General features: G+C 45.7%; 5 protein-coding genes across 15 annotated transcripts; 1 reads left to right on the top strand and 4 right to left on the bottom strand.

Moving 5' to 3' along the window:
* Positions 1 to 41798: 41798 nt before the first annotated feature.
* LOC144699679 (HUWE1-associated protein modifying stress responses-like) lies at positions 41799 to 56146 on the bottom strand. Its single transcript, XM_078570816.1, has 4 exons — positions 55825 to 56146; positions 50574 to 50660; positions 45364 to 45636; positions 41799 to 43129 (listed from the first exon to the last, which is right to left on the bottom strand). Exons 1-4 carry the CDS (start codon positions 56045 to 56047, stop codon positions 42891 to 42893), a joined length of 822 nt encoding a protein of 273 aa, XP_078426942.1. The 5' UTR covers positions 56048 to 56146; the 3' UTR covers positions 41799 to 42890.
* A 5523-nt stretch (positions 56147 to 61669) lies between these two features.
* On the bottom strand, positions 61670 to 106534 carry LOC144699686 (baculoviral IAP repeat-containing protein 8-like). Of its 2 annotated transcripts, XR_013580587.1 has the most exons (9): positions 105726 to 106534; positions 93066 to 93165; positions 88058 to 88139; positions 82910 to 82949; positions 80250 to 80459; positions 79958 to 80026; positions 73262 to 73464; positions 65812 to 65926; positions 61670 to 61971 (listed from the first exon to the last, which is right to left on the bottom strand). XR_013580587.1 is itself a non-coding variant. In XM_078570826.1 (8 exons), exons 1-7 carry the CDS (start codon positions 106225 to 106227, stop codon positions 73271 to 73273), a joined length of 1197 nt encoding a protein of 398 aa, XP_078426952.1. In that variant the 5' UTR covers positions 106228 to 106534; the 3' UTR covers positions 61670 to 61971; positions 73262 to 73270. The 2 variants fall into 2 exon arrangements, 1 of the variants encoding a protein (XP_078426952.1); XM_078570826.1 differs by lacking the exon at positions 65812 to 65926.
* Positions 106535 to 133507: 26973 nt separating this feature from the next.
* On the bottom strand, positions 133508 to 167759 carry LOC144699689 (uncharacterized). Of its 7 annotated transcripts, none has more exons than XR_013580588.1 (5): positions 167414 to 167757; positions 161352 to 161466; positions 156451 to 156513; positions 147013 to 147060; positions 133508 to 134014 (listed from the first exon to the last, which is right to left on the bottom strand). XR_013580588.1 is itself a non-coding variant. In XM_078570829.1 (2 exons), exon 2 carries the CDS (start codon positions 161113 to 161115, stop codon positions 160441 to 160443), a length of 675 nt encoding a protein of 224 aa, XP_078426955.1. In that variant the 5' UTR covers positions 161116 to 161466; positions 167410 to 167753; the 3' UTR covers positions 157956 to 160440. The 7 variants fall into 7 exon arrangements, 2 of the variants coding, with proteins under 2 accessions (XP_078426955.1, XP_078426954.1); XR_013580589.1 differs by lacking the exons at positions 133508 to 134014; positions 147013 to 147060 and adding exons at positions 151049 to 151926; positions 153718 to 154286 and having other exon boundaries at positions 167414 to 167759; XR_013580590.1 differs by lacking the exon at positions 147013 to 147060 and having other exon boundaries at positions 167414 to 167754.
* A 1190-nt stretch (positions 167760 to 168949) lies between these two features.
* LOC144699677 (uncharacterized) lies at positions 168950 to 170987 on the top strand. The gene has a single exon (XM_078570815.1). The coding sequence runs from the start codon at positions 169395 to 169397 to the stop codon at positions 170403 to 170405; it is 1011 nt and encodes a 336-aa protein (XP_078426941.1). The 5' UTR covers positions 168950 to 169394; the 3' UTR covers positions 170406 to 170987.
* Positions 170988 to 174630: 3643 nt separating this feature from the next.
* Positions 174631 to 194141, bottom strand: nat9 (N-acetyltransferase 9). Of its 4 annotated transcripts, none has more exons than XM_078570812.1 (6): positions 194022 to 194141; positions 190040 to 190149; positions 188967 to 189107; positions 187822 to 187881; positions 184168 to 184262; positions 174631 to 176353 (listed from the first exon to the last, which is right to left on the bottom strand). In XM_078570812.1, the coding sequence occupies exons 1-6, from the start codon at positions 194096 to 194098 to the stop codon at positions 176195 to 176197; spliced, it is 642 nt and encodes a 213-aa protein (XP_078426938.1). In that variant the 5' UTR covers positions 194099 to 194141; the 3' UTR covers positions 174631 to 176194. The 4 variants fall into 4 exon arrangements, with proteins under 4 accessions (XP_078426938.1, XP_078426937.1, XP_078426939.1 ...); XM_078570811.1 differs by having other exon boundaries at positions 193980 to 194135; XM_078570813.1 differs by lacking the exon at positions 187822 to 187881.
* Positions 194142 to 285080: the final 90939 nt, after the last annotated feature.

Raw genomic sequence — 285080 nt, 5'->3', positions numbered from 1 at the left:
GGTGATATTGTCTAAGAAAAGTGCTAATTAAGAATGGAAGACAGGATACTCAAGGTACAGCTCTAGTGGGGGTGGGGTGGAAAGACTAACAAAGTTTTAGTTTTAGATTTAAAAATAATGGAAATAGGTGGGAAAAGAAGAATCTATATAAATTATTGAAAACAAAAAGGGAGGGGGGAGAAATGGGGTGGGGATGGGGGGAGGGGGAGCTTAAGATCTAAAGTTGTTGAATTCAATATTCAGCCCGGAAGGCTGTAAAGTGCCTAGTCGGAAGATGAGGTGCTGTTCCTCCAGTTTGCGTTGGGCTTCACTGGAACAATGCAGCAAGCCAAGGACAGACATGTGGGCAAGAGAACAGGGTGGAGTGTTAAAATGGCAAGCGACAGGGAGGTTTGGGTCTTTCTTGCGGACAGACAGCAGGTGTTCTGCAAAGCGGTCGCCCAGTTTGCGTTTGGTCTCCAATGTAGAGGAGACCGCATTGGGAGCAACGAATGCAGTAGACTAATTTAGGGGAAATGCAAGTGAAATGCTGCTTCACTTGAAAGGAGTGTTTGGGCCCTTGGACGGTGAGGAGGTGGGTAGTAAAGGGGCAGGTGTTGCATCTTCTGCGTGGGCATGGGGAGGTGCCATAGGTGGGGGTTGAGGAGTAGGGGGTGATGGAGGAGTGGACCAGGGTGTCCCGGAGGGAACGATCCCTACGGAATGCCGTCAGGGGGGGTGAAGGGAAGATGTGTTTGGTGGTGGCATCATGCTGGAGTTGGCGGAAATGGCGGAGGATGATCCTTTGAATGCGGAGGCTGGTGGGGTGATAAGTGAGGACAAGGGGGACCCTATCATGTTTCTGGGAAGGAGGAGAAGGCGTGAGGGAGGATGCGCTGGATATGGGCCGGACACGGTTGAGGGCCCTGTCAACGACCGTGGGTGGAAAACCTCGGTTAAGGAAGAAGGAGGACATGTCAGAGGAGCTGTTTTTGAAGGTAGCGTCATCAGAACAGATGCGACGGAGGCGAAGGAACTGAGAGAATGGGATGGAGTCCTTACAGGAAGCGGGGTGTGAGGAGCTGTAGTCGAGGTAGCTGTGGGAGTCGGTAGGCTTGTAATGGATATTGGTGGACAGTCTATCATCAGAAATTGAGACAGAGAGGTCAAGGAAGGGAAGAGAAGTGTCAGAGATGGACCATGTGAAAATGATGGAGGGGTGGAGATTGGAAGCAAAATTAATAAATTTTTCCAGGTCCCGACGAGAGCATGAAGCAGCACCGAAGTAATCATCGATGTACCGGAGAAAGAGTTGTGGGAGGGGGCCTGAGTAGGACTGGAACAAGGAATGTTCCACATACCCCATAAAGAGACAGGCATAGCTGGGGCCCATGCGGGTACCCATAGCCACACCTTTTATTTGGAGGAAGTGAGAGGAGTTAAAGGAGAAATTGTTCAGTGTGAGAACAAGTTCAGCCAGACGGAGGAGAGTAGTGGTGGATGGGGATTGTTGGGGCCTCTGTTCAAGGAAGAAGCTAAGGGCCCTCAGACCATCCTGGTGGGGGATGGAGGTGTAGAGGGATTGGACATCCATGGTGAAGAGGAAGCGGTTGGGGCCAGGGAACTGGAAATTGTTGATGTGACGTAAGGTGTCAGAGGAATCACGGATGTAGGTGGGAAGGGACTGGACAAGGGGAGAGAGAAGGGAGTCAAGATAACGAGAAATGAGTTCCGTGGGGCAGGAACAGGAACAGGACACGATGGGTCTGCCAGGACAGTTCTGTTTGTGGATTTTGGGTAGGAGGTAGAAGCGGGCCGTCCGAGGTTGGGCGACTATCAAGTTGGAAGCTGTGGGAGGAAGATCTCCAGAGGAGATGAGGTCAGTGACAGTCCTGGAAACAATGGCTTGATGTTCTGTGGTGGGGTCATGGTCCAGGGAGAGGTAGGAGGAAGTGTCTGCGAGTCTCCTCTACATTGGAGAGACCAAACGCAAACTGGGCAACCGCTTTGCAGAATACCTGCGGTCTGTCCGCAAGAAAGACCCAAACCTTCCTGTCGCTTGCCATTTTAACACTCCACCCTGTTCTCTTGCCCACATGTCTGTCCTTGGCTTGCTGTATTGTTCCAGTGAAGCCCAACGCAAACTGGAGGAACAGCACCTCATCTTCCGACTAGGCACTTTACAGCCTTCCGGACTGAATATTGAATTCAACAACTTTAGATCTTAAACTCCCCCTCCTCCCATCCCCACCCCGTTTCTCCCCCCTCCCTTTTTGTTTTCAATAATTTATATAGATTCTTCTTTTCCCACCTATTTCCATTATTTTTAAATCTAAAACTAAAACTTTGTTAGTCTTTCCACCCCACCCCCACTAGAGCTGTACCTTGAGTATCCTGTCTTCCATTCTTAATTAGCACTTTTCTTAGACAATATCACCACCTTCAACACCTCTTTGATCCTTTTGTCTGTGACATCTTTTGATTATCTGCTCCTATCACTGCTTGCTGATCTCCACAATCATCCCACCCTCAACTTCTCTCTCCCCCCGCCCCCCCCACCTTAGACCAGCTTATATTTCACCTTTCTCCTAACTATACTCAGTTCTGCCGAAGGGTCATGAAGACTCGAAACGTTAACTGATTTCTTCTCCACCGATGCTGCCAGACCTGCTGAGTTTTTCCAGGTAATTCTGTTTTTGTTTTAGTGTTACAATGATAGTTCACTTTCTATAGTACTTGGACCCTCATTGGTTGAAATCCTACCAACAGCAGTAGTTCAGAGCTCACCCATTAAAGCGTGGCTGTTTGGGTAAATGTTGGCTGTGACACAGTACAAGGGTCAGGTGTGTAGCACTCTCACGTGAGTCAGAAGATCGTGGGTTAAATCCTCCTCAAAATTGAGGCTAACACTCCTGTGTAATACTGAGGGAGTGCTGCAGTGTCAGAGATGCCATCTCTATGACGCAATGTTAAACTTTCAGGTGGATGTGTTTGAAGACGATCAATGGAGTTATCCTTGAGTCCTGGCCAATACTTATCTTTCAGTCAACATTCCTAAATAATAGGTTAATCTAATTGTTATCACATTACTGTTTGTGGGAGCTTGCTGTGCACAAATTGGCTGCATTTTCCTTCATTACAACAGTGACTACACTTCCAAAAATGCTTCATTGTCTTTAATGCTCTTTGGGGCATCCTGAGGAGGTGAAGGGCACTATAGAATTGCAGGTCTTTCTTTGTGCAAGAGGCAAGGAACAGATGACCTGCTGTACCCTGACTGAGACCAGCACAAACTCAGTGAATAGCACATCCGCTGGTTCGATCCTATTTGCCTGAACCAGTTACACGTCACCTTATTTTTATTGACAATTCCCCAGGCAATTGCTCAATTGAGTAATGCCAACCAGGAGGGAGTGCATGTCCGAGTCACAATACAAGTAATCCAATTGGACGGCTTGTTGAATGGTATAAACTCTCCCCTCTCACACTTGGCTCCTGATCTACACAGAGGTACTGGTTCTGACTGGTGGTACCAGCTCTACTGGTCAGGGCAGCCACTAGTGAAAATAATACAAACATTTAAATTATTTGGTCAAACGGCACCCAGGAAGTACAAAAGAGGGAAAATAGTTTTCTATAAACCATTAATGGCTGGAAAATCACAGATAGCCTGTGGAATTTCTGATGGTTACTGTCAGCGAGACTTACAAATGTTCAGACTTACAAAATTGCTCTTTAGCAATCACAGCTGAATGGCAGGCAGGACCTCGCCAGCTAGGACCTGCGGGTGTGGAAGATGAGATATGAGCATTGAGATCAGCAATTGCTTAAATCTGCAACTCCATTGGCTCAAATAATACTGGGCAATATCAGCCCGACTGATGTTTTAATGCAGGGTGCAGGGAGATTGATTCAATCTCTAGCAATGCCCTGCAGTAGTGACCTCCTGGTTACTCTCAGTCACTCTCCCAGTCACTCTGCCACTCACTCACCTGGCCACTCTCCTGGTCACTCCCTCAGTCACTCTCTAAGTCACCTCTTTTAGATATGCTCCCAGTCATTCTCCACTCTCTCTCCAAGCCACTCTCCCAGTCACACTCTGTCACTCTTAGTCATTCTCTCAGTCACTCTCCCAGTTACTCTTTTGGTCACTCTCCCCGCCACTCTCTCAGCACTCTCCCAGTCACTCTCCACCAGTCACTACCCTGGTCACTCACCCAATCACTCACCTGGTCACTCCCAGTCATACTCCCAATAAGATCTTGCAGTCACTGTCTCGGTCACTCACCCGATCACTCTCCTGGTCACTCTTCCAGTCGCTCTCCCGGTCTCTCTCGGTCACTCTCCAAGCCTCTCTCCCAGTCACTCTTGGTCACTCACCCAGTCAATCTCCCAGTCACTCTCCCAGTCACTCTCCTGGTCACTCTCTCAGGCACTTCTGGTCACTCTCCTTGTCACTCTCCTGGTCACTCTCTCAGTCACTCTCCCAAACACTCTCCTGGTCACCCTCCAGCTGTTATTTGGAGTAGATTGTTAACTGTTGACCAATTCTGATCGAGGAATTGGCTGTATTCCCCGGCTACTCCCAGCAGAGCACTGGTGAGGGCAGCAGAACATTATCCGGAGGGATTTTGTCTCCCTTCCTGCTGTCTTCTCTTTCAAGCAGCGTAAGCAAAGGGCTGCATCGTGTACTGGGAGTGTAGAGGAAAGGGGGATTTCCCACACAGGGGAGTAAGTGTATACATTCAGGGAGTAAATGTATACACTCATTTAGTTATGCTTTATTGATGTTTAATTTGTGAATAAATACCCCAATTAATTTAACCTGTCTAACTCTGATCTTTGATATTTCTGCCTTTAAGGGTAGACTGGTGATGGGTGGGAATCTAACTCCAATCAGCAGTTTACCACAGCTGGATTCACCAGATGACCCAGGTTATGTTAACTAATGAGAGCGGAGTGCCTGAGTTTAAAGTGTCTCAGTTTAAGAGACATTTGCTCAGGTAAAATGCTGAGCAGTCTGAGGAGAGAAACCTGTTCAGTTGCTCTCATGTGTTAATGATCGTAATTTGTAATCTGTCACCCTCCCGACCCCCTCCCATCTTGAACACATTCACTCGGGCTGGAGGATGGTGAGAGAGTCCCAACTGGGAGTGTCAGCGGGCTATTTGACTATGAAAGGCATCGGAACGAAGCATGAAAACAAAACGTGATGTAGAAAAATCACCTTTCCTGTGAGATTAGCTCTTAACCATTGAGAATTAGTTTATGCAAGGTGATGAAAATTTAAAATGTGGCTGGGATAAGGAGTGGGGCAAACAGGGTTGTGAGAAAAGAAAGAACCTGCATTTAACCAGCCCCTTTCACCAGCTGATAAGGATCTTCTGAAGTGTGGTCACTGTTGTAATGTAGGATACACAGCAGCCAATTTGTACAGAGCAAGATCCCACAAACAGCAAAGTGATAACCACATAATCAGTTTTAGCAGTTAGTTAAGGGACAAATATTGACCCAGGCCTCCAGAGATAATTCCCCTGCTCTTTTACATCCACCTGAGAGAGCAGATGGGACCTCGGTTTAACATCTCATGTGAAAGACGGCACTCCCTCAGTACTGCACTAGGAGTGTCAGCCTGAATTCTGTGCTCAAGTCTCTTGTGTGGGACTTGAACCCACAACCTTCTGACTCTGAGGCAATAGTCCAATTCAGGAAAGGCAGGAATTTAATACTTAGCAGTTGTTTACAGGTAAAGCTTGAGTCAGGGAACATGAAAACATTCCAGTTATTTTTGTGATCAATTCCATCTGATTAAATAAAAAATTGGTGTTTTCCTCACATTGATTTAATGTGCTGGGGGAAGGGGAGGATTTCACAGCTCTTCACCCTGGGTCTGAAACACTCCACCTGGCCTCAGTGCCCTTTGTATTGCTTACTACAGGACAGAGCTGCTATGTTGGATACTCCCAACTGAAATAAATAACTTTCTATGGAAGATCCTAGAAAGTTGTCCCCAGGAACACAGATGAAATGGGCTATTGAATAAGAAAATAAGCAATGTAATTAATAGGAGGGACAGGACTAGACCATTCAGCCCCTCGAGCCTGCTTTGTCATTCAACACGATCATGGCTGACCTTGGGCTTCAACTCCACTTTCCTACTTGTTCCTTTGATTCCTGAGAGACCAAAAATCTGTCTAACCCAGCCTTAAGTATATTCGACGATGAAGCATCCATAACCCTCTGGGGTAGACAATTCCAAAGATTCACAATTCTTTGAATCAGGAAATTTCTCCTCATCACAGCCATAAGATGATAGGAAATAGGAGCAGGAGTTGGCCATTCCACCCAGCAAGCCTGCCCTGCCATTCAATAAAATCATGGCTGATTTGATTGTGGCCTTAACTCCTGCCATAGCCCTTGACTCCCTTGACAATCAAAAACCTGTCTAACTCAGCCTTGAATGAGGGACATGGTGGCAAAATGGAATGTCGCTAGACTAATAGCCCAGTGACGTGGGCTAATGCCCTAATGCCCAGGCTAATGTTGGTTCAAATCCCACCATGGCAGCTGATGAAGTTTAAATTCAATTGATAATAAATCTGGAATATAATGCTGGCCATGCCAGCCACCTCCTATTCTTATAAAAACCCATCTAGTTCACTAATGTATTTTAGGGAAGGAAATCTGCCATCCTTATCGAGTTCAGTCTACATGTGACTCCAGGCTGACAGAAATGTGGTTGACTCTTAACCGTGTTCTGCAATGGTCGAGCAAGCCACTCAATTCTGTTCAAGGGCAATTAGGAATGGGTAACAAATGTTGGTCTTGCCAGTGATGCCCACATCCCATGAAAAATAAAGGAAAAAGATTCAAAAACAAAAATAGCTGGAAAAACTCAGCAGGTCTGACAGCAACTGCGGAGAGGAGCACAGTTAACGTTTCGAGTCCGTATGACCCTTCATCAGAACTAAGGAAAAATAGAAATGAGGTGAAATATAAGCTGGTTGAGGGGGGTGGGACAGATAGAGCTGGATAGAGGGCCAGTGATAGGTGGAGGCAAAGAAGAGATTGCCAAAGATGTCATAGACAAAAGGACAAAGGGGTGTTGACGGTGGTGATATTAGCTAAGGAATGTGCTAATGATGACATTAAGGGTAGAAAGCAGGACGAGCAAGTGACAGATAGCCCTAGTGGGGGTGGGGTGGGGGGAAGGGATCGAAATAGGCTAAAAGGTGGAGATAAAACAATAAATGCAAATAAATTTACAAATAATAGAAATAGGTGGGAAAAGAAAATAATAGACTAAAAATTATATATATATAAAAAATTATAAATATTAGAAAAAGGGGGATTGGAAAGGGGATGGGGATGGAGGAGAGAGTTCATGATCTGAAGTTATTGAACTCAATATTAAGTTCAGAAGGCTGTAAAGTGCCTAATCGGAAGATGAGGTGCTGTTCCTCCAGTTTGCGTTGAGCTTCACTGGAACATTGCAGCAGGCCAAGGATGGACATGTGGGCATGAGAGCAGGGTGGTGTGTTGAAATGGCAAGCGACAGGGTGGTCTGGGTCATGCTTGCGGACAGACCGAAGGTGTTCCACAAAGCGGTCACCCAGTCTGCGTTTGGTCTCTCCAATGTAGAGGAGACCGCATTGGGAGCAGCGAATGCAGTAGACTAAATTGAGGGAAGTGCAAGTGAAGTGCTGCTTCACTTAAAAGGAGTGTTTGGGCCTTTGGACAGTGAGGAGGTGGGTAGTAAAGGGGCGGGTGTTGCACCTTCTGCGACTGCATAGGAAGGTGCCGTGGGAGGGGGTTGAGGTGTAGGGGGTGATGGAGGAGTGGACCAGGGTATCCCCGAGGGAACGGGCCCTACGGAATGTCGATGGGGCGGGGAGGGTGAAGGGAAGATGCGTTTGGTGGTGGCATCATGCTGGAGTTGGCGAAAATGGCGGAGGATGATCCTTTGAATGCGGAGGCTGGTGGGGTGATGAGAAAGGACAAGGGGAACCCTATCATGGTTCTGGGAGGGAGAGGGAGGTGTGAGGGCGGATGCGCGGGAGATGGGCCGGAGATGATTGAGGGCCCTGTCAACGACCGTGGGTGGAAAACCTCGGTTAAGGAAGAAGGAGGACATGTCAGAGGAACTGTTTTGGAAAGTGGCATCATCAGAACAGGTGCGACGGAGGCGAAGGAACTGAGAGAATGGTATGGAGTCCTTACAGGAAGCGGGGTGTGAGGAGCTGTAGTCGAGGTAGCTGCGGGAGTCAGTAGGCTTGTAATGAATATTGGTGGACAGTCTATCACCAGAAATTAAGAAAGAGAGGTCATGGAAGGGAAGGGAAGTGTCAGTGATGGACCATGTGAAAATAATGGAGGGGTGGAAATTGGAAGCAAAATTAATAAATTTTTTCAGGTCCAGATGAGAGCATGAAGCAGCACCGAAGCAGTCATCGATATACCAGAGAAAGAGTTGTGGGAGGGGGCCTGAGTAGGACTGGAACAAGGAATGTTCCACATACCCCATAAAGAGACAGGCATAACTGGGGCCCATGCGGGTACCCATAGCCACACCTTTTATTTGGAGGAAGTGAGAGGAGTTAAAGGAGAAATTGTTCAGTGTGAGAACAAGTTCAGCCAGACGGAGGAGAGTAGTGGTGGATGGGGATAGTTCGGGCCTCTGTTCAAGGAAGAAGCGGAGAGCCCTCAGACCATCCTGGTGGGGGGATGGAAGTGTAGAGGGATTGGACGTCCATGGTGAAGAGGAGGCGGTTGGAGCCAGGGAACTGGAAATTGTTGATATGATGTAGGGCGTCAGAGGAATCACGGATGTAGGTGGGAAGGGACTGGATAAGGGGAGAGAGAATGGAGTCAAGATAGCAAGAAATGAGTTCCGTGGGGCAGGAACAGGCTGACACGATCGGTCTGCCGGGACAGTCTTGTTTGTGGATTTTGGGTAGGAGGTAGAAGCGGGCCGTCCGAGGTTGGGAGACTCTGAGGTTGGAAGCTGTGGAGAGAAGATCTCCAGAGGAGATGAGGTCAGTGACAGTCCTGGAAACAATGGCTTGATGTTCAGCGGTGGGGTCAGGGTCCAGGTGGAGGTAGGAGGAAGTGTCTGCGAGTTGACGCTCAGCCTCTGCGAGGTAGAGGTCAGTGCGCCAGACAACAACAGCACCACCCTTGTCAGCAGGTTTGATGACAATGTTAGGGTTGGACTTGAGAGAACGGAGTGCGGCAAGTTCAGAGAGATACAGGTTAGAGTGGGTGAGAGGAGCAGAGAAATTGAGACGACTGATGTCATGCCGACAATTTTCAATGAAAAGATCAAGAGCAGGTAAGAATCCAGAGGGAGGGGTCCAGGTGGAGGGAGAATATTGGAGGCGGGTAAAAGGATCCATTGAATGGGGAGAGGACTCCTGCCCAAAGAACTGAGCGTGGAGATGAAGGTGGCGGAAGAAGAGTTCAGCATCGTGCCGAGCCTGAAATTCATTGAGGTGAGGGCGTAAGGGTATGAAAATGAAAATGAAGATTCAGCATCAGAGAGGGGAAGGTCAGGGGTTAAGGTGAATACACGGCTGGGGCTGGGATTGGAAGACAGGATGGGGACAGAGGGACAGGCAGGGGTGGAGGGTCCTGGATGGGCGTTGGTGTCGATGAGTTGTTGGAGCTTGCGTTCCTTTGCACCTGAAAGTAAGAGACAAAGTTTCTTGTTGAGGTATTGGATGAGACGAAGAATAAGTGAAACTGGGGGCAAGGACAGCTTAGAGATAGGGTGAGTCAGTGCTACTGGAGGGAGAGGTCGAGTGTGTTCATATGGTGGTGCATGGCACTGAGTGTGGATCTCAGGATCTCAGTCCAAGGAGCGTTGTTTGTCCCGGAGATACCTGTAATCCTGGGTGGGTTCGAAACATGAGGGATGGAACTTCAGTTGGAATCCACGTGGGGTAAGTCGGAGATGGAGACAGTCACTGAGGAAGGAAATATGGCTGTGAAAGCGAGTTTTAGTAAACACCTTGTCAAATACCAGGAGAGAAATGGAAAGCAATGAAGGTGAACAAGGCAAAAGAGACAAGCGGAAATCCTGTTGGAGAGAAGAGCAGTACTTCTTCAAGGTAGGCAAAGATATATTCAATAACCCAGCCTCCACTGCTCTCTGTGGAAGAGAATTCCAAAGGCAACGGCCCTCTGAGAGAAGAAATTCCTCCTCATCTCTGTCTTAAATTGGAGGCTCCTTATTTTTAAACTGTACCTCCTTAATTCTAGATTCCCCCATGAGCTGTGAAACATCCTCTCAGCATCTACTCTATCAATCTTATAAGATCACATCTGATTCCTTTAAACACCAATGAGTATAGACCTAACCCACTCAACCTTTCCTCATAAGACAACCCCTTCATCCCATGAATCAGTCTAGTGAACCTTCTCTGAATTGCTTCCAATGCAAGTGTATTCCTCCTTAAGTAAGGAGACCAAAACTGTAAACAGTGCTCCAGATGCGGTCTCACTAATGCCCTGTACAGCTGTAGCAACATTTCCCTACTTTTATAATCCATTCCCCTTGCAATAAAGGTTAACATTCCATTTGCCTTCCTAATTATTACTGTACCTGAATGCTGACTTTTTGTGATTCATGTACAAGGACGTCCAGATCCCTCTGTCCTGCAGCATTATACAATCTCTCTCTATTTAAATAATTCTTCCTGTCAAATTGGACAAGGTCACATTTTCCGACATTATATGCCATCTGCCAAATTTTTGCCCACTCACTTATCTCATTATGGCTTTGAAGAGAGGCGGTGGCCTAGTGGTATTATCATTGAGCTAATATCCCAGAGACCCAGGGCAATACTCTGGAGACTCGGGTTCGAATCCCACCACAGCAGATGGTGACATTTGAATTCAATGAAACTCTGGAATTAAAAGTCTGCTGATGACCATGAAACTGTTGCTGATTGTTATAAAAAAACTCATCTGGTTCACTAGTGTTCTTTTGGGAAGGAAATCTGCTGTCCTCACCTGGTCTGTGCAATCTGATTGACTCTTAAATGCCCTCTGAACAAGGGCAGTTAGGGATGGCAATAAATGCTGGCTGAGGCAGCGACACCTACATTCCATGAATGAATTAAAAAAAGACTCTTTGTATGCTCCTCACAACTTGCTTTCCTGTCTAACTTTGTATCCCCCCACGCCCCTCTGTTCTCACCAAACTTACCATCAGCCACCTTCCAATACGATCCCCCTTCCTCTCTTGGCCCACCCCACCCCATCACTCTCCTCCCCAACCCTCTCCTATCCCACACCATCTTCCCCACAATTTCCTCCGGACAAGAGTGAATGTGGTGGAGTCGTCTTTGGGACTGGTGCAGAGGAGGGAACTGTAAGGAAGACAGGACAGAGGAAGAGGAGCTAGGAGACGAGAGAGGAGGAGGAGGAGAGGCCTGGACAACTCACAGTGGATCTTCAAGGAGCTCTTCCCAAACCTCGACTGCACATAGGAGCAATGTCTGAGGTGGCCTCACTTCTCCAGGGAGACTTGTCATCAAGCGGCTTCACCTCCTGCAGCCAGAACCCCAGCCATACACAGGGCAATGGTGGAGGGGCAGGGGACTGGGGTTGCCTGAACGGGATTAACCTGTCCTGTCATTGCCAACATGGTCTCGAACATGGCCTAGGCTGCAACAGGTGACAGCAGCAAAATCTTCTGCAATCCCCCACTGGACCACAAAAGTGACTGAGGCTCTCTACAGCCTGGGAACATCTACACATCCCTCTGTAAGGACAACGAAGCAGGAGAAAGCACTGCAATTTTCCTGCATGACAGACTTTCCCAGGGTACAAGGCACCAAATATTGCAACCACATTGCCTTGGGTGCTCCTCAGCACAGCTCTGGTATCTTTAACAACAGAATGGGTTTCCACTCACTCGATGTCCAGCTGCCATGTGGCAGTAGTTAGGCCTGTGCCCACTATCTTGGCAGTAATCAGGAGCCTGGGCACAGCTGCTGGAAGCCGTGTTGCCGCAACAAATCTCATTGAGCAGACAGATGGTGGACGTGCTCAAGCAGTGGTCCTGCTGCCTGGACCTTACTAAAGGAGATTTCGAGTGTAGACCTGAGTGGGTATCCAGCTTTGTGGTCATCTGCTGCATGCTCCATAACTTTACGATCTTCCAGTCCTGACCAGCACCTGGGCAGTGAGATGTTCAGGATGTAGAGCAGGAATGGAATCGCCCACCAGCCCCTTTGCTGGCTGTCAAAGCTCAGAGAACATTTTACCTGGACCATCCCTCTGCTCCCCAGTGCACCAACACTCCCTCACTCTGTATCTCCACCAGCATTAATACCACCTGGCCATTGCCTTCCTACCTAACTCAGGGGTCCTGCTCTCACTTCACTACAAATATAAAAATAACACCAACTCCAGACAAAAGAAATTTTACTTCAACAACTCACTTCAGTTTTGAATAAGAGTTAACCGTACTAATTGTCAGTCACTCGTGCCTGCTCTGTGTGCTCCTCACATCTGGAGTGCTATGTACAGTTTAGGTCTCTTTATTTAAGAAAGGATATAATTGCATTAGAAGCAGTTTAGAGAAGGTCCATGCGAGTGATTCCTGGATGAAGAGGAAAGGCAAGTTGGGCCTATACTCATTGGAGTTTAGAAGTTTGAGAGGTGATCTCATTGAAACAGGATCCTGAGGGGGTTTGACAGGGTGGATACTGAGAGGATATTTCCCCTTTTGGGGAAGTTTAGAACTAAGTAACACAGTTTAAAAATTAGGGTCTCCCATTTAAGACTGAGATGAGAGTTTTATCCCTTCAGAGGGTTGTTAGTCTATGGAATTCTCTTCCCAGAGAGCAGTGGGGGCTGGGTCGTTGATTGGCTGAGGTGGACAGATTTTTGATAGACAAGGGAGTCAAGGGTTACGGGGGACAGGCTGGAAAGTGGAGTTGAGACACAACCAAATCAGTCATGATCTTATTGAATGATGGAGCAGGTTCAAGTGGCCAAATGGCCTATTCCTGCTCCTAATCCTTGTGTTCCCCGATGGGGTCCTCAATTGTTCCCACAATGGCTGCAGCAGGGGAGGTTGCAGGTCGCAGAGTTTTCATTGAGGCTGCCTCAGATTGGTCCTGGTGGACGGACCCGAACAGCAGCTCTGGGCCTTTAGGGCCCAGTTATGCACGGAAGCCCCTTGACCTGGTCTGGAGCAGGCTGCCCCAGCAGACTGGGTGGGACCAACAAGGGCATTAACAGAGAACAAGGCCACTCTCTCAAGCCTTGACAATGAAAAGGGCAGGGCAAAGGTCACACCAGGGATGAAAGTTGGAGTTGGTTTTGGCTTAGGTGGCCCTAAGCTCAGTGCTGGGGGGGGTGCGGGGGGGGAGGCGTTGGGGCAGGGGAAATGAGGGAGGTGAGAATGGGGAGGGAAGATAGGTGAGTGTGGAATAGGTTAGGAGAGGGGGAGATGGGTGGGGGAAGTTGGGGAGGGTGAGAAAGGAAGGGGTAGATGGGGAGGGGGAGATGGGAGGGGGAGATGGGGGTGTGGAGATGGGGAGGGGGAGATGTGGGATGGAGTGATGGGAAGGGGAGGTGAGGGATGGGGTAATGGGGAGGGGGAGTTGAGAGGGGTGGTTAGTGTAGGGGAGAAAGAGGAGGGGGAGATAGGGAGGGACAGGTGGGAAGGGTTAGATAGGGAAGGAAGAGATGAGGAGAGGGAGATGGGGGGTGGAAGATGAGAAGGTGTAGATGGAGTGGGGCAGTTGGGGAGGGGGTGATAGCAAGTGGGAGTGGAGAAGGGGGTGGGGTAGGAGGAGTTGGGGGGAAAATAGGGAGGTAGAGTTGGGGAGGGGAAGATGGGGAGTGGGTGTTGGGGAGGGGAAGTTGGGGAGTGGGAGATGGGGAGGGGGCAGTTGGGGAGGGTGAGATGGGGAGGAGGAGATAGGGAGGGGGAGATGGGGAGGAGGAGATGGGGAGGGGGAGATGGGGAGGAGGAGATGGGGAGGGGGAGATGGGGACAGGAAATGGGGGAAGTTTACATGGGATAGAGGAATATGGGGAGGGGTAGATGGGGAGGGGGTGTTGAGGTGTGTGAGTTGGGGAGATGGGAGTTGGGGATGGGGAGGGTGAAATGGGGAGTGAGATGAAGGAAGGGGTGTTGTGGAATGGGAGTTGGAGAGGAAGAGAAAGGGGAGTAGGTGGAGAGGGGCTTATGAGGATAACAGGGAGATGATCGTGGGGGAGTGAGGGACCTGGAGAATGAGAGACTGAAACAGATATGACCATGGAGTGAATTGCTGAACATATTGATTAAACTGGAGCTGGGAGGACTGATTGGGAAGCCACATTATTTTGGTTTCGATATGACAATAAGTGTGATGGAAAAGTGTAACAGTTCTAGTTTAATTAAAGGTGTTGTTCATGTTGCTGCTGGTCATTTAAAGGTGACAACCATTAAGGCTGCTGTTCTTTCCGGGTGCTGTGAGTTAAAGGTGCTGCAGTTTAAACATTTATTATTCATGGTTATTGTATTAGGGCTGCTGATCTCCAAAGGCACAGTCCTTAATGGTGCTGTCATTAAGAGCACAGTTATTAAGGGTGTAATTATTAAGAGCACAGTTATTAAGGGTGTAGTTATTAAGAGCACAGTTATTAAGGGTGTAGTTATTAAGAGCACAGTTATTAAGGGTGTTGTTATTTAAAGAGGCAGCTAATTGAGGCTGCTGTGCGTTACTGGTGCAGTTCCTTAGGGTGCTGTTCCTAAAGGTCGCTCTTTATTACGTTGTCCTTTGGGGATCCTCCTCCTCCTCCATATGGGTGCTTTCATTAAGGGTGTTATTCTATAGGGGGGGGTTATCCTATAAAGGTTTAGAGGTATTATTAAGAATGTTGTTATTGCTTGATTTAGCCCTCTTGTGCTTGGTGATAATTATACTTGTAAAGTAGCATGACTGAAATTTGAGTCAATACTGGTGGTGTGGGTGCATTGTGCTGGTGTAAGTGTACTGGGACTGTGGGAGTGTTGTGCTGGTGTAAGCGTACTGGGACTATGGGAGTGTTGTGCTGGTGTAAGCATATTGGGACTATGGGAGTGTTGTGCTGGTGTAAGCGTACTGGGACTGTGGGAGTGTTGTGCTGGTGTAAGCGTACTGGGACTATGGGAGTGTTGTGCTGGTGTAAGCGTACTGGGACTATGGGAGTGTTGTGCTGGTGTAAGCGTACTGGGACTATGGGAGTGTTGTGCTGGTGTCAGCGTACTGGTACTATGGGAGTGTTGTGCTGGTGTAAGTGTACTGGGACTGTGGGAGTGTTGTGCTGGTGTAAGCGTGCTGGGACTATGGGAGTGTTGTGCTGGTGTAAGCATATTGGGACTATGGGAGTGTTGTGCTGCTGTAAGCATATTGGGACTATGGGAGTGTTGTGCTGGTGTAAGCGTACTGGGACTATGGGAGTGTTGTGCTGGTGTAAGCGTACTGGTACTATGGGAGTGTTGTGCTGGTGTAAGCGTACTGGGACTATGGGAGTGTTGTGCTGGTGTCAGCGTACTGGGACTATGGGAGTGTTGTGCTGGTGTCAGCGTACTGGTACTATGGGAGTGTTGTGCTGGTGGAAGTGTACTGGGACTGTGGGTGCATTGCGCTAGGGTAACTGTACAGGGTCTGTGGTTGCATTGTGCTAGGGTAACTGTACAGGGAATGTGGGAGTGTTGAGCTGGTGTAAGTGTACTGGGACTGTGGGAGCCAAGCTCTGTTATTGTGTAATCCTACTGGGACTGTGGGGGTGTTGCGCTGATGTAAGTGTGCTGGGACTGCGGGAGCTGAGCTCTGCTGGTGTAAGCGTACTGAAGTGTGTTTGCGTTGTCCTGGTGTAAGTGTGCAGGGAGTATGGGAGTCTTTTGCTGGTGTAAATGCATTGGGACTTTGGGAGCCGTGCTCTGTTTTGGTTTAATCCTACTGGGACTGTGGGAGCCTTGAGCTGGTGTAAGTGTACTGGGACTATGGGAGCCGAGCTCTGTTCCGGGAAATCCTACTGATACTGTGGGAGCGTTGTGCTGGCAGAAGTGTACTGGGACTATGGGAGCCGAGCTCTGTGCTGGTGTAATCCTACTGATACTGTGGGAGTGTTGTGCTGGCAGAAGTGTACTGGGACTATGGGAGCCGAGCTCTGTGCTGCTGTAATCCTACTGATACTGTGGGAGTGTTGTGCTGGCAGAAGTATACTGGGACTGTGAGAGCTGAGCTCTGTGCTGGCGTAGTTGCAAATTTCATCTATTTCCTGGTGCAGTAAGTCCCTGCCTCTCTCAGAATAAGGTTGTTGCTGCATTCCAAAGTCTGTTTTTTCTCTATTCTCAACAATTGGTTTACAGAGCACAGCACTGACCTCAGTCTCTCCACCACAGAAAGGCATAAAATGTCCCCTTTGTCCTCGAATAATTTGTGCTTTGTGAGAATATCTGACCCTTAAATTAATGTGAAAATGAGATGGAAACTCAGTCCCTGGACTATTATTTCAATTATTCAATCCATCTGAGATGTAGTTTGAATGGGCAATGTTTAATACTTAAAGATCTATGTCACTCCGTACTGGCTCACAGGAACTGAAGACAACTTTGTTGTCCAACTTGTTTCATTACTGCAAAGGAAATGAAAAGTGCTGCAAAATACAGTGAGGACCCAGCGCTTTGGGTGTTTTCATCAGAACCCCATTTCCCCCCTCTCCATTCTAGAAGGCACTGATTCTCACTGAGAAACCAGAAGCCCTCTGGCATAGTGTGTCATTGTATCACTGTGTACCTGTGCCAGCTTGGGTTAGATTATTATTGTATCACTGTGTACCCATGTGGGACTGGGTTAGATTGTCATTGTGTCACTGTGTAACCATGTGGGACTGGGTTAGATTGTCATTGTGTCACTGAGTAACCATGTGGGACTGGGTTACATAGTCACTGTATCACTGTGTAACCATGTGGGACTGGGTTAGATTGTCATTGTGTCACTGTGTAACCATGTGGGACTGGATTAGATTGTCATTGTATCACTGTGTAACCATGTGGGACTGGGTTAGATTGTCATTGTATCACTGTGTAACCATGTGGGACTGGGTTAGATTGTCACTGTATCACTGTGTACCCATGTGGGACTGGGTTAGATTGTCACTGTATCACTGTGTACCCATGTGAGACTGGGTTAGATTGTCACTTTGTCACTGCGTACCTGTGAGGGCATTTAAGAGTCAACTCCGTTGCTGTGGGTCTGGAACTACATGTGGGCCAGACCAGGTAAGGACAGCAGATTACCTTCCCCTAAAGGATATTAGTGAGAGTTTAAGAATCTGGGAGCCAGGGTAGGTTAATAACTAACAGGGGTGATGGGTGAATGAAATTTACTGTAGCAGAGATTTGGACGAACTCAAGTTCATTGAAGGTAGAAGATGGGAGTCAGCCAGGGAAACATTGGAATAGCTGAGATAAAAGCAAAAAACTGCAGATGCTGGAATAGCTGTGTCTGGAGATAACATGGATGAGGGTTTCAGCAGCAGATGAGCTGAGGCAGGGACAGAGATGGGGGATGTTAGGGAGGTAAAGTAGCTAGTCTTAGTGAAGGAATGGATTTGGTGCAAAGTTGCAGAGGTTGTGAATTGCCAGTTTCAGCCTGAGACAGGGCTCAGGGAGAGGAATGCAACCAGTAGTGAGGGAACAGAGTTTGACAACACTGGCTGAGGAGGAACCAAGTGGTGGCAGTGAGTGAGAGCTGAGTGTTGTCAGTGGACATGTGGAAACCTGTCATTCTGTTTTGGGATGGTGTTGCCAAGGGGGCAGCACTGTTATAATTGAGGTTTATAAGACTGTTATCATTTGTAGACCGTGGGCGGAATTTTCCATTCTGGAGACTAAGTCCGGTGGCGGAAGTGAAAGTCGGAGTGACCTCCGTTGGAGAGCGGGGCAGCTGGACATGGCTGTCCCCCACCCCCTCATCATCTCATATGCTGCAAAGTCCAGATGCCATATTTAAAAGGCATTTGACAGCCATTAACTCGCTGCAGGCCAGGGCCTCCAGATTCTGTAAGAGAAAATGACCAGGAAAAGGCAGCAACCTTAGGCCACACAGTTCAGCCATGTGTTCCTGGAGAGTCTCCTCCAAGCAGCGGGAGGTCCTCTTTCCGAGGGATGGGAGCAGGATGCCCTCCCATCTGACCACGCCGGCCTTGGAGGAGGTTGCCAGAGTGGTCAATGCCCATGGGGTCCAAAGGAGGACCAGCCTGCAGTGCAGGAAAAGAATGAATGATCTCATCCACTCCACTGGATAAATCAAACTTCTACTCACTGCAAACACACATTCTCTTAAGGGTGTCAGGGTTAGAGTCCACATGATCAACAGATGAGACATTAGCACTGATTTTCTTTTTTAATTCTTTCACAGGATGTGGGTGTCACTGGCTAGGCCAATATTTTTGTTGACCAACCCTACTTGCCCCTGGGAAAGCAGTGGTGAGCTGCTGCCTTGAACCGCTGCAGTCCATGTGGTGTAGATACACCCACAGTGCTGTTAAGGAGGGAGTTCCAGGAATTTAACCCAGTGACAGTGAAGAAACGACGATATGTTTCCAAGTCAGGATGGTGTATGGCTTGGAGGGGAACTTTCAGGTGGTGATGTTCCCATCTATCTGCTGCCATTGTCCTTCTAGGTGATAGAGGCTCTAAGTTTGGAAGGTGGTATCAAATGAGCCTTGGTGAGTGTTTGCAGTGCATCTTTTGAATGGTGCACATTGCTGCCACTGCATCGGTGGTGGAGGGATTGAATGTTGAAGGTAGTGGATGGGGTGCCAATCAATCGGGTTGCTTTGTCCTGGATGGTGTCAAGCTTCTTGAGTGTTATTGGAGCTGCACTCATCCAGGCAAGTGGAGAGTATTCCATCACGCTCCTGACATGTGCTTGGTAGAAGGTGGACAGGCTTTGGGGAGTTAGGAGCTGAGTTACTCTCTCAAAAATTCCCAGACTCTGACCCACTCTTGTAGCCACAGTATTTATACAGTTAGTCCAGTTCAGTTTATAGTTGATGGTAACCCCCCGCCAGGATGTTGATAGTGGGGGATTCAGTGATGGTAATGCCATTGAATGTCAAGTGTAGATGGTTGGAATCTCTCAGTTGGAGAGTCTCATTGCCTGGCACTTATGTGGCACAAATGTTACTTGCCACTTATCAGGCTGCCTCCCCCTCTACTGTGAATATCAAGCCTGCACCTAGTTGTAGCCGTAGAGTAAGGAAAATTAAAAAGTTTTGAATGCGCACGGCTGGCACGAGTGTTCACTCATGGTATACACTTTGCACTTTTGTAAATGTGTTCCACTCTATTCCTTCTCCAGTGGATAATCCAGTGATACTACGATCCACGTGCATTCGGTGTGAAACATATCCCCCCACCACACCAAAGAACCCCCACCTGGAACTTCAGATGCATTGATTCCCACATGATCTCACCACAGTGAGTAGGCTTTATTGCCACATATGTGCCATCAGCAAAGGCACATAATATGAGACCATGGTGGCTGGACAAGAGATCTGTCACCCTTCAATCTCAGGCAGACATCATGTGGGTACAGGAGAATTCACACCAGGCTTGTAGATTATCCTGCTGCTGTCACCCTTTCCAGGTAAAGGACACCCTGGAGGAGCAGAGATGGGTGTTCCTCCCGTTCATACATGAATGCATAGGGAGACATTAATCTTTGACCAGGGTGATGAGAGCCATGTGGAAGAAGCCTGAAGTAGACACTTTCCCACTTGTCTTCACCCTCGGAACTCTATAGAGAGGCCATTGCCTCAGCAGCACAGAAGGACTAACTGCATGCTCCGTTGTCAGCCATGACCATTCACCCAGGAGGATGGAGGTTTGGAGCCACGAGTTGGCAGCCGTCCACCGGCCATGCCCCTTATAGGCATCGACCTCCCTCTCTCCCTCCCTCCCTGTCTCTGACTGCAGCCAATGGCAAATGGCACAGAATGAACAATAGTTCCACACCTTACTGGGATCTCGATGTTCTGAGACCCATGATTCTGGGACAAGCTTGCTACTGTGTGACCTTCACCATAGGGTGAGGATCACAACTGACCATAGTGCTCATACACTTTCCTCATGATTTTAGGGTCTCCCTTTGGTCAGCCAATTGTTCTGACCTTGAACTCCACCTACCTGAAAAGACCCTCCTCCCACCTCGATATATCATAGTTGATATTGAAAGCGTAGCCCTGCTATTGCCGAGATGGTGCACGTCTCTTTCAAAGCCCCCTCACCCACCTTTTACCCACCCACTGGCACCCACCAACTTTCCATAATCCCGTTAACCACCCAGTGTGACCTTTACCCTCCCCTCTGTCACCCTGGACCCTGTCACCATCCACCTTTACAAGCCTTTCCTCCCCTCGGAGCCGACATCCATTACTTGCCAATCTTACCCTGCCCACTCCGTTATCTGAGCCACCTTTCTTGCCCCCTCCATGATCAACCCAATGATGCCTACACCTGCCAGGCACACTCCCTGAACCTCCCGCCCTACCACATCTCACTTCTCCTTCTCACTGATCCCTCTTACCATCGGTACCCTGAGCTTCCCCTCTCCAAGTACCCCACCATCGACTCTACAGATCCTGCCCCCTAAAACACACTTTTCCACCCCCCTCTTCCCCCTGGCACAAAACCCCAACTTGCCTTCAACCCCCCTTCCAGCCTTCATCTCTTCCACCCCTCCTTCTAACCTTACCCCTTTCCACCCCTTTTCCAGCCTTTGTCCCTTCCAGCCTTCATCCCTGCCCCTGCCTTCCAGAGGAATAGTAGGGGAAAAAAGTCATTAGTGGGAGTGGTCTACAGGCCCCCTAACGGCAGCCACAGTGTAGGACAAAGTATTCAAGAGAAACTATTGTGTGCTTGTGATAAAGGGATGGCAATAATCATGGGTGATTTTAATCTACACATAAACTGGAAAAATCAAATTGGCAGTAGTAGCCTGGATGAGGAGTTCATAGAATGCTTTAAAGATAGTTTCTTAGAGCAGCACGTTCTGGAACCAACCAGAGAGCAGGTTATATTAGATTTGGTACTGTGTAATGTGACAAGATTAATTAATGACCTCAGAGTAAAGGCACCCCTAGGTAGCAGCAACCACAATATGATTGAATTTTACATCCAGTTTGAAGGGGAGAAGAGCGGGTCTAAGACTAGAATCTTAAACTTTAAATAAGGGCAATTATATGGGGATGAAAGCTGAGCTAGCTGAAGTGAACTGGGAAACTAGGCTAGAGGATAGATCAATAGAGAAGCAGTGGCAGACATTTAAGGGGATATTTAAGAGTATTCAGAATAAGTATATTCCTACTATAAAGAAAAATTCTAAGGGAAGACCCACCATCTGTGGTTAACTAAAGATGTTAAGGAAAGCATCAAACTTAAGGAAAAAGCATACAACTCTGCAAAGATGAGTGGCAGGACAGATGATTGGACAGAATATAAAGAACGGCAGAGAATGACTAAAAGGTTAATCAGGTCAGAGAAATTAGGGTATGACAGGAAGCTAACTAGAAATGTAAAAATGGATTGCAAGAGTTTCTACAGATATTTAAAAAGGAAAAGAGTAAGTAAAGTGAGTGTTGGTCCTCTAGAGTGACAGTGGGAGTTAATAGTAGATAATAAGGAAATAGCGGAAGAAATGAACAAATATCTTGCTTCTGTGTTCACTATAAAGGGTACAAAAAACATTCCAGTAATAGCTGCAAATCGGGAGGTGAAAGGGAGAAAGGAACTTGGTGAAATTGACATCACTGGGGAAACAGTACTGAGCAAATTGGAGCTGGGGGCTGGCAAGTCTCCGGGTCCCAATGGACTACATCCTAGGGTCTTAAAAGAGGTGGCTAATAAGGTAGGTTAATTTTCCAAAATTTGCTAGATTTTGGAAAGGTTCCATCAGATTGGAAAGTAGCAAATATAGCCCCTCTATTCAAGAAGTGGGGGAGGCAGAAAAGAGGAAACTATAGGCCAGTTAGCTTGACGTCTGTTGTGGGGAAGATATTAGAATCGATCATTAAGGAGGTTATAGCTCGGTACTTAGAGCTCAAGGCAATAGGGAGGAGTCAGCATGGTTTTGTGAAAGGAAAATCATATTTAACCAATTTATTGGAGTTTTTTTGAAGGAGTAACATGTGTGGTGGATAAAGGGGAGCCTATAGATCTACTGTACTTGGATTTCCAGAAGGCATTTGATAAGGTGCCACATCAAAGATTATTACAGGAAATAAAAGCGCATGGTGTAGTATATAGCATATTAGCCTGGATAGAGGATTGGCTGGCTGGCTGGCAGAAAGCAGAGAGTATGCAAAAATGAGTCTTTTATCGGATTGGCAGGATGTGACAAATGGAATCCCACAGGGGTCTATACTGGGGCCTCAACTCTTTATGATTTACATCAATGATTTAGATAAGGGAAATGAAGACATGGTAGCTAAATTTGCAGATGATAGGTAGGAAAGTATGTTGTGAAGAGGACATGAGGAGGTTGCAGATGGATATAGATAGGTTGAGTGAGTGGACAAAGATCTGGTAAATGCAGTTTAATGTGGGAAAATATGAATTTGTTCACTTTGGAAGGAAGAACAAAAAAGCAGAGTATTACTTAAATGGAGAATGGCTGCATAATTCTGAGGTGCAGAGGGATCTAGGTGTTCTAGTACCTGAGTCACAAAAAGTTAATATGCAGTTGCAGCAAGTAATCAAGATAACTAATGGAATGAGAGAGGGATTGAACATAAAAGTAAGGATAAAAACAAAAAGCTAAAAGCTACTGCGGATGCTGGAAATCCAAAACAAAAACAGAATTACCTGGAAAAACTCAGCAGGTCTGGCAGCATCGGTGGAGAAGAAATCAGTTAACGTTTTGAGTCCTCATGACCCTTCGGCAGAACTGAGTATAGTTAGAAGAAAGGTGAAATATAAGCTGGTCTAAGGTGGGGGGGGGGGGTGGGGGGGAGAGAGAAGTTGAGGGTGGGGTGATTGTGGAGATAAGCAAGCAGTGATAGGAGCAGATAATCAAAAGATGTCACAGACAAAAGGATCAAAGAGGTGTTGAAGGTGGTGATATTATCTAAGAAAAGTGCTAATTAAGAATGGAAGGCAGGACACTCAAGGTACAGCTCTAGTGGGGGTGGGGTGGAAAGACTAACAAAGTTTTAGTTTTAGATTTAAAAATAATGGAAATAGGTGGGAAAAGAAGAATCTATATAAATTATTGAAAAAAAAGGGGAGGGGGAAGAAACAGGATGGGGATGGGGGGAGGGGGTGTTTAAGATCTAAAGTTGTTGAATTCAATATTCAGTCCGGAAGGCTGTAAAGTGCCTAGTCGGAAGATGAGGTGCTGTTCCTCCAGTTTGCGTTGGGCTTCATTGGAACAATGCAGCAAGCCAAGGACAGACATGTGGGCAAGAGAACAGGGTGGAGTGTTAAAATGGCAAGCGACAGGGAGGTTTGGGTCTTTCCTGCCTTCCATTCTTAATTAGCACTTTTCTTAGATAATATCACCACCTTCAACACCTCTTTGATCCTTTTGTCTGTGACATCTTTTGATTATCTGCTCCTATCACTGCTTGCTTATCTCCACAATCACCCCACCCTCAACTTCTCTCTCCCCCCGCCCCCCCACCTTAGACCAGGTGGGTTGGGTGGTGAAGGGTATTCCATAGTGTTTAGTTAAAAGCGTTTTTTGCCATTTGTTGCAGTAGATGTCTTAAAACGGGAAATCTTGATGTGTCATTCTTCCAGCTATTAACTGCAAGTTTAAATTTCTCTTTAAAAGTTATCCGTCTCTATGGGAATTGTAACAAGAATAGATCCTTGGGGGACACCAGAGGTAATGGTAGCAGGTGGAGCAGAGGACCAGGAAGAGAAGCCAGTGCAGGTGATTCTCTAGCTATTGCTGGACTGGTAATAGTGGAACAAAGCTGGTGCTTTGCAAAGCTGGATATCAGAGAGGCATTGGGGACGGATGTTATAGTTAACTGTGATTAAAAGATGAAGCATAGTGCACCACCTCATCTTAGGGAAGAGCATTCGGAGAGGCAGACCTGCGGGAGATAGAGTGGGGAGAGAATAAATACAGCCTGGGGAGTAGGGTCTACATCACTCACCTGCAGGAAGAGCAGTCAGAGGGGGGGACCCGTGGGGATCTGTCAGCTGCTCAGAACCAGCCCGCGCTGAGTTCGAAAGGAGAGTGAAATAAAACACATTGCTTCTTTCCTGTGATGTCATAATTTGATTGGTTGAAGAAGCTAGCTCTTTGGTGAGTATCTAGTAAATGTTTAAGGTTTATTCTATTCCTAAGGTTTAGAATAAAGTAGGAACTGTACTTCTTGATATGGTTTATTAGATAGAATTTAAAAGTTTAGTGATTTAAAAGTTACGGTTAAGGCATGGCAGGACAGCTCAGCCAAGCGGAATGCCCGTCCTGTGGCTTGTGGGGAGTTGTGGACACTTCTTGTGACCCAGTCGAGCCCATGTGCGGTAAGTGTTCCCGGCTGCACAAGCTTGAGCTCCATGTTTCAGAGCTAGAGCAGCGGCTGGAGTCACTGAGATGCATCCGGGAGGCAGAGAACTAAGTGGATAACATGTTCAGAGAGGTAGTCACACTGCAAGTTAGGGGCAAGCAGGCAGATACGGAATGGGTGACCGCCAGGCAGTCCAAGAAAAACAGGCAGGTAGTGCAGGAATCCCAAGAGGTCCTGCTCACTAACCGGTTTTCTATTCTGGATATCGGTGAGGGCGATGGATCCTTAGAGGAATGCAGCAGGAGCCAAGCCCATGTCATCACGGGTGGACCTGCTGTACATGAAGGGAGGAAGAAGAGTGGAAGGGCAGTACTGATGGGGAATTCTTTAGTTAGGGAGCAGACAGGCATCTCTGCGGCTGTCAATGTGACTCCAGGATGGTTTGCCGCCTCCCTGGTGATTGGATCAAGGATGTCACAGAACGGCTGCAGGACATCCTTGTGGGGGAGGGCGAACAGCCAGAGGTCATGGTCCACATTGGTACTAACGGCAAAGGTAGGAAGGGAGATGTGGTCTTCCAATCAGAATTTAGGGAGCTAGGTAGAAAATTAGCAAGCAGGGCCTCTAAAGTAGTAATCTCCGGATTACTCCCAGTGCCGTGTGCAAGCGAGCACAGAAATAGGAAGATAAGACAGATGAATGCGTGGCTGGAAGGATGGCGCAGGAGGGAGGGCTTTAGATTCCTGGGACACTGGGACTGGCTCTGGGGGAGATGTCACCTGTGCAAGCGGACAGGTTGCATCTGAACAGAGCCAGGACCGAGTTCCTTGTGGGTCGTTTTGCTAATGCTGTTGGGGAGGGTTTAAACTAACTCAGCAGGGGTGTGGGAACCAGGAGTGAATATTGGAAAGTAATACCAGAGTGCACAGAATGCTGGGAGAGGCAGATAGCACTAAATAGAGAATAGTAAGTTGATAGATGGAGTTGGAGTAAGGGAATAATGTCTAATTCAGGATTACACTGTGTGTATGTGAATGCATGGAGTATAGTTAATAAAATTGAGGAGTTACAGGCACAGATTGCCTTGTGGGATTATGATGTTGTGGTGATAACAGAGACCTGGCTTAAAGAAGGGCAGATCTGGGTGTTAAATATTCCTGGTTACAAAATGTTCAGAAAAGATAGGAAAGGGATAAAAGGAGGAGGGGTGGCATTTTTTGGTTAAGGAGAGTATTGCAGTACTGGAGAAAGAGGATGTGTCAGAGGATTCAAGGACAGAATCAATTTGGCTGGAGCTAAGGAATAAGAAGGGTGCAATTACTTTGCTCGATGTAATATATAGACCACCAGCTAGTGGGAAGGGTATAGAGGAACAAATCTGTAAGGAAATTACAGAGAGGTGTAAACATCATAGAGTAGTTATAATGGGGGACTTTAATTATCTTTATATAGACTGGGATAGTGGTAGTGTAAGTGGCAGTGAGGGACAAGTGTTCCTAGGTTGTGTTCTGAATTTCCTTCAGCAGTATGTGTCCAGTCCAACAAGAAAGGAGGCACTGCTAGACCTGGTTCTTGGGAATGAGGTGGGCCAAGTAGATCAAGTGACAGTAGGGGAACATTTAGGGGATAGTGATCATTGTACCATAAGGTTTAGGATTATGGTGGAAAAGGATATTGTTCAATCCAGGGTTGGAATAATCAACTGGCACAGAGCAGACTTCAATGGGGCAAGAGCGGAGCTGGGCCTATGGACTGGAACCAAAGGTTGGCAGAAAAACAGTAGCTGAACCTTCAAAGAGGAGATGGTTTGGGCACAGTCAAGGTATGTTCCTTGAAAGAGACGGATAGGACAAACAAATCCAGAGCTCCCTGGATGACAAAGGAGATAGAAATTAAGTTAAAGAAGAAAAAGTGTGCTTACGACAGGTGTCAGATAGCAAATACAATTGAGAACCAAGCTGAATATAGAAGGTTCAGACGGGATGTGAAAAAGCAAATGCGAGAAGCAGAGAGGGATTATGAAAAAAGACTGGCAGCTAACATAAAAGGAAATCCCAATGTATTCTATAAACACGTCAATAGTAAAAGGAGGAGTAGGGCCGATTAGGGAGCAAAAAGGGGATTTACACAGAGGCATGGCTGAGGTGTTAAATGAATAATTTGCATCTGCCTTTACCTATGAGGTAGATGCTGCCCAGGCCATGGTGACAAATGAGGAAACTCAGTCACTAGAAGGGTTTAAAATTGATAAGGAGGAGATATTGGATGAGCTGTTGGTACTTAGCTGATAAGGCACCAGGACCAGATGAGATGCATCCAAGAATATTGAAGGAATTGAGAGTGGAAATTGCAGAGACACTGGCAATAATCTTTCAATGTTCCTTGGATTTGGGGAGGTGCTGGAGAACTGGAGAATTGCAAACATTGCGCCCTTGTTCAACAAAGGGTGTAAAGATCTGCCCTGCAATTACTGACCAGTCAGTTTAACCTCAGTGATGGGGACACTTCTAGAAACAATTATTTGGGATAGAATTAATAGTCACCTGGAAAAATGTGGATTGATTTGGAAGAGTCAGCATTGATTAAATAAAGGAAAATTGTGTCTATCTAATTTGCTGGAGTTTTTTGAAGAGGTAAACAGATGGTTGATGAGGCAAGGCCATTGATGTGGTGTGTATGGACTTCCAAAAGGTATTTGATACAGTGCCACACAACAGACTTGAGGAAAGTTATAGGTCATGGAATAAAAGGGACAGTAGCAACATGGATATAAATTTGCTGAGAGATAGGAAACAGAGAGTAATGGTTAATGGGTATTTTTTGGTTTAGAGGAAGGTTTGTAGTGGAGTTCCCAGGGGTCAGTATTGGGAACTTTGCTCTTCCTGATATATGTAAATGATCTAGATCTTGGTGTGCAGGGGACAATTTTAAAGTTTGCGGGTGATTCAAAACTTGGGAGAATTGTGAACTGTGAGGAGGACAGTGTAGAACTTCAAAAGGACATTGAAACATTGGTGGAGTGGGCAGGTAGATGGCAGATAAAGTTCAATGTGGAGAAGTGTGAGGTGATACACTTGGGTGCAAAGAACATGGAGTGACAGTATAAAATAAAGGATATGCAGGGGCAGAGAATCCTGGGTGTATATGTACATAAGTCATTAAAGGTGGCAGGACAGGTAGAGAGAGCAGTTTCTAAACCATACAATATTCTAAGCTTCATTAATAGGGGTATAGAGTACAAGAGCAGGGGGGTTATGATGAACTTATATAAGGCACTGGTTAGACCTCAGCTGGAGTATTGTGTACAGCTCTAGATGCCACACTACAGGAAGGATGTGTATGCATTGGGGAGAGTGCAGAAGAAGTTTATGAGAATGAAGTGTCTCATCCCTGGAACCAGTTATGAGGGACTGTTTTCCTTGGAGAGGAGAAGCTAAGAGGAGATTTGATAGAAGTTTTCAAAATAATGAGGGGCCTGGACAGAGTAACTAGGGAGAAACTGTTCCTGCTCAAAAATGGATCGAGAACCAGAGAGCACAGTTTTTAAGGTGTTTTTGCAAAAGAAGCAAATCTGAGATGAGAAAAAACTTTTTCACACTGAGTAGTTAGGGTTTGGAATGCGCTGCCTGGAAGTGTGGTGGAGGCAGGTTCAATTGAGGCGTTCAAGAGGGCATTAGATGATTATCTAAATAGAAACAAGATGCAGGGTTACGGGGAAAAGACAGGAGATTGGTACTAAGTTAAAATGCTCAGAGAGCTGATGCAAGCACGATGGGCCAAATGGCCTCCTTCTACACCATAACAATTCTGTGATTGATTCAGTTACAGAGGGCATCACTTTTCAGAGTGAGTTGGGGCAAGACTCGCTCAAAGAGGTTCAAACATGGAGTTGCAAACATGGAATAGAAATTTAAAAGGTACCTGGATCTGCATCTGAAGTGCTGTAACCTGCAAGGCTACGGACCAGGTGCTGAAAAGTGGGGTTAAAATGAGCGGCTGGTTTCTCATTTCCCTTTTTTGGCTGGTGCAGACACGATGGGCTGGATGGCCTCTTTCTGCACCGTAACTTTTCTAAGATTCTAAAGAGGGGGAATATGTTCAAAGTTCCAGTACAGCTACAATACTGACTGTCAAAAATTGCCCAGTTATGACCTGCCCATAAAAAGCAGGACAAATCCAATCCTGCCAATTACTGCCCCATCAGTCTACTCTCAATCATTAATAAAGTAATGGAAGGGGGTCATTGACAGTGCTATCAAGAGGCATTTACTCAGCAATAACCTACCACCAATGCTTAGTTTGGGTTCCACCAGGACCATTTGGCTCCAGTCCTAATTACAGCCATGGGCCAAACACAGGCAAATAAGTTGAATTCCAGAGGCGAGGTGAGAGTGACTGTCCTTGACATTAAGACAGCATTTGCTGAATGTGGCATCAAGAAGCCCTAGGAAAATTGAAGCCAATGGTAATTGGGGAAAACTCTCTGCTGGTTGGAGTCATACCTAGCACAAAGGAAGATGTTTGTGGTTGTTAGAGGCCATTCATCTCAGCTCCAGGACATCACTGCAGGAGTTCCTCAAGGTAGTGTCCTCTGCCCAACCATCTTCAGCAGCTTCATCAATGAACTTCCCCCCATAAGGCCAGGAGTGGAGATGTTTGCATAATATTCATTACCATTTGCAATGCCTCAGCTACTTAAGCAGTCACTGTCCATATGCAGCAAGAACTGGACAATATTCAGTCTTGGGCTGATGCATAATGTTTGCGCCACACGAATGTTAGGCAATGACTATCTCTAACAAGAGAGAACTTAACCATCTCCCTTTCACGTTCAATGGCATGACCATCACTGAATCCCCCATTATCAACATCCTGGGGGTTACCCTTGACTGGAAAATTAACTGGATCAGTCATATAAATACTGTGGCTACAAAAGCAGGTCAGAGGCTGGGAATTCTATCGACACTAATTCACCTCCTGACTTGCCAAGGCATAAGTCAAGAATGTGATGTTTTGCCTGGATGACTGCCGCACCAACAACACTCAAGAAGCTTGGCAACATACTGGACAAAGCAGCCCACTTGATCTACACTCTTGCAACACTAAAGATTCACTCCCTCCACCACTGAAGGACAGTGGCTGCAATGTGTACCAAGATGCACTCCAGAAGCTTGTCAAGGCTCCTTCCACAGCACCTTGCAAATTGATGACTTCTACCACCTAGGACAAAGGCAACAGACATGTGGGAACACCACCACCTGCAAGTTCCCCTTCAAGTCACCCAGGCTTGGAAGTATGCATTCACTTTTGCTCTGTCAAAATCCTGGAACTCTCTCCCTAACGGCACTGTATGTATACCTACACCACATGAACTGCAATGGTTTCAGGCGGTGGCTCACCACCACCTTCTCAAGGGCAATTAGGCATAACCAATAAATACTGGCCTTGCCAACAACATTCACATTGCAAGGGTTTTTTAAAAATCCTCATGGTCTCTCCTTTTTCCTATCATAAATCGGTAGCGTTAGCATTGTGTGGTCTCTGATCGCTATAGCCTACTTGACAATTACTGGATCAAAGTACATATTCCAGTCAAAGTGTTGTGTGTATATATTGCTTTGCCTTATTGTATTGGTGGGTATAAGAAATCCATGATGTAAATGGATGGAGCCTTTCCAATTAATACACTGGACATAGGAAACTATTTGGCTGAAGTATCCCAGTTCAGTACCTCTGCAGGTTGTGTAAAGGAGTACATTGTCCATAAATTGATCAACAGTGCCACTAGAAGGATCCCAGCAATAAGGTTGTTAAGTAAATAAAGCAGTCAAGATTAAACCACATTGCTGGAGTCTGGAATCACATGCAGATTTCCTTCCTGAAAGGACTTTCATGAACCACATTTTTACGACAATCCATGATCGGCATTACTGCAACTAGATTTTTTCTAAATTTATTTAATTAACCAAATTTAAATTCCCCAACTGCTGTGGTGGGATATGAATTCGGGCCCCCGACCGTGATTTCAAGCTGGCTGGCCAATTAACGGGCAGCCAGTGTGAAACGCACGCTGCAGCGCTCAGCATTGCTGGGGTTGGGGGCAGGAGGAGTGCGAGCGCTGAAGTCCGCGGGTGCCCGCAGTAAAAGCTCCCTGAGGCACAGAGCTGCCATGGAGCTGAAGACTTTTATCAATAAAAATAAAGATATATAAAATAATGAAAACATGTGACTCTGTCACATAAGCAGGGACATGTTAAATAGGAGCGTAACAGTTTTTATTTTTTTTAAATCACTAGTTGAAACCTCATCCCGCCCGTGGATGAGGTTTCGCCAAAAATGTAAATGCTAACCAAACAGTTGGACGGGCAGTGAAAAATTCCAAACAGTTAGTTGATTAAGGGCCTTATTAGGTCGCTTAATTGTCAGCGGGCACGCTGCCTACTCCTGTGGGCACCCGCCGACTGAAATATCACGCTGGAGTGCGGTGATGTCAGGGTGCTCATCCGACATCATCACGCATCATTTTACACTTGAACCTGTCAGGCCCGCACACCGAACGAAAAATTCTGTCCCATGTCTCCAAATTATCTGGAGCCCAGCAGCACAATCACCAAACTGTACCCCCAACATGTGCAAGAACTGGTTTGTTTTTAATCGGCACATATGAATAATAATTTTATGTTGGTATGCTCCCCGGCCCACAAAACCTTACTTCCTGTTTTCACATTTTTGAATGAACTTATCCCATTATAAATTCCTGTCCACCTTTGTAATGGAAACTCCCTATGTAAACTTGTCACACTGTAATTACATTTTCCTGCCAATGGCGGTGCTGTCACACTAGTTCTGTGTTTCCCAGCTCCTCAGCTGATACTCCCTACACTCCAACCAAGTCTATATGTCTCTGTTTCCCAAACTGGTGTAAGTTTTGTGGTTAAACTATGAATAATAATATAAAACCACAAGTTTTTAAAATAACAATAAAGGCAGTTTGAATGATTTTATAATGGGGACTTAACAACATCTCCAAACCTAGTCACTCTAGCCCCTCTTCACTGGAAGAGCATTCTCAGACTTGATTTCCCATATGTAGTGCAATGAGAGATCACCTAGTAATCCAGTACCCTAGATCCTAGGCTGCTCAAATACATTGAAGTTAACGGATGGGATTTTTAATCCCCGAGGCTGAAAACTTTCAGGCAGTGCAGACCATTGCTAAAGACTAAGACCTTACAATCCTTTCTACCACAGGTTAAAGTTGCAGCCATCTACCCAGCCAATCACTCACCTGCTCTCTTGTACGCAATAGCCGAGAAATACCCATTCAAGGGGTACAAATAGTAAAGACACAGGGGAAATGGAAGATGATGATGTGGGAATGGAACCTGTTGTAATTGAGTGGAGATCTAAGCCAAGTCAGCTCCTGTTGCAGACGAACAAATGATGATGGTGATCTCAGGGGCTCTGCCATCAAGAGGAACAACATCAGACACATCTGGAGGTTCTGCATGGTCTCATCCCAAGATGTGTGACAAATGGCTGGATGAATGATGGGTTTCCACTGGGCTGCTGTACATTTACATCAGAAGGGGTTTGACACATTAAAGGGCAGCCTGGAACATCTGCAAACCTTCCATCACTTCATAACCCAGATAAGTCAGTCAATTCAATGTGGAGACATTGAATGAATGATGACAAGTCTTGGGGGTCCATCTGGACAGGCTATTGCCAACCAGATTGCAAAGTATTACAGGGCAGAAATCACAGAGACTAAAGATTATTCCAGTGACTCTAATTCCATAAGCTCTGTTCTCCCATTGATCATTGCCATCAAATAGTCTCTGAGAAATTTGGGGGGCATTGCTGCTTTCTGGCTCATGTCTGCAGCACATCATCAAACTTTCTAGTGTCTTCCAGGGTGTCCACCATCAGCCCTTTCCCTGATTGCAAAACTTGTCCCCATCATTCCCGAGATGATGCTAGGAGGTTGCTGGAGGTCAATGGGACCTTCCTTTGAGCATCTCAACAGCTTGCTAGGTTCTTCATATGCTTTGACCTCATATGCATCTCATTGGAGCACTCCTCTGCAGAGGAGTTCTACAAAGATGTGTTCTGAACCATGGAAATGTTCCTCATCATGCAGTAGCTACCCTGCCCCTTCTATTGAAAGAATGGAGACACTAGACTGATGAAGTATAGATGCATCATGCAGGTCCCAACATGTGCGGAATTCATGTGCATGCTATTGTGCCTGTCATTGCAAAGGAGCTGCACATTTCAGGATTGGAAGCCTTTGTAGTTCATATGATTATGGAGATTTCCACTTGGGGCACATAACAATATAATTAATTTATAGTATAATATTATCTATTGACTTCTCAAACCTGGGAAAGTAAGCAATTCTGAGAGATTGGATGGTCCTTTTGGTTATGTTAATTTGCATAAATTCAGCCTCCCTGACAAAGGGTATCATGACTTACTTCACAGAAGAATACACAGAAAATTGATTGATTTGATAAAAGTCCCTTGTGGCTGCCTGGAACGGGCCTGAGATGTACAAGCTGAGGGCTATGGTTACTTTTGGTGCCTCAGTGAGGGCTACCCGTGCCTTGGGCCTTGGTTGCTGATGGAGCTAAAAGCTATGAGCCAGACCCCCCCACCCCCTCACCCCTCACAAGCTTCATTGCTCAAGCACAACATTTTGGGACAGGGTTTCTGGGAAAGGTCCTGAAACTTATGCTTGAATCGTCTGACTTTCCCCTTTTGCTGTCTGTTTAATCTAGATTCCCTTACAGCCTCATGCTGCCCCCTCTTGCTCCAGCATAGAGATCACACAAACGGGATTCTCCATTGGAAAGCCCACCTAACTCAGTAATTGTCCTGAATTAGAATTCCATTGAAAAAGGTAATATAGAAAGTGGGGGAAGGCTACATAAGTATTGAATACTTTTTTCTCCAAATCAGCAGAGAGTCCTTTAAAAACAAAGGCATCAATTTGCAATGTTCGGACAAACTGTCCAAGTGCAGGGAAGACCGGAACCACAATTTCTATAGGTCTTTACAGACCTTCCCATAAATGTACACATAGCACTCCAATGCATAACTCCAAGATCCTATACCACACTTTACTGAACATGTTTCGGTAATGAAGGCATTGAACCCCAATGAAAGTACTGGGGAGCTCTTCTAAAAAGTTTCTGATTTCCTCTTTTGAAACTAGGCTGAATGAAGTGATGATGGGTTGAAAAGCCTTCTGCTGCTTTGCAACAAACATTGCATTGCCTGAAAGGGCAGTGGAAGCAAATTCAATAGTAACTTTAAAAAGGGAATTGGACAAATACTTGAAACAGAGATTTGCAGGGCTACAGAGAAAGCGCAGGGGAGTGGAACCAACTAGATAGCTCTTTCAAGGAGCCGGCACAGATACTAGGGACTGAGTGGCCTCCTCCTGTGCTATAAGATTCTTTTGTTTGAGGATGCAGTAATTTGAGATGCTAAGAGCAGTGAACACTAAAGTACATAAAGTAAATAATTACTCAGATTGAAAGGAAACAATATTCAGCTAAACCTCCTCTCCCACATCAATGGATCTTGGGCAGGGAGAGGTAGGCAGTTACTTGGGAACATTCTTCTGAGTCCTTGATCTCCCATAGGCTAGTGAGGATGAGGATGAGGATGTACTACACCCACCTCATGGTCTGGTGCAAAAGTGGCTGTGACTGAGGGAAACATGCTCCTCTACCATTCTCACTCTGTAAACAATATTACACAGGAATTGCCCACTGGGCTTTGTGATTGGTAGGGATAACACCTGTGTCAGTGCTTTTAAACACCTCCATGCACAGGCCCTGCCTGGGAAAGGTGAGATATCTGTGCCCCCAGAAAGGCATGACTCTGACGGAGGCCAAGGATCCAGCTCCCATATACCTTAATGATCAACACAACCCAGGGAGGGGTTAGATTCTCTGGAAATTGCACTTTCCCTGGATCCAATATGGCTGGTGGTGTGTTAACATGAGTTGCACTTATGTTGTACACATGGCACTCATACATGAAAGTAGGGGCGTTAGTGGGGGGAATGGAAAATCTTAAAGAGCTTTCATTTTCCCTTAACTTGCAATGGCATTGCCGTACCCAGATCCACCAACATCCTGGGATCACCACGAACCAGAAACTCAACTGGACCAGCTACGTAAATGTCATGGCTGCTATAGCAGGTCAGAGGCTGTATAGGATCTTGGAGTAATGCATTGGAGTACGGTGTACAACATAATCATGCAGCAAGTAACTTACCTCTCTACTCCCCAAAGACTGTCTATCATAGAACCATAGAAAAGTTACAGCACAGAAGGTGGCCATTCAGCCCATCTTGTCCATGCCAGCCCGAGGACACCCAGGTGCCCTTTCTAATCCCACTTTTCTGCACCCGACCCATAGCCCTGCAGCTTACAGCACTTAAGTTGCAGATCCAGGTACTTTTTAAAAGAGTTTAGAGTTTCTGCCCCTACCACCAACTTGGGCAGCGAATTCCAGACACCCACTACCCTCTGCATAAAAATGTTCTTCCTCATGTCCCCCCTACACCTTCTGCCACTTATCTTGAATCTATTGTCCCCTGGTTCTAGAATTCTCCACCAAGGGAAACAATTTTATCCTGTCCACTCTATCTATTCCCCTCATAATTTTGTACACCTCAATCAAGCCACCTCTCAGCCTTCTTTGTTCTAAGGAAAATAACCCCAACCTATCCAATCTCTCCTCGTAGCTACACTTTTCTAACCCTGGCAACATTCTTGTAAACCTCCTCTGCACTCTCTCCAGAGCTATTACGTCCTTCCTGTAATGTGGTGACCAGAACTGCACACAATACTCCAGTTGTGGCCTCACCACTGTTTTATACAATTCCAACATTATATCCTTACTTTTATATTCTATACCTCTGCCAATGAAGGAGATCATTCCATATGCCTTCTTTACAACCTTGTCTACTTGAACTGCTGCCTTCAGGGACCTGTGTACTTGTACGCCAAGATCTCTCACTTCATCTACCCTTCTTAGTATATTCCCATTTATTGTGTAATCCCTGTAACTGTTTGACATCCCTAAATGTATGACCTCACACTTTTCTATGTTAATATCCATCTGCCACTTTACCGCCCACTCCACCAACCCATCTATATCGTTTTGGAGATTATGGCTATCCTCTACACTATCCACTACTTGGCCAATCTTTGTGTCACCTGCAAATTTCCCAATCGTGCCCCCCCACGTTCACGTCCAAATCATTAATATATAACACAAACAGCAAGGATCCCAACACCAAGCCCTGTGGAACACCTCTTGAGACAACTTTCCATTCGCAAGGTCATCCATCGACCATTACCCTTTGTTTCCTGTTACAAAGCCAACCTTTTATCCAATTTGCCACGTTACCCTGAATCCCATCGGCTTTTACTTTCCTGACCAATCTGCCATGTGGGACCTTGTCAAATGCCTTGCTAAAATCCATGTACACAACATCCACTACACTACCTTCATCAACCCTTCTTGTCACTTCCTCAAAGAATTCAATCAAATTTGTGAAGCAAAAACCTTCCTTTAACAAATCCATGCTGACCATCCCTGACGAGTCCATGCCTTTCCAGATGACAGTTAATCCTGTCTCTCAGGATTGATTCTACTAATTTGCTCACCACCGATGTAAGACTAACTGGCCTATAATTGTTTGGCATTTCCTTTGATCCCTTTTTAAACAATGGAACTACGTTTGCATTTCTCCAGTCCTCCGGTACCTGCCCTGTATCTAGTGAAGATCGGAAAATCATCCTCAGAGCATCTGCTAGCTCCTCCCTGACTTCCTTCAGCAGCCTCAGAAACAATCCATCTGGCCCTGGTGACTTATCAACTTTCAAGGGTTTCAACCCTTCAAGTCTTTCCTCTCTCTTTATGATTATCCCATCCAATATCTCACAGTGTTCCTCGTGGACTACTATATCTACATCTTCCCTTTCCTTTGTAAACACGGAGACAAAATATTCATTCAAAACCCTTCCCACAGCCTCTTAATCTACATGCAAGTTTCCATCTTCATCTCTGATAGGTCCCACTTTTTCCTTAACCAACCTTTTAACATTAATGTATTTGTAAAATATCTTTGGGTTATCTTTAACTTTACTTGCTAATCTTTTTTCATGCCCTCTCTTTGATTTCCTTATTTCCTTTTTTACTTCATCCCTGCACTTCCTATATTCGTCTAGGCTATCTGCAGTGTTTAGTTCTTTGTGCCTATCGTATGCTTTCTTTTTCTGTTTGATCTTCCTCTGTATTCCTCTAGACAACCAGGGGGGTCTAGATTTGGCAGTACCACTCTTATTTTTGTAAGGGACATGTCTACTCTGTACAATTAGGATCTCGCTTTTTAGTGTTTCCCACTGGTTTTCCACTGTTTTGTCCTCCAGCAGTGCTGTCCAGTCCACCTCAGCCAAGTTCCTTCTCATTTCTGCAAAATTTGCCTTCCCTCAGCTCAAGACTCTTGCCTTATCTCTGTCCTTTCTATGGTAATGCTAAATGTGACTGAATTGTGATCACTGTCCCCGATATGGTCGCCAACTGTCACTTCACCCACTTGCCCTTCTTCGTTCCTCAAGACTAGGTCTAGAATTGCATCTCCTCTTGTTGGGTTTGTCACTAATTGGTTGAAAAAATTTTCCTGGATACTGCATGAATTTTTCTCCCTCAGTGCCCCTTATATTGTTTGAATCCCAGTTGATATTAGGATAGTTGAACTCTCCTACTATAATTGCCCTCTTGTTCTTACAAGCAGAAATTTGCCTACATATTTGCTCTTCTATCTCCCTTTCACTATTTGGGGGTCTGTAGTATACTCCCAGTAGTGTGACTGCCCCTTTTTTATTTCTAAGCTCAATCCATAAAGCCTCTTTGTTGACCCATTTAGTATATCATCCCTTCTCACAACTGGAATTGATTCTTTAACCATTAGTGCTACCCCCACCTCCCTTTTTATCTCCTACTCTACCGTATCTGGAGACTCTATAACCAGGGATATCTAGCTGCCAGTTTTGTCCCTCCTTTAGCCAGGTCTCCATTATAGCAATGACATCCTGCTGCCATGTGTCAACCTGTGCCCTTAACTCATCTACCTTGTTTGTAACACTCCTTGCATTGAAGTATAAACAGTTTAACTCCGTCAATTTCCCTTGCTGGACACTTTTTAAACTTTGCTTCTCCTGTAACTCCATGTCTATCATAACGTCCCTAGCTAATGTTCTACCTCCATTTTTCTGATCTGAATCTGACCTATCTGATCCTACTCCTGGGATCCCATCCCCCTGCCACACTAGTTTAAATACTCCCCAACAGAACTAGCAAAAGCCTCCGCAAGGACACAGGTCCCAGCTCTGCCTGGGTGCAGCCCGTCCGGTTTGTACAGGTCCCGCTTTCCCCAGAACCGGTCCCAGTGCCTCAAGAATCTGAATCCCTCCTGGCTACACCATCTCTCCAGCCACGTGTTCATTTGGTCTATCCTCTTATTTCTGCTCTCGCTAGCACGTGGAACTGGGAGTAATCCTGAGATTACTACATTTGAGGTCCTGCATTTTAATTTATCTCCTGACTTCCTGCGCTGATCTTGCAGGTCCTCATCCCTTAGTTTACCTATGTCGTTGGTACCAATGTGTACTACGACCACTGGCTGCTTACCTTCCCTCCTCGGAATGTCCTGCAGCCGCTCCATGACACCCTGGACCCTGGCACCAGGGAGGCAACACACCATCCCTGATTCATGTTTGCGGCCACAGAAGCGTCTGTCTGTGCCCCTAACTATTGAATCCCCTTTCACTATAGCCCTGCCATTTGTTTTCCTCCCGCCCCTCTGAGCAGCAGAGCCACCCACGGTGCCATGAACTTGGCTGTTGCTACTTTACCCTGAGAGGCCATCCCCCCAACAGTACCCAAAGCGGTATATCTGTTAGAGAGGGGGATGACCACAGGGGACTCCTGCACTACCTTCCTGAGTCTTTTACTGTTCCTGATGGTCACACATTCCCTTTCTGCCTGTGTAATCTTCACCTGCGGTGTGACCACCTCGCTAAACGTGCTATCCACGACTTGCTCAGCATCGCAGATGCTCCACAATGAGTCCACCCGCAGCTCCAGCTCCGAAATCTGGTTAGCTAGAAGCTGCATTTGGACACACCTTCCGCACACATGGTCACCAGGGACGCTGGAAGCGTCCTTCATTTCCCACATCCTGCAGGAGGAGCATATCATGGGTCTGAGTTCTCCTGCCATGAGGTCCTTCTTGATTAAGCTAATTACTCCCTTAAAAAATATGCTAGCTCAGGGCCTTATTTATGTTAGCTAGGAACTTTGTTTCTTGACTAATTGTACTTGTCGTACTGCTCTATACTTTTTTTAGCTCCTACCTCAGTATTAAGCAATTACTTTAATAGATTGAAAAAAAACTTACCAGGATTTACTCACCAAACAGCTGCTTTTTAAAAAAAATCCACTTTCAGAAGAGTGTTCCTCGCAGGTCTGGTGCACTCCTGAAGGTACTGCCTCTCCCTCTCTCTTTTTTTTTGGTTTGGGGGGGAGGGAGGGAGGGATGGAAACATGACAGCAACGTAATGTTTGGGGCTATTCCGTTCTTTGACAGTGGGTCCTCCTTGATCCCCTTCGGAGTTGCAGTGACTGCGCTGACTTCTCCCAGAACGCTTCTCAGTCACTTCTCACTACTGCCCTCTGTTGGATCATCTACGAAGTACAAGTCTGGAGTGTGTTGGAATACGTGCCACTTGCCTGGATGGGTACAGCTGGATGGATATTCTTTGTTTGTGTTAACACTTTGGTTCAGAAATTAAAAGCTGCTTTACAGTTAAAGCTGGTTGTTCTAAATGTCGACAATTACAGGTTAACAAACCATGGAACAGACAAATTCAGTTACAGATTGCTAAATCACATGAGAGAGATATTTACAGGAAATCAGCAATATTCCAATATGAAAACTGCTCCTTTGTTACACAACCTCTAAGGCAAGAACATTTGTCCTTAGGTAAGGAGCCAAGCCGTATACAATACTCTAGGTGTGGTCTCAGAGCTTGCATGACCACAAGATTTTCTCTCATACCCCAACCCACTTGCAATAAAAGTTAACATACCATTTTCCTTAATTCTATGCGGTACTTGGATGTGTTAACCTTCGTTCAAAAGCAGGTCCAGATTCCTTTAATACCAATGTTTCCCAGTTTCTCACCATTTAGAAAATATTCTGCTTTTCTATTTCTTACCAAAGCAGATAGACTCATACTTCCTCATTATTATATTCCTTCAGCCATCTTCTTGCCCAGTAACTTCTCATTCCCTTTGCAGCCTCTTTGAATCCCCCTCAAAACTTACTTTCAACATTTAGCTCTGTAGGGTCAGGGAAGTTGGAAATATTGCACTCTATCCCCTCAAAGTCATTAATATTGATGGTAAATAGCTGAGGCCCCAGCACTGATCAATGTGGTACTCTACCCTGCAAATCCAAGTGACCCCTTATTTATTTTTTTGTTAACCAAAACTCAATCCATGTTAATATATTACCCCTCCATTCGTATGGACCCCAACCTTGTGTAAAACCTTTTGTGGCACCTTAGGGAAAGCCTTCCGAAAAATCGAAATATATTGCACCCAATTATCCTTGGCCCCTTATCTAACCTGCTAGTTGCATCTTCAAAAGACTAAGATTTGTCAAACTTGATTTCCCTTTCATAAAACCATGTTGACTCTTGCCTAATCATCAGGCTACCTGGCCAGTAGCTCCTCATTTTATCTCTTTCCCTCCTTTCTTCGATTATGGGGTTACATTTGCTAACATCTAATCCATGGAGGACATTCTACAATCTAGGGAATTCTGGAAGATCAAAACCAAAAAGAATTAAATTACATTTCTATAGCATCTATCGGTTGATACCAAAAAGCTTTACAATTAAGTACTTTTGAAGTGTAGTCACTACTGCAATGGAGGAAATGCACCACAACGAAGGCCCACTAACAGCACTGAAATAATGATTCAGAATCTATTCATGACATTGTCAAAGGTGTAAATATTGGTCAGGACATTGGGGAGAATTCATTACTATTCTTCAAATACTGCCATGGAATCTTTTACTGCTGCCTAAGGCAGACAGAGCTTAATGTCTCATCCAAATGACAGCATCTCCAACAGTGCAGCACTCCCACAGTATTGCTCAAGTCCCTGGAATGAGTCTCAAACTTACAACCTCAGATGAGAATGCTACCCCTGAGCCAGTGAAGAGGTTATTTACCTCTAGTGGGCTACTTCGCACAAATTATTGTACTCAGTAACTTACTGTGTCTTACTGCACCTGTGAATTACTTTACCAATCAATGAACTTTAGCTTTAAGTTTTTGCAATATATTCACTGCCTTTCACAGAGAAGTAATCAGAATCTGCTAGATATCCGAATGAGAAGGGGGAAAAAACATTATCTACACACCTGCAGGAAAGCGCGTTTGTGTGGACATCAAATGGCAATAGGATTTGTTCATGTGATGCAGTCCATGGCCAAATAACTATTTAGGGCCACATATGGAGAAAGTTGGAAAGCCAATAGGGATGGGTCCTTGGAACCAAATCCCAACTGAACTCAATGGCTTAGACCTGCCGCTCAGCAGCGGCACAGTGGCGATCTCTGCTGCCTGCAAAGATCTCTGCGCTCTTACCTATGCACTCTTCCAGCTGGGACTTCCAGCCCCAGCTGCAGCAGCGATGGATCAGCGCAGACTTTCAAGGGGAGCATTGGCGAAGAGCAGTAGGAGGGGACCGGCGCCGAAAACAGGTATTCAGGTTAACTCCTTAAAAGGTCTCAAAGGTTTTCAGTGGGCAGGTGAGTGGGTGGGTGGGGTAGTCAGGTCAGGTCGAGGAGCGCGGTGGGTGGGTAGAGCTACATTGGTAACCACTGAGTTACACCAGAGATTAAACTGTGCAACATTTCTAGGGTAGCATCCGGGTAAGGAGCACATATCTAGCCCAAATCTCAGTGAAATTAACGTAAGAGACATTGGCGTGGTGTTTGGGGTAGCACAATGAAGCCCATCAGAAATTTAAACTTCCCGGGCAATTACAGCGCATGTGCGCACGTCAGGGCTTCTGATGGTCCCTAAAGTGTAACAGCAACTTAAGTTCAGTCCATCGCCACAACTGATAGCAGAAGATCTGGCCCAATGTCTTCAACCGAAGGAGGGAGATAAGGAGAGACTAGGCAGGTTGAGAGATTTGATGCTTCAGTATTTATTGGATTCACAACTGTGATTAGCCAGAACATTGCAATTCAAAGTTTTGCACAATTCAAACAGGTATGATTAACATTTTAAACCTTATTACAATTACTTGACTCTCCGTGACCAGGACAATACAATGGTCAGCAATGAAGCATTCACACACAGCTTTCTCTGAGTCACATTACTTTACAGTAATGCGTTCGTAACCTTAAAGACTTTGAAAATATTGTTTAGCCTTTGAGGTGCAAGATCAAGGTAATCTGGTTTTAAATGAAGACACTGAGGGACTCTAGAAACAGCACGCACAGAATGCAGCGATCCCTTTACAGACATGTCAGTGGACAGTCTTAGGAAATTATCAGTTAACAGCAAGCTTTCATGCACGTTAAGTCCATTTTTCCGTGGATGTAGAGGACAAACATCCTACACCCTGGTTCCTGTCACTCCTGTGTTCGATGGTGTACTGGCAACAACTTTGCAAATCTCCCATTTCAGAGCACATTGGGATGCCAGAGGAGGATTGAGTACCCCAGCACAAATGCCCCAATTGTTCTGGGTCACTGACAATAACTGAACTTCTGAGAAATATTCACCTTCATGCTTTTAAGAGCCAAATACCCCATGCTCAACAATAGACCAACAAGTGACAATAAGATCAGGAAGGGAAGGATGGCACACAGCCTGGTACATAGGCACCAGGAGCCACACAGGGTCAAGTAACTGCAAGCCAGGTTGTTATAAACAATTCTCAAAATTACTGTTAAATAAAGTGCCAAAGGAAAATTACAAAAAGAAAATGAAAAATACATAACTGAGCCATGTAATGCAGTTTGCAGGCAATACTTAGATCAAAATCTTCATAATGCCCTTTAAAAACCCACTTTGATATTGCATTTTCAAGTATGGATGTGTCGCAAAATTGAAGTAATCACAATACACTTTTATTTAATAAACATTTGTTCCAAAGTTTGGCCAAAGGTTTACTTGTGTTTTTTTGGTTCCTACTATTCCCTGCTTCAACCGCCCGGTTGCCTGACATGCAGGATTACCTCCAGCCGTTCAGGAACTTGCTCTTCGTCCATTCATAGCATCCGGCTTCGCTTGTGACTGGGTGACTCAGTGATGACGTCGTTACATTGGGCTGGGGCCCTCTTCCTTGAGCTGTCCAAGTGGCGGGCCATCTCTTCAGCTATAAAGCTATTTAAGTCCACGTCCTGCAGGCTGCCGCGCCTGCGCACCGAGGCAGAGTTGCTGCCTGCGTGTGTCGGGGACCCAGGTGTTCCTGAGCGCACGCTGACGTTCGCCATGGCACCACTGAGGCCTGTGGGGGTGGGAAATGGGGACAGCAAACAAAAGAAAAACTATAAATCTCAATTCTACACTCTCCCTCTGCCACCCAGTGACCAACATTACTCTGTCCTTCAAGCAGTCCAGGAGGGTAGGACAGAGCTAAGAGCCTTCCACCGCAGCCAGAGTGGTGGATCAGTCAACCCAAGGAAAGGGATGAGTCAAATACATAATTCTCTAAACGTGAGGGGCAGGTCATTAAAGCAATAAACAGCAGCAGCACCATACTGAGGTTTATAAATAGGAACAGGTAATGATCAATTTGTACAAGAGAATGATAAGACCAGTTACAGAACTGTGTAATACTGGGTGATTCATTACAGAGGATATTAAAGCCATAGTGAGCTTCCAGTATATTCTGTTTGGGGAGTTGGAGATGAGGGGAAATGAATTATAAAATGATCAAAGAGGATTAGACACAATCTCTACACAAAAGGTTGTTGGAGGAGGGTTTTGCCACAGGGAGAAGTCAAGGCTGAGACCATTGCATCTTTTTAGGGATAATTAATAAATATTTAAAGTCGAGGGAGATACAGGACTGTGGGGAGAGAAGGGCAGTGGGATTAAGATTGGGGTTGCTCTAGCAAACAGCCAGCAAAGACATGATGGGCCAATTGGCTTCAGTACTATAAATTTCTATTGTTCTATGCCACAAAGTTATAAATATTTATTACACTTTTGAGTTTAAAAACACAATGGACATTTGTCAATACAGCTCTGAAGTCAGCTGCAAGGAATATCCCTGCAAGGGTTGTTTCAATCTCAGCTTCACCTCCCTGTGAAGATGTGCCTCACCTCCAGCCACTCATCATTAGCAAGTCACTACATGGAGAACTGGGGCTGCAATGTGACTGGCTCTTCCCTGTCCCCTCAGGTGGCCAGACAAGCCACTCAGTTATATCACTACAAAGGACAAGGTGCAGTGGCTCATGAAGGTCACCAAACACCACCTAGGGATGGACAATAAATATTAGCCTTGCCTGTGATGGCCACCTCTCGAGTATTACTGAAGGAAAACCTATGCCCCTTCGCTTGGCTGTAACAGCAGACTTGGGATGCGAGATGAATTAATTTCCCTCTATACTAACCCCTTGAAAAATAATCAGTTTCTGGGTAAAATGGTATTCATTCCAACCTCCCAGCAGACTTCCTTTACAGGTTTCCTCCCAATATTGCAGAATTCAGTCAATAGGTAATGTTACAAAATACATACCACCTAATTCTGTATGTTGCCGTGGAAGGCAGGAAAGTGAATGAGATTTAAAATCAGGTGGCTAAGCATTTATGGCTTGTGCATGCAAATTTCCTCTCAGTGGAAACAGAGCGAAGTACAAATGTTAAACATTTAAACTTGTACAGTTAGTGGAGTCTGCATTGCAACACATACAGATTAACAGTATCCGAATTCCAGGTAAGACATTTGACTTATCACCAGATAGGAAAGACACAGCAAGACAAAGTGCACCAATGGGCCCAGGAAGAATGGCAAGGCAAGGTACCTCAGATTGTTACACACATCCAAGACCCTAGACTACCTTACCACGGTGGGGGTTGGGAATGTCAAAAAAGATGACAACGGCCACAGGATGTTTATTTAAACATGCCTCAGATTCTGCTGGTCTGACCTGACCTTGAAACCTCAATTTACAGTGCAGGTCTGAGAGGTTATGGGATTTGATGCGGTGGGGTAAGGTAGGAACAGACAACGGATTAGGGTGATTGGAAACGTAGCTGATGATTTTTTAAGAGGCTATTGAAGGTGGGGGGAGAGGTAGTGCAAATTGGAGGAGTCAGGGAGGGAGCTCCAGAGAGCAGCAGCAAGATCACGGAGTCGGTGGGTTCTCCACAGTGCAGAAGAATAGCAAGGATCAGGAAGGGACTTCAAGAATCATGACAGAATACTCGAGTCAATAGTAAAATAACTGCTGGTCAATGGTGCAAATAAGGGGGTTGGCAGGTCAGCAATGCTGGAGTGTTGATGTACAGGAGGCTAGAGTTGGAGTTCAGCTGGGACGTAGGGCTGCAGAAGGTTACAGCAAGATTCTGGAAGACAAAAGGAGCTTGTGAAGTGGCACCAGGAGGAACAGTCCTACAAGACTAACTCTCAAAATATCAAGCAGTCAAGCACCAGTTTATAACCTCACACTTCTCAAAATGGGCCCAAATGAGATGTCAGTCAGAAATCATTCTGAATAACCTTTCATTTACCATGCACAGCAATGGCATCAGTAAATGCCTGCAGGTCACCCTCAGCAGTCCTGTTTGAATCTTCCTGTGCCAACACTGAAGAGGGTATGTTTAGCCGAGGTGCCAATCTGCTGTTTCTCAAGGGTGGCGACTTCCTACACAGGAAGCTGAGCAAGTCCTCTCGGTGTATGATGTGTCTCCTCTTTTTCACCCAAGCCAGCATTTCCTTGTTTCTCCTCTGATAGCCTGCCTGCACGCCCAAATCCAAGCTCGCTCTGTAGGCTTCAAGCCCATCTGGAAAAAGGAAAAGGTGAATGTTAGACCATGGGTGTAAGTTGAGTTACCAGGGCTTCCTACATAGTGTACTTTCAAAAGTAGCTTGGCATCTAAAATGATGAAAGATGAAACCAAATATACACGTGCATTTATGGTTTGTGCCATAAAGTGAGTGAAAACAAGTGAAGCAGATTGATTAAAGTACAAAATCACTATTTAGATGAAAGCCATCCCTCAGTCCATTCAATCTCATCCCTGCAAAATACAAACCTATTACTTTCTCATTATTCACCTCCGTTCAGACCTCCGTTTAACATCTCATCCAAAGTATGGCACTCCTAACAATGCAGCAGTCGCACAGTACAGCACTCATGCGATCAAAGCAGATCAGTAACTACCAAGCTGGCGCTTTTATTCCTGTTGTAGCCTATGATTGGGGAAACAATTGTCGAGTGACTGGAGAACCTCAGAATTTATCGTTCACCATGCAGGAGTCTAGAGTGGAAGCACTGATGGGATGACTGATTGTGAGGGCAAATTCCAGGATTTAGGACCTAGGGGACAGTACCTGAAGAGTACACACCATTAACAACATCAGCTAACTTTAGGCCAGGAAGGGAAATTGGGTGGCTGACAGGTTGATGGGAATAGGCTGTTGATCTCATGGACAAGGGCATGAGGAGAGAAACAAGAGAAATATGCAAGTGCAGGGACATGGCACGGGAATAACTTAAGGGAAGTTTGGCATGGTGAGCTTGGGGAAGGGAAGTGACAGGAATGGATGGTTTCAATCTTATTGCAAAGAATGTGAGTTCCTCTCACTACTTTCTGGAGGTGTTTAGGAAAACTATGCAGTGCAGGAAAAGGCAGGGGTGATTCCAAGTTGATCTTGGAAGAGTGAGCAGTTTCAGCAGAGAAGAGCAGGGTTTCATAGTCTTTTATGTGGTCCACCTAGAACATAAGGTAAAATATAAGAGGAATGGACCCCATGACCTCCTGACCTCCTGACCCTTCTCTGCCATTCAACACAATCATGACTGATCAGATTTAATTCCACTTCCCACCCGCTCCCCATATCCCTCGAGAGAGAGAAAAAATGTCTCTCTCAGCTGTGAATATATCCAACGATGGAGCAGAGGTGAGATGTCTCTTAGTTCTAAATGATTGTCCCTTAATCTTCAGACTGTGTTCCAGATTTCTCAGCCCAGTGAAACAACCTCTCAGTCTCTACCCTGTCAAGCCTTCAGAATGTTGTATGCTTTAATGAGATCACCTCTCATTCTTCTGAACTCCAACCTAATTCACTCAGCATCTCATTATAGGACAACCTTATTCCAGGAACCAACTGATTGATCCTTTGCTGTACCCCCTCTCTCCAATGCAGGTGTATCCTTCCTTAAATATGGAGACCAAAACTGTGCACAATACTCCAGATGTGGTCTCACCAAAGCCCTGTACAATTGTAGCAAGACTTACTTATTCTTGTACTTCAATCCCCTTGCAATAAAGGCCAACATGTCATTTGCCTTCGTACTTGCTTGCTGTACAATAGCTATACAATTGCTATACAAGTCTCTCCGAACATCATTTAGAAGTTTTACTCCTTTTAAATATTGTTTTTCTATTCTTGCTACTAAAATGAATAACCTCTCAATTCCCCACATTCCACTTTGACACCTTGTTGTCCACTCATTTACACTGCAGCTTCTTTATGCTCGCCTCGCAACTTCATTCCCACATTCATTACTCACCATCTCTTCATCTAAGTCATTAATAGATTGTAAATAGCTGAGACCCCAGTGCAGATCGTTGCGGCACTCCACTAGTTACAGTCTGCCAACTTGAAAATGCCCCATATATCCCTACTCTCTGCTTCCTTTCCACTGATCAATCCTCCATCCATGTTAAATATATTATCTCCAATCCCATGAGCCCTATTTTGCATATTAACCTTTTGTCCAGCACCTTTTTTAATGCCTTTTGAAAATTCAAGTCTACACCATCTGCTGACTCCCCTTGATCTACCCTATAAGTTATAACCTACCACCATGTAATTCCATTGTTTTCTCTCTCCCTTTCTCTTGAACAGCAATGTCACATTTGCTAACTTCTAATCCACTGGGGCTATTCTAGAATCTATGGAGTTCTGGAAAATCATAACCAGTGCATCTAATATCTCTAGATCTATCACTTTTAGAACCCTAGGGTGTAAGCCATCAGGTCCTGGGGATTTGTCAGCTTTTAGTCCTTTAAGTTTCTCCAATACTTTTCCCTCTATTACTTTATGTTCCTCTTTCTTATTAGCTTCTTGGTTACCATCCCACCCTACTTTGATGTAATTTGTGCCTTATACAAGCAAAATATCTGTTCGACAACTTTGCCATTTCCTTGTTCCAGCTGACTTTTTCTCCAATCTCTACCTCTGAGGGATCAACATTTACTTTAGCTACTCTCCTCCTTTTTATCTACTTGAAAATGCTCTTATAATCCGTTTTTACATTTCTGGCTAGATTACAGTCAATTTGTTTTGCACTTTTTAAAAAAATCAACTTCTCAGTCACCCCTTGCTGATTTTTAAACTTTCCCAACCTTCAGACTTATTAGTATTCTTTGCAAAATTATAAGCCTCTTTTAATCTATCACTATCCTTAACTTCCCTTGTAAGCCACGGATGGATCTTTTTCACCGAGTTTCTTTTAATGGAACATATTTTTGAAAATGTTAAATAATTTCTTAACGTTTCCCACTGTTTATTTACTGCCATATCTTCCAGTCTTTTCACCCAATTGAGTTTAGCTAGCTTTCCCCTCATACCTATGTAATTAGCTTTAAGTTTAAGATTCTTGTTTGGGCTTGAGTTTGTCACCCTCAAAAGTAATATGGAATTCAATGTATGATGATTACATTTTCCCAATGAATCTTTCACTAATCATGCCTCATTACAGAATTCATAGATATAAAATAGTCTTATCTCTAATTGGTTCCACCATGTTTTGTTCTAGGAAGCTGCCGTGAAAACATTCTACAAACTTATCTTCCAGACTAACTTTGTCAATTTGATTTGTCCAGTCTATATGAAGTTTAAAATCTCCTGTGATGATTACATTTCTGTTTAATGCTCTGTTCGATGGTATAACCACTGTTAGGGGTTTATAAACTACTCCCAACAGCCAAACTCATTCCACTTTCTGATCTTCTGAGCCAAGATCCTTTCTTATAACTGTGTTTATCTCATCCTATTATCATGGCTAGTTCTCCTCTTGCACTCTGTCTGTCTTTTCAAAATGTTGTGTACCCTGAAATATTTATTTAACAACCTTGGAAACCTTGCAACTGTGTCTCTGCGATGGCGATTTGATCAAACCCATTCATCTCTATTTGTGCTGTTAGCTTGTCTCTTTATTATGAATGCTTTGTGCATTCAGATGAGGTACCTTTCATTTTACTTTAACCACTATTCTTTTATCTGCTGGTGCACTATTGCCGTTACACTCTGTCACTTCCTAGCCCATTCTGCTCGTCTTTACCCAAATTGCTACAATGATCTATTGCATTGATTTTTCTCTTTAGGTTTCTTAATCCCCCTTTATCTGACCCCCTCCCACTTTTAATTTAAATCTCTATCCTCAGCCCCAGTTACACGATTTGCTGGGACATTGGTCCCAGCTCAGGGTAAATGCAGTCTACACGATGGAACAGCTTCCTCTTTGCCAAGTATTGGTGACAGTTCCTCATGAACCAAAACCCCTTCTTTCCACACCACTGAGCCACACATTTAATTCTCTAATCTGATGCTGATCTATGCTAACCCTATGCTGATCTGCATGTGGCTTAAGTAATAATCCTCATTAATATAGAGCATGGTTCCTCAACCTCCCTCAGCAGAACATCATTCCTAGTTCTACCTTTGTCATTGGTTCCTGGCGGACTATGGCACTGGGCAGCAACGCAACCTTCAGAACTCCTTGTCACAGCTGCAGAGAACAGCATCTATTCCCCTGGTTATAGTGTCTTCTATCGTTACCAGATTCCCTTTTACACCCCCCACTGGAATGGCTTCCTGCACCATGGCGCTAAGGTCAGTTTCCCCATCTACCCTGTAACCCTTGACCTGTAGGTCAAAATCAAGGGTTGAGGTTAGATTTAACGATGAGTGAATAATTAAAAGCTAAATTTCAAATCTGTATCCCTTGGACTTAAGGGAACAGAAATGATGGCTGTCCCAGGGGAATGATACACACACAGGCACTCGAAGCAACATTCACTTAGCTGCGTAGCAACCCAAAAGTTCCTGTAAAAGTCGGCACTTTAAATACCGTGTATGCCCAGCTGCATAAAAAAATTAAATGGCCCACACACTCCCAAAAGAAAATTAGAGGGGGTGTTGATTGCAAGGCGCACACACACTCACTTTCTAAGCACCGACTGCAGTGCTACATTATACCATTTGATTTCTTTCCTAATTTGCTGGTACAGCAGTTTTAATATACTTCCCCTTGTTCAGCTATCTTGGCAAAACTTGAAGTAGAGAGGGATTAACTATCAGCGTTACTCAACTTGCGCACATCCCATGAAGTTTTTTTGGGGCCGGGTAGGGTAGGATTGCTTCAAATCCATTTCTTGGGTTCAATATCTCAGACAACTGCAAATAAGTCCTTACTTTTGGCGACATATCAGTGACTCACTAGCCATGAAGCACTTTGTGGCATCCTGAGATTGTGAGATGCCTTATCAATTCTTGGTCTTGTCTATTTAAGATTTTATACACAGATGGAACAGCAGGGCTAAAGAAAGAGAAAACCCCTTTCCAAACTTGTAGACCTTGGACAGTCAAGTAGAACATGCCACTAAAACCTAAGCATAAACATTCTGCTGGACTTTGAAGGACCTGAGAACCATTTGGAATCCACAGAACACTGGTCAACCACACTCTAATGATTTGAACAGTGACCTACCTTTATACAGACAAGTAACAGAAGTAGCTGCTGCCTGGAATGGCTTCCACAGGCTCTGAATGCCCAGCTGCTGCTCATATACACGATCTGAAAAGGCAACATAATTTTTTAATTGGAACCCTTAACTAAAATGTAAATCCGCCCCCTCCCGACCTTAAATGCTGATTAAACCAGTTCCACTCAATCTTGATCAATTCATTTGTGTCAAGCTGCTGAGCTCCACAATGGAAACTTACTGAAAAACAAACAGGACTGAAATAAAGTAACTATTAATAACTGGGATGGATAAACAGATTATTGTTAATAAAATCCCTTAAACAACCATGTCAGGCAAATAAGAAAAATTTGACAAAGGTTTAATTTGATCCCATTATGTTTATTGTGTTGCTACTAAGAGTGTACCCCAGTGTTATAGTGACAGACCTATCCCCACCAGTACTGTACCCCAGTGTTATACAGTGACAGACCTGTACCCACCAGTACTGTACCCAGTGTTAGACAGTGACAGACCCATTCCCGCCATTACTGTATCCCAGTGTTATACAGTGACAGACCCGTCCCCGCCTGTACTGTACCCCAGTGCTAGACAGTGACAGACCTGTCCCCGCCAGTACTGTACCCCAGTGTTATACAGTGACAGACCTGTACCCACCAGTACTGTACCCGTGTTAGACAGTGACAGGCCCGCCCCCGCCAGTACTGTACCCCAATGTTATACACTGACAGACCCGTCCCCGCCTGTAATGTACCCCAGTGGTATACAGTGACAGACCTGTCCCCACCAGTACTGTACCCGTGTTAGACAGTGACAGACCCGTTCCCGCCAGTACTGTACCCAGTGTTATACAGTGACAGACCCGTCCCCGCCTGTACTGTACCCCAGTGGTATACAGTGACAGACCCGTCCCCGCCTGTACTGTACCCCAGTGGTATACAGTGACAGACCTGTCCCCACCAGTACTGTACCCGTGTTAGACAGTGACAGACCCGTTCCCGCCAGTACTGTACCCAGTGTTATACAGTGACAGACCTGTCCCCACCTGTACTGTACCCGTGTTAGACAGTGACAGACCCGTTCCCGCCAGTACTGTACCCAGTGTTATACAGTGACAGACCTGTCCCCACCAGTACTGTACCCCAGTGCTAGACAGTGACAGACCTGTCCCCACCAGTACTGTACCCCAGTGCTAGACAGTGACAGACCTGTCCCCACCAGTACAGTACCCAGTGTTATACAGTGACAGACCTGTCCCCGCCAGTACTGTACCCCAGTGCTAGACAGTGACAGATCTGTCCCCACCAGTACTGTATCCCAATGTTATACACTGACAGACCCTCCTCCACCAAAACTGCACCCCAGTGTCATACAGTGACAGGCCCGCCCCTGCCAGTACTGTACCCGTGTTAGACAGTGACAGACCTGTCCCCACCAGTACTGTACCCAATGTTATACACTGACAGACCCGTCCCCGTCTGTACTGTACCCCAGCGTTATAGAGTGACAGACGTGTCCCCACCAGTACTGTACCCGTGTTAGACAGTGACAGACCTGTCCCTGTCTGTACTGTACTGTACCCCAGTGTCATACAGTGACAGACCTGTACCCACCAGTACAGTACCAGGTTATAATGATAAATTTGCAAGGACAGCAAATGACTGGGTTGGGATAACAATGACACTGAATAAGAGCTGAATACCTTCAAAAATCACCTTCAGCCAGGAGACAACTTATAATTGAGCAGGATTTCATGAATTCCTCAGGGTAGAATCAGATTGACACGATGAGTATGGCACAGGTTTTAAACAGCTATTTTGTGAAAGTTGCATTAGCAGCAGTGAATCGTAGGATTAATCCTAAAATTAAAACCCTCCAGACACTTCTCGACACACCCCACTCTGGCCTCTTCCCCTTCTTTCTCCTCAAGTCTCTTGCACCCCACCCATCCAGTCGTTCCCCCTCCCTCTTGCCCCTCGCTCAGTCTGTCACGCTCCCTTTCTTCCACCTCTAAAGACGCTTCCCGCCCCCCCTCTTCCTGTCACCACTCACTACCTTCCTCCACCCTGGTCCATTACCCCCCTCCCCCCAACCTCACCCTCTTCCGCCTCCTCCCCCCCACCTCACCCGCTTCCGTCTCCTCCCCCACCTCAACCTCTTCCGTCTCCTCCCCCACCTCAACCTCTTCCGTCTCCTCCCCTACTCCCCCCAACCTCACCCTCTTCCGTCGCCTCCCCCACTCCACCTGCCACCCTCACCCTCTTCCGCCTCCCCCCCTCACCCTCTTCCGCCTCCCCCCTTCACCCTCTTCCGCCTCCCCCCTTCACCCTCTTCCGCCTCCACCCTCACCCTCTTCCGCCTCCACCCTCACCCTCTTCCGCCTCCCCCTCCTCACCCTCTGCTTCTTCCCCCCCTCACCCTCTGCTTCTTCCCCCCCTCACCCTCTGCTTCTTCCCCCCCTCACCCTCTGCTTCTTCCCCCCCTCACCCTCTGCTTCTTCCCCCCCTCACCCTCTGCTTCTTCCCCCCCTCACCCTCTGCTTCTTCCCCCCCTCACCCTCTGCTTCTTACCCCCCTCACCCTCTGCTTCTTCCCCCCCTCACCCTCTGCTTCTTCCCCCCCTCACCCTCTGCTTCTTCCCCCCCATCACCCTCTTCCGCCTGCCCCCCATCACCCTCTGCTTCTTCCCCCCCTCACCCTCTTCCGTCTCCCCCCCCTCACCCTCTTCCGCCTCCTCCCCCCTCACCCTCTTCCGCCTCCTCCCCCCTCACCCTCTTCCGCCTCCTCCCCCCTCACCCTCTTCCGCCTCCTCCCCCCCTCACCCTCTTCCGCCTCCTTCCCCCCCTCACCCTCTTCCGCCTCCTCCCCCCTCACCCTCTTCCGCCTCCTCCCCCCCTCACCCTCTTCCGCCTCCTCCCCACCCCCCCTCACCCTCTTCCTCCCCCACCCCCCTCACCCTCTTCCGCCTCCTCCCCCACCCCCCCTCACCCTCTTCCGCCTCCTCCCCCACCCCCCCTCACCCTCTTCCGCCTCCTCCCCCACCCCCCCTCACCCTCTTCCGCCTCCTCCCCCACCCCCCCTCACCCTCTGCTTCTTCCGCCTCCTCCCCTACCCCCCCTCACCCTCTGCTTCTTCCGCCTCCTCCCCCACCCCCCCTCACCCTCTGCTTCTTCCGCCTCCTCCCCCACCCCCCCTCACCCTCTGCTTCTTCCCCCCCTCCCCCACCCCCCCTCACCCTCTGCTTCTTCCGCCTCCTCCCCCACCCCCCCTCACCCTCTGCTTCTTCCGCCTCCTCCCCCACCCCCCCTCACCCTCTGCTTCTTCCCCCCCTCCCCCACCCCCCCTCACCCTCTGCTTCTTCCCCCCCTCCCCCACCCCCCTCCCCCTCTGCTTCTTCCCCCCCCTCCCCCACCCCCCTCCCCCTCTGCTTCTTCCCCCCCTCCCCCACCCCCCCTCACCCTCTGCTTCTTCCCCCCCTCCCCCACCCCCCCTCACCCTCTGCTTCTTCCCCCCCTCCCCCACCCCCCCTCACCCTCTGCTTCTTCCCCCCCTCCCCCACCCCCCCTCCCCCTCTGCTTCTTCCCCCCCTCACCCACCCCCCTCCCCCTCTGCTTCTTCCCCCCCTCACCCACCCCCCTCCCCCTCTGCTTCTTCCCCCCCTCCCCCCTCCCCCTCTGCTTCTTCCCCCCCTCCCCCCTCCCCCTCTGCTTCTTCCCCCCCTCCCCCACCCCCCTCCCCCTCTGCTTCTTCCCCCCCTCCCCCACCCCCCTCCCCCTCTGCTTCTTCCCCCCCTCCCCCACCCCCCTCCCCCTCTGCTTCTTCCCCCCCTCCCCCACCCCCCTCCCCCTCTGCTTCTTCCCCCCCTCCCCCACCCCCCTCCCCCTCTGCTTCTTCCCCCCCTCCCCCACCCCCCTCCCCCTCTGCTTCTTCCCCCCCTCCCCCACCCCCCTCCCCCTCTGCTTCTTCCCCCCCTCCCCCACCCCCCTCCCCCTCTGCTTCTTCCCCCCCTCCCCCACCCCCCTCCCCCTCTGCTTCTTCCCCCCCTCCCCCACCCCCCTCCCCCTCTGCTTCTTCCCCCCCTCCCCCACCCCCCTCCCCCTCTGCTTCTTCCCCCCCTCCCCCACCCCCCTCCCCCTCTGCTTCTTCCCCCCCTCCCCCACCCCCCTCCCCCTCTGCTTCTTCCCCCCCTCCCCCACCCCCCTCCCCCTCTGCTTCTTCCCCCCCTCCCCCACCCCCCTCCCCCTCTGCTTCTTCCCCCCCTCCCCCACCCCCCTCCCCCTCTGCTTCTTCCCCCCCTCCCCCACCCCCCTCCCCCTCTGCTTCTTCCCCCCCTCCCCCACCCCCCTCCCCCTCTGCTTCTTCCCCCCCTCCCCCACCCCCCTCCCCCTCTGCTTCTTCCCCCCCTCCCCCACCCCCCTCCCCCACCCCCCTCCCCCTCTGCTTCTTCCCCCCCTCCCCCACCCCCTCCCCCTCTGCTTCTTCCCCCCCCTCACCCTCTGCTTCTTCCCCCCTCCCCCACCCCCTGCTTCTTCCCCCCCCTCCCCCACCCCCCTCACCCTCTGCTTCTTCCCCCCCCTCCCCCACCCCCCTCACCCTCTGCTTCTTCCCCCCCCTCCCCCACCCCCCTCACCCTCTGCTTCTTCCCCTCCTCCCCCACCCCCCTCCCCCACCCCCCTCACCCTCTGCTTCTTCCCCCCCCTCCCCCACCCCCCTCCCCCACCCCCCTCACCCTCTGCTTCTTCCCCCCCTCCCCCACCCCCCTCACCCTCTGCTTCTTCCCCTCCTCCCCCACCCCCCTCCCCCACCCCCCTCACCCTCTGCTTCTTCCCCCCCCTCCCCCACCCCCCTCACCCTCTGCTTCTTCCCCCCCCCTCCCCCACCCCCCTCACCCTCTGCTTCTTCCCCCCCCTCCCCCACCCCCCTCACCCTCTGCTTCTTCCCCCCCCTCCCCCACCCCCCTCACCCTCTGCTTCTTCCCCCCCCTCCCCCACCCCCCTCACCCTCTGCTTCTTCCCCCCCCTCCCCCACCCCCCTCACCCTCTGCTTCTTCCCCCCCCTCCCCCACCCCCCTCACCCTCTGCTTCTTCCCCCCCCTCCCCCACCCCCCTCACCCTCTGCTTCTTCCCCCCCTCCCCCTCTGCTTCTTCCCCCCCTCCCCCACCCCCCTCACCCTCTGCTTCTTCCCCTCCTCCCCCACCCCCCTCACCCACCCCCCTCACCCTCTGCTTCTTCCCCCCTCCCCACTCCACCCCAGTACCTTTGTAGAGCTGGGCGATGGCGGTGGCCGAGTTCTGGAAGCAGAGCCACAGCCGCTGTCTCTGGGCCTCGGACTCGGTGCCACCGGCCCCGCTCTCCGCCGCCGCCCCGGGCCCGGCCTGCCGCTCGTCCTCTTCCAGGCACTGCCGCTCCCAGCCGGACAACCAGTTTTCAGGGCCGTGACCCGCCATCACTGAATCACTGGGAGCCTTGGCCTCCTCCATCCGCGGCCCAGGTGTAGCCGCCCCACCGCCGGCTGCCCGGCACAGCCGCAAACCACCCGCCGGTGGCGCACTGCGTCTGCGCGGGGCCACTCGGCCCAGCCTCCAGCCGGCGGCCGGCTCATTACGCCTGCGCTGTTCGCCATCCTGGGAGCTGTGCTTCGCCTCTTGTCCATCAAGTCGTACTGCACATGCGCTGTACCCACTCCCCGCCCCGGGGGTTGCGGTTTGTTCCGGGTGCGCAGGTGCCATCTCCGCCCTGGATTCTGGGAATTGTAGTTGTTTTGCTGCCCTGCGTCATTGTCAAGTCTGAGTTCACGTGATATGGCTCGGTCCAATGGGGACGGAGGCGATTGTGGCGTCACGTGATGTGATTTGACCGTCAGTAACCTGTCTATTTGTACCCGGATGTTGACCCAGCCTGTTGCAGTGAAGGATGTTGCATTTCCATCCCACCTTTCACCCTCAGGATCTCCCACACAGCTTTATACCCAATGAAACACTATCACCCTTGTACATTTTCGTTTGGCTTCAGTTTAAGCCAAGAGCTACATAGTTTAATCCTACCTCTCTTCACAACTTGTTGACTTATTTACAGATAGGATTATATAGGATAAATGGCACAGAAATGAGCCATTCAGTCCAACCAGTCCGTGGTGGTGTTTATGCGCCTCCACTTGGGCCTCCTCTCATTTTATCTAAATCTACGATTGTAATTGACTATTCCCTTCTCTCATATATTTGTCTAGCTTGCTCTTACTATTTTCTTAAACCAATTCCTGTGGTAGTGAGTTCCACATTCTCTCCACTCTTTGGGTAAGGAAGTTACTTCTGAATTTCCTATTGTATTTCTTGGCGACTATCTTATATTCTCTACTTATGCTCTTCTGCACAAAAGGAAACATGCTCTTTCTACCCAGTCTATCAAAATCTTTATCAATTTTAAAGACCTGAGTTAGGTCACCCTCAGCCTATTTTTTACAAGAGACCCAGCCTGTCCTTTCCTGGTATCATCCTTGTAAATTCTCTTTGCACTCTTTCAGCCTCTTCCTGAGGTCCTCAGCATCACAGGTACCAATCTTCAGTCAATTTGAATAACTCAGCGTGATATCAAGAAACCACTGAAGGCATTGGGCGCTACAAAGGCTAGGGGCCCTGACAACATTCTGGCAATAATACTGAAGACTTGTGCTCCAGAATTAACCACGCTCCTAGCCAAGCTGTTCCAGTACAACTACAACACTGGTATCTATCTCACAATGTTGAAAATTTCCCAGGTGTGTCCCGTCCACAAAAAGCAGGACAAATCCAACCTGGCCAACTACCGCCCCATCAGTCTAGTTTTGATCATCAGTAAAGTGATAGAAGAGATTGTTGACAGTGCTATCAAGCGGCACTTACTCAGCAATAACCTGCTCACTGACACTTAGATTGTGTTCCACCAGGGCAACTCAGCTCCTTGACTCATTACAACCTTGGTCCAAATATGGACAAAAGAGCTGAATTCAAGAGGTGAGGTGAGAGTGCCCTTGATGTCAAGGCAGCATTTGACTGTGGCATCAAGTAGCCCTAGCAAAATTGAAGTCAGGTGGAAAACTCTTAATTGGCTGGAGTCATACCTAACACAGGGAAAGATTATTGTCGTTTTTGGAGGCTAAACATCTCAGCCCCAGGCCGTTGCAACAGGAATTCCGGTATCCCATCCACCGCCTTAAACATTTACTCTCTCCACTACCAGCGCATAGTAACAGCAGTGTGTACCACAAGCAAGATGCACTGCAGCAACTCACCAAGTCTCCTTCTACAGCATCTTCCAAACCTGTGATCTCTACCACCTAGGAGGAAAAGGGCAGCAGACACATTGGAACACCACCACCTGAAAGTTCCCCTCCAAGCCACACACTATCCTGACTTGGAACTATATCGCCGTACCTTCATTGTTGCTCGGTCAAAATCCTGGAACTCCCTCCCTAACAGTACTGCAGATGTACCTACACCAAACCGTCTGCAGCAATTCAAAAGGCAGCTCACCAGCACCTTCTCAAGGGCAATTAGGGATGGGTAATAAATGCTGGCCTAGCCAGTGATGCTCACATCCCATGAAAGAGTAAAAAGAAACTCCTCACAACCTTGTCTGCTTTAAGGACAACAACCTCAGCTTTACAGGTTTCCACATAACAGAAGTCTCTCATTCCTGGTACTTAGCCAGCGATGCCAACATCCCATGAACAAATAAATTTTTTTAAAAACCTGTGGCGCAACTTTTAGTGATTGATGTATTAGTACTCTGAGGCCCCTTTGTTCCTCTACCCCATCTAGACTTGCACCTTCCAAGTGACCTCCTTATTCTTCCTACCAAAATTCAATACCTCAAAGGTAAAAGCAAAATACTGCAGATGCTGGAAATCTGAAACAAAAACAAAAATAGTTGGAAAAACTCAGCAGGTCTGACAGCATCTGCAGAGAGGAACACAGTTAACGTTTTGAGTCCGAATGACTCTTCATCAGAACTAAAGAAAAATAGAAATGAGGTGAAATATAAGCTGGTTGAGGGGGGTGGGACAGGTAGAGCTGGATAGAGGGCCAGTGATAGGTGGAAGCAAAGAAGAGATTGCCAAAGATGTCATAGACAAAAAGACAAAGGGGTGTTGACGGTGGTGATATTAGCCAAAGGATGTGCTAATGGTGACATTAAGGGTAGAAAGCAGGACGAGCAAGTGACAGGTAGCCCTAGTGGGAGTGGGGTAGGGGGAAGGGAACGAAATAGGTTAGAAGGTGGACATAAAACAATGGATGGAAATAAATTTTAAAATAATAATAGAAATAGGGGGGAAAAGAAAAATATATTTGCCCTCAGCTCATCGGCTTTATTTACTATACTCCTTGCATTTACAGATATACCTTTTAACATTGTCAAATTCCTGTGCTGTACACTTTTTAACCTGTGTTTCTTCTGTCTTTCAGAATCACTCACTAATTCTCCATCTCCCGTTCCCTGCTCTGAATTTGCCCTCAGGTTCCCATCCCCCTGCCAATCTAGTTTAAACCATCCCCAACAGCACTAGCAAATCTCCCTGCAAGGATATTGATCCCAGTCCTACTTTACAGGTCCTGCTTTTCAATTTCCTTCCTAGCTCCCTAAAGTCTGCTTTCAAGACCTCATCACCTTTCCTACCTACGTCATTGGTACCAACATGGACCACAACTTCTGGCTGATCACCCTCCCCCAGAAGAGTGTCCTGCAACTGCTCCGTGACATCCTTGACCCTGCCACCAGGGAGGCAGCATACCAACCAGAGTCATGTCTATGGCCACAGAAATGCCTGTCTGTTCCCCTAACTAACGAATTCCCTATCACTATAGCTCTTCTATTCTTCTTCCTCGCCTCCAGTACAGCTGAGCCGCTCATGGTGCCGAAAACTTGGATCTGACTGCACTCCTCTGAGGAACCAGCACCCTCACCAGCTTCCAAATGGAAAACCGATTTGTGAATGGGACCCCAGGGGACTCCTGCACTATCTGCCTAGTTTTCGTGGACTGCCTAGTGGTCACCCATTCCCTTTCTACCTCCAGGTTCCAAAGCTGCGGTGTGACCACCGCTCTGAACGTGTTATCCTTGTAGCTCTCAGCCTCGCGGACATGCCACAGTGACTCCAGCCACCGTTGGAGCTCTGAAACTCGGAGCTCAAGGTTCTGCAGCTGGTGACACTTCCTGCACATGTTGTCATCTAGGACATTGGGAGCATCCATGACTTCCCACATATTACAGGACATACATTCCACACGACCAAGCTGTCCTGCCTTGGCTTCAATTTACTTCTTTTACGTTTACTTTATTTTACTTTGGTTTACATCTATTAACTCTATATTACTTGGCCCTAATTAATAAACCTTATCAAACGTACGGTTCCTACTTTACTTTAAACCTTAGGAATGGAATAAACCTTAAACACTTCCTAGATACTCACCAAACAGCTAGCTTCTTCTCCAACCAATCAAATTGTTTCTTTCCTGTGATGTCAAAATGTTTTTTAAAAACTCTCCTTTGGAACTCAGCAGCTGACAGGTCCCTGCAGGTCCCCCTCTCTGACTGCTCTTCCCAAAGGTGAGTGATGTGGGCCACGCTCCCCAGGCTGCATTTATTCTATCCCCACTCCTTGTATCTCCCGCAGTTCTGCCTCTCCGACTGCTCTTCCCAAAGTTGAGTGATGTAGGCTGCGCTCCCTGGGCTGTACTTATTCTCTCCCCACTCCGTGTATCTCTCACAGGTCTGCCTCTCCGACTGCTTTTCCTGAAGGTGAGTGATGTAGGCCGCGCTCCCTGGGCTGTATTTATTCTCTCCCCATTCCGTGTATCTCCCGCAGGCCTGCCTCTCCAACTGCTGTTCCCAAAGGTGAGTGATCCTTGCATTTATAGAGCATGTTTCATAACCTCAGGATGTCCCAAAGTATTTCACAACCGATGAGGTACTTCTGAAGTGTAGTTACTGTTGTAGTGTAGGACACACTTAGCCAATTTGTACCCAACAGGATCCCACAAACGGCAATGAGTTTTAGTGGGAAGTCAACCTGTTTTCATCATGGTTGAGGTAAATATTGGCCTGGACATTAGGAGAACTCAACAGCTACTCTTTGATAAATGCCATGAGATCTTTAATGTACAGTTAAGAGACCTGAAGAGATATTGGTTTACTGTATCAGCTGAAAGGCAATGCAGCACTCTCTCCTGCCAGCTCAGGTTATTGTCATGTGAGAGGGGAATCTACTACAAACTGAGCCAATCCCCACCCTCGACATCATTAATATGCATAAAATGAAATGGCCTCAGAACCAATGCTGCCAGATTGTTTTTCTGATATTCAGCCCGGGTTGAGTCAGAACTTCTTCCAGTTTAACATTGGGAAGACAAATTCCATAGGTTTCAGTCCCTGACACAAACTCCATACCCTTGCTACTGATTCCATCCTCCTCTGTCGCCCATTGTCTCAGGTTCAATTGGGATTCAGAACCTTGGCATGGTGTTTAATCCTGAACTTAGTTTGGTAACTCATATCCTTCCCTCACGGAGGCAAGACCTCTCTGACTTTTCCCACCTCCACCCCCCCACCTCAGCTCTTTCACTGCTGAAACCTTCTAAACTCGGGGCTCATAGCATTCCAGCTGCTGTCTGGACGAGAGCAGTTAACTCAGCATAGACCAGGGATCAACCCTGGGGCTTGCTTCACTGTAAGAGTTGGTGCTATGGTCTGTCATTTGAGCAACAGAAAACAAATGTTTTGTTTTGTTCCAATTACTGTAGTAGAAATAGCATTTCCCTGTCAGAAAGGGGTTACCAAAGAAAAGTATTGGATGGTTTTTCAAGTTAGTGAAGATAGTAACCAGGTTTCTAGCCACTTGTCTAACATCTCCCCACTGGAAGGAGCAAGATCCAGGCATATATCTTACTATTTCAGCTCAGAAGAGTTACAAATGTTCAACAAGACAATGAGTGAGTGCATGTACCATAAATATTTGTGTGCGCCATATTGCACATTCAAGAAAAAGCAGAGTGCAAGGAGCTAAAAATAAATGCACAACATCTCAGTCACCATTATCATTTAATTATCAATGCACATTATACTGCTACAATTCATAATCTTCTTGCCATCTGCAGTTAACAGCAAAGCGGAAACATGGGTGAGTGAGGGGTTTGGGGGCTGAAGTGGTGGAGGGGAAAGGGGTGCTGTTGGCAGATTAGAGCCTTCGTTCAACAAACCCCTAAGTCTACTATTTGCAGCAATTGACGAAAGTTAGTCACTAAGTTCACAGTTTATATTAATGATCACATGGGTGGGTCCTCCTTGCTCATGAAGTTAAAACCCTATGTCTGCCCTTTGTGAGATTATCTTCAGGTCCTCAGAGAGAGATCCAGATCTTCTTTGGAGAAAGCTGCAAATTGTAAAAAAATAAAGATTAAGCTGCTCTGTTTGATTTGTCAAGCAAAAATTTTGTTTGAAGTTTCTTTCCCATTTTTGAGGCCCTTCCTGCCAGTCCCATGTGCGGTCAGGTCACATGGCCAGTGGGACTCCATAAGAAGCTGTGCAAAAATGGTCTTGGGAGACTAGACTAGACACAGATTTGGCATTGTCAGTGTTGGTACCTGCATGGGCACCGGCACCCAGAGGATCCACCTTGATTCAGGCTGTCAGAATCTTAATATTTGATTTTTTTTAAAATTGAGATTTGTAGCTGTTCAGGCATTGTGACAATTCTGAAATGCATTGCTTCCTTGGAGAGATTTCTCTTTGTGAAGGAAAGATTCAACTGGATTTAACATTGAAGTGAGGGATTGTTTTGTTTATAACTTGGCCAAACATCTCACACTTTGTGATATGTCAATAAGACACATCGAGTGACAATGCCTTTTCAATATCCTAACCCAACATCTAACTGAATCCCTAAAAATCTAACCCTAAATCTTGTTTTAATCCTAAATCCTGGAACTAAATTTCTGTGTCAATAGTTAATGTGCCACATTCGATGATGCAAATCACCCACATTGTTACCAATCACTCCCATGTTAAAATATACATGGTTACCACTCTGACAGCAGACACCTTCATTGCCCTTGCTGGCTGAACTATGCAAAATAAACCAGCAGTGTTAGAGCCAGCATCTCCTGGTGAAAGCAGCTATGGCAGTGTGAGGCAGTGTACAGATGAACATAAGAATGTACGAATTAGGAGCAGGAGTAGGTCATTCGAGTCAGCTCCATCATTTGGTAAGATCATGATAAATGTGATTTTGTGGCTCAATTCTACATTCCTGTCTACACCCTGTAACCTTTGACTCCCTTGTCAATTAAGAATCTATCTAGCCCAACCTTAAAATTATTCAGTGACCCTGCTTCCACTGCTCTCTGCAGAAGAGAATTCCACAGACTAATGACCCTCTGAGAGAAAAAAATTCTCCTCCACTCTGACCCCTTATTTTAAACTGTGCCCCTTAGCACTAGTCTCTCCCATAAGGGGAAACACATTCTTTCAGCATCCGCTCTGTCAAGTCCCCTCAGGATCTTATATGTTTCAATAAGGTCACCTCTCAATCTTCTAAACGCCAACAGTCACAGGCCCAACCTGCTTCCCTTCAACCCAGGAATCAGTCACATGAACCTTCTCTGAACTGCTTTTAATACAATTATATCCTTTCTTAATTAAAGAGACCAAAACTGTACACAGTACTCCAGATGTGGACTCACCAACACCCAGTACAACTGTTGGAAAACATGCCTACTTTTATATTCCATTACCATTGCAATAAATGACTACATTCAATTTGCCTCCTTAATCATTTTCCACAGCTGCATACTAAACTTTTGTGATTTGCCTTTAACAAATCCACGCTGGCTGTCATTTATTAACACTTTATTTCAAGTGACTATTAATTTTGACCTGGATTATTGTCTCAAAAAGCTTCCCTACCATCGCCATTAGGCTGATTGGTCAGAAATTACCAGGTTAATCCCTTTTCCCTCCTTTGAACAGGGGTGTAACATTTGCAAAACTCTAGTCCTTTGGCATCACTCCCATATCTAAGGAGGATTGGAAGACTGTGGATAGTACATCTGCAATTTCTACCTGTCCTCCCACTTCCAGCAGCTTTCCCTGCTCCACCTGGTCTCTGTTCCTCTCCAAGTAATGCTGTATTCCAAGGGGATACATTCCAAGGATTCCAACTATTCCAAGGGTACTAGTTTACCCATCTAGGAGCAACTGATTTGTGGAGAAGCCTTGAAGTCAGCAAAATCTCCTTCAGCACCTGCTAAACCACTACCTGTAGACTTCTGCAACTTGAAACAACTATAGAAAGCACCAAACACTTGTAGAATCATAGCAACCCCCAGAACAAATCAACCAGCAACTAAACTGTCCGTCAATGATGATCCCCTTAAATAGCCCTGGTGGGTGGGAGTAGGGGATCCTTCCAGTTGCTGAATACACGTTGAGCTGTGTGAGGTTAAGAGAAAATGCATTGCACGCTGATCGATGTCACGATCTGGCTGCCCTGCAAACTTCCCGATGGATGTTTTTGTGTGCATGTAAAGCTCACACCAAGCTGGCATTCAGCACAACTCATTGCACAAGTATGTATGAACATTTTAGACTCCATTTTGGAATTCTAAGGCCTCTCATAGCACACAAGAAAGGGTATAATGAGCCCCATGTTTTGCCCTATATCTCCCTCCAACAGAGAGCTCTAGCTTTGGATGTCCTTCCTTTGCTCCTCATCAGAATGTCTAGTCTGTACTTGAACCGTCTCCTCTTTGAAAATCCCAATGCCCCTTTATTGTTACACCTGCCAATCTTTTATTTCAATCAATCTGGGCCAGATCCCTCTTTAACTCACTGCAATTCATTCCCATCCAGTTGAGTATATCCATGTTTAGTCATTTGGTAGTGCAGAACTTGAGTATTGCCTGAAACAAGAGACATGAGACATGCTGTTGAAGCTTTTTGTCTTGCACTCATCAGGACAGATGTTAGAATGCCAAATTTCATGAATGGGCCAAAGGCCACCATTTTCAGACCTGAAAAATGCCTAGTCTTCCTCAAATTACCCCGCAACTGGTAAAACTAGCCATTTCACGCTCCTACTATGTAGTGACAAGAGCAGTGTTATCCACTAAAAGGATGCTACCGTTAAGCCAAAAGGACGTTCTGTTTACCATCTAATTGAGTAATGTAGCATATGAATGTCAGTGCCAGTGCAATGCCAGGTACATAGGCCACACCGGCAGATCATATCAAACAGCATGTCCTTTCAGCTGTTCACAATGGGAAGAGCACTGACTGTAATCAACAAATGCGTGCTTGCAAAATGCAGAACATAATGGGCCATAACTTCTGAGCTCCCCAGCATCGGATTTGGGAGTACTCCAAAGATGTGCTGGGAAACCGCTCTCAGAACTTCAAAGGTAAGGTTTTGCACGGCTGTTTCCCAGAGTGAAGACTTCTTCTGAGCAATTGGCCTGTGCTGGGAACCATCTGAAAATGTGAGTTAAATCACAAACTTCGACGGTTCTGGCTGTGTTACACAAATGGTTACTCAGAAAAAGTTAGAAGAATTAAAACCTCTTAAATTCTGGGTAACTATTGTAAAGACACAGACTGGCTGCCCTCACAGGACTCCCCTCACACCCCCGAATGCCCCCCCCACCCCTCCCCAGGGGACTCCACAACCCTGACCCCCAGGGATCTCACCCCTGACTACACACCCCCACTACACACTCTCACACTGTATTCCACCCCCCTGACTCCCCATAGGATTACCGCACTGACCTGACCCAAACCGACCCCCAACCCAGAAGGTCCAACCCCCCCGCCACCTGACCCGACCGGACCTAGACACCCAACTCACAACCCCCTCCCTGCAGGCCCTACACCCCCCTCCCGACCCGACTGGACCTCCTCCCTGACCTCCCCCCCAGGTTCCAAACCTACCCCACACCCAATGCCCCGACCCCTCCCTCCCCACCAACTATGTCCAACAACCCCACACCACCCCAATGTCCGACCCCGCTGATATCCGGCACGCCCCAAACCCCCCACCGATGTCCAAACCCCCCACCCCTCTGATGTCCAACCATCTCAATCCCCCAATGTGTGACCCCTTCCAAAACCCCACTCCCACCTGACCTCCGATCCCCCACAACCTCCAAATCCTATCCACTTACCTGAGGCACTTAACTTCTGCCTGGTCTGTCAATTTCAAACGGACCCTTAAACTTACCTGATTTATGGCAGCTAGTGCCGTAAAAAAAGGGACTTGTCCTTCTTCAGTCCGACTCCGCTGGATTGTGATGTTGGGCTTCGGAAACAGCTGTGCTGCCTGGGTCTTGCCTGGCCTGAGTCGGAAGGTTGAGTGAGACAGGCATGGAAGAAATTTTGCGTAAGTAATTGGGCACAGAGTGGCAATCCAACGCTGATTGCTACTCTGAGGAAGTTATAGCCTAATGTTTAACTTTAGATGTGATTCCATGATCGGGCAGCACTTGCTGAACAATCCCGAGTGTGCTAAGAATTACACTAACAACCTATTTAAGATTATCAGCCGGGCTCATAATATGGCTCACTTAAGCTTGCTGGAAGATACATATATTCACACGCAGGGACCTGTTCTCTGCAGGCAAAAGGAATAGGTTCAGACATTGCATGATTTTTGAATAAACAAATGCATGGGGGCCAATAGCTCTCTGGTGCATTAGCCATGGCAATGTCTCAACTAATCAGAGCCAACTTGCCAACCAAACAGCACCCTTTTCACATGCAGTATAAATGGTTGTTCCCTTTGAAATTTGACATTCTTGTCTGTCCTGATGAGTGCAAGATGAAAGCTTTGACAGCATGTCTCTTTTTTCAGCAGTTTCTATGTTTGGTTGTTTCTTCTCCCTTTCCACAATTACCCTAAACCTGATGATATTGTGGTCACTGTTTCCCAAATACTCACTCAATTTTCCAGAACCGTTTAATCCAATTCAGGGTCATGGGGAGTCGGAGCCTATCCCAACAGGCAACGGGCACTAGTAGTCAGGGTACACCCAGGACGGGACGCCAGTCCATCACAGGGTACGCACTTACACACAGATCTTTGAATGGTGGGGCGAAACTGGAGCCCCCAGTGGAAACCTACACAGACATGGGGAGAATGTCCAAACTCCACAAAGAAGGAGGCCCAAGGTCAGGATTGAGTTCGGGTCCCTGGAGCTGTGAGGCAGCAGCACTAACCACTGCGCCACCATGCTGCCCTGTTTCCCAAATACTCCTCTACTAAAACATACTCCACTTGCCCCACTTCATTCTCCAGCACTAGATCCAGCACTGCTTCATTCCTCAATGGGCTGGAAACACACTCATCACAAATGATCCCTTGTGCACATTTCAGGGATTCCTCTCCTCTTTGCCCTTTACACTATTATTTCCCAACACTTTCCCTGACTTTTGTTAATGATTTCTGTCTCGGGGACAGGGTATATGAGAAAAATCATGAGGGTTAATTAGCGTCTTCATTAAAGGCCAAGGGTCAGCAATTATCTTTACTTGAAGAACATTTTTCAAAATATTTGCCTGAAGTAAAAACTATTGGGAGCCACAAGATCAAGATTTAGCATTTCTAAAGCAAATACTTGGCAGACTTCACTGGTAGAATGCATAATTTGCATATATAATAAATAAAATACACACATTGAATTTAGGTTTCAAAAGAAGAAAAAGTCAAAATTAAAAAACTTAACTGAATTATTGTGTTTTCTGACATTTTTTTGTTATGATTTTGTTAGTAAAGTCATCTTTGAGGCAAATTTTAACTTAAAATGTGTAGAACTAAGACTTTTTTGGGTATTGATTCTCATGATTAAAAAAAACTTCTAATAGCACATTCAGAATAATTTATCCTCTCAGCTATATTAGAAACAATAAAATCTATTCCTCAAATCAAAGGCAATATCTGTAACCATCACGTAGCTATATCATTTATTATTTAGAGCACTGTGATATTTTTCATAAAAATAATAATTTGAAACTGTAAAGTGCAAAATAATGATTAGCCTTTTATCCCTACAATAAAAGCACACCTCTTACTTTTCTTGACGTCTTTAGGCTTTTTTCGTGTATACGCTATCCAACTGGAAAAGATTGGGAGCCGCAGATCAAGTATTAAAGAGTTGCATGTGGCTCTGGAGCCACAGGTTGCCAACTCCTGATCTTGGCAGTGATCTGGTGATCCTATGTCTCTCCCATTGTGGAACCCACCCCATTAAAACCAATTCGATGCATTCCATAATATTTGGGTGATCGGTTCTACCAGAATCACCCGAGGAGGTCAAGGCAAAAATTACATTCCTTGAGTTTGAGTCACTGGGTCCAGAAAGATCCAAAGGATTCAAAGTTACTGAATAGAATTGCTGAGTGTGGAGTTTTTACTGTTTTGGGACAGATACTGTAATTTAAGTGTAACACTATAACTCATCTGATCTACTAGCTTACTCTTGCTTCTGGCTAGCTTAACTACTTAACACACACAAATTTAGAGTTTTTGGCCTGAGTTAAAATGTCAGTACAACGTTTTGCAAGATAGAAGCCATAGTTTAGTACAGTACAGAAGGACACCATTCAGCCCATTAGGTCTACACTGGCTGTTTCAAAAGGCAATCCAGTTGGCCCCACTCCCTCCTGCTCCTTCCCCCATCCCTGTATCTTTTCTTCTTCAAGTATTTATCCAATTCCCTTTTGAAGGCTATGATTTAATCTGTATCCATCACCCTATCAGGCAGTGTATTCCAAATCCTAAATACTTATTGTGTAAAAAAGACTTTTTCCTCATATTGTCCCTTTTGTCAATCACCTTAAATATGTGTCTTTAGGTTTTGATCCTTCAGCCAGTGGAACAGTTTCCCTTTACTTACTCTATCCAAACCCTTCAAGATTTTACACACCTTTATCGAAATTCCTCTCAACCTTTTCTGCTCTAAGGAAAACAATCCCAGTTTCTCCAATCTCTCCAAATAACATAAGTCACTCAATAAGGTGTTAGATAAAAGGTTATTGCACAAGATAAAAGCTCATGGTGATACATTAGCATGGCTAGAGGATTAGCTATCTAACAGGAAGCTGCAGTTGGGTTAATTGGATTGTTTTCGGGTTGCAAACTGTAACTAGAGAGATGTCACAGGGATCAGTGCTAGGGCCTCAACTTATTATAATCTATATTAATGAATAACGCAGCAGGCTCGATGGGCTGAATGGCCTACTCCTGCTCCTATTTCTTATGATCTTATGAACATTAATCCCTCATCCCTGGAACCATTCTAGTAAATCTCTTCTGTACCCTCTTCAATGTCTTCACATCCTTCCTAAGGTGTGTGTACAGGATTGGACACAGCTGAGGCTAAAACTGATGATTTATAAAGATTCAGCAGAAGTCCTGGTTTTTGTGCCCTCTGTCCCTATTTATAAAGCTCAGAATCTTGTGTGCTTTATTAACTGCTTTGTTAACCTGCCCTACCACCTTCAAAGATTTGTGCACTAACATCCTCGATCCCTCTCTCCTTGCATGCACCCCCTTTAACATTGTTTCATTTAGCTTGTATTGTCTTTCCTCATTCTCCCTACAAAAATGTATCACGTACACTTATCTGCTTTGAATTTCATCTGACCCGTGCCCACCCATTCCACCATCCTCTGTCCTTTTGAAGTCTATTACTACCTTCCTCAATGTTTATTGTACTTCCAAGTTTAATGTTGTCTGCAAATTTCAAAATTGCGCCCTGTACCTCCCAAGTCCAAGTCATTTATGCATATCAAATACAGCAGTGGTCCGAGTGCTGAACCTTGGGGAACTCCACCGTATACCAAGAATCGTAAAATAGTTACAGCACAGAATGAGGCCATTCGACCCACCGTGTCTGTGCTGGCCCTCTGAAGGAGCAAATCGCCTAGTGTCACTGCACCCCTTGCCTTTTCCCCGTAGCCCTGCAATCTTTCCTTTTCAGACAACAATCCAATATCCTTTTGAATGCCAAAATTGACCCTGCCTCCAATACAGTCTCAGACAGTGCATTCCAGATCCTAACAACTCGCTGTGTAAAAAAGTCCTTCCTCATGTCACCATTTCTACTTTTGTCAATTACCTTAAATCTGTGCCCCCTGGTTTTCGATCCTTCCAACAATTGGAACAATTTCTCCTTATCTACTCTGTCCAGTCCCCTCATGATTTTGAAAACCTCCTATCAAATCTCCTTTGGGATTCGGATTGATCCACGACTATGGGGAGAGTGTGGGGCAGTGAGATTAGTTTGGGATTAACGCTAGACTGTGGAGAGATAGCAGCACTCTGGGATTAGTTTGGAATTAACGCTGGATTATGGAGAGATAGCAGCGGATTAGTTTGGGGATGAAACAGGGCTATGGGGAGAGAGTGGGATTAATTTGATTAGTTCTGGATTGTTCTTTCAAACAGCCGGACACGATAGGATGAATTGTCTACTTCAGTGCTGTGGCCTTTTTCTGTTCCCTCACACAAGCTGACACATCATCCAAACCAAAATGCATGCTTTTGTAAAAAAAAATCCTTTCTCACACTCCCTTTCTTCTTTTCATCTCTCTGTATCATCCCAGCCAAGGAGTTGAATATCCAAGGGTACTCAGTGTTTCGGAAGGATAGGCAGGAAGGAAAAGGAGGTGCTGTGGCTTTGTGAGTAAAGGAAGAGATCAGTGCTATAGTGAGGAATGATAAAGGCACTGGAGAACAAGACGTAGGGTCAGTCTGGGTAGAAATAAGAAATAGCAAGGGAAAGAAGTCCCTAGTGGGAGTAATCTATAGGTCCCCAAACAATAGTTCAGCTGTAGGGCACAGTATAAACCAGGAAATACTGGGAGCATGTGAGAAAGGCATGCCAATAATCATGGGTGATTTTAATATGCATATAGACTGGACTAATCAAATTGGCAAGGGTAGCCTCGAGGGAGAGTTCATAGAGTGTATTAGAGATTGTTTCTTGGAGCCATATGTTGTGGAACCAACCAGGGAGCAGGCTATTCTGGATTTGGTTTTGTGTAATGAGATAGGATTAATTAATGATCTCATAGTAAAGGATCCACTAGGGAAGAGTGATCTTAGCATGATAGAATTTCAAGTTCAGCTTGAGAGCAAGAAACTTGAGTCCCACACTAGTATTCTGGAGTTAAACAAAGGTAACTACATAGGTATAAGGGCAGATTTGGCCTTGGTGGACTGGGCAGGAAGACTACAACATAGGACATTTGATGAAGAGTGGCAGATATTTAAGGAGATATTCAATTCCTCCCAAGTAAAATACATTCCAAAGAGGAAGAAAGATGATAAGGGGGGGAAAAAGCATCCATGGCTAAGCAAGGAAATTAAAGATAACTTAAAGGCAAAAACTAAGGCATACCAAGTTGCAAAGGTCAGTGGCCGGCTGGAAGATTGGGAAACTTTTAAAGATCAACAAAGGATTACTAAAAAAATAATAAAAAGAGCAAAGGTAAATTATGAAAGAAAACTAGCGCAAATTGTAAAAACTGATAGCAAAATCTTCTACAAGTATATAAAAGGAAAGAGAGTAGCTAAAGTGAATGTTGGTCCCTTGGAGGATGAGACTGGGGAGTTAATAGTGGGGTACGCAGAAATGGCAGAGACGTTTAATCAATATTTTGCCTCAGTTTTCATGATACTAGTACCACCCCAATAGTAACAGGTAGTGCAGAAGGTATATAGGAGGAACTTAGAACAATCACCATTACTATAGAAAAAGTACTGAGCAAACTATTGGGATTAAAGGGTGACAATGATGGCCTACATCCTAGGGTCTTAAAGGAAGTGACAGCGGAGATAGAGGATGCATTGGTTATAATATTCCAAAATTCCCTGGATTCTGGAAAAGTTCCAGTTTCCAGCATTCTGGTAAAATGCTAATGTAACGCCCTTATTCAAAAAGGTGGGGGGGGGGAGGAAGAAAATAGGAAACTATAGGCCAGTTAGTTTAATGTCTTTCATTGGTAAATTGTTGGAATCCATTATTAAGGAAGTAGTAATGGGGCATTTGGAAAGTCAAAATGCAATCCATCAGATTCAGCATGGTTTTATGAAAAGTAAATCCTGTTTGACTAATTTGCTAGAGTTCTTCGAAGATGTGACAAGCAAAGTAGATAATGGGGATCCTGTAGATGTAGTATATCTGGACTTCCAGAAGGCCTTTGATAAGGTGCCGCACAAAAGATTAATACACAAGATAAGATCACACGGAGTTAGGGGTAATATATTAGCTTGGATAGAGGATTGGCTAACCAACAGAAAGCAAAGAGTTGGGATAAATGGGTCTTTTTCTGGATGGCAAGCTGTAACTAGTCGGGTGTCACAGGGTTCGGTCCTTGGGCCCCAACTATTCACAATCTATATTAATGACTTGGATTCAGGGATAGAAGGTACTATAGCTAAATTTTCAGATGATACCAAAATAGGTAGGAAATTAATTGCAATGAAGAAATAAGAAATTTACAAATGGATATGGACAGGTTAGGTGAATGGGCCAAAATTTGGCAGATGGAGTTTAACGTGGATAAGTGTGAGGTTATCCATTTTGGTTGGAAGAATAAAAAGGTGACTTATTATTTAAATGGAGAGAAACTTCAGAATGCTTCAGTGCAGAGGGATCTGGGTGTCCTCATGCATGAATCACTGAAAGCTAGTATGCAGGTACAGCAGGTAATAAGGAAGGCAAATGGAATTTTGGCTTTTATTGCGAAAGGAGTGGAGTATAAAAATAGGGAAGTGTTGTTGCAACTGTACAAGGCATTGGTGAGACCGCACCTGGAGTACTGTGCACAGTTTTGGTCCCCTTACTTGAGGAAGGATGTAGTTGCATTGGAGGGGGTTCAGAGGAGGTTCAAAAATATGGGGCTTGTCTAGCAGTTTAGGCCTATACTCGCTAGAGTATATGAGAGGGTATATGAGAGGAGATCTAATTGAGGTACATAAGATGCTAAAGGGGATAGACAAAGTAGACGTGGAGCAGATGTTTCCCCTTGTGGGGCATTCTAGATCGAGAGGCCATAGTTTTAGGCTAAGAGGTGGTAGATTTAAATCAAGGATGAGGAGGAATTACTTTTCTCAAAGAGTCGTGAATCTGTGGAATTCACTAACTCAGAGTGCAGTGGATGCCAGGACGCTGAATAAATTTAAGGAGGAGATAGACAGATTTTTAATTAGTAACGGGTTGAAAGTTTATGGGGAGAGGGCGGGAAATTGGAGTTGAGGCCGAAATGAGATCAGCCATGATCGTATTGAATGGCGGGGCAGGCTCGAGGGGTTGAATTGCCTACTCCTGCTCCTAGTTCTTATGTTCTTATGTTCTTTTAAGGTTACCTCATCCAGGCACTTTACCCAGGTACACTAAGCCTGATCAACAGGAGTCATTGTGTATGGTCTGAAGCTGATCTTGCATGAAATCTTCTTGCCCTTCTTGTGGAGGAAATGCTTGAATTTCAGTTGACAATTCCCCACAACAACAGCAGGAATTGGAGAAATAGGGGCAGACAGCGGTGGTACTCTCTCCCTCTGTGGAGCAGTGGCTGTGTGTTTCCTGAAATAATGGAGCACGGAACTACCTTCCTCACCAACAGACTATAGAGCAAGGCTGGTCTCATACTGGAGAATGTTCCTGTACCTGCAGATGTTAGGACATGAAGGCTCGTACGCTGCCTCTAATGAGAGCTCGACATATCGGGCAGTTCTGGAGATTGGGAGCACAGTCTCTGCATACAACCAGGTGTCCACAAGGTATAAAAACAATGGAGACCTCTTTATCCAAGCACACCTTACAGGTTCGTTCGTTCTTGAGCTGACGCAGTTGTTCTTCAGCACTCAAGCCTGTAAACATACGTGGACACAGGATAATTAGACCACTTCTACTGACTATATCACATCATGTATAAAGTTACAGTGGATTGTAACCTCTTTTCAGCTGCTTTTGGATGTTACTCTGTACCTGGTCACTAGCTGGAGATAGCACTGATCTTCCCCACTGCTCCTGAGATATATCTCCGGTTATCTGTAGTATATTGCCTCCAATCCATCCTTAGACTGTGTACCAAACCCCACATTACTGCAGTGTATCAGGTCAGCAGAATTTCTCTGTCTGCTGCTTTAGTGGAAATACTAATTCATTAAAAAAAGGTAATGTTTGCATTAAAATCGAGAGTAAAAATGGTCACGTTAACAATTCGTGTTCTTCACTTAACATCACCGTTCGAAAGTCAGATCTCCTGCAGACTCTCCTGTCAGTGTTTTACGTGCATGGGAGTTGAATCATAGAATCACATGTCTTCTTGTACAGTGGTGTAGCCTAGGGAATTAACATCCATCCCCTTGTGATCTGGACGGAATACTTGTAATTGTCACATGTTCATTTCTTCAGTCTCCCCAGTGGTTGTCCGAGTTACCATCAGGTGAATTATGGAATATACAGCACAGAAACAGACCATTTGGCTCAACCAGTCCATGTGCATGTTTATGATTCACTCAAGCCTCCTCCCATCCTTTCTCATCTAACTATATTCTCCATAACCCCCTATTCCTTTCTTCTTCATTTGCTTATCTAGCCTCCCCTTAAATGCATCCATACCAGTTACCTTCACCTCCCTGTGTAGCGAGTTCCACATTCTCACCACTCTGGGTGCAGAAGTCTCTTTTGAATTTTCTATTTAATTTCTTATTTAATTACTGTATAATTTAATGGTTTCTAGCTTTGCTCTTCCCCACAAGTGGAAACACTCTCCCTGTGTCTGCTCTATCATATCCTTTCATTTTAAAGACCTCTATTAGCTCACATTCCAATTTTCTCTTTTCAAGAGAACAGAGCCTCAGCCTGTTCGTCCTTTCCGGATGGGTAACTTTGCAGTTCTGTTGTCATCCTTATAAATCGTTTTTCGCATCCTCTCTAGCGCCTCTATATCCTTTTAATAAATTGGTGACCAGAACGGTACCAAGTGTTCAATGTAAGTTTAGCATAACTTCCCCACTTTTCAATTCTACCCCTTTAAAATAAACCCCAGTGGTTTGCTTTATTTTTAATGGCCTTATTTACTTATGTTGCTAATATTAATGAATTTTGTATCGGTGCCCCTAGATGCTTTGATACGATTATTTAGCTGCTTACATCAGAGTGGACAATACAATAGTTGTGGTTAGGGGAGATGGTGGTGTAGTGGTAATGTTACCAGACTAGTAATCCAGAGGCTCAGGTCAATGCCCTGGGGATACAGGTTCAAATCCAATTTTTAAAAAAATGGAATTGAAAACTAGTAAAGGTAACCATGACAACTATCATCAATTGTAAAAACCTATCTGGTTTATTAATGCCCTTTAGGAAAGGAAATCTGATGTCTAGCTTACATGTGACTCCAGACCCACAGCAATGTGGTTGACTCTTAACTACCCTTTGAAATGGCCTAGCAAGCCATTCATTTCAAGGAGCAAATGTTGGCCTTGCCAGTGATGTCCACATCCCATGAAACAATAAAGGAAAAAAAATGTTTCATGTATTTACAGCAATACAACTTGGCATCATGTAAAATAATAAATTTACCATGCCACCCCACTTCAGTGCATCATTCTACTTCAGTAATTTTAAAATTCCCTCTCTCATGTTATGATTCTCCTCGTTCTTTGCTGTCTGACTATCCCTAGCTTTCACAGCTCCCTATTTCCAAAAGCCTGACTCCAGTGTCGGCTTTTAGTTAAACTGATTACTATCAGCAACCCACACCATTGCCACCCCCCCCCCACCCCCCACCCCCCACCCCTCACACCCCCTGCAAGTAGAATCCACCTAGTTAACAATGAATAAAATTGTTGTGGAAACAAATTGTGAATGGTCACTGGAATGTCAAACTCTCTTTACATGTCTCTCAGATGCTGGTCCAGACACTATTAACTATGCCAACACTAACTGTTACACTATCAACACTAACTGTTACACCATCAACACTAACTGTTACACCATCAACACTAACTGTTACACTATCAACACTAACTGTTACACTATCAACACTAACTGTTACACCATCAACACTAACTGTTACACCATCAACACTAACTGTTACGCTATCAACACTAACTGTTACACCATCAACACTAACTGTTACACTATCAATACTAACTGTTACACCATCAACACTAACTCTTACACCATCAACACTAACTGTTACACTATCAATACTAACTGTTACACTATCAACACTAACTGTTACACCATCAACACTAACTGTTACACTATCAACACTAACTGTTACACCATCAACACTAACTGTTACACTATCAACACTAACTGTTACACCATCAACACTAACTGTTACACTATCAACACTAACTGTTACACCATCAACACTAACTGTTACACTATCAACACTAACTGTTACACCATCAACACTAACTGTTACACTATCAACACTAACTGTTACACCATCAACACTAACTGTTACACTATCAACACTAACTGTTACACCATCAACACTAACCGCCGTCTATGGCACCTCTAACGTAGAGAACATCTCGCAGTGTTTGAATGAGACTTTGAGGAAAATGAACACCAAGTCATGATGGAGAAAAAACCAAAAAGAGAACCCATCAAAGAGTGGGTTTTAAAGGAGGCAAGGAAGGGCAAAGGATTTAGGAAATAAATTCCATAGATTGGAACCGGGCCAGCTGAAAGCTGTTTTTCCAAAGCTGGGGCAAAGGGAAGAAGAATGCACAAGGTGCAAGGGTAGGAGGATCGGAGGGTTTAGGAGGATGAATGCCCAAGGGAGATTACAGGGATAGGGAGCGGCAAGGTGGTGGAGAGATTTAAACACGAGGATGATAATTTTGAAGCATTGGGGGATGTGGAGCAAATGTCAGTCAATGAGTATCGGGTGATGGGTAAGACTTGGTGCCACACCGGAGTACAGCGATCCTTCATAGGATGACTCACTGAGATACCCCTTCAGCTGGATATGCGACTTTCTCAGAGATGGCAATTGTTCAGCTCTGAAAAAAGAGTTGTATCTTCTCATCATAATTACACTGCAATCCATGAGGGAAACAGTCTCGGCCTCTCACTGTTTATCAACTGATGCTATCAAATGTGATGCCATTCACTGTCAAGAATACCACCTTCTACAGAACAGTTAACTCCCTGAGTGAAATTCAGGTGGTGACCAGCTTATTGCCAGCAGGCATGGACAGAGCCTGGCAGCGATATCATCAGCTCTTAGAAAATTGGGGTCTTGGAGGTCATTTCAGCATCCTAATGCCTCCGGGATAGTTTCGAATTTTCAAAGAGGTGTTGAGGGGGAAGGGAATAAGGAGTTGCTCTCCTCCAATTAATGGCCCATTAGGAGCTCCTTTAAGAAGTTGTTAAGGGGCTGGGGTGTTTTGAACTCTGATTTCGGAGATCCCAATCAGTCTGGTGTATGTTAGCGCACAGCCGTGGGGCAAAAGAAAGTTTTGCCCATAAGTTCCAAGCTCCAGGGCATTGTACCTGGGGGTGGGGAGTATCCCAAAGATACACTAGGGGACCCCTGCCAGAGGTCCCCATGTAAGGATTGCATGGCAATTGCCCAGGAAGTTCAAACTTCCATTGGGCAATTATCCTGCACTGCGAAACACCTGATACTCTGATCTGAATCGCAAACTTCAGATGGTTCCGAGTTTCTGACTGGTGTTTTTTTTATTCATTGAATGTGGGCTTCACTGGCTGGGCCAGCATTTATTGCCCATCCCTAATTGCCCTTGAGAAGGCGGTGGTGAGCTGCCTTCTTGAACTGCTGCATCCCATGTGGTGTAGATACACCCACAGTGCTGTTAGGAAGAGAGTTCCAGGATTTTGACCCAGTGACAGTGAAGGAACAGCGATATATTTCCAAGCCAGGATGGTGAGTGACTTGGAGGGGAACTTCCAGGTGGTGGTGTTCCCATCTATCTGCTGCCCTTATCCTTCTAGATGGTAGTGGTCATGGGTTTGGAAGGTGCTGTCTAAGGAGCCTTGGTGAATTCCTGCAGTGCATCTTATAGATGGTACTCACTGCTGCTACTGTGCGTCGGTGGTGGAGGGAGTGAATGTTTGTGGATGTGGTGCCAATCAAGCAAGCTGCTTTGTCCTGGACGGTGTCCAGCTTCTTGAATGTTGTGGGAGCTGTACTCATCCATGGAAGTGGAGAGTATTCCATCACACTCTTGAGTTGTGCCTTGTAGATGGTGGACAGGCTTTGGGGAGTCAGGAGGTGAGTTACTCGTTGCATGATTCCTGGCCTCTGACCTGCTCTTGTAGCCACAGTATTTATATGGCTAGTCCAGTTCAGTTTCTGGTCAATGGTAACCCCCAGGATGTTGATAGTGGGGGCTTTAGTGATGGCAATGCCATTGAATGTCAAGGGGTGATGGTTGGATTCTCTCTCGTTGGAGATGGTCATTGCCTGACACTTGTGTGGCGCAAATGTTACTTGCCGCTTGTCAGCCCAAGCCTGGATGTCTTACAGCAATAATTACCCTTACAAAGTTAGAAGAATTAAAACAACTTCCAACTCCTGGATAATCATAGTACTGAATCCTGCGGAGTCTCCAGAGGCACCCCCAACTACCCCACACCCCCCACTGACTAATCCTCTGACCCCCAAGGGGACAGCCTGACTACATCCCAACTCCCCCTGACTATTCCCCTCACCCCCCTGACTATCCTATGGCTCCCCCACAACGGGACTCACCCCTCTCCCCCAAACCCCAATGGGAACCCCGACTATCCACCCACCCTGACTAAACTCCCACCATTCCCAACTGCCCTCCTCACCCCCCCAACTACCCTCCCCACATCCCCAACTACACCCCGCCCCCCCCCAACTACGCTCCCCACCCCCTGGTTAAACCCCCAACCTGACTTAACCCTGACCCTTTCCAACTGCCCTCCCCACCCCCTGGCTACCCTTTCAACCCCCCAACTACATCCCCATCACTGACTACCTCCCCAGCCCCCGACAACACCCCCGCCCCCAACTATACCCCCAATCCCCGACTTCCCTCCCCACCACCCCACTGAGCACCCCCACTAACCACTTGAGCCCCCGACTGACCACCCAACCCACTCCACTGACTACCCCTCTCACTAACCACTCCCTCACTGATCAACCCCCCACCGCTGACCATCGTAAACCCCGCCCTAACAATCCACCCTCTGCGCTCAATCCTAGCCACTTACCTTACACACTTACTGAGTACCTGGCTTCTTATAGTAATAGCTGGATCTTTAAACCTGCCTGCTTTACAGCAGCTTGTGTCGTAAAAAGCAGGGTGTGGCTTCCTTACCTCTGACTCTGCTGCCCTCAACAGAAGGCCTCGGGAACTGTAGTGCTGTTGTAAGGTTGGGGTAGAAAGGTGCAGCCACTAGGAGTGGAGTGGCAATTGATTGCCAACGCATAGAAGTTACTACAGCCTAATTGTTTCTATTTGTGGTGAAATGAAATTTGAGGAGTCAACCAGTACTGGGTTGAGTGCTGCACCTTGACTTGGTGTCCATGGCCACTTTCCTCCATGCTCCAGGTCCTGGTCTTCTGCTCTGTTCAGCAAGACAGCGGCAGCCTCTATCAATAACTCCAGCTGCCTTTGCTGCGGGTGCCAGGCAGGGAGCTCCACCTCCTAGAGGCGCTCGACACCTCTTTTTGGGTGTCTGGCTCACCTCCTGCCCAATTAGGGCATTATTATTTGAACATAGCAATATGAGAGCAACACAATTCAGACATGGGGTGGGGACCCAGAATTAATCCAGCTGTCAGGTTCCTGACCCCCTTTTTGAAAGGCCATTAATTGTGAGTTTGGCCACTGTGGTCTTATCTAGAAGGGTTGAAAGTTCTTCTACTATACAGAATCAGCCCCCTGGGTTGGTAATCATGGCTGATCTACTCTGGGCCACATAAGTAGCAGCCAGATATACAGATGACACATCTGGTCCACCTTATAACCGCAGACTCTTTAATCAAGGAGTACATCAGTCAAGCAGCCAATCTTCAAATGTAAAACTGGGCAGGCTGTTCAATTGTAACCAGCATGAGTGTCAGCTCTAACCCTGTCCACACTGAAATCCTGACACAAGCTTCCCAGTTGGGACAAGGGTCAGTCAATGACCTGCAATCAAGAGCAAGATACCTGGCTGTCACTTCCACCTCCCCAACCCCCGCCCAACCAGCTCCATTTCCTCCAATTCTAACCCTATTCTGGGGATGATGAGTTCAATTGGAAGAGTACTGTCAGTGCCCTAGCAGAGAACACTGTTCATATCTGAGACCCTGAGCCACCAGAGCACCCTGGGTTTAGACTCTCTGAAGATGCAGCTTACTCCTCTGAGTTGTTGCTTCTCTCCTCTCACTTGGAGCAGGTCTGGCTTCCCGTGGCCTCTGGTCAACCCCTGCAGAAACAAAATCATCAATCACTACCAGGGTCTGTAATTGATCCTTGATGAATACATCCCGAGCTTTGCCAGCGATGCTCCTTATTTGGTAATGGAGTATCTCACTGTGAAAGCACAATATCGTCACTTTACAGTCAAAACCACCCAATCAAACATGAAATTCAGCTAAAAATTCAGAAAGGAAGCAAGAGGAGCTTGTTTTTTTTTTTAAAGTCAATACCTGTGTTTAGTTGTCTCCTTTCTCTTCCTCCCTCCTCGGCCCCTAGTAGATCGGAGAGAAGGTCACTGACTGAGCTGTACTGTGACCCAGACAGCAGGTACTTGCTATTAACCAAAGTCTCTATCAAACTGCGATCAAACCCCATCTGCAGCACACGCTGAACCACAGTGGACTGCATGAGAGGAGACAGTGCCGTGTTTCCAACCAAATCTGCAGGGAGATACATTTACGGTGAGACTTTAAGCATGCTTCTCTACTGTCTCTTCATCTCCTGTTTCCTCCCCCTTTGAAGATCCTCCTGAGGCAGGAGGTTGATAAAGGTGGGAATGTGGAATGCTGTTTGGCCATTTTATTGGGCTCATTTCCACAATTGCCCTCCTATAAAAACCTTCCCCTTGGGATTAGGAGATCTGGCTCAGTGGAGGCACTTTTACCTCTCAACCAGAAAGACAGTCCAGGGACTTGAGCACGTAATCCAGGCTGACACTTCACTGAGGGAGTTATGCACTGTCTGAGCTGCTGTCTTTTGAATGAGATGTTAAACTGTCTGTCTGTCCCCTCAGATGGGCGTAAAAGATCCATTGGCACTATTTCAAAGAAGAGTCAGGCTCTACCTGTCCCACCCCCCTCTACCAGCTTATATTTCACCTCATTTCTCTATTTCCTTAGTTCTGATGAAGAGTCATACGGACTCGAAACGTCAACTGTATTCCTCTCTGCAGACGCTGTCAGACCTGCTGAGTTTTTCCAGGTATTTTTGTTTTTGAGTTCTGCCCAGTATCCTGGCCAATATTTATCCCTAAATCAACATCACTATTAACAGAATATCTGATCAGTTTATGAGATCTTCCTGTGTACAGTTTGGTTGCCATGACTACAATCCTGAAGTATTTCATTAGTTGTGAATTTCAATGTAATTCTGTTTGAATCACTTTGGAAAGTCCTGAAAAGTAGCAACACAAATTCAGACTCTCTCCGGGCAAGCTCTCCCTGGACAGATTCTCCCCGAGCAGATTCACCCCGGGTAAGTTCTTCCCAGACAGACTCTCCTGGGATAGACTCTCCCCGGATACACTCCCTTTGGCCCGACAGTCCCTTGGACAGGCTCTCCCTTGGAAGATGCTTCCTGGACAGACTCTTCCTGGACAGACGCTCTCTGGACAGGTGCTCCATGGAGTGACTCTCCCCGGGCAGAATATCCCCGGTCAGACGCTCCCTGGAGAGACTCTCCTCGGGCAGGCTCTCCATGGACAGACTTGCACCAGCAGACTCTCCTAGGACAGATCCCCTCGGACAGACATGCCCCTTTATAAGAAATGGTACTTTTCAGAATATTATAGAATTCTCACAGATTTAGCAGGCACAGTTGAGGCCATCTGGCAAAACCCTCTCTGGAAAAACACAGTCCCTAGCAGTCGGTGTCTGAGGTAAACAAAGATAGTAGCCAATGAGAAAGGTGCTGTCAGGGATTCTTGTAGCACCTTGTCTATTCTCTTATTGATACAAATGTCTGGCAGGAGTTACCAAATGGCACCCAGTATGAGATAAGTTAAAAGATGACCTCAGCCTAAGTGATGGACAGAAAGGAGGTGACACCTTGAGTACTTGTCTTTTAGCCATTGGCCAGAACTACTTGAATGAGTGATTAACATGGGGTAAACAGCCAGCACCTAGAAATGAAGTATATTAACGGGTGCTCGGAAAGGAAGGGGGCAGTCCTTATCAGACAGTTGTCTTCTTCAGATGGAGGAAGACTGGGGAAGAGCGAGGGAGACCGGGACAAACGCATCCTAATAATTCAGCTGGAGGGCAGAAGGGTGCCACCCCAAGCTACGGAGATCAACACTTGCTCTGCACCATCCGTCTGTTGGTCCTCTGGGATCAGTAAACTGCTCTCACCTATCACGGGTCCTATGTTTTTCGTGTCTATTTAGCTTATGTGTCATATGTAAGCTGTTTCATCTTAATAAACTACTTAATAAATTACTTTAAAATCACCTATGACTCTGACCCCCCTTTTGGAAAATCTGTGACTCCTGGAATTAGGTGGTGTCAGAAGTGGGGTATCAGAGTGGTTGAGATCATCAGTGATGGGGACCACAATTGCATTTCTGAGCAATCCCAGGCATGGAAGCTTAAGATAAAGAAGAACAGAGATGAAAGCAAAATACTGTGGATGCTGGAAATCTGAAATAAAAACAGTATGGAAAAACTCAGCAGGTCTGACAGCATCTGTGGAGAGATAAAGAAAGTTAACGTCTCGAGTCCGTATGACCCTGAAGACCTGCTGAGTTTTTCCAGGATTTTCTGTTTTTATTTTAGGACAGAGATGAGTTGCCATAGAGAGCAGACAGTTAAAAAAAGACAAAGGAAAAGGAGCTTAAAGTAGAAACCGTCACTGAAGCTGATAACCAGTTTCTGCGCTGAGAGAAATTAAACATGAAAATTTTAGTAAAACGGAAAGAATTAGAAAAATATAAAAGATGAATTACATTTTAAGTTAGAAATGTTGAAGTGCCTTCTAATTCTTTAAGAATTATATAATATCTGAAAAGTACCATTTCGTACAGTTCCCCACTTTGAAAAGGAAATATCCTTATTGGCTTCTTACAACAGATTTCTGGCTAACCCAGCTAAGAAAATGTATTTGAAAAACACACCTTGTCTGGCAGGTGCTTGTGGCTGAGATTCGCCCTGAAACTACAAGAAAACACAACAATCAACAACCTCATACCCTGACAGTGGCAAAATACTAGCGTCAATGCAAAATGGCTCCTAAGTGGGATCTTAATTGCCCTAATTTGCTTCTCAATTCCATGGAGCAGGCAGCCGATTCCATTCCCAGGCAGCCCCTGGGAAAGCTCCTCCGAAACAGGAATGCATCAGGGAGTTATCCCAACTCAGCTCCCCACATTTTCCCAGCACCCCCACCTCCAACCACATTGCCACAGGGTTGGGAAAATCCAGCCCATATATACATGTGCAAACATACAGACACTGGACAACTGACGTTTATATAGTATCTTTACTGTAGTAAAATATACACACATAAACAGACACACATATACGTATACAGATGAGTACACACTCACACACACACACATATACATATACAAGTGAGTACACACACATAGACACATATAGACATACACACATAGACATTCAAACCCATGTATACACACATAAGTCACATTTTTGTAACACCTTTACTGTAATCAGTAAGTGGGTCATGAGAATACAGGTGACTACGCAGGATTGAGAGGGATGAGTAGTTAATTAGGTTCACATGGGAATTTGGTGCATGGGGAAGTAATAATGGCAGGACAGGTGTTATGTTGCAGCTGTGGAGTGTAGGAACATTTGGACACCAAGGCGATCCATGACAAGCACATCTGCTGAAAATGTAAGTAGTTGAGAGGAATCCCAGATTAGGATTACTGATCTGGAAGCCAAACTGCAGACACTGTGCAAAATAAGGGAAGGGGAAAAATACCTGGACACTTTGTTCCAGAAGACGGTCATGCCTCTTAGAATGGGGTCTTCTGTTTGGGTCAGCAGTGAGGGACAGGGTGATGTGACTGTGAGTGAGGCAGGTACTGGGACTGAGCAGGAAGTAGTGGAGGAGCCTCAGACTTTGCAATTGTCAAACAGGTTTGAGATGCTCACAACTTGTGTGGACAAAAGCGAGCTCTGCAAGGTTGGCTGCAGCACAATGGTACAGGAAGAATGCAGTCGTAGTACGGGACAGTATAGTTGGGGGGTGGGGAGGATTGACACTGTTCTCTGCAGCAAAGAGCTATGGGCCAGAAAGCTGTGTTGCCTACCCGGTGACAGGGTTCGGGACATCTCCACAGGGTTGGAGAGGAACTTGCAGTGGGAGGGGGAGGATCCAGTTGTCATGGTCCATGTAGGCACCAACGGCATAGGCAGGGCAAGGAAGGTGGTTCTGCATAGTCAGTATGACAAGCTAGGTACAAAATTAAGAAGCAGAACCTCAAAGGTTGTAATCTCTGGATTATTACCTGAGCCACATACAAATTGGCATTGAGTGAGTAAGATTAGAGAGATGAATGCGTGGTTCAAAGACTGGTGTGGGAGAAGTGGGTTTCGTTTCGTGGGGCACTGGCACCAGTACTGAGGAAAGTGGAGGCTGTACCATTGGGAAGGTCCACACCTGAACCATGCTGGGACGAGTGTTCTTGCGAATCACATAACCAGGGAAGTAGAACGGGCTTTAAAATAAACAAGGGAGGCAAGGTGATGAATCAAGCCAAAATGAAGAATAAAATGAAACTGTGGGCAAGGACAGCTTTGGTGAGGGATCAAGCTTGGATTGATGTGACAAATCAAGGGGTAGATTCAAGGCAGGAGACCATAATAATAGTATAGGAATTGAGGGTCATAGAATAGCAGGAAAGGTCAGAGAGATAAAACCTAAGAATGCACCAAAAGTCAAGACTAGATGTTACAAAGATAACAAAAAGACAAAACTAAAGGCTCTGTATCTGAATGCACATAGCATTCATAAAGCAAATGAGTTGATAGTGCACATTGAAGTAAATAGATGTGATCTGATAGCCATTATGGAGATGTGGCTGCAGGATGACAAGGATTGAGTCCTGAATATTGATGGGTATATGACATTCAAGAAGAATAAGAAGCTGGGTAAAGGTAGAGAGGTAGCACTGTTGATCAAGGATGGCATTGGTGCAACATTTAGAGATGAACTTGGTTCAGGAGATCAGGATGTAGAATTGGTTTGGGTGGAGATGAGGAATAGTAGGGGAAAGAAGTCACTAGCGGGAGTGGTCTACAGCCCCCCTAACAGTAACCACAATGTCGAACAAGGTATAAAAGAAGAAATATTGAGTGCTTGTGATAAAGGGACGGCAATAATCATGGATGATTTTGATCTACATATAAACTGGAAAAATCAGATTGACAGTAGTAGCCTGAATGAGGAGTTCATAGAATGCTTTCAAGGTTGTTTTTAAGAGCAGCAAGTTCTGGAACCAATCAGAGAGCAGGTTATATTAGATTTGGTATTGTGTAATGTGAAAGGATTAATTAATGACCTCAGAGGGAAGGCACCCCTAGGTAGCAGCGACCACAATGTAATTGAATTTTACATCCAGTTTGAAAGGGAGAAGAGTGGGTCTAATATACAATTTAAAATTATTTACAATTTAAAAAGGGCAAATACGTGGGCATGAAAGCTGAGCTAGCTGAAGTGAACTGGGATACTAGGCTAGAGGATAGATCAATAGAGAAGCAGTGGCAGACATTTAAGGGGGTATTTCAGAGTATTCAGAATAAGTATATTTCTTCTTTAAAGAAAAATTCTAAGAGGAGGACCCACCATCCGTGGTTAACTAAAGAAGTTAGGGAAAGCATCAAATGTAGGGAAAAAGCATATAACTGGGCAAAGGTGAGTGGCAGGTCAGATGATTAGTCAGACTATAAAAAATGCAGAGAATGACTAAAAGGTTAATCAGGAGAAAGAAATTAGAGTATGAGAGGAAGCTAACCTACAGGTACTTAAAAAGGAAAAGAGTAGGTAAAGTGAATGTTAGTCCTCTAGAGAGTGACAACGGGGGGCTAATATTAGATAATAAGGAAATGGCAGGTGAAATGAACAAATATTTTGCTTCTGTCTTTGCTATAGAGGATACAAACATACGAATTAGGAGCAGGAGTAGGCCACTCGGGCCCTTGAGCCTGCTCCGCCATTCCATAAGATCATGGCTGATCTGATTGTAACCTCAACCCTACATTCCTGCCTATCCCAGATAACCTTTCACCCCCTTGTTAATCAAGAATCTATCTAGCTCTGCCTTAAAAAAATATCCAAAGGTTCTGCTTCTACAGCCTTTTGAGGAAGAGTTGCAAAGACTCACGACCCTATGAGAGAAAAAATTTCTCCTCACCTCTGTCTTAAACGAGCGACCCTTTATTTTAAACAGTGACCCCTAGTTCTAGATACAAAAAACATTCCAGCAATAGCAGTAAATCAGGAGATGGAAGGAAGAGGGGAACTTGGTGAAATTACAATCACTAGGGAAGTGGTGCTGAGCAAACTGATAGAGCAGCAGGTTGACAAGTCTCCATGGAGGTCCTGGTGGACTTCATCCTAGGGTCTTAAAAGAGATGGCTTATGAGACAGTAGGTGCATTGGTGCTAATTTTCCAAAATTCGCTAGATTCTGGAAAGGTTCTGTTTGATTGGAAAGTAGCAAATATAACCCCTCTATTCAAGAAGGGAGGGAAGCAGAAAACAGTAAACTATAGGTCAGTTTGCTTGATGTCTGTCGTGGGGAAGGTGTTAGAATTGACCATTAAGGAGGTTATAGCTGGGCAGTTAGAGAAACTCAAGGTAATTGGAAAGAGTCAGCATGATTTCATGAAAGGGAAATAATATTTAACCAGTTTATTGGAATTCTTTGAAGGAGTAACATGCACCATGGATAAAGGGGAGCCTGTAGACGTTCTGTACTTGGATTTCCAGAAGGCATTTGATAAGGTGCCACACCAAAGGTTATTGCGGAAAATGAAAGTTCATGGTGTAGAGGGTAACCTATTAGCATGGATAGAAGATTGGCTGGCTGGCAGAAAACATAGAGTATGCATAAATGGGTCTTTGATTGGCAGATGTGACAAGTGGAGACCCGCAGGGGTCTGTGCTGGGGCCTAAAATTTTTACAACTTATATCTATGACTTGGATGAGGGGAGTGAAGGCATGGTAGCTAAATTTGCAGATGAGACAAATATAGGTAGGAAAGTATGTTGTGAAGATGACATAAGGAAAATGCAGGTGGATATAGATAGATTGAGTGAGTGGGCAAGAATCTGGCAGATGGAGTATAATGTGGGAAAATGTGAAGTTGTTCTTGGCAGGAAGAATAAAAAAAAGCAGAGGTTTACTTAAATGGAGAACAGCTGCAGAATTCCAAGGTGCAGAGGGATCTGGTGTTCTAGTGCATGAGTCACAAAAAGTTAGTATGCAGGTACAGCAAGAAATTAAGAAGGTTAATGGAATGCTATCCTTTATTACAATAGGAATTGAACATAGAAGTAAGGATGTTATGCTTCAGTTATACAGGCATTGGTGAGACTGCACCTTGAATATTGTGGGCAGTTTTGGTCTCCTTATTTAAGGAAGGATGTAAATACATTGGAGGTAGCTCAGAGGAGGTTTACTAGATTGATACCCGGAATGAGTGTGTTGTCTTCTAAGGAAAAATTAGGCCGACTGGGCTTGTTTCCACTGGAGTTTAGAAGAGTGAGGGGTGACTTGATTGAAGTATATAAAACCCTGAATGGTATTGACAAAGTGGACAAGGAAAGGATGTTTCCTCTTGTGGGTGAGTCCAGTACTAGGGAGCACTGTTTTACAATTAGGGGTTGCCTTTTTAGGACAGAGATGAGGAGAATATTTTTCTTTTGAAGGGTTGTGTGACTTTGGAACTCTCTGCCTCAGAAGGCAGTGGAAACAGGGTCATTGAATATTTTAAGGCGGAGATAGGTAGATTCTTGTTCGGTAAGGGAATCAAGGGTTATGGGGGTGGGGGCTGGGGTAGATGGAAATGTGGAATTCAAAACACAAACAGATCAACCATGATCTTATTGAATGGCAGAACATACTTGAGGGGCCAAATGACCTACCTCTGCTCCTATTTCATATGTTCATATGTAATGAAACACACATTGACATATACACACATGTAAATATACAGACACGTGCACACAGACATTCACATGTGCAGACACAGACAGACAGTTGAAGGCAGCACCAATGTTACTGAGCCTACCGCTGATTCCATGAAATGGGAATGTAATTCCTGGATCCTGTTCACATAATCTCTCCCTTTCACCTGGATTACATATTCGCAGCTGGAAAAACAGGACATTAAAAACTAGTTACAGAAAACAATCCATCAAATATCATATAAAACTTACTGAATTAGACTTTCTCCCCCACTGCCGCTCCTGTTTCCTCCCTATCTCTCCTGATGATACTGACTCTTGGCAGGATTACAGTCATCAGTGACTCTCCAAAATCTTGTCTAAGTGATCAATCTTCAAGTGTGAGCTTACATAGTCAGTTCTGTCAGGGCATTGAACCAAGTGTCATAGATCCTGTCCTCATCTGATGCCTGAAACCACCGGGTAGTGTTCCGGAGTGAAGACTCAGGCTGATTCTCCCCCCAGATCCCCAGAACTGAGGCCATTGTAAAGTCCTCACTACTGCCCCAACCAGCAGCAATATGAGCAGGACAGAAACTCAAGGCCACGTCCCTATCATCCTCTGGCTGCTTGGAGATGAGCAGGATAGGAAATAATTAAGTATCAATGCAATCTGCAATTTACAATGTGCAATACCCACAGCTGGAGGCAGATAACACCAAACACTCTCACACATCTACTGCTTACAGAAAATTAGAGGGAGATTTCTAATTCCTGGATAGTTCGGCTTGTAGAGCCTGCGGAATTCCTGCAACCCAGGAGGTGCTGAAGGAGGCTCAGTCCATTTTACAGTTGAGCCATTTAGGAATTTAGCAGGGCCTCATTAACATATATAGCTGGATGTCATTAACATATATAGCTGGATGTCATTAACATATATAGACAGGCCTCATTAATGTATATAGCTGGGACTCATTAACATATGTAGCTGGGACTCATTAACATCTTTAGCTGGGAAACCATGGATTAGGCTGCACTCCTACTCACTGCTGACCATCAGTAACAATGGTGGGTAGTTGGTGATCCACCCTGATCACACCTACACTGGAAGGCGCAGGAAGATCTCTGATAACCTCAGGAATACAATTGCCTATGTGGGACAGAGGGTGGACACCTGCCTCAACAGGTTGGACCAGGAGAAGGCCTTTGACAGGATATTGCACACCTACAGGATGGATTTGCTCTCCAAAATGGAACTTGGGAAAGGGAACTTACAATTTGATCCAACTGCTCTAGACAAACATGGCTCTACAAGTCATGCAATTTCAATCAAAGGGTGGGAATAGGAAAGCTTGCTGATCAAATCAGGAATCAGGCAGGATTGTCCTCTCTCTCTCCTTTCTTGTTTGTGTTATATTGAACCTTTCACCGAGTCCACCAGGAAGGATGTGGGCATAAGAGGGGTGACAATCCCAGGCAGCAGAGGGAACAGGACAAAGCCTCTCTGTAAATGGACTGTAGTGTAAAGGGTTAACAGAAGTGATATGCTCATGGGGAGGTGGTGGTGTATTGGCAATGTCACTAGACCAATAATCCAGAGATCCAGGTTAATGCAGTTGAGGACATGGGTTCAAATCCCACCATGGCAGCTGGTAGAATTTAAATCCAATTAAAATGTCTGGAATATAAAGCTAGTCACAGTAATGGTGACCATGACAACTATCATCGATTATTGTAAAAACCCATCTGCTTCACTAATGCTCCTTTAAAGAAAGAAATCTGCCATGGTCTGGCCTACATGTGACTCCAGACCCATAGCAATGTCATTGACTCTTAACTGTCCTTTGAAGTGGTCTAAAGCCACTCAGTTCAAAGGCATTTAGGGGACTGGCAACAAATGCTGGCCTTACTGGTGACGTACACATCTCATGAAAGAACAATTTAAAAATGTGTGACGTCGAAGATCATGTATCACTGACATCAATCATGTGTTAAACTCTCTCAAGAGAGAGAGGTTGGAGCACCATGCTCAGAAGCAAAATGTCTACTTAGATGTAGTACCAATAAACAATTGTTAAGCAAGTACCAGAGTATGACTGCAGTCTGTCTAGTAACCAGGTACCACGGTCAAATCCGCAGACCAGGAGGACCATCTCATAACATAGCAGTGGAGACATCAATGTATTGAAGGAACCACAGCATGAAATAAAATTCGATAGTAGCTCGTACTTATGACTTGACGGAATGAAGAGGCAAGCTGTAGAGAGGTAACGATGACCATGCCTGGTGAGCAGTCCCTGCCCCCTACCTTGTCCGTTTGACTATTTTGAGGGCCCACAGAGAGGCCAGAAGTGGGAATCATGGAAACACTATATCCTTCGCTATCAAGCAGCATCGGGCCTTTGTGCTAAAGAGCAGAAGCATCAAGTCAGTTCCATTCTTTATGGTGTAGGTCCAGTAGCAGATGACGTTCTCCTGAGGCAAGGAGTGGAGGAGTCCACCACAGGCTTTGACACCATACTCAAAGCCTTTGAAACCTATTTTAGCCCAAAGCAAACCTCAGTAATAGAATGAGCACATTTTAACCAAAGGTCCCAATGGCCTGAGGAATTGTTTGAATTAGTTCTCACCAACCAATACTGCCTAGCTGAAGGACAAGCTAATCCATGATTGCACAGTCGTGGGCATCCGAGACAAAAAAAGAACTCTCTGACTTTCTGCAGACCAAAGATGGCTTTGCTTTAGATTAAGCAGTCCAGTATGCGAGGCAGGCCAAGCTTAGAGAATTTAACCAGGCTATAATCTAGCATGACTCCAAGGCTTCACATGACTCCATTGTTTGGGCTGAAGAAAATTATTGGTCCAGAATTTGCTGCCAAAATTACAGCGAGTTTAATGACATTCGACGTTCTTAATGTGTAAATCATCCAGCAACTCATGACAAGGAAGAGGTATCCTGTGAGTTGTGATCATTACACGCTACTGGATGAGTTGTGTTGTTCCACCTTTATCCTCCAAAAATGAGATCTCTCCCCCAATATCCCCGTGAGCTTCAGTGAAATTATTGCTTTGTGAATGATTTGCCTGCTAATCTCACTGCAGTAAATTAGGGTTGGTGATTAGCAGTGTAAGTAACTTATACCCAGGAGATTGCTGTTCCTGGAATTGTAAACAACCTCCCCAGCCCAGAAAGAGTATAATTTAAACTGTTGAATCTCATTCCTATATATAGTAAATATCTGTTAGAGAATTTTTTAAAAAGTTAAAATGGAATTTTTCTTCCTTTTCCTTCCTGTCTGCTGTTTCTTTCTCGTATTCCAATCTTTCTTTCCCTCTTCTCTCTCTGTATCTAATTTGACTCTAATTCACCCAATTTCCTTTTCTGTCAATCCTCAGTTTATTTTTCAGTCTGCTCACTGTACTCCAAATGTGTTCTACAGGCCTTTGTATAGCTGAAGCATGTCCCTCTTTTATTCTAGTCCTCTAGATGTAAAGACCAACACTCTATTATGGTGAATAGTTGAGGCCCAATACTGATCCAGGTTGGACATCACTCATCACCTCCTGCCAATTAGAGTATCTGTTTCTTATTTCTACCCTCTGTCTCCAGCCACTCAGTAAATTTCCAAACCAGGTCAGAATACAGCAAGTTAGCATGCAGGTGCAGCAAGCAATTAGGGAGGCAAATGGAAAGCTGGCCTTTATTGCAAGGGGATTGAAGTACAAGAACAAAGAAGTCTTGCTACAATTCTACAGGGTTTTGGTGAGACTGCATCTGGAGTACTGTGTGCAATTTTGGTGTCTACATTTAAGAAAGGATTTACTTGGGTTGGAGGTGGTACAGTGAAGGTTCACTAAATTGGTCCCTGAGATAAGGGAGTTGTCCTATGATGAGAGGCTGAGTAAATTGGGCTTATGTTATCTGGATTTTAGAAGAGTGAGAGGCAATATAATTAAACCTACAAAATTCTGAAGGGGCTTGATAGGATGGATGCAGAGAAATTGTTTCCGTTGATTGGGGAATCTAAAATATGGGGGCACAGTCTCAGGATAAGGTGCCAATCATTTAGGACTGAGATGAAGAGAAATTTCTTTACTCAAATTTGTCAATCTTCGGAATTCTCTACCCAGAGGGTTGTGGATGCTTCTTCGTTGAACGTATTTGAGGCTGGGATAGACAGATTTTTGGACTCTCAGGGAATTAAGGAATATGGGGAACGGGCGGGAAAATGAAGTTGAAGCCCAAGATCAGCCATGATCATATTCAATGGCGGAGCAGGCTCGATGGGCTGTGTGGTCTACTCCTGCTCCTATCTCTTATGTTATTCTGTTCTTAATTCCTTGAGCTTCAACTTCAGCTAACAGTCACATAGGGAAAAATTTTCCCCCCATCGAGGGGGGAAGTGTGGAAAGTGGGCACGAGCGGACGCTCCTCTGATCGGCGCCCCCCATTGGGGGCGCGCTGCCATTTTACGTGGGCAGGCGCCCAGCGTGACGTCTGCCAGGAAGCGCTATGTGCTCCCTGTGCGGGCAGGGGGGAAGTGCTAAGTGCTGCCTCAGGGAGATCGGCTCAGAATTAAAAATTGAAATACAAATGATAGGAAAATTTCCCTGACATGTCCCGTCATGTGACACTGTCACGTGAGTTGGGTCATGTCCGTAACTTTTATTGAAATCTTTATTAAAAATTTAAGTACCCTCATGAAACCTCATCCTGCTGGGGATGAGGTTTCATGCTTTTTCCGAAGCCCGCCAAGGCTCCCAGCCTGTCCGCCAACCTTAAGGTTGGACGAGCAGGTCCATTAGTGACCTTAATTAGTTTTTCAATGGCCTCAATGGGCCGTTGACAGGTCAGCGGGCGCGCAGCTGACTCGGCTGTGCCCCCTCCAATCCAAAAATGGAAATGACACAGGGTGACTTCGGGAGTTCCACCTGACGTCATCCTGCGTCACTTTACACGTCGGCGAGTGGGCCCCGCCCCCGCTCGCCAACCGGAAGATCCTGCCCATATAGTCAAACACACTGTCACCCACATAGCACAGGGCAACATGCGCACACAGGTAACATGGAGTGTCACATTCAGATGTAGAAACACACTGCCACACGTCTTGTTAAGTTGTTGGTAGTCCATACCGTGGAAACCATTTTGCGTGTTCCATCCATGGATCATCTCCCAGCTCCCAGTTTCTGAGTTCTCCATCGCAATGAAAACATTTCACGTTGTCACGGTGACCTGTCAAGCAGGAAATCTCCAGAAAGTAACTTGCATGATTAAATGAGAGTGATCTACATAGAAACAGCACCGCAGGGTATACCTGCTGCTGGAACACACATTAGGACAACAGAGCTGATCGTCACTGGAACACAAACAACTTGAAACAATAATCGTATTTCACGCCTTTTCACATTCCACCCTCTCTCAGCTGTGTTATGTTAATGTCTCCCCAAATGTGACCATTCTGCATGAGGCTGACTCTTAGCTACTTAACCACGGGGGGAATCACAGGTAAGACCGAACAGTCCTCATCCTGAACCTGTCATGGGTGTGTGGGTGGGTGGTGGTGGGTATCACGGGACAGTGTTCCATGCACCCAACAGGACAAGTAACTGGCATGGTTTGGGAGAGGAGCAGGGGGAAGAAGGGATGGGTGGCACTTTACCCACTAAAGTTGGCTTCTGGAGGTGATTTACATGAACCAAATTAGGAGTAATATAAGATAGAAAATATTTCTTGCAGCAGAAGATCTCTGTGCACCGGGGTGAGCAGATTTTGTGTCAGCAGATCTATGTTGTCAAGAGGTCTGTGGGCATGGTGTCTGTATGTTGAGGGATTCTGTGTGTGTTGGGGTCTGTGTGTGTGTGTGTGTGTGTGTGTATGTGTGTCAGGGGTCTGTGTGTCGTGTGTGTGTGTGTGTGTCAGGGGTCTGTGTGTATCAGGTGTGTGTGCGTCAGGGGTCTGTGTGTATCAGGTGTGTGTGTGTGTGTCAGGGGTCTCTGCATGCTGGGCGCGCGTGTGTGCGTCGTGTGTGTGTGTCGGAGGTCTGTGTGTGTGTGCGTGTGTGTGTGTGTGTGTGTCAGGGGTCTCTGCATGCTGGGCGCGCGTGTGTGCGTCGTGTGTGTGTGTCGGAGGTCTGTGTGTGTGTGTGTGTGTGTCAGGGGTCTCTGCATGCTGGGCGCGCGTGTGTGCGCCGTGTGTGTGTGCGTCGGAGGTCTGTGTGTGTGTGTGTGTGTGTGTGTCAGGGGTCTGTGTGTGTATGTGTGTGTGTGTCGGGGGGGTCTGTGTGTGTCTATGTGTGTGTGTGTGTGTGTGTCTGGGGTCTGTATGTGTCAGATGTGTATATGTGTGTGTGTGTCAGGTGTCTGTCTGTCTGTCAGATGTGTGTGTGTGAGGGGTCTCTGCGTGCTGGGCGTATGTGTGTGCTGATAGGTCCCTATCAACCTAAGCACTGTCCATTCAGCTTTAGCGAGTTACCCCCCTCCCTCCCACTCTACTCTTTGTGTGGGACAAAGGACAAATAGTTTCCAGTGCTGGTCACATGTCAGCTGATTGACACACATTTCATCTGTTAGAATTCAGGGGACCTGTCAGAGGTACAGACCCTTCATTGAAAAATCAAACACACACACACACTCTGGTGATTGCAGCACTGACTGTCCATCTATTTCAGAGCTCCACACTCTCAACTTTGCTTCACTCCCCGCACCACCTCCCCCCCTCCCCCCGCAGTATGGCCAGTCCTGATCACACTCCCCTCCAGTTGGGATTTTATTAACCTCCTTCCCCTATCCTGATCTTTAGCCATTTTGAAAATTCCAAATTGAACCATTCCTGGAAAATGTTTTGAACATTACTCATTATTGTGGGTAATGGAAATGGAAATGGGGAGGGTACAGGGAAGGTATAAAAAGGAAATGGGGAGGGTTCAGGCTCCCTCTAGGGTGATAGGAAGGAGTAACAAGCCCAGAGAACCATGGATGACCTGTGATATTCAGGATACGATGAGAAGGAAAAGAGAGGCTTTTAGCAGGTTACAAGGGGAGCAAATCAGCAGAGGCATTAGTGGAGTACACAAAGTGCAGGGTGGAGCTTAAGAAAACAATTAGGAGAGCAAAGAGGGGATATGAGAAAGCTCTGGCTGGTAAAGGAAAATCCCAAGGTATTCTATAAGTATATCAATGGGAAGAGGATAACCAGGGAAAGAGTAGGGCCCATTAGGGACCAAGGGGGCAATCTATAGGTGGAGCCAGAGGACATTGGTAGAGTGTTGAATGAATACTTCACATCCGTCTTCACTCAAGAGAATGAGGATGAAGGTATCGAACTCGGAGAGAGAGACTGTGAGGTTCTTGAGCAAATTGACATAGAGAGTGACAAGGTATTGAAGGTGTTGGCAGGCTTAAAAGTGGACAAAACTCCAGGTCCAGATGATTTGTGTCCCAGACTGCTGAGGGAGGCAAGGGAGGAGATCGCAGGGGCTCTGACCCAAATCTTTAATTACTCTCTGGCCACCTGGCCACGGGGGAGGTGCCAGAGGACTGGAGAACAGCTAATGTGGTTCCGCTATTTAAGAAGGGTTGTAGAGATAAGCCAGGGAACTACAGGCGAGTGAGTCTCATGTCAGTGGTAGGGAAACTATTGGAGAAAATTCTGAAGGAGAGTATCTATCTCCACTTGGAAAGGAAAGGTTTGATCAGGGATAGTCAGCATGGCTTTGTCAGAGGGAGGTCATGCCTAACAAATTTGATTGAATTTTTTGAGGAGGTGACCAGGTGTGTAGATGAGGGTAGTGTAGTTGATGTAGTGTATATGGATTTCAGCAAAGCCTTTGACAAGGAGCCACATGGGAGACTTATAAAAAAGGCAAATGCACATGGGATACAGAGTAATTTGATAAGGTGGATTCAAAATTGGCTTAGTTGTAGGAGACAGGGGGTGATGACAGAAGCCTGTGTCCAGTGGCATGCCACAGGGATCTGTGCTGGGTCCCCTATTATTCGTCATTTATATAAACGACATAGAAGGCTATGTGGGGGCTAGGATTAGTAAGTTTGTGGATGACACAAAGATTGGCTGGGTGATGCAGAAAGTGCAGCAGAAATCAGAACCAGAATGAACAATAATGGTAAAAGTCAAAGCTTAAAGCTCTTTATCTGAATGCATGCAGCTTTTGTAACAAGATAGATGAGTTGATGGCTGAAATAGAAATAAATGAATATGACTTGATAGTTATTATGGAGACATGGTTGCAGGGTGACCAAGACTGGGAACTCAATATTCAAGGGTATCCAACATTCTGGGAATAGACAAAAAGAAAAAGAAGGTGAGGTAGTTTTGTTAATAAAGGAAGGTATCAGTGCCGTGGTGAGTAGTGATATAGGTGCAATAGATCATGATGTGGAATCAGTTTGGGTGGAAATAAGGAATAGCAAGGGGAGGAAGTCATGGGTGAGAGTCGTCTATAGGCCCCCGGAGAATTGCCTCACTGTAGGACAAAGTATAAATCAGGAAATAATGGAGGCGTGTAAGAAGGGCGCTACAATTGTCATGGGTGATTTTAATCTGCATATTGACTGGAAAAATCAAACTGTAAGGTGGAAGACGAATTTGTAGAGTGCATCAGGGATTGTTTCTTAGAGCAATACGTTGCAGAACCTACCCGGGAACAGGCTATTTCAGATCTAGTATTGTGTAATGGGTGGGATTAATTAGAGCTATCGCAGTTAAGGATCCTATGGGGGATAGCAATCACATCATGGTAGAATTTCAAATTCAGTTCGAGGGCAAGCAACTCGGGTCTCAAACTAGTGTCCTCAACTTAAATAAGGGTAATTACAGAGGTATGAAGAAAGAGTTGTCTAAAGCGGGCTGGGAAAATAGACTAAGGGGAAGGTCAGTGGATGAGCAATGGCAGATATTTAATAACGCTCAGCAATAATTTATCCTGGTCAAAAAGGAGGACTCGCTGAGAAGGATGAATCACCCACCCATGGTTAACAAAGGTGGTCAAGGAGAGTATCCAATCAAAAACTAAGGCATACAAAGCGGTGGTAGGCTAGAGGATCGGGATTTTTTTTTTAGGAACCAGCAGTGGATGACCAAAAAGCTAATAAAGAGAGAGAAACTTGATTATGAAAGTAAATTGGCAAGAAATATAAAAACAAACAGCAAGAGCTTCTACAGGTATATAAAAAGAGAGTGGCTAAAGTAAGCATCCCATGGAGGATGCGATTGCGGAATTGATAATGGGGAACAGAGAAATTTGCTTTGTGTGTGTACAGAACATACCTGGGCAATTTTCCACATTACTGGGTAGATACCAATGTTGTAGCTGTACTGGAACAGCTTGGCCAGGGGGGGCGGCAATAAACAAAATCTTGTGGCCATAAGTAAAAGATAATCACCAATAAATCCGATAAAGGAATGAGGGTGCTATTCTATAGCAAGAGGGTGGTTAGAATGTGGAATTTGCTATCACAGGGGGTTGAGATGAATAGCATAGGGACCTTTTAAGGGAAGCTCGATAAATTCATGAGGGAGAAAGGAATTAAAGGAGATAAGGTAAGATGATGTAGAGTCGGAGGAGGCTTGTGTGGAGTGCATGAGAACGCCAGCAACCCCAAGTTCCCTTCCAGGTCGCACATCATGTTGAGCTGGAAATATACTTCCATTCCTTCTTTGTCGCTGGGCCAAAATCCTGAAAATCCCTATTAAATGAGGATGAAGGTATGGAACTCGGGGAGAGAGAGTGCGAGGTTCTTGAGCAAATTGATATAGGGAGTGACAAGGTATTGGAGGTGTTGGCAGGCTTAAAAGTGGACAAATCTCCAGGTCTGGATGATTTGTGTCCCAGACTGCTGAGGGAGGCAAGGGAGGAGATCGCAGGGGCTCTGACCCAAATTTTTAATTCCTCTCTGGCTACGGGGGAGGTGCCAGAGGACTGGAGAACAGCTAATGTGGTTCCGCTATTTAAGAAGGGTTGTAGAGATAAGCCTGGGAACCAGTGAGTCTCACGTCAGTGGTAGGGAAACTACTGGAGAAAATTCTGAAGGAGAGAATCTATCTCCACTTGGAGAGGCAAGGTTTGATCAGGGATAGTCAGCATGGCTTTGTCAGAGGGAGGTCATGCCTAACAAATTTGATTGAATTTTTTGAGGTGGTGACCAGGTGTGTAGATGAGGGTAGTGCAGTTGATGTAGTTTATATGGATTTCAGCAAAACAAGGTCCCACATTGGGAGACTTATAAAGAAGGCAAATGCACATGGGATACAAGGTAATTTGATAAGGTGGATTCAAAATTGGCTTAGTTGTAGGAGACAGAGGGTGATGACAGAAGGCTGCTTTAGTGACTGGAAGCCTGTGTCCAGTGGCGTACCACAGGGATCTGTGCTGGGTCCCGTATTATTCGTCATTTATATAAACGACATAGATGACTATATGGGAGGTAGGATTAGTAAGTTTGTGGATGACACAAAGATTGGCCAGGTGGTTAAGACAGTGAAGTTGAGTGTCTTGGGCTACAGGAAGATATAGAAGGGATGGTCAAATGGGCAGATAAGTGGCAGATGGAATTTAACCCTGAAACGTGTGAGGTGATACACTTTGGAAGGAGCAATTTGACTGGGAAGTATTCAATGAACGGCAAGACACTAGGGAGTTCTGAGGAACAAAGGGACCTTGGCGTGTGTGTCCATAGATCTCTGAAGGCAGAAGGGCATGTTAGTGGGGTGGTGAAAAAGGCATATGGGACACTTGCCTTTATCAATCGAGGCATAGATTACAAAAGTAGGGAGGTCATGTTGGAATTGTATAGAACCTTGGTGAGGCCACAGTTGGACCCACATCCCATGAATTTAAAAAAGGATGAATATTGGCCAGGACACAGGGAAGGATACCCTTGCTGTTTTTCAAAATAGTGCTGTGGGATCTTTTACACCGACCAATGAGGATAGACGGGGCTTGGTTTAATGTCTCATCTGAAAGACGACATCTCTGACAGTGCAGAACTCCCTTGGTACTGCACAAGGTTAAGTGTAAGAGGTTTAGAACAGAGGGTAGGAGAATCTTCTTCACACAGGGTGAGTTGTGAGGTTGTAGATTTCACTTCCAGGGTTAGTGATTGAGGCAAAAACTGTGTTGACATTGAAGATTAGGTTGGAGAAGTGGACGAAGGCCAAAGGGTTGCATGTTTATGGGAACCAGGCAGGTAAATGTTCTTATAGAATGATAGAGCACAGATAGAGGCCATTCGGCCCATCGTGTCTGTTGTCATTGTTGTTGTGTCTGTGCTGGCTCTGTCAAAGAGCTATCCAATTAGTCGTGCTCCCCTGCTCTTTCTCCATAGCCCTGCAATATTCTCCCTGCAGTTAATTATCTGATTCTCTTTCGAAAGTTATTATTGAGTCTGCTTCTGCTATTCCTTCCTGCAGTGTATCCAGAACACAACAGCTCACTGTGTAAAAAATATGCCCTAATTTCATCTCTGGTTCTTTTGCCTGTGTCCTCTGGTTACTGATCTTTCTGCCAGTGGAAACAGATTCTTCTTATTTTTACTCTCTCAAAATCATTCATAAATTTGAACAGCTCTATTAAATCTCGTGTTAACTTTCTCTCTATGAACAACCTCGGCTTCTCCAGTCTCTCCATATAAATGAATTTCCTCATCCCAGGCACCATTCCAGTAAATCTCCTCTGCACATCTCTAAGGCCTTGACATCTTTCCTAAAGTGTGGTGCCCAGAATTGAACACAATACTCCAGCTGAGACCTAATCAATGTTTCATACAGGTTTAGCATATCTTCCTTGTTTTTGTACTTCATTCTTCTATTCACAAAGCCAAGGATCTCATTTACTTTTAAACAGTCTTCTCAACTTGTTCTGCCATCTTAAAAGATTTGTGGACACACAGCCCGAGGTGTCTCTGTTCCAGCGTCCTGGTTAAAATTATACCATTTAGTTTATATTGATGTTCTTCTTACCAAAACGCATCACTTCAAACTTCTTTGCATTAAATTTCACCTACCATGTGTCCGCTCATTTCACCAGTTTTTCTGTCTTCCTAAAGTTTGTTACCAGTCTCCTCATTGCTTACTACATTTCCAAATTCTGTGTCATCTGCAAACTTTGAACTTTAAAATTAAGCCCTGCATACCCAAGTTCCAGTCATCACTATATATCAAAGAGCAATGGTCCTAATACTTACTCCTGTAGAACACCACTCCCTCCTGTCTGAAAAACATCCATTCATTAATTATTTTTGCTTTCTGTCTCTCAGCCAATTTTGTATTCATGCTGCCACAGTCTGTTTTAATCCCAAGGCCTTTAATTTTGTTAACAAGTCTATTATTTGGTACATCGTCAAATGCCTTTTGAAAGCCCATTTATACAGCATCAATTTCAGTACCCTCATCAGCCCTCTACACGACATCAAAGTATTCGAACAAATTCATCAGAGTTTTGCCTTTAACACGTCTGTGTTGACTTTCATTTATTAGCCCATAAGTCTCCAAATGCTACTTCATTTTTTTCCATATTAAAGTTTCCCCACCACTGGTGTTAGGCTGTCTTTTTTAATAATTCATTCTTGGGATGTGGGCGTCGCTGGCTGGGCCAACATTTATTGCCCATCCCTTGTTGCCCTTGGGAAGGTGGTGAGCTGCCTTCTTGAACCACTGCAGTCCATGTGTTGTAGCTACACCCACAGTGCTGTTAGGAAGGGATTTCCAGGATTTTGACCCAGGGACAGTGAAGGAACAGTGATATATTTCCAAGTCAGGATGGTGAGTGACTTGGAGGGGAACTTCCAGGTGGTGGTGTTCCCATCTATCTGCTGCCCTTGTCCTTCTAGATTGTAGTGGTCATGAGTTTGGAAGGTGCTGTCGAAGGAGCCTTGGTGAATTTCTGCAGTGCACCTACAGGTGCTACACACCGCTGCTACTGTGCGTTGGTGGTGGAGGGAGTGAATGTTTGTGGATGAAGTGCCAATCAAATGGGCTGTTTTGTCCTGGATGGTGTCAAGCTTCTTGAGTGTTGTGGGGGCTGCAGTCATCCAGGCAAGTGGGGAGTATTCCATCAAACTCCTGACTTGTGCCTTGTAGATGGTGGACAGGCTTTGGAGAGTCAGGAGCTGAGTTACTCGTCGCACTATCTGACCTGCTCCTGTAGCTACAGTATTTATATGGCTAGTCCAGTTCAGTTTCTGGTCAATGGTAACCCCAGGACATCAATAGTGGGGGATTCAGTGATGGTAATGCCATAGAACATCAAGGGGTGATGGTTGGATTCTATCTTGTTGAAGATGGTCATTGCCTGACACTTGTGTGGCGTGAATGTTACTTGCCAATTGTCAGCTCAAGTCTGGATATTGTCCAGGTGTTGCTGCATTTGAACATGGACTGCTTCAGTATCTGAGGAGTCGCGAATGGTGCTGAACATTGTGCAATCATCAGCGAACATCCCCACTTCTGACCTTATGATGGAAGGAAGGTCATTGATGAAGCAGCTGAAGATAGTTGGGCTGAGGACACTACCCTGAGGAACTCATGTTCCTCAGCATGTCTATATGTCTAGCATGTAGTTATTGGGTTTATCCCTTTCCCATTTTTAAACCAGGGTGTAACTATTGCAATTTTCCTGTCCCCTGACACCACTCCCATTTCCAAGGAAATTTGGAAGATTGTGATCAGAGTCTCAATAGTTTCCCTCCTTAGTTCCCTCAGTAGTCTAAGGTGCATCCCATCTGGACCAGATGACCTTTCTGCCTTGAGTATAACCAACCTTTTATGTTCCACTTTTTATATTTTTTTATCTGATTCAATGTCTGCCTCCTCCTTTACAGACGCAGGGTACTCGTTTAATACCTCGCCCTTGCCTGCGCAAGAAAATCACCTTTTTGGTACTTAATTGACCCTATCCTGTCTTTGACCACCTTTTTATTATTTATACGTTTATAAAAGACTTCTGGGCTCACTTTTGGTTAGCCAGTAAACTATTTTCATACTCTCTCTTTGGAATGCATTTTCATCATTGAAGCGGGAAACTCAAGTCAGGAAATTTCCCAACTCACCAAACCTGTCTCCATATGAGTGGCCTCCGCACGCACTATTTTTGTTCCGGGGAAGGAGGGCATAATTGATTCGGGCCCACCAACCTCAGAAGCGTTTCGGATGCGGCCATCGAGGCGAGCGAATGCTGAGGTGGGCTGGTTAGAAGGCCTGATATGGTTATCTAGGACTTTGTCCCAGTTGTATTAAAGGCTGTTAAGCCCTCTAGCCCTCACCCCTCATACCCCATCACCCTCCACCTACTGCCCACGCCACCTCCATGTCCCCATGCTCCTTCCAAGACCCCCATGCCACCTTCATTTCCCCATGCCACCTCCATGGCCCCCTGCCACATCTGTGGCTCCCATATTACCTCAATGCTCCCAATGCCCAATCACCCAATATGCACTATGTACAGAACCAGTGAGACATATAACAATGGCTAGTCTCGCAATGCTGATGAAAGGGACACCCATTCAGAAATCTGCTTTGAAAAAAACTGCTGCTCTTACAACCCTGTAAAGTGTCAATCAGACACAGCCATTATAGTATCAATACTAGAAGCTTTTCCTCACTCACACCTCTTAATCTTGTCTAAATAAACATACAGACATTGAAAAGATCAAATAAATAATAACTTATTATATCATCATAAAGATGTCAATCAATCAAAGCAAACATTCCACTTCAGCCTGTGTAAACAGACTCCCTGCTGAGCTAATCTGTTAGTGAGACTTAGAGTTCAGCCAATCATTCATAATGAGGCCATCTGTAAACTGTATCAACAGAATTAGATGGCTGGTCATCTGTTTCTCCAGATGGCCTCATTATGAATGCTTCATCTCCCAGAAGTAAATCCAGCACCTCTGCCTTCCATATTGGGTTGGAAACACACAAAGGCTGACTGCCAATTTACGCACCCACCAACTGTAAGGTTGGATGGGCAATGAAAAAATTAATGTTCAATTAATTGATTAAGGGCCTTAATAGGCCTCTTAATTGTCGGCAGGCACGCCGACCAGAATATCGCGTGAGTGCGCGATGATGTCGGGATGCTCGCCTGATGTCATTGCGTGCAATTTTACGCCCGATCAAGTTGGGCACCCGCCCACCCTTGGGATGTAAAATCCTGCCCATAGAACACTAGGCGACATTTCAGTTCTAATTAAGTTAACAGGTGTGGCCATCAGGACCGTGGAACACAAATTGCGACCAATTCAACGCTCCCCAGCTTTACACCATGGTCCAAAGTTGAAATTAAGTCCCCAATGACCCACTTGGCGATTTTTAATGGAGGCAACAAGAGCCCCACGTTGCCTCCTTTTAGGAAGGCCTGCCGGATTAAATGCCAATCAGGCGCTTAACTGGGTCACAGCAGATCTTCTCTGGGATCAAGCACAGAGACCGGCAACTGTACATTGCTCAACAGTGCCACTGGGGGATTGGTGGTAGCTGCCAGAATTGCACCCACCTGAGGCCGAGGGTCATCGAGGGATCTAGATCACAGGTGAGTTTTGGTGGGATGTTGGGTGTTGGGGGTGGGGGTTGCAAGAAGGGGGTCAGCAGCAATGACAGTGTGATGGCTGTCAGCAGGCCCCCTCCTTCCCAATGCTGGGTCCCTTGATCAGGCACTGAGGGCTTTTGAACGAGGGGTGCCCCCTGGAAGCCCTCATTTAAAGATGTCAGTGTTGCTTTTCCCACATGGCAATTCCCTGTCTGCCACTGGGTGAATGCCAACAGTGGTGGGATGATGCCCACTTAAGGGCCTCAGTTGACACTGGGATGTGAAGGTTGTCCATGAGCCTTCCTGCCTTGGACTTAATCAGGCCAGAGGTGGAAAGGCGGCAGGGTCCCCACCCACCACCCTCCCACCCGATTAAATGCCTCCCAACACCAAACTCACCTTGGGGTCTTCAATTCACAGGGGGAAGCAATGGTGGGGTGGGGTGGGGGGGGGGGGTGCAAAACCACAATTTTAATCAAAACTTTAAAACAAGCCAATGTATTACTTACATAGTTACACAGAACCTATAGCACAGAAACAGGCCATTTGGCCCAACATGTCCGTGCCCGTGTTTATGCTCCACCTGAGCCTCCCGCCCTCCCCCACATTCTTCCATTCTTTATTCTCCAGCATGTATTTATCCAGCTTCCCCTTAATACATCAAAATTATTCACCTCAACTATTCCTTGTGGTAGCAAATTCCACATTCTCACCACCCTCTGGGTAAAGAAGTTGCTCCTGAATTCCCTTGTCGATTTATTAGTGACTATCTTATGTTTATAGCTCCTAATGTTTTGGTCTCGCCCATAAGTGGAAACATCTTCTCCGCGTCTATCCTATCAAGGCCCTTCTTAATTTTAAAGCCGTCTATCAGGCCACCCACCAGTCTTCTAGAACTCCAGCCTGTTCAATCTTTCCAGATATGTATAACCTCTCAGTTCTGGTATTATTCTAGTAAATTTTTTTGCACCTTCTCCAGTGCCTCCACATCCTTTCTATAATGTGGGCCCTAAAAGAGTTCACAGTTCTCCAAGGGTGTATAACCAAGATTCTGTGCAAGTTTAACACAATTCTCTGCTTTTCTATTCAGACCCTTTAGAAATGAACCCAAGTGCTTTGTTTTCTTTTGTTACGGCCTTATTAAACTTGGTTAACACTTTTAGTGATTTGTTTGTCTGTACCCCCCAGCCCCCAAGCTCCCCATATCCATCTGTTCCTCTACCCCATTTAGACATTTATTTTTCAAGGAACATGTCGAATCATAGAAAATGCACAGCACAGAAGGAGGCCATTCATCCCATCGTGTCCATGCCAACCAAAAAGGAGCTTTCCAGCTTAATCCCGTTCTCTTGGCCCATAGCCCAGTAGGTTACAGGACTTCAATGTATATCCAAATTTTAAAAAATTGTGTTGAATGTTGTTGCCTCTACCGCCCTTTCAGGCAGTGAGATCCAGATCCCCACCATCCTCTGGGTGAAAAATCCCTACTCAACTCCCCTCTAACCCTTCTACCAATTACTTTAAATCTATGGCCCCTGGTTATTGACCTCTCTGCTAAAGGAACTAACTCCTTCCCATCCACTTTATATCAGCCCATCGTAATTTTATACACCTCAATTAATTTTCCCCTAGCCTTTTAGTTCACCAATCAATATGGAGATAGCTAAAATTTTCCAATCCTGGCAACATCCTCATAAATCTCCTCTGTACCCTCCCATACAGTCGCATCTTTCCTGTAATGTGGTCATAACTACGCAGTAACACCGAGCAGTGTTTTCTAGAGTTCCGGCATAACCTCCCAGCTCTTATATTTTGTGCCTTGGCTAACAAAGGCAAGTTTCCTGTATGTCTTATCAATCACCTTATCAATTTGTCCAGCCACCTTCAGGGATCTGTGGACCTGCACTCCAAGGAGCCTCTGTTCCTCTACTCTCCTCAGTAAGCTACCTTTTATTGTGTATTCCCTTGTCTAGTTTGCCCTCCACAAATGCATTACTTCACACTTCTCTGGATTGAATTCCATTTGCCACTTTTCTGCCACCTGATCAATTTATTGATATCCTCTTGCATTCTACAGTTTTCTTCCTCACTGTCAACCACACAACCAACGCTTATCAATATTTAAGTTCATTGGCCCATTACATTCTGCAAGATTATTAATGTCTTCCTGAATTTTCAGTTCAGTATTGCAGTCCTTCCCTGGATCTACACCCTCCCCCCACAATTTTGAAGAGGTGTTGGGCCTTACCCGTGTAGAAGAATCCCGCGCGGGCCAGTTGTGGTGGTTGGATTGTGATGCAGGCTGGCCAGTTCTCGAAGGTTCTCAGTCTCGCCTCCTCCGCCTCCATCTCCACATTGATCGGCGGCGCTGGATCCTCCATGCTCATCCGTTGGAGCTGGCTAATGATTTGCCCATCCACTATGTCAGCCTCTTGCTGCATCAGGCCAGGGTCAGCACCACAGTTGTTCAGGTCGCAGTCGGGATCAGAGGCACAGGTGCAAGGGGGACAGCACTTTGTCCTTTCCAACTTGGGTTGTCTGCTTGGTGACCAGCATCTCAAGGTGGCGCCATGGAAACACAGGTTGCGGCCTGACTGGATCTGGAATATCCTCTGGGTTCTGCCTTCAGATTTCGGATGCCAGGGGCCTTGAAGTGGATCAGGAACATGCTCAGTCTTTAAAAAGTCTATTCCTTCATTAATGGCACGACTAACCCCCAGACTGTCATACCTGATGGGATCAGCCAGCATGGAGAGCTTAGGGATTGCATGAGCCTGACTGCAATCCCCACTGGCTCTTCCACCCAGGTATGAACTCCCCACTGCTGTCCCAGCTCCCAGGCCATGGAGTTGGTCACCTGGGCAGTGCAACACATCCTTGGCCAAGTCATGGGGCAGCGAGGTTTCACCTGTGCTGGGAAATTGCTCACAGGTCCCAATTCTGTAGGGGTCGGAGGGGGTTGTCCTACCCTTTTCTGCATTCTCCCTCTCCGCAGACCCCGCCTGAGCATTCTCCCTGTCCACACTCTCTCTCACTATCCTCCCTCTCCCTGCATTCACTCTCTCTGCAGTCTCCCTCTCTACATTCTCCCTCCATGCATTCTCTCTCTCTGCACTCCCCCCCACCACACTTCCTCTCTCTCCTCTCCTCCTCCCTCTGCTCTCAACCTTCGAACTCCCCCTCCCCTCATTCTCTCGCTCCACAGCCCCCCTCCCCATGTTCCTCCTCCCCACACCCACCCAATCCTCACTCTCCATCCTTTCCAAGTGCTTGGTGCTGGTCTCTGATTCCAGCTTTAAAACAACATCTTTGCAAAAGCTGTATGAGAAAGTGAAGCCAGCCTCAAACCATTGGACAACTTTTGACCATGGTAAACAGCTTCCTATAACCTTTCTAACTACTGTACTTGTTTACATCAGAATCACTTGTAACCTCCTTTTACTGATGTCACTCAGTACGAAGGTAAGATAAATTTACAGAAACCCATAAAATAAAAGAAGTTACTTAAAGTCAAATAATGCACCTAATTGTGCCTTATAGCTGGTCAGACCGGTTCTAGCTCAGCGTCAGCCCTGGGAGTCCTATCCCTCTGATACTGCCGTAAATATTCACTCTCAGAGAGTGTGCAGGGTAACTATGTGTTAGGCCAGGTTACTGGACAGTTTGTTCTGTGACATTCTCTTGTTGTCCCAGAGCAGAGAGTGTTGAGCTATAATTGATTCTATGTGATCACAGTCAGTCTGGGCTGGAAAGAGCCAGAGTCACATTATGCTGAGTTGGTCCCTACTCACACAATCACAGCCTCAGCCCTTTGTCATGTCTTTATTAGCCATGCCACATCATGTTTGAAACACAAGCTAACTTTTATGCAGATAGTTAGATCAAAATATTACATTAAAAACTCTTCATGATCTCAGACACTAGTTTGGTCACTTTGCGCAGATGGTTTAGCACTAGCAGAGAGGTGTTTCCTGACTGTCAGCTGCAGCTCAGTGGGTAGCACTCTTGCTTCTGAGTCAGAAGATTGTAGGTTTAAGCCCCTCTTTGGAGATTTGAGCAAATAATCCAGGCTGACACTGAAGTACAATACTAAGGGAATCCTGCACTGTCTGAGGTGCTGTCTCTCGAATGAGACATTAAAATAAGGCCTCGTCTGCCATCTCAGGTGGATGTAAAAGATCCCATGACACTATTTGGAAGAAGAAGTAGGGAAATTCTCCCCGGTGTCCTGGTACCACTATAACAGATTGTCAAGTCGTTATTATATAATGTTGTCTGTAGGATCTTGTTGTGCATAAATTGGTTTCTGCCTTTCCTACATAATGATAGTGATTACATTTCAAACTTACTTCATTGGTGCTTTGGGACTTCCTGGGGATATAAAGGTGCTAGACAAATAGAAGTTCTTGCTGTCCCTTTCCTTGTTACTCTACTCGATTAACCCTCTCTCCTCCTGTGAAGGTGTTGACCATTTCCTTGCCCTCAGATAGTGAGTCTCAGTCCCCTTCCCTCACCTCCATGTCTAGACAGAGTGACATCCCTGTCCAGTCCACCCTCTGCCTTTATCCAAAGGCCACTGAGTTGTATTTTCAATTAGTGATCAATGGCTTGTGATCCAGAGTTGGAACTTTTACTGAAACCTTTTCTCTCAAATGCAGGCCAACTTTAAGTGTCTATATTATCAGTCAGGCTGGGATCCGCAAACTGTGAAAAATAACCAGAGGATCTATCAGACCGTCACTCTTCTGATTTGTAACTATCAGGTTTGTAGCAACTTCAGGAAATTGTAAGAGACGATGGCATAGTGGTATTGTCACTGGACTAGTAATCCTGAGACCCAGGGTAATGCTCTGGGGGCCTGGGTTTGAATCCTGTCACAGTAGGAATTAAAAGTCTAATGATGAGCATTGTCAATTGTAAAAACTCATCTGGTTCATTATCACTAATGTCCTTTAAGGAAGGAAATCTATCGTCCTGATCTGGCCTACATGTGACTCCAAGATCCACAGCAATGTGGTGACTCTTAAATGTCCTCTGCAAGCCACTCAGCTATAACAAACTGCTGCAAAGTCTCAAAAAAAGAATGATCCCAGACCTGGCATGTGGCCTAAGCACTGGAAATGGCAATCGCAGCCCCCCTCTTTACTAATGCCTTGGGGGCTAGTGCCAAAATTGGGAGAGCTGTCTCACAGACTAGTCAAGCAACAGCCTGACATAGTCATCCTCCTGGAATCATACCTTACAGGTAATATCCCAGACACCACCATCACCATCCCAGGTGTCCTGTCCCACCACAGGACAGGCCCAGCAGAGGTGGTGGCACAGTGGTATACAGTCAGAGGGAGTTGCCCTGGGAGTCCTCAACATAGACTCTGGAACCCATGAAGAACAAGGAAACCTTGTTACTGCTGCCCTCCCTCAGCTAATGAATCAGTACTCCTCCATGTTAAACACCACTTGGAGGAAGCACTGAGGATGGCAAGGGTGCAGAATGTACTCTGGGTGGGGGGCTACAATGTGCATCACCAAGAGTGGCTCGGTAACACCACTACTGACCGAGCTGGCCGTGTCCTAAATGACATAGCTGCTAGAATGGGTCTGTAGCAGGTGGTGAGGGAAAAACATACCTCATCCTCACCCTCACCAACCTGCCTGCCACAGATCCATCTGTCCATGACAGTATCAGTGGGAGTGACCACCGCATAGTCGTAGTGGAGACAAAGTCCTGCCTTCACATTGAGGATATCCTCCATTGTTTTGCGTGGCACTACCACTGTGCTAAATGGGGTAGATTTTGAACAGATCTAGCAACTCAAGACTGGGCATTCATGAGGTACTGTGGGCCATCAACAGCAGCAGAATTGTACTCAAACACAATCTGTAACCTCATGTCCCGGCATATTCCCCACTCTACCATTACCATCAAGCCAGGGGATCAACCCTGATTCAATGAAGAGTGCAGGAGGACATGCCAGGAGCAGCACCAGGCATACCTAAAAATGAGGTGTCAATCTGGTGAAGCTATAAAACAGGACTACTTGCGTGTCAAACAGCATAAGCAGCAATTGATAGACAGTGCTAAGCGATCCCACAAACAACGGATCAGATCTAAGCTCTGCACTCCTGCCACATCCAGTCATGAATGGTGGTGGACAATTAAACAACTCACTGGAGGAGGAGGCTCCACAAATATCCCATCCACAATGATGGAGGAGCCTAGCATAGCAGTGCAAAAGATAAGGCTGAAGCACTCGCAACAATAGTCAGCCAGAAGTGCCAAGTCGATGATCCATCTTGGCCTCCTCTGGAAGACCCCAGCATCATAGATGCCAGTCCTCAGCCAATTCAATTCACTCCATGTGATATCAAGAAACTGCTGAAGGCACTGGATAGTGCAAAGACTATGGGCCCTATCAATATTCTGGCAATACTACTGAAGATATGTGCTCCAGAACTTGCCGCGCCCCTAGCCAAGCTGACCCTGTACAGTTCCAACACTGGCATCTACCCGGCTATGTGGAAAATTGCCCAGGTATGTCCTGTACACAAAAAGCAGGACAATTCTAACCTGGCCAATTACTGTCCCATCAGTCTACTCTCCATCATCAGTAAAGTAATGGAAGGGGTCATCAACACTGCTATCAAGCAGCACTTGCTTAGCAATAACCTGCTCACTGACGTCTAGTTTGGGTTCCGCCAGGGCCATTCAGTTCCTGACCTCATTACAGCCTTGGTTCAAACACGGATAAAAGAGCTGAACTCCCAACGTGAGGTGAGAGTGGCATCAAGGAGCTCGAGCAAGACTGGAGTCAATGGGAAACAGGGGGAAAACTCTCCGCTAGTTGGAGTCATATCTAGCACAAAGAATGATGGTTGTGGTTGTCGGAGGTCAGTCATCTCAGCTCCAGGACATCACTGTAGGAGTTCCTCAGGGTAGTGTCCTAGGCCCAACCATCTTCAGCAGCTTCATCAATGACCTTCCTTCCATCATAAGGTTAGAAGTGGGGATGTTCGCTGATGATTGCACAATGTTCAGCACCATTTGCGACTCCTCAGATACTGAAGCAGCCCATGTCCAAATGCAGCAAGACCTGGACAATATCCAGGCTTGGGCTGACAAGTGGCAAGTAACATTCATGCCACACAAGTGTCAGGCAATGATCGTCTTCAATAAGATAGAATCCAGCTATTGCCCCTTGAAGTTCAATGGCATTACCATCACTGAATCCCCCACTATCAACATCCTAGGGGTTACCATTGACCAGAAACTGAACTGGACTAGCCATATAACTACTGTGGCTACAAGAGCAGGTCAGAGGCTAGGAATCATACGACAAGTAACTCACCTCCTGACTCCCCAAAGCCTGTCCACCATCTACAATGTACAAGTCAGGAGTGTGATGGAATACTCACCACTTGCCTGGATGAGTGCAGCAACAACAACACTCAAGAAGCTTGACACCGTCCAGGACAAAGCAGTCCGCTTGATTCGCACCACATCCACAAACATTCACTCCCTCCACCACCGACACACAGTAGCAGCAGTGTGTAGCATCTACAAAATGCACTGCAGGAATTCACCAAGGCTCCTTCGACAGCAACTTCCAAACCCACGACCACTACCACCTAGAAAATGCAGCAGATAGATGGGAACACCACCACCTGGAAGTTCCCCTCCAAATCACTCACCATCCTGACTTGGCAATATATTGCCGTTCCTTCACTGTTGCTAGGTCCAAATCCTGAAACACTCTTCCTAACAAAACTGTGGGTGTACCTACACCACATGGGCTGCAGTGGTTCAAGAAGGCAGCTCACCACCACCTTCTCAAGGGCAATTAGGGATGGGCAATAAATGCTGCCCCAGCCAGTGAAGCCCACATCCTGTGAATGAATAAAAAATAAATAAATTGCTCCTCCTCCTGCCCCTGCTACCCCTGTCAGGAGATCTGCTGTCATGGTCTATCACACTATTCTGTCTTACACCATCTTCACACATCCACTGTAGCTTGTCTATGACATCCATCATCCAACTACGCCTAGTTCAACCCCTCTTTCTGCTGCCCCCCACTTCGCTCTCTAGGAGGTATCTCTGTAGCTTTTCAGCTCTGATCAAATGGCTGAAATATTGACATTTTATTTTCTAAATTGCAATTGGCTTTAAAGGCAACAGCAGGAACAGGGAATACGGTCAGGAACAGGGGAACACATTCAGAAAAATGAAATTCAGTCAGGAGCTGGGGAACACGGTCATGAAAAGGGAATACAGTGAATTCTCATGAAGATGTTCGTTATGCCAAATAATAATTTTTAATCCATCAGCTGGAACTCTAAATTGAACTTTTAAAAACAGGCTTTTTAAAAACAGAAGATAAAAAGATTTGAACTCACAGCCCAAGATGGCTAACTCCAATCTGCATCACTATAGATTCCATATTCTAATTCATTGGAGTAGAGTCAGTCTGTCTGTAACTCATCAAAGACAATGACTTCAGGGGACAATGAAGGACTCACATCTCCTGTCTTATCCATGTCCATCACCTGAGGTATTCAACTGTTAGAGACAGGCCATTAAGACTAAGCACCTGGACAATGGGACCTTGGCTAAGATAGCTTCCAGTCACCTTTAGAGCATACATATATTTTTTTGAATCCACCTGGCAGTTGGCAAAGGAAGGTCACATGACAAGCCAACCCTTTGTCTATTTTAAACAGGTTTTCTCAGTAGAACTGAGGACAAGCAGCTGTGGGAAAAGACCTAAGTGGGGTCCCGCTTGCCTCATCTTTTTTCTAACCCACCTGATAAGCTTTAAGCTCTGTTCTGTTGAAGGGTCATGTGGACCCGACACGTCGACTCTTTTCTTCTCCACCGATGCTGCCAGACCTGCTGAGTTTTTCCAGGTAATTCTGTTTTTGTTTTTGATAAGCTTTGAGTCCTGGTTACTGACTTTGATGATCCAGGGATGCCCTGCTGCATGCAGATTTTTTAAAAAAGAATCCAACCCACTACTACTGTCTCCTGAATGTTGGGTTCCTATGACACAAAAAGAAATCCACTGATATATATATATTTAAAAATGTTATCCCTATTTTTTATTTTTTATTCATTCATGGGGTGTAGGCATCGCTGGCTAGGCCAGCATTTATTGCTCATCCCTAAATGCCCTTGAGAAGGTGGTGATGATCTGCCTTCTTGAATTGCTGCAGTCCATATGCTGTCAGGAAGGGAGTTCCAGGATTTTGACCCAGCGACAGTGAAGGAACAACGATATATTTCCAAGTCAGAATGGTGTGTAGCTTGGAGGGGAACTTCCAGGTGGTGATGTTCCCATGTGTCTGTTGTCCTTGTCCTTCTAGATGATAGCAGTTGTGTGTTTGGAAGATGCAGTCTAAGGAGCCTTGGTGAGTTTCTGCAGTACATTTTGTAGATGGTACACACTGCTGCCATTGTGCATTGGTGGCGGAGGGAGTGAATGTTTGAGGATGTGGTGCCAATCAAGCGGGCTACTTTGTCCTGGATGGTGTCAAGCTTCTTGAGTGCTGTGGGAGCTGCACTCATCCAGGCAAGTGGGGAGTATTGCATCACACTCCTGACTTGTGCCTTGTAGATGGTGGACAGACTTTGGGGAGTCAGGAGGTGAGTTACTTGTCGTATGATTCCTAGCCTCTGACCTGCTCTTGTAGCCACAGTATTTATATGGCTAGCCCAGTTCAGTTTCTGCTTAATGGTAACCCTCAGGATGTTGATAGTGGGGGATTCAGTGATGGTAATGCCATTGAATGTCAAGGGGCGATGGTTAGATTTTCTCTTGTTGGAGATGGTCATTTTCTGGCACTTGTATGGCATGAATGTTACTTGCCACTTATCAGCTCAAGCCTAGATATTGTCCAGGTCTTGCTGCATTTGGACATGGACCGCTTCAGTATCCGAGGAGTTGCAAATGGTGCTGAGAGTTGTGCAATTATCAGCAAACATCCCCACCTCTGACTTTATGATGGAAGGAAGGTCATTGATGAAGCAGCTGAAGATGGTTGATATTTATTTTTAAAACAGGCCTTTTTCTGCTGAACAAAGAAACTTAAGATAGCTGCTACATGTCACCTGATCACAGGGTTAGCCCTCTGGCTATACCCAGGAGTTTCAAGGACAAAATAATTCTTTTCTCAGTTTCTGGAACGTCACACCTCATTATGCCTACAAACAGACTCACATCACACCTGGGACTGTTCAGATTAATATCAAAGAGAACTAGAGGGATGTTATTTGCATTTGATAAGCCAGCTTTGCTAGTAGAGTCAGTGGGTCTGCTGACACAATGGCTTCCCAAATGCCAGACACTCAACATAAATGACACTCGTTTCAACAATTAATGACTAAAGCATTATCAGCCCTGAAACCAAAGACAATTCTAAGCGCTTGATAAACATCCCTCCTGAAGTCATTGCGGAGAAGGAAGGTCACATGACCCAAGACTCTGGCCTTCTGATCAGTTTAATGTTACATCTTTGATTTTCAAGGCCAGTCTGCTGTTTAACGTCCAACTGGTAAGACACAAAGACTCCTCCAGGCAGAACAAGCTACCCATCTAACCTGACTCTGCTGGAAGGTTTCGTACCATCACCTGCAGAACCAATTTAATCTCTGTGTGCCTACCTCATCTTGTGGCATCAGCTCCAACGGAAAAGCAAATCTTACAAACCAGTCTTCAGCCAAACAAACCCGAATGTTTACGTGAAAGAATTCCTCGTTGGACTCTGACTTTGGACTCTGGAACTCATGTGAACCAATATTCATTTTTCTGTGGTCCTTGTGCTGTAAAACTCCTTTTCTCTATCCCTCCCTTTACTGTGTGGATATGCAGAGTGGGACGCTGCAGACATTCCTTTTGTGGGTGTTAAATGTGTAAAATAAACTAATTTTCTAAATTAATCCTAACCTGAGTTTGCTGTGGACTATTGGATCACAAAACCTGAAGGGTTAGGAAAACACCCCACCCCTATCTTTAAAAACAAATTCAAAACACCTCCTTACAGACAGATGGTAAGTGGAAATCAATGCAGTTTGCACCATCTCTCGGGTCAATAACATGAAGAGCAATCAATTCAGTCGTCTACATCTCTAAATCAGAAGCATCGAGACCATCGAATTCAGCCTGAAGCCAACTGAGTCACCAAACTACACACTGTGTAGTCTTATACTTTTGTTATGGACTCTAATTTGGCCAGCCTATCCTTTGTAATCTGTATTTGTGTGTGCGAATGTGTGCGTGCGCACGAAAGTCGATGTTAATTTTATTATTTTACTTAGATCAGTTTAAGTATAATAAAGCTAACTTCTTTCTTTGTTAAACTCAAGGAAAGCTGTCCTATTGGTTCTTTTATGATCACAGTGCGTAAACAGTTGATTATTCACTGAATTGGCGACTATATCCTTTTCAAACAAAAGATCTGTTGCGGTCAAGCAAGGAGAGGGCAAAGAGAGGAACCATCTGACCCCTCATCTGGTCGTAACAGAATACAGTCAGGAACTGGGGAACACATCCCACTCAGCTCCTGACCTCATTTGGACCTTGGTCCAAATATAGACAGCAGAACTCAAGAGGGGTGTTGAGAGTGACTGCCCCTAACATTAAGGTAGAATTTGACCAGTGTAGCATCAAGGTGCCGTGGCAAAATTGAAATCAATGGGAATCAGGGGAATAACTCTGCACTGGTTGGAGTCACACCTAGCACAGCACGCAGTCAGGGACCTGGACATTTCAGAATGAAAATGGCAATGCACAGGTTAGTAACTTGTGTGGAATACAATTTTTAAGTTTAAACTGTGGGAGTAGAGACAAGGGGCACAGGAAAAAACTGGTAAAAGAGAATTCTTTAGGACTGATGTCAGGAAAATGATATCCAGGCAGGGCAGTGGGCAGGAAAACTGGAATCATTTAGGAAAGAACTGAATCCAGCAATGGAGGGATGTCTGGGGCTGTTCTGGATGAATTAAAATGGCTTTCCTCAACCGTAAGGATATTGCGATCAGTGCGGGTAGATGAGAAACAGGCTGCTTCCCCATTCCCTGTCATTATTCACCTTAATGAGAGCAGTCTCTGCCACCTTAATCTCTACAAACAATGTAAGATTGGGATGTCAATCATTGTAGAGGCGGGGGGAGATGTTTATTGTCTTTATTGATATATTTTCAAAACTGAAACTTGGAAAAGAAACATGAACCATTATTTCAGCAGGTAAAACCCTTCAGGAACCTCTGGTAGCCTCTGAACTGCAGTAGCAGCAATTTCTTGTCTTGTAGAAACTGTGAACAGAGATGATTGCAGCGTAAGATGACTAATAACACTAATGATTTTCTCGTGTTACATTTATTTTATCCATCACTCTCTAGGGTGAGCCTTTGCCTTAGTGCAACCATTGCTGTTGTGAGTGAGGTGGTGAAGAGGTCACACCCAGCTTCAGACAGCCCCAGTGAATAGAGACTAGAAAATGGGGCTGCATATTACTGGGGCATGGATGGCTTGACCCCCCAAACCCGGAAGTAAAGTCAGCCAGAAGCTGACTCATTCCACGCTAGCCTGCCTCTCAGCCATAATGCAGAGACAGGCTAAATTGGCTGACAGTGGGACTTCGTCCCGCACTGAGGAGGAAGTCCCGCCCTCTGGAGCTGCTGGCCAATCCAATTGACTGGAAGCTCCAGCACTCCAGCAGTCCTGGCAGTGCCAAGATCTCATTAGTGGGCATTGCCAGCACGGCAAGCAAGCCCAAGAAGAAGACGCGTGGATCCGGGAGTAAGTCTGGGGTATTGGATGGGAAGGGTTTGGGCAGCTTAGGGAGTGGAGTGGGGGGGGGGGGGGGAGTGGGTGGGGGGGGGGGGGTGGTTTGGGAGAGTAGGCGGGTAGGAAGAAAGGGGGTACAATCTTAGGGGGGCTGATGCGCAAAGGGCACTCCCCAGAGGTAGTACCCCCTCTTGCTTCCCGCTCTTTTAAAAACTCTTTTTAAAAAATGGCTTGCTCACTCCCACCTGACTGCCCATGCCAAGTGTATTATTGTTAACAAGCTCAGTGGGCTGCTGATTTGAGTGCCCACCCACCTACCGTGTTATGGGGAACAACTCGGGGTGGGTGAGAAGGTGGTGGGCTGGGGACCTGCCCTATTTTACGTGCCCCCCCCCACCCGCCAAAAACATGCCCGGCGGGGGCACATAAAATCCAGCCCATGGTCTCTAAATACTGTACTGACATCCAGTGGAACGCTCACATCCAGCTGAGTGTACATTGGTTCAGTTGCACTATTCTACCCCCGTCCGACTCCATCCCTCCCTTCCCCTCCCACCCTGCCTTCCCTTCCCCCTCCCTTACTTTCCCCTCCCTTCCTTCCCCCTTCTTTTCCATCTCCCCCTCCCTCTCCTTGCCATCTATACTCCAGAACTACTTCCCCTCCCCCAACCTTTCCCCTCTACCATTCCCATGCTCCCCTCTCCTCCCCCCACCCCATTCTTGGGGCATTGGGACTAGTTGTCTAGTTCTGGGGCAGGAGGCACCTATTCAAACGGAATGAGTTGCACCTCAACACGGCTGGGACCAATGGCCTCGCAGTGAGGTTCACTAGTGTGGTTGAGGAGGGTTTAAACAAAATTGCCAGGTTGGGGGGGGCACCAACATATAGAAGTAAAAAGAGGAATAAAGTGCATAAAAGTAAGGGTGTTGGTTAATACAAAAGGCAGAAGTAGTGCCATATTAGATTGGAGCAGACTAAGAAGGACTAGGAAGAATACAAAGGCAGGTTTACAATGCATGTACAAAGTGTGGTGAATAAGACTGGTGAGCTACAAACACAGCTGGCTGTATGGGAATATGATGTTGAGGCAATAATGGAAGTGGCAAAGACTGAATGTTTAATATTCAGGGATACTAAGTGTTCAGAAAAGATAGGAAAGAAGGGAGGTTGGGTGGAGTATTGATTAGGAAAGACATTGTAGTGTTGGAAAGAGAGGATGTCCTTTAGGGGGTAGGGACAGAATCCATTTGCTTAGAGTTGAGAAACAAAAAGGGTATAATCACACTATGGGGGAGGGGGTGGCAGGGGGGGTTCCTATGGGCTTCCAAAGTGAGGGGGAGAGAGAAAGATGGAGGAGCAAATCTGCAGGGAAAACACAGATGTACAAGAACTAGAATTAGTTACTCTAATATTAATTGGGATAAGGTTAAAGTAAAGGGAAAGAATGGGAAGGAATTTCTGAAATGTGTTCCGAACTTCCTTGGCCAGTATGTTCTTGGTCTAACTAGGAACGAGGTGTTGCTAAATCTGGTGCTGGGGAATAGGCTGAGGACCTATGCAAAAATACTTGGGTAAGAGCGAACATCTTATTATAAGGCTTAGAATGGTAATGGAAAAGAACAAGGAACAATCTAATGTAGAATTTCAAAATTGGAAGAGGTCCAACTGCAATGGCATGAGAGGGAACTAGTCAGAGTAAAATGCAAACAAAGTTTGATAGGAAAGACTGTGATGGAACAATGGGTGCTCTTTAAGGAAGAAATATTTTGTTACAGAGTATGTAAATTCCAGCAAGAGGGAAAGGCAAGGGAATCAAAGCCAAGTCTCCTTGGATGACAATGGAGATAGAGCATATGATGAAACAGAAAAATAAGATGGGTGATGCATGTCGTATGAGTCCAAGAGAGAACTAAGCCAAATAATTTGAGACGAGAACTGAAGGGGAAAATTAGAAAGGCAAAGAGAGAAAATGAGATTAGAATGGCAGCTAGCATAAAAGGTAACCCAAAAATCTCCTACCAGCATGTAAATAGTAAGCAGGTAGTAAAAGACAGGGTGAGGCCTATCAGGGACAAAGAGGGAGCTGAGAAGTGCAGGGGCAGGCTAGAATATTTAACGAATACCTTGTATCATTATTTACTAAGGAAGATGATGCTGACAAAATATCAGTAGAAGCGGAGACAGTAGAGGTAATGGATGGGGTGAAAATTGATAAGATGTAGGGAAAGGCTGGCTATGCTTGGATAAGATGCCTGTTCCAGATGGTTTGCATCCAAGGTTCATAAGGGAAGTGGGAGTGGAGAGAGCGGAATTACAAGCCATAATCTTCCAATCTTCCCTAGATGCGGTGGAGATGCCAAAGGACTGGAGTGTGGTAAATGTGACACACTTGTTCAAGAAACAGTGTAAGGATATTCCTTGTAATTATTGGTCAGTCTATTTTACCTCAGTGGTTTTCAAAACAATAATCAAGAAAAAAATTAACAGGCACTTGTGCAGGTTTGAGTTAATTCAGGAGAGCCTGAATTTGTAAAAGGCAAATCATGTTTGACTAACCTGTATTTTTTGATGGAGTAATAGAAAAGGGCCCCCTCCTTACTTCCCAAGCTACTGCCATCCTTCACTCCCCCCAAACCTCCTCCCCTTCCATCCAAACCCACTTACCTCCCCCACCCTCTTTCTTGTCCCACAACTCACCTTTGTCCCTCCACCTCACCCCTCTTTCATCCCCTCCATCTCACCCCACCTTCTCATCCCTATGCACCCTCCTCCCTACACTTGTTCCTCCACCTCACCCAAACACCCCTAAATCCACCCCTGCACTCCCCCCATCACACCCCCATCACCCTCCCACCCCTCTTCCCTCTGCTTCCATCCAGCTGCCTTCCACCCCAAACTACCCACACACAACCACCTATCATTTCCCCACAAACCATCTGCGCTACTCTGATGCACCATTTCCCCCATACCCTCACCCGTCTCTGCTCCCCCCTCATGCCTCCAATCACCCACCCACCTCCCCTTCTCTCCTCTTCCCCCCAATCCTCCCCACTTCAAGATAAAAGAGGAGACAATGATCTCTACAAATGTGCCCTGTGTTTCAGCAGTGGCAGTGTCCCTACATTGGTCAGCTCTGTGCCATCTTCCACTGGAGAGGGAGTGTTATAATAAACTGAGTTTATACAAATTGGGTCTTAGAAACAAATATTGAGATTCACTGCACACCCATCTAATGGGGACAAGTCAGTCCATAGCAGCTGTGGGAAAGTATATCGTATGAGAGTGAGGAGAGTTGATCATTCTATTCAGTCCATGACTAAGCACATGAAAGCTTCAAAGTCCTGGTTATTAAAGATTAACACCTTCCTTCTTTCTTTCTTTTCTTCCTGCAGGGTTAAATTTCATCTCATATCTACAATTCACAACTTTCTATTGTTCAATAATTATGTGCTAGTTATCTCTGTGCTGTTTGGTTTCCGATTCATTGGTAACAGGCCTCCAGTGTGTTAATCTGGAGTGTCTGGGGAACCTTCTTTTGTTCAGAATCCAGTTCCTCAGAGCTTTACATTTTCTGATTCCCTCCTTCACCATCTCTCGTGTCGATTATTTGATGCAATTGACCTGCCATCCCTCCACAGGGGAGATGCAGCTTTTCCCTCCCTATCTGTACAGCACAGCTAGAGATGTGGACAAGATGGATGTTGATGATTATGACTGCACATGTCCTACCGTTTTGCTCTCACTCTCTTGTCTTTTATACAGTCCTGGAAATGAGCTGTCAGGAAACGCGCAACATCTGTAGGACAGACCTGGTCTTCAAAGATGAGCTGAAATAAAGAAATTGAAGAGGTCAAAGGTGGAAAATTCCTGAGGTTTATAATCAAATATTTGCAATATTCCAACTGCAACCACAAAGAAATCATAAAGTAGTTATGGGAGAGGACAGAGACTGATCAGAGGAGAATATTGGAAACAAAAAGTGTTTGTATCTCAACAGGAATGAAATTTGCTGCATGCTACTGTTTCATACAGCAGCACAATACCAGAAACCTGTGGGTAGAAAGAGACATTGTTTCTGGAAGGAATTTACAATGTCAAACCCTCCCATTTAGATATTTATAACTTATAAAATGATATGTTAATTTGTTGTCCTCCTTATCAGAACAAACAACTCAATTTCCTTCATTCAAAGCAGGCTGTGTGAAGCCCAGTCATGTCATTGCTCAGAGCTAGAAGAACACAGCAGCAGGGAGGGGGTGCCATTGAGGGCTGGGCTCAGGTTTGGTACCCAAGGCAACAATCTAAGCCCTGGAAGTTACGTTGAGATGGGTCAGGAGGCTGACACTTTTTGCTGAATTTTCCCAGCCACAACATGATGGGCTTGCAGGCCAGGAAAATAGGGAGTCCGTGACAAGACGGCTCCCCGGTGCCTTTATCTTTTCCCTGATGCCAGCACTTCTGCAGTTTAATTCATTTTGCAGAACTTGCTAATTCTAGCAAGGCTTTATCTTGGCTAAATTAACCATCATGCCCCTCTCCATGCCCATACTACCCTGTTCTTAAATGTCTTTGGTCAGGTTTTCTTTCACCTTGGTGTTCCATCTTCCACCAGCTGACAAACTCCATACACAGGGCCACGCCACAACCGGTCTGGACATTAACATAACAGTAATTACATAGTTTTTTTAAAAGTAATTAATAACGTGTTCTCTGATACATTGGCTTACACACGTCATCTCTCAGAGTAACAAGAGCACAGCAGCAAGGAGGGGCTCCCATTGAGGACTGGGCTCAGGGCTGGTCACAAAGGCAACAACCTAAGCCCTGGGAATGGTGCTGAGTTGGGCCAGGAGGCTGCCACCTTGTGGCAGAGAACTGTGTTGAGAGAGAAAGTCAGAAAGACTCAGGATCATCAACTATGAAAGGAGGGATGTATGACAGGAGGTGGAATGGAAAAGGTTAATCCAGAGAACTATTCTAAATTCAGTCACAATTACAGGAAGTATGTACAGATTGAGAGAAGGCAAGTCAGGACTAAAGTCAGAAATGAATTCTTCACGGAAACAGTGATTAAGGTGATAGAGTAGTGGCACTTGGCAGGAATATCCATGTGGGTTCTGGGACAAGTTTTGGACAGATTAGATTCTGAATAAAGACTCCTCTTCATTGGTCCATCAAACACTCTCAGGCTGGTACAGCAGGGGTTAGATACAGGGTAATCTCTCTTTCTACTTTCACATCAATCACTTCCAGAGCATATAGAAAATGGCTTAGATACTATATATTAATTCACTCTCTTGTCTTTTATACAGTACTGGAAATGAGCTGTCAGGAAACGCACAACATCTGCAGGACAGACCTGGTCTTCAAAGATGAGCCGAAATAAAGAAATTGAAGAGGTCAAAGGTGGAAAATTTCTGACGTTTATATTCCAATATTTGCAACATTCTAACTGCAACCACAAAGAAATCAGATATAACATGTGTTCAATGCAGTATACAGCTCTCATGACATTGCCCAATGTGGTACACCAGCTCAGGTACAAAATGGGCTGAATACAGAATAAAATTCCGTGTACATGCATCAAGCAACCTCTTCCAGGTGAGGTATAGGTAGATCAGGGGAGATGGTGGAATAGTGGAATGTTGCTGGACTAATAATTCAGAGGGAGGACAAGGGTTCAAATCCCACCATGGCAGCTGGTAGAAATAATAAATTCAATTAATTGATGAATAAGATCTGGAATTGAAAACTAGAGGTGAATTTTATGCCCCACCCTACCCCCTGCCAGGATATTTGAAGGCAGGGGCATGTAAAATAAAGCAGATGGCTGGCCCACTGCCTTACCACGGCCCTGATGTGTCCCCCATATAACAGAGTAAGGCATCAAACAGCCCACCCCCGCCCTTAGGCTATTAAGGCCTCAAATTGAACAATTGACTACCACGTAAGGGCCTAATCCACTTCTACCGCAATTTTCCGGCCTGTGGGGGAAGGTGAAAGGAAAGTGGCCAGCCCTGCATTTATGACAGCAAGGGCTGCTCTTGGGAGGAAGGTGGTGGGGTGTCGGGGGGAGGGTTACCCCCTTTGGAGGATCTCCTGTGCCCATTGTTAATGTTGGAATTGTGCTGCAATAGAGTGCATGCTTTGAGGTGGTAATTATGAGCAGTTGTCCCCAATTTGGCTTCATTACAAGAGTATAAAATTTGTGTTCACACTGGGTGTTGGGGGGCACTGGGAGAGTCTTTGTCTTTATTCTGCAGGCTTGGAAATAAATCTGTCTTAAGGTACAGACTGGCTTCGGACTCATTCTTTCCTCAACACACGAATATTGGGTTTAACACCCATTGGGGGGGGCACCCCGCCAAGATTGAACCCCCCAACCACCCTGCAGCCCCCCCCCCCCCCAACTTTGTGCCTTTCCCCCCAGCCTGTAAAACTTGAATCCCACCCCTCTCTCCCACCTTGCGGGGGTCTCCAATCCCTGTCCGCCCAAAATTTCCACACTTATCTTGAGGTCCGGAGACATCTTCTTCCTTTCTGGGGTCTGCTTGTAATCCTAGCAATGGCCACTACTGTCTTCTGGTGCTGTTGGGACTATAGTGCTGTCAGTAATTATGGCCATCCTCAGTGTATTATTGCTGTGGAACAGCTGGATTTAAATTTGGTGAGGTGCTGACGGACTGTTGGTGAGGTGCAGAAGGACTTATAGCTCGGGGGGCAGCGAGGGGGTGCAGTGTGATTAATCTGTCTCCCTGTAAAATCCACCCCCTAGGCTCAGTAATTCTGACTATGAATGTGTCATCAGTTGTCATAAAAACCCATCTGGTTCACGAATGTCCTTTAGGGAAGGAAATCTGCTGTTCTTATCTGGTCTGGCCTACATTTTACTCCAGACCTACAGCAATATGGTTGACACTTAACTGCCCTCTGAAGTGGCTGAGCAAGAAACTCAGTTATATCAATTAGGATTGGGCAACAAATGCTGGCCTTGGCAATGATGCCTACATCCCATGAAAGGATAGGCAAAAAATATAAATATAGCTTTGGTGGACTTGCTGCATCAATAACTGAGCCTGTTGGCAGATGTTGAACAGCTCCCAGTCTTTGCTTAGACTTCGGGTGACCAGATTTCCAAAAGTCAAAATCAGGACACATTGAAAAGCTATGGGAGGGGGGGGCTCTGTAATGATTGACATGTTGGGTGACTGATGACAGATGTCTGGAGGAGGTGCTGCTGAAGGTGGGAGGTCATGTGATGACATCTCTTGGAATATGTCCAACCAGAGTTGGCAACCCTATTCCGTAGATCGTTTAAAAAGCATCATCAGCAATGGAGCTGTCAGCACCGAAAAGGTAGTGACAACTTCCTTGGAGACGTCAAGCATGCGGTGGAGGGAGGGATACAGGTCTGCTGCATGCAATATAATGTAATGTGATGGGTGTTTACAGGAAGAAGGATGAAATTTCAAACAGATTTCCACCCCCACCCCCCCAACTCCGCAGGCCAGGCTTATATTTGACAAAAAGAGAAGAGGCGAAAACCAGGACGTTTGAACTATTTTTAGGAAATTGTCAGACACTGGGACATTTATTGAGAAACTGGGACTGTCCCAACAAAACCCGAGGACGTCTGATTACCCTAGTTAGACTCTCACCTTGGCTAGATCCTGGACTGAGGATTGTGTGGGAGTCATGTCAGAGGTTAAAAGTCAAAATATCTAAAACAGGGAACTAACCTACCCACTTTTTTGTTTTAACAGAGACAGGAGGGGCAAGGGAGGACAACCAATCCCTTCCCATGAAGTGGGTTAGTCATTTAAATATTACAATAGTGTCTTCTTTTTAGCAGTCATTCTATTTTGACTAATTTTGGCTGAGATTTCTGAGGCCTTGGGATACCCAGGAATTGAAAGTAGATGAGAAGGATTGAACCCATGATCCGAGTCTCTTTAAAGCACTGCTTGTGGGCTAGGAGTAGGAGTGTTTCCTTCAGGTCCAACAAGCTAACGAGCATAAATTCACCAGCCCTCCAATGATCTGCTTTTGCCCTCCATTCACAATTTCCTTCCACCCAACCACTACCTACTTTTCCCAACCTTTATTGCCCCAGCAATTGTGAACTCCCCCGCCCCTCTCCACCACATCCCCGTACTGGCATTTACCGCCACAATCCATCTCTCTCCTTGGTACACCTACCTGCTCTCGCAGGCTTCAGCCATATGAAACAGGATTCTTTTTTAAAATATTTGTTCATGGGATGTGGGCATCGCTGGCTAGGCAATCCCCATCCCTAATTGCCTTTATTCAGAGGGCATTTAAGAGTCAACCACATTGCTTTGCGTCAGGAGTCACATGCAGGTAAGGACTGCAGATTTCCTTCCCTAAACAAAATTAGTGAACCAGATGGATTTTTATGACAATCAGCAATGATTTCATCATCAGACTTTTAATTCCAGATGTTTACTGAGATTTACATCTGGGATTTGAACCCAGGTCTCCAGATCATTACCCTGTGGCAATACCACTATGCCACCACCTCCCAAGAGCTCTTCATCCTTTCAAACACTCTGTCAGCAGGAACCTAACCAGCAGTGAAAAACTCCAGGACATTCAGAAACCCCATTTCCTGACTTCAAAACAGCCGCCACACTAACTCATCTTCAGAATAAAATCCAGAGCCGTGTCAGATCTAGCTCCTCCCCGAGTGACCTCTCATTAATCAGGGGAGTAAACCTGTCTCCAAGTGATATCACAAAACCAGCAGCCAGGGATGATCTCACAAAATAGCTGGGGCCTATCCCGCTCAGGGTTATAGGGTTACATGATTAGGCTCATGACTTGGCGGGGACAGGATACATCGCTGCTTCTGAAGTGGGATTCAGTCTGTTTAGCAGGAGGCATTCCAGGACTTATATGTTATTGAGAGCTGGATGATGGGCAAAAAATATTGATTTTTTAAAGAAAAACTTCAATAAAAAATGTTGATATGGACATACATTTGGGGTTGCAGGGATGGTGTTACAAGATAAACAGATAATGGTAAAATAATGATTATACTTTCTGTGAAGAAAATCATACGGACTTGAAACGTTAGCTCTGTTTCTCTCCAAAGATGCTGCCAGACCTGCTGAGTTTTTCCAGCATTTTCTGTTTTATTGTCAGAAGAAACATGTGTTCTACAATGCTATGACTCAAGAAAGATACAACCTTAGGGGTCAACACATCTCAAAAAAAGATTAGGAGGGTGCGTTATCAAGATGGCAAGCCAATTGCATTTGACGCCAAAAGTCAATCACAAGTGCAATCCAATTATTCAAACATAAGAGCATGAGTCACTCACTCTGGTATTTGTTATTATAAGATTCTACACATACCTATTTGGTAAACAGTTCATTGTGGAAACTGACCACAAACCATGAGGAATGATTTGGTGCAAGCCACTGGCAAGCGCACTACCTAGACTAGAGTGACTTCTAATAAGAATACAGGCATATAACTCCAAAATCCATTACAAACCAGGTAGCAGACACACTGAACAGGTTACCAAATCTGAAAAAAATAGCAGATATTTTGTTATACCTACAGGTAGATAGCATAGACATCGAAGTAGAAGATGTGCTCAATGTCGACCTGATGAGTTTTTGGTCAACATAACTTGGGGAGGGAACAGCAAATGATCTGCGACTGAAGGCATTATGGAGAGTTATCGTGGAAGGTCGGCCTGATACAGTACAAGTAGTGTCGGACACCCTGAACTGTTTTTGGCCATACAGAGATGAACAAGGATTTCAAGAAGCGTGATGTTCAAAGGAAAGCAGGTGATTGTACCTGAAGCTCTTTGCCATGACATATTGCTACAGTTACACCAGGGGCATATGGGCATAGTGTAGATGAGGCACCTGGAAGGGAAACTGTATATTGGCCAGGAATGAACAGTGATATCAATAAGCTAGTGAAGATGTGCGAAGCATGCCAGAGTCACTAACCGCACCAACACAAAGAACCATTACCCCCTCATGAGGTTCCAATGCACCACTGGCCCAAATTTGCAACAGATTTATTCACTGTCTGTGGCTACGACTTTCTTCTCGTCACTGATTATTTTTCCAAGTTTCCATTCGAACGACACCTTGCATGTATCTGTGGCGGACACAATGAGCGCAATATTCTTATTATTTGGTAAACCTGAAGAAATTATATCAGACAATGAGCCACAATATACCTTTTAGGGACATGTATGCCAAATGGGGCATAAGCCATGTGACAACCTCACCACACTATCCCAGGTCCAACGGTCTTGACAAGCAAATGGACTGCACGGTTAAGTCATTAACCGTGAAGTGCAGAGAAACAAAACAATATCTCTGTGTTGCCCTGTTACACTTGAGGGTGACACCTTTAGACATGGGTCCAGCATCACCTGTGGAAATCATATTTGGGAAGCAGGTTAGAACAACTGTGCTAAGCCACCACCTGTCCAAATTCTCAGGAATACATGGGAAGTCTCTCAAAAAAACAAGAGAGGATGAAGACGGCACATGATCAACATGCAGACGCGGAACTGCCTGGTGTGCGCATAGGACAAAAGATTCAGGTCATACATTCCATCTAGGGAACCTGGTTTCCCTCGGAAGTATCTAAAGTGTGCAGTGAGGCTAGATCCTATGAGGTCACAATAACAGACGGAGCAACATTAAGAGAAACAAGGCTGCTGAGGGAATTGTCCAGCTATGTAAAACCCAGTTGTGTCTAAAACGCACCCCAAGATGAATTTGGAGAGTGTTTTGATGGTGGTCTTCCACAATTTCAATCAGCGCACCGATAATACATAGGATGCCAATGCACCTGCAAGTCAACCACACCAATGTGATGAGCCTAGATCTCAGGAAGATTATACTGTCATGAGATCCAGGTGGATTAGTAAGCCACCTACTGTCATGAAATCATTTATTTTTTGTCCCTATGTGTTTTGTAAGCTAGTACCTGTGGAGGTTGTAACATTCAGGGCACAGGATGTTGCAATACTTGTTACATTTGATCCTGTCCAGCAAGGGTGGGACCCTCTTGGAGTGTTTTGACAGGTCACCTAGATCAGTTCAAGGGTCAATGAAGGGCAGTTCAAGAGTCAGCCAATTTTTGTCAGCCTGGGAATCAGGAGCAGGAGAAGAATCTCCATGTAGCTAAATTGCAGCTGTTAGCTCTGAGGAGCTATGTTGGCAGGCTCCAGGTAATGAGGGTTTGGGAGAAGCCCTGGAGAGCTGAAAAGGCTGCAGAAGATCGGTGATTCTGTGCTGGGGCAAAGGTAACCCTTTGGAACAGTGGTGTTCTGCTCAGCGTGGCTGAAGAGCTGGAGTTGTGTCCGTGAGACGGTGCTGGAGTGCAGATCCAATGGAATGTTGTCTCGGGAGATGAGATTGAAACTCTGGGAGGTGAGCAGTCATCAAGGCAGACCAGGTTGGAGGGGCTTTTGATGGAATTCAGAGACCAGATCTTCGAAAGTGAAGAGTTTGAAATTCGCCAAAGGGGAAATAAAGTTTTAATGAAATTTTGTAATTCACAGTGAACACTGATGTCTGTGTGGGTTGCTGAGAAATCCGTGGGATCTGTTTTAGTCACATCTGCCATTTATTGTGCAGTGTGGTGTGACTGACCACAGTTTGCCTTTTAGTTCATATTTACCTCACGTTAATTCTAAATGTTCGAGTATAAGATAGATGGTGTAAATTGTTTTACTTTTCTGACTTTGTATAGTAAAGTTTATTTTGTTTGTTCAAAAACTGTGAAATCTTGTGCTTTTATTCTCTTAGTGAGAACCTTGGATCTCTAACTTTTGTCTAATTTTTTTTTGCAAAAATATACTTTATTCATAAAATATCTTGAACCACATTCCAAACCATTCCAAAAACACCATTTCAAGGGTACAATCCGGTTCAACTTTTACAAAATGTATCACCAGGTGCATCAGTACAAACAATATTACAATCATTTACAGCCTTTCATTTTGAGCTGCACAGCCCGAGGGGATTTAAACAGTTCCCAGCCCCTCGGTGCGCTGTGGCTGAAAGGTCTTAGACAGCGACCCTTCCCCATTGCGCCTTTGTGGCAGCTGCCCCAAGCTTTAGTGCGTCCCTCAGCACGTAGTCCTGGACTTTGGATTGTGCCAGTCCGCAACACTCGGTCGGGGACAACTCTTTGCGCTGGAAGACCAACAAGTTTCGGGCAGACCAAAGCGTGTCTTTCACCGAGTTGATGATCCTCCAGCTGCAGTTGATGTTTGTCTCGGTGTGTGTCCCTGGGAACAGCCCGTAGAGCACAGAGTCCTGTGTCACAGAACTGCTCGGGATGAACCTCGACAGCAACCACTGCATCTCTCTCCAGACCTTCTTTGCAAAGGCACAATCCACAAGGAGGTGAACAACGGTCTCTTCCCCACCACAGCCACCTCGAGGGCAACGTGCAGAGGGGGTGAGACTCCTGGCGTGTAGGAAGGATCTGACGGGGAGGGCCTTTCTCACCACCAGCCAAGCCACGTCTTGGTGCTTGTTGGAAAGTTCTGGCGATGAGGCATTCTGCCAAATGACTTTGACAGTCTGCTCGGGGAACCATCCCACAGGGTCCACCCTCTCCTTTTCCCTCAGGGCCTCTAAGACGTTACGTGTTGACCACTGCCTGATGGACTTGTGGTCAAAGGTGTTTTTCTGCATAAATTTTTCAACGAGGGACAGGTGGTACGGCACGGTCCAACTACTTGGAGCGTTCCGCGGCAGCGTGACCAGACCCATCCTTCACAACACCGGGGACAGGTAGAACCTCAGCATGTAGTGACACTTGGTGTTTGCGTACTGAGGGTCTACGCACCGCTTGATGCAGCCACACACAAAGGTGGCCATCAGTATGAGGGCGATGTTGGGCACGTTTTTTCCCCCTTTATCTAGAGGCTTGTACATCGCGTCCCTGCGGACACGATCCATTTTTGACTTCCAGATAAAGCGGAAGATGGCTCGAGTGATCGCCACCACGCAGGAGTGTGGAATGGGCCAGACCTGCGCCACGTACAGCAACAGCGAGAGTGCCTCACACCTGATGACCAGGTTCTTACCCGCAATGGAGAGGGAGCGTCGCTCCCACATGCCCAGTTTCCTTTTCACCATAGACACTCGCTCCTTCCAGTTTCTAACGCATGCCCTGGTCCCTCCGAACCATATCCCCAGCACCTTCAGGCCGTCAGCCCTGACAGTGAAGGGGACAAAGGATCGGTCAACCCAGTTCCCAAAGAACATGGCCTCGCTCTTCCCACGATTTACCTTGGCTCCCGAGGCCAGTTCGAACTGGTCGCAGATGTGGATCAGTCTGCGCACCGACAGCGGATCCGAGCAGAAGACGGCGACGTCGTCCATGTACAGGGAGGCTTTTACCTGAGTGCCTCCACTGCCTGGGATCGTCACTCCTCTTATGCCCGGATCCTTCCTGATGGACTCGGCAAAGGGTTCTATGCAACACACGAAAAGAACAGGCGAGAGAGGACAGCCCTGCCTGACTCCAGATTTAATCGGAAAGCTATCTGTTTCCCACCCATTGATTGAGACTGCGCTACTGATGTTAGTGTAGAGCAGTTGGATCCAATTTCGAATTCCCTCCCCAAACCCCATTTTGGAGAGCACATCCACCATGTAGGTGTGCGATATTCTGTCAAAGGCCTTCTCCTGATCCAAGCTGATGAGGCAGGTATCCACACCCCTGTCCTGTACTTAGGCAATCGTATCCCTGAGCAGCACGAGGCTGTCAGAGATCTTCCTGCCTGGCACAGTGCAGGTCTGGTCAGGGTGAATCACCAATTCCAGAGCGGATTTGACCCGATTGGCGATGACCTTGGACAGAATCTTATAGTCCACATTCAACAGTGAAATGGGTCGCCAATTTCTAATTTCCTCCCTTCCCCCCTTGTGCTTGTAGATGAGGGTGATGATGCCTTTCCTCATGGATTCTGACATACTACCAGCCAGGAGCATACTCTCGTACACTCCTAGCAGGTCTGGGCCGATCAAGTCCCACAGAGCCGAATACAACTCCGCCGGCAAGCCGTCGCTTCCGGGAGTTTTACTCTTCTCGAAGGACTCAAGGGCCTTAGTCAGTTCATCAGGAGTTAGCGGTTTGTCCAGGCTCTCCCGCGTACTGTCATCTAAGACCTCTGTGATAGAGGACAGGAAGGACTGGGAGGCCGTGCTGTCCGTGGGCTTCACGTCATACAATCCGGCATAAAAGGATTTGCTGATCCTCAAAATGTCGGACCGTGATGACTTTACTGAGCCGTCTTCTTCCTTCAGGCTGCTGATCACAGAGCTCTCTCTGTCTACCTTTTGGAAAAAGAAATGTGAGCACGTCTCATCCTGCTCCACGGAGCGGACTCTGGAACGGAAGATGATCTTGGAGGCCTCCGAGGCAAAGTGCGAGGCTTGCTGGCTCTTCACCTCTTGGAGCTCCTCCTTGACATCGACCCCCATCGACTGCAGCCGGAGCAGATTCTGCATGTTTTTCTGGAGTCGGGACATTTCCCTCTGTTCCTTTCTAGCTTTCTGGGTGCCTTTGAGGATGAAAAACCTCTTGATGTTTCCCTTGATCGCTTCCCACCAGTGTGTCAGGGACTCAAAGAGGGGTTTCACGGTTCTCCAACCTTTGTAATCCCTCTTGAGCTCCTCAATGTTCTCTGGGGTCAGCAGTTGCACATTTAGCTTCCATGCCCCCCTGCCCACTCTCAGGTCCTTCTCCAAGTGGCAGTCCGCCAGTAGGAGGCAGTGGTCAGAGAAGAACACCGGCTTGACATTGGTGGATCTGACTGTGAATGCACGGGACACAAACAGGAAGTCTATCCTGGAACGAGTGGACCTGTCTGGCCGCGACCAGGTGTATCTACGCTGCGCTCCATCTGCAGGGTTGCTGAAGACGTCGTGCAGCTTGGTCTAACTTTTGTCTACTTTAAACAAAAAGTTACTGGTCCCTAACCAGATCGTACCAAACATTTGGGGGGATCTGGTCCTGGATCATAACACTACACATTATACACTCTTAAACTCTTAAGTGATGAACAGAAATATATCTTTTGTGTGAATGGTTTTCGCAACAAGCTTACTGTGTATGTATATTTCCTCTCACTGTATGTAATCTTTTATCTTTGGGTAAAAAAGGGGATGTTGTGATATTAGTTTAAGAGAATGTGCAAATGTTGTACACATGTCATTGCAGAACCAGGCTGCAAAGCAGCATGTGACCAGCAGGCTGTTGTTTTTGCTAGTGTTGGTGGTAGTTGTTGTTATATGTGTTGAATCCCTGGAATAGGCCTGTCTGTTGAACTCTCCTGTAATGTGTATATATATTAGTTCTAGTCTTCAAATAAAGAGAACCTATTTATAATGTACCAATCCTGTGTGATTGGTAAGTTTGCATAAAGAAGCCACAAAAGCAATAGTAGTCAAGTGCAAAACCACTGCAATCACATAGTCTTCAATGACGCAAGTTGCTTTGCTATCGCTAACACTGTCTGCGATGGTAGTACAGCTAAGCATGTCAGCTACTTGGTTGCATGAATCTGCGAGATATTTGACCTCAAAGTTATACTGATGAAGATGATCTGACTATCTGTAGGTGCATAGAGGTTGATGACAGATCCTGACGTGGCTAACAATGTAGTTATCTCTTGGTGATCGGTGCAGAGAGTGAACTTTCTGCCATAGAGATGTGCTAATGTTCACAAGCGTAGATGCAGGCTAATGCTTCCTGTTCTTCAGTAGAGTATTTGCATAACCCAGCAACAGGTGTGAAGCATATCGATTGCTCATTAACTTCCTTCAATGTACTGTGAGAGCATAGCTCCAATTACATTTCCTGGCGCATCTGTTGTGACATACATTTCCACATGTGGATTGAAATGTGCGAGGACTGGCAGAGATGTTATCTTCACCTTTAATGTATCAAACACTGCTGTTTCCCATTGTGCATCTTTGCACAGTAGCTTTCGAAGAGGTTCTGCAATCTCTGCATATTTAGGAAAAAATTTGTGATAAAAGTTGATAGTACTGAGGAATGATGCCAACTCTTTCACGTTAGACAGGGTTGGAAGTGCATGAATGGCATTAACGCTGTGTGTAGGTTTTACTCCAGCTGCTGTCACTCTGTACCTTAGAAAGTCAATTTTGGGTGCTGCAAATGTGCATTTGTCCTTGTTCAGCGTCAAATTTTGTTATGCAAGTAGAGTGAGCACCACTGATAACTGCTGATTGTGTTCTGTTTTGACCTTTCCATGGACAACGACTTTGTCGAGTAGGTTAAGCATGCACTCAGTGTCTGACAAGACTGAAAGATTGATCTTCTGGAATGTGCTACATGCTGAACTTAGTCCACAGGGCATTCTGTGGTACAGAAACACACCCTCATGAGTAACAAAAGTTGTAAGATATAGATTCTGCCCTGCCAGTGGTATCTGAAGATAGCGCCATCATATATCGAGCTTTGTGAAGACTGTGGAGTCATGGAATGATGCTGATAGTTCTTGGATTGTAGGAAGTGGATATTTGTCTGGAATGATTGCTTTGTTGACTGCCTTAAGGTTGATGCATAGTCTAAGTTCATTATTTTTTGCGTCATGCAAAGACTAGATTTGATATCCACGGCGATGAGTTGATTCACTCGATGATACCAACCATCATTTCAGCTCCTATGACACATTGACACGGATTGCAAATGGCAACCATCTCAAATTTTGCAAAACTATCAGGATTGACGTGTCGATACAAAACTGATAAATAATGAAGGATACTATTGTGTGTAGTCTGTGTTATCGACCACGTTAATATGTGCTCCAGTGGGGTCTCCAAGTTTGAATCTAAGCCTATCGAAAAGGTTTACCCCCATAAGGCCTTTAGCGACATAGACCATGAACCTGTCTAGGATGATATTTTTGTAGTATACTGGAACTGTGATTGTTCCCAATATTAGAATAATAGGGTCATGATAAGCTTGAAGAGTGTCTGTTCCAGGAGTGAGAGAAAGTTCCGGCAAACACTGATGGCAGACTTTGTTGCTCGAAATAGCTACTTTTGTACCAACATCAATGAGAAGCGACACCAAAATGCCTGCAATCTTGACTGAGGATTCCTTAAAATGACCTAGTGCTTTACTGTTCATGATGGTATACACATGCTACACCTCATTCTCAGGAAGAGACTCCTCCACGTGTCAAACGTGTCCTCTTCAACCTGCACATCTTTGCAAAATGGTTCCACTTTAAGCATGAGTTACACGTTTTCCCTCGAGCTGGATGTGGCATTGCAAATCAATCAGCACTTCCACAATTTAGACATGGTTTTTAATAATATGTGGAATTGAAGTATTTAAATAAATTGGACATGAATAATTCATTGGTTAGTGTGCCAAATTTACATGTGGAAGCCAATTGCCACAAAGCTGTCACGTATTGTTTAATGGGTTCACCACTTCCCTGGCATCTCTGGCACAATGTATATCATTTGATCATCACACTTTTCTTTGGCCTGAAGTGCTTTTCAAGGGTACTTACTGCTGTATCAAATATAGACGTGTCTTCTTTAAACTGCTTGAATATTTGCAGGCCTTCTGCTCTAAGACAATGTATGAATGCTGCCTTCTTGTGGATCGCTGCTACATCCAGACTATCTATCCCTGTAGTGAGCAAGTAGGTCTTGAATCCTGAAATCCATTGTTCCCATGACATGTGTGGATCTCCTGGTGAAGAAAGGAAAGATACAGGAGTCAGTAAATTTAAACTTTTCTCCATCATCCTCATTCCCACTTTGTTGTATATTTTATACCTTGTATCTATGCTGAGATGTAACACCAGCTTATATGTGTGTAGAAACTTTATTTACAGTGCTTTAAAATGACTGCTCCATGCTTCCAGCTCTAACTTCCAGCTCTTTCTACAGCTTGCTTACTTTTATGAGTCCACACCCAGGCTTAACCAATCAAGCACAGTGAGCATCAATAGTAAACAGACTCACATAACCAAATCCTGAACAATTGAACGATTGAATACCACACTGAGTAGTTCCAGTAGTTTCCATTTATATATGGCTTTGTGGTACAAATATACCAAAATATCAGAAGTTTGATATTTATCAGAGTGCCATTTCAACAGATTATGGAAGAAAATACAGCTCTTAATATGCCCACACTATCTCAATTTCCAGTCATTTACCTGGATCTATCAGTTCATACCTAACCATGAAGATTCTCTTGATTTTGTATTGGAGTGGAGACTAAACACCAATCACTAAAAGTTATGCCACAGGTTAGCAAGACCATAAAAAAAAACAGACTAAGCACTAGGCTAACATTTTTGTAGACAGGGACAAACTGAGTAGGAGCAGATATGGAGCCGACCGTAGTATTGTTGGGGTAAATTTTAATATTCGGCTTGTAATAAGTAAATAAATCTGATGTTATTGCAATCAGATGTATTAAGATATAGCATTGGTGGAAAGATTGTGGGGCGTTACATTTCCCAACTTCTTTGAAAGAATCTGGCTGAAAGCTGCATTAAAATGAATAGACTTGCTCATTTGATTTAATGCAAGAAAATATTCAAGAACAAAATTTTCAAGTTTTCTTTTGTTAAACTTATAAGGTAGTCCACTGGTCACCGCTAATGGTTGCCTGAGATCCCTGAAGAGAGTAGCTGTTGAAGAGAGTTGAAGGATGACTTACCCTGGCAGAGTGGATGGGGTCATTCGTCCGCTTCCTGTACTGGATGGCATTTTGGGCATGGCTGCCAGCCACGCTGACCTGCTCTGCAACGGCCTTCCAGGCTGGAGAGGTGAGGCTGCTGCACTTCTTACAGCCATCCCTGGGATACAGGACTTGCCTGTGCGCCTGCGCTCCTCTGATCAAGGCCTGGAGGGCCTGGTGCGTGAAGCGGGATGCTGCCTTCTTCTTGAGACTCTCGGCCTTCTTTTTCTGGCTACAAGACATCTCTGCCAGTGTCAGGAAAACAGGTGGACTGGAGAGAGTGAGATTATGTGTTGGACTGGCCTTTAAGTATGGCGCCCGGATATTTGACCCCACCAGCTGATGGCGGGTGGATAAATCAACACCTGACCTGCCAGGTAATTTGGCCCGATACTCACCTGTGCATAATTAATGACCCTCCAGGCGTGGAATCGGGTGCAAATTCTCACCATTCCGGCCAGCAGGATGAGTTTTGCTGAAACCGTCCACCATCACACTTAGTCTCATAAATGGAAAATTCTGCCCGTTGAATCTGCAATCCTACTTAGAGTGTGTTTCTCCTATCACGGTTAATCATGCTAGGTCATCATAGAAAGATGATGCTGCACCTAAAGAAGAAACGCTTTATGGCTTCCCACTTCATAAATCACCAAACTCACAAAGCTCGCTTCTACCCCCTTCCCAAGATCCATAAACTGGGCTGCCATGGTAAACCTATCATTCCAGCCTATTCCTGCCCCACTGAACTGATCTCTTCCTACTTTAACTCTTTTTATCCCCTTCTCCAGTTTCTTCTTACCTACATCCATGACTCTTCTGATTCCCTCTATCACTTTAAAAGTTTCCAATTTCCTGGCCCTATCTCTTTGCCATGGACATCCAATCACTGTATACCCCCAAACCCCACAAGGATGGTCTGAAGGCTCTCTGCTTCTTGCTTGAATGGTAGCCTAATCACTTTCCATTGACCACCATCCTTTTCTGCCAGGCTGAACAATGGCATTGAACAATTTCTCCTTTAACGCAACTCAATTCCTCCAAATAAAAGGTGTTGCTATGGATACCCAGATAGTTCCTAACTATGATTGTCTTTTTGTAGGATATTTCGAACATTTCTTGATTCAGTCCTACTCAGGCACCCCCCTCAAATCTTTTTCCAGTACATTGATGCCTGTACCTGTGCCATGTCCTACTCTCAGCTTCAATTGGAAAACTTCATCAACTTTGCTTCCAATTTCCACTCTTCTCTCAGTTTCATGTGGTGCATCTCCAACTCTTCCCTTCCTTGACTTCTCTGTCTCCATTTCTGGCATTATGGCTATCACCTAATATTCGTTATAAGCCCACTAACTCCCACAGCAACCTTGACTATAGTTTTTCATATTCTACACCCTGTAAGGACTCCATTCCATTCTTCCAGTTCCTCCATCTCTGTCACATCTGTTCTGATTATGCAACCTTCTGCAACAGCGCTTCAGAGATGTTTTTGTTTTTCTTCAATCGAGGACTCCCCCCTCCACTCCCCCGGTGGCTGACAGGACCCTCCACGTATCTGTTATGTATCCTGTACTCCTTTTCCCTCCCTCCCAAAATGATCCCTTGTCCTCACCTTCACCCCACCAGCCTCCATATTCAACATATCTTTTCCTGCCACCTTTGGTGTGATGTCACCATCAAATACATCTTCCCTTCCCCTCCCCTTTTTAGCATTCTGAAGGGACCATTCCCTCTGTGATACCCTGGTCCACTCCTCAGTCACCCCTGACACCCCATCTCCTTCCCACGATACATCTCCTGCAATTGCAGGAGACGTAACACCCGCTCTTATACCTCCTCCCTCCTCTCCGTCCAAGGCCCCAAACACTCCTTTCAGATGAAGCAGTAATTTACTTGTACTTCTTTAAATTTAGTCTAATGTATTCGCTGCTCACAATGTGGTCTCTACACTGGGGAGACCAAACTCAGATTGGGTGACCACTTTGCAGACCACCTCCGTTCAGTCCACAGGCATGACACCGAGATTCCGGTGGCCTGTCATTTTAACTCACCGCCTCGCTCTCACGCTGACATTTCTGTCTTTGCTCTCCTGCACTGTTCCAATGAAGGTCAATGTAAGCTTGAGGAACAGCACCTCATTTTTCAATTAGGCATTTTACAACCTTCCAGACTCAACAGTGAGTTCAACAATTTCAGACAATAATCTCTGTCCCCATCTTGTTTCCTTTTCTTTGCATGTTACATTTTTTTTTTCTTTTTTTTGCTTTCAGACAGCAGCACACCTGCTGTAGGCACATCTTTTGTTTCTTTTCTTGCCCCATCACCCATCCCTTTGGCCCTGTAAGACTCTTCTGCCTTCAATCTCTCCCGTCTTCCACCCTATCACAGTCCTTCCTTTGTCCTTGTCCCACCCACCCCTTGCTCAAAACCTATTACATTTCTTTTCTCAATTCTGATGAAAGGTCATCAACCTGAAATGTTAAGTCTATTTCTCTCTCCACAGATGCCCCATAACCTGCTCAGTTTTTTCAACATTTTCCATTTTTGTTTTAGTTGCAAAGCTTGTTTGGTCAGTTGAATTTGTTAAGGACACAGACAAGGCTGGATGCTAGTTTTGGTGTGTTGGAACTAAGTACTGTGATGAAACATCCTAAAGTTGAGGATGTTTAAGCATAAATAAAACATTTTAAAAATTAAATATGGAGAAATGTGCACTCAAGTTTCCATTCTTGGGTGACCCAAAGAACATGAAATTAGTCATTTTAGTGATCCTTCTCATGCTGATCTTCCTGATGGGCATTCAAGTGCAGCTGGTTTCACAATATTTTTGGTGGGCAAGAATCAGAAATGTTGTCCTTTAGCCTGGGAAGCTAAGAAAATTTTTAAAAAGGTAGCTAAAAGTACTTTACCTAAGGAAACACTGGTTGTTGTGGAGGCAGTGGATATGAGATTCTATTTGTCAAATAGTTTGGGGGAAATTCTATACAAGGGACACACTAAAGATAATTTGTCTATTGAATGTTACAGAGATATTTGTTCTTTGTGTGATAACGTACACTCTACAAAAATGTATGAGTGAAAAATGATTAAGGATTGACCTTACTAGCGTGAAGCAAATGTTGGAGAGAAAGGAAATCTCCAAGATCAAATGGGTTCATGCAAGTCATCAATTATCAGATTGTTTCATTAAGTGCTTGCACTAAGAAATTATTGGGGATCCTAGAAGAGGGGCTTCTCATAATGCAATGCTTTGTACAGCATATGGAAAATAATTTCTTTCCTTTTGATTCGTTTTGAAATATTTTGTGCATATCAATTGTTAATTTTTACTTAAAGAAAAGGAATCTGTTAATTGTATAAATTAAGGTTCAGGATATGCAGATAGAAGGCATTGATCAGATGATCACTTGAGCACATATAAGCAGACATTTGCAGAGCACTCCAGTCTGAACTGACCCCTCTTGGACACAATTTCTTATTCACCCCCAGTCCAAACCCTCCCTCCGGCACCTCAGGCCCACAACTTGAGCATCTCACAGAAATCCCTTTTGTAATGTTCCACTCTGCATGGAAGAGTTTCCTGTACGGGCTGCTGCTGTACACCCTGCACTTCCTCACCCTCGTCAACCATCTGGACAAGCTGTGGCATTCTGTTCTGCCGTCTGGAACTGGCAGGGGCCTCCAGTGGAGAGCTCTCTACACAGGAGTCCTCCCCTTTACCATTGGGGATTTGGCATGGAGGGTGTTGCATACAGCAGTCCCGTGCAATAAACAACTAAGGTGATTCACGAACTCCCAGGATTCTTGTCTTTTCTGTGACCTTGAGCAGTCCATGTCCACAATTACATAGGTTGTGCGAAGTTGCAGTCCCTTTTTGATTATTTGAGGGGGCTGTTCCTGCACTTCAGGCCCATGCTCCTGATCTTTGGTCACCTGGTGCAAAGGGGGTTGGACAGTGAACCGTGCAGGGGGTCGATAGGCCTGACTAAATTCTGTGGCTATGCTAGCGTCCTGATGTGCCTGGAGAGGGACTACACAGTACGCTTGAGGCCTTCCACAACTGGTGGGCACCGTAGGGACTGGAGTGCATCATCAACCATGGGAACATTAATTTGATATGTTTCCTTTAAAGTTTTGATTTTTGTTACAGCGCTTCTTTAAGGGACTGTTAATTAGTTTATTAATTAATTAGTTAATTTACTTAATTGATATTTGCAAAAGAATATAAAGAGTCACTTCACCTGTCAGGGTGGTTCATTAGTTACTTAGTTTATTTGAAACTCAAAAGATTATAAAGAGAAGCTTGCAGAGCACTCCCGTCTGAACTGACCCCAGTTCGGGCAGAATTTTACATTGGCCCTGGGTCCCAAAACCTCCCTCAAGAACCTTGGTCCCACAATTTATGCCATCTTGCGGAAATCCCCTTTGTGCTATTCCACTCTGCGAGGAGGGATTTTCTACATAGATTGCTGCTGCACACCCTCCACTTCCTCATCCTTGTCAACCATCCAGTTATGCTGTGGCTTACTGTTCTGCCCTCTGGAAGAGGCGGGGGCCCGTGGTGGGAGGCTATGTGGGAGTCCCCCCTTTTTCCACTGGGGATTTGGCATGGAGGGTGTTGCACGCAGCAGTCCTACGTAACCAGAAGTTAAATTTGTTCATGGACACCCAGACCACTTGTAATTTCTGCATCCTTAAAAAGCCCATGTTTCACATTTACATAGGTTGTGCGAGGTTTCAGCCTCTTTTTCATTATTTGAGGTGTTGCTCCTCAATTTCTGGTTGCACTTTAGCCCCATGCTCCTGATCTTTGGCCACCTGTTGTGGAGGAGGGGTGAGCAGATCGGAGGATCTCCTTGTTAGCCTGCTCCTGGGCCTGGCAAAGGTAGTCATAAACAGGTCCAGGCAGTGGGCCATTGAGGGGGTCACTCATCTTAGATGTCTACCTCTCTTCTGTGGTTATGTCCATCTGTCCCTGGAGAGGGAGAAAACCGTGTCCACCTGTGCGCTTGAGGCCTTCTGCAACCGGTGGGCACCGCAGGGGCTGGAGTGCATCATCTCCCTCCAAAATTTTATTTTAATTTAATCTTGATAAGTTTCCTTTCAAGTTTTGTTTTTGTTACAGAGCCCCTTTAAGGGGTTGTTAATTAGTTAATTTGTTTATTTGGTTTTAGTTTACTCAGAAGTGTATAAAGAGACACCTGTTGACACTGGTGGGGAAGTAGAGTTAGTGGTTGTGATGTTTCATTCTGTGATTAAGACTGAGTAAATATTGGCTTCTGGTCTCCTACTCCACCAACTGGCAGTCTGGAGTTTAATAATCACTGGTGTGCATTATTGAGTGAATCCCTTCCCACACACGGTGCAGATACATGGTCTCTGCCCAGTGTGACTGCGTCCATGAATATGTAGCTGGGATGGTGTCATGAAGATATTAATGTATATAATGTTATTGGAAATTATTTTAAATTCGAGTTGTAGTGGGGTCTGTGTGTGTGGGTGTGAGTGTGTGTGTGTCTTAACTGGATTAAAGCCAGCAAGTCTGGGTGCTTTGATGAATAGTAGTTTTGAGATGTTAAACAGTAAGGTAGAGGGGACAATTGCGTTTTATTGAATAAACCATTCAAAGACTGGGGGTGAAATCTTGCATCTAGATAGGAGACACCAAACAATATGTTTATCTTACTAATAAAATTGGTGCTATGAAAGGGGTTTTATTGTTAGAAGAGGTGGAGTTCAAAGGGTCTGGTGATACAATGAGAATTTACATTCAAAGGGAAGACTAGGTATATACAGAAAAGAGTTTTGTGTGTGGAAGTCAGAGGCATGTAATATCTAAGCAGTCTGTAAACCTTTCCACTGTGTCTGCAAAGGAACAAATTGAAAGGAAACTCATTATGAATTTGTAAGATAAAATGTGCTTTGCCTGGTGTCTGTTTAAGTCTATGGGTCATTGTTGCCTTGGGGAAGATTACCTGGGAGTGATTAATTTGGGGATTTGTTTAATAATTATTATGGTGTAATTTGTAGACGTGTGTATGTGTTTAAATTTGTTGTTAAATTAATAAATGTTTGATTTAATTTATATAAAAAAAACCTCTCAAGGCCTGTTGGTTTCATTCCTGAATTCCGAGCTGCATCTCAAACATATCAATTGAAAATATAGGTTATGGCAGTTGTTTAAAGTTTCCCTCTGAGATTTTAAATAATTCAGCCTTTACCAACTGCTGTGTCATAACAATTGGGGGCTCTTGCTGGGATAATATTTGTAATTAAAATCAAAATACTGCAGATACTGGAAATCTGAAACAAAAATAGAAAATTCTGTTTTTGTTTAATATTTGTAATTCCTTGATTGGTTTGGAATTAGTGAATCTTAAGGTTACGAGTACGAGAATCACTTTGAATTCAGGGATTGGTGAGGTTTTTTAGAAGTGGTGAACTGCAAGGTGGCTTTGGCAATTGCTAAGACTTGTCTGGGAGTAGAAGATAAAACTCTGATTGAGTTTCAAAATGTAACCAAAAGTACATTAACAGAGTTGGCAGATAAGTTAAAATTGGGGTTACCTGCGGGGGCTAGGAAATCAGATATAATTAAAAGTGTAGCACAGCATCTATAGTTGGAAGTGAAACCTGACACTAGTGAGTCACAGCTGGAGGTAGTGAGACTTCAGTTTGAAATGGAGAAACTTGAATTTGAACAAGCAAAGGAACTGAAAAAACTTGAATTAGAAGGAAAGGAAAGAGAAATGGCTTTTAAAATGGAGCAAGTAGGAAGGCAGGCGAAAGAAAGGAAGCTGGAACTGTAATTTCAGGAAAGAGAGAAAAAGAGAGAAAGAGAATACCTGCTTAAAAGGCTGGAAGTTAAAAAAGAGACCTCAGATATTGAGGAGAGTTCTGATGATGAAAAAAACCTTTAACCTAAAACCCAGTGGGGAGATGTTTAGATTTGTACCAGCTCTTCCAAAGTTTGAGGAAAATGATGTTAAATCGTTCTTTATTTCATATGAGAAGATAGCTAAACAGATGAAATGGCCACAGGAGTACTGGACGTTATTATTACAATCTACATTGCTGGGTAAAGCGCATGAGGTAAATGTTTTGCTGCGTGAAGAGGTATCGATGAATTATGATGTGGTGAAAAAGGCTATTTTGAGTGCATATGAGTTGGTTCCTGCAGATATTTAGGAATATGAGAAAACAGCCTGGGCAAACTTATATTGAGTTTGAGAGATTAAAACAAAGTAATTTTGACCGGTGGATACGGGCCTTAAAGATACAGACAACACACGCAGCTTTTAGGGAAGTAATTCTTTTGGAAGAATTTAAAGACTCAATCCCTTCGGTAGTGAGAACTCCTGTGGAGGAACAGAGGGTTCAAACTGTAAGACAAGCAGCAGTTCAAGAAGGCAGCTCACCACCACCTTCTCAAGTGCAAATAGGGATGGACCATAAACGCTGGCCCAGCCAGCGAAGCCCACATCCCGTGAATGAATAAAAAAAAGATAGCTGATGATTATGAGTTAGTTCATAGAGCTAAACCTTTTTTTGTCACCATTTCAAATCGGAAAAAGATACAGGGCAGGGTTTTCCTGACGGTGAGCGGGGGGGTGGGGCCCGCTCGCCAGCATGTAAAATGACATGCGGTGACGTCGGGTGGAATTCCTGACGTCATTCCGCCCCATTTAAATTTTTCAGTAGGCGGGGGCACAGCAAAATCAGCTGTGCGCCCACCGACCTGTCAATGGCCAATTGAGGCCATTGACAAAGTCATTTAGCTAATTAATGGGCCTTACGGTTGGCGGGCAGGCCAGGAACCCCGGCGGGAATTAGAAAAAGCATGAAACCTCATCCACGGGCGAGATGAGGTTTCATGTAGGTTTTAAAAAATTTTATTAAAGTTTTTGTAAAAATTATGGACATGTCCCAACTCATGTGACAGTGTCACATGAGGGGACATGTCAGGAATTTTTCTTTTCTCTGTTTTTAATATTTGTCACAGAACAGCTGATCTCCCTGAGGCAGCACTTAGCCTCAGGGAGATGAGTGCGCTTTTTCGTGCGCATGCATGTAGGGATTCCCCCCCCTTAATTGTACTGCTCATGTAAAATGGCACAGCCCCTGATTGGGGGTGCCAATCGGAGGCATGCCTGTGCGCACCCGCCACTCAACTTTGCCCCCGATGGTGGGGGGGGGGGGGGGGGTGGGAATTGTGCCCAGAAAGTGGGAAGGTGAAAAGAAGGTAGGTAGTCAGGAAGAGAAGGAGTGGCTGGAAATTCTCAAGAAGTTTTTTCTCAGAAGAAAAAGGAAGGCGCTGAGGGCAGGAGTGACATTTGAAAATTGTGGTGTTTTCATTGTAATAAAGTGGGGCACACAAAGTCAATGTGTTGGAAATTACTGGAAAAATCTGTTGGAATTATTGGGGTACAGAAAAGTTCTGGATGTAAAAGTACTGTGGGTTCTGAGGTTCAGGCACAGGAAAAACCAGTGGTTTGTATACAGGTAAACAGGGAGAAGCAGTGATGGTCATGAAGCTATTAATGTATATAATATTTTGGAAAATATTTTTCTTTTAAAATAGAGGTTTAGTCTGTGGGTGTGTCTTAATTGGATTAAAACCAGCTAGCCTGTGTGCTTTAATGTGTACTAGTTTTGATATGTAAGAGAGATAGCATGCATTTGCATTTTTTTAATAGAGCATTCAAGGAGTAGGGTGAAAATGGACACCTATATAGCAACTATCAAGCAATGTGTTTATATTACTAATTTTTCCACTACTATGAAAGAGGTTTTATTGTTAGAGAGGTTTAGTTCAGAGGTTGTTGATACGAGAATTAACATTCAATGGGCAGTGGTAGGTATAACAAGACAACCGTTTTGGGTGTGCAGACCAGAGGCAATGTGAGATCAAAAGGCAGCTGCAAGCCTCCAACTATCTCCACAGGAACAAAGTGAAAAGAACCTCATTTTGAATTCTTAAGATGAAAATGCTTTGCCTGGTGTCTGGTTAAGTCCATGGGTTGCTGTTGCTTTAATGGAAATTAGTTTGGGAATTTGTTAGGAGTTATGATAGTCGTAATTTGTAGCCAAGTGCATATATATTTTAACCTATGTAAATTAATAAAATGTTTCACTTAGTTTAATGTAAAACCTCGAGAACTAGTGGTCTGATTCCTGAATTTAGTGTCGCATCTCAAACGTAGCACTTAAAATTATAGGTTATGACAGTTTCCCTCTGGGATTTTTAAATAACTCCAATTTACCAACTGCATCGGTCATAACAGTGATAGGTAAAGAAGCGGGAATGTGTTCACAATTTACCCAAGAGAATTCTGAGGAGCAGGTTGCAGAAATGTTTGAAGACTTTGCATGTGAAGGGAAAGTCTTTCTAGGTGTACAGGGTGGAAATGATAAAGATGTTAAAATTTTAAGAGACACAGGGGCTAGTCAATCTTTAATGTTGTGGGATAGTAATATTTGTTGTTCCAAGGGAGTATTGCAGGGGCAGGTGATAATAAGTGGTGTTCATGGAGATGCTAAATCTATTCCGTTGTGAAAGGTAAAATTAAGAAGCAAAGGGAGGACAGGTGAAGTTATTGCTGGAATAGTGGAAAAATTGCCCATTGCAAGGGTTCAATTTAGTCTGAGTAATGATATAGCTGAATCACAAATGTGGTTGATGCCCAGGGTAGTCGAGCGGTCTGTAGAAGTGTTTTCAACAGAGGTGTTACAGAGGGATTGTTTCCTGATTGTGTGATCACAGGATCAAAAGCTCATCGGGAAGAACAAGATAAACAAGAAGGGCAGGCAGTTCAAAGGCAAGAAGATGTCAAAATCCAATTAGCTGGCACCATGTCTGATAACATTGTTCAGGAGGAAAGACTACAGGACAATTCAGCTGAAGCATTTAACTCAATGAGATTAGTGGAGTTACAGAAAAATGATTTGCAATTAAAGCATTTATATCAGAAAGCTTATTCAGAAACAGAAACAAAATGTATTCCAGTATGTTATTACCTTGCGGGAGATATTTTAATGAGAAAATGGAGGCCGGATCATGTCTCAGCAAATGAAATCTGGAGTGAGGTGCATCAGATTGTTATCCCATTAGGGTATAGAAATAAGATTCTGAGGATTGCTCATGAGATACCAATGGGGTGACATTTAGGAATTAGGAAACACAGGAAAAGATACAGAGGTTTTTTTTGGCCAGGATTGCATAGGGATATAGTCAAATTCTATACAACCTGTCATTCATGTCAAGTAACAGGGAAAACACAAGCACTGATAAAGCTGGTGCCTTTAATCCCAATACCATCATTTGAAGAACATGATCATGATTGATTGTGTAGGATCCCTCCCTAAGACTAAAAGTGGAAATTAGTACCTACTAACAATAATGGGTGTGTCTACCAGGTTTCCTGAAGCGATACTTTCAAGAAATATTACAACCAAGAAGATTGTGAAGGAGTTAATTAAATTTTTTACAAGATATGGGGGAGAATTTTCTCCCCATCTGGGGGGTTGGGCGGGGGCGGGCATGCATGCAGCCGATCACCGCTCACAATCAGCTGCGCGCTGCCATTTTACATGGGCGGGCCAATTAAGGCTCCCCTAGCGTGATGTGCACCCAGAAGCACTGAGCGCTTTCTGTGCCAGCTGTGGGAGGGGAGGTGGGGGTGTGGTGTTGCCTGAGTCGGGGCCTGCACTCTTTCATGCATGCGCGCAAAAGAGTGCAGAAATCTCCCTGAGGCACTGAGCTGCATCAGGGAGATTAGTTTAAATGCAAAAAAATTTAATAAAGGGAAAGAATTTTTGAGACATGTCCCCTCATGTGAAACTGTCATGAGCTGGGAATTGTCCATTAATTTTATTAAAAATTTTTACAAGACTTTAAAAACCTTCATGAAACCTCATCTCACCCGTGGATGAGGTTCCATGAAAAATGCGAAGGCCGCCTGGGCTCTTCACCTGCCCACCAACCTTAAGGTTGGACGGGCAGCTCAGGTTATTGATTTAATTGATAGTTAACTGGCTTTAATAGGCCTTTGACAGTTCGGCAGTTGGGCAGCTGACTTGGGTGCGTGGCCGCCGAACTGAAAATCTGAATGACGTGGGGTGATGTCGGGACACACACCCAACGTCACCGCGCGTCATTTTATGCCTCGGTGAGCGGGGGCTGAAAATTCTGCCCATGGTTTACCTAAGGAAACAATCAGATTAGGGGGTCAAATTTCATGTCACAGCTGTTTAAGGAAGTAATGAACGGTTTGGGGGTGAAACGGTTTAATTCAGCAGCTTATCATCCGGAGTCACAAGGAGCTTTGGAAAGATGGCATCAAATTTAAAAACTATGATGAGATCGTACTGTCAGGAGTATGCACAGGATTGGGATACAGGAGTTCCATTCTTGTTATTTGTTATTAGAGACACTCCTAATGCATCGGCTGGTTTTAGCCCTTTTGAATTAGTTTATGGTCATGAGGTAAGGGGACCACTGAAATTAACTCATGAGAAATTGGTGGGTCAAAGTTCAGAAACTATTCTCTTGGATTATGAATCAAATTTCAGGGAAGGATTGAACAGAGCATGTGAGTTGGCTAGGGAACATTTAGTGGTATCACAGCAAGTGATGAAAATGAAGGTAGATAAGAAAGCGACAGCTCGCAGTTTTGTTGCTGGGGAAGAGTATTAATTTTGTTACCAGTACTAGCTGATTCATTAAATGCAAGATTTAGTGGGCCTTACAGGATTGAAAAGAAATTGAGTGAAGTAAATTGTTTAATAAATACCCCAAATAGAAGGAAGAAGCAGAGGGTGTGTTATGTAAATATGCTTAAAAAGTACTTTGACAGGGAAGAGGAACAAAAAGAGGTATATAGTGATGGTGGATGATGAGAAAGAGGTAGAAGTGCAGGACTCTGAAATTGATTTTCCTCTAATCAAATTGGATAATGAAGGGGTGCTTGAAAATTCAAATAAAATATTGAGTTACCTACCAAGCAAGTGTCAAAGTGATTTGGAAAAGCTACTGCAGTCATGCAAACCTATTTGTGGGAATAAATTGGGAAAGACACATTTAGCTATACAGGTTTCATCTTCAATAAGGCAACATCCTCATAGATTAAATCCAGCAAAGTTTTCACAAGTACAAAAAGAAATTGAAATACCTGGAAAAACTTAGCAGGTCTGGCAGCATCCGCGGAGAAGAGCAGTTCTGTTGAAGGGTCATGAGGACTTGAAACGTCAACTTTGCTCTTCTCCGCCGATGCTGCCAGACCTGCTGAGTTTTTCCAGGTATTTCTGTTTTTGTTTTGGATTTCCAGCATCCGCAGTTTTTTGTTTTTAACAAAAAGAAATTGATTTCATGCTTCAAACTGCTTCATGCTTCATTGAGTCTAGTTGCAGTAACTAGAGTTCGCCTATTGTACGGGTACCAAAACCAGATAGAACTCAAAGACTGTGTGTGGACTATCGAAAGGTGAATGCGGTGACAAAAGCGGATTCATATCCCACACCACGGTTGGAAGATTGCATTGAGAAAGTGGGACAATCGAAATTTATCACAATGATTGACTTGCTAAAAGGATATTGGCAGGTACCGTTGTCAGAGAGAGCAAAGGAGATATCGGCTTTTGTGATGCCAAACGGACTATATCAATTTAAAGTCATGCCATTTGGTATGAAGAATGCACCTGTGACTATTTCAAAGACTGGCAAACAAAGTAATTGCAGGTCTAAGCAATTGTGCTGTTTATATTGACGATCTAATAGTTTTCAGTCCGACATGAGAGGAGCATTTACAGCATCTGAAAGGATTATTTTCTCAATTATAAGAAGTTAATTTGGTGATGAACTTGGCTAAAAGTGAATTTGCAAAAGCGCAGGTTACGTTTCTAGGCCACACCATTGGACATGGTAAGGTGGCTCTGAGAGATGCGAAAGTCAAAGGCTATCATGGATTTCCCAGTGCCTACAACAAAACGAGAAGTTTTGAGATTTGTGGCATGAGTGAGTTTTACCAGAAATTTGTACCAAATTTCAGCGGTGTGGTTGCTCCACTGACTGAACTATTAAAAAGGAACAAGAAGTTTCAATGGAAAAAAAAACAAAAATAAAAATACCTGGAAAAACTCAGCAGGTCTGGCAGCATCTGCGGAGAGGAACACAGTTAACGTTTTGAGTCCGTATGACTCTTCAACTGAACTAATTGTTTAAGAAGGGTAGCAGGGATAATCCAGGAAATTACAGGCCGGTGAGCTTTACGTCAGTGGTAGGGAAATTATTGGAGAAGATTCTTCGTGACAGGATTTACTACCATTTGGAAGCAAATGGGTGTATTAGTGAGAGGCAGCATGGTTTAGCGAAGGGGAGGTCGTGTCTCACTAACTTGATTGAGTTTTTCGAGGAAGTGACAAAGATGATCGACGATGGAAGGGCAGTGGATGTTATCTACACGGATTTCAGTAAGGACTTTGACGAGGTCCCTCATGGCAGACTGGTATAGAAGGTAAAGTTGCACGGGATCAGAGGTGAGCTGGCAAGATGGATACAGAATTGGCTTGGTCATAGAAGACAGAGGGTAGCAGTGGAAGGGTGCTTTTCTGAATGGAGAGCTGTGACTAGTGGAGTTCCGCAGGGATCAGTGCTGGGACCTTTGCTGTTTGTAGTATACATAAATGATTTGGAGGAAAATGTAACTGGGCTAATTAGTAAGTTTGCAGACAACACTAAGGTTGGAGGAGTTGCAGATAGTGAAGAGGATTGTCAAAGGATACAACAGGATATAGATCGGTTGGAGACTTGGGCGGAGAAATGGCAGATGGAGTTTAATCCAGAAAAATGCGAGGTAATGCATTTTGGAAGGTCTAATACAGGTAGGAATTATACAGTAAATGGCAGAACCCTTAAGTGCATCGACGGGCAGAGGGATCTGGGTGTACAGGTCCACAGGTCACTGAAAGTGGCAAAGCAGGTGGATAAGGTAGTCAGGAAGGCATATGGCATGCTTGCCTTCATTTGCAGGGGTATTGAGTATAAAAGCTGGGAAGTCATGCTGCAGCTGTATAGAACCTTGGTTAGGCCACACTTGGAATATTGCGTGCAATTCTGGTCACCACATTACCAGAAGGATATGGAGGCATTGGAGAGGGTGCAGAGGAGGTTTACCAGGATGCTGCCTGGTCTGGAGGTTATTAGCTATGAGGAGATGTTGGAGAAACTCTATTGTTCTCACTAGAGTGACGGAGATTGAGGGGCGACTTGATAGAAGTTTATAAAATTATGAGTGGCATGGACAGAGTAGATAGTCAGAAGCTTTTACCCAGAGTGGAAGAGTCAATTACTAGGGGACATAGATTTAAGGTGAGAGGAGAAAACTATAGAGGAGATGTGCGGGGCAAGTTTTTTATGCAGAGGGTAGTGAGTGTCTGGAATTCGCTGCCAGAGGAGGTGGTAGAAGAAAGTACGATAGTGGTGTTTAAGAGGCAGCTTGACGAATACATGAATAGGATGGGAATAGAGGGATGCGGACCCTGGAAGTGCAAAATGTTTTAGTGGACGGGCAATATGATCGGCGCAGGCTTGGAGGGCTTAAGGGCCTGTTCCTGTGCTGTACTTTTCTTTGTTCTTTGTTAGAAAAGAGATGAAATATAAGCTGGTTTAAGGGGGGTGGGACAGGTAGAGCTGGATAGAGGGCCAGTGATAGGTGGAGATAACCAAAAGATGTCATAGACAAAAGGACAAAGAGGTGTTGAAGGTGGTGATATTATCTAAGGAATGTGCTAATTAAGGGTAGAAAGCAGGAGGAGCAAGGTACAGATAGCCCTAGTGGGGATGGGGTGAGGTGAAGGAATTGAAATAGGCTAAAAGGTAGAGATAAAACAATGGATGGAAATACATTTAAAAATAATGGAAATAGGTGGGAAAAGAAAAATCTATATAAATTATTGGAAAAAAAAAGGGGGGTGATCAGAAAGGGGGTGGGGATGGAGGAGAGAGTTCATGATCTAAAATTGTTGAACTCAATATTCAGTCCGGAAGGCTGTAAAGTGCCTAGTCGGAAGATGAGGTGCTGTTCCTCCAGTTTGCGTTGAGCTTCACTGGAACAACGCAGCAGGCCAAGGACAGACATGTGGGCATGAGAGCAGGGTGGAGTGTTGAAATGGCAAGCGACAGGGAGGTCTGGGTAATGCTTGCGGACAGACTGAAGGTGTTCCGCAAAGCAGTCACTGGAGTGTCAGAAGTCATTTGATAGTTTAAAAACTGTATTAACTGCGACACCAGTTTTGGCAGTGCCCAATTATGCCAAGCAATTCAAGTTGGCCATTGACGCAAGCGATATAGGCATTGGGGCTTTACTTTTACAAGAAGGGGACACTGGAATTTAAAAACTGATAGAGTATTTTTCACAGAAGCTGAATGTACAACAGAAAAGATTATCAGAAAAGAGACCTTGGGTTTGGTGTTAGCGTTGCATCATTTTGAAATTCATGTTGCCAACAATTTATCAGAAACAATTGTTTATACAGAGTCTAATCCTTTGATGTTTTGGGACAAATTTCGAGACAAAAGTGCGAGGCTTTTCAGGTGGAGTCCATTATTATAACCATCTAATTTATGGATTATAAATGTAGCTGGTAGAGAGAATCTGTTCGCAGATGCCTTGTCAGGAGTTTGAAGCTTGAAGGAAAATTGGACATCTAAAAAAAAACTTGGGGCAGAATCTTCTGCCTTTCGGGCGAGCCAGTCGATCACTGTGCACTACCTGTGCAGGCAAGGGGAGGAGGGAGAATCGGGGCCTGCACTCTTTTGCGCATGCATGCGAAAGAGTGCAGAAATCTCCCTAAGGCACGGAGCTGCCTCAGGGCGAGTGAATTCAGTTTGAAAGTTTTAAAGAAAGCTTAAAATTATTCAGACATGTCCCCTCAAGTGAGTGTCACATGAGCTGGGACATGTTTATGAATTGTGAGAAATTTTTTTATTTATTTCATAAAAACTTCAGGAAACCTCATCCCATCCGTGGATGAGGTTTCCTGAAAAACATGAAGGCCGCTTGGGCTCTTTGCCTGCCCGCCAACCTTAAGGTTGGATGGGCAGCCCTGTCAATTACCTAAATTGGTTGATTAATGGCCTTAACAGTCATTTGACAGTTCAGCGGGTGTGTGCCGGAGGTGAATGATGCGCGGTTATGTTGGGATGCATGCCCAACGTCACCGCTTGTCATTTTATGCGTTGGTGTGCGGGGGCGGGAATTCTCCCCCTGGACACTGGAGTGATTTCTGTTGGTACCAAGGACTCGTATATGTGTTGTGTTAATGCATGCATCTGACAATGTCATAAGTATAGGAGATAGTGTGAGATGGGTTATTAAAAAAAGCCGTCGTTTAGAATTATGACGGTTTATTTTTTGATAAGGAGGGGGATGTCATGAAGATATTAATATATATAATGTTATTGGAAATTATTTTTAATTGGACCTGTAGTAGGGTCTGTGGGTGTGAGTGTGTGTGTCTTAATTGGATTAAAGCCAGCTAGTCCGAGTGCTTTGATGTATAGTAATTTTGAGATTTTAAACAGTAAGGTAGAGGGGACATTTGCATTTATTGAATAAACCAAAGACTAGGGTTGAAATCTTGCACCTAGCTAGGAGGCACCAAACAATATGTTTATATTACTAATAAAATTGGTACTATGAAAGGGGTTTTATTGTTAGAAGTGGTGGAGTTCAAATGGCCTGGTGATACAATGAGAATTTACATTCAAGGGGAAGGCTAGGTATATACAGAAGAGTTTTGTGTGTGGAAATCAGAGGCATGTAATATCTAAGCAGTCTGTAAATCTTACCACTGTGTCTGCAAAGGAACAAATTGAAAGGAAGCTCATTATGAATTTGTAAGTTAAATGTGCTTTGCCTGGTCAAAAACAGAATTACCTGGAAAAACTCAGCAGGTCTGGCAGCATCGGTGGAGAAGAAAAGAGTCGACGTTTCGAGTCCACATGACCCTTCAACAGAACTGAGTTTAGTTAGGAGAGGGGTGAAATATAAGCTGGTTTAAGGTGGGGGCCGGGGGGAGAGAAGTTGAGGGTGGGGTGGTTGTAGGGACAAGCAAGCAGTGATAGGAGCAGATAATCAAAAGATGTCACAGACAAAAGGATCAAAGAGGTGTTGAAGGTGGTGATATTATCTAAGAAAAGTGCTACTTAAGAATGGATGGCAGGACACTCAAGGTACAGCTCTAGTGGGGGTGGGGTGGAAAGACTGACAAGGTATTAGTTGTAGATTTAAAAATAATGGAAATAGGTGGGAAAAGAAGAATCTATATAAATTATTGAAAAAAAACAAAAGGGAGGGGGAAGAAACGGGGTGGGGATGGGGGGAGGGAGTTTAAGATCTAAAGTTGTTGAATTCAATATTCAGCCTGGAAGGCTGTAAAGTGCCTAGTCAGAAGATGAGGTGCTGTTCCTCCAGTTTGCGTTGGGCTTCACTGGAACAATGCAGCAAGCTAAGGACAGACATGTGGGCAAGAGAGCAGGGTGGAGTGTTAAAATGGCAAGCGACAGGGAGGTTTGGGTCTTTCTTGCGGACAGACCGCAGGTGTTCTGCAAAGTGGTTGCCCAGTTTGCGTTTGGTCTCTCCAATGTAGAGGAGACCGCATTGGGAGCAACGAATGCAGTAGACTAAGTTAGAGGAAATGCAAGTGAAATGCTGCTTCACTTGAAAGGAGTGTTTGGGCCCTTGGACGGTGAGGAGAGAGGAAGTGAAGGGGCAGGTGTTGCATCTTCTGCGTGGGCATGGGGAGGTGCCATAGGTGGGGGTTGAGGAGTAGGGGGTGATGGAGGAGTGGACCAGGGTGTCCCGGAGGGAATGATCCCTACGGAATGCCGTCAGGGGGGGTGAAGGGAAGATGTGTTTGGTGGTGGCATCATGCTGGAGTTGGCGGAAATGGTGGAGGATGATCCTTTGAATGCGGAGGCTGGTGGGGTGATAAGTGAGGACAAGGGGGACCCTATCATGTTTCTGGGAGGGAGGAGAAGGCGTGAGGGCGGATGCGCGGGAGATGGGCCGGACACGGTTGAGGGCCCTGTCAATGACTGTGGGTGGAAAACCTCGGTTAAGGAAGAAGGAGGACATGTCAGAGGAACTGTTTTTGAAGGTAGCATCATCAGAACAGATGCGACGGAGGCGAAGGAACTGAATCCCCACCCCGTTTCTTCCCCCTCCCTTTTGTTTTTTTCAATAATTTATATAGATTTTTCTTTTCCCACCTATTTCCATTATTTTAAAATCTACAACTAATACCTTGTCAGTCTTTCCACCCCACCCCCACTAGAGCTGTACCTTGAGTGTCCTGCCATCCATTCTTAAGTAGCACTTTTCTTAGATAATATCACCACCTTCAACACCTCTTTGATCCTTTTGTCTGTGACATCTTTTGATTATCTGCTCCTATCACTGCTAGCTTGTCTCTACAACCACCCCATCCTCAACTTCTCTCCCCCCGCCCCCCACCTTAAACCAGCTTATATTTCACCCCTCTCCTAACTAAACTCAGTTCTGTTGAAGGGTCATGTGGACTCGAAACGTCGACTCTTTTCTTCTCCACCGATGCTGCCAGACCTGCTGAGTTTTTCCAGGTAATTCTGTTTTTGTTTTGGATTTCCAGCATCCGCAGTAGTTTTTTGTTTTTATATCTGTGCTTTGCCTGGTGTCTGTTTAAGTCTATGGGTCATTGTTGCCTTGGGGAAGATTACCTGGGAGTGATTAATTTGGGGATTTTTTAATAGTTATGGTAGTAATTTGTAGACGTGTGTATGTGTTTAAATTTGTTGTTAAATTAATAAATTTTTGATTTAATTCATATAAAAAACCTTTCGTGGCCTGTTGGTTTCATTCCTGAATTCCAAGCTGCATCTCAAACATACCAATTGAAAATATAGGTTATGGCAGTTGTTTAAAGTTTCTCTCCGGGATTTTAAATAACTCAGCTTTTACCACCTGCTGTGCCATAACAGATGGTTAGCGAATCCCTTTCTTTAGTCCCCACAGATTCAGTTTCTCTTTGGTCCGGGCATCCTTGTGTTTCTCCAGGTTGGATGATCAGTTGAAGCCTCATCTGCACACAGAACACATATACAGTCTCTGCCCACTGTGAATGGTACAGTTTTTTCAGGCTGTGTAAGTGGCTAAAGATCCTTCCACAGTCAATACACCAGAACATTCACTTGGGTCTGTATGTCTCGGTGCTTTTCCAGTCACAATGGTGTTTAAAACCTTTTGAAACAGATAGAACAGACAAACATTTCTCCTTCTAGATTCTAAGGCCAATAATATTCAGGTCCTGATGAATTGACTAACTCTATCGGATCTTGACGTGACATTTGGTTTATGGTTTCTGTCTGTAAATCCTCCCCTTCTAAAAGCCTATAAAAGGTGTTTCCAAAAGTTCTCACTGTCAGTACAGACAAGTCTAGTTTCTATGGAAAATTCCTTCCTCTTTCATTCCTCTGAAGTCGTAACTCTCCATCCTACACACACTCCCTCCACTCTCAGTCTGCTGTAATGAATATATGCCCTCCCAATTCTCCTGAAGGTGCCAATTCATGGTGATCGACAGATCCATGCTCACCGCTTTCTGTTCAGATTTCAGGCCGAAATATGTAAGTATATGTGCATATATGTAATACTGGAGTAAAAATGTGTGCAATATTCAGTACATTATTACTTGATTAGAGGTACAGTGGGAACGTGAGGAAGAACTTTATGTAGGCAGCTAGTTACCAGGACCTGGAATTCACTGCCTATGAACTGAGAGAGACCAGGGCCTGAACCAACCTTTCCAGAGTCTGCACCCTCCCTGGATTCACTTCCTTTGCTTTCAGTTCCTACAAGTCAACAATTTAAACCCAGAATTAGGAAATAACTTGAAAGGGGGGAATGGAAGTGTTTTACTAAAAGATGTTGGACAGATTAGGATGTTTTATTCTGTCTATAAAGCTAAATCTTCATTCAGAGATAGGAGGAGCAATGAGGGAGCTCAATGTTGCCTTTGGCATAGAGCCCATCCCCTGGCTGGAGAACCAGACCTTCCTATTGGTCAACCCCCCCCATGAAGACAATGAGGGAGCACAACCCGGCTGCCAGACATGCTGAGCTGTTGGTCAATGGGAAAAGTTGGAGGACCAGAAGGAATCTGGTCCTCTGGCCAATCAGAGTGCAGGCTTTGTGCCAATAGTTACACTTGAACTGCCACATTGCCCAACTCTGCATTCAGATAATGAGCTTGTTAACCTGTTTATTGCTGCCCAGCAAAGATGCTGCAGTTTCCCCTCACTCTCAGAATGAAGAGCCAGTTTTCCACATACAAACTTCTTTCTCTGTCCAACATCTGTGAATAAAACACTTTCTTTATCCCCATCCCACAAAAGATCTGTTGCGTGAGGCACCTCATTTCTCCATTAGCCTGGTGCTTTTCCTCTCTTCATTTTCGGCACTGATGATTCTTCTAGTGGGGGCAATTTCTTAATTCGCACCAACTCCTGCCTCCCTTGTTTCACCCTCCCTTGTAATCGCTAACCTACGTTGGCTCCCAGATCCCCATATGCCTTGAGTTTAAAATTCTTATCCTTGTTTCCAATCCCTCCATGATCTTGCTTCCTCCCTATGTTTAACTCCTCCATCCCAACAACCTTCCGAAATATCAGTACTCCTCCAATTCCAGCCTCTTGAGCATCCCTGATTTTAATCACTCCACCATTGGCATTTGTACCTTCAGCTGCTAGGGCCCCAAGCTTTGGAATTATCTTTCTAAACCTCTTTCCTCCTTCAAGATGCCCCTTAAAACCTACCCTTTTAACCAAGTTTCTGGTCATTGGCCCTAATATCCCCTTACATGGCTCAGTGTCAAGAAGATATAATAATTTTCATGTTATTGGAATTTATTGTAAAATAGAGTAATAGTGAAATGTATCTATATATGTGTGTGTGTGTGTGAGATTTAATTGAATTAGAGGCAGCTAGTCTGGGTGCTTTGATCTAAGACAGGGTAGGTTTGAAATGTTAGTTAACCATGGAGACGTTTAGAAATATAGGTGTTAAGGGAACATTTGCATTTTGAAATAAATTAAGACTAGATTGTTTTCAAAGAAGGGGTGAAATGTGTCACCTAGCCAGGTGAAGTTTAGAAACAGTGTGTTTATTTTTCCCAAAGATTACTGGTAAAACTTAGTGCTATGAGAGGGGTTTATTGTCAAGGAGATAAAGTCCAAAGGTATAGTGAAACAATGGGTATTTGCGTTCAAAGAGGAAGATATGTATAAAGGAGGAGCAAGGGCTTTGCGTAGGGGAAGGCATTTTTAAGATCTTGCAAGTATGAAAAGCCTTCAGCATCTATGCCTCAAGCTGCTGTCTTCAAAGGACTGAAGTTAAGAAAACTCACTTGGAAGTCGACTTGTTCAGGGTATCATGTTTCTTTGCCTGGGTCTATGAGTCTTACTGTTACCTTAATGAAAGTGTAACTGGAGTTAGATTGAATAGGGGATTTAGAAGTTATCACAGTAGTAATTTGTAGATCTATGTATGTTTTTAAAATCAATTCTCTTATTAATAAATGTTTAATGTAGTTTTATAAAAACTTTAAGACTTGGTAGTCTTATTACTACTGAATTCAAGGCACATATCTCAAAATTTATACAAATTGAAAATTAGTTGTGATAGTTGTTTCAAGTTACCCTCTGGGATTTGAACAGCTTGGCATTTACCATTTGCTGTGTCATAACACTCAGTGTCAAATTTTGTTTGATAAATAGCTTCTATGAAGCACCTTAGGATCTTTACCATGTTAAAGGTTCTACACAAATGCAAGTTAGAGAAGATTAACGCGGCTCAAGGCGATGACAAGCAGTGCTGAGGGAGGTTGGTTGTTAGGCGGCGATGCCATAAAGTGATGACGTGATGCTACTGTGACACATAGGGGAAATTCCACACCACTAAATACTGAGCAATGCCGAAGAAAGGATTAATACTTCAATTGTGGAAGAACTGAAATGAAGCACTTTCTTCACACAAAGGGCAGTGGAAATCTGAAAGTGTGCCCTGGCTTAGGGAGCATAAGTCTGCAGAAAACCACAAAGGGTTAATACTAGGAACACTAGGCAAGGTCACAAATGTAGGAGCACTAGGAACAGGAGACGACCATTCGGCCCCTCCAACCCTCTGTCAGCTCATGACTGATTCCCATCTCAATTCCATTTGCTCACCTTTGCTCCATATCCCTAAATATCCTTACCAAAAAAATCCATCCACCTCAGTCTAGAAAGCAACAATTGATGACCCGCACCCACCCCAACCACCCTTTGGGGGGTGGGGGAAAGTTTTCCATATTTCAACATCCTTTGTGTGAAGAAGTGCTTCCTGATTTCACTCTTGAATGGCTTGGCTTTAATTTTAAGGTTTGGCCCCTTTGTTCTGGACTCCTCCCCACACCAGATGTAATAGATTCTCTCCATCTACCATATTCAAATTCTTTTAACATTTTAAACACCTTGATCAATCTCTGATACTTGGGGACAAGGGGGATGGATGGCCTTTGGATAGAGTCAGTTACTATAGCACAGAAAGAGGCCATTTAGCCCAGGAGGTCCATGGAGGTTCTCTGTAGGGCTATCCAGTCAGTTTCATCCCCTGTTCTATCCCCGTAGCCCTGCAAGTTTCCCTCAGGTGCACATCCAATTTCCTTTTGATATCTGGGTAAGATGACCAATAGCTGAGTGTGACCCGAAGGAAAGCCAGTTTAATCTGGCACATTCCCTGTTTATTATTAAAACCTAGAAGATAACGAGGTGTTTAGTTAATAAGCAAGTCAAGTCTGGATCAGATCAACAAAATGGGTACATTAAATGGGCTTGATCCCGCCCATGGATGAGGTTTCCAAAAAAACGCATCTGAGATGGCAAAGCTTTATGTAAACACGTTCAAGTCTTTGAGAAGAGAGAGAAAGAGACAAACATTAGAACTGATCACAGTCCCCACTAAAACACGCATGCATATCAACAGGAGGAAACCATTTAACCTCTCATGTCAGTCATACAGGATCAGGAAGAGACTATTCTACCCCCCTCAAGTCTGTTACATAGGAACAGGAGACCATTCAGCCCCTCAGGCCTGTTACTCAGGAACAGGAGGAGGCCATTCAGCCTCTGGACCTCTTCTGCCACGCAGTCAGCTCATGGCTGATCTACACCTCAACTCTGTGCTCCTGCTTTTGCTGCACTCTGCACAGGGCTAGGTCAACAAGAGATGGGAACCAGCAAAGTGAGAGGGAGGGAGGAGAGAATGGCAACGAATGCACATGTGAACCCTGCAGGAGGCAGGTTTCCTCACAACTGGCCAACCCAAAAGGAAGAGAGTGTCCTGAAATGCACAAATAATTCTATCAGCTGGTAAGTAACCAGGCATTCTGTTGTGATGAAACTTTAGAAACAAACCCTGGGTAGACTAGTTTTTCCAAGCAGTGGGCTTGGCAGCTGTACAGTGAAACTAAGGGCAGAAATTATCACTCGGCAGGCAGGCACATGCCCAACCTGCTCGAGTGTGAAATGCAGCGTGTTGATGTCGGCTGAGCTTGCCGACGTAAACTCACAGTTGCAGGCTCTCCTGGAGCTGGTAGCGCACCCGCCAACAACTAAAAGGCCTGTTAAGGCCATTAAGTTGTCAATTAAATTAAGATTTTCGCTGCCCATCTAACCTAACGGTTGGCGGGCAGGCGAAAAGGTCAAGCGGCCTTTGCGTTTTTTTGGAAACCTCATCCATGGGTGGGATGAGGTTTCCAAAAGCAAATAAAAATAAGATAAAAACTTTAATTTTTCATTAACATAATCCTGCTCACGTGACAGAGTCACATGAGGGGGCATGTTTTATTACATTTCTATTTAAAATTTGTTTTTCATATCTCTTCATCTCCCTGAGGCAGCTCCATGCCTCAGGGAGATTATGCAGCACCCACTCACGCGCACGCGTGAAGTTTGAGCTCGGCTGGCTTGCACTTCCCCCCCCTCCCCCCACCCCCCGCACAGGCAGCACCCAGCACTGCCGCTCGTGTTTCATGTTGGGCGGGCCTTAATTGGCCTGCCAACGTGAAATTGCGGTGCGGTGCCAATCGTGGGCTGCAGTTGGCTTCCTGACCACCTCCGCCGAGCCTGCCTGCCAATGGGCGCTGCGACCTCTAATATTGGACACTGAGTGTAATCTTGTTCTACATTAAGCAGACATATCTGGTGCTGGGTTATTGTGATATAGTTAATCTCACCCTTAACTGATTCATTTCCGGCAGTTAATAACATTGATACAAGTACAATGCTTACTCTATTAATTTATTAATTAAATGTGTTAATTCATCTAGATCTGTGTCTGCACTCAATTTCATTACTTATCTTTTGTTACTGACTGGGATCTCTCTCTCCCTCATTCTTTGTTTCTCTCAGTATACTGATTGGGGTCTCTCTCAACCCTTGTCACTGTCAATACAAATCATCATTTAGAATGTCACAGATTAATCAAGGACAGTCAGCATGAATTTGTTAAAGGAAGATCATGTCTGACTAACTAGATTGAATTTTTTGAGGACGGTCAATGAGGGTAGTATTTGTAGCCTACAGGGATTTTAGCAAGGTTTTTGATAAGGTCCCACATGACAGGCTGGTCAGAAAAGCAGGCAAGTTACGTTTAATTTGTTTAGAACCATGTTGAGCATTGACAATAGTTGTGGTCTCCATTTAGAAAAAGGAAATAAAGGCATTGGAGAAGGTGCCACACAGGTTCACAAGAACTGAGAATGTTTAACTCTCAGGAAAAGTTGAACAGCCTGGGTGCTTTTACCTAAGAAAGAGAAGACTGGAAGTATTTAAGATTATGAAGGGGTTGAATAATCCAATAGGGATTCCATAGCAAACCTCTTTCCCACTGAGTAGTGAGTATGTGGAACTCACTGCCACAGGAGTGGTTGAGGTGAAGAGTATGGATACACTGAAGTGCAAGAAAGCAGGGAGAAAGGCATAGAAGGATATGCTGCTGATGGACTAGAGATGAAAAGGGGTGGTTGGAAGTTTATGTGGACTATAAATACTGACATAGACCAATTGAGCTGACTGGCCAGGCTCTGTGCTGGAGATTCAATGGAACAGAGACAAATGTATTTATTTTAGATCTACCTGTGGTGTTAGGAAAAACACAATCTACTATCCAGGGTAAAATAAATGTACTTCATCATCTTTTGTGAATCATTCCAGTGGAAATGTGCACTCCCACTGGAAGCAAATTCCAGTAGAAAGAAACCCTCCAAACCTCCCACTTCGCCAACTGTCAGACGGAATATGGTTCAGTCTTGGATGTGATTATCAGCAGCAATAACAGCAGAATCCAACCCCTGTAATCACTTGTGAACTCGCTGGTGTGTCTGCAGGCTGGATAACTGAGTGAATCTCTTCCCACAGATAGAGCAGGTGAACGGCCTCTCCCCAGTGTGAACTCGCTGGTGTGTCTGCAGGTGAGATGCCCGAGTGAACCTCTTCCCACACACGGAGCAGGTGAACGGCCTCTCCCCTGTGTGAACTCGCTGGTGGGTCAGTAGGTTGGATGACTTTCTAAACCTCTTCGAGCAGCGAGAGCAGCTGAATGGTCTCTCCTCAGTGTGAATGCGCTGGTGGACCATTAGTTCCTGAGAGCTTTTGAAGCCACCACCACAGTCAGCGCATTTGAAAGGTCTTTCATTGGTGTGACTGCCATGATGTCTCAGCAGGCTGGATGACTGAGTGAATCCCTTCCCACACACAGAGCAGGTGAATGGCCTCTCCCCGGTGTGAACTCGCCGGTGCTTCCGTAGAGTGGATGAATCACTGAATCCATTCCCACACTCAGAGCAGGTGAATGGCCTCTCGCCGGTGTGAACTCGCTCGTGTAACAGCAGGTGTGATGACTGAGTGAATCGCTTCCCACACTGAGAGCAGGTAAATGGCCTCTCCCCGGTGTGAATGCGTCGATGAGTTTCCAGCTCAGATGGGGAACGGAATCCCTTCCCGCAATCCCCACATTTCCATGGTTTCTCCATGGCGTGGGTGTCCTTGTGATTCCCTGAACTTGGTGATCAGTTGAAGGCTCAGCCACAAACAGAACACCTGCACAGTCCCTCCCCGCTTTGTATGGTGCGATGTCAGGCTGTGTAACTCGTAAAAAGTTCTTTCCACAGCCAGCGTACTGGAGCACTCACTTGAATGTGTGTCTCGGTGCTTTTCCAGTCACACTAATTTTTGAAATATTTTACCACAGACAGAACAAATATTTCACCTTCTACATTTAAAGGCCGATGATATTCTGATCCTGATGAATCCAGTGACTCTATGAGATCTTGACGTGATATTTGGTTTGCGTTTCCGGTCTGCAAAACCTCCCCTTCTAACACCTGCAAAAGGAGTTTACAAAGGTCATCACTGTCAGTACAAGACAGAAATTCAGATCAGACAATTCTAGTTTCTATGAAACATGCTTTCCTCTCTTGTTCCAGCAAAGTTGTAAATCCTGTCCCACACACTCTCCCACTTCTCTGGAAAATAACAATTTGTTGTCAAGTTTCTGATTTTTTTCTTCCCTCCTCTATTCATGGGTCTAACTGGCAGTCAGTGGTTCTTTATTTTATTCTATCATTGGATGTGAGCTTTCCTGCCAAGGCCAGCAATCCCCAATAGCACTTGTCCCTCCAGTGGAAAAGCTGGGGTTATTCTCCTTTTGAGCTGAGAACTCCTAGAGGGTATTCCAATCATTAACTGAAGAGAAAATGTTTGCAATGGCAGAAGGATCACACAGATTCAAGGCAAATGATTAAAAGAAAACCAGAGGCAACATAATGAAAAACTTTTTTACATAATGGGTGGTTAGGATTTGGAATGTACTGCCTAACAGGGTGGAAGGAACAGATTCAATTTTTTTTTGTTTATTCTTTCATGGGATGTGGGTGTTGCTGGCTAGGCCAGCATTTATTGCCCATCTCTAAGTGGGCTTGAGAAGGGCTTTCAAAAGGCAATTGGATAAATACTTGAAGGAGAAATAATATCATAGATATGGAGAAAGAGTGGAGCAGTGGGACTAACTGTTTTGCACTTTGAAAGGGCCAGTGCAGCCTTGATGGGCTAAATGGCGTCCTTCTGTGCTATACTACTGTATGATTCTGTGTTGTGAGCCTGTAAAGTGGGCACGTGATTTGACACACAGGAAGCAACCAAGAACAATCCTGTCATTGATGGGGCAGGAATGAGATAGTGTTCCTTGAAGAGACTGACTCTCGCTGCTCTACACTGCTTCTCTCCAGCTCTGTATCTCAATCCAATCTCAAAACTGACATTCCACTGGGAGTTGGGATTTTAATGAATACACCAACCCACAAAGCCTAGTGGGTCGAACAGCCTACAAAGGGCTAGTGGAAATCTGGAACTCACTCCCCCAAAAAGCTGGGGGTCAATGGAAAATTTCAAAACAGAATTGGATAGATTTTTCCTGGGTAAAGTTATTAAGGGTTATGTAACCAAAGTGGGTTCACAACTCCTCAGATAATGAAGCAGTCCATGTCCATATGCACCAATATTCAGTCTGGGAAATTTGTGGCAAGCAACATTCACACCACGCAAGTGCCAGGCAATGACCATCTCCAACAAGAGAGAATCTAATCATCTCCACTTGACATTCAATGGTATTACCATCCCTGAACACCCCAGCATCAACATCCTGGGGGGGGGTCACCATTGATCAGAAACTGAACTGAGCCAACCATATAAATACTATGGCAACAAGGGCAGGTCAGAGACTTTTTTATTATTCATTCATGGAATGTGGGCTTTGCTGGCTGGGCTAGCATTTATTGCCCATCCCTAGTTGCCCTCAAGAAGGTGGTGGTGAGCTACCTTCCTGAACAGCTGCAGTCCATGTGGTGTGGGTACACCCACGGTGCTGTTAGGGAGGGAATTCCAGGATTTTGACCCAGCAACAGTGAAGGAACGGCAATATATTTCCAAGTCAGGATGGTAAGTGACTTGGAGGGGAACATCCAGGTGGTGGTATTCCCATTTATCTGCTGCCCTTGTCCTTCTAGAGGGTAATGGTCGTGGGTTTGGAAGGTGCTGTCGAAGGAGCCTTGGTGAGTTTCTGCATTGCATCTTGTAGCTAGTACACGCTGCTGCTACTGTGTGTCAGTGGTGGAGGGAGTGAATGTTTGTGGATGGGGTGCGAATCAAGTGGGCTGCTTTGTCCTGGATGGTGTCAAGCTTCTTGAGTGTTGTTGGAGCTGCACTCATCCAGGTAGTAAGAGAGTATTCCATCACACTCCTGACCTGTGCCTTGTAGATGGTGCACTGGCTTTAGGGAGCCAGGAGGTGAGTTACTCGTCGCAGGATTCCTGGCCTCTGACCTAGTCGTGTAATCACAGTATTAAAATGGCTAGTCCAGTTCAGTTTCTAGTCAATGGTAACCCCCAGAGTGTTGATAGTGGTGGATTCAGTGATGGTAATGCCATTGATCATCAAGGGGCGATGGTTAGATTCTCTCTTGTTGGAGATGGTTATTGCCTGGCACTTCTGTGGCACAAATGTCACTTGACGGTCGTCAGCCTAAGCCTGGATATTGTCCAGGTTTTGTTGCATTTGGACATGGACTGCTTCAGTGTCTGAAATGGTGAACATTGTGCAATCATCAGCGAACATCCCCACTTCTGACCTTATAATGGAAAGGAGGTCATAGATGAAGCAGCTGTGGATGGTTGGGCATAGGACATTACCCTGAGGAACTACTGCAGTGATGTCCTGGAACTGAGATAACTGACCTCTAACAATCACAACCATCGCCCTTCATGCTAGGTATGACTCCAACTAGTGGAGAGCTTACTCCCTGATTCCCATTGACTCCCGTTTTGCCAGGGCTCCTTGATGCCACACTCGGTCAAATGCAGCCTCGATGTCAAGGGCAGTTACTCTCACCTCGGGAGTTCAGCTCTTTTGTCCATGTTTGAACTAAGGCTGTATTGAGGTCAAGAGCTGAGTGGCCATGGCGGAACCCAAACTGGGCATCAGTAATCAGGTTATTGCTAAGCAAATGCTGCTTGATAGCATTATTGATGACCTCATCCATTACTTTATTGATGATCGAAAGTAAACTGATGGGCGGTAATTGGCTGGGTTGAATTTGTCCTGCTTTTTGTGTACAAGACATACCCGGGCAATTTTCTACATAGCTGGATAGATGCTAGTGTTGTAGCTGTACTGGAACAGCTTGGCTAGGGGCGCGGCAAGTTCTGGAGCACAAGTACTACTGCTGGAATATTGTCAGGGCCCGTAGCCTTTGCATTAACCAGTGCCTTCAGCTATTTCTTGATATTACATGGTGTGAATTGAATTAGCTGAAGACTGGCATGCGTGATGCTGGGGACCTCTGGAGGAGGCCGAAATGGATCATCCACTCGACACTTCTGGCTGAAGATTGTAGCAAATGCTTCAGCCTTATCTTTTGCACTGATGTGCTGGGCTCCCCCATCATTGAGGATGGGGATATTTGTGGAGCCTCTTCCTCCAGTGAGTTGTTTAATTGTCCACCACCATTCACAACTGGATGTGGCGGAACTTAGATCTGATCTGTTGGCTGTGGGATCACTTACCTCTGTCTATTACTTGCTGCTGATGCTGTTTGGCACACAAGTAGTCCTGTGTTATAGCTTCAGCAGGTTGACACCTCATTTTTACATATGCCTTGTGCTGCTCCTGGTATGCCCTCCTTCACTCTTCGTTGAACCCAGGCTTGATGGTAATGGTAGAGTGAGGGTTATGCCGAGCCATGAGGTTACAGATTGTGTTCAAGTACAATTCTGCTATTGCTGATGGCATACAGCACCTCATGGATGCCCAGTCTTGAGTTGCTAGATCTGTTTGAAATCTATCTCATTTAGCACAGTGGCAGTGCCACACAACACAATGGAGGGTATCCTCAATGTGAAGGCGGGACTTAGTCTTCACAAGGACTGTGCAGTGGTCACTCCTAGAGTTGTCATGGACAGATGCATCTGTGGCAGGCAGGTTGGTGAGGATGAGGTCAAGTATGTTTTTCCCTGTTGGCTCCCTCACCACCTGCTGCAGACCCAGTCTAGCAGCTATGTCCTTTAGGACTCCGCCAGCTCGGTCAGTAGTGGTGCTGCTGAGCCACACTTGGTGATGGACCTTGAAGTCCCCGACCCAGAGTACATTCTGCGCCCTTACCACCATCAGAGCATCCTCCAAGTGATGTTCAACATGAAGGAGCGCTGATTCATCAGCTGAGGGAAGGCAGTACATGATGAACAGCAGGAGGTTTCTTTGCCCACATTTGATCTGATTGCATGAGACTTCGTGGGGTCCGGAAACAATGTTGAGGACTCCCAGGGCAACTCCATCCCGACTGTATACCACTGTGCTGCCACCTCTGCTGGGTCTGTCCTGCCAGTGGGACAGCTCATACTCAGGGATGGTGATGGTGGAGTCTGGGACATTAACTGTAAGATATGATTCCATGAGGATGAACATGTCAGGCTATTGCTTGATTTGTCTATGAGACAGCTCTCCCAATTTTGGCACTAGTCCCCAGATGTTAGTAAGGAGGACTTTGCAGGGTCGACAGGACTGCGAATGCCGTTGTTGTTTCCAGCACCTAGGTTGATACCAGGTAGTCTGTCCGGTTTCATTTCTGTTTTTTTGAGACTTTGTAGCGGTTCGATATGCCACTTCAGAGAACAACTATGAGTCAACCACAATCCAGTGGGTCTGAGTCACATGTAGGCCCGACTAGGTAAGGACAGCAGATTTCCTCCCCTGAAGGACATCAGTGAACCAGATATGTTTTTACAATAATCGACAATGCTTTCATGGTCATCATTAGACTTTTAATTCCAGATCTTCATCGAATTCAAATTCCACCATCTGCTGTGGTGGGATTCAAACCCGGGTCTCCAGAGCATTACCTGGGTCTTTGAATTACTAGTCCAGCGACAATTTTGCAGTGAGTTAACTCACTTCCGGACTCCACCAAGCCTGTCCACCACCTACAAGGGCAAAGTGATGGAATACTCACAATTGTTTGGATGAGTGCAGCTCCAATAAGCTCAACACCATCCAGGATAAAGCAACTGTTTGAACGGCACCCCATCCACCACCATAAACATTCACTCCCTCCACCATCGGAGCACAGTGACAGCAGTGTGTACCATTTACAAGGTTCATTGCAGCAACTCGCCAAACCTTTGTCGACAGCACCTTCAAACCCGTGACCTCTACCATTTAGAAGAACAAGGGCAGCAGATGCATGGGAACACCACCACCTACAAATTCCCCTCCAAGCAATCCTGATTTGGAATTATATTGCTGTTCCATCACTGTCGCTGGGTTAAGATCCTGGAACTCCCTTCCTAACAGCATTGTTGGTGTACCTACACCACACGGACTGCAGCGGTTTAAGAAGGCAGCTCAGATAGTTAGGACGGTGTTAGCCAGGTTTGATGGCCATCCCAAATTGCCCTTAAGATGGTGGCCTTTTCAAACTGCTGCAGTCCGTCTGGTTTGACTTTTGCGAGGTGGCTTGATATAGGCATTTCAGAGGGCAGTTAAGTGTCAACCACATTGCTGTGGGTCCAGAGTAATGTAGGTTAGACCGGTAGGAACAGCAGATTTCCTTTCTTAGAAGGCATTAGTGAACAGATGGATAGAGAATTCCAAAGATTTAGAACCCTCTGAGTGTAGAAATTTCTCCTCATCTCAGTCCAAGATGATCGTCCTCTGATCCTGACTATGCCCCTGTGTTCTGGAACATCCAGCGGGGGGAAACAACCTTGCAGCGTCTAACCCTTCAGACCCTGGCTGCGGTTTGGCTCTGCCATTTACTGGTTGAATCTCCAGGTCTGAAGTAAGGTGGCCATGTTCTTGATAACTGTTGACTGTTCGACTCTGGCGGACTTCACTCCATCCCCAATAGCTATCCCAGACTAGCCGCTTGACCCCAGGCTCCGTCCCAGCCAGAGGATCACCGAGAGGAGCGGGAAGCCCGGCCTTGCCCCTTATGACACAGAGGGTCAGTTCAGTGCCCAACCCCACACCTATTCACCCCACCCAAACAGATACCCACCTGGCATGGCTTCCCTCAGTGAGGTTTGAAATATCAGAAGAATTTTCAAAGCAAATACTGAAGCGCCTTTATCACTACAAAAAAAATCATGTGGTGTTTAAAATCAAACTGCATCAGCTGGGGGGGAAAAAATGAAGGGAAGACATTTTGCAAAGTCCCTTCCCCTCCCCCACTCCCTCAGCTGGTAGCCCAGCACGCAGGCGCAAGAAGCGCTGCTCACCGACCTGTCCGGATCAGGCACAGTGCGGCTGCCGCGAGCGGTCGGTGTCGATCTCTTTTTGGACCAGCCAGCCACCGTAGAGGACGGGAGCGGGCGTTCGCCGAGCGGCTTCTCGCTCTGGGCCGGAGCAGTCAGCCGGTAACAAGCTCAAGCAGGGGGAGGGGAGGGGAGGGCGAACAATGGGTGGGTGCGGGGTTTTCCTGTCCGCGCCCCTGGCCTGCAGACTGGAGCCCGAGGACGTCGCCGCGGAGCAGTGTGATTCCCGATTGGCTGATACGGAGTGAACGTCACAAAGACCCATACGTGCATTGCCAGAGGACGGCCCGGGTCTGCGCATGTTCGGGGAGGAGGCGGGGAATGGCACAAACCTCGCGCTTTGATTGGATGGAGGACCAGAAGGACTGGTCCTCCAGCTTTTCCCAATTGGCTCAGCGCGTTGGGCGGTGAAAGTCTCTCCGACTCTCACGTGGGGTCGGGCTCCATTCCCTCATTGTATTCATGCGGCTGGATTGACCAATGGAATGAGCTGGAGAACCGGAAACATTTTGCTCCTCCAGCCAATCAACGCAGGCGTTGCGCCAGTGGCTACACTGAGTTCCCACGTTGCCCAACTTTCGTATTCAGACGATGAGCCTTATTCACTTGCTTGTTGCTGCTCAGCGAAAGCTATTTCTTTTCTCTTTTTCTGAATGAAAATTTAGCTTCCCACACGCGCACTGAAATTTACCGCTCTGTCCAACAGTTATGACTAAAATGCGTTTACCCCCTTTGCATGTTTTCCCTAATTCTGGGTTTAATTATTGATTTACAGGAACTGAAGGGATAGGAAGTGAATCCAGGGAGGGTGCAGACTTGGAAAGGTTGGTCCAGGTCACTCTCTCTCTCTTTCTCTATGTGGAGTCTACTGTTGACATCCTTTACTCCTTCAGATTGAGACGTGTTTGTCTGGCTAAAAGGATGGCCTCTTTTCTAATGCTCATAATTAAAGGGGTGGTTTCTCCTGGAGATGGACAACATTTAAGGCAGTATAGTAATGAAGTACATGGATGTGCCTAATATTGCTAAATGGTACAAATTAGATATATTTACGGTTCTATAACAACATTCATTTATTATTATTTCTAGTTTGTAGAATGGTACTGTAGCACAGAAGGAGTCCTTCGACAACTCAAGTCCATGCCCACTTGCGCTAGAGCAATCTGGTCAGTCCCATCCACGTGGCTTTGCAAGTTTAATTCCTTCAAGTGTCCATCCAATTTCATTTAAAAATAATTAAATGTCTCTGTTTCCACCATCCTCATAGGCAGCAAGTTCCAGGTCATGATAACTAGCTGTCTAAATAAAGTTCTTCCTCACGTTCCTGTTGAATCTCTAATCAAGTAATACACATGAGGATTTTCAGGTTTCTGTGACCTGGACAGTAAGTCTTGAGCATGGATCTGTTGATCACCGTGAATTGGCACCTTCAGGAGAATCGGGAGGGCATATTTTAGGTAGAGCAGAGTGAGATTGGCGGGTGAGTGTGTGGGATGGAGGTTTACAGCTTTTGGGGAACAAGAGAGGAAAAAATGTTCCATAGAAACTAGAATTGTCTGTTCTGAATTTCTATCTGTACTGACATTGAGGACTTTTGTAAACACCTTTTGCAGGATATTCAAAGGGCAGGATTTGCAGACTGAAAGCTCATACCAAACGTCAAGATCAAACAGAGCCACTCAATTCATTGGGACCTGACTATCACCAGCCTTTGAATCTAAGAGAAATTTTTGTTCTGTCTGCTTCAAAAGGTTTTAAACATTATTGTGACTGGAAAAGCATCGAGACGCGCACACATATACGCCCAAATGTGAGTGTTCCAGTCTACTGACTGTGGAAAGAGCTTAACGATTGCAGCATATGCAACAGGGAGATACCATACACGTATTCTGTGTAGGCAAGGTTTCAAGTGATTGTCGAAACTGGAGAGTCCGAAAGGCACCCGCGCCATGGAGAAACCATGGAAATGTGGGGACTGTGGGAAAGGATTCCGTTCCCCTTCTGAGCTGGAATCTCATCAACGCATTCATACGGGGGAGAGGCCATTCACTTGCTCTGAATGTGGGAAGGGATTCACTCAGTCATCACACTTGCTGAGACACCAGCTACTTCACACTGAGGAGAGGCCATTTAACTGCTCTGAGTGTGGGAAGGGATTTAGTGATTCATCCCACCTGCTGAGACACCAGCGAGTTCACACCGGGGAGAGGCCATTCACCTGCTCTGAGTGTGGGATGGAATTCAGTCATTCATCCACCTTGCAGAAGCACCAGCGAGTTCACACTGGAGAGAGACCATTTACATGCACTGACTGTGGAAAGGCATTCACTCAGTCATCACACCTGCTGACACACCAGCGAGTTCACACTGGGGAGAGGCGGTTTACCTGCTCTGTGTGTGGGAAGGCATTCACTCAGTCAACACACTTGCTGACACACCAGCGAGTTCACACTGGGGAGAGGCCATTCAGCTGCTCCGAGTGTGGGAAAGGATTCAGTGATTCATCCACCCTGCTGATACACCAGCGAGTTCACACTGGGGAGAGGCCGTTTACCTGCTCTGAGTGTGGGAAGGGATTCACTCAGTCATCACATTTGCTGACACACCAGCGAGTTCACACCAGGGAGAGGCCGTTCACTTGCTCTGTATGTGGGAAGGGATTCACTCAGTCATCCACCTTGCAGACACATCAGCGAGTGCACACTGGAGAGAAGCCGTTCACCTGCTCCAAGTGTGGGAAGGGATTCACTCGGTCCTCCCACCTGCTAAAACACCAGCGAGTTCATACTGGGGAGAGGCCATTCACCTGCTCCGAGTGTGGAAAGAGATTCACTCAGTCATCTCACCTGCTGAGACACCAGCGAGTTCACACTGGAGAGAGGCCATTCACCTGCTCTGAGTGTGGGAAGGGATTCACTCAGTTATCCAACCTGCTGACACACCAACGAATTCACAAGTGATTACAGGGGTGGGATTCTGCTGTTATTGCTGCTGGTAAGCACATCCAGGACTGAACCATGTTCATTCAGACAGCTGGCGATGTAGGAGGTCTGGAGGGTTTCTTTCTGCTGGATTGGCTGGTCTCATGACTTTGCTTCCAGTGGGCTGATGCCCTTTGACCCTGCGAGTGCACATTTCCACTGAAATGATTCGCAGATGATGAAGTACATTTATTTTATTGTGTTTTTCCTACCACTGCAGGTAGATCTAAAATAAAACATTTGTCTCTACTCCACTGAGTCTACAGCACATGATCAGGCCAGTTGACTCAGTTTGTATGTGTTGGTATTTATGATCCACTTAAGCCTCCAGCCACCCCTTTTCATCTCCCCCCATCAGCATATCCTTCTATTCTTTTCTCCCTCATGTATGCATCTAACTTCCCCTTAAATGTATTCATGCTATTCACCTCAACCACTCACTGTCATAGCGAGTTCCACTTTCTCACCACTTGCTGGAGGTTTCTCATGAAATCCCTATTGAATTATTGAACCCCTTCATAATCTTAAAAGACTTCCATCAAGTCACCCTTCAGTCTTCTCTTTTCTGATGATTAAATGCTCTGTTCTGGTATTATCCTTGTGAATCTTTGTTGCACCTTCTCCAGTGCCTCCATGTACTTTTTCTAAGTGGAGACCACAACTGTTGACAGTACTCCTGGTGTAACCTAACCATGGTTCCAAACAAATTGAACAAAACCTCCCTGCTTTTCAATTATATCCCTCTAGAAAGGAACCCCAGGGACAAGAGTGACTGAGGACACAAAGGCCTTAAAATTTTTTGGAACAAAGAATCAGGTAATTTTTATCATTTGTAGTGAATACAAATGACAGAAATTTCAGTGAAGCCCCTCTCTCCCACCTCCGATACACACAATTGTAATTATCCCCTCTCCCCCAACATACACATGCCCCTCCCACAAACCCCCTCTTCCCACTCACTCAGCAGCCCCTCTTTCCAAACCCCCTCCCCACTCACTAACCCCTTTCCAAATCCCCTCTACACGCTTACTCAGCAGCCCCTCTCCCCACTCGCTCAGCAGTCCCTCTTCCCAAACCCCCTCTCCTCCACTCAGCAGTGCCCCTTCCAAACCCCCCTTGCCCCACTTACTCATTGAGCAGCCCCGCGTCACAAACCCCACCCCAAATCTGCCGAATCCCATGGAAACTTGGGCTCTGCTGCTCCCTTTTCTCTACCCCAGGCCTGCCAAACCCCAGCTCCAACAAGTGTAAAGCAGCAGAGTGCGCTCTTTTAGTGAAATGAGTGGCAGCTCCCAAAAGCCTGCTCCCAGCCTCGCTAGCGGTAGAGATTTTCAGGACTTTGAGACTCTCTTCATGGCTTTGGCTGTATTGGAGACAGTGGTGGCTGATGGGAGGCGGGAGTCAGAAAATAAATTATAAGGGCGGAATTCCATCATCCAAAAGTTGGAATTCCACCAAATAGAATTTTCTCATCCCTATGCAGCACAAAGTGGCAAAGTCACCACAGCATGAGGGGCCAGAACATTATAACACTTTTTATATGTAGTGAAATACAAATGTTTCTAGGCCACTTCATCAATTGGTGGGGTAAACAAGTTGGTAGGAAAAATAATGGTGATGTTTAAGTCCTGGGCCCAAGATTTTTATCTTGACAATGTAAACATTATAAATTGTATATTATAAATATTAACCCACACACAGATTATTGAAATGACAAAAGAAAAAAATCATAGATCCCATCAAATCATCCAAGAGTACATCTTGTCTGTGTTGTGAATAAAGTCATTTTTAACTAGTAAAATTGATCAAAAATGTTTTCTCAATATATGGTTGCTCAGGAGGACAAAGTATTTTACAAACAACATCAGGTCAAAAGAGAAATCAGCAAAATCATGGGAAATATTTATATTTGACTGCGTTCCACACAAGAGTAACTGTGGGTGTTCTGTTCTAAATACTGGTAGCAACCATTTAATGACTTCAGCAGTTGTTAGTGATTTAATTAATGGTTTTGTTTACCTATTAACTGGTATCTTTGGATCGAGAAATCTTTGAAAATCACAAAGTAGCATCTGACACACCAGGAATTGTAAAAGTACCATGAGATGAATGCAGTTGGACTCTTATGTCTAACAGCCACCTTTCCAGTTACCTCATTGTAAAGGAAAATATGAATCCTACTGAAGTATACCCGAGTGATGAAAGTGGGCTGTGTCTCCTTCACTTGACTGCTAACAGAGCTCACCAAGTTTCCACAGTCAAGAATATCAACCATAGCAGATGAATGAATCAGTAATTTCTTAAACATGATTAGAGTACACAAAATTCAAGGTGTAAAATTTGAAACTCTCAAAATATTCCACTTGCAACCGTGCAAAGTGGTGAGCTAGTTTGGTGCATTAGACTAGGCAGAAGTGTTTTGTTCAGGAGTGGCACCAGGGCTCAACTACTTAACTGAAAGGCAGATGAACAGTATGATGGCTTCAACACAGTCGGCGCTCTGCTTCCCTGCCACTTTAAATATCTATAAAAATTCAAGTCCTCTGGCTTTAAGTATGGGAACAAAGAACAAATACAGGTTTGGATATGTGTGGAACAAGGTGCTGCGAGTTATCCAACTGCAACACTGCTTTTGTAAGCATTGTGGTGCATCGCTGCACTTGGAACATCCCTACACTTGGAACATCCCTAGGAACATAAGAAATAGGAGTAGACGACTATACACCCCCTCCAGCCGACTCTGCTATTCAATACGATCATAGTTGATCTTTGGCTTCAACTCCACTTTCCCAGCCATATCCCATGATTCCCTGAGAATCTATCCCCCAAAAATCTATCTCAGCCTTAAATAAAGTCAACGATGGAACATTTACAACCATCTGGGGTTGAGAATTCCAAATATTTGCAACCCTTTAAGTGAAGAAGCTTCTCATCTTAATCCTCAAAGATTGGCCCCTTATCCTGAGGCTGTGCACCTTTGTTCCAGATTCCTCAACCAGGGAAACAACCTTTCAGTATCGACCCCATCAAGCTCCTTCATAATCTTGTATGTTTGAATGAGATGACTTCCCATTCTTCTAAACTCCAGAGTATAGACCCAATTTATTCAGCCTCTCATCATAGGTCAACCCTCTCATCCCAGGACCAATCTAGTGAACACTTGCCATATTGCTTTCAACGCAAGTATATCCTTCCTTAGATATAGAGATCGAGACTGCATTTAGTACTCCTGTCCTGGTCTTAAAATCCTGCACCACTGTAGCAAGACTTATGTATTCTTGTACACCAATCCCTTTGCAATAAAGACCAATATGCTGTTTGCCTTCCTAATTGCTTGTTGTATCTACATTTTAACTTTGTGTTCCTTGTATGAGTACACCCAAGTCCCTCCAAACATCAATATTTACCTTTTAAAAAATTTTGTTTTTCTATTCTTACGACCAAAGTAAATAACTTCACACTTCCCCACGTTATACTCCCACTTTTTTAACCTATCTCTGCAGCCTGTGTCCTTCTCAGAGTTTAGGGTTTTTACACAGTTCTAGCATAACCTCCCTGCTCATAAGCGCTAGACCTTGACCATTAAAGTATCCCGCATACTTTCTTGACCAACTTGTCTACCTGTGCCTTCACAGAATCTTTACAGTGCGGAAGGTGGCCATTCAGCCCATCAAGTCTGCACTGGCTCTCTGAAGGAACATTCTACCTAGTCCCACTCTTTCAGGGTGTTATAGACTCCAAGGTCCCTTTGTTCATTTGCACTTTTCTGAATACCACTTATTATATGTGCCCTTGTCTTGTTTCCTCCATTTGCTACTCTTCTGCCTGAAACAATTATGTAACAAAATATAATTCTGTGCCATGCTTATTTAACTCTGCACTAGAATTAGTATGCTGCAGTCCACAAACAGCAGCACTCATGTCTGAATGCACCCAGAAAGGTGCAGTCAAAAATCAAGGGGAATGTTAAAATTCTCAATTTACTTAAATTGTGTCAAAACAAAAAGCACTGGGCAACTTTTTAAACAGGTCTCAGTAAACTTTGAATAAAAGAGCTGCACAGGCACTTTATTACCCATGTGCACAAAAGTGAAGTTTCACTGTACAAATCAGAGGGAAATAACACAATGATTTACATTTAACTCCATCCAAGTTTAGACAGGAACCAAGAAAGTGTTCCAGTAATGAGGGGAAAAAGCGAAAGTTTCATCAGGGCTCTTTTATTTGGCAGTGGCTTACATTCATGCTTTTTCAAAAATGATTGATATGCAACACACGTTCTTCTTTTAAAACAAAGGTTCAACACCAGTCTTGGTGTATCTCCCACTCTCTGACCTCCACTCTCACCCGTGTTACTGGCAGCTCTAGCAAAGCTTCGCCAGCTTGTTGCAAGGGAAAAGTGACAGTGATGGTCTGCAGCAAGCAGCACTGCAGTAAGGCCTCACTCACTGCCTCGACAGCACCCCAAAAGAAATAGCTTCGCCCTGAGGCCCACTGCTAGTAACCAGTGACACCTGTGTGTCCATAAGGGGATGCTGCTATCGCTGTACTTGTACTCAGCCCTGCTGATAGCCTGGAGCAACTGCAGGAGGCACCAGCAGCCATTAACTGGTACCAGTTGTGAATAGATGGCAGCCAGGTCTTGGTGGGTGCGAGACTGAACAACAGCTCTGCTGGACCTGCTCCTGGCCTCATTACTGGTGAAAATTGTGCAGGCTTTGGGGTTCTCTCATCTTGGCTTAGGCTGCATTGGAAACAGTGGTAGCTGAAGGGAAGCAGAGGTCAGGGAAAAAGGGCAGAATTCCACAAAATGGCTGGAATTTCTCATCCCTGTATGTAAGATTGAGAAAATACAGTGTAGAAATTAACTGAGTGGGTTAGAGTCTGTGATAAAGTGCACATGGACTGTGAAAGAAGTTTTGATGAATTCTATGCTTGTTTTATTTTCTAATCCCACTACTTGCTGCTTGCATTGCTGTTGCTTGGATTACTAATTACTATGGTGAGTTTTACACATGAGAAATATATATCAATTTATTGCATGGGATTACAAATTCAAGCTTAAAATCAATATATTGATTAAACTTGAATTGCTAGCTGCAAATGATGTCCTCTGCTCCCTGTGTCCCAAATTGTACTCCAGGTTTCACCACAGAAGGTCACACTGGGCAGGATCCTCCCAGCTGGTAAAACCTTTGTAAAAAAGCACAGATGGAATATCCCATTATATAGCTATGGATCTTTATAAAAAAAGATGCTCACAGTCAACCAAAGCAATGTGCTTTCCTACCCACCTAGGAGGTAGACTCATACCCGTTTACAGCCTGACAAGAACATCTGTTCAGTACCACGGTAACAGCCATTCGCCTTATGTTTTGCATGTTGCAGTACAGTTCCACTATGGAGTAGGACCATGGGGCCGAGTGCAGCGCCCTACCACTGCCCTGTGAACTCTCAGCTGACTGGACATCAAAGCTGCAACTGCCCTGGTTTATGTGGCTCAATGCTGAGAATCTTTATGCAATAAGCCAAGGGGGTACCTGCACAAAAGGTCATTCTTGGACTCAGCTTAACCAGGGGAGTATGTGTGGCTCAGGGGCGAAGACAAACAGATTTTATTGGCCCTGTCTGACATTATGATGCTGGAAACTGCAACAATTGCATTCATCCCAGACACATTTCAACATGAAATGCTTTGAATGGCACTCAAAAATCTCTAAACAGGCAATAATAGGCTTTTTAAGTAGCCAGTCCTCATTGTAAAGTTGCTAATCAGCAGGCAGGTGGATTTTCCCGATGGCTTCCCCCAGCCGTTGACTATACCGCTTCTCCTCGATGTGATTAGTTTGTTCGAGGAGCCATTTTCTCCTGCAGTTGTCGACAGTTAACCAGAGCGTCACTTCCTGGAACATGTCACTGATAGAAACCTAAAAGATCAGAAAACAAAACACTTGTAGGTCCTTTAAGATGAAATCCAGCACAATATTGACAATACAGCTAAAGCTGTATGGGGGTGTAGTTCAGCTGCACCGTGGTATGTCAATACTGTGCCAACAGTTCACCACAAGCTCCTTTGTGGCTGTGCCAATGGAGGCATTCCTGATAAACAATCTAAAATTCTCTAACAAGCATCAGAATAAATGTTTTTTAAAATTTTGTGCTGTTGATATAACAAAGTGCAACACAGCAAAGGCCAGTGTCTTTGGGAGAGATGGGTGGAAAACTGCAGAGAATTGGAAAATAAAATACAATCAAGCTCTGTGTAATACTGATTCTTGTAAGCCCTTGCTGTGTTTCAATTCTGAGCTATTTCACAGGGCACAGGACCATAGCTGAACCCACTCTTGCCCTTGCCCAACACCTGTAATTCTCCAACTGGCTATTGTGTTTTTTCATTCGTGCGTGGGATTGGGCATTGCTGGCAAGGGCAGCATTTATTACCCATCCTGAAGATAGGGAGTTTGGCAGTCTATCGGGACTGTGGCAGGTCTCACAACAGAAGCTGAGTCTTTCCTGATCCATTCACATATGGGATTTCCAGTAGAGTAGTGACCAGAACCAGGATCCGTGACTGATTAACCTTCCATATCCCTCTCACAAGCCAAGGGTTGAGTTGCATTACTCCAACTCTGGCTAAACTAGAGATCAGCTAACTCAGCTGAGGCCCAGGGTAAACTGCCCATCAAATCTTCCCAGGTTTGTGGAATGCGCAAGAGGACCTGAGACCCTGGGACAGGCGGTCAGCAACACCTAGAGGAGGACCCCTAGCTAGGCAGTCAGCAGAACCTAGAGAAGACTGCGAGAAGATGACCTGTTTCTATCAGAGCCGAAGTGTGACATCAAAGGAAAACAGGTATGTGATTAGTGGGTATCTCTTCTTGTCTCTTTTGATTGGCCAAGTGGTTTAAATCAGGAGATGTTCTTACAGCTGAAGAGTACAGTTAAGAAATTCACTTTTAAGATATTTAACATCTAAATTAATGAAATAAAATAGAGATGGCTGTGCAGGTGATGAGTTGCAGCTGTAGTATGTGGGAGCTGGTGGACGCCGGTTCAATCCATGGTGACATCTGTAGCAAATGTTGGCTGCTCGAGGAACTTTGGCTCAGAGTTGGTGAGCTGGAGTCCGAACTGTGGACACTGTGACACATCAGGGATGGGGAGAGTTACCCGGACACTGTTTCAGGAGACATTCACACCCCTTACAATAATTACATCAAATTTGGACAGTGGTCAGGGGCAGGAGGGTGTGGCTGCGAGTGAGGCAGGTATGGGGATCCAAAATTTAGCTTTGGAGGAGCCTCAGCCAGCGCCCTTTCCAATAAGTACGGGGTTCTTGGCTCCCGGTGTGAATGACAGCACAGACTGCAGGGAGGATACGCGAACTGACTACAGCAGTGTGGTACAGAAAAAGAAATGTAGTAGTAATAGGGGATAGCATTGCTAGGGGAATAGATGCTGTTCTCTGCAGCAAAGACAGAGTCCCGAAGGCTGTGTTGCCTGCCTGGTGCCAAGGTTAAGGGCATCTCTTCTGGGCTGGAGAGGACCTTAGAGTGGGAGGAGAAGGATCCAGTTGTAGTGGTCCAAGTAGGTACCAACAACATAGGTAGGACTAGGGTAAATAAGATTAGAGAGGTAAATGTGTGGCTCAAAGATTGGTGACGGAGAAATGGGTTCCGATTCATAGGGCACTGGCATCAGTACTGGGGGAGAGAGCTGTTCCGCTGGCATGGACTTCATATGAACCATGCTGGGACCAGTGTCCTGGTTCAACTGAAGGGAAGTTTAAAAAATCAGAAAGAAACTAGAGAGCAGAGGTGCAGGGTAGTGAAGAGGCGAATGATAATCAAAGTGTGACAGGAAGGGGCAGAAAACGTAAGCAGAAAGTGCAGCAGAAATCAGAACCAGAATGAACAATAATGGTAAAAGTCAAAGCTTAAAGCTCTTTATCTGAATGCATGCAGCATTTGTAACAAGATAGGTGAGTTGATGGCAGAAATAGAAATAAATGAATATGACTTGATAGCTATTATGGAGACATGGTTGCAGGGTGACCAAGACCGGGAACCCAATATTCAAGGGTATCCAACATTCTGGGAAAATAGGCAAAAAGAAAAAGAAGGTGAGGTAGCTTTGTTAATAAAGGAAGGTATCAGTGCCATGGTGAGTAGTGATATAGGTGCAATAGATCATGATGTGGAATCAGTTTGGGTGGAAATAAGGAATAGCAAGGGGAAGAAGTCATGGGTGAAAGTCGTCTATAGGCCCCCGGAGAATTGCCTCACTGTAGGTCAAAGTATAAATCAGGAAATAATGGAGGCGTGTAATTGTCATGGGTGATTTTAATCTGCATATTGACTGGAAAAATCAAATTGTAAGGTGGAAGACGAATTTGTAGAGTGCATCAGGGATTGTTTCTTAGAGCAATACGTTGCAGAACCTACCCGGGAACAGGCTATTTCAGATCTAGTATTGTGTAATGGGTGGGATTAATTAGAGCTATCGCAGTTAAGGATCCTATGGGGGATAGCAATCACATCATGGTAGAATTTCAAATTCAGTTCGAGGGCAAGAAACTCGGGTCTCAAACTAGTGTCCTCAACTTAAATAAGGGCAATTACAGAGGTATGAAGAAAGAGTTGTCTAAAGCGGGCTGGGAAAATAGACTAAGGGGAAGGTCAGTGGATGAGCAGTGGCAGATATTTAATAACGCTCAGCAATAATTTATCCTGGTCAAAAAGGAGGACTCGCTGAGAAGGATGAATCACCCACCCATGGTTAATAAAGGTGGTCAAGGAGAGTATCCAATCAAAAACTAAGGCATACAAAGCAGTGGTAGGCTAGAGGATCGGGATTTTTTTTTTTAGGAACTAGCAGTGGATGACTAAAAAGCTAATAAAGAGAGAGAAAATTGATTATGAAAATAAATTGGCAAGAAATATAAAAACAAACAGCAAGAGCTTCTACAGGTATATAAAAAGAGAGTGGCTAAAGTAAGCATCCCATGGAGGATGCGATTGCGGAATTGATAATGGGGAACAGAGAAATTTGCTTTGTGTGTACAGAACATAGCTGGGCAATTTTCCACATTACTGGGTAGATACCAATGTTGTAGCTGTACTGGAACAGCTTGGCCGGTAGGGGGGCAATAAATAAAATCTTGTGGCCATAAGTAAAAGATAATCACCAATAAATCCGATAAAGGAATGAGGGTGCTATTCTATAGCAAGAGGGTAGTTAGAATGTGGAATGTGCTATCACAGGGGGTTGAGATGAATAGCATAGGGACCTTTTAAGGGAAGCTCGATAAATTCATGAGGGAGAAAGGAATTAAAGGAGATAAGGTAAGATGATGTAGAGTCGGAGGAGGCTTGTGTGGAGTGCATGAGAACGCCAGCAACTCCAAGTTCCCCTCCAGGTCGCACATCATGTTGAGCTGGGCCAAAATCCTGAAAATCCCTATTAAATGAGGATGAAGGTATGGAACTCGGGGAGAGAGTGCGAGGTTCTTGAGCAAATTGATATAGGGAGTGACAAGGTATTGGAGGTGTTGGCAGGCTTAAAAGTGGACAAATCTCCAAGTCCGGATTATTTGTGTCCCAGACTGCTGAGGGAGGCAAGGGAGGAGATCGCAGGGGCTCTGACCCACATTTTTAATTCCTCTCTGGCCACGGGGGAGGTGCCAGAAGACTGGAGAACAGCTAATGTGGTTCCACTATTTAAGAAGGGTTGTAGAGATAAGCCTGGGAACCAGTGAGTCTCACGTCAGTGGTAGGGAAACTATTGGAGAAAATTCTGAAGGAGAGAATCTATCTCCACTTGGAGAGGCAAGGTTTGATCAGGGATAGTCAGCATGGTTTTGTCAGAGGGAGGTCATGCCTAACAAATTTGATTGAATTTTTTGAGGTGGTGACCAGGTGTGTAGATGAGGGTAGTGCAGGTGATGTAGTTTATATGGATTTCAGCAAAATCTTTGACAAGGTCCCACATATAAAGAAGGCAAATGCACATGGGATACAAGGTAATTTGATAAGGTGGATTCAAAATTGGCTTAGTTGTAGGAGACAGAGGGTGATGACAGAAGGCTGCTTTAGTGACTGGAAGCCCGTGTCCAATGGCGTACCACAGGGATCTGTGCTGGGTCCCGTATTATTCATCATTCATATAAACGACATAGATGACTATGTGGGAGGTAGGATTAGTAAGTTTGCGGATGACACAAAGATTGGCCGGGTGGTTAAAACAGTGAGGTTGAGTGTCTTGGGCTACAGGAAGATATAGAAGGGATGGTCAAATGGGCAGATGGAATTTAGCCCTGAAAAGTGTGAGGTGATACACTTTGGAAGGAGCAATTTGACAAGGAAGTATTCAATGAACGGCAAGACACTAGGAAGTTCTGAAGAACAAAGGGACCTTGGCGTGTGTGTCCGTAGATCTCTGAAGGCAGAAGGGCATGTTAGTGGGGTGGTGAAAAAGGCATATGGGACACTTGCCTTTATCAATCGAGGTATAGATTACAAAAGTAGGTAGGTCATGTTGGAGTTGTATAGAACCTTGGTGAGGCCACAGCTGGAGTACTGTGTGCAGTTCTGGTCGCCACATTATAGGAAGGATGTGATTGCACTGGAGGGGGTGCAGAGGAGATTCACCAGGATGTTGCCTGGGATGAAACATTTAAGTTATGAAGAGAGGTTGGATAGACTTGGGTTGTTTTCGTTGGAGCAGAGAAGACTGAGGGGCGACCTGGTCGAGATGTACAAGATTATGAGGGGCATGAACAGGGTGGATAGGGAGCAACTGTTCCCCTTAGTTGAAGGGTCAATCATGAGGGGACGCAAGTTCAAGGTGAGGGGCAGGAGGTTTAGGGGGGATGTGAGGAAAAACGTTTTTACCCAGAGGGTGGTGGCAGTCTGGAATGCTCTGCCTGGGAGGGTGGTAGAGGCGGGTTGCCTCACATCCTTTAAAAAGTACCTGGATGAGCACTTGGCACGTCATAACATTCAAGGCTATGGGCCAAGTGCTGGTAAACGGGATTAGGTAGGTAGGTCAAGTGTTTCTCGTGTGTCGGTGCAGATTCAATGGGCCAAAGGGCCTCTTCTGCACTGAGAGATTTTGTGTGAAATAGCACTGTGGGAGTTCCGTCACCACATGGACTGCAGGGGTTCATGGGGGTGGTTTATACCACTTTCTCGAGGACTGTTAGTGATTCACTACAAGTGTTGGTCTTTCCTTGCCAGCGATGTCCACATCCTGTGAATCAATTTTTTAAAAAGCATTGATCAGTTGGGCCAAATGGCTGTTTCTGTGCTGTAAATTCTGCTTTAAGAATTGGCAGATAACTTATACCAATATTTTGCATCCCAAAGATATCAGATAAGCAAGGGGCTAATGGGGGGAAAGATCTTGTTACAGTCTCTATCAGTAGGGACAAAGTATTTGACAAATTAATGGGACTATAGGCAGACAGGTCGCCAGGACCTGATGGCCTGCATCCAAGGGTTTTAAAGGAAGTAGCTGCAGAGACAGTGGAGGCATTGGTCGAAATATTCCAGAACTCATTGGATTCTGGGAGGGTCCCAGTGGATTGGAAAACCACTAATGTGATGCCCCTGTTCAAGAAGGGAGGGAGACAGAAAGCAGGAAATTATAGGCAAGACAGCCTAACATCTGTCATTGGGAAAATGCTGGAGTCCATTATTAAGGAAGAAATAGCAGGACATTTAGAAAAGCTTAACGTAATCAAACAGAGCCAACATGGTTTTGTGAAAGGGAAATCATGTTTGACAAATTTGCTAGAGTCCTTGAGGATATAACAAGCAGAGTTGATAAAGGGGAACCGGTAGTTAGTGTATTTGGATTTCCCGGAAGGTATTCGATAAGATGCCACGTAAAAGATTATTAAACAAGATTGGAGCTCACGGTATTGGGGGTAATGTATTAGCTTGGATTGAGGATTGGTTAACACATAGAAGACAGGATCGGGATTAATGGGTCTTTTTCAGGTTGGACAGATGCAACTAATGGAGTGCCACAAGGATCAGTCCTAAGGCTTCAATTATTTACTATCGACATTAATGAGCTGAAGGAAGGTGCAGAGTGTAATCTATCCAAATTTGCTGACGATACAAAAATAGGTGGGAAGGCATGTTGTGATGAGGACGTAAGGAATCTGCAAGGGGATATATGTTGAATGAGTGGGCAAAAACTTGACAGATGGAGTTTAATGTAGGAAAGTGTGAGGTCATGCACTTTGGTAGGAAGGATCAAAGGCAGACTATTATTTAAATAGAAAGAGACTCCAAAAAAGTGCAGCACAGAGGGATCTGTGTGTTCTTGTGCATGAAACACAAAAAGGTTAGCATGTAGGTGCAGCAAGTAATTAAGGCAGCAAATGGAATTTTGGCCTGTATTGCTAGGGGCCTGGAGTTTAAAAATAGGGAAGTCTTGTTACAACTGTACAGGGTGTTGGTGAGGCCGCACCTGGAGTACTGTGTACAGTTTTGGTCCCCATATTTAAGAAAGGATATACTGGCATTGGAGGCAGTTCAAAAGAGATTCACTAGGTTGATTCCTGGGATGAGAGGGTTGACTTATCAAGAACGGCTAAACAGGTTAGGCCTTTATTCATTTGCGTTTAGAAGAATGAGGGGTGATCGAGGGGTGAAACTTACAAGATTCTAAGGGTGCTTGACAGGGTAGATGCTGAGAAGATGTTTCCACTGGCAGAGTCTCAGACCAGGGGACATAGTTACAGAATAAGGGGACACTCATTTAAAACTGAGATGCGAAGGAATTTCTTCTCTCAGAGGGGAGTGTATGTCTGGAATTCTCTACCCCAGAGAGTTGTGGAGGCTAGATCACTGAAAGTATTTAAAGAGGAGGTAGATAGATTTTTGAAATATCAGGGGATTGAGGGCTGTGAGGAGCTGGCAGGAAAGAGGAGTTGAGGCCTGGGGCAGATCAGCCATGATCTTATTGAATGGCGGGGCAGGCTTGAGGGGCCAAATGGCCTAATTCTGCTCCTATTTCTTATGTTCACCTACATACCCTTGCTATACCTGTCCTGGGACAGTGTAGAGGAAGCTTTACTCTGTATCCAATCTGAACTGTTCCTGTCTTGGGAGTGCTTGATGGGACAGTGTAGAGAGAGCTTTACTCTGTATCTAACCTGTGCTGTACTTGCCCTGGGAGTGTCTGATGGTAGATTGTAGAGGAAGTTCTACTATGTATTAATCCATGGTGTACTTGCCCTGACAGCACTTGATAGGTGAGTGTATTGGGAGTTTTACTTGTATCTAGCCTGTCACCTTATGTTCCTATTCTTGTAATTGGACAGAAACAAGGTTCCACTAGTTGATCTATGACTCGGGGGCATAATCTAAAAATTAGAACTTGACTTTTCAAGAATGAAATTAGAAAATACTTCTACACAAAAAGGATGGGGTAGAAGTTTGGAATTCTCTTTTAAAACCAAGATTGATAGGTTTTTGGAAACTAAAGGTATTAAGAGATATGGGGCAAAGGCAGGTAGATGGAGTTAGGGGACAGATCAGCCAATGTTTCAGTGAATAATGGAACAGGTTTAAAAGACTATAAAGCCTACTCCTGTTTCATGGAACATTTGGCACCTGGTGTATTTATACAGATCCAACAATTAAGTGCAGCAGGCATTATCCATCAGGGATTGTGGCACAGTTGCAGTGTTGAAATGGAAAGTTAGCACATGGGTAAGGTACATTACCTCTTTAAAGTGAAAGTTTTGAAACATAGCAATGCTGATTGTATTTTCCAGGTTGATTTTGGCTTGAAATTTTTTTATCCCCAGTTTAGTCACTCCTGAAGAAAAAAAGCAACCATGTAAACAAATGTTTACCACACAACCAACAAGTACAAGGAGCATATGGACTTCTTTGTCACTAAGATTGAGACCATATGCTCCGCTGCCTCTGCCGCCACCTTCCCCTCCAACCCACTGGGCCAATCGTCCCCCCCAAGGTTCCCTCTGGCCCTACCCCTGAACTCACATTTTTCTCTAGTTTCTCTCCTATTGCTCCTCATGCCCACTCCAAGCTCATCTTGTCCATGAAATCCATCTCTTGCTCCCATAATCCTATTCCCAACAAACTGCTGACTACCCAACTTCCCTTCCTGACTCCACATTAGCTGATGTTAATGGTTCTCTCTCCCAAGTTACTGTCGCCTGCTCTTCATATTGCAGTAATCCCTCTCCTCAAAAAACAACTCTCGATCCCTCTGTCCTTAAGTCTTTCAGATGAAAAATGTTAAACATCTGCAATCTTTAAGGTGGATGTAAAAGATCTCATGACACTATTTTGAAGATGAGTTATCCCCAGTATCCTGGCCAATATTTACCCCTCAATCAGCATCACAGAAAATGTTATCTGGTCATTATCACATTGCTGTTTGTGGGACCTTACTGTGCGCATATTGACTGCTGCATTTCCTACAATCCAGCAGTGACTACACTTCAAAAAGTAATCCATTGGCTGTAAAGCGCATTGAGATGTCCAATGGTTGTAAAAGGTGTTATGTATATGCAAGTCTTTATTTTCCTTGCAAACCACTACCATCTCCAATCTCCCATTCTTCTTCAAAATCTTTGAGCATGCTGTCACTGCCCAAATCTGCTCATCTTTCCTGGAACTCCACATTCGAATCCTTTCAAATCAGGTTTCTTCCCCTGCCATAGTACTGAAATGACTTTTATTAAAGTCACAAGGGACATCCTATGGGACTGTGACAAAGGTAAACTATGTAGCCTTGTCGTTTTCAACCTGTCTCGAACTTTACCACAGAATCCTCCTTCAAAGCTTCTCCTCTTGTCATCTAATGGGGTAGACTCACTCATCTGGTTCCATTCCTTTCTCGCCATAGAATCATTTGCAGTGGCTTCTCTTCCCATTCCCACATCATTACCTCCAGAATGCCCCAGGGATCCATCCTTCGTCCCCTCCAATTTCTCATGTACATGTTGCCCCTGAATGACATTATCCAAACACACAGCATCAGTTTCCACATATATGTCGATGGCACCCAGTTCTACCTCATCATCAACTCATTCAATCCCTCCACTGGAGACAGTGGTGTAGTAGTATTGTCACTGAACTAGTAATCCAGGGACCCAGGGTAATGCTCCGAGAACCCAGGTTCCAATCCCACCACGGCAGATGGTGAAATTTGAATTCAATAAAAATCTGGAATTAAAAATCTAATGATGACCATGAAACCATCATCGATTGTTGTAAAAACCATCTAGTTCGTTAAAGTACTTTAGGGAAGGAAATCTGCCATTCTCATCTGGTCTGGCCTACATGACTCCAGATCCGCAGACTTTTAAATTCCTCTGAAATGGCCTAGCAAGCCACTCAGTTGTATCAAACCGCTAAAAAGTCAATACAAAGGAATGAAACCGGACAGACCGCCCAGCATCCACCTAGGCACCGGAAACAACAGTGGCAAACCCAGCCCTGTCGAACCTGCAAAGTCCTCCTTACTAACATCTGGGGATTGTGCCAAAATTGGGAGAGCTGTCTCACAGACTAGTCAAGCAGCAGCCTGACACAGTCAAACTCACTGAATCATACCTTACAATGTCCCAGACACCACCATCACCATACCTGGGTATGTTCTGTCCCACCAAGGGTGACAAGGGCACAGAATGTACTTTAGATGGGGGACTTCAATGTCCATCACCAAGATTGGCTTGGTAGCACCAGCACAGACCGAGCTAGCTGAGTCCTGAAGGACATAGCTGCTCAATTAGGTCTGGTGAAGGAACCAACAAGAGGGAAAAACATACTTGACCTCATCCTCACCATCCTGCCTGCCGCAGATGCATCTATCCATGGCAGTATTGGTAGGAGTGACCACCGCACAGTCCTTGTGGAGACAAAGTCCTGTCTTCTGATTGTGGATACCTCCATTGTGTTGTGTGGCACCACCAGTGTGCTAAATGGATAGATTTCAAACAGATCGAGCAACTCAAGATTGGGCATCCATGAGACGCTGTGTGCCATCAGCAACAGCAAAACTGTACCCAACCAAAATCTGTAACCTCATGGCCCAGCATATCCTGCTCTACCATTACCACCAAACCAGGGGATCAATGCTGGTTCAGTGAAGTGTGCTGGGGGGCATGCCAGGAGTAGCACCAGGCATACTTAAAAATGAGATGTCAACTTGGTAAAGCTACAACACAGGACTACTTGCATGCCAAACATCATAAGAAGCAAGTGATAGAGCCAAGCGATTCCACAACTAATGGATTAGTTGTCCTGCCACATCCAGTCGTGAATGGTGGTGGACAATTAAACAACTCACTGGAGGAGGGTCCACAAATATCCCCATCCTCAATGGCGGAAGGACCCAGCACATCAGTGCAAAAGATAGGACTGATGCATTCGCAACAATCTTCAGCCAGAAGTGCTGAGTGAGTGATCCACCTCAGTCTCCTCTGGAGATCCCCAGCATCACAAATGTCAGTCTTCAGCCAATTCAATTCACTCCACGTGATATCAAGAAATGGCTGAAAGCACTGGATGCTGCAAAGGCTATGGGCCCTGACAATATTCTTCCAATAGTACTGAAGACTTGTGCTCCAGAACTTGCCGTATCCCTATTCAAGCTGTTCCAGTACAGCTACAACACTGGCATCTACCTGGCAATGTGGAAAATTGCCCACGTATGTCCTATACACAAAAAGCAGGACAAATCCAACCCGGCCAATTACCGCCCCATCAGTGTACTCTCCATCATCAGTAATGGAAGTGGTCATCAACAATGCTATCATGCGGCACTTGCTTAGGAATAACCTGCTCACACGCTCAGTTTGAGTTCCGCCAGGGTCACTCAGCTCCTGACCTCATTACAGCCTTGGTTCAAACATGGACAAAAGAGCTGAACTCCTGAGGTGAGGTGAGAGTGACTGCCCTTGACGTCAAGGCAGCATTTGACCGAGTGTGGCATCAAGGAGCCCTAGCAAAACTGGAGTCAAAGGGAATCCGGGGTGGGTGGGTGGGGGGAGGAGTTTAAGTAGAGAATGAGTTTTGAGACCGGCAGGGCAGGCGGAGTTTTGGATAAGATCAAGTTGCTGAGGATGAGGAAAAGCCTTCTGCTGAATGTGTTTCCCAATTAAGCAGTTTTTATTAAAGAAAGGTAATTGCTCTCCTCCCCTTTTTGCTGTGAATGTCTCCACGTATGACGATCACCTTGTTATAATGATCCTTAAATCACTCACCAGTCGGTCAATTTTCAGGTTCTGACAGTCACAGCTGCTTTCCAGGGCAATAGGTACTACTTTAAAAATAAATTACTATCACATTACAGAATAAACAGCCACCAAAGGCACGACAGCATTAGTATGCCGTGTTCTCACCATAATACATCATCATCATTGTTGCTTCCTTTCCAAACCCCTTTCCTCTGTAACTAGGCTCTAAAAAACAAAAGCACAGAGTATTTACTATCACTAGGAAATACAATGCAACACTACAAATACCATGTGCAACACAGAGCACAATATACCAGAACTGCCATATATCAGTACTTGCAAGGGGTCTCCATTAATGTATCAACATCTGCAGGAGGAATCCATTAGTGTGTCAATATTTGCAAAGGCACCCCCAGGAGTACATCAACATGTGCACAGGAGACCCGAAGAGTACATTAAGGCATGCAGAGGTACCCGCATCAACATGGGCAGAACCCCAGGGGTACATCACCCTAAATGGTTTGAAAATGCACAATTTTAGTGTTTGATAGTACAGAACTCGAGGATTGCTGAAAAAAAACAGAAATGCTGTCAAAAGTTTTTCATCCTGCACTCATCGGGGAAATTCACACGAACACCAGTTGTAAAGGGTACAATAATTTATACTGCACAAGAAGAGAGTGCTGATTGGTTGGCAAGTGAACTCTTGATTGCTAGAGGCATTTCCATGGAAAATGCACCAGGGAACAATTAACTGCCAAGCTTTTGTTTAAATTCAAACCAGACAGGTTGACTCTGATTGGTCAAGCCATTGACCTGGGGAATGAACTAGGGAATGGCTATCCCCCAAGCTTTTGTTTAGTTGAAAAAGGCGCAACATGTGGACATGCTCCTTCTGTCTGCAAAGGACAGGGCCCTGTATGTCTAGCACACATAAGTGAGCTACATTGCGAGCCCAACTGATAACCTTAAACTGGCTGTCAGTGACAAAAAGCTTCAATGGCATATCTCTTTTTTCAGCAATACTCAAATTTTAGTGTTATAGATCTCAAAACCTGCTCTCCAGGTACAACCCAAGTTTAGAAGGCACCATCTGGAATTGTTGCTTACTATGTTCATTCAAGTCCCAGATGCCCTGTTTACCTCAACTCAGTTTGCACTTCCAACAACTTGGGCTGCAAAATATCATTAACATTAAAAAGACAAGGCCAAGTTTAATTAATAGTAGATGCTGTTACTCTCTACAACAGTAAATTATGGCCCAGTGCGAATACTGAAATCCTAGTGACAGTGCTGTAACTAGTACTAACCCGCAATCATAATTTCAATTTCAGCCACTGTGGTGTCTTCAGGATCCGTGAGGAACAGATTCACATCTCCCACCATGCAGTCCTCTTCTGTGCACAAACCACTCACCCACCTGAGCTTGTCCAAAACAATGAAGGTACATTCTGTCAAAATACAAAGGATCGTCAATGTTCAGATCCTTAAGTATAGATCCCACCACATATTTGGGGAGGCGTGCTTGTGTGAATATAATTTACCTGCTATGCACGGTACACGATAAAACCATAATGGGCTGCAGTAATGATATAACACCCCTAATTGTTAGTGCGAACAGCAAACTTTAACTGAAATCAGCATGGCTTTTAAATTGGTAAGTACTGAACTACTTAAACCGACGGTACACTTATACATTTTAAACATCGCCTTTGTAATTCACTCCAAGGTAATGACAAATAGTTAGAACTATTTGCCCAAGTGGTGGGGACTGTATTGGTGAAATCACTATTTATGGCTACATTTTGTTAAATATATAAATTGTGATTCAGTGAAAAGGCACATTAGGAATGCAAATTATAACTTGGGACCAATGCTAATGCATTCATGTAGTGCCTTTAATGAAGTTGTTGTTGGACTAGTTTGTGCAGTGGTTTACAGAATGGCCTTTTACCTCTGGAGCCAGCATTCAAATTAAGTCCAGACTGATGGGAATCAGGTTGGCTGTAAGCATCTATGTGGATATTCCTAATACGGTTCCTCATGGAAAACCCGCTCCAAAATTGGGCGGTGAGAGAGATGAAAAAACATCACCCTAATAAAGTACCAAACCTTCTTGGCTTAGGGTTGAGGCATATCAAACAACAGAACAGCCTCTAATCCGTGCTGACATTGTTGATGCTGACGCTAGGCTCCTGAAATGGAAAGATTTACATTCCCTTGTACCAACATTCAGCAGCTTGAACGACACACAAGAAACATAGCCTGTACAAATTCAGTACATTGTCCTGGTAAATATGTAATGAATGGAGATCCAGCTCTCTGCTGCTGACCTGCTCAATGACAGCCCAAGATGGCTTTGGTATTATTAACAAATCCTTACTGTCGGCATCCTCCCGCCAGCTTCTCTGCATCTGGTATTCCTGCTCCAAGGTAAGTGGCTCCGAGGCCGTAAGCTTCTGTAACTCCTCTGATTTCATCCATTGGTGATACCTGTAAACAATTAAAGTTGCTAGGCTAATTGAGAGGTCAGTTCAGAGTCAGTCATCTTGATATGAGTCTGGAGTCCCGTGTAGGTATATTGAAGTTAATGAATATATAAATTGGGTGAGCTGTAAACTGGGCTGCTGATTCACTTTTTTACATTTTTGCACAAAGTCAAGATTACTCCCTCCCACGTGCGAGGTAGCTCAGGTGATTCTGTTATCAGGTTCTCCTATTAGTGAACACCACAGGAAACTGCAGACATTTCAGCCTAATTCTTCAGCTCGGAATATAAGGGGCTCTGGGAATTCCTGCATGCACTTACTGCAAGAGCCACTCCCTGTGAAGAGCTTCTGACTGTATAAATCTTGAGTCCCTCCAAGGCCTCACCACTCCCTATCTCTGTAATCTCCTCCAGCCCTACAACCCCAAAAGTTAAAGTCGCTGTTCATACATTAAGGAAAGGATGAATCTGAAGCCAGTCTTTTCCTTAATCCAGGTTTATTCGCAAGGCTACAGAGTAAAGGCACAGACTCCCTTGTTCCCTGCTACACCCAGTATGAATTGCTTTTTATATACTTGCAATAATTCCCTAATCTTTCCATAATTGTGGCAGCTGCTCTCAATTACAAACTTAAATCATGCACACCATTGCAGCATGATTCTAACAATAACATGGAAATCTCTGTTTTCTGGACTCTCACATATCCCCGATTGAAATTGCTCCAAAATGGCAGCTATGCCTTCAGCTGCCAAGCTCCTAAACTCTGGAATTTCCTCCCTAAACCACTCCTTTCCTACCTCACTTTTCTCTATTAAGAACCACAGAAAAGTTAAGGCGTAGAATGAGGCCATTCAGCCCAAGATTTTCCCTAAAACCTACCAATTTGACCAAACATCGATCAGGTCACCTGCCCGAATAGCTCCTCAACCTTCTCAGTGTGAAATTTGATTTCTTTAAAAGGTCCTGTGAGGCACCTTAAGACATTTTACAAAGTTAAACGCGCTACATTAATACACATTGCTGCTTTGTTTAATCGAGCCAGGGATTTCCTCAAAACCATTTACGACCAAATTTATGTTGGTTTCGACACTAACCTTACCAGGAAAGGGAGGTCACCTATGGGAACTTTACCAAGAGGATCACCCCTGCACAGACCAGGAGCACGCGCACCCGTCACCCCCATGCCGCACAGACCACAGACCAGGAGCGCAAACCTGTCACACCCCTCCCAAAGACTGGGAGCGCGCACCCGTCACCCTCCCCCTCCCCAAAAGACTGGGAGCACGGACCCGTCACCCCCACCCCACCCAAAGACTGGGAGCACGCACCCGTCACCCCCGCAAAGATTGGGAGCGCGCACCCGTCACCCCCCCACCCTCCCCAAAAGACTGGGAGCGAGCACCCGTCACCCCCCCAACAGACTGGGAGCGCGCACCCGTCACCCTCCCCAAAAGACTGGGAGCGAGCACCCGTCACCCCCCCCAACAGACTGGGAGCGTGCACCCGTGACCCCCCCAACAGACTGGGAGCGCGCGGCCATCACCCCTCCCCCCTCAAAGACTGGGAGCGAGCACCCATCACCCCCCCAACAGACTGGGAGCGCACACCCGTGACCCTCCCCAACAGACTGGGAGCGCGCACCCGTGACCCCCCCCGCAACAGACTGGGAGCACGCACCCATCACCTCTCCCCCACTCAAAGACCGGAAGCGCGCACCCGTCACACCCACCCCCACCCCCAAAGACCGGGAGCGCGCATCCGTCATCCCCCCCAAAAGACTGGGTGCGCGCACCCGTCACCCCCCCACCCCCCTCAAAGACTGGGAGTGCGCACCCGTCACCCCCCCAAAGACTGGGAGCGCGCACCCATCACCCCCCCAACAGGCTGGGAGCACACACCCGTCACCCCCCCAACAGGCTGGGAGCACGCACCCGTCACCCCCGCAACAGACTGGGAGCGCGCACCCGTCACCCCCCCAAAGACTGGGAGCGCTCACCCGTCACCCCCCCAAAGACTGGGAGCGCGCACCCATCACCCCTCCACCCCCCCCAAAGACCGGGAGCGCACACCCATCACCCCTCCACCCCTCCACCCCCCCCCAAAAGACTGGGAGCTCGCACCCGTCACCCCCCCAAAGACTGGGAGCGCGCACCCGTCACCCCCCCAAAGACTGGGAGCGCGCACCCGTCACCCCCCCAACAGGCTGGGAGCACGCACCCGTCACCCCCCCAACAGGCTGGGAGCACGCACCCGTCACCCCCACAACAGACTGGGAGCGCGCACCCGTCACCCCCCCAAAGACTGGGAGCGCGCACCTGTCACCCCCCAAAGACTGGGAGTGCGCACCCGTCACCCCTCCATCCCCCCAAAGACCGGGAGCGCGCACCCATCACCCCTCCACCCCCCCAAAGACTGGGAGCGCGCACCTGTCACCTCCCCAAAGACTGGGAGCGCACACCCATCACCCCCCCAAAGACTGGGAGCGCACACCCGTCACCCCCCCAAAGACTGGGAGTGCGCACCCATCACCCCCCCAAAGACTGGGAGCGCGCACCCATCACCCCCCCCAACAGGCTGGGAGCACGCACCCGTCACCCCCCCAACAGGCTGGGAGCGCGCACCCGTCACCCCCGCAACAGACTGGGAGCGCGCACCCGTCACCCCCCCAAAGACTGGGAGCGCGCACCCGTCACCCCCCCAAAGACTGGGAGCGCGCACCCGTCACCCCCCCAAAGACTGGGAGCGCGCACCCGTCACCCCCCCAAAGACTGGGAGCGCGCACCCGTCACCCCCCCAAAGACTGGGAGCGTGCACCCGTCACCCCCCCAAAGACTGGGAGCGTGCACCCGTCACCCCCCCAAAGACTGGGAGCGTGCACCCGTCACCCCCCCAAAGACTGGGAGCGTGCACCCGTCACCCCCCCAAAGACTGGGAGCGTGCACCCATCACCCCCCCAACAGGCTGGGAGCACGCACCCGTCACCCCCCCAAAGACTGGGAGCGCACACCCATCACCCCCCCAAAGACTGGGAGCGCGCACCTGTCACCCCCCCCAACAGACTGGGAGCACGCACCCATCACCCCCCCAACAGACTGGGAGCGCGCACCTGTCACCCCCCCCCCCCCAACAGACTGGGAGCACGCACCCATCACCCCCCCAACAGACTGGGAGCGCGCACCTGTCACCCCCCCCCCCAACAGACTGGGAGCAAGCACCCGTCACCCCCCCAAAGACTGGGAGCGCGCACCCATCACCCCTCCAACCCCCCAAAGACTGGGAGCGCACACCTGTCACCCCCCCACCTCTCGAAGACTGGGAGCGCGCATCCGTCACCCCCCCCCAAAGACTGGGAGCGCGCACCCGTCACCCTCGCCCCACAGACTGGGAGCGCACACCTGTCACCCCCCCCAACAGACTGGGAGCGCGCACCTGTCACCCCACCCCCTCTCGAAGACTGGGAGCGCGCACCCGTCACCCTCGCCCCACAGACTGGGAGCGCGCACCCGTCACCCCCGCCCCAACAGACTGTGAGCGCGCACTTGTTACCCCGCCCCACAGACTGGGAGCACGCACCCGTCATCCCACCAACAGGCTGGGAGCGCGCACCCATCACCCCGCCCCCCCAAAATACTGGGAGCACGCACCCATCACCTCTCCCACCCAGACATGGAACGCGCACCCGTCCCCCCACCCCCCCCACCCCCCCCACCCACCTACCACCTACCACCTAGGCGTGGAACGCGCACAGGCCAGGCGACCGCGCCATGACCCCTGGAACAGACCAGGAGCGCGCATCATCACTCTGATAGCCCGTGATGGCGCCTGGTCACCCCACCCCGACCGAGAACTCGCGTCGGCAGGATTCTCTGGCCCTGACCTGGGAACGTGCCCCGCTCCATAAGGTACCAATGCAACCAGGCGGCCTTGCAGCTCCACCTCCTCGTTCAGCCGCATCCTCCGGGAACCGAGCGATACGCATGCGCGACCCGGTCATTCCCGTGTCCCTGCGCAAGCGCGGTGACAAGACCGTCAGGTCACTGGTTCGTAGCGCATGCGCGGCCCGAACAGGCGGAACGCGGGAGCGAAGATTTTCCCTCGTGAAGCGGCGTCAGATAGTGTCTCTCCCCCCCACCCCCCCTTTCAATGTTAAATCTCACCCAAATACCGAATGGTTTATTTTATCTCTACAGCCCTGTTAAACTTACTATTGGCTTTCTTACTACTGTGTTATGAGTACACGTGGAATCTATTTTGTGTTGTTGTGCACTATCACAAACCTGAGCTCAGGTCAGAATTAGTTCAAGAAACTCACAAACTCCTCTCAGGAAACGGAATGCTGCAAACTCAGTCTGACTGCCCGGTGTACTCCCTGTCCGATATTCACCTCGAATGAAGTCATTCGGACCGCCAGTGCCCGTTTGCCCGACCGCCAGACACGAGAATCTCTCCCCCCTCAGAGAGTTCATGGAAGGGAAACTCTTTCGAGTTACCAACAGTCACAGATTGCAACTTCTTTCGAGTACAATCACAGCTCTTGGTTTTCCAGGAGTGGGACATGAACCCACAACCCTCTGATTCAAAGGCGAGGGTGCTATGAACTGAGCCACAGCTGAAGTTGGATAGTACAAAGTCTATTTTTATGGGCCCCAAGTGGCAACCTAATGCTTGAAAATGGAGCCTGAGATTCACGCATACATTTCTGATGGGAAATAGGCAGGATGTCACCTTGATGAGAAGATTTACATGCCCACGTTGAACAGCCCCCAGCAGCATGCGGACAAGGCAGATTATAAACCAGTGTACAACACCGATTTGATGCCAGTGTTTCCATTTCTAACTCCACGCTACATCCAACACCTTGTCTTAAATCTATACAGCTGAACAGATGTTAAACAAATAAACGTCCCCCCTTCCCACCAGCACTAAGAGGTCATGAGCTACTTAGAGGTTAGTTGCTGGATTATTTCTTCAGCCTGCTGGTGCAATTGTACATGTTTTTAAAGTTTTCTTATACTTCGATAAGATATATAACAATAATCCACAAGGAATGGTTTGGCTGGTGCTGGAGTGTTTTTCTTTCATTTAAAAGCTAAACCAAGTTTCTTCCATATGTGAGTGGCCTGGTAGGCCTCCCTCTGGGAATTTAATTTTACTTTGAGAATGAAGAGAGGTCATGCAGAGTAGGATAGGCTGTTAGAAGAGGGAGGAGGAAAAACAAGAGAAAGGCTTTTAGTAGGAAGCCAAATCTGTCAATGGTCAATGAATGAGATGACTGTCCTTCACAAAAGAGGCTGTGATGAAATCTGCCAACTGCTGCAGTTACAACTGCAACCTCAGAGCAGAGTAAGGAGAGCATTTCACATGGCTGTCAGTGTGACTGTGGCTCTTGTTTGCTTCTGGCTTCTTCCAGGCTATTGCTAGAGAGAGAAGCAACATCTTGCAGTTTCCAGTACATTGCTGCATGAGGGATGTTTACAGATGCTTTCTATATACAGAATCTCACAGTGCAGAAGAGGCCCTTTGGCCCACCGAGTCTGCACTGACACGTGAGAAACACCTGACCTACCTACCTAATCCCATTTACCTGCATTTGGCCCATAGCCTTGAATGTTATGATGTGCCAAGTGCTCATCCAGGTACTTTTTAAAGGATGTGAGGCAACCCGCCTCCACCACCCTCTCAGGCAGAGCATTCCAGACTGTCACCACCCTCTGGGTAAAAACGTTTTTCCTCACATCCCCCCTAAACCTCCTGCCCCTCACCTTGAACTTGCGTCCCCTCGTGACTGACCCTTCAACTAAGGGGAACAGCTGCTCCCTATCCACCCTGTCCATGCCCCTTATATTCTTGTACACCTCAGTCTTCTCTGCTCCAACGAAAACAACCCAAGTCTATCCAACCTCTCTTCATAACTTAAATGTTTCATTCCAGGCAACATCCTGGTGAATCTCCTCTGCACACCCACCAGTGCAATCACATCCTTTCTACAATGTGGCGACCAGAACTGCACACAGTACTCCAGCTGTGGTCTCATCAAGGTTCTACACAACTTCAACATGACCTCCCTACTTTTGTAATCTATGCCTTGATTGATAAAGGCAAGTGTCCCATATGCCTTTTTCACCACCCCACTAACATGCCCCTCTGCCTTCAGAGATCTATGGACACACACGCCAAGTTCCCTTTGTTCCTCAGAACTTCCAGTTGTCATGCCATTCATTGAATACTTTCTTGTCAAATTACTCCTTCCAAAGTGTATCACCTCACACTTTTCAGGGTTAAATTCCATCTGCCACTTATCTGCCCAATTGACCATCCCGTCTATATCTTCCTGTAGCCCAAGACACTCAACCTCACTGTTAACCACCCGGCCAATCTTTGTGTCATCCACAAACTTACTAATCCTACCCCCCACATAGTCATCTATGTCGTTTATATAAATGACGAATAATAGGGGACCCAGCACAGATCCCTGTGGTACGCCACTGGACACTGGCTTCGAGTCATTAAAGCATCCTTCTGTCATCACCCTCTGCCCCCGACAACTAAGCCAATTTTGAATCCACCTTATCAAATTACCCTGTATCCCATGTGCATTTGCCTTCTTTATAAGTTTCCCATGTGGGACCTTGTCAAAGGCTTTGCTGAAATCCATATAAACTACATCAACTGCACTACCCTCATCTACATACCTGGTCACCTCCTCAAAAAATTCAATCAAATTTGTTAGGCATGACCTCCCTCTGACAAAGCCATGCTGACTATCCCTGATCAAACCTTGCCTCTCCAAGTGGAGATAGATTCTCTCCTTCAGAACTTTCTCCGATAGGTTCCCTACCAGTGACGTTAGACTCACTGGCCTGTAGTTCCCTGGCTTATGTCTACAACCCTTGTTAAATATCGGAACCACATTAGCTGTTCTCCAGTCATCTGGCACCTCACCCGTGTCCAGAGAGGAATTAAAAATTTGGGTCAGAGCCCCTGCGATCTCCTCCCTTGCCTCCCTCAGCAGTCTGGGACACAAATCATCCAGACCTGGAGACTTGTCCACTTTTAAGCCTGCCAACACCTCCAATACCTTGTCACTCCCTATATCAATTTGCTCAAGAATCTCGCAGTCTCTCTCCCCGAGTTCCTTACTTTCATCCTCATTCTCTTGGGTGAAGACGGATGTGAAGTATTCATTGAACACTCTAGCAATGTCCTCTGGCTCAACCCATAGATTGCCCCCTTGGACCCCAATGGGCCCTACTCTTTCCCTGGTTATCCTCTTCCCATTGATATACTTATAGAATATCTTGGGATTTTCCCTACTTTTACCAGCCAGAGCTTTCTCAGATCCCCTCTTTGCTCTCCTAATTGCTTTCTTAAGCTCTACCCTACACTTTCTGTACTCCACTAATGCCTCTGCTGATTTGCTCCCCTTGTAACCCGCCAAAAGGCTCTTTTTTCCTTCTCATCGTATCCTGAATATCTCTGGTCATCCATGGTTCTCTGGGCTTGTTGCTCCTTCCTATCACCCAAGAGAGAACATGTTGAGCCTGTACCCTCCCCATTTCCTTTCTGAATGCCCCCCTACTGCTCTTCTGTAGATTTCCCCACAAGTGGCTGTTCCCAGTTTGGCTTGGCCAGATCCTGCCTTATTTTACTAAAATCCACTCTCCCCCAATCCAAAACATTTTTTTTCAACTTGTCTATTTCTTTGTCCAGAACAAGCTTAAATTGTACCATGTTGTGGTCGCTATCACTAAAATGCTCCCCCACCACCAACTCAGCCACCTGTCCGGCTTCATTCCCCAGAATTAGGCCCAGCATTGCGCCGTCCCTTGTTGGACCCTCTACATATTGACCCAAAAAGTTCTCCTGAATACATTTCAAGAAATCTACTCCATCCAAGCCCTTAACACTATGTCTATGCCAGTTAATGTTGGGAAAGTTGAAATCACCTAATATGATTACCCTATTGTTATTGTTTTTACACACTTCCGCAAATTGTGCACATATTTGCTCCTCAATTTCCCGCTAACTATCTTGGGGGTCTATAATAAACACCTAAAAATGTGGCTGCCCCTTTTTTATTCCTAAACTCTACCACAAAGCTTCATTCGATGCCCCCTCCGAGATATCATCTCTCCTCTCTGCAGTAACTGACTCTAACTAATAATGCAATGCCTCCTCCTCTTTTACCCCCTCCCGTCTCGCCTGAAGATTCTATGTCCCGGAATGTTGAGCTGCCAATCCTGCCTCTCCTTCAACCTCCGTCTGTGATAGCTATTATATCACAATTCCACGTGTCAATCTTCACCCTTAACTCATCTGTTTTACCTGTAATACTCCTGGCATTAAAGTAGAGGCTATCCAGCCTTGCCTTACTCCCTTGAAACTGAATGCAGCTGTACTCCCTCTGACTTGATTGTTTTACTGTATTATGATGTGTCCCTATTCTGCTAACATTGTGTCCCCTCCCCCTGCCGAATTAGTTTAAACTCCTCCCAACAGCACGAGCAAACCCGCCCGCAAGGATGTTAGTCCCGCTCTAGTTCAGATGTAGACTGTCCCGCTTGTACAGGTCCCATCTTCCCTAGAAACGGTCCCAGTGATCCAGGAATCTAAAACCCTTCCTCCTGCACCAACTCTTAAGCCATGTATTCATCTGCGCTATTCTCCTATTGCTGTGCTCGCTGACACGTGGCACTGGGAGCAATCCAGAGATTACAACCCTAGAGGTCTTGCATTTTAGTCTATTGCCTAACTCCCTGAATTCTTGATGCAGGACCTCATCCCTCTTTCTACCTATGTCATTGGTACGGACATGTACCATGACCTCTGCCTTATCACCCTCCCCCTTCAGGATGCCCTGCAGCCGTTCAGTGACATCCCGGACCCTGGCACCAGGGAAACAAAACACCATCCTGGAGTCACGTTGACGGCCACAGTAGTGCCTATCTGTTCCCCTGACTATAGAATCCCTATTACTATTGCTCTTCCTCCCCTCCTGTACAGACAGGCTGCTTGTGGTGCCAGGAGCCTGCCTCTGCCTGCACTCCCTGGAGGAACCAGCACCCTCATCAGCCTCCAAAATGGAATACCGATTTGCGAGCCATACAAGAGGCAGTTTACTAGAGACAAGCAGGCAGAGCAAAAACAAGGATTTGCACAAATTATAGGCTTTCCTATGGTGCAGGATTGGCTGGAGGAGGGGATGGCAGGGGGCATTGATTACACACACATTGCCTTGTGTGCAGCTTGTGAACTCATTCATTTTCATGAACTGAAAGGGATTCCAAACTCTCAATATGTATTTGGTGCATGACAACAGCAGCACATCGTGCAGGGAATATCCTGGCAGCTGTCATGATTCTTTCATTCTGCAGCAGTCCTCTGCGCCACCAGTATTTGACCCACTATGGAAAATCCAAGGCTGGCTACTGGGTGACAAGAGTTATCCACTCATGACATAACTCATGACTCTCGTCTAGAACTCACACACATGTGCAAAGCAGGTCTAAACTAAGAACCATGCTGCCACAGAGCACAGCATCAGCAACCTCAAACCAAGCTTTCACTGCCAGAAGGAGCTCTGCAGTGTCTTGCTGAGCTGGTATCAAGGTTTATGGTTGAATGCTACATGTCACACAAAATCACCATTGTGAGGGAACAACCCTTTCCACCACCAATCAGATGAAAAGCTGAGTAGCAAGAGGAAGTGAAAGAAGGCCAAGAGGAATGTAGGTCAAGGCTCCATATGATCAAATAATCACTGAGCGAAACCAGTGTTTTGATCCACAACGGAGGTTACCCCTGGACAAGTTTGATCCCAGAGTGGAACCCAGCTTGATGGATCCTAACTTGATTTTTTGTGTAGATATGTGGAGAGTAGCTATTGAACAGAGGCATAGGAGTCAGCTGATGAACTTTTAACAGAAGAATAAAACATTTATTCAACAAGAAAAGATGAACTATATTACAATACTCCTTCACTCAACTATACCTTTACAGATTTATACAGATTTGTAGGGATAACACAAGTTACAAAAGCTATCTTATACTCTATTGTTCATAGTAAGTACACAGCCCATGTAAACTTATGGCACCCTGTGGTCAGATACACCACACTCTGAAACCAAGTGAGAGATGCCACCTCAAATAGATGCTATGGATCTCTCCTCAACTCCCCCCAGACGCTTGTGATACAATGAGCCAATCAGTCTCACTGAATTCTGCCCTTCACATGAGGAATTCCAATCTGTACTCTAAGACCTCGCTTCGGAATATTCTCCCAAAATGACGCTTTCGCTCAGACACCTTTCACAAGTGTTCACCTCCAGGGTTTCGAACTCTTCTTCTGATGTTCCTCTTCCCTGGGTCATCACATGCACTCAAGCTGTCTTCCATGCACTCTCTCTCCAACTCAGCCTTAACAGTACACCACTGCTTCACATGTCCATGGCAAAGAATTACAGACCTTCAATTGTCTCTTTGAACCTTCTTGCAAGCTGTTCTCACTTTAAATCTGAAGCTTGGAACCTTTTTCTCTACCCCTCACTCTTAACTTTACTTAACAGGACCTTTTCCCAGATTCTTGTCCTTCCTTTAACTAGAAGATTTACTTTGGACTTTCTCTTCTCCCACTCCCCTGGACTTTTGGGGTTTTTCTTAGCTTGGGACTTGCTATCTGTCCCCTTTTAAGCTGCTTCTGCTTCACAGCTGCCTTCAACCCAACTGAACTCAGCCAGCTTCCAAAACAAACTGCCATCTTTCTTCTTCTGTGTGTGTGTCTGTGGGAGGAACCTGCCTATCTGGCCCCCAGTTGCTAGGCAACAGCACTGATCTTCCTACTCATGTTTACTTTCACTTTATAGGGGTCATAAATGTCTCTTAGAAATGCAAGCATCCTTTTAAAGTGAAACCAAAACTCCTTTTGATCTTTCTTAACACATAGATACAGTAATACAAATCAAACTTAAACTTTAAAGCTTAAAATCATTCCTAACACCCATAAATACAAGTATAACTTACTTAAGCTATCTCTATTTCCTAACACCAGTAACCTCAGCTATACCCCGCCAATCACCGCTAGTCTCACAGTTTCACACTCCTTTTCCTCTATCATTGATGATTACAATCTTTTTGACAACCTAATAAAAAAACAACCAGAAAATGCAAATTACAATCCAGTTTACAAATTCAAACATTACATAATGCATACAAAAAGAAACCATGCACCCTTAGCTCCTGTCATCCATGTGCCTTCACTTATCCTTGTGCTCCTATGAGTTGCTTCCCCAGTGGCTGCAATATGGGTAATGGAAGGCTGCTGACCTTCAACTGAGGGGATCACTGTAAAGACACCCATTAGAAAGTATGTCAGGATGTCAGGTTATTACAGCATCAAGCATTCCCCGTGATGCCCCTATGATTGAATAAGCTGTTGTCATGTACTGTCAACCTGTTTAGGAGCAATTAAGGTTGCTATTGTTAAATTTGGCTTGTAAAGACTTAAATCCACAAAACACACATTCTAGGAAATCTGTAACTGACTTTGTAAGCAAATATCAACGATAACCCACTACCATCGGACCGGCCAAAACACACATTCTAGGAGTACAAGATAGTCCCAATTAAATCATCTACCCAGGAAACTCTTTCGAATTATCAACAGTCACAGATTGCAACTCTTTTGAGTACAATCACAGTTCTTGGTTTCCGGGAGTGGGACATGAACCCACAACCCTCTGATTCAAAGGCGAGGATGCTATGAACTGAGCCAGAGCTGACACCTCACTACCCAGGAAGGTGCATTTTGCATACCACATCAGTTTGAGACAATGAGGTTTGTTAACATTCCACAGAGGAAATTGTCTCGAGGATAGCAATCCAGGGTTAAAGATAGGAAGGTAAACTAATATTCTCTAACTTACCTCTCTTCAAGAAATGCCCTCCCTGAAGAAGTACGGTTCTGTCCTCCGACAGGATTTCTGACTGTCTCTTCTGCCCTGCTCACCTTCATTGCTTTCCATTTCTCTCCTGGTGTTTGACAAGGTGTTTACTAAAACCCGCTTTCACAGCCATATCTCCTTTCTCAGTGACTGTCTCCGTCTCCGACTCACCCCACGTGGATTTCAACTGAAATTCCATCCCTCTTGTTTCGAACCCACCCAGGATTACAGGTATCTCCGGGACATAAAACGTTTCTCGGACTGCTGTTCCCGTCGCATTCTGAGATCCACACTCAGTGCCTTGCGCCGCCATATGAACACACTCGACCTCTCCCTCCAGCAGCACCGCCGCACCCTTTTTCAAAGCTGCGCGTGCCCCCAGTTTCATTTTATTCTTCACCTCATCCATCGCCTCAACAAGAAACTTTTTCTCTTTCTCTCAAGTGCTAAGGAACGCAAGCTCCAACAACTCATCGACACCAACACCCATCTGGGACCCTCCACCCCTGCTTGTCCCTCCGTTCTCACCCCATCTTCCAATCCCAGCCCCAGCCGCGTATTCACTATACCCCCTGACCTTCCCCTCTCCGATGCTGAACGTTCAGTGCTCAGCAAAGGACTTAGTTTCATACCCTTACGCCCTCATCTCAATGAATTTCGGGCTCGGTTTGATGCTGAACTCTTCTTCCGCCGTCTTCGTCTCCGTGCTCACTTCTTTGGGCAGGAGTCCTCTCCCCGTTCAACGGATCCTTTTACCCACCTCCAATATTCTCCCTCCACTTGGACCCCTCCCTCTGGATTCTTACCTTCTCTTGATCTTTTCATTGAGAACTGTCGGCGTGACATTAGCCGTCTCAATTTCTCTGCTCCTCTCACCCATTCTAATCTGTCTCTCTCTGAACTCACTGCACTCCGTTCTCTCAGGTCCAACTCCAACATTGTCATCAAACCCGCTGACAAGGGTGGTACTGTTGTTGTCTGGCGCATTGACCTCTACCTCGCGGAGGCTGAGCGTCAACTCGCAGACATTTCCTCCTACCTCTCCCTGGACCATGACCCCACCACAGAACATCAAGCCATTGTTTCCAGGACTGTCACTGACCTCATCTCCTCTGGAGATCTTCCTCCCACAGCTTCCAACTTGATAGTCGCCCAACCTCGGACGGCCCGCTTCTACCTCCTACCCAAAATCCACAAACAGAACTGTCCTGGCAGACCGATCGTGTCAGCCTGTTCCTGCCCCACGGAACTCATTTCTCGTTATCTTGACTCCCTTCTCTCTCCCCTTGTCCAGTCCCTTCCCACCTACATCCGTGATTCCTCTGACACCTTACGTCACATCAACAATTTCCAGTTCCCTGGCCCCAACCGCTTCCTCTTCACCATGGATGTCCAATCCCTCTACACCTCCATCCCCCACCAGGATGGTCTGAGGGCCCTTAGCTTCTTCCTTGAACAGAGGCCCCAACAATCCCCATCCACCACTACTCTCCTCCGTCTGGCTGAACTTGTTCTCACACTGAACAATTTCTCCTTTAACTCCTCTCACTTCCTCCAAATAAAAGGTGTGGCTATGGGTACCCGCATGGGCCCCAGCTATGCCTGTCTCTTTATGGGGTATGTGGAACATTCCTTGTTCCAGTCCTACTCCGGCCCCCTCCCACAACTCTTTCTCCGGTACATCGATGATTACTTCGGTGCTGCTTCATGCTCTCGTCGGGACCTGGAAAAATTTATTAATTTTGCTTCCAATCTCCACCCCTCCATCATCTTCACATGGTCCATCTCTGACACTTCTCTTCCCTTCCTTGACCTCTCTGTCTCAATTTCTGATGATAGACTGTCCACCAATATCCATTACAAGCCTACCAACTCCCACAGCTACCTCGACTACAGCTCCTCACACCCCGCTTCTTGTAAAGACTCCATCCCATTCTCTCAGTTCCTTCGCCTCCGTCGCATCTGTTCTGATGACGCTACCTTCAAAAACAGCTCCTCTGACATGTCCTCCTTCTTCCTTAACCGAGGTTTTCCATCCACGGTCGTTGACAGGGCCCTCAACCGTGTCCGGCCCATATCCCGTGCATCCTCCCTCACGCCTTCTCCTCCTGCCCAGAAACATGATAGGGTCCCCCTTGTCCTCACTTATCACCCCACCAGCCTCCGCATTCAAAGGATCATCCTCCGCCATTTCCGCCAACTCCAGCATGATGCCACCACCAAACACATCTTCCCTTCACCCCCCCCTGACGGCATTCCGTAGGGATCGTTCCCTCCGGGACACCCTGGTCCACTCCTCCATCACCCCCTACTCCTCAACCCCCACTTATGGCACCTCCCCATGCCCACGCAGAAGATGCAACACCTGCCCCTTCACTTCCTCTCTCCTCACCGTCCAAGGGCCCAAACACTCCTTTCAAGTGAAGCAGCATTTCACTTGCATTTCCCCTAACTTAGTCTACTGTATTCGTTGCTCCCAATGCAGTCTCCTCTACATTGGAGAGACCAAACGCAAACTGGGCGACCGTTTTGCGGAACACCTGCGGTCTGTCCGCAAGAAAGACCCAAACCTCCCTGTCGCTTGCCATTTTAACACTCCACCCTGTTCTCTTGCCCACATGTCTGTCCTTGGCTTGCTGCATTGTTCCAGTGAAGCCCAACGCAAACTGGAGGAACAGCACCTCATCTTCCGACTAGGCACTTTACAGCCTTCCAGGCTGAATATTGAATTCAACAACTTTAGATCTTAAACTCCCCCCCCACCCCCCTTTTTTTCAATAATTTATATAGATTCTTCTTTCCCCACCTATTTCCATTATTTTTAAATCTAAAACTAAAACCTTGTTAGTCTTTCCACCCCACCCCCACTAGAGCTGTACTTTGAATATCCTGTCTTCCATTCTTAATTAGCACTTTTCTTAGACAAATATCACCACCTTCAACACCTGTTTGACCCTTTTGTCTGTGACATCTTTTGATTATCTGCTCATCTCCACAATCACCACCCCCTCAACGTCTCTCTCCCCCCCACCCCCCCCCCACCTTAAACCAGTTTATATTTCTCCCTTCTCCTAACTATGCTTCAGTTCTGCCGAAGGGCCATGAAGGCTCGAAACGTTAACTGATTTCTTCTCCGCCGATGCTGCCAGACCTGCTGAGTTTTTCCAGGTAATTCTGTTTTTGTTTTGGATTTCCAGCATCCGCAGTAGCTTTTAGTTTTTATTTTCTAACTTTGCTTGATTATGTTTAGCAATCAAAGAGTATTCATGCAGAACCTTCTTTTATGAGATTAAATTGGGACATAATCTATGGCAGGGAAGATCTGTACCTGGTTTGTGAAAGGCGCGAGCTCAATGAACAGAGTGGTCTTCTTGTTATATGTTTTCCAATATTCTTTTGAGTATCTCTAGCTTCCAGCAACAATCCAGAACAATGGACAGTAATTGGAGACCAAGAGACGTCTCTAGCCAAATGTCTGCTAAGGACTTTGATGGAATATAAACTCCTGTAGGCCATACTTGAATATAATGACTCATTCAGTGTATTCTGTGTATGTCCCAGCAATGACAGCCAACAGAGGGCACCCTTTACTAAGCAGCAAAAGTATACTGGCCCTAATGCAGTTAGCTGGATTGATGCTATATGTACGGTAATATTCTTTTTGCAGCTGGCTGGGCATTAGTGCTTGAAGTTGAATTGTGTTTTTACAAAATAATTTCCTAGCTAGTTCCTGTGATGTGGATTATTACTGATTACAATGAGGCAAAGCTAGTACACTATTTAGTAGGACAGAATGTGGTTATATCTGTCTTAATGTGTTGTGTACTGTAGTTCATTGTCATTGTGGGTGCATTCTGTAATTTATGTTCACATTGTTTGCTTATGGTGTGTAATTCTCTTTGGCTGTTGGATGTGATGTGAATCATAGAATGGTTGCAACACAGAAGGAGCCCATTCAGCCTGTTGAGTCCATGTCAGCTCTCTGCAAGAGCAAATCAGCTAGTCCCACTTCCCTGCCTTTTCTCCACAGCTCTGCAACTTTCTGTATTCGGATAATTATCCAATTCCCTTTTGAAAGCCACAATTCAATCTGCATCCACTCAGTGTGTTACAGATCCTAACTACTCGCTGCATAAAAATGTTTTTTTGGTCATATCACCTTTGGTTCTATTGCCATTCATCTTAAATTGGTGTCTTCTAGCTCTCAACCCTTCTGCCATGGGAACAGTTTCTCTCTATCTACTCTGTTCAGACCCCTCATGATTTTGAACACCTTAATGAATTCTCCTCTCAACCTTCTCCAAGGAGAACAGCCCCAGCTTCTCCAATCTATTCACGTAACAGAAGTCCTTCATCCCTGGAACCACTCTCTCAAACCTTTTCTACACCTTCTCTCTTTCCTTCACATCCTTCCTAAAGTATGCCACCCACAATTCGATGCAATATTCCACTTGAGGCCAAACTAGTGTTTTATAAAGGTTCACTATAACTTCTTCCTCTTGTATACCCTATGCCTTTATTTATAAAGCCCAGGATCCCTTATTCAATATTAGCTACTTTCTCAACCTGCCCTGCCACGTTCAATGTTATGTGCGCTTATGCCAGGTCCTTCTGCCTCTGCACTCCTTTTAGGATTGTATTTTTTATTGCTGCCACTTTGGCCTACATTGGAACAGTGACTGTTTTTCAAAAATGCTTCATTGGCTATGAAGCACTTTGGGATGACCCAAGGTCATGACATGTCAAGAAGACTTGAAAATAAATCAAAACTGTATGAATCAAAACTTCATTATTTTTTGCTATTTTAAAATGGACTTCTGTTGATCTACAAAATGGCTGCTACAGGTCACATGACTCAAGGTTGGCTTTCTGCTCTGGAAGGTTCCAACAGAGACTATAAGAACAAAAGTTTTCCACTCCCATCCTTGTGGAATTTCACACCCCATTGAAAGTCCATATTATAATCACAAAACTAGACGACTAACAGACAAACTGACTCCCACAGTGTCAATGTATCAGCAATTACATTGTCAAAGTCCAATAACAATCATCTTATTGACTGGCAATTACATTGTATAGCTATTACATTGTAAAAACAATTGCATTGTTAAAACAGGTGATGGGCATCGACTCACCCATAAATAGGTACAGTTGTAACACTCCAGGGGGGGGAAAAGGAACTGGGAGTCTGTCACTCTATTGAACTGACTAGAGAGTAAACCTGCTTGAAGCAAGAGACCAGCTTTAGGCTCATTCTTCCCTTATATACAATTGTTGGAGTTAACGTGGTAGCAGAGGATGAGCATTAAGTTTTAGTGATTGGTTGCTGTAAAATAAGTATTTTGTCTTCATCCTCTGAGGGAAAAAGGAGCATACTGCTGCTGACAATTTAAGTTACAGAATGGCAGAAGGACAATATAAAATTTCAGACTTTGACTATCCACCAATTTTTTCAGAGACAGAACCGTATCAGCAATGGAAATCTGAAGTTGAGATTTGGATGCGGGTTACTTCATTACCCCGAAAGAAGCAAGATATGGCTTTGGCTTTGTCACTATCAGCAAAAAGTAATATTAGGAGTAAAGTATTTTCAGGATGGAACGTGGATGATTTGGATCATGTAGAGGGATTGGACCTTCTGTTACAGCTTTTGGATAAGTTTTACAAAAAGGATGATATATTGGATGCATATGGAGCATGGTCAACCTTTGATAGATTTAAAAAAACATGATCAGTCCATGGAGGAAGATTGAAGAGATTTGAACTTGAAATCCCGGAGTCTGTATTGCCATTTAAATTATTCCATTGTGCATGTAGCTCTCATGTCGATAGACTTTTAGTATTGACAGGGGTTCAATTCCATGGGAAAGATGCTTTCCTAGACCAAATGGCTGCTGCTCTTAAAAAAAAAAATTCTGGAAAAATAGTTGTTCCCAGCCACTTTCTTAGCAAATACAAGCAACTATGCCGTGAAACAAAGGATGGAGGATTCTATGGTGGCCGAATGTCCAGATTGACCAAATATTAGACGAAGATTCCAGGATAAAGACAAGGTTACTAACTGGTGGTCTGAAAATGGCCTTACCTTTAGCCAATTTGAGACAAAAAGCGGGTCTGGGATGGTGACCGTAGGTGTTTGAACCCGAAATATGCATGGAGAATGGTTAATCGGTGTTTTGGTGTGATTCTTAGTATCATTACGCAATGAATTGCCTACAGCGAAAGAGTCATGTTTTTTAAGTAACCCATGAGATGGACTGAGGCTGAAAATGACAGTGGTGACTGCCATGATGGAATTTTGTTGGTCACAGAGTTTGAATCCAGTGATGAGTATCTTGATGGTCGATTCATTCAACTGTACCATTACTGCCCTCCACTAAGGAAGTCAGATATTTCTCATCAAAAAGTTCATAAATTTTGTTAACTCCTGGGCATAAGAATTTGGTAGACTAGAAGATTATTTGGAAGTTGCATAGACAATTTGCACATCTGGCGCCACAAAAACTGAAAGCTCTACTGTGAGTTGCTGGCGTGGTTGATAAAGGATATGATGACCTTATGGAGCTAATCACTGCTCAGTGCGAAATTTGTATTCAATATTGAAAGACACCACCACGTCCTGTTGTGAGCTTGCCACTAGCCAGGGAATTTAACAATGCAGTGGCAATTGACTTAAAAGTATGGAACAAGGGTAGGGTTTTTTTTTTGCTAACTTTATAGATATGGCGACCAGATTTAGCCTATCCACTGTAATACATGGTAAGGACAAAAGGACCATTGTCGATAAGGTCATGAAGAAATGGGTGAGAAGAGGATTAGGAACAGCAACGAAGTTCCTGACAGATAATGGTGAGAAATTTGTGAATTAGGAATTTTGAGACCTGTGAAAATTTGAATATCATAGTTATGCACACTGCAGCTGAGAGTCCATTCAGTAATAGCCTGTGCGAGAGAAAGCATGCGGTGATAGATGACATGTTACATAAAATATTCGCCGATCGACCAGTTTGCAAATTACAAACGGCACTGGCATAGGCAATTCATGCAAAGAACTTTTTGCAAATAGTTGGGGAATACAGTCCCTACCATTTGTTGTACGGAGGGAATCCGAATTTGCCTTTGGTGCAATCAGATGCTCCCCCTGCTCTAGAAGGGACTAGCATTAGCTCTACTTTTTTTGCTCATTTGAATGCTTTGCAAGCAGGCAGAAAAACTTTCATTAAAGCTGAGGTTTCGGAGAAAATTCGGCAAACCTTATGGCACTGCACAAGACCATCAGGAATACGGTTTAGACAAGGAGACGTGGTATGTTATAAAAGAGAAGAGTGGAAAGGCCCTGGCAAAGTGATAGGCAGTGATGAAAAAGTAGTGATTGTACAACATGGGAATCAAACTGTTATGGTACAGTCTTCAAAGTTAATTGGCATTGACTATAGCTTTACAGGTTCTGAACATAGAAAGCGAAGAGGCACCATACACATCACATACGCACATAGTGGGCAGTTATGAGGAGCAGACTACAATAGATAGAGGGTCGACTGACGATGCACAAAGTAACACTGAAGCACAGGACAAGGCTATTTGTTCATAAGGGTAACTACGCAAAGTAGGAGTAAAGGTAACATACGTGCCAGAAGGGGCCAGTGTGTGAAGGGATGCCAACATCATAAGAAGAGCAGGAAAGTCCACTGGTAAATACAAACATTGGCTAAATGTGCAGGATGGAGGACAGGAGATAAGACCCATGGATGGTCAAACCAAGATAAAGATGTGGAAGCCCAGAAAGCGCAGTATGAGTTCTGGCAGCGGACCAGAAAGTGGTCATGACCCTGGGAAAAGATCAGGGACTTGCAAATGGGATTCTCCTTGCATGCGGGAAAGATCATATAGCAGTAGTCTAGAAAGAGAGAGGAATGCAAGTAAAGGTCGTAGCTTGACAAGAGTGAGGACTACAAAATAACCTAGGAATGTCAATAGAAATAGAAGCCCTTATGATCGAGAGGTTTTAGTAGCTGCTAATAAATTGGAAAATAAGCTGATAAAGGAAGCCAAACAAAGAGCTGGAAAGTTGGAATGAATTTAGGGATATACTGTGGTACCTGACAAGCTTTATCACACAGGTGGATCTGTACAGAAAAGGTACTTCCTGATGGCATGGAAAAGGCTAAAACGAGCCTAGTAGCCAGAGGCTTTGAAGAAAGATTTGGGGATCAAGATGTCAGGGTGGACTCCCCTGCAACAGGGAAAGTAAGCTTGAAGTTTTTTTTTTTAAGCTATTTTAGCATCATATCTAGCAAATGGAGTGCAGCTGGGGTAACTGAGTGAAGACTTGGAGTTTGGTGAGGGGGGGGGGTTTTAAGTGTTAATTTTGTTCTTAAATTTTACTCTTAAAGTCTAATCTAGTCTGTAATTAGCAGTAATGGAAAGTACTGTGTAAGTAGTCCAAGTTCTTGCATTTTAGAAAGGGTAAACTCACTCTCAAGTATAGGAGCTGAGTAGTTAATTAACTAGCTAGTTGAATCTGGTTACTGTAGTCCCAGTTCAGTTTAGGGTTCTTTAGTGCATTGAAGGCAAACGGAGTGTAGCTGAGGTAACTGAGAATTTGGTGAGAGGGGGAGTTCTGTGAAGGGGGGAAGGAGGTGCTTGTTTTCTTTTTCTATTTTTCTCACCCTGTAGGTATTGGTTCTCGCTCTACTACAGGGAAAGGAACTAGCTGTTTGGTGAGTATCTGGTAAGTGGTTAACTTCTATCCCTGAGTTTGAAAGTAGTATACAAGTTGGTGGTAAAGTTAGTAAAATATATAAAAAAAGCAACAAAAAAAGTGATTAATATAATTAAGTAATTATTTAAAACATATTGAGGATGGCAGGACAGGTGATGTGTCAAGGCTGCAGCATGTGGGAGCTCCTGAGTGATCTGGGGCAAACACATTTGCAAGTAAGCATTTGCGACTTGAGGACCTTTGGCTCAGAGTCATTGAGCTGAAGGCTGAGCTGCAGACTCTGCGACTTATCAAGGAGGGGGAAAGTTATCTGGATGCTTTATACCATGTGGCAGTCACACCATGTAGGATAGGGTCTTCTGATTTGGTCAGTGGTCAGGGACAGGAGGGTGTGACTGCAAGTGAGGCAGGTAAGGGGATCCAGAGGGTAAGAGTGTGAGCTCCTGCAGTTGTCTAATAGATTTGAGGTTACCTCAGTTTGTTTGGATGAGAGAAGGTGCTGTAGGCTGGATGTGCAAACTGATCATGGCACCGTAGTACAGGAAGCGATTCAAAAATGGGGAGCATAAAGGAACACAGTGGTAGTAGGGGACAGTATAGTGAGGGGGATTGACACTGTTCTCTGTAGCAAAGAGTGAGAGTCCAGATGGCTGTGTTACCTGCTCGATGCCAGGGCTCAGGACATCTGCTCAGGGCTGGAGAGGAACTTGCAGTGGGAGGGGGAGGATCTAGTTGGCCTCTTACCTGTTCTTGAACTTTTCATTGAGAACTGATGGCATGACATTGGCTGTCTCAATTTCTCTACTCCTCTCACCTACTCTAACCTGTCTCCTTCTGAACTTGCCGCACTCCGTTCTCTTAGGTCCAACCCTGACTTTGATATCAAACCTGCCAACAAAGGTGGTGCTGTTGTTGTCTGGTGTACTGACCTCTACCTTGCAGAGGCTGAGCGCCAACTCTCAGACACTTCTTCCTACCTCCCCCTGGGCCAAGACCCCACCACCGAACATCAAGCCATTGTTTCCAGGACTGTCACTGACCTCATCTCCTCTGGAGATCTTCCCTCCACAATCCATGTTCCAGTCCTACTCAGGCCCCCTCCCACAACTCTTTTTTCAGCACATCAATGACTGTTTCAGTGCTGCTTCATGCTCTCATCTGGACCTGGAAAAATTTATCAATTTTGCTTCCAATTTCCACCCCTCTATCACCTTCAAATGGTCCATCTCCGACACTTCCCTTTCATTCATTGACCTCTCTGTCTCCGTTTCTGGTGATAGACTGTCTACCAATATTCATTACAAGCCCACTAACTCCCTCAGCTACCTTGACTATAGCCCCTGTAAGGACTCCATCCCATTCTGTCAGTTCCTTTGCCTCCGTTGCATCTGCTCCCATGATGCCACTTTACAAAACGGCACTTCTGACATGCCTTCCTTCTTCCTTAACCGAGGTTTCCCACCCACAGTGGTTGACAGGGCCCTCAACCGTGTCTGGCCCATCTCCTGCGCATCCGCCTTCACACCTTCCTCTCCCTCCCAGAACCATGTAAGGTCCCCCCTTGTCCTCACTTTTCACCCCGCCAGCCTCCGCATTCAAAGGATCATCCTCCGCCATTTCTACCAACTCCAGCATGATGCCACCACTAAACACATCTTTTCCTCACTCCCCTGTCGGCATTCAGTAGGGACCGTTCCCTCTGGGACACCCTGGTCCACTCCTCCATCATCCCCAACACCTCATCCCCTGCCTATGGCACCTTCCCATGCAATACAGAAGGTGTAACGTGTGCCCTTTTTGCTTCCTCCTTCCAAGGGCCCAAACACTCCTTTCAGATGAAGCAGTGCTTCACTTGCACTTCCTTCAATTTGGTCTGCTGCATTCGCTGCTCCCAATGCGCTCTCCTCTACATTGGGGAGACCAAATGCAGACTGGGTGACCACTTTGTGGTCAGTCTGCAAGTATGACCCAGACCTTCCTGTCACTTGCCATTTCGACACATCATCCTGCTCTCATGCCGATATGCCCGTTCTTGGCCTGCTGCAATGTTCGAGTGAAGCCCATCGCAAACTGGAAGAACAGCACCTCATCTTCCAATTAGGCACTTTACAGCCTTCTGGAATTAACATTGAGTTCAACAACTTCAGACCATGAACTCTCTCCTCTATTTCACCCCTTTTTAAATCTCTTTTTAAAATTTATTTTTATATTTTATCGACTTTTATTTTAATTAATTTATTCATTGTTTTACCCCCCTTTTTCATCCTTTTTTCTATCCTTTGTCCCCCCAACCACTGCCCCATCCCCCATCCCCCCCCCCCAAAAAGGCCACCTGTTACTCATTCCATGTTGTACTTTCACAGAGTGCAGACCCCTATTCTACTATTAACACATTTTGCTTTCTTACATTTATGCCACTATCAGCACCTTCTTTAGCCCTTACCACTACCATTAACACTCCTTGTCTTCTTGTCCATGACATCTTTGTCAATCTCTCCTTAGCCCTCGCCTATTGCTGACCTATCCAGCTTCATCTGCTCCACCCCCTCAAATAGTATAAATTTCATCACATTCCTACTTGTCTTTAGCTCTGAAGAAGTCATATGGACTCAAAATGTTAACTCCATTTCTCTCTCCATAGGGCACTAAATTGAAAAGCAGAACCTCAGATTATAATTTGTGGATTATTACCTGAGCCATGTGCAAATTGGCATAGAGTACATAAAAGTGGAGAGGTGAATACGTGGCCTAAAGACTGGTGTGGGAGAAGTGGGTTCTGGTTTGATGGGCACTGGGGAAAGTGGGGGCTGTACCATTGGGACAGTCTACACCTGAACCGGGCTGGGACCAGTATTCATGCGAACTGCATAACTAGGGAAGGAGAGAGGGTTTTTAAACTAAATAGTGGGAGTAAGGGATCAAAAATGGAAAGATGTGGTATATCAAAGAGTCACAGAATCACAGAGTGCAGAAGAGGCCCTTCGAGTCTGCACCGACACGTGAGAAATGCCTGACCTATCTACCTAATCCCATTTATCAGCACTTGGCCCATAGCCTTGAATGTTATGACGTGCCAAGTGCTCATCCAGGTACTTTTTAAAAGGATGTGAGGCAACCCACCTCCACCACCCTTCCAGGCAGTGCATTCCAGACCGTCAGCATCCTCTGGTTAAAAAAGCTTTTCCTCACATCCCCCCTAAACCTCCTGCCCCTCACCTTGAACTTATGTCCCCTTGTGACTGACCTTTCAACTAAGGGGAACAGCTGCTCCCTATCCACCCTGTCCATGCTTCTCAATCTTGTACCCCTCGCTCAGGTCACCCCTCAATCTTTTCTGCTCCAACGAAAACAAACCAAGTCTATCCAACTTCTCTTCATAATTTAAATGTTTCCTTCAAGGCAACATCCTGGTGAATCTACTCTGCACTCCCTCCAGTGCAATCCTTCCTAAAATGTGGCGACCAGAACTGCACACAGTACTTCAGCTGTGGCCTCACCAAGGTTCTATACAACTCCAACATGACCTCCCTACTTTTGTAATCTATGCCTCGATTGATAAAGGCAAGTGTCTCATATACCTTTTTCACCACCCCACTAACATGCCCCTCTGCCTTCAGAGATCTGAATGGACACACACGCCAAGGTCCCTTTGTTCCTCACAACTTCCTAGTGCCATGCCTTTCATTGAATACTTCCTTGTCAAATTACTCCTTCCAAAGTGTATCTCCTCGCAGTCTCTCTCCCCGAGTTCCATACCTTCGTCCTCATTCTCTTGGGTGAAGACAGATGTGAAGTATTCATTCAACACTCTAGCGATGTCCTCTGGCTCCCCCCAGAGATTGCCCCTTTGGTCCCTTATGGGCCCTACTCTTTCCCTGATTATCCTTTTCCCATTGATATACTTATAGAATATCTTGGGATTTTCCCTACTTTTACCAGCCAGAGCTTTCTCAGATCCCCTCTTTGCCCTCCTAATTGCTTTCTTAAGCTCCACCCTGCACTTTCTGTACTCCAGTAATGCCTCTGCTGATTTGCTTCCCTTGTACCTGCTAAAAGCCTCTCTTTTCCTTCTCATCGTATCCTGAATATCTCTGGTCATCCATGGTTCTCTGGGCTTGTTGCTCCTTCCTATCACCCTAGAGGGAACATGTTGAGCCTGTACCCTCCCCATTTCCTTTTTGAACACCCCCCCCACTGCTCTTCTGTAGATTTCCCCACAAGTAGTTGTTCCCAGTCTACCTTGGCCAGATCCTGCCTTATTGTATTAAAATCTGCTCTCCCCCAATCCAAAACATTTTTTTTCAAACTTGTCTATTTCTTTGTCCATAACAAGCTTGAATTGTACTATGTTGTGATCGCTATCACTAAAATGCTCCCCCACCACCACCTCAGCCACCTGTCCGGCTTCATTCCCCAGAATTAGGTCCAGCACTGTGTCGTCCCTTGTTGGACTCTCTACATATTGACCTAAAAAGTTCTCCTGTACACATTTCAAGAAATCCACTCCATCCAAGCCCCTAACACTATGTCGATCCCAATTAATGTTGGGAAAGATGAAATCACCTAATATAATTACCCTATTGTTATTGTTTTTACACACCTCCGTAAATTGTGCACATATTTGCTCCCCAGTTTCCCACTGACTATCTTGGGGGTCTATAATAAACACCTAAAAATGTGGCTGTCCCTTTTTTATTCCTAAGCTCTATCCACAAAGCTTCATTCGATGCCCCCTCCAAGATATCATCTCTCCTCACTGCAGTAGCTGACTCCTTAAACTAATAATGCAATGCCTCCTCCTCTTTTACCCCCTCCCCTGTCTCACCTGAAGATTCTATATCCCAGAATGTTGAGCTGCCAATCCTGTCCCTCCCTCAACCACGTCTCAGTGATGGCTACTATATCACAATTCCACGTGTCAATCCTCACCCTTAACTCATCCATTTTACGTGTAATACTCCTGGCATTAAAGTAGAGGCCATCCAGCCTTGCCTTACTCCCTTGAAACTTAATGCAACTGTACTCCCTCTGACTTGATTGTTTTACTGTATTATGATGTGTCCCTATTCTGCTTACATTCTGGGTCCCCTCCCCCTGCCGAATTAGTTTAAATTCCTCCCAACAGCACTAGCAAACCCACCTGCAAGGATGTTAGTCCCGCTCTGGTTCAGATGTAGACCGTCCCGCTTGTACAGGTCCCACCTTCACCAGAAACGGTCCCAGTGATCCAGGAATCTAAAACCCTTCCTCCTGCACCAACTCTGAAGCCATGTATTCATCTGTGCTATTTTCCTATTTCTGAGCTCGCTAGCACGTGGCACTGGGAGCAATCCAGAGATTACAACCCTAGAGGTCTTACATTTTAGTCTACTGCCTAACTCCCTGAATTCTTGATGCAAGACCTCAACCTTCTTTCTACCTATGTCATTGGTACGGACATGTACCATGACCTCTGCCTTATCACCCTCCCCCTTCAGGATGCCCTGCAGCCGTTCAGTGACATCCCGGACCCTGGCACCAGGGAGACAACTCACCATCCTGGAGTCACGTTGACGGCCACAGTAGTGCCTATCTGTTCCCCTGACTATAGAATCCCCTATTACTATTGCTCTTCCTCCCCTCCTGTACAGACAGGCTGGTTGTGTGCCAGAAGCTTGGCTCTGTCTGCGCTCCCTCATCAGCCTCCAAAATGGAATACCGCTTTGTGTGCGGTCCCCAGGGGACTCCTGAACTACCTACCTGTTTCTCTTGGACTGCCTGGTGGTCACCCATTCCCTTTCTTCCTCAAGTCCTTTCAGCTGTGGTGTGACCATCTCTCTAAGCGTGCTATCCACAATGCTCTCAGACTCACGGATGCTACACAGTGTCCTCAGCCACCGTTCCAGCTCTGAAACCCGAGCTTCCACGAGCTGCAGCTGGACACACTTCCTGCACACATGCTGGTCCCGGGCTTTGGAAATGTCCCCAGCTTCCCACGAGGAGCACACCACAGCTTTGAGATCTCCTGCCGTGACTTATCCCTTTAAATTAAACCTTTTAAATCAATTACTGTAGGGCCCTTCTTTCCTGATCCTCATTACTACAGAATATACAAACTCTAAACCACAAAAAGACCTTAAACTACAAGCGATTAAAATAGCAAATACTTACCCGACCTTACCCACTACTTACCAGTCATTCCTTTCCCTTGTAGTCTCTACTGCTGCAGCAGGGCAAGACCATGCTCTGAAGATTTAAGAAGTTGGATAGCGAGGAAAAAATACAAAGAGCATCTCTTCCCCTTTGCACCAAATTGCCAATACCCACACTCACTCTGGCTGTGTCTCACTCACGATGAGATGTCTCCCCTGCTCATGTGCAAGCACACTGTAGTGTGCTTCTAAATAGTCCTTTTCTTAAATAGAGCTGAGGTGACTCACACTAGTTAAGCTTCAAATAGTAATTATCACCTATTCAGGCCCTAATCAGGCTTCAGGTGATTGACAGTTAACTGTCACACATTCAGCTGAGTCAGCTACCTTACCAACCTTTTAACTAGACTACTGAATTTACAGAAATTAAAGGGAAATTAAAGAGAAAGACTTACCAGCTCAATTCCCACTGTGCACTAAATTGCCAATACCCACACTCACTCTGGCTGTGTCTCACTCAGGATGAGCTCTCTCCCCTGTCCGTGTGCAAGTAGAGACAAGGTAAGAGAGGAAAATAGTAATATGGGAGATGTGGGTCAGAGAATGGAAGAGACAGAGAGAAAAAAATCTAAGAATGCACAAAGAATCAAGACTAGATGTCACAAAGATAACAAAAAGACTAAACTAAAGGCTCTTTATCTGAATGTGCATAGCATTCATAATAAAGTAAACAAATTGATAGCGCACATTGAAGTAAATAAATATGATCTGATAGCTATTACGGAGACCTGGCGGCAAGATGACAAGGATTGGGTCCTGAATATTGACAGGTATATAATCTTCAAGAAAAATAGGAAGCTAGGTAAAGATGGAGGTGTATCACTGTTAATCAAGGACAGCATTTGTGCAATAGTTAGAGATGACCTTGGTTCAGGAGATCAGGATGTAGAGTTGGTTTGGGTGGAGATGCGGGATAGTAGGGGAAAGAAGCCACTAGTGGGAGTAGCCTACAGGTCCTCCAACAGTAACCACAATGTAGAGTAAAGTATACAAGAAGAAACATTGGTTGTTTGTGTTAAAGGGACAGTAATAATCATGGGTGATTTTAACCTACATAAAAACTGGAAAAATCAGATTAGCAGTAGTAGCCTGGATGAGGAGTTCATAGAATGCTTTTGAGATAGTTTCTTAGAGCAGCACGTTCTGGAACCGACCAGAGAGCAGGTTATATTAGATTTGGTATTGTGTAATGTGAGAGGATTAGTTAATGACCTCAGAGTGAAGGCACCCCTAGGTAGCAGCGACCACAATATGATTGAATTTTACATCCGGTTTGAAAGGGAGAAGAGTGGGTGTACAACTCATATTTTAAACTTAAATAAGGGCAACTATATGGGCATGAAAGCTGAGCTAGCTGAAGTGAACTGGGATACTAGGCTAGAGGATAGATCAATTGAGAAGCAGTGGCTGATATTTAATAGGATATTTCAGAATACTCAGAATAAGTATATTCCTACTATAAATAAAAATTCTAAAGGGATGACCCACCATCCGTGGTTAACTAAAAAAGTTAAGAAAAGCATCAGACTTAAAGAAAAAGCATATAACTTTTTTTTATTCATTCATGGGATGTGGGCTTCGCTGGCTGGGCCAGCATTTATTGCCCATTCCTAGTTTCCCTTGAGAAGGTGGTGGTGAGCTGCCTTCTTGAACTGCTGCAGTCCATGCGGCGCAGGTACATCTACAGTGCTGTTAGGGAGAGAGTTCCAGGATTTTGCCCCAGTGACATTGAAGGAACGGTGATATATTTCCAAGTCAGGATGGTGAGTGACTTTGAGGGGAACTTTCAGTTGGTGGTGTTCCCATCTATCGCTGCCCTTGTCCTTCTAGATGGTGGTTTTGGAAGGTGCTATTTAAGGAGCCTTTGTGAGTTCGTGCAGTGCAACTTATAGATGGTACACACTGCTGCCACTGTGCGTTGGTGGTGGAGGAAGTGAGTGTGGTGCCAATCAAGTGGGCTGCTTTGTCCTGGATGGTGTCAAGCTTCTTGAGTGTTGTGGGAGCTGCACTCATCCAGGTAAGTGGAGAGTATTCCATCACACTCCTGACTTCTGCCTTGTAGATGGTGGACAGGCTTTGGGGAGTCAGGAGGTGAGTTGCTCATCATAGGATTCCTAGCCTCTGACTTGCTCCTGTAGCCACAGTATTTGTATGGCTAGTCCAGTTTAGTTTCTGGTCAATGGTAACCCCCAGGATGTTGATAGTGGGGGATTCAGTGATGGTAATGCCATTGAAAGTCAAGGGGCGATGGTTAGATTCTCCCATGTTGGAGATAATCATTACCTGGCACTTGTGTGGCACAAATGTTACTTGCCACTTGTCAGCCCAAGCCTGGATATTGTCCAGGTCTAGCTGCATTTGGACATGGACTGCTTCAGTACCTAAGGATTTGCAAATAGTGCTGAACATTGTGCAATCATCAGCAAACTTCTGACGTTATGATGGAAAGAAGGTCATTGATGAAGCAGCTGAGGATGGTTGGGCCGAGGACACTACCCTGAGGAATTCCTGCAGTGATGCCCTGGAGCCTAGATGACTGACCTCCAACAACCACAACCATCTTCCTTTGTGCTAGGTATGACTCCAACCAGTGGAGAGTTTTCCCCCTGATTCCCATTGACACCAGTTTTGCTAGGGCTGCTTGATGCCACACTCAGTTAAATGCAGCCTTGATGTCAAGGTCAGTCACTCTCACCTCACCTCAGGAGTTCAGCTCTTTTGTCCGTGTTTGAACCAAGGTTGTAATGAGGTCAGGAGCTGAGTGTTCCTGGCGGAACCCAAACTGGGTGTCAGTGAGCAGGTTATTCCTAAGCAAGCGTTGCTTGACAGCACTGTTGATTCTGTGTACAGGATATACCTGGGCAATTTTCCACACAGTTGGGTAGATGCCAGTGTTATAGCTGTACTGGAACAGCTTGGCTAGGGGTATGGCAAGCTCTGGAGCACAAGCCTTCAGCACTATTGCTGGAATATTGTCAGGGCTCATAGCCTTTGCAGTATCCAGTGCTTTCAGACATTTCTTGATATTACATGAAGTGAATTGAATTGGCTGAAGACTGGCACTTGTGATGCTGGGGACCTACAAAGGATGGATCACTCACTCGGCACCTCTGGCTGAAGATTGTAGCAAATGCTTCAGCCTTATCTTTTGCACTGATGTTCTGGGCTCTCCTGTCATTGACGATGGGGATACTTGTGGAATCTCCTCCTCCAGTGAGTTATTTAATTGTCCACCACCATTCACGACTGGATGTGGCATGACTGCAGAGCTTAGAGCTTAGCTCAATCACTTGCTGCTTATGCTGTTTGGCATGCAAGTAGTCCTGTGAAAGAGCTTCACCAGGTTGACACCTCATTTTTAGATATGCCTGGTGCTGCTCCTGGCATGCCATCCTGCACTCTTCATTAAACCAGCGTTGATCCCCTGGCTTGATGTAATGGTAGAGCGGGGGAAATGCCAAGCCCTGAGGTTACAGATTGTGTTTGAGTACAGTTCTGCTGCTGCTGATGACCCACAGTGCCTGATGGATCCCAGTCTTGAGTTGCCAGATCTGTTTGAAATCTACCCCATTTAGCACGGTGGTGGTGCCACACAACACGATGGAGGGTATCCTCAAATTGAAGGCGGGATTTCATCTCCACGAGGACTGTGAGGTGGTCACTTCTACCGATACTCTCATGTACAATTGCATCTGTAGCAGGCAGGTTGGTGAGGATGAGGTGAAGTATGTTTTTCCCTATTGTTGGTTCCCTCGCCACCTGCAGCAGACCCAGTCTAGCAGCTATGTCCTTTAGGACTCGACCAGCTCTGTCAGTAGTGGTGCTACCAAGCCACTCTTGGTGCTGGACAGTGAAATGCCCCACCCAGACTACATTGCCACCTGGCCACCTTCAGTGCTTCCTCTAAGTGGTGTTCAACATAGAGAAGCATCTATTCATCAGCTGAGGAGAAGGGGGGGTGTGGTACATGGTATAAGGTATAATGGTACGTGCCCATGTTTGACTTGATACCATGAGGCTTCATAGAGTCTAGAGTCGATGTTGAGGACTCCCAGGGCAACTCTCCCGACTGCCTCCCACTGTGCCGCCACCTCTGCTGGGTCTGTTCTACCACTGGGACAACATACAGGCATTATTGGTAAGATATGATTCCGTGAGGATGAGTATGGCAGGCTGTTGCTTGCCTAGCTTATGAGACAGCTCTCCCAATTTTGGCACTAGCCCCCAGATGTTAGTAAGGATGACTTTGCAGGGTCAACAAGGCTGAGTTTGCCATTGTCGTTTCCAGTGCCTCAGTCGATGCCGGGTGATTCGTCCGGTTTCATTCCTTTTTTGGGGCTTTGTAGCGGTTTGATACAACTGAGTAGCTTGCTAGACCATTTCAAGAATCAACCACATTGCTGTGGGTCTGGACAGCAGATTTCATTCCGTAAAGGTAAGACATTAGTGAACCAGACAGGTTTTTCAACAATCGACAATGGTTTCATGGTCATCATTAGACTTGTAATTCCAGATTTTTAAATGAATTTAAATTCCGTCAACTGCTGCGGCAGGATTCAAATCTGGGCCCCAAGGGCATTACCCTGGGCTTCTGGATTACTAGCCCAGCGACAATACCACTACTCCATCGCCTCCCCTAACTAAGCAAAGATGAGTGGCAGGTCAGATGATTGGCCAGAATATAAAGATGACAGAGAATAACTAAAAGGTTAATGAGGAGAAAGAAATTAGAGTATGAGAGGAAGCTCTCATAGCTAGAAATGTAAAAATGGATAGCAAGAGTTTCCACAGGTATTTAAATAGGAAAAGAGTAGGTAAAGTGAGTGTTGGTCCTCTGGAGAGTGAGAATGGGAGTTAATAGAAGATAATAAGGAAATGGTGGATGAAATGAAACAATATTTTGCTTCTGTCTTCACTATAAAGGATACAAGAAACATTCCAGTAATAGCTGTAAATTGAGAGATGGAGGGGAGAGAAATTACAATCACTGGGGAAGCAGTACTGAGCAAACTGATGGAGCTGCGGGCTGACAAGTCTCTGGATCCAGATGGACTTCATCCTAGGGTCTTAAGGGAGGTGACTAATGAGGTAGTGGATCCGTTGGTGTTAATTTTCCAAAATTCCCTAGATATTGGAAAGGTTCCATCAGACTTGATGGTAGCAAATATAATCCCTCTATTCAAGCAGGGAGGAAGGCAGAAAACAGGAAACTATAGGCCAGTTAGCTTGAAGTCTGTCGTGGGGAAGGTGTTAGAGTCGATACATATCTCTACCCATAGCCGTGTCTAGGAGCTAACTTCATGCTGACTTTTACTCGAATCTCTCTATACAACTCTGTCTCCTGTCATGTGTTTCTCTACATCATAATGGGGCGGCACTGTTTCTCCAGTCCCACATTAACCCTTGCTATGACAAACGCCCTTATACTACACTTTTAAATTATGCTTTGCCCTCTGACATCAGCTAAAGGGCGGCCAGTATAAAGTCCAAGTACTGTGAAACTGCTTCCTGAATGTAATGCCAAGCCTTTGCAGTCTGCAATCAGATTACCAAAGCAACTAGTCCTTAAAATTACCAATTTTCTGAGTTGCAATCTCTTGACTTCATTTACTCTGATGATAGCTCCATAAATAGTACCACTTTGACCCTCTAATAATTTTCAATATACAGAGGCATCAAAGTGATGCTGTTCTCTTGGAGAATGTAGTAATAGCACTAAAATCAGCCCTAAATTGGCAGATTGATGGCTTCGCTGCAATGAAAAGCAGAGAAAATATGAGCTGAGAGCTTTTTGCTGGGCAGATATTGGAAGTTGGTTTCTTGTATTCTCTAATTCGATTATTTCAAGCTAAAGAAAGTTACTTGACATTTCTTTGTGATTTTTTTGTAGTTTAGTTGAGAGAGGAAGAATGTTCTGTTTTATATCTGAACTGAAGGCCCAGCACTTTTCTGTGTCTCTCTGATCCTTGTTTGCTCTCTCCCTCTCAGGACCCTGAAATCGCGCTCCCTAGCACTGCCAGTTGTTCAGAGGGAACAGAACCTTGGATGTTTATTCTTGCACAAATTCTGCGTTTGCGGCAGTTCTCTGTTGGACTTGTGCTGTTATATGGGGTTAGGCGCATTTCAGAATCCATGAAAGAAATGCTCAGGATTCTCCAGAAATTGCCCTAATTTCTGCCATTGGCACAGTGTTAACCTACTCTGCCAAAAACAAACTGAATGCGTGGACCTGGCTGTCAACACAGCAACCCCTAAACCCCTTAAAGGTGAACTCTTTGAGGAAGAAATTATCCTTTTTATGCCTGTTTACTTGGCACAAAACAGGGTCACAAAGCACCAGTTCTGAGGGCGTATCATATTTGGTCACAAATTATTCAGCTGTACCGTGTGCCCACCTAAAGGAGGCGTTGCATCTTGCATATGTTAATGAGGAGCCAAGGGCCTACTTTAAAACCCCTCTGCCAAACTTTTGATGAAAGTCCATTTTGTTAGTATGCTACAGAGCTATGTAGTCAATGTGTAAGTGAATGTATACACCGGAAGTTTGGATTCAATAGGTACAACAGAGATTAGAAGAGGCAAGTTCTGGTTGTAAATAGAAGTTCTTCTATCTTACTTCTGATGCCTTGTTTCGGATGAATAAAAACTGTTACACCTGGAACATCTGGTACTTAGATATTGCAATTTAGGTTACAATATTTTTTAAAAAGGCAAAGAGACAATGGACCCTCACAGTTTGGCCAGGATTTGGGTGGCCAGATGCCCCAGTTTTGCTGGCACGGCCCTGGTATTTCACTAAACATCCTGGTGTCCCAACAGTTTCTCCAAATTGCTCAAATGTCCCAGTTTTTGGCTCCTGAGCCCCCTCTCCTTTAACTTGGCCCATGTGTTCCATTTAGAGCTGGCGAACCCAAAGAAAAGCCTCTTGTGCTGCGCTGCGCAGCGCTGCACCCTGGGAGTCACAATGCCAACCACTCGCAGACTGTTAAGCTGCTACACTGGGATGTTGCTGCATGCACAGAAATCCTTCTCACCAGCATCCAGAGCCAGGAGGTGCAATGCCGAAGGAGTCTCCGCCTCTCAAAGGAGACAGTGACCTGCATTTGTTAGATAATTGGACCTGAGATCAGCTTCAACTATGTGGATGGAGACCCCATGCCCATGGCTCTTTCCAGGGCTCAGTGGGGATCTGTGTGGAGTCTCTCAATCAGCTGTCCATAATTGCGTTAAGCAGGTGACAGAAGCCCTGTTCGGGTGGGTACTGACCTTTATTCTTTACCGTACGGACGAGGTCAGCCAGGCTGAGCAAGCCAGAGGGTTTGCAGTGATTACTGGGTTCCCCTGCATACATGGTGCAATTGACTGCACACATGTGGCTATCAAGGTGGCAGGGAGGGTCAGCCGGCTGCCTTCGTCAACAGGAAGGGATTCCACTCCATGAACGTGCAGATAGTGTGTGACCACAGGATGCAGATTCTGCAAGTCTGAGCAATGTACCCTGGCAGCTCCCATGATGCTTACATCCTGAGACACTCCCAGATGCTGAGGCTCTTCAGCACTCCAGCCCTACTGAATGGATGGCTGCTGGGTGACAAGGTCTATCCGTTGAAAAGGTGACTCCTGACGCCTTTCCACCACCCAAGAACAGAGGCAGAGAAGCGTTACAGTATGAATCATGCCTCCACAAGGGCGGCGATAGAGAGGACCATAGGTCTTCTCAAGATTCGTTTCCAATGCCTAGACCGTTCAGCGGGTGCACTACAATACCCACCAGAGCAGGTATCACTGATAGTGGCTGCATGCTGCGCTCTCCACAATCTGGCACTGGTAAGGGGGGGAACCACTGGAGGAAGAGGATCTTGACACATCTGCACAGGCCATAATGATGAGTCCAGTAGTGAGTCAGAAGAGGAACACGGTGAGGAGAATGCTGAGGGCATGGAAGCAAACCTCGGTAACCTCCAGGGAAGCAGGGACACCTTGACCCAATGCTTCTTCAGCTAGGCTACCAAAAATCAGCCTCACCCTCACGCCAGGGCTGCCGCTTCCATCCCGGATGTCTGAAATGACCCTTTCGTTTGCGGCCAAAGTCCACTCAGTGCCTGTACAATAAAGTTTCAAGCCACCCATGTCCAGCTTTACATACTGGTGTACCCTGCACCACATTAAATAAAAAAGATGAAGTATACTCAGGCCATTGCGACAAAAGAAAATTTATCTCGTGTTGGCACTCAAAACAAGTTAACATAACCTTCTCTGGTCTTCAACACCAAACCAGTTAAAATAAACAAAGCAGTGCACAACAAAAGATCACCCGTGACCAGCCCTTCTTGTGCTCATGGTGCCTTAAACTTACGTTTGTGAGTGCTAGTCTTGATGCTCCCCACTTGCTGGCGACGGCATTGGAGGCAGCCTGCTGGCTCTGGTGTCTTGTTGGCCTTGATGACCTGGGCAGTCGTCCTCTGGCCAGTGGAGCCTGTGTTGGCCCTGCCTGGGAGGGAGCAGCTAGTGCCACGGCTGGCACCTCCCCAGTTGTCGCAGCGTCATTAGATGCTATGGTCACTGGCAGAGGGGTGGAGGAGCTGCTGCCGTCATCCAGAGCATCCTGAGAGGAGCCCGCAGAGACGGCATGCAGCTTGTGCGCCAATGTGAGGTTGTTCTGGGCCTCCCTGTTCATCATTGATGGTTGGGCATCTAGCTGGGATACTGCATGCCTCATCCATCTCCCACACTGGCACTGACTACCTGAGCTCAGTGCCTGTGTGAGGGCTTGCAGGTTCAAGTGCAACCCCAGGAACCCCTGATTCTGTCCCTGGAGCTGCCTCTTCATGAGAGTCACCACTCTCTCAATGGAGGAGGCAGTGCGTTCGGCCATGAGGGTCACCACAGTGTTAATGTTCCGCATGGACTTCTCCATAACGGAGACTGTGGCACCCATACCCTCTTGGATCTCCGCCAGATCCTCCTGGACATCTTGCTGGATATCCAGCATCTGCCGCCTAATGGACAACCCCAGAGTCTCATCATCTGCCTTCGACTGAGCATTGTCCTGGTCTCCAGCAGTCCTCCAACTGCCGGCGCCCTGGGCACTCTCTGCATCCACCTGCACCTCAAGCAAGTGTGAAATGCCCTCACCGCTGAGCATTGACACTCTAGCCGAGATCTAATGCCCACCGATCTAATGCTAGTATATACGCTGATGCCTGGTTCAGAGAGTGGGTGTGAAGCAGGTGTTCTGGAGCCTGGCGGGCCTCTGGCATCAGGGTTGGGTCTTCAGGGTCCTGCGATTGGGTGCATGGTGGCAAACCTAAGGGAGAAAAATGACATGTCATTAGTTTAAGTCATCACACTGTCACTGTGCTTGCCAGGCACCCTGGTGAGACCATGGAGATTTGCATCATGGTGCCATCGTCTTTCAATGATCAATGGGGAATGCAGTTTCGAGGTTCCCAACAATGATGAAACTACACAAGAATATTTGCAGCATCTGAAACTCTCACTTCTGTGCATTGCACTCTTATCTTCATCTGACACCCCAGCCTCTCTGTGGCCTGTTGACCGAGGTGCGTGGCACTTCTCCAGGTCCAAAGCGTTCTGCTCGTATCTGGAAAGGATTAGGAGGTTAGCTGGGCCTCTGCGGGTCCACGACCTTTCAATGTTGTTATGGGCGGTCTTCTCCTGAAAGGACAGAGGAGCATAGATTAGACCCCTCTATCCCTGCAGCGCCATTGCAACCTGGCCAACCCCTCCTGAGGAACATGGTCCTCGAGCTGCAAGGCACTCAGTCCAAGCAGCCAGGGCTCACCCCTTGGCGAGCTCCGGCATCATTGACAGTTGGCACTCAGACTCTAACACTCCTGAACTCCATGGGCAGATGGCTAGACCTTAACACTTCACCACACTGATCCATGCCAATACGGTACTCACCCTTCCTGAGTGCAACAGGTCGTTAAACCTCTGGCAGCACTGGCCCCAGGTGCGCCGCACCACATCATGGCTGCTGGCCTGCGCTGCCTCCTCCCAACCTCTTTTTCGTTAGGTGCAGTGGCCTCTTCCTTCCATCCCCAGGGACATGGGTGTCTCTCCCGGCAGCCACCTCCTCCAGGAGGACTGCGTGGCACTCATTAGAAAAGCGGGGGGGCCGAGTGTCTCTCCTGCCTGGCATCTGCAGCTACATTACTCTCCATAATTTATATTTGCCTGATTACAACACTGGAGTTCTCCTCGTCGCCGGCAGTCTTCCAGGGCCTGACTACCGCCAGGTCCCCATTGGACCCAGTGGCCGACAGGCTCCCGCCTGCCGCTTGCCGACCAGTGAAGAGCCGCGTTTCACCCTGACCTTAATTGGCCTGCCAGTGTGAAATCGTGGTCAGGGGTTGATTGCGGGTGGTGGACCGTTTCCCGGCCACTCCCAGGCCCGCCTGCCTGATGACCTCAAAATTCTGCCCCATGACTTAATATCTAGAAACAAGCCTTTGTGCTAATTGTTTGATTGGTTTACAATTTTCAAATTTAGTCATGAGTGATGGTCATTAATTGATGAGCCCAGACCATCCAAGGGCCTGTGACTCTTAGCAAAACATATTTGATTAGTATATTCTGTTGAACAATGGAAAACTGTCTGAGATATTTGAGAAAAAGCCACTCAAAAAGGATGATACAAGGAACATTTCCTGAAGTTTGCTTTATATTGGCTCCCTGAGTTGCAATCCCTATGAATTCTGATTTTTCTCATTAAGTACTTTTGTTTATGCAAAGCTCATGAGACTAAATATTTGATGAGGCAGATTTAAAGTACAATTGGAAACAATGTAATTTATGCATGCAAAGCCAATGTTGGCGTTGCGGTCTGATTGTTAAACAGATCTTTAATCTGGAATGTAGACAGAAGCCACAACATTGCATGCAACAGAGTAGAATTATTCTCACTTTGTGAATGACTGAGAGAAAAAACACAGGTAATCTTGGTTTTGACGAAATGTCATTGACCTGAAACCTTAACTCTGTTTTTCTTGCCACAGTTGGTGCCTGACCTACTGAATATTTTCAGCATTTTCTGTTTTATTTCAGATTCTCAGCATTCGCAGTATTTTGCTTTTGTGATATATCAGGAGGGATGACCAAATATGGGTGGCATGGTGGGGGTGGGTGTGGGTGGGGAGTGAAAGGTTGGAAGGTTGGCAGACATTGCAGGGATAGGGAAGAGCAAGTCCATAAAGGGTTTTAAACACAAGAATGCAAATTTTAAATTCAAGGGATTGGGTGACTGGGAGACAGTGTACAACAGCAAGGGCAGGAGTAATGTTGAATGAGAGTTTCAGTGGGATAAGATACCAGCAGCAGTTTTAGATCAATCGAAGATTACAGAGCATGGAGGAAGGGAGGCTGGCCAAGAAAGCATTGATATGATCAAGTCTGGAGGTGACAAAAACATGCATGAGATTTTCAGCAGCAGATGGGTTAGCTGGAATGGAGGCTGGCATTGTTATATAGAAAGTAGGTGGTCTTTGTCAGGGGTTTTATCATCGAGAGTAGCTAGTTCCTTAGCGAAGCTTACAATTTGCTCATGCATTTCCTCTGAGCTCTTCCCATGCCAGATGAAGAGAGCATGACGTTGTGAAGCTCAGCTCAAATAGCCTTGGAAAACTGAATGTAAAATTCAACGACTGCCAGATCTGATTTCGCCACAGTAGCATCATGGAGGTACATTCTCTTAAGGATTAAGGGATATTAGTGATTCCATTAGATTTGTCCCTGCAGAAGTCAATGGTCATCTTTATCTTCAACCTTGTTTTCTTTGAAAACATTCTTCAGAACCAACTCTCCCTCATGTGAAAGCTCTCAGGACTGTCCACTTGCCTTCACAAGTGGGCGTAGTTTGCAGGCTGCTGAGGATCCAACTGCAGTGTCTTTAATGAGTCCATTTCAATATTCAGCAGCTCTGTGAGAAGGACCATCTCTGTCTCAAGGTGTTCATTTCCAAGGTTCACATCAAAGGTCTCCAGTCCCCTTAGGTAGCAGTGTAAAGACTAGGGCAAAAGAGATATCATCAGGTCAGAAAGGGTAAGCAGGGTGTTGAATATTAGATTGTAGTGAAATTTCTAAATTATCCTTAATGATGTGTTGGATACGCCTAATTTGTTTGTATATTTTTATTGCAATAGAGACCGGAACTGCAGCTACTATCAGTGGAATTATCGATATTGTTCCTTTAGAAATTCTTACAGGTTAATCCCCCTGGTAGCTCTTTAGAACTTGTGGGGCAAGTATTTAGTGGAATTCTTGCTTTATCCTGAAAATCTAATGCATGTATTTTGAGACTTGCCCTCATTCTTCACGCAGTCTGGAGCTTGTCTTTAATATGGCCTGGAGCTTGTCCTTTGGAAGGGTACGAAACAGCACCAGAGCTTCAGGAGTGAGATAAAGAGTATGTATAGAATAGACAGGGATGCCCTGTTTCCTCTACTGGAGAGGTCAATTATCAGGGGGCACGGATTTAATGTGATTGGCAGAAGGATTAGAGGAGACATGAGGAAAAACTTCTTCACCCAGAGAGTAGTGGGTATTTGGAATTTGCTGCCTGGTTTGTTGGTGGAAGCAGAAACCCTCAACTCATTTAAAAGGTACCTGGATCTGCATCTAAAGTGCTGTACCTTGCAAGGCTACGGACCAGGTGCTGGAAGCCGGGGTTAGAATGGGCAGCTGTTTTATTATTTTAAATTTTTTTTTCTTTTTTGGCTGGTGCAGACATGATGGGCTGAATGGCCTCTTTCTGTGCAGTAACTTGTCTATGGCTCTATGGTTCTAAAGCTTCAAGAATTGTAAGTTGAAAGAGATGATTGGAAAAGGAGTGGTGTGCTGTGTAGACAGTGTTCTCAGTACCTCCATGAAGGTCCAGCTCTTCTCTGGATCTGTCTGCATGATCACCTGCCTTCATTGTTATGGTGGCGGCCTTCCATCTCATAAGACGATGGTTTGCACCGTGGTGGTCAACTCTGTGTTGAGCATTGCCTGGTGTGGATCAGGAGCCCCACTCTGGCATGGCAGTCTCTGCACATTTGCTGCAGAGGAAGGCTGTGGGCTGAAAAGGTGCAAGATTCGCTGGCCTCTGTTCTCTCTGGGCCCTCTTCTCTGCCAGTTGAGCTTTTCATTTCTGCTCCCATCTTTCACATCTTCTAACAGTCAGCGTCCAGAGGTCACGGCCGTCAGTGACCGTCTCCCAGTTGTCAGTATCAATTCCACCACCTTCATTTCTCGCTTGCAGTTGTCCATGGAGTGGAGTTATGGATGCCCAGGAGGTGGTGACACAGTTGACAGTTCATTATACAGAAGATCTTTGTGTATACAACCATCATCCATCCAATGAACATGGCCAAACCAGCACAAATGTTGTTGGCTTAACAATGAGTATATGCTGATGGAACTAGCACACTTCAACATCTCTGAGTTGGTGACCTTGTCCTGCCAAATAACACCGAGGATATGTCTGTGACAGTGAAGATGGCAACTGTTCAGCTTTTTCCCCTACCCAGAATATGTTGTCCAGATCTCACCACTGTAGAGGAGTATGCTGAGGATGCAGGCTTGGTAGACTCGCAGTTTGATGCTATCAGTCAGGTCGCTGTTGTTCCACTCTCTTACTCAGCTTGGACATAACAGCTGCAGCTTTCGCCATGCATGCGTTGATTTCGGCATCAAGTTACAGATTATTGGTGATTTTTAAAATCCATTTACGGGATGTGGGAGTCACTGGCTAGATTAGCGTTTATTGCCCATCCCTAATTGCCCTTGAGAAGGCGGTGATAAGCTGCCTTCTTGAATCTAGATATGTGAAGCTATCAACAACACCCAGTGTCACATTGCCAATGCTGATAGATGGCGGTATAGCAACATCCAGGACCATGGCATTTGTCTTCCTGATGCTGATGGTCAAAACAAACTCTTTACTAGGGTGAGACAGTCTGTCCATTTGCCACTGCAGGGGTTCCTCATTATGGAACATTAGTGCAACATCGTCAGCACAAAGCAACTCTCCGATGAGGACTTGGTGCACCTTTGACTTGGATCTCTGGCAAGCAAGGTTGAACAGCTTTCTGCCATTTTTGGTATGTAAGTAGACAGCAACTATAGATGACCTGTAGGCGTGTGACAGCAGCAAAGAGAAGAATATGCCTAAGGGTGTCAGTGCCAGAACACACTCTGTTTGACCCTACTGCAGATCTCAAAGGGTTCCTATGTTTCCCTGTCATAGCTGACCTTGCCCATTATGTTGTCATGGAAAGAGGAGATCACATTGAGCAGTGGGCAGCCAGTTTTCTCCAGTGGCTTAAATAGACCGTCTCTGCTCACTTGGTTGAATGCCTCATCGATGAAGGCAATATATAGTGGCCTCTTTTGTTCCTGATAATTCTGTTGCAGCGGTTGGACTGAGAAGATCATGTCAGTTGTAGATCTTCCAGCTCTGAAACCACACTGGGATTCAGGATAGATTCATTCAGCCAAAATCTGCAGTTTCATGAAGGTAACATGGGCAAATACTTTTCTCACAATGTTTAGCAGGGCGATGCCTCAATTGTTGCAATCGCTGCGGTCGTCCTTGTTCTTGTAGAGAGTTGCAATCTTTGCATCATGCATATCTGGAGCACTGCCCCCTCCCTCCACTGAGACAGGAAGTTTGTGCAGATACTCCATGAGTGCCGGTTTCCCATGTTTGATGAGTTCAGGCGGTAAAGCATCAGCACCGGGAGATTTGCCCATAACAAGTAAGTCAATGGCTTTGCTAAGCTCCTCCACTGTGAGTTCAATAACCAGCTCTGCCATGATTGGCAAGCTTTCCATGGTGTCTAGAGCTTCCTCGGTGACAGTGAACTCCCTAGAGTATAACTCAAGCCATCTCTCCAGCTGTTTATTACTGTTGGTGATAACCATCCCTGCCTTTATTTTCAATGGAGCCATTCTCTTTGTTGATGGACCTGTTGCTTTTTTGACCCCTTCATACATTCGCCATGTTGAATGACTCTGGATATTCTGGAAGAGTTGTAACCAGTAGTCATTGGCACACCGCCAAGCAGTCTGTTGGACTTTACTTGGAACAGCTGTTAGTGCATTCAGAGTTTTCTCGCTCAGATCTCTCTTGTAATTAATGAGAGCAGACTACTTGGCTTCAACGACAGGCTCCATCACAGTGATGTTAGCCTCAAACCAGTCAGCATTTTTCCACTCTTGCTTCCCATATGCTGAATATGTTATTGTAGATGGTGTCTTGAAATATGTCCCATTTCGCTCCTGCACTCTGTGTGGGAATGCCAGAGAGCACCTGTTCAATCGAGTTGCAGAATTGCTGGGTAGGCAGTATGGCTGACGTTGATATGAAGACAGCATTTCTGCTTTAAATTAAAATACTTAAGGGCTGCATTCTCACCCTAATGCACACCGGGAAGTGATCTGCATCACAGTCAGTGCTGTGGTAGCTGTGTGTGTTGAGAATGCTGTCCAAAGAGTCACACCTGATGATGATCAGATTCAGCTGATGCCAGTGCCTTGATCTTGGATGTCTCCAGGACACCTTGTGTGGCATGGTTTGTTCTGAAAGGTGTAAATTACACAAAGATCATGGTAACAGCGAAGCTCAAGTAGTCTCCCTCTGTCCTCATTTATCTTTCTCAGGCCATAATGTCTGAGGCAGGAAGGCTCCACACCCATTCTGGCGTTGAAAACCTCCAGTAGGTAAAGATGTTCTGACTTAGGAATTCTGCTGATAAGAGTGTCAAACTTCACATAGAAGTGGTCTTTTGCCTTTGTAGTGGAGGACAGTATTGAATCATAGATACTCATAAGGTTAATTAATTGGCCCTGTTTGAGTTGAGAGGTGGATGGAGAGAACACATCCTGAATCATTTTGGGGATTCTAACATTGAGAGTAGCAATTTCTTTACAGCGAAACCTACACTTTGCTCATACGTTTCCTCTGTTCCGCTGCCAGGTGAACATGTAATGTTTTTCTTCCAGTGGCAAGCCTGGTCTCTTGCAGCGATGCCATGTCAATGTTCAATCCATCAAGTTCAATGTCAATCACAGCTGACTTAAGCCAATAATCGACCAGCTGCAAGTCATCTGGTAGTCCTTGCACATGGTCCCAACATTCCTGCTTGGCAATCTAAGAATTGGCATCTTTCTTTATAGTAAATAAAAGCAAAATACTGCAGATGCTGGAAATCTGAAATGAAAACAGAAAATGCTGGAAAAACTCAGCAGGTTTGGCAGCATTTCTGGAGAGAGAAACAGTTAACGTTTCGATTCCGTATGTCATTTGTTTGCCTGCTGAAATGGATTCTGTCCACTCGTTGAGCAAGGACTCTAAGCCCCAAGCACCCACTGAAGCAGATGGACTGTGGCAAATCATATATGTACCAGCTGTTTGAAATTAGTCTCACTCCCCATATTTCTGCAAATTTCTCCTTGTCGAATTCCCTTTTAAAAGTTACCATTGAATATTCTTCAGCCACCTTTTCAAATAGTACATTCCAGCTTATAACAACTCATTGCATAAAAAAAAACTCTTAATTTTCCCTTTGGTTCTTTTGCTAATTATCTTAAACCTGTGTCCTCTGGCTACTGACCCCCAGCTGCCAGTGGAAATAGTTTCTTCCTATCTACTGTATTAAAACTCCTCTCCCCTATCCTCCTCTGCTCTCAGAACAATCCCACCTTCTCTAGACTCTCCACACAACTGAAGTCCTTCATCCTTGGTACCATTCTGGTAAATCATTGTACCCTAGAATTGGACACTACTCTAACTGAGATGTAACTAATGGTTTGTCATAGCCTGGTTTCTTTTGTACTCTATTAATAAAGCCAAGGATCCCATTTTCATTTTTAACAGCTTCTCTTGCCACCTCCAAAGATTTGTGTATGTTAACGCCCAACGTTCCTGCACCGCCTTCCCCCAACTCTCCCCCTTTAACATTGTATGAGGGTTTCAGCAGCAAGTAGGCTGAGGCAGTGGTGGAACCAGGCAATGTTATGCAGGTGGACTTAAGTGGTCTTGATAATGGACAAGATGTGGGGCGGAATTTCCCCTTTTTGAGACTAAGTGTAGTGATGGGCGGGTTTGGTGGCGCCTATCCCATTGCTTGGAATGGCAGGAACTCACACCTGATTCGGTGCTTGGAAGCTCATTGATTATGCACAGGCGTATCTCTCCAAATCACCTGGCAGATTAGGAGCTTATTCATCCGCCCACCTTTAGCTGGTTGGGTCGAAGGTCTGGGTGCCAAATTTAAACACCACTCAAACACATACAAAACACCCTCTCCAGCCCACCTGTTTCCAGGACACTGTTAGAGATGTCTGTGCATGAAAAGAAGAAAGCTGTAAGCCAAAAGAAGACGTTGCACCCCGCTTCACCCACTAGGCTCTCGAGGCCTTGATCAGAGCAGTGCAGGCACACAGGGATGTCCTATATTCTAGAGATCAGTCCAGGAAGCATATCAGCCTCACCTCTCAGGCCTGGGACATCAGCGCACCCGGCGACTGCACCCATCCGCCATCCAGTGCAAGAAGAGGATGAATGATCTCATCCGCTTCGCCAGGATAAGTCATCCTTCAACTCCCTCCAACATCCAAACTCTTATCATGGCATCATGTACTCAAAGGGCTACTCTCTTCAGGGACCTTACATAACCATTAGTGGGGGAACACAAATCACCACTCATCGTCTCATGGAAAATTTCACATCACCATCATCCCATCTATCATGCTGCGCACTTTCCATCCTCAGCACCCTCTGGGGAGGGTTCACCACACACAGGGGACATGCCTCTATCCCAACCCATGTTCCATCACTTCTCAGTACATGCCTTTCTTTTGTCTTCATCCAGGACAAGCTTGCACACAACAGAAAGGAAAGCGCAGACTGGGGGAGGCACTGCCGACATCATTGCCCCCAGCGAATTCGAGGAAGCTGCAGCCGAAATCGCTGGGGAGGACAGGGATCGCTCCTGTGCGGAAGGGGAGATTGGATTGTCTCAGCAACCTAGTATGGGTCACACCTCCATCAGTTCATCACATCCTGACAATCACAGTGAGTGACATACAGTCTTATATTCCTCATGTTCATCAACTGACACTCTATTCTTACCAGCAGATCGAGACCCACAAGTGTGCCCACCATAGGTCACAGCCCCAGACTATGTCCGAAGAGGAAGCTGAGGAAGAACAGCCGCACACCCACACCCTTCACTAGAGCAGAGACACACACCTCGGTGGGGCATAGATCTGGATTAGGCTCAGGCTCATCTATTGGAGAACTCCTTACTGACAAGTTGCCACAGCAATCGGAGGCAGGGACAACCAAGGTCTCCAACACTCGGAGGGCTGCTGGAGACCAGCCACCCACTCAGTCTGAGTGAAATACTGAGCCTTTGTGAGCGGCCGCCAGCTCAATGCTGGAGATGCAACAAAGGGTGGCAGAACATCAGGCAGAGATTCGGCAGCCATTCAGATTAGAGCGAAGGATGGAGGAGTCTGTTTGCATTCTGTCTGATGTCGTGGCTGTGACATGCCAGTGCATCGAGGTCACCATGGGAAGGTTAGCGACCACCATGGACACCTTGGTCCAGCAGGCTTTGCTGGATTTGTGCTCAACCCTGGACTCCATCCCAGAAGGAAAAGACAGTTTGGACCAGTACTCTTATTTCCCAGTTTATCTGGTGTTCCATTTTAAGGTATACAAGACCAGTTTGGACCAGTATTCTCATTTCCCAGTTTTTACTGTTTTTTCCTTCTGGGATGGCCACAAAACCTGGTGGGCACCATCAAGATGTAGGTGACAGGGGGACGAGGCACCTTGACCTTCCCCCAGGTGCACCATCTTCTCAAGGGGTCAGGGCGGGCCCCTCGGGTACCCACAGGGAGGATTAGCATTAGCTGGAAACCCTGGGGCCTCATCTCAGGACACTCCGAGGTTGTCCAGCCACTTATAGTCACCTCTGCCTGTGACCCCATCCATACCAGTTGCTGAGGCTGAGGATGTTGTAATATGTGCCTGCATGCCATTGTAATGTAAAAGGTGCTCGGCAGAGCAAGGGTTAATGTGGGACTGGACAATAGCACCACTCACGGTATGATGAATAGAGTCACATGGCAATAGACTGAGAGAACAGTCTAGGATGAACACTCTGGAAGCAGCCTGCATAGAGAAATAGCACCATGCATGACAACACCTGGGATCTGTAAATAGTTAAAGACTAACAATTACGGGTTCATGTTTAAATATACAAATCTCAAGATCTCATCATTGAAACAGCTAAAGAATCCATACTACAACAGAGGAGGGTGCATCTGCCCCTGAGCAGGAGACCCTTATTAGCTCAGGGCCCTCCAGGGCTCAGTCCATCAGAGGACATATGCCAAGGTCATCGCAGCCATCAGGACGTAGCAGTCAGCAGGTTGCCTCCACCTCTGCTGCGAATGTTGGGGCTGCACCCAAGCATAGTGGTAGGTTAGGAAAATTAAGAAATCTTGAGTTTACTTTTGGGTCACGGGTGTGCTGCCACTGTAAAAATATTGAACTTTTGTAAATACGTTTGATGTTTATGTGAATAGCTTGGCCAACTGAAGGCGTTGTGAGTATGTACGTTTGAGTCCTCTTATTTTGAGGTTTACCCATCCTCCCACTCAGTGATAATCTCCCTCTGTGAGATTGACATTCATGTGATGTCAATCTCACTGAAGCTAGTCTCCACACTATTGTGTGATACCAGGGAGATGTATTAAAATCTTTATTAGAAGTGTGTGTTGTATGCGCCTCTTACCCTTCTTCCTCACAGAAGACCATTGTGCAAGGGCAGCTCATCAGCCTTGAGTGACTAGCAGCAGCTGTGTCTCCTCAGTGGTAGTGGCAAAAGACAAGACGTGGACGGGAGGAGGAGATCCCTCGCCATGTCCTCATCTCACTGACTGCTGTAATTTCCTAATTATGTGGTGGTGACTGCTTCAAGTCAATTCTCGCATTGCTCTCGTTGTTCAGTGGACTCTCACTGCCCAAAGGCTCCAAAAATAAACCAGGTAATTACAGGCCAGTGAGCCTGACATCAGTAGTAGGTAAATTATTGGAAGGTGTTCTGAGAGATTGGATATACAATTATTTGGACAGCCAAGGGCTGATTAAGGATAGTCAGCATGGCTTTGTGCGTGGTAGGTTGTGTTTAACGAACCTTGTAGAGTTTTTCGAGGAGGTTACCAAGAAAGTAGATGAAGGAAAGGCTGTGGATGTTGTCTACATGGACTTTAGTAAGGCCTTTGACAAGGTCCCACATGGGAGGTTAGTTCAGAAGGTTCAGACACTTGGTATCCATGGAGAGATTGTAAACTGGATTTGAAATTGGCTGTGTGGGAGAAGACAGAGTGGTAGTGGATGATTGCTTCTCAGACTGGAGGTCTGTGACTAGTGGTGTGCCTCAGGGATCTGTGCTGGGACCATTGTTGTTTGTTGTCTATATCAATGATTTGGATGATAATGTGGTAAATTGGATCAGCAAGTTTGCTGATGACACTAAGATTGGAGGCGTTGTGGACAGCGAGGAAGGCTTTCAAAGGTTGCAGAGGGATCTGGACCAACTGGAAAAATGGGCCAGAAAATGGCAGATGGAATTTAATGCAGAAAAATGTGAGGTGTTGCATTTTGGAAGGACAAACCAAGGTAGGACATACACAGTAAGTGGTAGGGCACTGAGGAGTGCAGAGGAACAAAGGGATCTGGGAGTTCAGATACATAATTCCCTGAAAGTGGCGTCATAGATAGACAGGGTTGTAAAGAAAGCTTTTGGCATACTGGCCTTCATAAATCAAAGTATTGAGTATAGGAGTTGGGATGTTATGGTGAGGTTGTATAAGACATTGGTGAGGCCAACTTTGGAGTATTGTGTGCAGTTCTGGTCGCCTAACTACAGGAAGGATAGCAGTAAGATTGAAAGAGTGCAGAGAAGATTTACTAGGATGTTGCCGAGTCTTAAGGAGTTGAGTTACAGGGAAAGATTAAACAGGCTAGGACTTTATACCTTGGAGCGTAGAAGGATGAGGGGAGATTTGATAGAAGTTTACAAAATTATGAGGGGTATAGACAGAGTAAATGTGAGTAGGCTCTTTCCACTTAGATTAGGAGAGATAAACACGAGAGGACATGGCTTTAGGGTGAAAGGGGAAAGGTTTAGGGGGAACATTAGGGGGAACTTCTTCACTCAGAGAGTGGTGAGAGTGTGGAACGAGCTGCCATCTGATGTGGTAAATGCGGGCTCACTCTTAAGTTTTAAGAATAAATTGGATAGATACATGGATGGGAGAGGTCTGGAGGGTTATGGACTGGGTGCAGGTCAATGGGACTAGCGGAATAATATTTCGGCACAGACTAGAAGGGCCGAATGGCCTGTTTTCTGTGCTGTAGTGTTCTATGGTTCTATACACAGGGTACCATGGACTTCTGCGGGGATCATGGCCTGGTGAATCATGAGGCCAGAAGGCGCAAGTGTAAATGCTGGACTCGTTTTCGACGCGAATGTTTGAACATCCCCTGAGATGAAAGGGAATGGCATTGAGGACTAGGAGAACTGTGGCCTTCACCTTATTCCTCCCAGAACCTGTCAATGATCACAATGGGCACATCTCCTACGTCTTGCTTCCTCCATGGCATTGTTACATTCAAACTAACCCTCAACACCCTCTTGAGGTTCCCGGGCCTCCGGATGAACTCTCATCTTCCTCCATTTCACCCTCTGGCAGGGGTTCACCTCTTTGCATTGCCAGATTGTGAAGGGCACAACACACAGTGATGATGCGTGAAACCCTATCAGGAATGTACTGTAGTGCGTCACCTGAATGGCCCAAGCACTTGAAGCACATCTTCAGAATCCCTATGGTCTGCTCTGTTAGGGTATGTGGAGCTGTGAGCAGCATTGTACCTAGGGCAACTCACTGGTGTCATCAGCCAGTGTTTCAGTGGGTACCCCTTAATCCCAAGCAGCCATCCCTGCAAATGTTCAGGCCCTTTGAAAATCTCATGCACCTGGGAGTGATTCAGGATGTAGGAGTCATGGCAACTCCTAGGGTAGCTGGCACAAATGTGCATTAAGTGCTTCCGATGATCACACATTAGTTGAATGTTAATGGATTGGTAGCCTTTGCAGTTTAAAAACATTAGGGGCTGCTGCCATGGAGCCCTTAAAGCCACATGGGTACAGTCGATTGCAACCTGCACTCATGGGAAACCTGAGATGGCTGTGAAGCCAGTGAATTTCTCGGTCTGGCTATCTTCGTCCTGAGAAAACCTCACATGCCTTCCTGTAAAGGGTATCTGTGACCTCCTTTATGCATCTATGTGTTGCGGACAGCAAGTTGCCACAGAGGTCCTCTGCTGATCCCTGAAAAGACCCACAGGCAAAGAAATTGAATGCAGTGATTATCTTTAAAGCAACTAGTAGGGGATTGCCTCCAACTTCATGGGGCATCAGGTCTCCATGAAGAATATGACAGATGTGATCTACCAGAGTTTGGGACAAGCGCAGACGTGCCCAGCATTGTCTCTCACTCATTTAGGAGAGTCTTCTTCAGTATACTCTTAGTCTGGGGTTTCGCCTCTGTTGTCTCCTGACCTTCTTGATCCTGATCTGGTCCCCCTTGACCCTGGATATCAGATGAGGCCCACCTGGTGGAGCTGCGCTCTGTGTCACCTCTCCCTCCTTCGCCTCCTCTATTGCATTAGGACCCTCAGAAAGGCAGCATTGAGCCCTGGATTCTTTTTTACTTTGACCTTCTCTCTGAAATGCAACATTGCAAAATTAATGAGGAATGGTTTTAGATAGTGAAGCTCACAATCTGCTACCAATAGGAACTGTAATGGCCTACACTGGTTTCAGCTTGCATTATCTTGCACTTGCATTATCGCTGATGCTGCCTTGTCTTTGAGGCACTACCACCCACACTGAGGTGACCAAGATGCCATCCCAGGAACGTGACATCTGAATCCCTGCTTGGTAGGAGGTTTGAATGACAAGTGCTACCTAACCTGGCTCAGTGCTCCAATCTATGATCTGGCATTCCAATTAACAATAAATTGCTGATGATTAATTACTGGATGCCCTTTGGCTAGTTAGGAATGCCAATTCTCGAGAGTACCTGACTTGCCTCCGTAAATGGAATGCCATATATGCTGCACCCGTACCTCCTCCCTGATTGCTTGCATTCCCAAATTATACATTCAGATGTGTTAATGCTGATATGTTGTGAATGTGATGTGAAGCCATTGAGATATGAGTATCCCTCTTACAGCGCTGATAAACGCATTGACTTCCAATGGCTTTCTGCGATAGGAGGACATCCTCCTTTTTGTATGTTAAGACTCCAGGTCATTCTTACAGCACCAACAAGTTAGAGGATGCCCCCAGAGCCCCTTAGTGCAGCAGTGTGCTACTCCCACAAAGCCTCAGACCCCTCCTGTTCAGAATCGCTTCCACTTTCAATTAAAACTATGCAATAACCCCAGTAGAGCAAGATGGCAGTTCTGCACTATTATTTTGAAATGAGCTTCCTTGCTACCTCTCTGACTGTCCGTGTACCCGATATTTACCTGGAACCTCGCAATGTGAAGGTAGAGCTCCCTCATGTTATTCTGTAGCCTCCCCCAATAATACTGGATCCCATAGTTGTTGTGGTGGACATTCCTACCTTCCCACCTGAGCCCATCACTACTGAAGTGCCCATGACCCATGTGGATGTCTACCCTCCTCATCCGGAGGTTGTGTGCATCGTTACCTCTGAGGCGAACCATCCCAGGAAAGCTTCGTATACACCTCATTCCACACCCCCCCACCCCCGTACCTTTATTATGTGTTCCCCAAATACAGGCTGCGGATGCCTCCCATTACAATCACTATACCATCTGCAGCTCAGCACAGGGACAGACAAGCTCATGGACAGCGACTGTGAGACTGCCCTGCACACCAAACTATGCATTATTCCTACCGAACACAGCCCTTGCCCCTCCTGGAGCTCCCAATGATTACTCCTGCAGCATGCTCGCTGCACCCCATGACTGTTTCCACTGCCTAACTGTGAGGTTCATAAAGCCGCAGGGGTGTCTCTACTCCATAACTCCTGACTGCAAGTCCCAGACCAAGGACTTTGACTTTCACATCATTGTCTGTGGCCCTGATGACTGAAGAATACCTTGTCTCCCTTCCCAAACCACTTGCACCCCTTATGAGTCTGCATGCGACCCATCCCCCTTTCATTTTCGAGAGTCTCCATGCATCCCATAAGACATAGGAGCAGAAATTAGGCCTTTCGGCCCATCGAGTCTGCTCCGCCATTCAATCATGGCTGATAAGTTTCTCAACCCCATTCTCCCGCCTTCTCCCCGTAACCTTTGAACCCCTTACTAATCAAGAACCTGTCTATCTCAGTATTAAATACACTCAATGACCTGGCCTCCACAGCCTTCTGTGGCAATGAATTCCATAGATTCACCACTCTCTGGCTAAAGAAGCTTCTCCTCATCTCTGTTCTAAAAGGTCTTCCCTTTACTCTGAGGCTGTGCCCTCAGGTCCTAGTCTCTCCTACTAATGGAAACATCTTCCCCACGTCCACTCTATCCAGGCCTTTCAGTATTCTGTAAGTTTCAATCAGATCCCCCCTCATCCTTCTAAACTCCATCGAGTATAGACCCAGAGTCCTCAAAAGTTCCTCATTTGTTAAGCCTTCCCTACCAATAATACATGTGGTATCCCTTCCACCCCCTTTTCTGTTAGCATTTCAGTTACCCTTGTCAAGCTCCAGATTCCCACCCCCTCGGTCTGCTCTCTGCCTCCCTTCATTCCATATCCTCCTCCACTACCTTGCAAAGCCTTCTTGCCCCTCTGTCTTCCATCATGCTCCCTTCCCTCCCCAACTTCTTGCATAGTCTTCCTTCCCCATTTCCCCCTGTGTTCACTCTTCCCCACTATACCCCACAACCCCTTGCATACCCTTCCTTCCCCATTGCTCCTGTGTGTTCATCCTTCCCCACCATAAACCCCCCCACCTACCCCCACCCCCTTCCCCAGTTGATATGCTGGTTTCTAAATGCTTAGCCCTGTCTGATTACTGCTGCACAGTGGTGTCCTTCTAGACGATGATGGCACCCACTAGGAGCAGACCATCTCTAAACCCCACCCTGGTCGCAGTACTGTTCAGCGTCTGAAAGTTGAGCCCTGCCTGAGTACCGCTGCACCATGGTGTCCTTGTGACTATGGAGGCAAGCACTGTGAGGAGACCAACCCTTCAGTCCCAGCAGTGTGGCGTTCCACTGCATCGCAACAAGACTGTTGCAGTGCTATGGAAGGTAGGCTATTTGTGTTGCACTCACCTCGAAGTTCTGAGCAAAGTGAGGTCGGCTGTGTCTCCCAAATTACTAGGAGTAATTTGGGAGACAGAGCAAAAATTCATCTCTAGGAAGAAGAAGCATACTAAAGGGACGAGGCAACCATGGCTGACAAGGGAAGTCAGGGACAGCATAAAAGCTAAAGAGAAAGCATACAATGCGGCGAAGAGCAGTGGGAAACCAGGGGATTGGGAAGCCTACAAAGAGCAACAGAGGACAACTAAAAAAGAAATAAGGATGGAGAAGATTAAATATGCGGGTAAACTAGCCAGTAATATAAAAGAAGATTGCAAGAGTTTTTTTAGGTACATAAAGGGTAAGAGAGAGGCAAAAGTGGACATTGGGCCGCTGGAAAATGACGCTGGAGAAGGAGTAGTGGGGAACAAAGAAAGGGCGGAGGAACTGAATAGGTACTTTCCGTCAGTCTTCACAGTGGAAGACACGAGTGACATCCCCAAAGTTCAAGAGAGTCGGGGGGCAGAGGTGAGTATGGTGGCCATTACCAAGGAGAAGGTGGTAGGAAAACTAAAAGGTCTGAAGGTGGATAAATCACCTGGACCAGATGGATTACACCCCAGAGTTCTGAAGGAGATAGCTGAAGAGATAGTGGAGGCGTTAGTGGTGATCTTTCAGAAATCACTGGAGTCAGGGAGGGTCCCAGAGGACTGGAAAATCGCTAATGTAACCCCTCTGTTTAAGAAGGGAGTGAGTCAAAAGACGGGAAATTACAGGCCGATTAGCCTGACCTCGGTCGTTGGTAAGATTTTAGAGTCCATTATTAAGGATGAGATTTCAGAATACTTGGAAGTGCATGGTAAAATCGGGTAAAGTCAGCATGGTTTCATCAAGGGGAAGTCATGCCTGACAAATCTGTTAGAATTCTTTGAGGAGGTAACGAGTAGGTTAGACAAAGGAGAGCCAATGGATGTTATCTACTTGGACTCCCAGAAGGCCTTTGACAAGGTGCCGCACAGGAGGCTGCTCAGTAAGATAAGAGCCCATGGTGTTAGAGGCAAGGTGCTAGCATGGATAGAAGATTGGCTGTCTGGCAGGAGGCAGAGAGTGGGGATAAGGGGGTCCTTCTCAGGATGGCGGCCGGTGACTAGTGGAGTTCCGCAGGGGTCAGTGTTGGGACCACAACTTTTCACTTTATACATTAATGATCTAGCTGAAGGAACTGAGGACATCCTGGCTAAGTTTGCAGATGATACAAAGATTGCTGGAGGGACAGGTAGTATTGAGGAGGCGGGGAGGCTGCAGAAGGATTTGGACAGGTTAGGAGAATGGGCAAAGAAGTGGCAGATGGAATACAATGTGGGGAAGCGTGAGGTCATGCACTTTGGTAGGAACAATAGAGGCATAGATTATTTTCTAAATGGGGAGAGAATTCAGAAATCTGGAGTGCAAAGGGACTTGGGAGTCCTAGTCCAGGATTCTCTTAAGGTTAACTTGCAGATTGACGCGGTAGTTAGGAAGGCAAATGCAATGTTGGCATTTATTTCGAGAGGACTAGAATATAAAAGCAGGGATGTACTGCTGAGGCTTTATAAGGCTCTGGTCAGACCACAATTAGAATATTGTGAGCAATTTTGGGCCCTGTATCTCGGGAAGGATGTGCTGGCCCTGGAGAGAGTCCAGAGGAGGTTCACGAGAATGATCCCAGGAATGAAAGGCTTAACATATGAAGAATGTTTGAGGACTCTGGGTCTATACTCGATGGAGTTTAGAAGGATGAGGGGGGATCTGATTGAAACTTACAGAATACTGAAAGGCCTGGATAGAATGGATGTGGGGAAGATGTTTCCATTAGTAGGAGAGACTAGGACTCGAGGGCACAGCCTCAGAGTAAAGGGAAGACCTTTTAGAACAGAGATGAGGAGAAGCTTCTTTAGCCAGAGAGTGGTGAATCTATGGAATTCATTGCCACAGAAGGCTGTGGAGGCCAGGTCATTGAGTGTATTTAAGACTGAGATAGATAGGTTCTTGATTGGTAAGGGGATCAAAGGTTATGGGGAGAAGGCGGGAGAATGGGGTTGAGAAACTTATCAGCCATGATTGAATGGCGGAGCAGACTCGATGGGCCGAATGGCCTAATTTCTGCTCCTATGTCTTATGGTCTTATGGACATGTGCATGCCAGCCCGTTTCAAACAAGACTCAGACCGATGTGATTTCCCGCTGGCATGACACAAGATTGGAAGGCGGCATGTGATTCCGGCAAGAAGCTAATTTAATGAGCATTCATTAGATGGTAATGAATGCAAACGGCATCCACACCAGTAGTCAGCGGGATAGCCAACTCGCACTTAACCCACCATTGGGAGACTTGCAAACTATATTTAACCAGCGGGTTTCCAACTTTTTGTCTGCCGCTGGATTCTCCGCTCCTGCCTGCCACAAAACCTGCCGGCAGGCGGGATGGGAGAATTCTGCCCATGGATATGGGAGCTCATCTCATGGTCAAATAGGACACCAAGGCTGTGAGCAGTTTGATTCAGCCTCAGAAAGGCCAGGGAGAGGGATGTAGCTGGTGGATAGGGAACAGAGTTTATGGTGGGGATGAAGATAATGGCTATATAATGAATTACCTATATGAATTCCATTGTATAAGCTCTAAAAAATGGGAAGGCACAATGAGGTGAGGCAATACAAATTAAATGGTATAATTTTAAAGAGGGTGCAAGAAGAAAGAGACCTAGGGGTTCCAGTATAAAAACCTTTGATGATAATGGCTTTGGTTTTTTTTGTTCACCCAGTACTGAATGTCAGACATGCAGAGTGATAAATAGGCAGTGGAGTGTTTTAGAGACGTGATGGTAAAGTAGAGCTGTGTGTCGTTAGCGTACATGCGGAATCTGACGTTGTCTCTCAAAATACTGTAAAATGAAGCTTGAGGTACTCGAAGAGCATCTTCAAACACCGAGAAAATTCTAAATATTGCAGCCAACAGAAGTTATAGCAATAAGAAGATCCATTCAGGCATTCTTTATGGACATATGCTTCAAAGTAAAAATGATGGAATTTAGAATTGGTGATGTTATGCCAAAGGCTGAGTGGTATTGTCACTGGACTAGTAATCCAGAAACCCAGGATAATGCTTTGGGGACCTGGGTTCGAATGCCGCCATAGCAGATAGTGTAATTTGAATTCAATCAATAAAAATTTGGAATTATAAGTCGAATGATGACCATGATTGCTGATTGTTGTTAAAAATCCATATGGTTCATGAATGCCCTTTAATGCCTTTATGTGACTCCAGTTCCACAACAAAATGGTTGACTCTTAAATGGCCTAGCATGCCACTCAGTTGTGTCAAGCTGCTAAAAAGTCTATAAGGAATAAAACTGGACAAACCACCTGGCATCAACTTCAGCACTGAAACAACAACAGCAAACTCAACCCTGTTGACCCTGCAAAGTCCTCGTTACCAACATCTGGAGGCTTGTGCAAAAATTGGGAGAGCTGTGTCACAGACTAGTCAAGCAACAGCCTGACACAGTCATACTCAAAGGAATCATACCTTACAGATAATGTCCCTAACATCACCATCACCATCCCTGGATAGGTCCGATCCCAACGGTAGGTTAGACCCAGCAGAGGTGGCAGCACTGTGGTATACAGTCGGGAGGAATGGCCCTGGAAGTCATCAGCATTGACTCCGGAGCCCATGAAGTATCATGGCATCAGGTCAAATATGAGTGAGGAAACCTCCTGTTGATTACCATTACCGCTACCCCTTCAGCTGATAAATCAGTACTCCTCCATGCTGAACACCACTTGGAGGAAATATGGAGGGTGGCAAGGATGCAGAATGTACTCTGGATGGGGGACTTCAATGTCCATCGCCAAGAGTGGCTCCATAGCACCACTACTGACTGCGCTGGCCTAGTCCTAAAGGACACAGCTGCTAGACCAGGTCTGCGACAGGTGGTGAGGGAGCCAACAAGAGGGAAAAACATACTTGACCTCATCCTCACCAATCTGCCTGCAGCAAATACATCTGTCCATGATAGAATCTGTAGGAGTGACCACCGCACATTCACTGTGGAGATGAAGTCCTGGTTTTACATTGAGGATATCCTCCATCGTGATGTGTGGCATTACCACTGTGCTAAATGGGATAGATTTTGAACACACATAGCAACTCAAGACTTGGCATCCATGAGGTGCTGTGGGCCAGCAGCAGCAGCAGAATTGTACTCAACCACAATCTGTAACCTCATGGCCCAGCATATTCCCCACTCTACCATTACCACCAAACCAAGTGCTACAACTCAGGACTAAGCAGCGTAAGCAGCATGTGATAGGCAGAGCTAAACTATCCCACAAACAACAGATCAGATCTAAGCACTGCAGTCCTGCCACATCCAGCCATGAATGGTGGTGGACAATTAAACAACTCACTGGAGGAGGAAGCTCCACAAATATCCCCATCCTCAATGGAGGTACCCAGCAAATCAGTGCAAAAGATAAGGCTGAAGCATTTGCAACAATCTTCAGCCAGAAGTGCTGAGTGGGCAATCCATCTCTGCCTCCTCCGGAGTTCCCCAGCATTATAGATGCCAGTCTTCAACCAATTCGATTCACTCCACGTGATATCAAGAAACAGCTGAAGGCACTGGATACTGAAAAGGCTACGGTTCCTGGAAATATTCCGGCAATAGTACTGAAGACTTGTTCTCCAGAATTTGCCACGCCCCTGGCCAGGCTGTTCCAGTACAGCCACAACACTGGCATCCACCTTACAATGTGGAAAATTGCCCAGTTATGTTCTGTCCACAAAAAACAGGACAAATCCAACCCGGCCAATTGTCGCCCCTCAGTCTATTCTCGATCATCAGTAAAGTGATGGAACGGGTCATCAACAGTGCTGTCAAGCGGCACTTGCTTAGCAATAACCAGCTCACTGACGCCCAGTTTGGGTTCCACGAAGATCACTCAGCTCCTGAAACCATTACAGCCCTGGTTCAAACATGGACAGAAGAGCTGAACTCCAGAGGTGAGGTGAAAGTGCCTGCCCTTGATATCAAGGTAGCCTTTGACCAAGTATGGCATCAAGGAGCTCTAGCAAAACTGGAGTTAATGGAAATCAGGAGAAAACATTCTGCTGGTTACAGTCATGGCTAGCACAAAGGAACATGATTGTGGTTGTTAGAGGTCAATCATCTCAGTTGTAGGACATCACTGCAGGAGTTCCTCAGGGTAGTGTCCTAGGCCCAACCGTCTTCAGCATTTTAAAAATTCATTCATGGGTTGTGGGTGTACTGGCTAGGCCAGCATTTATTACCCATCACTAATTGCCCTTGAGATGGTGGTGGTAAGCTGCCTTCTTGAACTGCTGCAGTCCATGTGGTGTAGGTACACCCACAGTGCTGTTAGGGAGGGAGTTCCAGGATTTTGACCCAGTGGCAGTGAAGGAACGATGAAATAGGATGGTGTGTGGCTTGGTGGGGGCAATCAGGTAGTGGTGTTCCTATGTATCTGCTGCCCTTGTCCTTCTAGATGGTAGCGGCTGTGGGTTTGGAAGTTGCTGTCTAAGGAGCCATGGTGCGTTCCTGCAGTGCATCTTGTAGATGGTACACACTGCTGCCACTGTGCCTCAGTAATGGAGGGAGTGAATGTGTACGGATGGGGTGCCAGTCAAATGGGCTGCTTTGTCCTGAATGGTGTACAGCTTCTTGAGTGTTGTTGCAGCTGCACTCATCCAGGCAAGTGGAGAGTATTCCATCACACTCCTGACTTGTGCCTTGTAGATGGTGGACAGGCTTTGGGAAGTCAGGAGGTGAGTCACCTGCCACAGGATTCCTAGTCTCTGACCTGCTCTTGTAGCCACAGTATTTATATGACTAGTCCAGTTCAGTTTCTGGTCAATAGTAACTCCCAGGATGTTGATAGTGGAGCATTCAGCAATGGTAATGTCATTAAATGTTGAGGGGCAATGGTTAGAATCTCTGTTGTTGGAGATGGTCATTGCCTGACACTTGTGTGGCGCAAATATTACCTGCTGCTTGTCAGACCATGCCTGGATATTGTCCAGGTCTTGCTGCATTTGGACATGGACTGCTTCAATATCTGAGTCGTCATGAATGGTGCTGAACATTGTGCAAAGATCAGCGAACATGCCCATTACTGACCTTATGATGGAAGGAAGGTCATTGATGGAGCAGCTGAAGATAGTTGGGCTAAAGACACTACCCTGAGGAACTCTTGCAGTGATGTCCTGGAACTGAGATGATTGACCTCCAACAACCACAACCATCTTCCTTTGTGCTAGGTATGACTCCAACCAGAGAGCTTTCTCCCTGATTTCCATTGACTCCGGTTTTGCTAGGGCACCTTGATGTCGTACTCAGTCAAATGCTGCCTTGATGTCAAGGGCAGACACTATCACCTCTGGAGTTCAGTTCTTTTGTCCATGTTTGAATCAAGGCTATAATGATGCCAGGAGCTGTGTGATCCTGGTGGAACCCAAACTGGGCGTCAGTGAGCAGGTTATTGCCATGCATGTGCCGCTTGATAGCACTGTTGATGATCCCTTCCATCACTTCACTGCTAATCGAGAATAGACTGAGGGACAACAATTGGCCGGATTTGTGTACTGCTTTCTGTGTACAGGACATACCTGGGAATTTTCCACATTCCCGCTTAGATGCCAGTGTTATAGCTGTACTGGAACAGCTTGGCTAGGGGCGCGGTAAGTTCAGGAGCACAAGTCTTCAGCACGATTGCTAGAATATTGTCAAGGTCCATAGCCTTTGCAATATCCAGTGTCTTCAGCCATTTCTTGATCTCACATGAAATGAATCGAATTGGCTGAAGACTGGCATCAGTGATGATGGGGACTTCCGGAGGAGGCCGAGATGGATCATCCACTCAGCACTTTTGGCTGAAGATTGTTGCAAATACTTTAGCCTTATCTTTTGCACTGATGAGCTGGGCAACCCATCATTGAGAATGGAGCTATTTGTGGAGCCTCCTCCTCCAATGAATTGTTTAATTGTCCACCACCATTCACGACTGGATGTGGTAGGACTGCAGAGCTTAGATCTGACTTGTTGGTTGTGGGATTGCTTAGCTCTGTCGATCGCATGCTGCTTTCGCTGTTTGGCACGCAAGTAGTTCTGAGTTGTGACCAGGTTGACATCTCATTTTTAGGTGTGCCTGGTGCTGCTCCTGGCATGCCCTCCTGCACCCTTCATTGAACCAGGGTTGATCCCCTGGCTTGGTGGTAATGATGGAGTGGGGGATTTACCGAGCCATGAGGTTGTGGTCACGTATAATTCTGCTGCTGATGGCCCACAGTGCTTCATGGGTGCCCATGAGTTACTAGATCTGTTCAAAATCTATCCCATTTAGCACAGTGGTAGTGCCACACAACATGATGGAGAGCATCCTCAATGTGAACACGGGACTTCGTCTCCACAAGGACTGTGAGGTGGTCACTCCTACCGATATTGTCAGGGACCGATGCATCTGCAGCAAGCAGATTGAGGTCAAGAATGTTTTCGCCTCTTGTTGGTTCCCTCACCACCTGCCAAAGACCCACTCTAGCCGCTATGTCCTTTAGGGCTCGGCAGCTCAGTCAGTCGTGGTACTACGGAGCCACTCTTGGTGATAGACATTGAAGACCCCCACCCAGAGTACATTCTGCACCCTTGCTATGCTCAGTGCTTGTTCCAAATAATGTTCAACATGGAGAAGTACTCAACATGGAGGGGGTGTGGGAGGGAAGGGGCAGCAGAACGTGGTAATCAGCAGGTTTCCTTGCCCATGTTTGACCTGATGCCTTGCAACTTCACGGGGTTGGAGTCGATGTTGAAGTCTTCCAAGCCAACTCCATCCTGACTGTATACCGCCACCTTTGCTGGGTCTGTCCTGCTGGTGGAACAGGAGATACCCAGGGATGGTGATGGTGGTGTCTGGACATTATCTGTTATGTACGATTCCTTGAGTATGACTATGTCAGGCTATTGCTTGACTAGTCTGTGACACAGCTCTCCCAATTTTGAGACAAACCCTCAAATGTTGATATGGAGTACTTTGTAGCGTCGATAGGGCCAAGTTTGCCATTGTATATTCTGGTGCTTAAGTTGATGTCAAGTAGTCCATCTGGTATCATTCCTTATAGACTTTTAAGCAGTTTGATTTAACTGAGTGGTTTGCTAGGCCATTTCAGAGGGCATTTAAGAGTCAACCACATTGCTGAGGGCCCAGAGTAACATGTAGGCCAGACCAGATAAGGGCAGCAGAGTTCCTTCCCTAAAGGGCGTTAGTGAACCAGATGGGTTTTTATGATAATCGATTTCATGGTCATCATTAGGCTTTTAATTCCATCTGCTGTGGTGGCACTCGAACCCGGGTCCCCAGAGCATTACCCTGGGTCTCTGGATTACTAGCCCAGTGACAATATGACGCCACCACCTCCCCCTGCTGCTTCATCAATACCTTCCTTCCATTGTAAGGTCAGAAATGGGGATGTTCGCTGATGACTGCACCATGTTCAGCACAATTCGTGACTCCTCAGGTACTGAAGCAGTCCATGTCCAAATGCAGCAAGACCTGGGCAATATCCAGGCTTGGGCTGACAAGTGGCAAGTAACATTCGTGCCACACAAGTGCCAGGCAATAGCCATCCCCAACAAGAGAGAATCTAACCATCGCCCCTTGACATTCAATGGCATTGCCATTGCTGAATCCCCCACTTTCAATATTCTGAGGGTTACCATTGACCAGAAACTGGACTGGACTAGCCATATAAATGCTGTGGCTACAAGAGCAAGTCAGAGGATAGGAATCCTGCAGTGAGTAACTCAGCTCCTGACTACCCAAAGCTTGTCCACCATCTACAAGGCACAAAGTCAGGAGTGTGATGGAATGCTCCCCACTTGCCTGATGAGTGTGGCTCCAGCAACACTGAAGAAGCTTGACACCAGTTAGGACAAAGCAGCCCACTTTATTGGCACCCCATCCACAAACATTCACTTCCTCCACCACCAACACACAGTGGCAGCATTGTGTGCCATCTACAAGATGCAGTGCAGAACTCACCAAGCCTCCTTAGACACCTTCCAAACCCATGACTGCTGCCATCTAGAAGGACAAGAGCAGCAGATTAATGGGCAAACCCCCTCCAAGCCACTCACCATCCTGACTTGGAAATATATCGTCGTTCCTTCATTGTTGCTGGGTCAAAGCCCTGGAATTCCCTCCCTAACAGCACTGTGAGTGTACCTACACCACAGGGACTGCAGCGGTTCAAGAAGGCAGCTCACCACCACCTTCTCAAGGGCAATTAGGGCTGGGCAATAAGTGCCGACCTAGCCAGCAATGCCGGCATCCCATGAATTAATGAAAAAATCCCAAATCAGTTATTTGCTTGGCTGCACACTTGAGTTGGGCATCCCTTAAAGTCGCCCTCAACTTCCAGCCCTTCAGAAGAAGAATGCCCTCCTTTCACCCTCCCACATGATCAGAATTTAGGGGCCTTTGACTATAACAGTGAGGGCATGATGTTGAATTTGTAAAAACTGTGCATTATTGCCTAGCAATTCTGTGAGGCCTATTTTGTGAAGGATTTTATGGCCAATGAGAGAGTATTGTGATTTATTGGTATGATATGAGGGATCAGAGAGTCTTACAGTTCTGCAGAAAAGTTTGAAAGATTAGGTCATTTTCATGATAACATGGAATATTAGGGGAAATCGAATAGATGTTTTGAAAATTATATAAGGTACAAACTGCATAGCCATAATTTCTGAAGATCTCCCTATGAGAACCTCTCCAAACTAGGGACCCCATATTGATGAATCACCAATTATATTTCAATGTCCCATTGTTTTCAGGACAGCAGAGAAGAGGACAGAAAATTGAAAGGAATAGCATTTTGCCTAGATTGGTGAAATCACTTTACTGGAGCTTAATGTGTCTTTTTTTTTACCTTTTTGAGTTTCTGGTCCCTTTCAGGCTCTAACTTTGTTCCAAAATGAGATCACCAATATAACTGCAGTATTGGGATGTCTTCTACCACATCTTGTGAAGTTAATGGATTATCATTTGTTACAATTAACTTGTGAATCTTTAGGCTGCTGTTGTAGTGAACTGGTATTTGCTGGTGAGAGAGGTGTTGTTGGTCCTGCTACTGCAAGATGGTGAGGTGAACTGGAGAGTATAAACTCTCCATATTTCAGGAAGAGGAAGGGAGAAGAAGAGAAAATAGTAGGAAGAAAAGCACCTACCTGGAAGTAGGGAGAATGACCAGAAGGAGATGTCCATTGCAGGACTATGATCCCTGTACTACTATAATTCCAGCAACATAACCTGGGACAAGACAGATATCAACAACAAGAGGTGGGTGTTTGGTACACTTCAAAAGGGGCTATTACTTGCAGGTGAGGACAGAAAAGAAGACAAAGGTTAGAAGATCATTAACATGTGTGCTTGCTCTGTTGAAAAGAAACTGGACTGCATGCACTAACAAATACTGCCCCAACTCCATTGCATGGACTGGGACAGTTGGAGCTGCTTGGGTGAGTTTCTGAAATTGTGTGTGTGGTCTGTTATTCCTGAGCAAGACCTGGGGTTGGCGGACTGAACCCTAACTAGTTTTGAGTTGCACTCAAACCACCCACTGAGCCCCATTTAAGTGACGACCCTCCTGGCATCAATGTCCAGGCCCATACTTATTATAGGACTCTGTTCTCTTTGAATCTGTTCAGCGAGACATTCAGTGTTCTGTGGGAGGACCTGCCAAATGTCAGCATGGAGCAATGTTCCTTCTAAGTCACACAGAACTCAAAAGTCCCTGCACAGATTGCATGCAGGTTGGCTGCTTTAAATTATCATGTGTGCAGGCATGACGTTGATGGGACTGGTTATACATGGGCCAGCTATTGAGGTCACCCTCTCAGCTTATGCCAATGATGTGCTCCTGATAGTCACTGATCTGAAGAGGATGTGTGAGTGTCAGAAGGTCTACTCCAGCATCCTCCATCAGGATCAATTGGGAGAAATATTGTGGACTCCTGGTGCAACAGTGGCAGCTGGACTCCTTGCCAGAGCAGCTGAGGTCTTTTGACTGGAGCACCATCTATCTCCTCTACCTGGGAGTCTACATTAGCCCTGTCGAGGATGTCTGGCTGGCAAACTGACAAGAGCTGAAGGCCAAAGACATCGCTGGCCTAGGACATGGGAGAGGACTGCTCCGATTGTTGGAGTTGGGCTATGGTCATAAACCAACTGGTGGCCTCTATGTTGTGGTTGATCAGTTTGATCCCTCTCCTGAGTTTGTTGCCAAGACACAGAGCTTGTCGACTTCCAGTAAGACAAAAGGACGCACAGGGTCTTCACTGTGCTGCTGTCAGGTACTGGCGTGCATTCACATTCAACCTGCAACTTTCCACCTTCAGTCCCTACAATTTCCTGTTTGTTGAGGATCCTTCTAGATGGTGTGTGAGCACTGGCTTCTTTCACCAGCTCCACAGCTTTGATTACGGCATGTAGCTCTTGTTTGTAAATCTGTGGTGGGTCTCCTTGCAGGAGCTGTATGTCCTCTGCCTGGAGCTTACCAGGGTTTCAAACATGGTCACCTCCAACTGGAGTTCTCCCCCACCAGGAGTGGAGACTGTCCTCAGGTGGTCAGTGCTAAGGAATCCACATCTCCACAAGCACAGGTTTGTGAGGCTGGCGAAGGGCAAGGCTGTGTCTGCCTAGGTGACCAGAATCAGGGACATACTGAGTGGCAGACAAGCGGGATGGATATTGCTAGTGGAGTTTACAAGGCATGTTTCTGGTCCAAGTTCGGTTTGCAGCCAAAGACATCAAGATGCGCTCGAGTCACACTCATTCCTGACTCCGCTAGATGTATCAAGGAAACTCAAGTGTGCGCAGCGCTCCCGATCCAGCTGAACCCCTTCGGACAGAATTTCTCATCGTGCAAGACCCCAAAATCTCCCTTGGAAGCCTGAGCGTCACAACTTGAGCTGTCTTTTGGAAACTCCCTCTGCGCCATTCCATTCTGCATGGGGAGGTTCCCTGTACAGGCTGCTCTTGCATATCCTCTACTTCCTCACCCGTGCCAACTGTCCAGACATGCCATTGCATTCAATTTGCCATCTGGAGGATGTGGGGTTCCCCAGTGAAGGGTTCTTTTTGCAGGGATCCTCCTCTTTTCCATTGAGGGATATGGTGTAGAGGGTGTTGAAGAGGGCTGTCCTGTGCAACAAATATTTAAATAGAATTGCTGACTCCCAAGCTGTCTGCATTTTTTGTGTCCTGTAGGAGCCCATAATTCATGTCCATGTGGTGTGTGAGACTTCCAGCTCCTGCTTTTTACGTGAAGGACCTGTTCCTCAGTTTCTGTCTCCATTTCAGCCCCACACTCCTGACCTTTGGCCACCTGCTGCAGAGGGAAATAGGGAGATCAGAGGACCCGCTGGTGGGACTGCTCCTTGGCCTGGCCAGCCAGTGGTATTTTTGGCCCGATTGCCTACCTCTCTTCCACAGTCACGTCCATGCCCAGGTGTCCTTGGAGAAGGTATGCTTGAGGCGTTTCATGACTGGTAGGCACTAGAAGGACTAGAGTGTTTCATTGACAACTGGAATTGAATTTTAATTTAAGTTTCCTTTAAATTTTTTAAGTTACAGTCAATAGTGGTGCCCCTTTAAGAAGTGGGGTATGTAATGCCGATTTTAATGGACAAACACGTGCCATTGGTTAAAGTAAAAGAGGTAGGTTGCTGTTGTCAGGGGAAACGATGCCTGCCTCCATGGCAACAGGTTGCCTTGCCTGCTTCAAGTTCTTTTCAATTTACTGAAGGAGGTTCCTGCAACTGGAAAAGGTTGAACTGCTGTACCAATTACTGACAGTGAAATCCATCTTTCATAAGTTAATAATAAATATTGTTAGAATTGGACTTGAAATCCTGTTGACTCTTTGGCAATGTTACATTGGTTTCAATATCAATATTTCTAATGAGAGGTCACTTTTTAATGTAGTATGACAGAAAGAACTTGAAAGGTTGGGTCATTTTCACTATAAGATAGAAAATTAATTGCTTCTTATGGATAGCCGAAATTAAGAATTTTTCCCTTAATTTCCTTCTAATTTCTTTCATTTTCTTCAAGGTCGTGATTCAGTAAGGATTATGTGGGTTTTTTTTATTCATTCACAGGATGTGGGCTTCACTGGCTGGGCCAGCATTTATTGCCCATCCCTAGTTGCCCTTGAGAAGCTAGTGGTGAGCTTCCTTCTTGAAACGCTTGCAGTCCATGTAGTGTAGGTACACTCACAGTGCTGTTAGGAAGGAAGTTCAGGATTTTGACCCAGCGACAGTGAAGGAACAGCGATATATTTCCAAGTCAGGATGGTGAGTGACTTGGAGGAGAACTTCCAGGTGGTGGTGTTCCATGTATTTGCTGCCCTTGTCTTTCTAGAAGGTAATGGTCATGGGTTTGGAAGGAGCCTTGGTGAATTCCTGCAGTGCATCTTGTAGATGGTACACACTGCTGCTACTGTGTGTCATTGGTGGAGGGAGTGAATGTTTGTGGATGGGGTGTCAATCAAGTGGGCTGCTTTGTCCTGGATGGTGTTCTTCTTCTTCAGTGTTGTGGGAGCTGCAGTCATCCAGGCAAGTGGGGAGTATTCCATCAAACTTCTGAATTGTGCCTTGTGGACAGGCTTTGGAGAGTCATGAGATGAGTTACTTGTCGCAGGATTCCTAACCTCTGACCTATTCTTGTAGCCATAGCATTTATATGGCTAGTCCAGTTCAGTTTCTGGTCAATGGTAACCCCCATGATGATGATGGTGGGGGATTCAGTGATGGTAATGCCAAAAGGGCGATGGTTAGATTATCTCTTGTTGGAGGTGGTCATTGCCTGACACTTGTGTGGCGCAAATGTTACTTGCCAGTTGTCAGTCCACGCCTAGACATTGTCCAGGCCTTGCTGCATTTTGACATGGACTGCCTCAGTATCTGAGGAATCGCAAATGGTGCTGAACATTGTGCAAAGATCAGCGAACATCCCCATTTCTGAACTTATGATGGAAGGAAGGTCATTGATGGAGCAGCTGAAGATGGTTGGGCCCAGGACACTACCCTGAGGAACTCCTGCAGTGATGTCCTGGAGCTGAGATGACTGACCTCCAACAACCACAACCATCTTTCTTTGTGACAGGTATAACTCCAACAAGTGGAGAGTTTTTCCCCTGATTCCCATTAACTCCAGTTTTGCTAGGGTTCCTTGATGCCACACTTGGTAAAATGCTGCCTTGATGTCAAGGGCAGTCATTCTCACCTCACCTCGGGAGTTCAGCTTTTTTGTCCATGTTTGAACCAAGGCTGTTACGAGGTCAGGAGCTGAGTGGCCCTGGCGGAACCTAAACTGGGCATCAGTGAGCAGGTTATTGCTAAGCAAGTGCCACTTGAAAGCACTGTTGATGACCCCTTCCATTACTTTACTGATGATCAAGAGTAGACTGATGGGGCGTAATTGGCTGGGTTGAATTTGTCCTGCTTTCTGTGTACAGGAGATACCTGGGCAATTTTCCACATAGCCGGGTAGATGCATGTGTTGTAGCTGTACTGGAACAGCTTGGCTAGGGGCGCGGCAAGTTCTGGAGCACAAGTCTTCAGTACTATTGACGGAATATTGTCAGGGCCTTTGCACTACCCAGTGCCTTCAGCTGTTTCTTGATATCATATGGAGTGAATTGAACTGGCTGAAGACTGGCATCTGTGATGCTGGAGACCTCTGGAGGAGGCTGAGTTGGATCTTGCACTCGGCACTTCTAGCTGAAGATTGTTGTGAATGCTTCAGCCTTATCTTTTGCACTGATGTTCTGGGCTCCCCCATCATTAAGAATATTTGTGGAGCTTCCTCCTCCAGTGAGTTGTTTAATTGTCCACTACCATTCACGACTGGATGTCGCAGGACTGCAGAGCTTAGATCTGACCCATTGGTTATGGGATCGCTTAGCTCTGTCTATCACTTGCTGCTTATGCTGTTTGGCACACAAGTTGCCCTGTGCTGTAGCTTCACCAGGTTGACACCTCATTTTTAGGTATGCCTGGTGCTGCTTTATGGCATGCCCTCCTGCACTCTTGTCGATTGCCAATTGCCATTGCCGATTGTCGTAAAAACCCGTCTGGGCCCTAGCCAAGCTGTTCCAGTACAGCTACAACATCTGGTTCACTAATGTCGTTTAGGGAAGGAAATCTCTTGTCTTTACCTGGTCTGGCCTACATGTGACTCTTAAATGCCCTCTGAACAAGGGCAATTAGGGATGGGCAATAAATGCTAGCTTAACCAGTGACACCCACATCCCACGAATGGATAATGAAAAAAAACTCTTCATTGAACCAGGTTGATCCCCTGGCTTGATGGTAATGGTAGAGTGGGGGGTATGCTGGGCCATGAGGTTAAAGATTGTGTTTGAGTACAATTCTGCTGCTGTTGATGGCCCACAGTGCCTCATAGATACCCGTTCTTGAGTTGCTAGATCTGTTCAAAATTTATCCCATTTAGCATGTTGGTAGTGCCACAGAACACGATGGAGGGTATCCTCAATGTAAAGGTGGACTTCACCCCCACAACGACTGTGTGGTTTTCACTCCTACCGATACTGTCATGGACAGATGCATATGTGGCAGGCAGGTTGGTGAGATAGAGGTCATGTATGGTTTACCCTCTTGTTCCCTCACCACCTGTCACAGACCCAGTCTAGCAGCTATGTCTTTTAGGACTCACCAGCTCGGTCAGTAGTGGTGCTTTCTGAGGTTGCTGCAGTTCTCTACCTCATTAAAGTGGTCTCTCTGGCCTGAGCAGTGAATGTCAGTGGGCTGTTTTACCACGAAAACATCACAAGTGATCTCTCCTGTTCTCATTCAGCACATACAGATGTCCACTTTTCAGAAGTGGTAACTGGAAGGCAGTCACAAGTAGAAGCTGTGGTTGATTTTTAACCTTCGCTAGCTCTGGGTTGCCTTCTTCAATGCCTCTCCGAATGATGGTCTGAAAGTTCAAATGATCTATATGTTATTGTGTTGTTGCATTGGAGTAGTTTATATAACTCTGAAAGACTGCCAGCTGCAAACACTAACTTTACTGTAACATATTTACAGTTGTAAGAACACTCCCTTACACTAGTTTCTTTCCATGCTTCTTTCTCCTAGACTCTCAGATCACATGAGTATATGGCACTTCCTTCTATGTCATCACAGACTATTACAGTTAACCCTTTGTGGCACTTGGTTTAACATACTCCATTATACAACATCTCCCCCAATTCTCTGTTCAGATTCAACGTTCTCTGATGTTCCTGGAGACCCACTGTTTCAGCCTCCTAGTCACTCTGAACGTTTCAGTGTTTTGAAGTCTCGTAGGAAATGTTGCCTCTTTCTACCATTTTAAGGTCAATTTTGTTTTACTCCTCTCTCCATGTGCTCTTTTTATTCTCTCTTCTCTCTCCTTCCTCTATTTTTTTGAGATTCTCACCTCTTATGCCGATAAGTGCTGTGTTGCCTTCATTAGTCCATCATGTCTCATTTTCCCCTCGTTTGCAGGGAATAAGGCATTTTCATTCTCCTGTTTATCCTCTGGATGCTGTTGAACAGAATTTCAACTCGCAGATTGTCCGGGATCACCTGCTGCAGTGTCTTCTTTCATTTCTGATGACTGGGACCTCTCTGGCCTCTGATTTTTCACTTGTTCCTCAATTACAATCAAAACTCTTCTTACTGTCCCCTGTCCTTTTGGACAATGTAAGATCTTGGGTGCGGTGATTCCTTCACTATTTTTCCAACTCTTGATTGATCTCTGATCCAAACCTGTTCTCCCTGTTGAAGACCTGATAATGTTCTTGCCTGTGATGACTATCACAATGTTTTATCTGTTTACTTCGGTAAGCTTCCCCTCTTTCTCGCACCTTCTCTAAGTCCATGTCTTTGACCTGTGGCACCAATGTATGTGGAAGGGTAGGAATCTGTGTCTGCAACCACCTTCTCATGAGTAACTCACATAGAGCAAATCCATTCTGCAATGGTGAGGATCTATAACTCAAGAGCGTTGGTTGAATATCCTCATTTCTTTTTCAGTAATGCCTTTACAGTTCTGACATCTCTCTCCGCTTCTCCATTAGCCTGAGGAAACCTCTGTGAACTTGTGTGAACAAACCCAAAATAATTTTGTATGTTCATGAATTGTGAAAGGTTCTGATATCACAATATCAAGAATCTCATGGACTGCAAAAAATTTCCTTCAACGACATTATCACTGCTTTTGATGTGCGATCATATTACTGTTTCACTTCAATCCATCTCAAGTAGTACTCTACTACTATTTGATTCCTGTCTCAGAATTGTACGTGAGATACATCTGGATTTATTTCTTCCAATGACTCCGAGAGACCTGGACACCAAACCGAATACCATGCTCTGGCTCTGCACTTGGTAATACTTAAATGACCTTGATGTAGGCATTATAATATCTCAAGTCTCAATGCTCTTGGAATTCCTATTCTATCATCAAATACCAGTAAATCATTAATCACTGTCAGTTGTGCTCTCTGTTCGAAATGTGGTCTAAAGATAGGATTATGTGGTATATATGTTGGCTATCCTCTAATGCAAAATTCTCTGTTCTGCTTACACTCCTTGTTGTACTTAGGTTTTATTTAGTGTGTAATGTACCTTTAAGAATAATACGTTTTAAAAATTCATTCATGGGATGTGGGCTTCACTGGTTGGGCCAGCATTTATTGCCCATCCCTAGTTGCCCTTGAGAAGGTGGTGGTAAGCTGCCTTCTTGAACTGCTGCAGTCCATGTGGTGTAGCTACACCCACAGTGTTGTTAGGAAGGGAGTTCCAGGATTTTGACCCAGCGACAGTGAAAGAATGGCGATATATTTCCAAGTCAGGAACTTGGAAATATATTGCCATTAGGAAAGATCACATGATCTGTAGTAGCCAATAGGAGAGTAGCGTGGGCTACCTCAGCAGACAGTGCAGACATGGAGTTGGAGTTGAAAGCACACGTGGAGTTGCTGCTGAGTGTATTGTGTATAAACTTAATGTTTCCACTCAAGAAGTATCTGCAGTTCAATTACTAATAGTACAACTTGGCCACCCTTACAACACTCTTCATCTCATTTTTGAGCCTCTTTGATTTCACTCAATCTTTGTTCAGTTGTCAGCAGGACCCAGGAGATGGGAGTGCAGATGGTGCCAGGGCCCCAGGCTCTGTGTTTTAAACAGAGTTTCTTGTTGTCCGGGCTGAACAGCCAGACCCGCAGACCGGCTTAAAAAAATTAGAACCAGAGAGTCCGTGTCAATTTCACTGATTGCTGCACTGCTGCTTCCCACCTCCGGGCAGTTTTGTGGGTCAGATTTTTGATTTTGAAAAGCCTGATTGAATACTGAAGCTGCCCGAAGGTCGACAGCAAGGCAGCATTTGTCAGGAGAGTGTTCCTGCTTGAAAAATGGTAAGCGAGACCCCTGCAATTTTAGAACCAATTGGGTGCTGTATGTATGATGGGGGTGGGGGTAGGGAAGGAAGGTTGGGGGAAGTTCTGGGGGAGTTTGGAGGGGGTTGGGGTGGAAGTTAGAGGGGAGGTTAGGGGGGAGGCTGGAGGGGAGGTTGGAGTGGGGGTTGGGAGGAGGTTGGGGGGGAGGTTAGCTACAGAGAATTGTTTTGTAAATGTAGCGATTTCTTTGTAGACACTTTCCAAACATCAGTTAATTGTTCTGTGACTATCCTTGGAGAGTCGGCATTAGGCCTCCAATTTCACCATTGCTACAGCAACTCTGCCTACTGCATACAGGTGTAATGAAAGAAAGATAAAATCTACATTTTTACAGTACCTTTCACAATGTCTCAAATTTCTTTATAGCCAATTAAGTACTTTTGAATTGTAGTCACTGGTATGACGTAGGCAATGTTACCAAATGGCAGAGCAGGTGCGAGGAGCCAAATGGCCTACAGGTGCTCCTAACATGTATGTTCGTTTGTCATTCTGGGATGGATGAGATGAGCTGGGCTAGATGTCCTCTATCATCCATAATTATCTTGTGAATAGAGGGTGGAATCAAGCAGCAGTTCAGTTTATTTTGTTGCTAATTAAAGTTTGCTGTGAGTGGGCTTTGTGAAGTGAGATTGCCAGGATAGAAGTGCACAATGGGCTCAGTGAATCAGTGACCTGTTTTACACTGCACATGATTCTCAAGAGTCTTTTCCATTGACTTCAATCTTTCCCTTGTCTACTTATCCCACTGTCTTGTTGCTTTCTATGAGTTTTTTTGAGGTATTGAAATATTGTGATAAAGTTGTGTTGCAGAGTAGATATTGAAAATATATCATAGTCAGAAGCAGCAATCAGCAGAGTCTTCAGACTTGCTGATCAAGAAAACACAGATACAATTGCGAATCATTCTGTCCTCTTTCAGTATTCACAGTCTTCTGCTAATCAGTATAAATCATGAATAAATGTGTTGATGCTTTCCCCGTGTCTCTGGGTACGTTTATTGAACTTTGCATGTTCCATGATGGTGTTCTTACGGAGATTGAAATATGTCTCCAATGCATCAATGACTTTGGCATATATGGCTTTACCCCCATCGAACCCAGGGTAACTAAAATGTCACCCGCACAGTTGCCCATTGTGCATAAGAGTGTACTGACCTGCTCATTGTTTGGCTTCTCTTGAGACCTGATGCGGTGCGAAATCAAGTGAATCTCCTGTACCACTTTGGCCACGCTTCAGCCTGATTTAAGCCTGCAACTTTATCAAAACTTTCTGGTAGAGATTTTTAATCACTTGCCGCCATATGTTGTTGGGTTGAAGCAGTTTCAGTAACTCCCGAAGACTCCCAACTGCGAACAAGTAACTTTATTGTAACATATTTCCAGTTATGAGAACAGTCTTTTACACTAGTTTCTTTCCATCCCGCCTCCTCCTTGATCCCCAGATCGTGAGTATATGTCACTCCCTTCTATATTATCACAGAATATTACAGTTAACCCTTTATGGGACCTAGTCTAACATACCCCATTATATTATAGTCTACAAAGTTGACTAACCTCTGATTTCCCCTCCCTCTCTATAGTAAAGTGCCTGTCTTCTTACTGCTGCTTAGAACCTTCTTGTGATTGGGAACACATCGCGGGGAACTGAAAATGGCTCAATGCCCTGTGTGTTGTGCCCTGAATTTCTACTGATCACACAAAATACCCTGTAGATGAGAAGAGGGATTTTGTATCAATTTGCCCAGCAAAAATGGCAGGGGGCAGTTACATTATTTGGCGTCAGAGGGCCAGCTGGATCCAGCTATTTCTAATTTTAGATGATGCTCCTGTCCGTGCGGTGCCACCTGCTGAAAACTGACGGACCCTAATTCACAAATGCTAACTGGGGTCAGGCAACAACAGCAATTGTGATTTTTGATTGCAACTTTATCATCAGGTAATAGCCAGATTGAGTAGGATTGGAAGACTGAAGAGGCCTTCCATATAAATGCCTTACTGTCCTTCATGGGACCAAGAGGAGCAGGAATACTCCTCCAGGTCTCACAAGGAAGCTTAGATCTTCACTGCTCTGATTTTTTTTTCATTCATTTTCGCGATGTGGGTTCGTTGGCTGGGCCAGCATTGCAGTCCATGTGGTGTAGGTACACCCACAGTCCCTTCCCTCCAGCAGAATCCCACGGAACTCCCTTCCCCACACTTACCTGACTGGTGGTGGTATTAGAATTATTCATAGATCAGTTTAATTTACATGAGGGGTGAGGAAGAGAATATACCAACCCCATGAGAGGACAAATGCATGATTTTGATAGTGTTTAAGTTTTTAGGCATTTTATGGCTCTTATGCTAAATACCAGAGTTTAAATATTTTAGATTCTACTCATAGGTCAGCCTTGTCCCTTGTGGTCTCAAAGTTTTTACTATCTCTAATTTATGTATACATTTTTGATAGAATGCCCAGGCTGAACAGGAAATATTCCTATTAATTACTTTAGCTATTGGATCTATACTTACCCCCACACAAATTTGTTTCCATTTTAGCTGCTTTATTTACTGCCCAGTCCTGGCTTCAGACATTCAAAATATTGATACTGTCTCCTTTTAAAAAGAATTAATGTCCCATTAGCAGAGTTATTCTTAGAAGAATCATTGCAAGAATATAGATTAGAGTTCTACATTCTTTTCAAATAGAAAAAGGCAGAACAGCTTATATGGTAATTATGGTTAAACCATCAAAATCGGTTTAAACTATGCTGACAGATCTTACCTTTTGACTACAATGAAAGCCCAGGATAAAAGTCATAGTCCATATAGAGCGAACATATGATGTAAAGATTACTGAATGCTGAAACCCTACTCATTGTAGCAGGTTATTAACCAGGACATGCCACTTTTATCATTGACTCAAGAATGATAAAACATCCAACAAATGGAATTGGACAATGGAAGTTTGTTTGAAAAATGATGTGAAAAAAGTACAAAGCAAATTTAAGTGGGAACGTGGGCTACCTTCAAGAAGAGCTTTCATGGAAAGCTTTGGCGAGGGCAATTGCTAACAGTTCCCAGAAAGTTCTTCACACCGATGGTTTTCAATATAGGGATGTGTGTACTGCCCTGCATGTAATTTTAAGATCTCTGCTTTGAAATAACAAATGGACAATTATAATCTATACTTTCATCTACCAGACTCTACACAGTAGATATGCCAGTTCAAGAGCACAATCTGATTCTTGGTACTGTTTTTCATTTAGAGGAAAAGAGATTAAAATTGCTAGAGACGGACTTCACATACTTTCAGGAAAAACACTGACAAGAGGCTGTTTGTAGGAAGATTAGGTGTATTCCAGCAACAGAAGATGGAGCAGCAGCAGAATATCAGAATGAACTGATGGCTGGCACTCACCCTCACCATTTTGCTGTCTCCCACTCTGAGCTTCAGGCCTCCCCAGCAGATGAATTGCTTCCTCCTTGAGAGAGACTTTATTTGAATGTCTCACTCTCTCCTATAGCCTTTGTCTCCCTTGTATTATGTGAGACCTTCCCTTGTAAGAAGGATGCAGACAGTGTAAACTACCCGTATTTGGTAGGATGAGCAGGCAGAACTTCATGATGACTGTAAATTCCACAAGCAAACTAACACATTCCTGATGTGATGCTCAATAAGATACCTGATTGTAAGGATATGAAGTTGAGGACTGCTGCATGGCCCCCTGTTGAAACCCCAGAACACAAGTGAGGCTAAGGAGTGAGGAAATTTCATACAGTGTATTCTTGAAGCTGTGGGTGGTTCCTGTTGCCCAACCTACCTTTGTCAGGTCATTAAACTTCACTTGGCTCTGCACAATTGAGCCAGGATCCCAGAAGTCATATTTATCACACTAATTTCCACAAGGCTCCAGCTAACAATTTGGATGGTCTCTTCCCTAAGACCCCAAAGAGGCCATTCTACCACTGCCTTATTTCTTCCTGTAACATTTCCAGCTCGTAGCTCTTCAAATTAGATGCTCACCTCCTCAAAGGAGGCCTCTTTGACTATGCCACTCTAATGTTCAGCTGAGAGGAACACCACATTTGAATGCATTCTTATCTATCCAGTTGTAACCAGAGAATTTCCTGCAATGGCTTCTCTTCCCACTTGTGCACCATTACCTCTGGTGTCCCCCAAAGATCTACCTTTGGCCGTTTCCTGTTTCTCATCCACGTGTTACCCATTTGTGGCGTCATCTGATAGTACATCAGATTCCATATATATGCTGGCGACATTCAGTTGCACCTCACCACTGTCTCTTTTGACCCTTCTACTGCATCTTATTTATCACACTACTTGTCTGACATTCAGTATTTGATGAGCAGAAATTTCCTGTACATTAATTAAATATTAAGAAGACCAAAGCCATTGTCCACAACCCGTACCACAAATTCCATTCCCTAGCCACTGTCTGAGGCTGAACCAGACTTTGGTTCTTATTTGCCCCTGTGCTGATCTTCCTGAGCTGTCCATCACTGTAGTACATCCTGCAGGTAGTACACACTACAGCCATGGTGCACTGGTGCTGGGGGGAGTGAGTATTCCCCATGAAAATGCATTGATGCACACAGACTGGTTTCTGAGTGTTGTCACGATAAGCAGAGACAACAGGGCTGCTCTGGGAGTGGTGGATGTGTAGCCACTTAGTCTATTGCCATCTTGAGCTAAACAGAAGGCTAAGAGCTCTTGGACTAATTCATCATTATTCTTTTCACAAGTGAAAATATAACGATTTAATTAAAGAATATATTTCTGGCACATTCAAGGCATTATTCAACTCATTTCCATTTCAATTGATGAGATTTTTAAAATTTGCATGCGTTTCCTGAAACAGTTGTGGTTTATAAAGCCTCAACCTTCATCATGTCTCTGACCCACTAATTAGTGACTGTAGCTTGTGCATGTAATATTTTTGCATCATTGGTAAAAGATGCCTTTGAAGAAAGATATATATTATGTAAATTTACTCATGATACGTTTATTTTGATACATTTTTTTTTGTTCTACAATAGCCAATTTCACTGAAGGGCGCAATGAGGGAAAAGCTTTTTCCTTCAAAAGAACTGGTTTTGCTGAGTGAAGCAATGCATTGAGAGCAATGTGACTGACCTGGCGGGCAGCCCAGGATCTGACCAAAAACAGACCTAGTGCTGAGATTGATCAACAGAAGCCCAGGAGCTGCCCAACAAGGACTAGGATTGGGTTTGATTAACAGCACCCCTGGAAGTGATCAACATGCAGCCCTAAAACCCAACTGACCGACAGTCCAGGAGCTGACCAACAAGCAGGCCTAGTGCTGAGACTGACCGACGGCAGCCTTCAGACTTGGATAATCAATGAGTAGCTCCTTACACTGAGATTGACAGCTTGCAACCCAAGGACAGGCACTGACTGACAGTTCCGAGACTGAAATTGAGCAAGCCTCACAAAGAGATTAACTGATGAGCAGTCTTGTAATGTGACTGACCGACAATGCCTTTGTCAGGTCTTGTGCTTGGTTGCAACTTTGCCTGACATCCTCCCATGGGATTACAAAATTGAGAGCTGAAACCATGGCTGATTTTTCTGCCTCCACACCCAGTGACTTAGTATAATCCCAATCTCCAGCTCCATCGTTATACCCTTATAATTCTGTTTTTTCAGCAATTTAAAAGAGCCATTGGTGTTGGGTGTCAATGTGGGCGGGAGGGACAATATGGCAAGAAATCCAAAAATTGTTTCACTTCAGCATGAAAGCACAGCGGGATTATCTGCTGGTGTCCACCATAGCGGAACTCCGATCCCATTGGAGGCCGGCGTGAACCAGCTTTGCATCACGCTAACGGGGTGCAGAGCAAGGCCCAACTGGAATTATTCCCCCACGCCAGATTTACTGTTTACTGGTAAAACACGCTAGCCCAGAACACATCTGGTTAAGTGTGACGTGCAGAAGTCGGGACTTACTCCTTAGGGCCTTGCTCAGATCGTGAACATCTGAAGAGCAGAAGATGCTACCGGACCCTGGAGGAACACATGTATGGACATGGCTCTGCCACAAAACAGATCACAGAAGGTGGGAGGTTTCCATTGGTGTCTGGGGTCTGCTTTGGAACATCACAGTCTTGGCCATGGGTTGCTATGGATGATCGGTGAGGGAGGGTGAGAGGAAGTTCCAGCTGTGAGTGGGAGAGGAAGGTATACGTGGGCGGTTGGGGGATGTTGCAAGAGGAAGGTCTAGGTTTGACTGGGAGAGAAAAGTGTACCGGGGGTGGGGAGGCATCGAATGTGTCGGGGGAGGTGAGGTTGGGGTTGGGGTAACAAAGGTGTTGGGGGGATAAAATTGGGAGTGGGGGAGGAGGGAGTAATTGAGGAGAATGTGGCAACTGGGGAGACAGATGTAAGGGGGGAGGAAGGTGTAAGGGAAGGAGTTCGGAGAGGGGAAGGAGTCTGAGGGGAGGAAGGAGTCTGAAGGGAGGAAGGAGTCTGAGGGGAGGAAGGAGTCTGAGGGGAGGAAGGAGTCTGAGGGGAGGAAGGAGTCTGGGGGGAGGAAGGAGTCTGGGGGGAGGAAGGAGTCTGGGGGGAGGAAGGAGTCTGGGGGGAGGAAGGAGTCTGGGGGGAGGAAGTAGTCCGGGGGAAGGAAAGAGTTCAGAGTGGGGAAGAAGTTCAGGGGAGGAAGAGGTCCGGTGGGAGGAAAATGTAAGGGCGGAGGAGGGAGCAGGTGGGGTGGTGAGATATGTCCAGGTGAATGTCCAAGGGAAGGCTCTGTGGAGTCAATGACTGCACCTGGGGAGCGAACTCAGGGTGGGCGTGGCAGGACGGAATAGTAAGTATGAGAAGGGGCAGAGTGAGCCAGGAGGATGGGAGAGTGAGGGGGCGACGGTAGCAGTTGATGAGACGGTGAGGGTGCTTGGAGGCAGTCACAGACCCTGGGGGTGAGAAGGAGGAGGTCAACGTGGTTGGGGGTGAAATTCTCAGGAAGGTAGGGAATGTGCACGTTTACCTGGACATCCTGGAATGACAAGGGTTCTGGTTGGCAGGTGATGGCGGGGAGGTGGAAGGTGATGCCAGGGGTCAACCGTGATGGGGGAAAGGACATGGGTAACTGGGGGAGGGGAAAGGACGAGGGAACTGAGTAGAAACTTGATTATGACCATGCTTTTCAAATCGAAAGTGAGTGGCGCCTCGTGTTGGACAGGCACAAGTGCTGCATGGGAGTGCGATCAGTGGGTAGGCAGAGATGCAGGTCAGCTCAGATGGACAACTGAAGGAGAACCCCAGCAGACAGCATTGAAAATGCTTGGAATATTGAGGTGAATGTGATGAATGAAGGCTCTGCATACATGGGAGAATGCTTGCATGAGGCTCCGAAAGGCCCTGCCACACACATACACTTCTCCCTGCAGAATCACTCTTTGTCCAGCTGTGTGCAGCTGAACTGCTAGTGGGGTGGTGGGGCGGGGTGCAGGGGGAGGACTCGCGAAGCCTGTAAATGATGTGAAATACACTATTACACATTATTCAGTGCAAGTCAATATACTTTCAGATTTTTTTTATTCATTCACGGGAAGTGGGCTTCGCTGGCTGGGCCAGCATTAATTACCCATCCGTAGTTGCCCTCGAGAAGGTGGTGGTGAGCTGCCTTCTTGAACTGCTGCAGTTCATGTGGTGTAGGTACACCCACAGTGCTGTTGAGAAGTGAGTTCCAAGATTTTGATCCAGCGACAGTGAAGTAATGGCAGTAAATTTCCAAGTCAAGATGATGAGTGACTTGGAGAGGAACTTCCAGGTGGTTGTATTCCCAATAATCTGCTGCCCTTGTCCTTCTAGATGGTGGTGGTCGTGGGTTTGGAAGGTACTGTTGAAGGAGCCTTGGTAAATTCCTGCAGTGCATCTGGTAGATGGGGTAGACGCTGCTGCTACAGTGCATTGGTGGTGCAGGGAGTGAATGTTTGAGGATGTGGTGCCAATCAAGTGGGCTGCTTTGTCCTGGACGGTGTCAAGCTTCTTGAGTGTTGTTGGAGCTGCACTCATCCAGACAAGTGGGGGATATTCCATCACACTCCTGACTTGTGCCTTGTAGATGGTGGACAGGCTTTGGGGAGTCATGAGATGAGTTACCCGTCGCACGATTGCTAGCCTCTGACCTGCTTTTGTAACCACAGTATTTATATGGCTAGTCCAGTTCAGTTTCTGGTCAATGGTAACCCACAGGAAGTTGATAGTGGGGGATTCAGTGATGTAAATACCATTGAACATCAAAGGGCAATGTTTGGATTCTCTCTTGTTGGAGATATCATTGCCTGACGCTTGTGTGGTGCACATGCTACTTACCACTTGTCAGCCCAAGCCTGGATATTGTCCAGGTCTTGTTGCATTTGGACATGGGCTGCTTTAGTATCTGAGGAGTCGTGAACATTGCGCAGTCATCAGCGAACATCTCCACTTCTGACCTTATGATGGAAGGAAGGCCTTTGATGAAGCAGCTGAAGATGTTTGGGCTGAGGACACTACCCTGAGGAACTCCTGCATTGATGCCCTGGAGTTGAGATGACTGACTTCCAACAACCACAACCATCTTACTTTGTGCTAGGTATGACTCCAACCAGTGGAGAGTTTTCCCCCTGATTCCCATTGACTCCAGTTTTGCTAGGGCACTTCGACGCCACACTTGGTCAAATGCAGCATTGATGTCAAGTGCAGTCGCTTTCACCTCACCTCTGGAGTTCAGCTCTTTTGTCCATATTTGAACCAAGGCTGTAATGAGGTCAGGAGCTAAGTGGCCCTGATAGACCCTAAGCTGGGCGTCAGTGAGCAGGTTATTCCTAAGCAGGTGCTGCTTGGTAGCACTGTTGATGACCCGTTCCATTACTTTACTGATGATCGAGAGAAGACTGATGGGGCGATGATTGGCCAGGTTGGATTTGTCCTGCTTTTTATGTACAGGGCATACCTGGGCAATTTTCCACATAGCCGAGTAGTTGCCAGTGTTGTAGCTGTACTGGAACAGCTTGGCCAGGGACACAGCACGTTCTGGAGCACAAGTCTTCAGTACTATTGCTGGAATGTTGTCAGGACCCATGGCCTTTTCAGTATCCAGTGCCTTCAGCCGTTTCTTCATATCACGTGGAGTGAATCGAATTGGCTGAAGACTGGCATCTTTGAAGCTGGGGAGGCCAAGATGGATCGTCCACTTGGCACTTTTGGCTGCAGATTGTAGCAAATGCTTCAGCCTTATCTGATTATAAAGTGACAAAATGTGTTCACCCATGCAACCACTTATGATCAGAAATGCTTAACTTTTCTAGGCCTACCACTTCTTCTAGATGCTGCCCTGACATCGGCAGGAGGAGTGGAGACAACCTATGTGTTGGTTGGCCCTGTTGCCTCTAATAACTTTAGCGTGTGTCCTCTGGAGAGCCAAGGCCTTGAGGGCTCTGGCTTGTTTTGGTTGTCCTCCTGTGTGCCAGCTGCTCCCTCTGCGGTGACAGAGGACGAGGTTGAGGGGGTCCCAGGCAAAGGGGACTCTGAGTGAGAGGACAGCCTCTGAGATTCCTGAGTGGATGACCCAGGGTCGTCCAGCTGTCGCTCCTCCTCTCTTCTGGTGCCCGAGGGCCCCAGCCAGATTCCTTGAGGGGAAGGAGCAACTGGAGGGATGTCAAGGTGCCCAGTTTTCCCCTCACGTTGCCGGTGCAGGAACTCACCCATGTGTACCGTGATGGAGTGCAGGTCTGCACGCATCTCCGGATTCTGCTGGACCAGGGATTCCATGGCGTCTGCCATCTTTCCCATGGAGACCTCAGTGCATGCAGCACTTCATCAGAGAGCAGGCAGACGCACTCCTCTGACTCACGTGCCACTCCGTTGAGGGCTTCCAACAGCTCTGTGTGATGTCTCCCTGCCTTCTGCTGACTCTCCACAATTAGATGCAAGAGGCCAGAATTGCAGGAGCGCAGCAATTTCAGAGTTTAGTATACTGACAACCAAAGCTTCATATTAAAGTGTCAGTCTGATAATCAGGGCAGGTAAGATAACTGGCATGCCACATTCAAGTAACAACTCCCTCACTCTGACATCCCCAGCCTTCTGTACAGCAGTCCTCAAAACAACACTCCTTGCAGCTTCATTCATTCCTCTCTCTCACATACCTCCTCAGAGCGCCATCTAAACAGCCAACACTCACAGTCACTCTCATCTGTGTATGTTATAGTACTTTTTTTTTTATTCATTCACGGGATGTGGGCTTCGCTGGCTAGGCCAGCATTTATTGCCCATCCCTAGTTGCCCTTGAGCAGGTGGTGGTGAGCTGCCTTCTTGAACCGCTGCAGTCCATGTGGTGTAGGTACACCCACAGTGCTGTTAGGGAGGGAATTCCAGGATTTTGACCCAACGACAGTGAAGAAACGGCGATATATTTCCAAGTCAGGATGGTGAGAGACTTGGTGAGGAACTTCCAGGTGGTGGTGTTCCCATCTATCTGCTGCCCTTGTCCTTCTAGGTGGTAGTGGTCGTGGGTTTGGAAGGTGCTGTCTAAAGAGCCTTGGTGAATTTCTGCAATACATCTTATAGATGGTACACACTGCTGCTACTGTGCGTCGATGGTGGAGGGAGTGAATGTTTGTGAATGTGGTGCCAATCAAGTGGACTGCTTTGTCCTGGATGGTGTTCAGCTTCTTCAGTGTTGTCGGAGCTGCACACATACAGGCAAGTGAGAAGTATTCCATCACACTCCTGACTTGTGCCTTGTAGATGGTGGACAGGCTTCTGGGAGTTAGGGGGCGAGTTGTAGCCACAGTATTTATATGGCTAGTCCAGTTCAGTTTGTGGTCAATGGTAACCCCCAGGTTGTTGATAGTGGGGGATTCAGTGATGGTAATGCCATTGAATATTGCAATGGTTGGATTCTCCCTCGCTGGAGATGTTCATTGCCTGACACTTGTGTAGCATGATTGTTACTTGCCACTTGTCAGCCCAAGCCTCGATATTGTCCAGGTCTTGTTGCATTTGTACATGGACTGCTTCAGTATCTGAGGAGTCGCGAATGGTGTTGAACATTGTGCAATCATCAGCGAACATCCCCACTTCTGACCTTATGATGGAAGGAAGGTCATTGATGAAGCAGCTGAAGATGGTTGGGCCTAGGACACTATCCTGAGGAACTCCTGCAGCGATGTCCTGGAGTTGAGATGACTGACTTCCAACAACCACAACAATCTTCCTTTGTGCTAGGTATGACTCCAACCAGCGGAGTATTTTCCCCCTGATTCTCATTGACTCCAGTTTTGCTAGGACTCCTTGATGCCACACTCAGTCAAATACTGCCTTGATGTCAAGGGCAGTCACTCTTACCTCACCTCGGGAGTTCAGCTTTTTGTCCATGTTTGAACCTAGGCTGTAATGAGGTCAGGAGCTGAGTGGCCCTGGCAGAACCCAAACTGGGTGAGCAGGTTATTGCTAAGCAAGTGCCGCTTGATAGCACTGTTAATGACCCCTTCCATTACTTTACTGATGATCGAGAGTAGATTGATGGGGTGGTAATTGGCCGGTTTGGAATTGTCCTGCTTTTTGTGTACAGGACATACCTGGGCAATTTTCCACATAGCCGGGTAGATGCCAGTGTTGTAGCTGTACTGGAACAGCTTGGCTAGAGGCGCAGCAAGTTCTGGAGCATAAGTCTTCAGTATTATTGCTGGAATGTTGTCTGGGCTCATAGCCTTTGCAGTATCCAGTGCTTTCAGCCATTTCTTGATATCACGTGGAGTGAATTGAATTGGCTGAAGACTGGCATCTGTAATGCTGGGGACCTCCGGAGGAGGCCAAGATGGATCATCCACTTGGCAGTTCTGGCTGAAGATTGTTGTGAATGCTTGAGCCTTATCTTTTGCACTGCTGTGCTGGGCTCTTCCATCATTGAGGATGGGGATATTTGTGTAGCCACCTCCTCCAGTGAGTTGTTTAATTGTCCACCATCATTCATGACTGGATGTGGCAGGACTGCAGAGTTTAGATCTGATCCGTTGGTTGTGGGATCACTTTGCTCCGCCTATCACTTGCTGCTTATGCTGTTTGGCACACAAGTAGTCCTGTTTTATAGCTTCACCAGATTGACACCTCATTTGTAGGTATGCCTGGTGCTGCTCCTGGCTTGCCCTCCTGCACTCTTCATTGAACCAGCGTTGATCCCCTGGCTTGATTGTAATGGTAGAGTAGGGGATATGCTGGGCAATGCGGTTACAGCTTGTGTTCAAGTACAATTCTGCAGCTGCTGATGGTCCACAGCGCCTCATGGATGCCCAGTCTTGAGTTGCTAGATCGAAACCTATCCCATTTAGCACGGTGGTAGTGCCACACAACACAATGGAGGGTCTCCACAATGACTGCGATGGTCACTCCTACCGACACTGTCATGGACAGGTGCATCTGCGGCAGGCAGGTTGGTGACGATGAGGTCAAGTATGTTTTTCCTTCTTGTTGGTTCCCTCACCACCTGCCACAGGCCCAGTCTTGCAGCTATGGCATTTAGGACTCAGCCTGCCTGGTCAGTAGTGGTGCTACCAAGCCTCTCTTGGTGATGGACATTGAAGTCCCTCAGAGAACATTCTGCGCCCTTGCCACCCTCAGTGCTTCATCCAAGTTATGTTCAACATGGAGGAGCACTGATTCATCAGCTGAGGGAGGGCGGTACGTGCTAATCAGCAGGAGGTTTCCTTGCCCATGTTTGACCTGATGCCATGAGACTTCATGGTGTCCAGAGTCGATGTTGAGGACTCCCAGAGCAACTCCCTCCCGACTGTATACCACTGTGCCACCACTTCTGCTGGGTCTGTTCTGCTGGTGAGACAGGACATACCCAGGAATGGTAATGGTGGAGTCTGGGACATTATCTGTCTGTCAGGTATGATTCCGTGAGGATGACTATGTCAGGCTGTTTCTTGACTAGTCTGTGAGACAGCCCTCCCAATTTTGGCACTAGCCCCTAGATGTTAGTAAGGAGGACTTTGCTGGGTCGTCAGGGCTGCGATTGCCGTTGTCGTTTCCGGTGCCTAGGTCAGTGCGGGGTGGTCGATCCAGTGTCATTTCGTTATGGTTTGTTACAATGGAGTGGCTTGCTAGGCATTTCAGAGTCAACCATATTACTGTGGGTCTGGAGTCACATGACCAGATAAGGACAACAGATTTCATTCCCGAAAGGGCATTAGTGAACCAGATGGGTTTTTACAACAATTGACAATGGTTTCATGGTCATCATTGGACTTTTAATTCCAGATTTTTTAATTGAATTCAAATTCCACCATCTACCATGGCAGGGTTCAAATCCAGGTCCCCAGAGCATTACCCTGGATTTCTGGATTACTAGTCCAGCGACAATACCACTACGCCATCGCCGCCCCCTATTATTATTTGGACTATTTGAAACAATACAGCCTGATTATATGTCCTTGATTATAAATGGGGACAGTAAATACGACTGCTTTAATTCCAACATATGCTTTGTTTTGTTTGAATTAACACTAGAATGATGCAGTGTCAATTAATTAGAAGCTAATTTTGTTCAGCTACAATGGGATTGTCAATATACTTTACATTGCTCTCCACGGAACTAGCTGGAAAGCTTGACAGTCTCTAAATGACATGATAAAAGGCTGTTGCCAATGAGTTTTCCAGAGCCATGTGATACCTTTGTGTGATGGACACTTGAAAAGCAGAGGTTTTTTGCAGTAGTAAACTGCTTTGAGTATGGATGGACTGTTTTTCTAAAGAAAATATGGTGTATAAAGCTCTAATTATGTATGTGAAGAAACTAGCCTGGATTCAAAGCAAATAATATTAAATAAACAGTTTAGATTCTGCACTGTGTACAGGTAAATACTATGTTCTCTTTTGGAAAATCTCTTATGGTAACTGTCTGACAAGTCTTTCATTATTACACATGCAGATCTTCCAACCAGAGGAAATAATGAGACTGAAGAGTCAGGCAAATGCCAATAATAACTAATGCCAAAGGAAGCTAAATTTGCAATAGATTCAGGCAGAGACTGCTTTAGATCTGTAGAGGACTTGAGAGTTGCCAGAGGCTCTTCGCGTGTTCTGTTTGATGAGACAAATGTGCATTGTGTGTATCAAAGATGCATGCAATTATTCAGAAATGAGAATGCCTTCTCAGATGCTGGAAGGTCTGTTTTACACTTTTGTTTGTTTTTTTTAACACACCTCATTCTAGACTTTTTAAATAATGTAATTAGATTATTTTCATTGGTAAGCCTCAACTTCACTAACCTTGATAAGTTTTCAGTAACATCTCTGAGATAGCACAAAGGGTTGATGGGTGGAGACCCTTCCTCAGATTATAGGCATGGGCTACTTATTAGTTGCTTCTTCCACCAGAATTTGCTCAGGATTTCCTGAGATTTTATTTTAAATTTACTTAATTTGCAGTTCTTACCTTAATGTCCCTTGTTTTTCTTTCCATATCTCACCCATATTCGCAACCTTTTTCTGTTTGATTATCTTTTAATCATTTCACCAGTTGTCAACAATAAGAAACATTTTAGGTGTTGATCCATTGAAATAATTTTAACTTAACTGATTAGGCAGAAAATCCCAAAGGATCAGCTGGAACGTTGATTTTATACCCCATCCAATATTTCTCTTCACTTACACCTCACCCAAAATTATTCTCTATTTAAAACCCACCCAATATTACTCTTCATTTACACCCTACGGAATAATACTCTTCATTTACACCTCATGCAATATTACTCTCCATGTAAAACCTGCTCAATACTATTTTTCATTTACAGCCTAGACAATATTACTCTTCATTTATACCCCACCCACATTACTCTTTATTTGCACTGCATCCAATATTACTCTCCATTCTTTGGCCCCCACCACAAACTTTGCTTCCTAGCCACTGACACGATTCTTCTCCCTGGCCTCTGTTTGAAGTTGAACCCATTCTCTGCCAAGATGTTGTATTTGGCCCCAAGATGAACTTCCAACCAAATATCCACTCCATCACCAAGACTGCCTACTACCATCTCCTTAACATTGCCCACTCTGCCTCTGCCTCTGCTAATCTGCTGAAACCCTAATCACACAACTTTGTTATCTCTGGACTTGACTATCCCAATGCTGTCTTGGACAGCTTCCTATCCTCCACACCCCATAAGCTTGAGATCATCCAAAACTCTGCTACCAATGCCTTAACTCACCCTAAATCCTGTTTGCCCATCACCAATGTGCTCACTGATCTAAATTAGCTCCCAATCCAGCAGCACCTCAATTGGAAAATTCTTTTCCTCATTTTGAAATTCCTTCATGGCTATAACTCTCTCTATTTCTTTAATCTCTTCCAGCCCTGCAACCCTCTAATTCTGGCCTCCTGCAATCCCTTACTTTAAGCACTCCACCATTGGTGACCATACTTTCAGCCGCCTGGGTCCTAAGTTCTGGAATTCCCTCCCTAAACCTCTCTATTTCTCTATCTCTCTCTCATCCTTTAAGGCAATCCTTAAAACCTAACTCTGACCAAGATTTTTGTTGTCTGCCCTAATAGTTTCTTACGTGGCTTGGTGTCAAATTTTGTTTCATTGGAACCCCTTGGGACATTATACTATGTTAAAGGCACAATATAAGTGCATCTTGTTTACAGAACATATAATAATATTGGTCTAACATTTACGCATCACTCAATATTACTTTTCATTTACCCAGTGTAACTTGGTATTGACCTTAATTGGGAGTAAAATTGGATGAAGTGTAAAATCAACATTGCACCTGATCCTGTCAGTTTCCCAATGCGTGGATTAGGTTAAAATTGCCCTAACTCTTCCACCCCATTCCTACCCTACTCCCCAACAATCTTCACCACTTTAGTTTTGTTGTTCCTTTAAAGGCCTTACTTTTCTCTTAACTTCTGAAACATGAACCCATCCTTTCCCTTTACAGCTACTGACAGCTCTGTTGTGTGTTTCCAGTATTTCTGATTTTTAGTTCAGTTATATGCACATTTCCCTTTCATAACTAATATTTAATTCCCAAATTTCCTAATGCCCTTTGTGCCATTTGTTACAGAAGAGGGAATTAATATCTTCATTACATAAAGAATTAGGATTATACTTTGCTCTGGGTGTTACCCAGAGGGAGGGAGATAAAGCAAATTACCTTTCAAATTACAGACCGGTCAGCCTAACATCAGTAGTGGTGAAAATGCTAGAGTCTATTATAAAGGATGTGATAACAGGACATTTAGAAAATATCAACAGGATTAGACAAAGTCAGCATGGATTTATGAAATCATGTTTGACAAACCTACTGGAGTTTTTTGAGGACGTAACTAGCAGAATAGATAAGGGAGAACTAGTCGATGTAGTGTATTTGGATTTTCAGAAAACTTTTGATAAAGTCCCACATAAGAGGTTAGTGTGCAAAATTAAAGTACATGGGATATGGGGTAATATATTGGCATGGATTGAGAATTGGTTAGCAGACAGGAAACAGCAAGTAGAAATAAACGGGTCTTTTCCAGTGTGGCAGGTGGTGACTAGAGGGGTATTGCAGGGACGAGTGCTTGGGCCCCAGCTATATATATCAATGATTTGGATGAGGGAAAAAATGTAATATTGCCAAGTTTGCTGACGACACGAAACTTGGTGGGAATGTCAGCGATGAGGAGGATGTTAGGAGGCTGCAAGGTGATTTAGACAGGTTGAGTGAGTGGGCAAATATATGGCAGATGCAGTATAACGTGGATACGTGTGGAGTTATCCACTTCGGTAGGGAAAACAGAATGGCAGAATATTATTTAAATGGTGATAGATTGGGAAATGTTGATGTACAAAGGGACCTGGGTGTCCTTGTACACCAATCACTGAAAACAAGCATGCAGGTGCAGCAATCAGTTAAGAAGGTAAATGGTATGTTGGCCTTCATTGCTAGAGGATTTGAGTACAGGAGCAAGGATGTCTTACTCCAACCATACAGGGCCCTAATGAGACCACACCTGCAGTATTGTGCGCAGTTTTGCCTAAGAAAGAATATACTTGTCATAGAGTGAGTGCAGCAAAGGTTCACCTGACTGATTCCTGAGATGGCAGGATTGTCGCATGAGGAGAAATTGGGCCGACTAACCCTGTATTCACTGGAGTTTAGAAGCATGAGAAGGGATCTCATTGAAACGTATAAAATTCTGACAGGGCTAGACAGACTGGATGCAGCGATGGTGTCTCGTCTGGCTGAGGGGGGTCTAGAACAAGGGGTCACAGTCTCAGGATACGAGGTAGACCATTTAGGACTGAGTTGAGGAGAAACTTCTTCACTCAGAGGGTGGTGAACCTGTGAAATTTTCTACCGCATAAGGCTGTGGAGGCCAAGTCAGTGAATATATTTAAGAAGGAAATAGATAGACTTCTGGACTCTAAAGGCATCAAGGGGTATGGGGAGAGCACAAGAGTATGGTGTTGAGATAGAAGATCAGCCACGATCATATTGAATGGTGGAGCAGACTCGAAGGGCCAGATGATCTACTCTTGCTACTTTTTTTTTAATGTTTACCAAGAATGAATAATAAGCATGAGCAAGACAATAAAGAAAAGAAATGACTCTTCTTCTGTTAATCACTGGAGTTTCAATTTTGCACTGGGCCTAAAATGAGTGTAAGGAGAGTAGTGAATATAAGGGAAATATTCTGCTCATCAACAGTGAAGGTCTTAATAATGAACAACTGTAAGGAAATTGTGAAATTTTTCATGGGAAGAAATATAAACAAAAAGTGCATTTTGGGCGATACACAAGGAATAGGAGCAGGAGTAGACCACATGGCCCATTGAGCCTGCTCCACCATTCAATATGATCATGGCTGATCTTGGGCTTCAACTCTACTTTCCTGCCTGCTCCCCTTTTCCCTCGATTCCTTGAGAGACCAAAAGCCTATTTATTCCAGCCTTAAATATATTCAACAATGAAGCATCCACAACCTACTGAGGTAGAGAATTCCAAAGATTACAATTCTTTGAGTGAAGTAATTTCTCATCATCAGTCCTAAATGATCAACTCCTTGTCCTGAGACTGTGCCCCCATTACAGCACTTGCCACCTTGTTGCCCACTCACTTAACTTGTCTATATCTCTTTGCAGCCTTTCTGTGTCCTCCCCACACAGCTCACCTTTCCACCTAGCTCAGTATCATCAACAAGCTTAGATACTTTACTCTCTGTCTCTTCATCTAAGTCATTGATATAGGTTCTAAATAGCAGAGTCCCCAGCACTGATCCTTGCAACACTCCAGTATTCACTGCCTGCCAACTTAAAAAAGCCCCATTTAATGCCCACTTTCTGCTTTTCATTTGTTAGCCATCTTCTATCTATGCTAATATATTACCCCCAACTCTGAGCCTTATCTTGCCTATTAACCTTTTGCGTGGCACCTTATCGAATGCCTTTTGGAAATCAGGTATAGTACATCTACTGGTTCCCCTTCATCTGCCCTCCTAGTTACATCCTCAAAAAATTCTAATAAATTTATCAAATAATATTCCCCTTTAGTAAAACCATTGACGTGTCCTATGCCCAACCATCTTCAGCTGCTTCATCAATGACCTTCCTTCTCTCAGAAGGTCAGAAGTGGGGATGTTCGCTGATGATTGCACAATGTTCAGCACCATTCGCGACTCCACAGGTACTGAAGCAATCCATGTCCAAATGCAGCAAGACCTGGATGATATCCCCAGGCAATGACCATCTCCAACAAGAGAGAATCTAACCATTGCTTCTTGACATACAAAGGCATTACCATTGCTGAATCCCCCACTATCAAGGTCCTGGGGGTTACCATTGACCAGAAACTGAACTGGACTAGCCATATAAATACTGTGGCTACAAGAGCAGGTCAGAGGCTAGGAATCCTGCGGTAAGTAACTCACCACCTGACTCCCTAAAGCCTGTCCACCATCTACATGGCACAAATGAGGGTTGTGATGGAATACTCTCCACTTGCCTGGATGAGTGCAGCTCCAACAACACTCAAGAAGCTTGACACCATCCAGGACAAAGCAGATTGGCACCCCATCCACAAACATTCACTGCCTCCATCACTGATGCACAGTGGCAGCAGTGTGTACCATCTACAAGAGGAAGGTGGTGGTGTAGTGTATTGTCACTGGACTCGTAATCCAGAGACCAGGGTAATGCTCTTGGGACCTCGGTTCAAATCCCATCATGGCAAGAGTTGAAATTTGAATTTAATAAAAAAAAATCTATTGTTGATTTTCATAAGAACCGATCTGGTTCACTAATGCCCTTTAGGGCAGGAAATCTGCCATCCTTACCTTGTCTGCCGTACATGTGACTCCAGATCCACAGCAATGTGGTTAACTCTTAAATGCCCTCTGAAATGGCCTAGCAAGCCACCTAGTTCCCAAGGGCACTTAGGGATGGGCAATGTATACTGGCCTAGCCAGTGATGCCCCCATCCCATGAATGAATAAAAAAAAAGATGCACTGCAGCAATTCACCACAACTCCTGAGAAGCACCTTCCAGAGCACGACTGCTACCATCTAGAAGGACAAGGGCAGCAGACATATGGGAGCACCACCACCTGGAATTCCCCTCCAAGCCACTCACCATCCTGACTTGGAAATATATCACCGTTCCTTCATTGTCGCTAAGTCAAAATCCTGGAACTCCCTCTCCAACAGCACTGTGAGTGTACCTACACCACATGGACTGCAGCGGTTCAAAGGCAGCTTACCACCACCTTCTCAAGGGCAATTAGGGATGGGCAACAAATGCTGGCCTAGCCAGCAATGCCCACATCCCATGGATGAATAAAAAAAAATCAACCGAGTCCGACCCATCTCCCGTGCTTCTTCCCTCGCACCTTCCTGTCCCTCCCAGAACCATGATAGGGGCCCCCTTGTCCTCATTTTTCACCCCTCTGGCCTCTGCATTAAAAAAATCATCCTCTGCCATTTCCACCAACTCCAGCATGATGCCACCACCAAACACATCTCTTCACCTCCCTCGTGTTGGCATTCCATAGGGACTGTTCCCTCCGGGACACCCTGGTCCACTCCTCCATCACCCCCAACACCTCAACCCCCTCCCACAGCACCTTCCCATGCAATTGCAGAAGGTGCAACACCTGTCCCTTTACTTCCCCTCTCCTCACCATCCAAGGGCCCAAATATTCCTTTCAAGTGAAGCAGCGCTTCACTTGCACTTCCCTCAATTTAGTCTACTGCATTCACTGCTCCCAATGAGGTCTCCTCTACATTGGAGAGACCAAACGCAGACTGGGTGACCGCTTTGCAGAACACCTTCGGTCTGTCCGCAAGCATGACCCTTACCTTCTTGTCGCTTGCCATTTCAACACACCACCCTGCTCTCATGTCCACATGTCCATGTTTGGCCTGCTGCAATGTTCCAGTGAAGCTCAACGCAAACTGGAGGAACAGCACCTCATCTTCCGACTAGGCACTTTACAGCCTTCCGGACTTAATATTGAGTTCAACAACTTCAGACCATGAACTCTCTCTCCTCTATCCTTACCCCTTTTTGATCCCCTTTTTCCAAATATAGATTTTTTAATATATTTTTCCCACCTATTTCTATTATTATTATTTTTTAAAATTTATTTCCATTCATTGTTTTATCCCCACCTTTTAGCCTATTTTGTTCTTTTCTCCCACACTGTCCCCTCCCCCCACCCCACCTTTACGAGGGCCATCTGTCACTTACTCATCCTGCTTTCTACTCTCACCATTAGCACCTCCTTTAGGCAGTATCACCACCATCAACACCCCTTCTACCTTTTGTTTATGACATCTTTGTCAATCTCTCCTTTGCCTCCACCTATCACTGGCCTTCTATCCAGCTTCACCTGTCCCACCCCCCTTAAACAGTATATATTTCACCACATCCCTACTTCTTTTTAGTTCTGGTGAAGAGTCATACGGACTCGAAACGTTAACTGTATTCCTCTCTGCAGATGCTGTCAGACCTGCTGAGTTTTTCCAGCAATTTTTGTTTTTGTTTCAGATTCCCAGCATCCGCAGTATTTTGCTTTTATCAGAAGATGAATGGATACTGGACTGAAAAGACTGGGGTATTTGGTCGGGGAGGGATTGGGGACCCTGGGGTGTGGGGGATGGGGTTAGAAGGGGGTGAGGGCTTGGGTTTTGGAGAGCAGGGTGGGAGGTACAAAGGGATGGGATACGATCTTGCTGGCCACCTGCTTTATTTTACGTGACCACCCCCGCCACCAACCCCACCTGCAAATCTCCCCCCCCCCCGCCACTGATTCCAGCTGAGACTCCAAACATGTTTTCTAATATGGGCTACAACAACTTGTATTCATATAACATCTTCACAGGAGTGTTATAAAGCAAAATTTAGACACCAACCATGAGCCCCTATTAGGGCAAATGGTCAAAAGCTTGCCTAAAGAGGTAGGTTGGCAGAGGGAAAATCGGGTGGAGCCAGAACGAGTACAGAAAAAAACAATAAAACTTGGACTGATGGGTATTGGTCCAAACTGGTCTTGTATACCTTAAAATGGAACTCCAGTTCAGACCAGTACCAGTCATTTCCATGTTTTGCTGGTCTTTCCTTCTGGCTTGCAGCTGTGGTGCAGGTGGAGCAGGTTCTGTCCATTCCTGCTGCAATGACAGCGATGGCCAGGAGCATAAAATCATAAAACAAAAAACAAGAAGAAAATCAGTGGCTCAGAGAGAGGGTGAGTGATAGAGGGAGTGAAAACATTGAGAGATGGAGAGAGGGAATAGAGAGAGGGGTGAGTGTAGAGGAAAAGGGAAAATAGGGAGATACAGAGGGATAGAGGGAATAGAAAGGGAGTAGGAGAGGGAATGGAGAGAGAGGGTAAGTGATAGAATTAGAAAATAGAGAAAAAGCAGGAATAAGGGATAGAGAGGAGGGTGAACAGAAGAGGGAAAGAAAATAGAGGGAGAGAAAATAGACAAGGGTGAGTGATTGAAAGAATGACAAGATAGAGGGATAGACAGAAGGATATAGAGAGAGAAGAAGGAGAGATATTAGGGAGGGTGAGTAAGATTCTGAAAGGGTTTGACAGAGTAGCCACTGAAAGGTTATTTCTCCTGGTTGGGGAATAGAAAACATGGGAGCACAGTCTCAGGATAAGGGGCCAATCGTTTAGGACTGAGATGAGGAGAAATCTCTTCACTCAAAGGATTATGAATCTTTGGAATTCTCTACCCCACAGGTTTGTGGATGCTCCATTGTTGGATATATTTAAGAGTGAGATTGACAGGTTTTTGGTCTTTCAGGAATCAAAGATAGGAAAGTGGAGTTGAAGCTGAAGATCAACCATGATCATACTGAATGATGGAGCAGGCTCTATGGGCCATATGGTCTTTTCTTGCTCATATTTCATATGTCCTTATATTCTTATTCTTTAAGGAGCTTCTTAAAGGAGGATAGAGAGACAGAGTGGTCTACAGGGAATTCCAGAGTTTAGCACCTTGGCAACTGAAGGCATGGTAACCAATGGTGGAACAACTAAAATCGAGGTTGTTCAAGTGGCCAGAATTAAATGAGCACAGATACCTCACAGAGTTGTGGGGCTAGAGGAAATTACAGAGATAGGGAGGAGCGAAGCCATGGAGGGATTTGAAAATAAAGATAATTTTAATATGGAGGTATGACATAGCTGCAAGGCAGCGAAGGCTAGCAAGCATAGAGATGATGAGTATGGGATTTGCTGTGAGTATGGACGAGGGTAGCAAAGCATTGGACACACCTGGGTATGGATAGAGGCCGGGTAAACTTATCAGATAAGAAGTCATCCAGATACATGCATAAAGAATGACCTGTTGAGCGAGTTACTAAAGGTTTACTGGTTCACATGGAGTCATGTCTTCAGGAAGAGAGAGGAGAAAACCAGAGAAGAGAAGGAAAAAATAGCAGAGGAGGCCATACAGTTCTGACTGTCTGGCCAACAGTCCTAAATGCATCATGGCAAACAACACATTGCAAAAGTCAGCAGCAAATGCACAGTATTGACTGTTCATAGAAACATAGGAAATAGGAGCAGGAGTAGGCCATTCGGCCCTTTGAGCCTGCTCCACCATTCATTATGATCAGGGCTGATCATCCAACTCAACAGCCTGCTCCCGCTTTCTCCCCATATCCTTTGATCCCTTTCTCCCCAAGAGCTATATCTAACTCCTTGAAAACATACAATGTTTTTGCCTCAACCACTTTCCGTGGTAGCGAATTCTACAGGCTCACCACACTCTGGGTGAAGAAATTTCTCCTCATCTCTGTCCAAAGTGGTCTACCCCATATCCTCAGACTGTGACCCCCTGGTTCTGGACTCCTCCACCATTGGGAACATCCTTCCTGCATCTACCCTGTCTAGTCCTGTTAGAATTTTATAGGTTTCTATGAGATCCCCCTCATTCTTCTGAACTCCAGCGAATATAATCCTAACCGACTCAATCTCTCCTCATATGTCAGTCCCACCATCCCAAGAATCAGTCTGGTAAACCTTCGCTGCACTCCCTCGATAACAAGAACATCCTTCCTCAGATAAGAAGACCAAAACTGCACATGATATTCCAGGTATGGTCTCACCAAGGCTCTGTATAATTGCAGCAAGACATCCCTGCCCCTGTACTCGAATACTCTCAAAGCCAACATACCATTTGCCGCCTTTACCGCTTGCTGCACCTGCATGCTTACCTTCAGTGACTGGTGTACGAGGACACCCAGATCTCGTTGCACATTCCCCTCTCTCAATTTATAGCCATTCAGGTAATAATCTGCCTTCCTGCTTTTGCTACCAAAGTGGATAACCTCACATTTATCTACATTACACTGCATCTGCCATGCATTTGCCCACTCACTCAGCTTGTCCAGATCACACTGAAGCATCCCTACATCCTCCTCACAGCTCATTCTCCCACCCAGCTTTGTGTCATCTACATATTACATTTAGTTCCCTCATCTAAATTATTAATGTATATTGTGAATAGCTGGGGTCCCAGCACCGATCACTGCCTGCCATATGGAAAAAGACCCGTTTATTCCTACTCTTTGTTTCCTGTCTGCCAACCAGTTTTCTATCCATCTCAATATACTACCCCCAATCCCATGTGCTTTAATTTTACATGCT

Source organism: Cetorhinus maximus, chromosome 24, assembly GCF_964194155.1.
Source record: "Cetorhinus maximus chromosome 24, sCetMax3.hap1.1, whole genome shotgun sequence".
Taxonomy (NCBI): Eukaryota; Metazoa; Chordata; class Chondrichthyes; order Lamniformes; family Cetorhinidae; genus Cetorhinus; species Cetorhinus maximus.
This window is presented reverse-complemented; position numbering and strand designations above follow the sequence as displayed.

Bases quoted from the DNA above. Each gene is read 5' to 3' on its own strand.
- LOC144699686 (XM_078570826.1), bottom strand. From the start codon at position 106,227: ATGCTGGCTGATCCCATCAGGTATGACAGTCTGGGGGTTAGTCGTGCC. The intron at 93,166-105,725 runs GTAAGGCCCAAC...CCTGCTTGACAG, and splicing joins CGCGGGATTCTTCTACACGG to GTCACCGTGACAACGTGAAA. The intron at 80,460-82,909 runs GTGTGTTTTTCA...ATCTCCCTGCAG, and splicing joins ACAAGCACCTGCCAGACAAG to ATTTGGTTGGAAACACGGCA.
- LOC144699689 (XM_078570829.1), bottom strand. From the start codon at position 161,115: ATGGAGAAACCATGGAAATGTGGGGATTGCGGGAAGGGATTCCGTTCC.
- LOC144699679 (XM_078570816.1), bottom strand. From the start codon at position 56,047: ATGGAGGAGGCCAAGGCTCCCAGTGATTCAGTGATGGCGGGTCACGGC. The intron at 50,661-55,824 runs GTACTGGGGTGG...TTGCCTTTTCAG, and splicing joins CATCGCCCAGCTCTACAAAG to ATCGTGTATATGAGCAGCAG. The intron at 43,130-45,363 runs GTAAATGAAAGG...CCACCCCCACAG, and splicing joins TGATGCCATTGCTGTGCATG to GCCTCAGTGGTGCCATGGCG.
- LOC144699677 (XM_078570815.1), top strand. From the start codon at position 169,395: ATGGAGAAACCATGGAAATGTGGGGACTGTGGGAAAGGATTCCGTTCC.
- nat9 (XM_078570811.1), bottom strand. From the start codon at position 194,098: ATGCGGCTGAACGAGGAGGTGGAGCTGCAAGGCCGCCTGGTTGCATTG. The intron at 190,150-193,979 runs GTGGGGTGACCA...AATTGTTTACAG, and splicing joins GACGCGAGTTCTCGGTCGGG to GTATCACCAATGGATGAAAT. The intron at 189,108-190,039 runs GTAAGGATTTGT...GTATTTTGACAG, and splicing joins CTGGCGGGAGGATGCCGACA to AATGTACCTTCATTGTTTTG.